The sequence below is a fragment of the Equus asinus genome, chromosome 14, assembly GCF_041296235.1.
Source record: "Equus asinus isolate D_3611 breed Donkey chromosome 14, EquAss-T2T_v2, whole genome shotgun sequence".
Classification (NCBI taxonomy): domain Eukaryota; kingdom Metazoa; phylum Chordata; class Mammalia; order Perissodactyla; family Equidae; genus Equus; species Equus asinus.
Window position 1 is genome coordinate 48,353,155 of NC_091803.1, and position 259,234 is coordinate 48,612,388.

Genomic DNA, 259,234 nt, shown 5'->3' on the forward strand with positions numbered 1-259,234 from the left:
TGGGGTCCTCTCATCCTAACCTGACTGTACCAAATCAATGAACTTTCCTGCAGGTGATGCCCTAAATATTATTGTACACATTTCCCCCTTGCAACCTAATTTGCTGTATGGATCCTCACCCACCCCACTAAAAGACAAACTGAGGTTTCAGTCTCAAATTCAGATTGCCTGAGTTTTGATCCTAGCTAAGTGACTTAATCATCCTAAATTTCCATTCCATTTCCAAACCTGTAAAACTGAGCCTAAAAGTATTACCAACCTACCAGGAAGGTTATAAAGATTAAATAAACTATTCCGTGGAAGGGGCTTAGCACCATCTCCAGCAAACGGTAAGCATGAAATATGTTAAGTGGAATTGTTAGTTTTATATTCTCAAAATGATAAGCCAGGACAAACAGATGAAATGTTTAATTTTTTCCTGGTGAGCAAGTTACAGACAAAGCTTGTGAGTGTTTTGGGGAATGTTTAAGACTTCTGCCTTAGGCCTTTTTCAGTAATTGGACCCCTTTGAATACCTGAGTAGCAAATACAGTCAAGCAGCCCCACTACCACAGTGAGAGGCCGAATGGCTTGGCAGTCCACCTTATTTGTTTTTATTATTAACATGATTGGACAGATTTATTATTTGAAATTGGTTAAAACAAAATGAAGTTTTAACAAGATGATATGCTGGATAATTCTTGATGCTTACTGAAGAATGCAACTAGTAAACTCCTGAGAGCTCAGGCAAATTGAATTAGAACTTACTTTTTAATAAATAGGCTTCCCTTCAGATTTGTAAAGATAATTCAAAATACAACTTTTTCTCATTACAAGGCCCTAAAATGTAAGATGGGCACACAAGTTTCAAAAGTTCTACTTTGATTTCTAAGTATCTACCCCTAATGCTTGCTAAAAAGTCACCTAGGTCCCTGTAATGTCCCTCTCATTTCTCCCTAAGTTGAATTTTAGATAGCACTTTGTAGTCACACGTAGAATAGGAATATTTCATTCATGATTTCCAAGAATGCTAAAGATTAAGATTATAAGTTCAGAAGAAATGAACTGGATAACACAGGTATATACATCCTTGCAAGGTGTGACTCACAAAGACAAGCTATGCTCCGTCAAAAGTGCCAGTGTTTCCTGACGAGGCACAGGACAGGAAGTAGCGATCCTTGGGTGTCTATTCTTCAGCCCCTCCCCAGAACATGGTGGGGCTACCTTGGTCCTTTCCAACTCAGCCATTGCCTGGCCTCTGGAGACAAATAGGTTGTGACACTCTGAGACCTCAGTGCTTGCCTGCGGCTAGAGCGGCTGCTACAAACAGGACATGTAATGTCACCAGAGCCTAGCCCAGTTCTTGGAACACACTCTGCACTCCCCAGCACGTTTTCAGATGAACAAATGAAGACAGTGTCAGGTAGCCCGTTGGGTTTCTTTCTGAAGTGCTGTCCTGGTAGCTGGCCCAATCCAGCACGCAGACCGGTGCGGAGCCTCGTGTAGAGGGTCTCCAGGCAGGCAGTTTGAGCAGCTTCATCACCCTGAGTTCATGTAATTCACAGGAGGGTACTGTTTGCTTGTACAAATATGAAAACAGCTAATACATAAGAAGGAAAGACATTCAGTCCGTGCGTTCTCTACAGGACTTGAAACTACAGGCAAACTGCTAGCTCAGCACCTCCTCCACTCATTACAAGGCTTGTCACTCAAGTTTCAAAGCCAACTCAGAGGCAAGTTCAATTATCTTCGGTTCTTTAGGAAAACAAGTGGTAGAAGAGAAAAAAAAAATCATTAAGCTTACAGAAACTGAAAAGAGCACTGGCATATTCCTACTAATTCTACTCAAAGCTAAGTCTTTGGTTTTCAAATGAAAATAACCTTAAATCCATAACCTTTGAAAAGATTCATTTGGGCATCCTCTGGCTAAATGGAAAAAAAAAAAAAGGAATAAAAAAAGGCAAACCCCGTCGCCATTGAAAAGCTGAAAGGGAAGGAGCAGAGTTCAGGCACTTTGGAAAATGGATGTTGAGAAAATCATGTGTGCACACAACAGGCAAAGACTTTGAGTACATGATTGCTAAGTTTAATTCAACTGTTATACCCAATTCTGCCTTGTAAAAATAACAAAATCTTCCTATAAAAATTACATTGCAAGTGAGTACAGGTTGGTTGTTTTTGATACAGCTCTAGAAAAGAGTTGGCACCAAATGCACATAAAAAAAATTTTAAGGCTTAAGAAAAATAGAAACTAGTAATTTCTCAATGCAGCGTAGAGGGTGAGAACAGGGTGCTAAGAGTTAGTGAATCTTCCAAACACAGGCAGTCACCAATGTAGAGCGCATCCTCCAAATATAAATGATCACCCCCACTGGGCTCACAGGAGCAGAAACTCCTCCTCTGCTTCCCCCAGTGACCAGACTACTCAGGCACTCTAAACCCACTCCTAGGGCTGCAGGGAGGAAAAGAAAGGGGGGAAGATGGGAGAAAAGGAAGGTAGGGAGTTGTGTCACTGCTGCCCAGAAGCTCTCGCTGTGTTCATGTTTTCCTCATTCCCGTCTCTGGTCTCTCGCACCTCCACCCGAGAGCCCTGCCAGTGGACAGACCCAGACAGCTCCTCCCCCATTTGGCTGACGGTGAGGGTGGGGGTGAAGCCACATGGGCTGGCACCACCATGCAGGGTTCCTCTTGGCAATCCAATTTGGAATTCACAAGTCATTTTCTTGTATAGTAAAAAACCCACAGTTACAAGTTCATTTCCACCATTAGAACATTTCATTTTCTGTTAAACAAATTAGTGTGTTTGGGCTTAAAAGCTAACCACTATTTACAACATTTTTTAATGGGTAAAAAATGCTCTGAATTCCAAACAACTTTCTTATAAACCATTTGAAGGATGGAGACAGGAAGTACTTGATAGAGTCACATGAAATCAGTGTTTCTTGGCTCCAGAGTCAGCAGGGCAACCAAAAGGACAACTGTCTTCGGTTGACAAAGCCACGTGCAGCCCCCGTCAATGCGCTGGGTGTGAGAAGTGGAGCCTGGCAGGCAGCGCCTGTAGGCACTTACGTGTCTAGGCCACTGTGAGTGCAACTAAACACAGTTGTTGCTTTTTGAAATTTTAATAATGATGAAGATATTTCTAGCACCTGGCACTAGCTTTGTAGGCACTCGTACCAATAGCTGCCACCACCCAAATCCTCTCCTGTTAACTGTTGGTCCAACATGAGTGAACTGTAGGAATTTACACTGTAGCCCTTTAGAGGCTGAATGGGACAAACTGAAAGCAAATATCTTTGCTGGCAGATACCACGGAATTGGCCAGTTAAGACTTTGCTGCCAAACTATTGAATCTCCTGGGCTAAGGCCTCTAAGTCTCTTCCGGAAACTGAATATGGTCCCGAGGTGCTGCAAAGCTTTGTAAAGGGTGGCCTAAGCAGACTTTTCTTCCTCTTTGGTATACCTGAGCAACTGACTTTTTTCTAGAAACGTGTCAGAAACAGACCCAAGTCAACAGTCGCTTATGTAAAGCTGGTATTTTAGAATAGCTCTTTAGATATTGTTATAGAATCTAACCCGAAGAACCCAAGGGTCTGGAGTAGCTCCTCCCCCTCGACAGGATCAAGTAAGACATACGAGGGGTTTAAGCAACCCCATCACCTGGACACATCTGGACAGAGTTCTAAAGTCTCGCAGACGTCAGCAGGCCCTGCAGACAGCTTGTGAAAGGAACTGTCCACACTGCTGGTGAAGAGCAAAGGCCTAGACTTAAGGCTGATGAGGAAAAAAAAGAACAATTTACAAGCAAAACAGCCCGTAAAGAGACTAAAACCAGTCCTTTGTGAATGAAAGGCGGAGATTCCTCCGTAAGGTCTGGCCAAGGTTTTAGATGGCAGAACTGGGGCACCTGAGAGAATCAGGGCACAAAATCTTTCTACAAAGCATAGACTGAGAACGACTTTTTGGTTTCTGTTGACAGCTGCCAAGGAAAAGCAATCAAGATGTTTCAAGAACAGGCTGCAGAACAACACCCTGGGCTGAAGTAAAGGAGACAGTGGGGTTGAGCAGCGGGTGTCCCAGGAACGGAAACCGTAGCCGTGAAGGGCGAATGGCATGAGGATCTACGGGGGGTGCACAGAGACCCCCCCGCACCCCTCCCTGCAAGGTTTCAGCTTATGCCTTCCTCCTCTATCCCACAGCATTGGAGAGGTGGTTCTGGTTTGCTTTCAAAGGCTTTAAACTCTGCTACGGTGTTAGTGACTCCTACATGCCGGATTACCAGCAGACTGCTGATGCACAAGGACGTGTAAGAGGCCCCTTCGTCAGGCCTTGCTGTGGCCTTGCGCCATCTCCCCACCCCGCCCATCTCAGAGTTCCTCTCACATCTGGAATTACAAGTGAGTGTACACCAGGGGAGTCACACTAATGCTCACAGAGATGTCTCTCGGCAGTCTGGAAAGCGAGGGAGGTCCTCCGTGGCTCTCGGGATGGCAGTGGAGCCTGAGCAGCAGCTTCAGATACACAACAGACCCTCTCCCCACCCCCACTCCTTTGGGCTAAAAGAAACTATAATATTTGAAATCCTATCTCTCAAGTTTCTTGTCTGGCTACGGGGGAAGCGGCAGCTTCTTTTAGTAGAAAGAGATGCTGGATTTGCCTCCGGGTGGGTTCAGGACTTTGTTGTGAGAGCGAGGCCGCGGGCCCAGCCTGGGCTCATGGCTGTCGACCGTGGGCGTGGGCTGGGGCTCCTGGGTGCGGTCAGCTTCTCTGCGGCCGCCTTTCTCACCAGGCTCTTCTCTGGGTGAGGTGCTCGTTGCAGCTGTGGGACAAAGTCAGCATACCACCCCATTAGAGGCTGCCCATTACCTGGACAGGCAAGCTGTGCATATGGAAGACATAGACCGGCTAGTAGGAAATGCATCCCAGGATGGGAAAAGGGAAGAACACACAGCCAGGCTTCCATCTTTCACCAAGACTCGCTGCGATTAGCAGAGGGTGTTTCTGAACGGGGCATAAAGTTGGGGCTTGCTACTATAAACACTCTTTGATAAATAAGTTGATTGTTTCTTTATACTGCTTTTTGGACTCCATCCCCTTTTCTTCTACCTCAATTATAAAAAGCAAACCTTCTCCAAGTGGGCATGACAAGGAGGAGGGTCATCTCAACTGGAGGGTCTCAGGTGAGGCAAGGCTTTCTGACACTTACTCTGGACTTTTTGTATGAATGAATGCCCATGTATTTTGGTCATCAATTGAGGGAAATGGTGACCCAAAGGCAGAAATCAGTGCCCACAGTCAGCTTAGAGAACCGCAGTGGGTCTCCACGTGTGACATTCAGCCTGACCACTGGAGCAACTCCCAAAACTTGGGCGCCCGATTATGGAGGCACCACCTCTCCCCATCACAGGCAAGCCTCACACGCTTCTGGTCCTTCTCCTGCTCTCTTGTATGCCCTTCTCTTCTGAATTAGTTCCGCCAGCTCTCCCCTTGGTCACGAGTTCATTAAAGGTTTTAGATCCCTGCCCTTCACTACATAAGACCAGCTTCTAGAAGAGGACACCTTGTTCTTAGGCCCAGGCTGATTACCAATGACAAGAAGTGAAGAAAAGCCAGTGGTAACCAGGTGGGAGTTTTCACCAGAAGTGAGCGAGCCCACTTCCCTGGCCTTCTTCAAATACTCAAGCCTCTTGGTAATAAACACGACCTTGCTTGTTTCATCAGCTGGGCTAGACGGGGCACAGAACATTCCCTCTCATCCTCTGGGGGCACACCAGCACCAAGTCCAGAGTGAGAGCACTCGAGAAGGAACAGAAAGCAGAAGCTCACCTTTAATGTCTGATTTGGGGTCTTCTCCTTCACACAAGAGCACGTGGTCCTGCAACAAGCCAAACCCCAGGTCAGTAAATGATTCAGAAACTTTTTACCCTTGTTCAAATGGGCGATGAAAATCAGGGCACAAATGACTTGGGTTTGTTTTTAATTTTTAAAAATGTTTTTATTATGGACAATTTTAACCATAAACAAAGTGGAGAGAATGGTACTGTGAACCCCACGTAACCCGCCATACAGCTACAATGACATCGGCTCACCGCCACCCTCGGCTCAGCCACACCGTTCTCCCAACCTCACTCCCTCCACCCCCTTGTGGGATTATTTTAAAGCAAATCCCAGGTATTTCATTTATCCATAAATATTTCAAGATATGGCTCTTAAAAATGTCCTTTAAGAAAAGACATAACCATAACAACACTCTCACAATTGCAAAAATTAATCATTCCTCAAATGGCTAACACCTAGTCAAATTTTCAAGCACTGGCGTGTTTCCAAGGCTCGTCCGTGTTGCAGCATCATTCCTTTACGGCTGAGTAACATCCCGTTATCTGCGTACAGCACATTCTGTTTATCCATTCATCTGCTGACGGACACTTGGGTTGTTTCTCCCTTTTGGCTATTGTGAATAATGTTGCTATTAAAATAGGTGTACAAGTATCTGTTTTGAGTTCCTGTTTCCAGATTTTTTTGGTATATATCTAAGAGTGGAACTGCTGGGTCATATGGTCAGTTCTGTGTTTAACTTTTTCAGACACTGCCGAACTGTTTTCCACAGTGGCTGCACCGTTTTACATTCCCAATGGCAATGTATGAGGGGTCCAATTCTCTACGTCCTCACCAATATTTGTTGTTTCCTTTTTCGTTTGATAATAGCCATGCTGGTGGGTGTGAAGTGGTATCTCATGGTGATTTTGCTTTGCATATCCTTATTGGCTAAGGATGCCGAGCATCTTTTCATGCTGACAGACTATTTATATACCTTCTTTGGAGAAATGTCTATTCAAGTCCTTTGCCCACTTTTGAATCTAGTTGTCTTTTTGTTGTTGAGTTGTAGTTCTTTTTATATTCTAGAAAACAAACCTTTATCAGATATGTGATTTCCAAATATTTTCTCCCATTCTGTAGGTTGTCTTTTCATTCTCTTGATAGTGTCTTTTGATGCACACAAGTTTTTAATTTTAATGAAGTCAATTTGTTTATTTTAAATTTTTTTTTTTTAAGATTTTTTCCTTTTTCTCCCCAAAGCCCCCCAGTACATAGTTGTATATTCTTCGTTGTGGGTCTTTCTAGTTGTAGCATGTGGGACGCTGCCTCAGCGTGGTTTGATGAGCAGTGCCATGTCCGTGCCCAGGATTCGAACCAACACTGGGCCGCCTGCAGCGGAGCGCACAGACTTAACCACTCGGCCACGGGGCCAGCCCCTGTTTATTTTAAATTTTATTGCCTGTGTTTTTGGTGTCATTATTTAAGAAACCACTGCCAAATTCAAGATGATGAAGATTTGTCTCTATATTTTCTTCTAAGAATTTTATAGTTTTAGCTCTTAAATCTAGGTCGTTGATCCATTTTTAGTTAATTTTCGTATATGGTGTAAGGTAGGGGTCCACTTTCATTTTTTTTGCATGTGCATATCCAGTTTTCCCGGCAGCGTTTGTTGAAGAGACTCTCCTTTCCCCCACTGAATGCTCTCGGCACCCTTGTGGAAATATCAATTAACCACAGATGTGAGAGATTATTTCTCAGCTCTCAATTCTATCCCACCGATCTCTATGTCTATCCTTATGCCAGTACTGCGCCATTAGCTTTGTAGTTAGTTTTGAAATCAGCAAGTGTGAGTCCTCCAACTTTATTCTTCATTTTCATGATTGTTTGGCTATTTGGGGTCCCTTGAGATTCCATAAAAATTTTAGGATGGGTCGTCCCATTTTTTTCAAAACAGGGCTGGGATTTTGATAGGGATTGCATTCCTAAGTCTCGTTTTAATCATTAGGCTCTCCCTCTATTGTTGGCCATGTAAATTCCTATATTTTGCAATACTCGGATTGAATCTCTGTGGTGTCAATTAATATTAGGTTTGGTCTGATTCAGGCTTGATTTTTTTTTGACAAGAATTCAAAGGTGGGGGCCGGCCCCGTGGCGCAGTAGTTAAGTTCAGTGTGCTCCACTTTTATGGCCCAGGATCCCGGGTTTTGGATCTTGGGTGTGGACCTACACCACTCATCAGTCATGCTTGGTGGGGACCCACATATAAAGTAGAGGAAGACTGGCACAGATGTTAGCTTAGGAGTAATCTTCCTCAGCAAAAACAAAAAAGAGAATTCAAAGGTGGTCCAAGATGGACTTTTAACACAAGGCCCATAATTTTTGCTTGTCTCTCATTTTGTGATGTTAGTGGCCACTGATGATCATTGCCTAAACTCCCAATTTCATTACAAGTTTGCAAAGTGGTGATATTTGAATTTCATTATTCCTTCTTCATTTATAGGCTGGCATATTTTATAAAGGAAACTTGCCTTTCATGACTGTTATCCTAAGGTACAGTTCATGCAGGAAGTGCTGGCTAAATGCTAGATTCTGTCCTTCTGTTTTCAGGAAAATGAGCTGGTCCTCTGGCATTCTCCAAAGATGACAAAATTAAAGTTTTATTATGAATTCTAAACATTTGGTGAATTTTAATCCAATGCAGTTATTGTACTTATTGACGACCACTACGAAAAGTGAAATTTTATGAGAGACGATTCCCCTACTGTATGTTAAATTTTATAAACGTCCTCACCACCCTCAGTGCTGTGCAGAGAAGAGCAGCAGCCTGTCGGCAGTGGGCAGTCACTGCTACTGACACACCAAGGCCAGCTCCCCGAGGCTCCGTCATCTCACGGCTGGAATACATTTATCTGATGACTCAGGGGAGCTCTGAAACTCGGTGACTAATGACTGCACCCAGGAAAACCAACGTCACCTACCTTGTCCTAATAACATATCACGCCAGCCTCAGAGCCTTTTTAAAGAATACTTGTTTGAGTTTTGTTTCTTTCATGCCTGCTGTCTCAATGTAGTCCATACCTTGGGTTTGTTTGGGTGTGCCAAGGGTGAAGTGGCAGTGACTGGGGACCCAAAAATGTCACTGGTCTTCCCACCAGGTGGATTCAGACGCTGTCGAGTCTGCACAGGTGTCGATTCATCAAAGATGCCACTTCCTTTCCCCCCTGCAGGAACAATCGCAGAGCGGTGAGCAGGCCAGAACACCCATCCGAGCCCAGCCCCACTCGGCACGCAGTAACGCCCAGTGCTGGGCCTGAATTCAGGCCCACAGGGCTGGGGGATCAGGCTGACGAGACCCCTACAGACCTACGGCAAAACCAACCCCTGTGCTGGGGGCCTACCTTTCTAGAGCTGAGCTGAACAGGGCTGGCCTCTAGGGGTGACAGAGTGAGATGGCATACAACAGCATTTTCCCCTCTAGAAATTTCCTTAACCCTGAACTTTTCATGCTTTCCTGTTGAAGAATCTTCTTCACTGAACCTATGAAAAGTTCTTTAGTAGACTAAAAGCAAACAGCTGATAAATTTTTAGGTCAGATAGGACTGAATCTAATAACATGCCCTACTCAAGGCAAACCTTGAATTTATTAGTCATTCTTCTGATTTCATTGAGGCTGGCACTCCTGGTGACAGCTAGATAGGCCAGTGAATTATAGACATTTAACATCTTTGCCGCCAACTATAAGTGATTTAATAAACCCTAATGAAATGCATCTAAGATGTAACTTCTCATAAACTGATGACTAAGGCACGGACATGAACAGTAAATGCCTTCATGCCCACGTAAAGCACAAAGATGGCTCCTATCCAATACCCACTCAGCAGACACCAGGCACCTCCTGCCCACGGAGTGCTGTGCCAAGGGGAGGTGGGGCCGTCACAGTCATGGCTCTGGAAGGAAAAAAGATGCACCCTACTAACTAGCCATGTGACCACACACACGTTACTGGGCCTGTCTGTGCCCAAACTCCTCATCTGTACAATGGGGATAACAGGACCTCCTCACAGCGCCGTGAGAGGATTCAGTGACTTCCTGTAGCTCCTGTCAAAAGCTTAGACAATGCCCGGGACACACACTCAGTGAATGTTCGCTATGTGTTCTGTGTATTGATAAAGAAACATCGTCCCTGGACATACTGTGAGTGAAAAAAGGTGCAAAACAATCTACACAGCATGCAACATTTAACGTAAGGGGAGAGGTATTCTTATTTGCTTGTATCCGAACAAAGAAAAGTGGTTACTCCACTCCCCCAACACACAGAAGTGGTCGCCGATGGGCACTGTGTGTGTACAGGAAACGGGACGCGTGGGGTGTGGAGGCTTCAGGCTGCTTAACACATTTTTTTTTAATAATTTTTTAAGAGTTTTGATCTTTGTTTACTGTTTACAAGAAAAGAAATTTTAAACAGTCACTTCTTGGCTGCAATAACCCACCACGTTATGACAGAAGGACAGGAGCACCCTAAGAACCACCTGGAGGACGAGCTCCAGGAGCCCAAGGGGCACCAGCCTGTTTTGTTCTCCAGCGAGCCTCCAGCCCTGTCTTCGGGGCCCCTGTTGCGAGTGAAGTGCAGAGCAGACTGGCCTTCCGGGATGCCAGTCAGTCTTCCAGGGGACACCGAGGGCTGGGACAGAGCTCAGGCAGCAGACACGGGCTGCGGTTCACTGCCTCTGCTGGGGAGAGAGCGCTCAGAGAACACGGGCTGCGGTTCACTGCCTCTGCTGGGGAGAGAGCGCTCAGAGAACACGGGCTGCGGTTCACTGCCTCTGCTGGGGAGAGAGCGCTCAGAGAACACGGGCTGCGGTTCACTGCCTCTGCTGGGGAGAGAGCGCTCAGAGAACACGGGCTGCGGTTCACTGCCTCTGCTGGGGAGGGAGCGCTCAGAGAACACGGGCTGCGGTTCACTGCCTCTGCTGGGGAGGGAGCGCTCAGAGAACACGGGCTGCGGTTCACTGCCTCTGCTGGGGAGGGAGCGCTCAGAGAACACGGGCTGCGGTTCACTGCCTCTGCTGGGGAGGGAGCGCTCAGAGAACACGGGCTGCGGTTCACTGCCTCTGCTGGGGAGGGAGCGCTCAGAGAACACGGGCTGCGGTTCACTGCCTCTGCTGGGGAGGGAGCGCTCAGAGAACACGGGCTGCGGTTCACTGCCTCTGCTGGGGAGAGAGCGCTCAGAGAACACGGGCTGCGGTTCACTGCCTCTGCTGGGGAGAGAGCGCTCAGAGAACACGGGCTGCGGTTCACTGCCTCTGCTGGGGAGAGAGCGCTCAGAGAACACGGGCTGCGGTTCACTGCCTCTGCTGGGGAGAGAGCGCTCAGAGAACACGGGCTGCCTCTGCAGGAAGATGTGCACATACACGTTCACGTCATTTCAGGGCGTCACAATCTGAACACACACACTCAGTAATTTCAGGCAGTCACAATGAGCACAAACACATGTAAGTTCAGGCAGTAACAATGTGCACACACACTCATGTAACTTCAGCGGGTCACAATGTGCATACACTCAGTAAAATCAGCGTTCACAGTATGTTCACACACTCACGTAACTTCAGGGGGACACAAACCTTCTGAACCTCAGCCACGGACCTCCCAGCGATCTGCAGACCCCGAGCTGGAGACCCTTGCTGGGGAAACCAGCACAGGATGGTGTTAAGGGCAGGCGTCCATAGTCAGACTGCCGGGGCCCTGCTCAGTCACTTGCCGACTGTGTGAGCCTGAACAAGTGACTTCAACCTTCTTTCACCTCCATCTTCTCAACTCTAACGAGGTAAGAAATGATACAAGTACCCACCAAGGGTCGTTGGCAAGATACACGAGTTAAGAGACGTGAAGTGGGTAGAGCAGTGCCTGGTGAATAAGCCCTGGGTGCTGCTGCGGGGCTGCTGTTATTCACGGTGAGCAGCAAAAATGTGGAGACCACAAAGTGGAGCACAACGTGGCCTGAGGCCACCACCTTATTGCGTTTTTTCTGGTTGTGCTGTGAAGGCTGAAATAAATTCTTTTTAAGGTGTGCATTCAGCTTTTTTAAAAATGGGAGATAAAAGTAACTCAATTTGAAGTTTTTGGCTCAAGACACTGCTCATTTAAAATTTTCTTTTTCAGGGGCCAGTCCCGTGGCTAAGTGGTTAAGTTTTCGTGCTCCGCTGTGGCGGCCCAGGGTTTCTCTGGTTTGGATCCTGGGCGCAGATATGGCACCACACATCAGGCCACGTTGAGGTGGCGTCCCACATAGCACAACTAGAAGGACCCACAACTAAAATATACAACTATATACTGGGGGGATTTGGGGAGAAAAAGCAGAAAGAAAAAAAGAAGAAGAAGATTGGCAACAGTTGTTAGCTCAGGTGCCAATCTTTAAAAATTAAATTAAATTAAATTTTCTTTTTCAATTGTGAAACATAACACAGAAAAGTTCTTAAGACATAATTATCACAAATAACAACAAAGCACACACCCAGGTAACTACCACCGGGCTGTGCACAGTCCTGCCAGCTCCCGGAATCTGTGCTTTCTTCCCCATCTCCCCAGGTCTCCACGTACCTGAGTTTTCTGGAAACCACAAACATGTTATTTCTGGTATGATTTACCATGTCTGTGTCCAACCCTAAGCAATACCGTTCTGTTTTTGAACTTTATAAAAAGTAGTCACACCGCATGTCTCTTATTCAACATTTTACTGAAAGATGAATTCAGCTTTAAAGAGGGAAAAGATGCTCACATCACCCATAATTGAAGAAAAATAAATTCAAGATATACTTTTGAAAGAACCTAATTGCACAAGACAGACACTGTGTTGGCCGAGTGTGGGGAGCAGGCACCATCTACTGCATGATGAACGCTGGGCAACCCCTTCGAAGACCAGTCAGAAGCATCTGTCAGTATTTTAAACTGACCCAGCAATTGCATTTTGAGAAATTTATCCCAACAGATCCTGCAGGTGGTAAGTTTAGAGCTCGAGCTCTGGAGTCAGGCAGACTGGGATCCAAAGGCTACTTCTGCCACCAGTGAGCTGGGGGCTTGGCACGCCCTCCCAGAGCCCCAGTCTCCTCCTCCGTAAAGGGGGTACCTCCTACCTCCTTGGTTTGTAAAGAAGACCAAATGAATACATGCGAAGCACTTTGCACAGCCCCCGGCCAATCTGAAACGATCCGTACGTATCAACCATTGTTAGGAGAACAGGGAGGACAATTTGTGGGAGACTGAAACCAGGCAACTAGCAAAGCACATGGATGGAGAGTAACCGCAGCACTGGGTAGGACGGTCCTCTGTCAGTTTCCATGACTGTCACACCGGAAGCCGCACCCTCCGTCCTGCACGTTTTTCTCAGTCAGGCCCTCTCATCAGAGGGCTGTGGGGTGAAGTCTGAGAGACTAAAGAAACAAGGGCAGCAGTTTAGGTCTGGGGTGCGGGACACACTAGCAGCTTCCCCTTGCGAGTTTCCTTTGAGAATTGATCACAGATTTTTTTTTTTTCCTGCTTTGTCTCCCCAAATCCCCCCAGTATTTAGTTGTGGGTCCTTCTAGTTGTGGCATGTGGGATGCCACCTCAGCGTGGCCTGACGAGTGGTGCCATGTCCACGCCCAGGATCCGAACCAGTGAAAGGCTGGGCCAATCAAGTGGAGCGCGTGCACTTAACCACTTGCCACAGGGCCGGCCCCCATCACAGATTATTTTCAAAGAGTACTTTGCAGGAGAGAAAACAAACCCCAAACAGGACCATGTGAGGCAGGAGCTCGGCACAGGGAGTCACGGTGGTTGTCACTACACCTTGTGACTGTACACAATACAGAGGCTTTCGAACTCTCCCATTAAGAGGGGCCCAGGCTGCCCACTGGGCATGAGAAAGCTAGGGGATCATGAGAGTTTGATGGACTGGCAACATGGCACCGCCCCCAAACTGCAATACTTTCCAGGGAACCTGACACCCCAGGGAAGCTCCAGACACACGTTCTGCTGAGCTGGGGCCAAGTGAGCTGGCTGGTCCACCTTCACGTGTCCAGGATTTGATTCCACCGCCACATAACATACCGTTGCACAGTGGTCGGTACAAAGGGTGTACAGGGCTGAGCACTCCTGGCCCTACACCATCAACTGGACACAATGAGCAGGGTACTCACTCAGGAAGAACCACCTGCTTCTCTACTCTAACTGCATGCCAAACAATGGGAACCTCCATGTGCCCCGCCCACGAAAACCACCAACCACACAAACAACCAGCATTTGAATCTACTGCTTTTGTTCCCCCAGGTTTGGTCAAGAAATATCTGCGCCCAGAATCAGGGTGGGGTAGGGACTGTTCTGGCTCTGGCTCGGCTTGATTTTATTATCTGTCTGCAATAGTGACCCCTGTGCCCGGCCTGTCAAATCTGTACGGATGGAACAAACCTTGCTTTTCCATCACGGATACAGACGGGGGGAGCTCCTCAGGTAACTATTCGTGTATGGTCACTCAACTGACAGTCTATCACAAGGAAACGTTTCTCTAAGATTCCCTCCCACTGTAACTACCAGAAGGTGAGGTGAGTATTGAGGAACCATAGACGTGTGCTAGAGCAAGTCAGCCTTTTCAGAGTTTCAGTCCCACTGACAGTCTGACTAAAAATACTCTCCCTAAGAAAAAATCTTTACATGCACAATTTGCATGTAATTTCAGAATCTCCAGGGGTCCATGAGACAACTGGGAGAGCCTCCCTGATGGGCACTGGCATTCCCATCGTCTGCCTCTGTCTCCTCAGTACCTGGACTCAGTCTGTTGAGAGACGAAGGAGAATGCTAAAACGATCGAGCCATCTTCAAGACAGAAAGTACAGGTCAGGCTAGAACCTTCCTTACATTCTAGAACTCTGACAGCAAGGAATAACTTGCACCAGGAAATATTTGAAAGGATCAATATCGAGAAACAGAACTTTGATCAAAAGAGCGGCATAAAGAGAGCAGGCAGAGGCCAAGGGTTATGAGTCGCAGAGGCCCGTACCTGGGGGATGGGTCCTTTTAGGTAGGTTCTGAGGTTCTGCAGTTGGTCCAAAAATATTAGATGCCATCCTATTGGGCCTGCTTGAAGGAACAGCTTCTTCTGGACTCCCAAAAAGATTGCTCGATTCTCCTCCAGGGGGCTTCATGGCCCTACAAGCACAGAGGAAGCGTGAGTCACTGGTGGCTGACGTGGACGTCACCGTCCAGGCGGTACGGCTTAACCGGACAGGGCAGGTGCCCTTTCCTAACGTCTATGGAACAATTACACACCGCAATTATTTAACAGTGGCGTGACTAGTTTACAGATGGTCACACTTCCTTTACTGCCCCCTTAAGGTTCCCTTCAAAGTTTTCTTTGTATGTCTTGGTTATGTGCAAAACCCTGTAGAAAATGTGTATATTTTGAAATTATTCCTGTGAACTCTTATAAGTAAAATTAAAGTTTGCCTAAAACAGACAAGATGAACCACATTCAGCAGAATTTATTTTAATATGATTTTGCTACCATCTTTATTTGGAGATTAAGTATGGTTTACGGAGATGTGTATGGGTGCCAAGTTGACAAGTAGTGGACTTGTGGTGGTTAATTTTATGTGTTGACTTGGTTAGGCCACAGAACCCAGATATCTGCTCACACATTATTATGGATGTTTTCTGTAAAGGTTTTTTTTTTTTTTTTAAAGATTGGCACCTGAGCTGACAACTGTTGCCACTCTCCTTTTTTTTTTTTAGTTGTAGGTCCTTCTAGTTGTGGTACATGGGACGCCACCTCAACGTGGCCTGGCGAGCAGTGCCATGTCTGTGCCCAAGATCCGAACCAGTGAAACCCTGGGCCACGGGAAGCGGAGCGTGTGAACTTAACCACTCAGCCACGGGGCTGGCCCCTCAGCAGAATTTAATACTAATTTTTACTAGTATACAGTAGTGTTTAATACTATAAACACATTCAGGAGCATTTAACATCGTAGCTTACATTTGCCAAGTGCTTACTAGATACCAGCTACCGTTCCAAGAACCTTATGCAAGAGCCCTCTCAGGCAGGCATTATTTTCACAGACATGAATCTAAGATAGAGAAATCTCAAGACAGGCCATGCAGGGAGCAGCAGAACCAGGATGCACCCAGGCAGTCTGGATCCAGAGCTCAGACGATGCCCTATGCCTCTCTTAAAGGCTTCTAGAAACAAACCAGGGGGCAGCGCACATTTTCCCAGAGATCAAGGCTGACCCACAGAGCTGGGTTTTCAGAGGGCAGCCACTGGCCACTGTGGCTCGTGAGCACTGATGTGGTCATATGACTGAGGTGTGCTCTAAGCGTATGCTACACACTGGATTTCGAAGACTCAGCACAAAGAGGAAAAGTCAAAATATCTCTTTAATCATGTCTTTTATATTGGTCACATGTTGAAATAATGTTTTGCATATATTAGGCTGAATAACATCCACTAAAATTTTTTCCTGATTCTTTCTACTTTTTAAAATGTGGCTACTACAAAATTTAAAATTCCTTACATGGCTCACATTTCTTTTGGAAGGTGTTAGTTTAGACCAGGGAGAGTGCCACCAACATTAATCCAAGTGAGTCCTGGAAATCTACACCAGGACAATCACCTCCAGTCCTAACGTCCGGTACAACCAACGAAACGCTTATCAGAAAGATCAGAGAACACAGTGGCCAGTGCTTAACATGACCTCAGGTTGCACACTTTGTCGGTGGACACGCTGAGGCCGTCTGACTTCTGTACCGTTTATAAATCAGAGCCCTTGTCACAACGACATTCTCTGTGTTTCTCTTGTCTAATTATAGCAGGTCTAACATGCTTGGGTCTGCACAGACATCTCTTTGAAGAAAGCGATGGAGATCTGCAATCTTCAGAACTGAACTGAATTAAACACCAAGTCTAACGCTGGCATGAATTAAAATGCCTAGTTTACGGACTTATTGGAAACATGACTCTTCTTTCAAACTGCCAAGGTCCTGCAAGTTGTCAGACCGGATTCGGGGTCGACTCATCCTGATCCAGAGCTCTTCTGGACTCTTGCCTGACTCTCACAATCTATGTTTCTGGAGTCTCCCAAGCCTCGTCAGCCTCTCACCCCTGCTTCAGTCCAACTCACAGGTTCCCTGAGCACCTGTCATGGCGAGCCTGCACCAGACCCTGGAAGAGGGGGTAAGAGCAAGTCCTCGGCCTGGAGAAGCTTCAGGTTTGCTGGGAAGGCTAGAGCGTGTGCAGGTGGTTTCAGCGTTGGTGGGAGCGATGCGACAGAGGCACTGAGTGTTACCGGAACCCCAAAGACGTCTGTGGTCTCCACGTGTAAAAGGGTACCATCGGGGCACAGGAGGTAAGCCATGCTTATGTGAAATGACAAACTGTTAATTTTGGGTGGTGGAAAGAAAGCGCTTATTATATCATTATGTCTACTTTTCTGATTTTCATTTCACTTCGAAAACAAGATAAGAAAAGGAAAGCAGCACCCAAGAATGTTGTAGCAGAGATTACTGTGCATAATGGCCAAGCTACCTGGGGAGGGGAAGCGACCATCTCCATCACAAAAGGCAATGGGGTCAACACCATGGTTTCACAGCCCCATAGCAGTCATGTGAATTGCACAGGCTGCCCCAACAGGGTCTCAAATGGGACTGAGATAGGTAGACATTTCAATAAAAATATAACCCACAACAATGGCTCAATGTGGCCTTCGCTAGGCTCAAAGTGGAGTGCAGTTACCACTATGACACTAATTACAGGGAGGGAGATGGGAGTACTGGTGAGCTCACAATTGTTGTGGGACGAATTCACAATATAGGGATGCTTCCCAATTACTTTTTCCTTTCGTAGTACCTCCTCAATATATTTCAAACAAAGATATTAAAAATACATGAGCGAAACTAAGGGACATGTGACAAGACAAAAAACCACACACACAGCTCAAGTGGATTATGGCACTGGCAGAGGCAGAGAAAACAAAAGCCACTCTTACCCGGAGCATCCCCATGCTCCTGGCCCTCCCTGTGTTTCAGAAAAGCTTTTGGGGACTAGTCAGGCTTGGAGAGAAGCAGTGAGAGAAACAGACTTGGAGTAAAGTCTTTACAAATATGCATTTCACAGCTTAAAAGACCTTAGATTAATGATGGCTAAATCATAATGCTTTTATAGTTCAAAATCCCTTTAACACAAGATAATCCCTCAGCAAGAAAACCTAAGATGTAGGGTCTTAAGAGACGAAAACCTGGCTGGGTAATCTTACAGCCACCACTTGATTCCTTCCCTTCACAGCCAAATAAACTGTGACCTTACAAGGTCTGTCCGGCTAACCGGTTCCTTTAAGATGGCCGGCAGAACACAAAGCTTCTAATGGATCCCAAGAGGAGCTTCCAATTACATGTAATCATCCAATTAAGACCGCTTTTCCTTCTTCAATGTCCTAAAAGGAAGATTTTTCTCCTTTTCCTATTATCCTCTCCAAAACTAACCTCCGAAAGAAGTGTGGAGTCTTACTGTAGGGTGCCAGCCCTGCAGCTGGCTTCCGCAGCTCCCAAAGTCAGCATAACATCAGTGTCACTCCTGGCAGGCACTCGTTAACTCAGCCAACACTTCCTGGGCATCCAGCGCCAGGCAGTGTAAACAAAGAGCGAATGTACTTAATGGACACAACCGAGAAAGCACTGGGAAGCGGCCCTTGCCCAGCTGGTGTGGGAGGTGCAGAACAGCGGTTATCAGAAACTTGATTCATTCTGAGCACTCCAGAATAAACTTCTGCCCCCAACAGTACAGATCTAGACACGAGCGCTGAGTAGGCGCTGTTCCATGGATTAATGACTAATTATTTCGCTAGCTATATTACTGAATACTGATCTAACTCCCTCAAATTTACAGGGTTTTTAGCAAGTTGAGGCAATTCTTTTAATTAGTATCTAGTCTATACAGCATTTATCTCGATAGTCGTCACACACACATGCTTTTCCACTTTTATGGAGAGGCTGGGCCACAGAGAGGCTCACAATAAAGAAAACTCTTGGGCATCTGAAGACCCAAAATTCGACAATGCAAGCTGGCTCATGAAGGGACATGACAGACCTTGTGGCCAGCTCTGGCAGCTCTAACTTATGTGACTTCCAATACCCAGAGTGCTTTAAAAGTTAGAAAGCGGGCTGCGGAGCCCTGAAATCGAATCTCCGCTTCTACCACTTGCAGTTCAGCCTGGTTCCCAGTCAGCAAGGCCAGGAGGGCAGAGCCTGGCTCCTGGGTTGTGGGATTAGGGGAGGGCACCGCCTGGCTCTGGGGCTGTGGGATTAGGGAAGGGCACCGCCTGGCTCCCGGGGCTGTGGGATTAGACGCATGGCCTGGCTCCTGAGCTGTGGGATTAGGGGAAATGCCTGGCTCCAGGGCTATGGGATTAGGGGAGGGCACCGCCTGGCTCCAGGACTGTGGGATTAGGGGAGGGCACCGCCTGGCTCCTGAGCTGTGGGATTAGGAGAAATGCCTGGCTCCAGGGCTATGGGATTAGGGGAGGGCACCGCCTGGCTCCCGGGGCTGTGGGATTAGGGGAGGGCACCGCCTGGCTCCCGGGGCTGTGGGATTAGGGGAGGGCACCGCCTGGCTCCCGGGGCTGTGGGATTAGGGGAGGGCACCGCCTGGCTCCCGGGGCTGTGGGATTAGGGGAGGGCACCGCCTGGCTCCCGGGGCTGTGGGATGAGGGGAGGGCATCGCCTGGCTCCCGGGGCTGTGGGATTAGACGCATAGCCTGGCTCCCGAGCTGTGGGATTAGGAGAACTGCCTGGCTCCGGGGCTATGGGATTCGGGGAGGGCTCCCAGGACGGTGACCCCCGCCCACAAGCGCACCGAGGCTGGCACAGGCTCCGGAGGGCGCCCCCCGTGGCCCCGCACAATCCGCATTGTCCCGGGCTCCTGGCACCGCCCGCCCCAAAGCAACAGACCGCTAGGCCAGCGTCTTTCAGGCGCGCTTAGAACTAGAGGGGACACGCGCTCGGACGGGAAGGGCGGGGAGGCGACCCCAGGCCCCTCCGAGACACTGGCGAGGGCGGGGACGACACCGCGTGTGCGCCCATCTCTCCGGGACGGGGAGGCCGCGCCTCTGAGGTCCCCCGCGGCCCGCACTCCGCCCGCGAACCGCCTCGCCCCGCGCGCGCGTCGCACCTGGAGCCGGCGCGGCCGCCCTCGCTCTCCGGGGCCTGGAACATGTCGCCCGCCGCTGGGCACCTCCTCGCCGCCGAACCGCTGTTCCCGCCCAGCTCCGCGCAGCGCGAGGCCCGCCCGCCCGCGCCCATTGGACGCTGCTGACGCCAGTCACGCCGCTGCAGCCTACCGCGGTGGTGGACCCCGCCCAACGAGATGGAGACCGGGAGAACGCACCGTGCTCGCAGCCGATTGGTGATAGCAGGTGCCGCTCACGGCATCGAGCGCCGAGATACGGCAACAAACCGGCAGGGGGCGGGCTGCCCCTCAGGTGGGCGGGGCCGGAGCGCTGTGCGGGCGCAGAGTTGGAGCCTCTCCGGGCCTGGCCGGGCCTCCAGCCCGCCTCCCGGGCCGCCCCGGCGCGGAGCGGTGCCGAGGACCGGGTTGGGAAGAGATGCCCGGGCCGCCCCGAACCCGCTCCCCCGGCGCGGGCCGCACCCCCGGACCGCTTGCTGGGCCGGAGCGGCCGCGACCCCACCGACAGCCGGGGTGCAGACGCGCGCCGTGGGGACCCGCACACGCGGGTTGGGGCGCTGAGCAGGGCTCGGTCGAGGCTTTTCTCCGGCAGCAAGCGCTGCCTGGTCGCCACTGACCGCCGCCGCTTTACTCTGAAGGACGGTCTGTCCGGCCTCCAGTCTGTCCGGAGACGTCGGTCTTTTGCCAGCCGGTCAGTGGCATGTGGATGCTGGGCTAATCCCGACGGATGCGTTCCAGGATTCGGCAGTTCCTCTGTCCGGCCCAGCCCGGGGGCTGAAGAGGCGGCAGAAGGGCTTACTCAGAAGGAGGAAGCGAGGGATAAAGTGCCCCAGTTGTTCATTTCTGACGCAAACCCCCCAAAGACATTGAGCAGTGTTTTGTGGCTAAATGACACTGTGGAGAGCCCATCTATTCCTTTGAGATCTCACCAAATGAGAGCCACTTGAGCTGTTTTTTAAGTGCACGCTTTAAAAAAAGGGCAGAAACAACAATTATTAGATCAAGTATTAGTATGTATTTATGCACAATAATAAAAACAGATTTACAAGTTGAACTGGAAATTTAAACATAAGAAGTTTAACAGCTTTTGTTTATTATATTAAATAACCAAAACACCTTTTATTCCCAAAATTGGTAAAGAATAAATAATATAATTTACAATATGGTACAAAAAATAATCAGGAAGGACAGGCATTCTGCTTTATACATATTCTGTATATGTATATTTATAATCTATAAAACAAATTCACATCTCAAACAAGCCGAAAACCTTGGATGATATGGCTTAACGATTATTAAAGGAAACAGCAATGAGTTCTGCTGCCCATAAGCTCTAGAGCCAGCCGTCCTGTGACAGAGCGAAGGGCACAGGCTGCTGTAGTGCTTCCAAGATGGCTCACTTAACATGACACAATTACTGCAGGGTCAGGAGAGTTCTGACAGTTGGAAAGGTTTGCTGTGGGGTTCTTTCCTTTTTTTTTCTTAAGACAAAGTGCCCTTTTTTCTTCACAAATGCATCTAATCTCAATGTCTTAAAAAAAAAAAAAAGCAACTGCTGTTTTCCTCCTCCACTTGTTTCCAGTGTCTTTTATTCCATGACTTTTCTTTGCACAGTAAGTGTGGATTCAATGGTGTGATTGAGCTAAAGATGCTATTAAACTGATAGGTCCCCACCAGGAATGAGGCCATGGTACACAATGACAGAGAATGAGCCTCTGAGGCTAAGGACCTGGAGATGTGCGAGAGCGAGCAGATCAACTGATGAAATGTTTTCAAATATTCCCACTCCCTGAGTGAGTACCCTACCTAGAAGATACCAAGAGATGAGAAATATGTCATCACAGACCTTATGTGGAATCATGAACTTCAATTTACCTCTGCAGTCTTCTGGAGAATGGAATGCTCCACACTGGATATTCACAATAAACAACCAAGGCCAAAATACCAACTCTCTGGAGACCAGAGATACTCAATCTTTAAAAAGATGAATCAGCAAAAAAGATCCCAGATAACATTAGAGTGGCGACAGAAAGAGGTTTCTGAGAAACTGATCTGATCTTAATCACAACATGCTCAAACGCACAAAGGAAGCTACAGGTGCACACTGGAATTATCACAGCCTTCACTCGGAAGCAGAGGAAGATGCAAGAAATGGGAGGCTTCTCTGCTTGGGTCTCTTGAAAATCTCGGCCTTTAACAGCTGCTTATTTTATATCTATCTATTCATTTAGGCTGGGAGAAAATGCATTCAGAATTTTAATGCCACAAATGACACCATTCTCCCTTAATGTTGCAAGCAAATGCCTATACCTATCTGGTTGCTTGAAAAGCAACAGAATTTTCTGGAATTGTGTCAGCTTTATTACAGATGAGAAGAGCCAGCCCACTCTCCTCCCTAACCCACCTCCTCACTGGATGACAATGGCCACAGTCAGATGCTCCCAAATGCAGTCAATGTCAGAGACCCAAGAGGGAGGTGCTGCTAAATAGCCTACAGAAGCTCACCCGCATCTCCCGTTTTCCTCTTTTCAGATGTCACTGGGTAGCAGTGCCAACCTACCTGCTAGACTGCCGTGGGGTGTCTCCTGATGGACAAGCAGCTCAGGACCCCTACTGTCTCTGGCACAGTGCACGCTGCCATTGGGCATTGCTCCCAGCATCAATGTTCTCATGTTACTTGGCATCTCTGGTCCCAGACGGGAGGAATATGAGAAAGCAAGTAGTGGCCTAAACTTGGCCTGGTGTCCTCGCTTACTATAGACCTAAGAAAGCGAGATGCCCAGAGAGAGATCTACTGATCTTGTTTAGCTCAATAAAGTGCTAATTTCAGGAAGCTGATACACTGATCACAAAACACAAGCTAGTTTAAAAATACTCTGGTTCAAACAATGCTGTCTACATCTCTTAATAAAGTGGCACAATGTCCCTTTCTTTCACATCTCCAGAGCTTTGGGACTTTTCTTAAGAGCCCAGAGGAACTACCCACACAAGCCTTTGTTAGTGATGTTTGTGCCTGGAACCGGATCTTAAAGAGGGAAGCAACAGGCGAGAGCTATGAGAAGCACTTGGGACAAAGGAAGGAAACTAGTGCCGGGAAGCTGACTGTCCTGTTTCCTCCTACGGCTTGGAGTGAATGACCCTGTCTACAGCCTAGAGTGGCTGCAACTGGCTGGTGAGACGACAGGATCAAGAGCGTCCACTCTGCTTATACACGAAAAAGACCTTTTCTCCCCCTTTTCACACTGGCCCTTTTCAGCTCTTCAGTGTGGATAGAGAGAGAAGCCTGTGGAGAGGGCTGCCGCTCCACTGCCCATCGGGGAAGACGAGAGGTGAGCAACAGAACGGTGGTCAGGTCAGGTGAGTTACAGAAGCCAAATGGGTCCTGGCCGCAGGGTGGAGGGTGAGGCGGCAGGCTGGACGTGGCTGGACGGTGACTGTGTGCTGAGCCTCCCGAGACTGAGAAGGCAAAGGAGCCTCATCAGCTCCATTCTGGGCAAAGACTGGACGTCGGAGCATCTGCAGTGGTGACAGTTGGTCATCCAAGGAGGCACAGGGGGCACGGTAGAGAGACGTGCTTTTAGTGCACCCTGACTGCACCCAGATGTGTGACCCCTGCCTGGATCCCCTGAACAAGAAGAGGAGAAACAGGATCATGGGCAAAAGCAGGCGCGAGAGATTATGTCGACCTGTTGGGGCGTACACTGCACCAATGCTGATGACATAAGAGGGGACTGAACAGAGGAACCTTCCCCACAGAGGCCACCGAGCTCAGACGCCAATCAGCAACACACCAGGACTGCAAAACTCACAGGAAGTCTTATCTGTAGTCAAACAAGTGCTTAGGCATCATCCTAGTAGAGAGAACTAACACCTAGAAGCAACTTGCGGATGGACGCAGGAAAGAAACCAGCTAAACTCTGCTCTTCCTCTTCGATGGCTCCTAGTTCTTAAAACACAAGAAAAGCATTTTCCAACATGCTTAACAGGATTTTTTCTAAAAGTCCACACAACCGGCATAAGATGTGATTCTTTTCCCCTTCCTGTTCAGTCAGTCAGAACAAACCTCTAGATGAGGGAGGCACTAGGCAAGGATCGGTATTTCTGGGATGATGGCACTGGGTACACTGTCCTGGGACCCCTCTGCTGCCTGTGATCAGAGTGTCCTCTGAAGTCTCTGCTGTCTCAGGGTGCAGACACCACCAGGCAGAGCCAGGCCATGCCTGGCTGCCCTCCCCTGTCATCACTCTGCAGAGAAAGCAACCAAAGCATGCCGTAGGTTTGGCAGAAAGAAAGCAGCAGTGGCTGGAGCCTCCCAGCAGGGCAGGAGCACAGACCGGGAGATCACAACTCCCCAGGACGGAACGACTCTGGTGAGACACACCTACTCCTTTCTCTCGGAAAGAAAACCCACTGGAATGTCCAACACAACAAGCGAGGCAAGAGCATGGGAGATGTGGTTGCTACGCAGACCCTAACGCGAGACCCCACAAGTGGCGGGGAACTGCTCCAACGCCACAGCAATGTCTGACGTTAGCCCTTCCAGAGAACTTGTCCTCATCTCCTGGGCCACCACTGTCCTCTGCCCTTTGGGACACGGCTTCCTGCTTGTGGTGCACTCTGGGGTGCAGAGGTGCCTCTGTTCAGACCGTCTTTTGGGGGTCCTGGCCTTGACGTATGTTTTCTCTAGTCTGAAGAGGGCTACACCTACCGCGGGTGAGGACCACCAGCCCTGCAGGCCCTCCTCTGCAGCCTCCAGGGTGCCCCACCACCAGGTGCAGTCACTGGGATAGGTCGCCAACGGGAGGGCCACTTCCACCACCATCAAACAGAACCTCTCGGCGGCTGGGCTCGGCGATGGACAGTTCTTGGGCCAAATCGTTGAACCGAGATATGTAATCAATGCTGTTTTCATTCATCATACACACCAGCTGGGAATCCACGACCTGCAGGACAAAAGACACAAGGGAAGACCACGTCAGGGAGCTGGCCCGCCATTTGGACTGGAAGTGACTGGGTAGCACGGCTGGGACCTCTGTGGAAGGCAAATGAACCTGGTGTCTCTCCGGAGTGAAGACTGGAATCTCCCACTGACTGGCCCTATAACGGCAGCCCGGGACCCTGGGGAGGATTTTAGAATCGCCTCTGTCGTTTTGAACACTCACTCTTTTGACAAGTGTGCACGATCGCCTACTGTGAGCCTGGCATAGCTGGTTGCTGGGCTCAGAGTGGTGGTTCCCTCCACATGAGGCTCATGGGGACAGAGTCAATAAACAAAGAGGCAAATGGCACACAGTGGAATGCAGAGACGGGGGGCGGTGCCTGAGGGAGATGGAAGTAGAAAAGGGGGATAGAGTTTGCCGTGGGGGTTGGAAGCACCTTGCTGTCAGAAGAAATAGCAAGAGCAAAGGCCCTGAGGTGGGAACAGGCTCCGACTATTCAAGAAACAAGAAAGCTGGTGGATGTGACAGTGAGTAAGGCAAGGAGTGGAAGATATGGAGAGAGAGACTAGAGCGTGCACAGGAGGGCCGCAGATACTAGGACTTTATTCTGTGGACAAACACATGGAATTTACAGTCTTCAGGATTTACTGTCTGCCTATGTCTGGAGTGGAAGCCTCATGAGGAGGGGGCCTTTGTTTCATTCACTCAGTGCCTACAGCTGTGCCTGGCATTTAGCAGACCCTGAATAAATATTCGTGAATGAATTCCATGATATATGAACAAATGAGCAGCCTTTGGAAAATTGTGAGTAGAGTTATGGCATGAACTGAACCTTAAACTTTTTAGTATGAGAAATTTCAAACAAACTGAAATTTGTTTTCAAAAAGTTGACCAAATTGTGACTGTCTTCCCCCACATATCTGTCACCAGCTTCATCATTATCAATCTGTGGCCAATCTAGTCCCACTTCTCCCACCCACTCCTCATTCCTGCCACTTCTGTTCAAATCTCACCATCAGATCACTTCAGCACACGTTCCAGATTGTACTTGGAGACAATGAGGCCTCCCTCAGAAACACACTCATGTGTTTAAGTGTAGAGAGTTCTCAGTCAGACTCTTTTGCTAAAAATTTGCTAGTCCTGCAGGTCAATGTGTCTCAGTTACTGGCTGTGGACACAGTAGTTCGTGGACAGCAACCATCTTTGTTCTGTGATCCTCACCTGCATGTGCAACACGCCACCCAGAGATCTTGTTAAAAATGCAGACCCTGCTGCGCCGGGCCTGGGGGGGCCCACGTCTGCATTTCTAGCGACTCCAAGGTGTTGCCGCAGCTGGTCTCTGGGCCACCCTCTGAATAGCGGGGTCTCAGTGTGTTGTCTCAGGATGTGTGTGCAGAGCCCATTTCTACAGGAGCCGACTGCGTCGATGTCCACACAAACACGGCAGGGGGAGACTGGCTTCTTGCAGGACATTAGAGCCACAAGGTGTTCTCTGAATAAAGGTTCTGTGGCCAAATGGGCACACTGAGGGGAGGGGGATTACTATTCATCCTCTCTGTTTATCTTTGGGTGAGGCTTCCAGTCACATCATGGCTCAGCTCAGAATTCTCCAAAGCTTTCCCGTAAGTTCCTCAGGTCTCAAGATGCACGTTCCGATACTGAGAAGCTGAGGAGCCCGTGGCTGTCACACAGACAGCTGTGTGAGCTCTGTTTGATCCAGACCTCCCTCAAGCCCCTGATTATAAAAGCCTTGAGGGATACCCACGAACACTCAACCTCCCCGGGAACCAGGACGTGGGAAATGCTGCTCCAGGCCTTTAACAAAGGACTGAGCCCAGCCGAGTGGCATTCTAGATTTAGAATTCTCTCCTCTGTCTAATCTCTCCTGTTTTATAGCACAAGCACCTGTTACTTTGTGCTTGCGTTACAGTTGAATGTACCCAGCTTCACTCCCTCAACAAGCACTCATCCCTCAAGCCGCACGTGCCCACAGCCACCACTCACCTGTGGCATGGAGGCCTGGGTGACTACAAGAGCCGAAACCCTGGCCAAAGAAAAGAGGGGCCTTCGGGTCAATGGATGATGGTCATGAACTGAGCCTTGCCTCCACATCAAGGGTCTGCCATAATGTGACTCCTACTATCATCACCCCGACCATAGGAGGAGCCCACACGGGCATCTGTGCCTTTCTGCAGAACCCACTTCCCCAGCTCAGCTGGGTGGCGGAAACGAGTGAAGACACAGGGAGACACTGCTCGAGGTCCCCTACTGTCAGGTGGTAGCTCTCATGACACAACCACCACCAACCGCCACTTCCTTCTCCACAAATGGCCGCAGTGGATCAGGAAGCCAAAGCAGTGCACAGCAGTGGTGCCTGTCCGAGGCCACGCGCAGGTAAAGCACAGAATGAGATCCAAAGCACGCTCCGGCTGCCTGCAGAGCCCTTGGTCAACCCTGACACCAGGGCTTCCTGGGTTCTGATGCCTTTAGGGCTCAGCTGTTACTTAGTCTGTCATTTGCTGCCACATGAGAACAAATGCTGGCCCAGTGTCACCAGAGCTTCCCTTCTCAGGAGAAGTCAGAGAACTGGATCTGTATGTGCTATCTCCTGATGTTTAAGTCTTGACAAGCTGTTCTTAATAACCAAACATGTCTGCCAGAGAAATCTGGCAACCTCCAGAAGTGGGCCGGCAGTCCAGTCCAGGCGCAAGGTTGTGTGCTTACCTCTGCGACATCGGCCAGGGACCTGGACACAAATGAGTCTCGTGAGTTTCCATCCAGCAGGCTGGGGCCCAGCAGGGAGGTGCCACTGTTGGTCCCGACGGGAGTTGGCAACATCTTCCGGCTCTTCTCTGGGGAGATGAAGCTCGCTGCCAAGAGGAGGAGGAAAATGCTCTGAGACCGGCTTGGTCTGGACCAGTCCAAGGGGAGGATCCTGAGGGCTGGGGTGGCCACGCCAGGCCCCTTCCGGGCACCCACCACACGCTCATGCATGGTGCTGCGGATGGAAGTCCCTATGCTCCACCTGGCTTTTCTCCTGTGGCGAGCCTTGGAGAGTGCCCTGTGCGGCACATGTAAGTGTGCCTAATTCTTCCAGGGGTTCCACAGTGCTCTGCTGTCTGGTCACCACCCCCACCTCCATATAAGGTGGTTTCCAATTTTTCATGATTTATATTTGACTGTGCAGACATCTGCACTGTTCTATGTGACGTCTCTCACAGGAAATACCCATCAAGCGCTGGCTTCCCCACACCACCCAGACCAGAGCCCCCATCGTTCTGGGCTGTAGAGTGTGGCACCAACACACAAGGCTAACTGGGCTCGTCATGAGTACAGCACACCCGCCTCTGGGGCAGGCAGTGCCAATGACCACGTGCCAGCTACTCTCTCAAAATGCAGAGCACATGGATCCCAGATGTGCCACAGGAGCTCCTCCTACACAGAAAATGGAGGCCTAACAACCCCTGGGTCTTTCCCTAACACCCCCTTCCTGCCACATGAACACCTGGTGCCCAACAAGGATGAACACATCCTGTGAATGTTCCAATTTGTTCCAACATGCCATAGGACAGTGGGAACATCCACTGCAGAATACTTTACTGAGAACAGGGAGAGCGGAGCTAAGAGCACAGAGAGCCAATTCCTTCTACCCTGTCCCCAGCAGCAGGGCCTAGCGGGGTTGGGTCAGGATACTGGGGAGACTGGAGAGGATGCGGGGGGCCATGCGGGGAGGTGGGTGCAGGGGGGGCTGTGCGGGGGGCTGTGTGGGGAGGTGGGCACGGGGGGGTGCTGTGCGGGGAGGTGGATGCGGGGGGCCGTGTGGGGAGGTGGATGCGGGGGGCCGTGTGGGGAGGTGGGTGCGGGGGGGCCGTGTGGGGAGGTGGATGCGAGGGGCCGTGTGGGGAGGTGGGCGCCGGGGGGGGGGCCATGTGGGGAGGTGGATGCGGGGGGCCGTGTGGGGAGGTGGATGTGGGGGGCCATGTGGGGAGGTGGGCACGTGGGGGGGCTGTGTGGGGAGGTGGGCGCGGGGGGGGCTGCACACTAGAGATCTGGGCATTTTTCCATGTTAGTGATGCAGAAAAAAATAAACCCTGAAAAAGCTAGCAAATAGTTCTCGTGGGAGTTCTGCTGAGGAGCACGGAGAATCCAGACTCCAGCCACCGAAGGTGATGCTGTGGAGCCCTGCTCGTCCCCTGCTCCTCTGAGACGAGGAGCCGGGTGCCCTCCAGATACGCACCAAACAAGCTGCTGAGCGACGAGTCCGTGGGGTCACTGGGGCACCACTGGGGGTCGTGGGTGGGGGAGGCAATCCAGTCTGGCTGGGGGCTGCTGGACGGGGAGGGAAGACTCTTGGAACTGTCACTGCCATTCAGTTTTGCTGGAGAAAGAGGGACTCCTTCACCTGTCAACCAAAACCCTGTGTCAGAGACACCATGTGGGGCGAATGGCAACCCACTTCCCCAACCTGCCACCCAGAAGGCACTGGGGCAGTGGGCTGGCATGGCTGTGCGCAGTGAACCTGGGAGACCCTGGACCCTGCTGGGGCCCCCAGAGAGGGTGAACAGTGCTGGTCTACAGAGGGGACTTCCCAAGCAAGGACATGCACATCTTGGCAAATAACCATGACTGACGGAGCAGCCATCACTGACGGAGCCAGGCCTGGTGCTGAGCGCCTCACCTAAACCCCTCACACAGCAGACAACAGCCCTGGGAGGTGCACGCTAGTGCCAGGCCACTGCTCAGGAAAGTAAGGCTCAAACAAGTCAGTGACCTGCCCACGGCCATGTCTGTCAGGCTGTGAACTCAGCTCTGTCTGAATCCATGGCCTGAATCACACTAGTGAGCACCAACTGTGCCACTGCTTCCACCACACTGTCCCAAGAGCTGGTGGAGCCAATACCCCATAGGTACCAGCCCAACCCTCTCCAAGAACCCGCAAAACCTGTGGCATCCACCCAGATCCAGAACCAACAAGGAAAATGCCCCATCTGATCCCTGGGCTGGATAGGTCCTGCGGGCCCGTGCTCTGTCTGTCTCTCGGGGCCAGGAGCAGCCCCAGCACCATGAACAGCCGCAGGTCCTGTCTGACCTCATCCACCTGCACTGCCCCTGCCGAGGCCGGGCAGCACCACGTAGGTGGCAGACACTCCATATGCAACAATGAGAGCTGAACGGAACACTCCCAGCAAGGCTGGCAAATATTCAGGCCCCCAAGAGGAAGTCTGGATCGCCCCTCCTGATGGGGAACTGACTCCAGGACGGGTGTGCAGGGGCATCCTCTTCCTTACCATACTGGCCAGAGCTGATGGCAATCTCGATGATGGAGTCACTGATCTGCGTGGCAGGCTCCCCCTGTGAGAGCACGTCCTCGGGGGGGCCAGGCAGGGAAATGTCCAGCAGAGCAGAGACGTTGGGCGGAGAGAGCCGGGTGCTGGAGCCCTCCGACGAGGGCAGAGGTGTGGAGAGCCCGTTGTGGAGAGGAGGCTTGGACAGCTCAGATAAGGAGAGAACAGGCGAACCCTGGTGGGAGACAGGTATTGTTGAGAGACAACAGATCAATCAATTGGTACAAAGCAATGAAAAATCAGCCTCAGCCCGAGGAGGCAGTGACCAAGCGATGGCAAGTCAACAGAGAGGTGATGGCCCCAGCAGGCACCTCATCCATCTCAGTAAGAAACACACTCAGGGAATTTACTTCTGAAAGTGCTCCAGGGATGGGAGAGTTGGAAGGCCAGGCCAGGGTGGCCTAGATCTGCTTCCACTGCCGGCAGGACACATGGTAACACCCGGGCGGAGGGTGAGTGCCAGGGAGCTCTACCAGCTGACGACCTCCACCCCCTTGGCCCAGAAAACTTAGTCCTTCCAGAACTGCGTCTGAATCAGCTAGCCTTGCAGACAGGGGAGGAAGGCGTGAGATGGGAGACGAATGCTCCTCCATCTAGGCAAGGTGGGTAGAAGGACAGAGTTGCTGGGCATCAAAGCTGTCCATGTGTTCCTGCCACGTATGAGGCTGGCCAGCAGGACTGTGAGGGTGCTAACTGGCATTGGAGAGGGTCCTGGGGCAGCTACTTGCTCAGCAGCCAACAGAACCATACCTGGAAACCGTCCGTCACCGGCTCCTGCTCAGGCCTTGAGGCGACACTGATGAATGGGTCGCTCGTGCCCTATAAGAACACCAGGAATGCCGGTGAGCCCCTATACACCACGCGCCAGAACTCTGCCCAAGCGCTCGCCAGCCACTAAACTCCCAAGAGAAGAGTTGCTCTGCCCCACTGGCCTCCTACCAGCCAGAGGCCCAGGAGACCATCGCGGTCTAGGCTGGAAACTCTCCCTGTGAGCACAAGAAACTTCACTGCTTTCAGAGTGTGGGCCACTGGGCCCCGCACTTCAGACTCCTTGTCAATTGAGAGCCAGCGCAAGTGCCGGCAAGAGGCCTACTGTGCCATCCTCAGGCAGCACTGAGCGTGGAGCCAGAGAAAGACACCGGAGTGCGGGAGAGTGGAGACGAGCACGGCCAGGGAGCCACCGGTGTGCAGTCGGCTGACGCGGTTAAAGCCCTTCTCAGACAAAGCTCCATCTGCCAAAAGACAGATCTCCGCACCTGACTTAGTTCAGGATTTGGGATTCTCCACTGTCACACAGCAAACCTGTCCCCGCTCTGCCTCCTTCTGTGGTCTTCCCTCTGGACCACATGGCACTCGCTAATACCACAGCCCCCTGGTTCAGTGACTCTCCTTGGGCCCCTTAGGACCTTCCCTTCCTGAGGCAGAACTGGAGTCAAGCAAGACCTCAGCCCCCTGGCCTTGGCTCCCAGCCCTCTGGAGGGTGAGTGATCTGTCCCAGAAGCTGATGGGGACTCGGGGAAGCCCTTCTAAACACACTCACCCGCACGGCGGGGAGGGGGTCTCCGTTGGGGTGGGTTCCAGTGGAGTCCCGCCCCGAGGCAGCAGCTGTGACCTCATCTGCAGACAGTGGAGAGATGCCAGGCAGACCCTCGGCGTCCAGGACAGGCAGGGGGCTCCCAGGGATGATGCCGGCACTCTGAGCTGCTAAGTCGATAGCGCCTGGCAAAGGAAACAACATTCCAAACCTGAGCTCTGCTGGGGTCCCGAAACCTGCCCCAGAGGGCTCATGGGCACAGCCTTAGGAACTGCCACCACGCCGGTCACAGAAACTTACTGGCCAGGTGGCCTGTAGCCTGGGGTGGAAGGACCTTGGGCACGATTGGCCGAGACAGAGCTGCTTTGGTCAGGGAGGACTGGATGGGCCGGAACGAGCCTCTCCCTGGGAGGAAAAGAGCAGAAGCAGATGCATCGACCCCATTCGCCCATGCCCTCCCAGCAAACAAAGGGGCTGCAGGATCCCTTCACAGCCGCAGTCGGGATCACAGAAGCTGAGGCAAGTCAGACACCACTAAACATCCCAGACACTTGCTAACTTGGGGAAATCAGAGGTCAAACAGGCCCAGGAAGGGGAGAAAGCTCTGATACCCGTGACTGCAACACCACTGCGCTGCCTGGGGGCTGCTGAAAGGCTGCGTTCACCACTGTCATCCTGTGGGAATGGCCCTTTAAGGGTGACAAGCACTTGAGCTGAGCTACAGGCTCGTCTCGGCGGTCAGAGCAAGAATCTTGGACCAAAGGGCCAGCCCAGTGGCGCAGCGGTTAAGTTCGCATGGTCCGCTTCTCAGCGGCCCAGGGTTCACCAGTTCAGATCGCAGGTACAGTCAGGCACTGCTTGGCAAAACCCATTCTGTGGCAGGCGTCCCACATATAGAGTAGAGGAAGATGGGTATGGATGTTAGCTCAGGACCAGTCCTCCTCGGCAAAAAGAGGAGGATTGGCAGCAGTTAGCTCAGGGTTAATCTTCCTCAAAAAAAAAAAAAAAAAATCTTGGACCAAGATTCTGTCTCTGCAATGTGGCTTTTTCCTACTAGGCTTTCTACAGCTGAAAAGTAAGCATGAGGGCTGGCCAGGGGCGCAGTGGTTAAGCTCGCGCACTCCGTTTCAGCAGCCCCAGGGTTTGCAGATTCAGATCCCAGGCACAGACCTAGCATCATTCATCAAGCCACGCTGTGGCAGCATCTCACATAAAATAGAGGAAGACTGGCACAGATGTTAGCTCAGTGACAATCTTCCTCACAAAAAAAATAAATAGAAAAATAGGTATGAGAAAAAACAATCGACAGCTGTATGGATCTTTCAGTAAGTAAATCTGAAATGTGAAAATCAAGACTGATTTGAAAGATAGGTGATGGAGCATGTCTTTCACTCAACAACTCTCACCATATAAGCAAATTCACTGCAAAGAGCCACAGCCCTCCTGAACTTATAGACTTCCGAAAGCATGAGCTGGATGTCCCAAGATCATGTCTATTCTGTAAAACGCCTGACCACACATCACAGATAGATGCTTCCCTAAGTTGAACGCAGCAAAGCATCCATGCAGAGCCGCCTGAGCCCACCTCTGCAGGAAGCTGCCTGCACACCACCTGTCAGAGGCCCACGCCCACTCGCCCCGCGGCCGGGGCCCAGCACAGGGGCACACAGTGTTTGTTGACAGAATGGACAAAGGAATGCTTGAAATGTCACTCAGAGAGCTGTGGACTCCAACACCTGTCATTCTCAAAGACGAGGCCAAATGCAGGTAGGAGAGAAAGGCTACTCCGAGAAGCCTCCAGTGCTTACCAGTTACAGAGGAATTCGACAGGATGGAGAAGGAGCAGACATTATGGGACTGGTTTTCAGACGGTCTAGGAAGCAGTGTTCTCTGTGGAGGGAAAATTGGCAAGAATCAGGTGACGAAAAGACTCCAACACCAAAAATCACTCAGGAAACAAGTGCTAGGTTGTAAAGGAATATTCCAGATAAGGGGAGCTGAGTGTGACCAGATGGGGGTTCTGGTTCTAGAGCTGATGAAACAAGGGCACTGGGGACAATCTGAGGCAGCCATGTCTTGTGGCCCCCACGGCCCTGAACACTGGGTCCTCTCTGAGAAGACCGAGAGGATCACACCTTCCCCAGGGAAGACTGGAGGAATGTCAGAATGATCCACCATTAGTCCAGAACATTCTTCCAAATGTGGCTGGAATGCAATTAGTCATAGGAATCTGTTTATAACCACTGGATGTGACTGTTAGGAGAGATACCCCCTTACTCCGGGCCTTCTCACATTTGGGGTAAAGAAAATAAAGCTGCTGCTTGTAACACAGACAGGCTAAAGGCACGAGGCGCCCCATCCCATGCCATCCCATGCCATCCCATGGTCCCAGTGCGCAGGCCTCCGTGTTTATCTGCCCAGGGCTCCTGTGTCTGAGTAGGTGAGGTCCAGTGTGACGACTACAGCACAGTACATCAATCGCATTAATTGCTGAAAATGTCCGTTGTTGAGATGAAACATTCACAGAAAGTATCTGTCAACCCAAAAGTGTCACGAGGCATTTCTGGCTCTGGGTGCACTGCCGTGTTCTCTGCTAAGGCAGGAAGGACATCTTCGTGCCCCTCAGAGGTGTCCCAAGGTGCCAGCACAGAGCACAGAGGAGGTACTTCTGGGGTCACAAACTCGAGAGAAGGGCCATCAGGTAAGCAGGTGAGCCGTTAACAAGGCGAGGAGCTGCGGACTTTCTGTGCCAGCTCTGCTCCAAGCACACACTTTCTGACAGGGCCAGGTGGGAAAGAGTTTAGGCTTTGGGGCCATCGGTCTCTGTCGCAGCCACTCAACTCCACCCCGTGGTGTGAAAGCAGCCGTGGACAGCAGGGAAATAATCACCATGGCCGTGTGCCAATGAAACTTTTTATGGAAACAGTAAATTTAAAAGACCACGTATTGTAGGATTCCATTTGTGTGAAATTCCCAGAACAGGCAAATCCACAGAGACAGACAGTGGATGAACGGGGGCCAGAGGCTGGGGGAGGGGGTAAGGCAGGTGATGGGTTTTGGGAGCGAGGAAAATGTTCTGGGATTAGACGGTGGTGTTGGCTGCACAAGCCTGTGACTACGCTAAAAACCACTGACGTGTACACTTCAAATGGGTGAGCCTCATGGTATGGGAATTACATCGCAAAAAAGCTGGTAAAAAACAAAACAAAACAAAACTGGCAGGCCACGTGGGTGACCTGGTTTGCGACCCTGGACCAAAAAGCCACGGAGCTCCCACTGAGTCAGGGAGCGTTTCCCACTTCTAAGGCGGAGGATTAACGCCCTTCCCCAGGTACTGAGATTAAACACTTTAACACTAAGTTAGTCTGCACAACAAACACTTGGGATTTAGGATACATCTTCCTTCCTAAGACCTGTCTGCAAGCCCTCATGTCTAAATAAATTAATCTCAAGAGAGGAAGAGATTTCTAAGACTCTAACAAAAGGAGATTTATGCATTAATCGAAAAACAATACACATTCATATATTCCTAAGCCCACAGTCATTTCAGAATTCCAGCTTCACCCCTCTTATCTTTTCTATGCCAAATAAAAATGCCCCCTTTCCCGTGTGCCTCTCGCTCCCTGGATCTCCCCTCTGGTCTGCAGAAGGCATCTGCGGGTCCTCTCTGCGTTCATTATGGGCTCAGGAAAGGTCTGGCCTCTGGCCAATCCACAGACCTCGCCAACTGCTTCACTGACTACATATTTATAAATAGATGTTCTAAGAGTCCTCAAATATATCCCAATCTGGGACATTGCTGGGACTTGAATCCCCAGAACTTTGTCTTTTTTGCAAGCAGTTTTCATGTTGTACAAAGATTATCTTTGTTTTTAGGTACTGTTAGGGCCGCTATTATTGCCTTATTTATCCTATTCATAAGAAGGAAGGAAGGGGCAGGGGTTCCCCATTTCATATGAAAACCTGAGACATGAGACACAACCAGCTGGGACAGTAGGAGAGCTGGGCGAGGCCTGCCCTCGAGGCCAAGCACATGCAGACTTGAATGGGGCTCCTGACCTGGACCACCAACGGTTTCCGCAGGTGCCGGTTCCTCAACTTTCTGGGCTTTGGCAAGAAGAAATCCGACTGCATCTGTAGGAAAACAGCGCCCGACCCCTGAGAGTGTTTTCTCACAAACACAGGGTTGCTCCCGGCTAGCAGGGGCAGTGTGGTCCCCGCACTTACGCTGATGGAGTTCAGATGCTGACGGAAAGTCAATTCTGTTTCTTTACTGGGAGAGAAGAGCTTCCCGTGTCGGCTGTTGGGTGGCAGAGTTGTTGGGACAGCAAAAAGGCCGCCATCTGAGTCACTGCTTCCTGTACTGGAGGGACCGGCCACCAAGAGGGGTCTTGGAGGGTTTCTCAAACCTAGACAAGGAGAAGGGAGAGTGAACTCAACTACACTCACCCAGCAACACCTCCTGTAAGAACGGAGTTCTGCCTGGAGGAAAATCAGAAAGGAATTCTGGACAGCCTATTCAGTTTCCTTTAAAGGAATTTCCTATATCTTAGTCCCATAAAAATCTGCTTTTCTATCTTTCTCCCTGAAATCTAGTTTCTACTATGACCAGATCATAGCTCTTCCTCATCGTATAAAGGCACTTTACCACTTTGATCCTCAGCGGGAAGGGCACATACACCTTCAAAGACTTCAAAGAGCTAGAAGAACCTTCCAGACATCATCAGAGGTCAGCAAACTTTGTCTATAGAGGGCCACAGAATAAATGTCCGCTTTATGGGCCTTACAATCTGCTGAACTCAGCTCTGCAGCTGTAGCACAAAAGCAGCCAGGAACATATGAACCAATGAGCACAGCTACGTGCCAATAAAACTTTATTTACAAGCAGGCTATGGACAGTAGCTTGCTGATCCCTGGCCCAAATCTCTAGTTGTACAAACAACAGACTCAGACATAGAGGGACAGAAAAAATTTATTCAGGAACTGCGATTTTGGGACTCTGCTAGCTGTTTTCATTATTGTAGGTGCTGCTGCAAAGCACCCTCAGTTCATGGTAGGAAAAGGTCCCTTCTCCCTATTTGCAAATCTGTGAGATTAAACTGACAAGGAGTGTGGAGACCAGGTCTTCTAAGCACTAGTTTGAATCCCAGCATTGCAGGTGCAATGGACTAGAAGCATCCTCGACTCAGAAAGAGGATGGCTATCAAAGTATACAGAGTAAAACAGAGTTTTAAAAACAGAGTGGAAGGCAGGAAAAGACTATACAATCTACCAGCTAGCCACTGGGAAATGAGTAACGGATGTGCCTTTACGGGTAAGGACAATGATTCAGTTTGCTGCTGCGCTCTTCAGGAGCCACAGCAAGGAGACAGCATAAAGGTGGGGAGCAAAACCAAAGATAGGATCTGCAGGAGGTGGGAGCCTGACAGCACAGCAGCCTCAGCTTTCTCAACGGCCACACCAAGTACTCTCAGGAAACGGATCTGCAAGCATTTAACAGGCAGGCTACTTACAACGCGGAAAGTTAGAGAAAACATGGCTAGTGACATTCTCTGAATCGTCTGCACACCAGGACACTGGTCTGTTCAGCCAAAACGTGACTGCAGGTTTTAGGGCAGCGTCTAGCTCAGAGGACAGCAGAGGCGGGATGCCTCTTGAATGACACCCCAGTCATCACTGCAGACACCCTGGCCAGCGTGGGACACTCAAGACACCCAGGATGGCCGCAGTTCTGCGGCGAGGACACCCGCCTATGCGGGCCATTTCAGCGCCCTCTGAGCCTGGGGTGGAGGCCTTCAGGGCACATGACACAAGGACGCACCAGTCATCAGGCCCTGCCGCCCCCCTCTCATCAGGTCAGTCCCAGGAAGAGCTGCAGGACCTTGCTGGGTGCAGGAAAGAGCCAGGCTCGGATGCATCCAGGGTGGACTCACACCAGGGGCATGCGGGGCAGGGCCCCAGAATGCATGCGCGTTTCTTATTCCACCTTTAAAATTTATGCAGAATTCATGATTCTAGTCGTGACGATATTATGTTAAAATACTACACAAGTAAAGTTGATACTTCAGGGTCATGTTTACCCTGGGGTTTGACGTACCAAGTGACCCAGTGGAGGGCCCTGAATTTACTCCCTGGATACAACTGGGGAAAAGGAACATGGTGGGCTGGAAGGTGGGCCCATTTTTCTTTCCAACGCCTACATTAAACATCTGGGGAATCCCTTAACTGAAGCCTTTTTCATTCCAGTATTTTAGGTGTAAAGAAAAAACAGTCTCTATATGGTTCAGAAAGCACCAGCCTTTCTCAGGCTTTAAGTCCCTGACTCAGTGTGTTATGGAGGATTCTGCTAACCTCACAAAGAAAGATCCTCCAATGTGACCCAACGGGCAGTGTTCCCCCCTCCTGGCGACTCCTGCGTCCCAGGACCCCAAAGCCTTTGTGGCAGGGCCTGTGCTCACCCTCCACGTGAGGAGGTGGTGATTTCTGTACCTTCACCCTGTGCATTGGACTGTGGTTGATGGAGCGGGGCCAGGCCTCAGGTACCCCTGTGCCCTCTGCTCTCACACAGCCCCAACTGCCCAGCGAGGCGCCCAGCACGGCCGCCCCTGAGCCCCACCTGAGGAGCAAGCTGCCGAGTTGGGGGAGAAGGTCTTGCCGTTGCGAAGGGCAGACTGGTTTCGAGGGCAGCGGGGGCTCCGGGAGCTGATGGTCACCACCTTGCCTGGGGGGGTCGTCGACTGCTCCTCCTGGGTGGGCCGCACTGAAGCCGTGGAGCCGGCGCTCGCTTCTGGAGCCTGGGACAGAAATGGGCCGAAACAACGGCCAAACAGCACGTGAACAATGGTTCTAGAGTGAGAGCCCCAGAACAGAAGGTACAGGAATTCCCTGGAGTTCAGAGGGACAGCAAAGGGCTCAGAGATCACATTTCCAGGACAGCAAAGGTCAGCAGCACCCACATCACTGGCAGCGTGCCAGTTTTAAACCCACAGTCAGGTAGGTACCCAGGGAAACAACTGCTCCCCTCCTGAAACCTTTGTCTCCACCGCCCGCAGCTGGCACGGACAGGAGTGACAGGAGGGACGTGTGAAGGCAGCGGGGTTTCTGCCTGCTTGGGAAGTGCTCAAGCTGCCAGAAGGGGACGCTGAAGGGCAAGTGACAGTAACTCCCATTTTTTGTTTTTTTTGAGGAAGATTAGTCCTGAGCTAACCTGCCAATCCTCCTCTTTTTGCCGAGGAAGACTGGCCCTGAGCTAACATCCTGCCCATCTTCCTCTACTTTTTATACGTGGGACGCCTACCACAGCATGGCTTTTGCCAAGCGGTGCCATGTCCACACCCGGGATCCAAACTGGCAAACCCTACACCGCAGAGAAGTGGAACGTGCAAACTTAACCGCTGCACCACCGGGCCGGCCCCAGTAACTCCCGTTTTTAAAAAGCTGGCCTAAGGCGACCGCGATGGCTGCCTCCAATTGTGAGTCAGAGGAAGGAAATACAGATTTAATTTCTAGAATTAAGCACAATCACAGCTGAAGAACCCTCTGCTGAGTCAAAACCCCAACCTCAGGGGTTTCGTAGGCCCCCGCCTGAGGCCACTGCCTCAACCAGCCAGGCTGCTGCCGAGTCCTGGGGGCCCTATCACAGAGACACCCCCTTCCACCCCATCTCTGTTGTCACCCTGCCGACTTCACCACACATCCTCCTCCTTCTTCTCCCCCAGCCACGACTCCCAAGGCCTGGGGCAACCTTTTCGTGGAATCATGGAGCCCACTCCCCAAGGGTCTTCCTGTCCCTCCCCGGCCCCAGAGCCCCCAGGCCTGACCCACCTTCTCCTTTCCATGGGTCCCACCTCTGTGTCCTTCCTCCTTAGCTTATTTAATCTCGCTATCCAACCACCCAACTGAGTGCCCAGCCAGCCTCGTGCCAGGGTCCCGACTCCCCTGGGGCTCGGGCTGCCTGCTGTACTTGCTTGTCAGCTCTCTACGCCCTGCAGCAGGAGGGAACACACAGGACCCGGCCGGCCGTCTCCAATTCAAGGTCCCCATTCTCAGCTTCCCGCCAGTGGTTGTCACACCTAAGCAGCTCCAGAATCACCTGGCTGGGGGAGCATGTCAAAACACGCCTGCTGCTCCCCAAGAACCTGCATCTCTAACAAGTTCCCAGGTGACGCTGAGGCTGCTGGCCAGGGACCCCACTTCAGGAACCACAGCTCTGAGCACCCTGCTCTTCATTCTCCACAGTAACATTTCCGACCTGCTCCATTCCCCTCTTCCAGCTGAGGCCCAGGCCAGGACCTCGGCCGCGTTCCAGATCCCGGTGTTTCGCGCTGCCTCCAGCCTTCTCAGGAGCCAGCCTAGCCTGGCCTTCTTCCCCAGGGTTCTCGACATGCTCATGTCTCTCCTCTCCTGACCCCCCCAAAAGCCAAACTTGAAAAGCTTTTCAAACTCATCATCTCTGTCTGGTCACCCCAATATTGCCCAGGCCTGCCTGCAGGTCACCTCCACACCGCTAAACCCAAAGGCCACCGTTCACCCCCAGGCCTCGCCTTACCGGCCTCTGCAGCCTTCAGCCAATTCCCACCTGTCCCTGCGAGAGCATCTCTCCTACGCGGCATTTGTTCACCTCACCACGTGCTCTCCAGAGCGCCTCATGGCAAGCCCGCATAGGGGTGCGCTGGGACCGCAAGAGAGGAGCCCATGGGAGAGGCATGTGGAGAACTGAGGCAGGAGAACAAATTCACAGACAGCGCAGTCTGCCCAGGGAAAGCGGGACTCATGGTGCGTGTCTCCCAGCAGTGACGTGGGCGCACCTGGCACTGTTCTGAACATGGATCGGCACTGATGGGCCCCCAGTGAGCCTGCAGCCTGTCCTGGCCCCGAGCCCCACTCCCCTGCGGCCCCCGTGTTCAGCTCCCTCAGCTGTTCCTCCAGGAACCTGTGAACTCGCACACTTGGAAACACTGCGTGCCCTGCTATTTCAGGATCCAGCGGCCTGAGGACTTTGCTCTCCTGGGCCCAGAAGAGCCTATTAGACTTTCTCGGTGGCAGCACTGTCTGCCCCATCTACGGGCTCTGCTGACCAGCTTCCCCGCGCGGGTCATGGGCCACGGCCCAGGCACACCTTGTGTGGCCTTCCTCTCTCTGGGCCATTGCAGCCACTCCCTGGGCTCAGGGACCACCCACACTCCATGGAGCCTCCTGAGGAGCTCCAGACCATTTCAACTAGCCACCTCCTGGACAGCTGCTCCTAGTCTCCCAGGCACAGCCCACAGCACTATCATGCCCTCTGTCCCCTCCCACCTCCACTCCCTCCATCGAGGCTGTGCCACCACCGTCCTCCCAGGACAGCCTTTAAATTGCAAACTTGACCTTGTCATTCTTTCTACTGAAACCTGCAACGCTCCTGACACTTAGATAAAGCCCCATTCCAGCTTGGCTCCTGGCTGTGTCTGCTACCTCGGCTCTGTGCACCGTCCCCTTGGCCTGCATGCTCAGGGCTCAGCAGAATCACGGGAGCCCCGCAAGGCCAATAGGTATGGCCTATCAGCTGTTGTCTTTGGAGCCCGTGTGGGCCCCATAGGACAGAGTCCTGCCAGGCAGCGAGCTGAGGCCCTGATCAGGTAATCCGTGGAGCCCAGCTCAAGGGAAGGAAAAGCGGCCTGTGAAGAACCTCTGCCTCCCTGCTCATCTGGATCCTGCCTCTTCCCTTCCCCAAGGAGCCTGGCCACCTGCCACAGGGCCAGGCCTCCCCTCTGGACACTCACTGCCCAGCTGAGAGCTCTCTGGCCGGGCCTGGGTGCCTCAGGTGCCTGGAGGGTCAGGCCCCGACCCACACTTACCAGCCTGGGGTTGACTTCGGTAGAGATGAGCTTCAGGAGGCAGCTGAGGAGGCGCTGCTTGTGGAGGGTGGTGGGTGGGGAGCCGGTGCGGGGGCCCTGGGCCTGCCCGCCAGGGGCCTGGCCCTCTGGGCCCAGCACAGCCAGCCAGTCATATTCCAACTGCAGCTTGTTCGGCTTGCCCATCATGAGGTAGACTTCGGCCAGCGTGAGGCTTTCGGAGGTCTGTAGGTTCCAGCCCTCCTCACGGAGCTGCTGGGCCAGCCGGCTGGCAGGGACATCCTTCAGAGGCCTGGCAGCAGGCTGTCCCTGAGGTGGCGGAGGGTCCGAGGAGCTCACCTGCTCCTGGGGCTCCTCTACAGGTGCATCTGCCGAGTCTTTAGTGCAAACATCCGGCTGGAGCCCGGGGCTGGGCTGAGGCTCTGGGCCAGGCGGGGCGCGGATGGGGGACGGTGCCCTGGCCCGGGCGAGGTCGCCCGTATCCGCACTGCTGGGGACACGAGTCTCTGGGGAGGCGCGTCCCGAGGGCCGTGAGTCCGCGCAGCGGCACTGCTCGGGGATGATGAGGTCCTGACAGGACTTCATGTAGCGGGGGAAGGGGTCCAGGAGGGATAGCTCATCCTCCAGCTCTGGGAGCTGGCTGCAGGCACATGTCACAGCCCCGGGCTCTTGGGCAGGGCCGTCCCCTCCCTCTGCAGGAGTGACCACAGGGGTCTTCTCAAGCCGTCCCCCAGTGTCCTGGGCCCCAGAGGAAAGCCTGTCAGGAGCCTCTGGGCTGCTGAGGCTCGGAACAGCACCCTCCCCAGGGGCACTTTCAGGAGAACTCTCTCCAGAGCTCTGCGAAGCATCGGTGGAGGGAGGGGGCCGTCCCCCGACCCTGCCCTCAGCGCCACCCCGTGGGCACTTGACCTGGCCTCTGGCTGTGCCCTGCCCGCTCTGGATGCCCAGGATCTGGGCTGGAGGCAGCGTGTGGGCATCCTTGGCACTCTGCTTGCACCGGCCGCCCTCCTGCCAGTGCACCGTGCAGAAGGCCTTGGAGTGCACCACGCGGGCCACTCCAGGCAGCGGCGTCAGCGTGCAGTTCTCTCCTGGGAAGAGGTGCAGCGCCACCTTCTCCTGCAACGGCTCTGTGAACGAGTCCTGTAGCTGCCGCTCCTCAAGTGTCTTCCTCTGAACGCACTGTCAAGGAACCACCCGTAGCAGCATGAGCCCCCTGGCACCACTGAGCCTTGGGGAAATTATGAGCCGGGCACTCCTTCTTCAGGAACTTCACACCTGACATACACCTTCTAGCTGGGGATTGGGAGCCAGGCAAGGACAGGAAGAAGTATGGGGCAGTCCTTAGTCATTCTGCTCAACCTGCTGGCAGGGATGCTTCGGCCATACCACATGGGCCAGACAGTGGCCGGGTGCAGCATGGAGGGCTGCTGCGACAGAGTTCTAACACTACAAGTAGGTCAGAAAGGGGCTCCTACTCAAAACCAAGGACGACAGGCTGCAGGCTTCAGTCCCAGTTCTACACCATCTCCTGGCACAGCTGCCATCCCCGGGGCCCGCTGCTATCCCAGGACTGAGAGGCGAGACCCCATCCTTAGGCAGCCAGTGCTGCAGAGCTTGGGGGTGTTGCTTTAGTAGGAAAAAGATACAATTCGCACTTCATGGAGTGCCCACTTCTGCTTCAAGAACTCGATGAGGCTGGAGACCTTTCGATGGAGCTCCACGATCATCCTATAGAGAAACAAGAGACAGGAAAAAGGAGGTTGCCACACAGGGAGAGAACCTTCTGAAGAGCCCCTGGAGGCTGCCGGCAGCAAGATGGTCTCAGAAGAGGCACCAGGAAGGGGCTGGAGCCGTGAGGTCCCAAGAGCGCCACTGACTCCTTTCCTGAAAAACAACCCTTCAAACAGAGAGAAGTGGACACTCACATGAAGCTGCAAGAAAAATGAGGGAGCCCATGTACCCCTTACAGTACGAGGTCTCAACCAGGCCACAGACCTTGGTACAACCCACCATCCCTTCTACTGCCTCCTTTTGGGTTCCAGAAGGGTGGGACTGGCCAGCCTTAATTAATCCCAAGAAAATAAAAATACATACGGAAAGAATGAAGTCCTGACACTGTGCTACATGGATGAATCTCGAAAACATCCCGCTCACCGAGAGAAGCCAGACAGAAAGGACCACATAGTGTTGGATCCTGTTTACGTGAAATGTCCAGAACCGGCAAATCCATAGACAGAAAGGTGATTGGTGGTTGCTCAGCAGAGGGGGTGGGGAGCAACTGTTTAGTGGGTATGGGGTTTCCTTTTGGGGTGATGAAAATGTTCTGGAACTAGACAGAGGCAATGGTTGCACAACACTGTGAAGGTACCCAATGCCCCTGTATCAGACACCTTAAAATGGCTAGTGATTAATTCTATGTAATGTGAATTTTACCTCAGTCAAAAAAAACGTGTAAATGGAAAATGATCCACATCCACAGTGGTGCCGTGCCCATAAATCAGACACAAACTCTCAGGGAGACGGTAAGAGAGGAATGGAAAAGGGCTTAGGGTGACAGATTCTGTAGCCATCAACCTGCTAACCACGACGTTCTTTCACATCCCGCCCTCAGCCTGCGAGATCCTGGCGCAGGTGGGGAACCATCACTCCGTGCTTCCAGGGCCCCCAAAGTCTTAGGACCCTGATGGCAGTGCGTCACCCCACCGCCATGCTCAGGTGATGTCAGAGCACTGGGGTGAATCCGCTGCTTGTCCTTTGCGGCTGGCTGCCCCGCACATGCTGAGGGCCAGGTTACCTGAGCCTCGGGTTCTGGGCCAGCCTCTGCACTCGGGCCCAGGCATGGTTGTTCCGCGGCTGCAGCTCTACTGGGACTTTCAGGGGCAGGCGCACTGGTTTCTGGTCCTCTTCATCACTCAAGCCTATGACAGGAAAGAGCCGTGAGAGCCTAGCACAGATGGACTGTGATGCAGAACACAAAGCAACGGCCCAGACAACTAACAGAACCCAAGAGGAGCTGTGGGCACACGGCCTTGTGAGTGAAAGCAAGGCTGGCGGAGAAGCCTGGTGAGGCTCCCGCTCTAAAAGGGGGACGCCAACGTGGCTGCTCCTGCATCTGCAAAGCCAGGGCCACACGCCAAGCCACGAAAGGCCATGAGAGACTCGCTCCTGACACCAGCTGACACTCTGTCTGAACACTGCTGTGTCTTCTAAGCTCAACTTGATTTACAGAGCGGACACATTGCTGTGACAAGCAGTTCTGAACCCAGGAGCTGCCCAGGGGACTCAGCAGGCTTGGACACAGAGCCACTGCAGCAGAGACATTTCCAGCTCAGCCTATCCATCGCTAAATGGAGCCCAGAACAGAGTGCCCCCCGGAGCCCACCCAGCCCACTGGTACTTACCATCTGGGTCACAGAGCTTCTTCAGGGCTCGGCACATGGGGGCTTTGATCCGCAGGTTTCTCCCTTTGTAGCGTACCGTGGTGGCCCTGGGAAGAGTTTTAAAGATACACTGAGGCCTCTAAATGACCAGATGCTCCCTGCCCAGCACAGTACGCAGAGCCAGCCTGTCCACACACACGGAGCTCAGAGTGGCGAGGGCCTGGCTGAGCACCCACCCTGGTCTCCAGGGTTCACTCTCAGCCTGGCCAGGGACCCCCACACCGTCCCATGGAGCTCCCAGGACAGCGGGAAGATGAGCCTAACAGAGACATCGCTGTGACTCTGGATATCCCACTCATTTCCCGACCACACCTCACATGCAAAGGGAACACGCTCTACCCTCCTTCCTGGTGACGGGCACTGCACCAGCTGCTGTGCCATTCCCTGGAAGGGCCAGGGCACTGGAGCCCCTGTCACACGGCCCACCCTTCTCTCCTCCTCCTCCTCAGGGCCCCTGGAAAGTCAAAGCTCTCAACCCACCTGTGGGTGACTGCCTCTCCATGTCAGCGACCCCCAGTCCCTCAGTAAACAACACAAGCGGGGCTGGGACTATGGGGCACTCACAGCCAGTGGGCATGGGGGTCCATGTTCTTGTGCTCCCCACGACTGACCTGCAGGTGAGGCCTGCCCCAAATCTGTCTGTCACAGCTGCAGTGGACACTCCATCTGAATACTGCTGTGGCACCAATTTATACAATACTAGAATTATATAAATACTACGTAGCTAATGAAATGAATACAAAAGCTTCAAAAAAAGTTCCTTCTAAAATACACACTTGAAATGCTTTAGAAATATACTCAATAAAGGTAGGTTGTGTTAAAAAATGGCAGTCATATTAAGTGTGGGCAAGACAGTGGAAAGACTGGGGCGACCTGGAAGAACCCTGCAGGCCCCCTGCTGTGGGCCCCTGCGTTCCTGCTCCGCTTGAGAAGGGGAGATCGCAATGATGCATGATGCCAGAGCTTCTGAGATAAAAAAACACAGAACGCTGAGGAGTGAACCCTAAGCAAAGAAAGGCCTTGGCCAGCCACCCGATGGTCGGTGAACAGCTGCAGGTTTGTGTTTTACGGAAGGTTTAAGGTCCGTGGATATGATTTTTACGACTGTTTCAGACAACTTTTCTGACTGACTGACCCTTAGCCGTGAGTTCTTCGGTGAGACAACTGCTTCTGTGCTTACTACTCACTTTCTAAAAACATTCAGTGAAAAAGGTTACAGAATGTACATGGTGTGATTCTGCAGATATGAAAAAATACACATATTTACATCTGTATGTATTTAGATTTGTATCTGCACATTTATGCACATAAATCCCCTAAGAATACACATGCAAGTGGTTATTTTGGGGAAGGAGGGTGGGCTGGGGTGGACAGGATGGCTGGGGGTCTTACGTTTTACACACATTTGTATTGTTCGACATGTTTATAAGAATGCATTCATATATAACTCGTATACTTTTAAAAAGTGTTATTCTACAATAACATTGCCTAAAATCGGAGATCAGAATGCAAGCAATGGTCTCAAATGGAACACTGCAGAGGAGGGACTCTCTCGACAACTCCCGATGCTGACTAACACAAGCAGTCTCGAGTGCATGCACATGATGGAGAAGCCAGTCGGCGCCCGGCAGACAGAAGAGTGACCTCCACAGCTTCCAGCTCAGAAAACAAAGCTGCACACCCCTCCTTCCTAGAAGGGAACAGCTCTAATTTCAGCCCCATGGTCTCAATTTCCTAAGCAGCGGATTTTAATATCGCCCCCAAAGCCTGTAGGGCTTTAAGCAAGTGTTTACAATTCAAACAGGGAGGTCTTACGGGGGACAGGACTAACAGCTGGGTACAGTCAGTACAGAAGGCTCAAGGATTCCAGCACAACTCATCTGTGGCAGCTGCAGTTCCTTCTGTCCACCCACCCACCCATCCATCGACCTATCCAACCACCCATCCATCTACTCATCCGTCCACCCATCCATCCGCCCTTCCATCCATCCATCCATCCATCCACCCACCCACCCAAGTACCAACTGAGCCCTTTCTGTGCTGAGAATCAAACACAGGAGACCATGGAGCAGAAGTGAGATGTGGGGAGCCTGGCTAAAGAGGCAAGAAGACCCCAGGAAGCCAGCTCCCCCTCCATTCTGTCAGAAGGGGTGATTCACAGAGGATAAGAGTCTGCATGGAACAACTAGATGGTCTACTGAGACCAAATGCTTGAGTCTTAACCACCTTAACCCAGGGGAAGTAGGGGCAGCAAAGTGCTCCTCGGCATGTACCGACGATGCTGGAGCAGACTGCAGGAGGGGACTGGGAGGGACATTTTAGAAAAGCAGTAATTCAGCACTGAGTCCATTCTTAAACAACATCACCAGTGACAGGCTCTGGGAACAGGTGGACTTCCTGCTCATCGCCTTTGGTTCCATCTGCTCCAACAAAACACAAGGGCAGCCAGCATGACCCAAAGAGTGGGAGGAGCCCTGTCACATGGCACCTGTGGGTAGGACGATCGCATTTTCCGTTAAACTGCTATTTTGTGACTTCCTTTTTTTTTTCCCTCCCCAAAGCCCCCTAGAACATAACCATGTATTTCTTTTAGTTGTAGGTCCTTCCAGTTGTGGCATGTGGGATGCCGCCTCAGCATGGCTTGATGAGTAGTGCCACGTCCGCGCCCAGGATTCGAACCGGTGAAACCCTGGGCCGGTGAAGGGGAGCAGGGGAACTTAACCACTCAGCCATGGGGCCGGCCCCTCCTTTTTTTTAAAGTGAAATTGCGTAACCCCTTTTTTTATGACTAGGTCACCATTCTGAGATGACAATCCCTTTCCTTCTCTCTCCAGCAGAAGCCCCATCAGCAGCCTCAGGCTGGAGCCTGCACAAGGTAGAGCGTGATGCTCAAGCTTGCAGGGAGAAGGCCTCTCAGGCCCGGGCCCCCCGGGACATGGGTGTCCCCACACTGGCACTGAAGCTGAAAGTCAGGCAGGGCCAGGGCTTCCCCAGGGCATAGGGGTTTAAGAGGTCCCGTCTGTAGAAAGACCATCACTTGAGCTCTGATGGACCACAACAACACAGAGGCTTCTAGCTGAGCCTCTGCTGCGTGTCACTTTGACAAAACAGGCAACAGAGTAATTCCTCCATGTGCTCGGGGGTCTGGCTTTCTTTTCTGATAAGAGATTTATTTTCTTCTCCACAAAGTTACTTGATAAATCTAATAAGCATGTGCTACGTTCTGCTGGGTCTGTGACCAACATAATAAGATTTAATTTTAAAGCTTTTCTCAGTTCATTTACTCCTTAATCTAACCGTACAATTTTATAACAAAAAGAGATTCACAGTTAGTTGCAAAAGGTCTACATGAGAAGCATGGATGGGAAGTTAGTTAAATGTTCAACGTTTTTCGGTCTTAAATCAAGGAGTAGTTTCCTATAGGCATCTTACTAATTTTCCCCCTAACTGTTTCACCTTCACAGGCTTTTGCTTTCTTCTTAAAAACTGGTGTCTGTTGGGGAAAGAATGGACAAATAAATCAATGGAACAGAACGGAAAGTCCAGAAATAGAGCCATTGAGTATAGCTAATTGACCTTAGGCAATGGTGCAAAAGCAGCCAATGGAGCAAGGACGGTCCTGGCAACAGATGGCGCTGGGAGAACCGGACACCCACGGGCCAGGAAAAGGAACCTCAGTGTGAACTGCACACCATTCACAAAAACTAACTCAAAACGGTCATGGATTCAAGTTAAAGGACAAAACTTCTAGAAGAAAACATAAGAGAACATCTTTGTGACCTTGGGGTTAAGCAAAGAGTTTTTAGATATAACACTGAAAGTACAACCCATAAAAGAAAAAGATGACAAATTGGACTTCATCAAAGCTAAAAACTTCTGCCCTATGAAAGACACCACTAAAGAGAGGGACAAGACAAGTCACAGACTGGGAGGAAATATTTGTAAACCACCTGTCTGACAAACCACTTGTGTCTAGAATAATAAGCAAAGGGCACAAAATTTGAATAGGCACTTGACCAAAAAAGATATACCGATGGTAAATATGCACAAGAAAGATGTTCAACATCATTAGTCATGAGGGAAACGCAAATCAAAACCACAACGAGAGAGCACTTCACATCCACCATGGCGGCCCAACAGGACGGACAAACTGAAGACCAAGGGTGAGGCCTGCGGGGAGCAACCGGCACTGCCTGGAAGGCAGCTTGGCAGTTCCCTATGGAGTCAGGGACACACCGACCATCTCCTCCTCCTGGGGATTTGCCCAGGTGAAATGAAACAAAAATCTGGAGGCACAGGGACACTCCTCTGCAGGAAAAGGCATGAACTGTGGATTCACACAGCCATGTGCATGGATCTCAGGTGTACACTGCTGAGCGGAGGATGCCGACCTCAGAAGGCCACAAATGGTTTAGATAACACTCTGGGAAAGGCAGAACTACAGGGGGCAGAGAGCGGCTCAGGGGTTGCTGGGGCTGGGCACTGGGCAGGGGTGACTACACAGGGGCAGCACGAGCGAGTCCAGGGGTGATGGAAGCGTTCTGCATCTTGACTGGGGTGATACACAACTCTGTACACTTGTTAGAACTCAGAACTGCAAGCAAAAGAAGCTGGTCTGAAAAGGCTCCCAGCTGTAGGATGCCAACTCAATGACATTCTGGAAAAGGCAGCTATAGAGACAGTACAAGACTCGAGGCCGCCAGCAGTCGGGGGAGAGAGGGATGAATCGTGGAGCAGGGGATTTCTGGGGCAGTGACACTATTCTGCAGGATCTGTAATGGTGGACACAGGTCATTATGTATTTGTGAAAACCCACAGAATGTACACACCAAGAGTGAACCCTAAACAAACCATGGACTTCAGTGGATAATAATGTATCAGTGTTGGTTCCTCAATTGTAACAAATGTATCATCTAATGCAAGATAGTCATGATGAGGAGAAAGTGTACAGAGGAAGGGGGTATGTGGGAAACCTCTGTACTCACTACTCAATTCTCCTGTAAACCTAACATAGCTCTAAAAAATAAAGTCTGTTAAAAAAAAAAAACTCTCAGAACTGTACACCAAAAGGCAAAAAGGATACACATTAACACATTAGAAATGTACAAACACACAGAGACAGGGATTAGGTTGGTGGCTACCAGAGGGGAAATGTGGAGGGAGGAGGATGACAGGGTTGACTAGGCACCTGTGTGTGGTGATGGATGGTAGTCTCTGGGTGTGAACATGATGTGATCTACACAGAAATCAAAACATAATGATGTGCACTTGAAATGTATATAATGCTATAAACCAGTGTTACCTCAATAAAAAGAAATAAAGCCATCACAACTGAAAGACAACTAAAATAAAAATATTAGAAATTTAAAACAATGTGAGTATCCCCCTGCCAAATCTGTCCACATGGAACAAGAGAAATGCTTTCACCCAGATCGGAGGACCCTTCTGCTTCTCGAGACTCTGTAAAGACCACCCAGATTCCTATGCGGCCTGCACAGAGGGACCTGGCCTGACCATCCCAGCTCTTCTACTCCCCCTACAGACCCCGACACTCCAGCCACCTCGATCCCTTGGTTCCTCCCACAAGACCAACTGTTGCCTTGTACCTTCCGTTTGCTGGCCTGGCCCCACCTACCACTCTGTGCCACCCCGGTTCACCTCCTTCAAGACCTTAGCCTAAACGCCATCACCTCCTGAAAGGCTTCCCTGGACGCTCGATGTAGGTTCCCTTCCCATTACTTGCAGCATCTGCACCGTTAGTCCCATCGTCACACTCATCACACTTACAGTGTACGTGCTCCCCCCCCCCACACACACGAAAAAGATGACCTCTGTTCAACTGACTTGCATTAGCTGCCATGCCACAGCTTTACCACCGACCTATATCCAGTGCCCATTCTTGTGCCTGGCACATGGGGGCACTCGGGTCCTTCTAGAACTTACGAATGAACATGCTATGCCGCAAGCTTTCTGCCTCAGATCTCTCCATGGCCATGGAGAGAAATCTTTTCACTGAGCTGTCACAGCACCTCTTGCTGCCTCAAATCTTTTCTCAAGCCTCTCAGCACCTCTCTGAGAGGATAATGTAACAGGTGAGGCAGCCGAGCCCAGAGCAGCCAGGTGAGGCCCCATGACGGGTTCCTAACAGTTGGCTCACTGCACACTCTGTCCAAGAGTCGGTGCTGACTTCACTCACCATTTGCTGAAATCCTTGTTACATGAGCAAATGCTCCCCTGGCCCTGCCTACGCTGACACCTGCTTCCCTTAGCCACCTCAGTCTTTTTCACTAGTTACTGTACCAGGGCCATGGGAGCTGTCTCAATACTGGCCTCCAAGAAAAAGAACAATTAATCATCTTCACCTTGCTGACAGGCCCACCTTCCAGGATGCCCTTGATGTCATTTCGGTGACCCCTGCACATGGGGAGTGGAGCAGACCACAGGGACCAGAACCCAAATAGGGTTACCACCTGCCAGCAATTCACCAACAGGAGCCAGAGGAGCCAGGGAGACGGGGAGGCTGCACTTCCATTTCCCACTGGTCCTGGTGGAATCGTGGACGGCACATCTGTAAATAGCACCAGCGTGATGGCTACCTTCATGGCATGTTCTAAATGTTGTCGCCCACAAGTCTATTGTTCACAAGTATGTGGAACTCAGGGCCACCCCCATGTGCCAAGGACCATGTTGGCCATGAAGGACACAACCAAGACCCAAGCCTGCTCCTAGCCCTTCACTTTGCCAAACCACCTGAGCCACTTCCAGACAAGAGAACGTGTCACCTCCGGGGGCTGTGGCATGCATCTCCTGCCCTCCTATGGACCACGACCCCACCTTACTGGAGAAACTGAACCTTGATCCAACACTTTCTCTATCGTGAAGTCCGTAAGCAAATTTCCCCAGTTGTCCGTTTAATACCCTTTATAACTGTTTTTCTTTCTTTTTTTAAAGATCCAGGATCTAACCAAGGCTTATCCCTGCATTCGGCTGTCATGTGTCCTCAGTTTCTTTCAATCTAGACTAAGTTCCTTGATTTGGATGTGAGCGTTTCGTGTGATTAGAAGGAATCTCTTCTTAAACCAGCTCCCCCCCGCCCACGGCACACTGGGCAGCACGAGCGTATGCCATGGGAAACCATACGTCCTCAGCCCTGGCTCCCTCAGAACTGGGCCTGCCTGTCACATACTCTGTCTTATTTACCTCACAGCTACTCTGTAAGGGCAACGCGGCCAGCCTCAATCTCACACTGCGACTACAAACCCGCAAAAGCCAGGTCCCACATCCCAGGCCACCCAGCCCCTAAGTGCTGAAGCCTGAATTCAAACACACGTCTGCCCTCGGTACCACGGTCACCCTGGTGGGCTGCACCCCTGCTGGGAGGCAGGGAGAAAGGTCCAGTGACTTTCTGTGTGCAGCCTCCAAGTTTTGTCTTGTTGAATATACTAGACACTGCAATCCACACGCACATACTAAAGGTGCCTGCTCAAAACCATTCACTGAGAGTGTGTGCACCGCGGACCACAGACAGGTCCACAGTCTAGCAGGGGCGAAGGAGAAACTAAAGCACCACAGAGCAAGTACATCACACACATGCGCCTGCACACTCGCACGTGCATGTGCACACACATACGATGGCCCTCTCCGTCCGACGACGGCTGGTGCAAGTGAGCGCATACTTGGGACGGCGCTTCCACTGGTAAATCCAGGTGAAGGGCAAAAAGCTGTCCACAGTACTATTCGTTCAACCTTTCTGACATTTGAACTCTCTCATGGAAAAGTTTTCTGAGATAAAGAGCGGCCGTCTTACTTCTTAGATGCAAAAGGGTTTTGTGTATGGCACTCATCTGACAGAGCAAAGGAGGAGCAGGTGGCACTTGGCATCAACATTTCTCTGTCCGAGATCTGTCAGAGGGTCCCTGGAGCCCCAACTGAGCAAGCCCTGGGCAGGGCCTGGCCCAAGTGCTCGAGGCCAGGGGCCGAGCGGACACCTTTCCAGAGCTACGGGCTGGGAGGAGCGAGCACCCACAGCACTGGGGGGAGCGCTGTGCTGACAAGTCACACATGAAGGACTCATGACAGCCAGACTGCGCTCTGAGTCTCAGCAGAAGGGGGAGCTTGTCACTCAGGGGTGACTAAATGCCCCGCCCCTCCTGAGCGGCTGCTGTCCCAGTGAGGCTGCAGCCTGCTGCCCACAGCTGAGTTTTGGCAGCTCTACTGAGCCCCCCACATCAGAGAGCGACGGGGCCTGGAGGGAACAGGGAGCAGAAGCCGAGGGAGCCGAGTCCTCAGCTGCATAATCCTCGGGCCCAGGGCCTCACGGGCTCGGCACTAGAACCAGCTCCCACCCCTCCTTGACCCCTGTGGTCTCCAGGCCAGCACTGGGGGAGGGTCCCCCTCACGCCACAACCCTCCGAAAGCTCCTAGAGAGTTTTGCTACCAGGTGGCAAGAGCACCCACTCATGGCGGGCCCAACCAAGGCTTAAGCCACGTGCATTCTATTTTTGTTGCCAGAAATACAGATAAATGCATTTTCATACATATATTCCCACAGAGAAAACTTAATCATACCAGTTTAAAACTAATAAAAAGGAACATCTTTCCCCAATACGGAATTTTTCTTTTCTGATCAGACAAAAGTACATTCTTCTTAAATATTCAAGTAAGAAAAAATATGTATGAAGTAGAAAGTGAGGGTGCCCTATGCACCCACCACCCCAAGAGAGTTCTGGGATGAGGTGGGGGTTACGTGTCCAGACTCTCTGCTGGGCCCACACAGCCCCCCACGCATGCTGTGCCTCGCTTTTAGAAACAACGGAGACCTTCCACATCCGCCCTGGAGCCAGCTCCTCACTCTGCGACGCCCCTTTGCTACTAGGAGCAGCGTCTCAACGTACATCCTCACAAGGGTGGCCCATCGTTGACCTAATTATTTCCTAGAAGTGAAATTGGTGGGTTGGAGGACACTCACTTGAAGGTGGGATGAGTTACAAATTCACACTCTGTTCCTGTTATTTGCAAACCTGATCACCGACAATGATCTGAGACCTCCCCATCTACAGTCGTGAAAAATGATGTTGTTTTAATTTGACTTTCTTCTTATTCTGAGCCAAGTTGGGTGGAAGTGGCCAGAAGTGGTGCAAGGAGGCACTTCTGCAAAGGCTGGTGGCTTCAACACTTACCCATTTCTTGATCTGGGTGGGACCATTTGGTGAAAACTCATGGAGCTCTCCACTCAGGGTCTGTACGTTTTCCTGCAGGTTCGTTATGCTTCAATTTAACGTTCAGAGACATTGTACTGTGATTCTGACTGCAGCTGCATCTGTCTACCATTAATTTAGGCAGCGCAGACATCTTTACAGTGCTGCCTTTCCAAGCCATCAATCTGAACTACGTCGGTCACCTGCGACCTTGACGCTTGGCTGAGGTCGTGTCCGTCAGGTTGCTCCGCTGTGTGGCTCCTTCTCCTTCTTCCCACATCCTCCTCTTTAGAAGGAAGTCACTGCTCGCAGCCCACACCTGGGGGAGGGGAGTCATGCGACCCCTCGAGGGCAGAGTACGTAAATTATGTGGAATTCTGCACAGATTTGCCTCTACTCCCCAGTTTACTTATTTATTCAATCATTGATTATATCAGCATGGACTCATGGATATTTATTTTTTACTTAGGTTATAACCTAATACTATGTTACTAGACGAGGATTCAAAGCACACAAGGGATGCAGACCCGTCCTGAACGTGCTTGTTCTGAACCATCCTGACCGCCGTCTCACCCCGGGGCCTGGCTGAGACGGCTTCCTGCCAACACTGAGTCGTCAGCTCTACTCCTGGGCTTCTCTGCAGCTTCAGACTTTCACCTCGGAGCCTTGGGGCTCTCCCACCTCCAGGAGCTCCTAAAACTGCGCCCCTGGCCATTTACAAACTCATCAGAACCCGCCTTCTCACGGGCCGAGCGGTTGGGAGGCACCAGGCATGCGTGTCCCTCCAGAACCCAGGACGGTCCCCACATGCTCCTGCAGGACACCTCCTCCCTGGGCCGGCTCCAGTCACAACTAAGACACAGCCAAGCACACTCACTGCTTTTCATCAAACCAGCCCCAAATGCCCGTGAGCACAAAGCAAAGAGCCAGGAACACCGGCTCAACCAATGAATGTGCAGCAACTGAAACAAAAGGTGATGTGCGATTTGCCCCCAAAATCACATCACAGGGGAAGGGCTCTCCCTCCCGGGGCAACTCCCTGGCCTGCTGCTGAGACGGTAGTGCCAGGAACTACCTCAGCCAAAGCTCTTCCGCCTTTTTCACAAGGTTCCTCAGAGGCACACAACACTGCCCAAAGATCCCACATCCCAGAGCAAACGCAGCCTCTGCCTGATGGGCTTGGGGCAGGTGTGAGCGTGTGGGAGCAGGTGTAAGCTTGAGGGGAGCAGATATGAGCGCAGGGGAGCAGATATGAGTGGGGAGGGCAAGTATGAGCATGGGGGGGCAAGTGTTAGTGTGGGAGGAACAGGTGTGAGCGGGGGGGGGGCAGGTGTGAGCATCGGGGAGCAGGTGTGAGTGTGGGGGGGCAGGTATGAGTGTCAGGGGAGCAGGTGTGAGAGGAGCAGGTGGGAGTGTGGGGGGGCAGGTGTGAGTGTGGGCGGGCAGGTGAGAGCATAGGGGCCCAGGTGGGCCACCAAAGCTACAACAGGTGAATGAGGGTAACGAATGACCCACAAGGCCGCGTCCTGCGGCCTCTCTCCCACTTGCCTTTGACCATATTCCACACATGTCCAGAGGCTCCATGTTCCCATGGATACCAGCTTTCAAGGCTGCCCACACTCCCTGGCAGCTGGGGTCAATCGCTGTTCTTTCGCACGGCACTGATATGTGTACCCTGGGCACTATCAGGCTTGGCTCTAAACTGGTGGCAGTTCATAGAAAGAAAGCCTTGAGAATCCAGCACGAGCATCTGTCAGGGCAGATGCTGGGCTGGCCAAAGCAGAAACGCGCACAGCCAGCCCAGCCTGGCAGGTGCTCACGCTGGAGGGACAGGGGCTCGCAGGCCACATGACACCAGGCGGAAGGAGAAAAGCTACCAGAGGGGCACGAGGGCGCCATCCTGCAGATGCAGCAGGGGTCAGTGAGACTATGCCAGGGGACAGCTCGACCGACAGGATGGCTGGACCTTGACACACAGGGGTCTGGCATGGCGGGTGGGTGCATCTAAGACAGGGGGCAGAGAGGTCTGGGTGGGACCACAGAAGCTCTGGTGGAGTGAGAGGGAAGGAGAATTCACACACATAGAACCCAGACCATAGAAGAGGGGACAGTCAGGGCTGTGCTATGCCCTGGAATGCAGGGCAGCAGCGAGGCTGCAGGACTGAGCTCGAGCAGCTATGAATGAGGGAAATGGGCCGCGGGGCCGAGAGAGGCACACCCAGAATGGGACAGGCCCGTCCACAGAGCTTCCACCAGCCTGGAGAGGGCAGCGACAGGCAGCTGAGTGAGGGACCCTGAGCGTGTGAGGTCAAGGGCATCCTTCCCAGGAAGAGATGCTAGAGGTTTCCAGCTGGGACCCAGGACACGTCTGCGACCTAACAGGATTTATAAACCAAGGCACAGAAATGGGGGACAAGTTAGATCTGTGATCCTTCACCCAGAAAGGGTAACAGAGGCCCCAGTGAGAGTTAAAAGCACCAAAAGAGAGTGTGCAGGGACGCCAGGATGGCGTCGAGAGGGGTGCACAAGAGGAGAGAAGGTAGAGCACAAGGAGAGAAGGCCGGGGCAGTTACAGGAGCGGGAGAGCAGCTCAGAGCCAGACACCTGGCTGGGGGCTGGGCAACAACTGGCGGGGCTGTCGGGGTGAAGGAGGGCTCGAAGGCCAACTCCAAAATTGGGGTCAATGGGCGAACCAAAATGCCACTGGGTGGGGTGGCTCCTTCATTCAGCCAAGTCCCTGGTATGGTGTCTCTGGAGCAGAAAGCGTCACAGCAGGAGGGGCTGAGCAGGCGTCCCTGGCAGTTTTGTGTAAGCAGGAAAACCTTGAGCTCTTGGAGGCCGTGAGAGTGAGGGGAGAAAAGAGTCAGACTCGGCTTCGCCTCCAGGGGCATGGAGCCTCAGTGGGCACAGGAAGGGGTGATGGGAAGAGGAGGCAGGAAAAGCCATCAGAAAAGACAGAGGACGAAGACCAGAGAAAATGCAACAGGAAGGCGGGGAGGGAGGGTCTTCCAGAAGCAAGAGGAGAACCAACACTATGAAATGCACAAAGGTTGAGGAAGAAGAGCAAGAAACGGAGAAGGTGACGGCTGCGTGGAGACGGCCACCCCAGCCCAGAGACCTGCAGGAAGGAGGCGGCCGGGGGCACCCTCCCCCCAAGGATGGGGAGAGGCTTGGCACCCGTCAACTGGCTCTCCAGGACTGGCCACCTCTTACTGGGGCAGATGCTGAACTGTGAGGGTAGCAGGTTTAACTCCGAGGAGCTCAGTATCTAACGGTCCTCACTGAGAAAAGGGCAGAAACGTGCACGTATTTCAGAGACAAACACCAATGTCCACAAGAGACAAGTGGTGTCTCCCATCACAACTCTTACTTACCCCACCTGAATGAGCTCGTTCAACTTGGTCGCGTTCTTGTCATCCATACCTTTAAACGGAAAAAAAATGCGACCGTGAAGTAGTTAGGAACGAAACCGGTGAAGATTCCCAAATAACTATCTTCAATGCAGAATCCAAATCACCCTAAGGAATACTCAAGGTCCTCCAGAATAAAACCCTCCCCCAGGGTCAAAACGATGTGTCACAATGTGAGGGCACTGTCCCCACCTGCACGTCCCCTCTGCCCACCCAGACTTCCTCAGGGGCACCACCACCTGCCTTGCACAGCTGATCACTCCTCCCAAACGCTCTCTCACAGACCCCTGCTATGCTGACTCTCTACTTGTCCCCAGCCTTTCTTGGGGGAGCCACCGTGCTCTGCACATGCTGCTCCTGCTGGGCTCTTGCAGTTGGAACCCTCTGTCCTCTGCCCTCTTGGTGTTCATCGCTCACCTCGGGACATGCGAGAGAGCAAGCACGGTAAGCAGGCAGTGGGAGAACCTAGGGGGTGGGCATTTGGGTGTTCACTGTCAAATTCTTTGAACTCTTCTGTATGTTTGGGGAAAGGAAAAAAAAAACCAGCAAGCCACAGACAAACGGCCAGGCCAAAAGCCAAAGCCAAAGACAAAACCTCAAAAGCAGCCAGAGAAAAGCAAAGACTCCCCTAGAGAGAACAAGGACACAAGTGGCCAGTGCCCTCTCACCACAAACAGTGCAGGCCAGAGACAGTGGAGCAGCACCTTTAAAGTGATGAAGGGAAAAAACTGTCACATCAGAATTCTACATCCAGCAAAAATATCTTTTAAGAATAAAGACAAAATAAAGACTTTTCAGATAAATAGTAACTAAAAGAATTCATGGTGGGCACAACCACATGACAACAAGCACTAAAGGAAGTTCCCCAGGCTGCAGGGAAATGGTCCCCACCAGAAACAGATCTTTAGGAAAGAAGGCAGAGCAGCGGAGAGGGCGGACGGGCAGACTCATTCATTAAACCCAACATGAGACACAGCCCTGCCTCAGACAGGCAGGAATCAAACAGGCACCCGTCAACACAAGTGACAGATGTGACTGCTGCATGAAGGGAGGGGCTAGAGTGCCGTGAGAGTAGGTGACACGGAGACCAGGTCCCTTGTGGGGCCTGGTGGACATCTGAGCTGAGACTGACAGGTAAGCAGCAGTTAACAGGTAAAAGGGGAGGGAAGGGCCCATTGGTCCTTGGATGGACAGACAGACAGAAGGCATGGGTGGGTGGAACCACAACTTTGGGGTTTGAGTCACCAGCCAGGGCACCGTGCAAGGAACCGCCCTTGGAAAAGAAGCCATCTGAACAAACTGGTGAGGACCAAGGACAGCCGTGGTGGACCCCCACTCACCCCATCCCGACACCGGCCACTGTGGTGGACAAACAGGCACTGGGTTTAAGAATCAGGCCTGGAGGCAAAGTGTGATCTGTCACTTAATAGCCAAGGAGACTTGAATGCTCATGCATTCTCATCCAAATGGAGTGTCCTCAGCCATTTCTTCATATGGGGACAACACCTGGCTCACACAGCTTTTACAATGCTTGACACAAGGTAACACATGCAAGTCCCAGGAACACAGCAGAGACTCCACTGTCTACTGTGTCAGGATCTGCATGTGTCTAGACACCTCACTCAGAAAAGGTGCACTAATTAAAAGGATGCTCTGATCACCTGAGCACTCAGACATATTTTTCTGAGCAGCCCAGAAAGAGCCACCATTGGGCAGTCATCAGAGGCTGCTGTGTGCAGGGGACTGTGGAAGGCTGCTCGTCGAAGCGTGCTCCTTCCCCACAAAGATTCACAAAATGACAGACAGCATCCCGACATGTGGGTCAGTGGTTGGGGCAGAGGGCTCTGAAGCAGCGCCAGAAGCAGAGAGCCCAGGTGGGGCCTCAAGGAGGGTGTCTGTGTGTACATGTACTTTCGGAAGGCAAAAAGGGACCTCCTAGGTATCATCGGCAGAACAAGGGGCAGCAGGGGAGCTGGAGGGAAGCAGGAAGACAGGCTGAAGACCAGCTGCACAGGCTCCTTGGGTCAGGGGACCCAGGTGACACCCCAGGCACAACAGGAAGCCTGTTTTGGAGCCAACAAGAAATGAGCCCAAAGACTCATGTGGGGTCAAAGATGGTCTGGGGAGGGCTTTGCCTGAGAGGCTCGGACATGGCAGGGACAGAGTAGGCCACAGCACTGGGCAGAGGAGGCAGTGCCCACGACACTGCCATGACCAGAAGCATTTTAGGGTGAGGAGAATGAGGAGAACGGAGCAAAGGAAGCAGAGATTTTAGGGGGATGGGGCCTTTGAGACCTCCAACCCAAGCAGACCACTCAAAGCAGGAGCCGGGGGGCTTACAAAGAAATCCTCCAATTGCAGGGAGGATGGGGGCGGGGAAGAGGCCGCCTGTCCCCTTTGGAGCCTCTTAGACATTCTTACCTGTTGCAGGAGACGGCAGGTCTCCCAGCCCAGACAATCAGTAAATGCCTGTCCGCCCCACCCTTCTGCTTCCTCTACCCTAGCCTGCTGCACACTTAGCTGAGACGGACGTGTCAGGCGACTGGGAAGATGATGACTTCCCCGGCCACTAGGTGTTGTGGTCTCATTTAATCCTCGGAGTGGATGTGTGGGTGTATGCTCCTCCCACCTATGAGACAGGTGGGGCCTGGAGAGGCCAGGTGCTCCCTCTCATTTGTGGTCACATGGGGAGTCAAGATAGAGGCGTGAGGTGCCAGGCACAGTGTGCCAGGAAGGCCAGGGCATCCCCTCCATCCACAGGGAGCTAGCCATGAGGAGAGGATCAGAGCAATGCAAAGGGAGAGGCCTGGACCCTGCAAAGTACCAGTGTCATGAGATGAAAATGAGAGGCCCTTCTAGGTCAAGAGGCTGAGGGATGCCACAGCTACGAGCAGGGCAACATCCTCAACATGTGCCCCAACTGGCGCGTTGTGATGTTTTGGGAAATCTGAATACAGGCAGGATATTAGGTAAGAGGGTGGCACCTGTTTGATTAAGTGTTAAATGCGTTGGGTATGGCAATAGGATTGTGGTTGGTCAGGAGAATGTCCTCATTCTCAGGTGACAGAGGCTGAGGAATTCAGGGGGGTGCCAGGATGTCTGCAATGTACAGTCGAACAGCTAAGCAAGAAAACAGCAAGTATGTGGAGAGGGGAGAGGGAGTGCCCACACACAAAACGTAGCCCGCGTTAGCGACCGGGAACTCTAAGGGAGGGATACGGTGGGCAGCATATTCTTCTTCAATTTTTCTGTACGTTAAAATGTTTTCAAGATGAAACTTGAGGGAAAACAGAAGAGCCCCTGGGACCAAAGATCCACTGGTGACAGGACAGCAGGCTCTGCGGGAGGAGTGTGAGCACCTTTTGGAAGGCCAGGTCACCCATGAAGCCAAGAGCGGCCCTGGGACGCCACTGGCAGCTCATACTCACAGCCCCCGATCTTCTTCCGCAGCTCGCCGTAGCAGATCAGGCCATACAGCTCCTGGGATGACTTCTTCAGCCCGCGAGAGAACACTGAAAGAAAGGAAAGCATAAGGCTTTAGAAGGGGGAAAACACACACATTCGGGGGCTGGCCAGCTCACGCGCACAAGAATGGTGCTGGGGGAACATTTAAGTCAGCTGATTTTTTTGGTCTTGATCCCCACACCTTGGTACCACAGATATTAACATCAGGGCAAACACGGCCAAGAGCATGGGAATACAGCGCTGTCTTTGCGATTTTCAAAATAAAAAGTTAAATGAGAAAAAGGAGGGCAGTTAGAAAATTCGTCCTAACTGGCAGAGTAATGTCTCCGGGAGGAGAAAAGGGGAAGGCCAGCAGGGCTGGCTCCCATGGGGGCGGAGGTGGGGTGTGACAATTACCAAATGTCATCAGCCTCTCAACCCACACACAGAGCCCACCCAAGCTCCACGGGAGGCCGCCAGCGCTGGAGCCAGGCAAGCTGCCCTACGGCGCCTCCTTTGACCACTGGTCTACACACCCCCAGCGTGGGGCCAGATGGAAGAGGAACGGTAGCTCAAATGCTCACGACCACTGACACCCACTCTCCCCTGTGCCTTAGTAACCAGTCCTTCTTTTATTTGGGGAGCAATGCAGACAGATAAGACAGCACATGTCCTAGCCTGCCTTGCAGCTAGACGTGGCCACATCACTAAGTGCTAGCATTTGGTGTGAGCAGAAGTGTTGTGGGAGACTTCTGGAAGGCTCCTTAAATAGACTGACTCGGGCAGGAAGGTGCCCCTCTGCCCACCCCTCTCTCCTCCAGGGCAGCTGCCTGGAGCCGTCTTGGACACGAGCGAGGCGCTAAGGATGGCAGAGCAGAGAGACGGGAGGCCCTGAGCCCCTGTGGCCTGCCCCGGAATGTCTACCTGCAGGCATCTTTGCCAGGACAGAGTAAATCCTCACATGCCGAAGCCTTTGTCACTTTGAGTTTTCCTATTTCTTGAAGCCATATCCTGATCCTGATTTGGAAGCCCTGCTGCAGCACAGTCCAGGCACCTTCTGGATTATCTCCCAGAGCAGCGACCAATGTCATTTGTCCCTCTACTCTCTCTCACAACTGTTCTCTCTGGTTCCCTCCTCAGAGACCCCTTTTCAAAGTCCTACCATTCGGCTGTGTCTGATTATAACAATAGGAAAGGAAAAGAGAAATATATTAGTAAGTGGAAAATAAGGTTTGGAATGAATGATCTAAAACAAGGATTCTGAACCTTGCACAGGCTCTAAGCACCCTGGGACTCTGTTAACAACACACACCAACTGTTCTTGAAGCTTCTCCTGGGAGAAAGACCCACTGATCTCACCAGACTCTCCCAGGGGACCACAACTCAGGACACTTCTAAGATACACTATTTAAAGGATAAACAAATGGGGTCCATCCAGACAACGGAATATTATTCAACCATAAAAAGGAATGAAGTTCTGACACACACTGCAATGTGGATGAACCCGGAAAACATGCTCAGTGAAGGAGGCCAGACATGAAAGGCCACACGTTATATGATTCTATTTATATGAAATGTCCGGAACAAGCAAACCCACAGAGACGGAAGGCAGATCAGTGGTTGCCAGGGGCTGAGCAAGAGGCTGTGAAATGGCTGGATAGTGTCAAGCCTGGATGAAATCGCCAGTGCAGCACAGAGGCAGGTGGGCCCTCCGGCTTCACGTGGTCATCTGGCTTCCCCCAGCTTAGAGCGGTTATCAGGACCAGCTTGAGAGTCAGGGTGGAGCCACCAGCTCAACAGCAAGAAGGCACTTCTCAAGGGGTCAAGCAGGATGCCAAGAACAAGACCCACAATTACGAGATGCCAAGAAGCATGCAGATCAGGTGGCACAGAAGGGAGGAGGGAAACACAGGCCACACGACAGAGAAGGGGGCAAGAACTTGTGCCGGGTCTCATCTCATAGAGCTTGCCGTGGAACCAAGGTGTAGGCACGGAACCTGAGGGTGGCCAGCTCGCCTACCCTTCGTCCCTGAGCCAGATAAAGGGCCAAGGAATCACGACTCCAGGGACAAGGAGAGGAGCTTAGGAGGGGGTCCAGCAAGGAGCGGTGACAAATACTTAGAAGAGAAACATCTGCTTTAAGTGCCTTCCAAAACCCAAACAGGAAAAAGCTTGGGTGTGGCAGGCCCTGTGAAGTGCCCTCGAACCTCAGAGCAGCAGATGAGGCCACAACTACAGTGGGAACCTGAGCATCCCCCGACACTGCCCACTCTGCCCGTGGCATGGTCTCGGTGAAAGAACAGAATGTGCCAGACCGTGGCTCCTGGCCTCGTCTCATCCCTCTCTCTTCGTTTCACCACACCACAGCCCCCCATCCTCTCTAGACGTCAGGGACGGTGTTCCCATTTGAGGAGACCTTTTTGAGACCAGCCAAAGTGGATGAAGGACCCGCTCTCACGGACTAACTTTCAGAAAGTCATGAAAGAATATGATACATAACAAAAAAAATGTGAAAGACAACATGGAGCCAAACCGCTAAAAATCATTCCCAAGTGCCACCCTGGAAGGTAGGGAGGGTGTCTGTGAAGACGACAGACACTAACAACAGCTCTGCACTCAACAGGATCCAGACCAGCATTTTTTTTTTCAAATAAACTAGTGATCTGAGAAACAGTGCAGTGAAGGCTGAGCACAGGCAGCAAAAACACAGACACTGTGGTGACGACCCGAAAAAGAACAAACCATGGCTGAGGGGCCATGATGTGCCGAAGCCAGCAGAGAATCCGGTGTTAATGGTCACGTGGAGACTGAGGCCAACAAATAATAAGAGCATGAGAAAAAGGCCTCTGAGTCCGATCGAGGGACCGTCCCCCAGTGTGGACACTGACAGCGCCTCTCCGCGGGTCTCTAGAAACAGTGGTAATCTGACGTAAACAGACAACACTGTTGAAAAGTGTTGGACTCACCATTCTGTTTGTGTTTTTTCCCCATAAAGACACGAGGCTGGACTGGAGGCCCCTGGGCCCGAGGGACTGGAGTTGGGGCGACAAGCCCTTCTCCAAGGCAGTCCCCAGGTTACATGTAGTAAACATTGAGACTGTGTCCCCTGCAAGGACTAGAAGGAGGGCACCCTGTGTGGTGGCCAGTGAAGGCTTTTTGAAGCAGGAACGATACCTTGAAAAGACTCGTGAGAAACAAGAGCATTTTCTTGGCCAAAGAGAACCTCAGTGGGGCCATAACTCAGCAGAAAGAAGGCACTTCATGTGGGGTCTTGCTGTGAAGATGGGACTTGCTGCAAACGGCACACACTCAACTCTCAGGAGCTCCTTCTCACCTCTGTGAAAAGCGACAGAACCAGAGGCCACCCTGTGGCCGAGTGGTTAAGCTCATGTGCTCTGCTTTGGCGGCCCAGGGTTTCGCCAGTTTGAATGCTGGGTGTGGACATGGCACCGCTCATCAAGCCATGCTGAGGTGTCGTCCCACATGCCACAACTAGAAGGACCCACAACTAAAAATGCACAACTATGTACCACGGGGCTTTGGGAGTAAAAGGAAAAAATAAAAAAATAAAAATAATAAAAATAATAATAAAAAAAGGACAGAACCAGATGGGAAATACAGCGAAGCAGCAGACACTCATTCTCCCAGAGGATAATCAGACAGCGCTCACGACGAGACATAAAACATCCATTTGCATAGACTTAGTTATCTCAATTGTGTGAATTTATCTGAAGAAAGTGCTTCTGAAGAGGAAAAGCGCTGTACGAATAAAGATGTCCACACCTGCATTATTTAAAAACACCAGAGTGACCTGCAAGTCCAAAAGGAGAGGTAAAATTTATTCATTTGTATAAGTCAACTCAAAGAAATAATATTTAAGGGGCCGGCCTGGTGGCACAGCAGTTAAGTTTGCACATTTTGCTTCGGCGGCCCAAGGTTTGCCGGTTTGGATCCCGGGTGTGGACCTACACACTGCTTGGCCAGCCATGCTGTGGCAGACGTCCCACGTATAAAGTAGAGGAAGACGTGCACAGATGTTAGCTCAGGGCCAGTCTTCCTCAGCAAAAAAAAAAGAGGAAGATTGGCAGCAGATATTAGCTCAGGGTTAATCTTCCTCAAAAAAAAAAAGAAAGAAAGAACATTTAATAAAAAACACAAGGAGAAATTCTACAGCAACAACAAAAGGTGGTCTGAAAATATTACACGTACAGAAGAGAAAGGTGAGGAGACAGTGAGGGATGGTGGAGAGAGAACGCGGGCCCTGCCCTGGCATCTTGGCTCCTCTGATTACTGCTTACCATCTGGGTGGGCTAGGCAAGGCCTCCACCACTGAGCTAGCATTCTCTCATCTGTCCGAGAGGGAACAGCACACGACATGCTCAGCATCAGGCACAGAGTAGGCCTGCGGTCAGGCGGCAGTGGGGGCGCGAAAGATCCAGGGAAGGATTTCTGGGTGCGCGCACTCGGGGCTTGGTCGTCTTGGAAGGTGCATAGGGTTAGGGAGGCCAACCAGGCAGGGGTGGCAGGAGTCAAGGCACAAAGGGAAGTGTAGGTAAGCAGGAGGGTGGCAATCCCATTCCCAGGAGCGGGGACAGGGCAGGGTGAAGGCATGTGGCAGGGTGGGGGTTGGGGGTTCAGGGAAGTGAGCGGTCCAGGCAGTCGTGCGCCTTGTGTGGATCGCCAACGCAAAGGGCGGGTTAGGAAGGGCAGGACCAGAGAGTGGACAACAGCAACGGTCTGGGACAGCACGGAGGGGGAACGGGCAGTGAAGACAGATCTGAAAAGCTCTGAGGTGGAACCAGCAAGACTGTGACTGGCAGGTGAGAGATGTCCACAAAGATTCGAAGGGCCACAGTCAGGGACAGTATTGGAAAACAACCATGAGAGCTCCTGTGCTGGCCGGCGGCTTTTTCTAGGGCAAGAACGGATTTCTCTAGGGCAGGGGTTGGCAAGCCAAGGCCCGCAGGCCAAGCCCAGCGCACGGTCTCTTTTTGTAAACCAAGTTTTGTTGGAACACAGTCACATACATTCGTTTATGCACTGTCCACAATGAGCTAAGGCAGCAGAGCGAAGGAGTTTCAATAATGACTGCAAACCCCTGAAGCCAAACATATTTACCACCTAACCCTTTACAGAAGGAGACAGCTTGACCCATGCTCTCTGGGCCTTTCTAAGGTGGGAGGAGGAACCCCGGTCCGGGCGTCCTGACCAGAGGGAGAGCCCGTGAGGAGAGTCGGACAGGTCAGCCTGGGCGACACTGACGCGCTGGGGCCGAGACGCACCGACCCGGCCAGAGAACACAGGCAGGCAGGGCAGGAGGGAGGAGGGCCCACGTGGAGGGCTCACGGCAAAGGTTCAGAGCGGGAGTGACGCAACCACAGCGGTGAGTTATCCTGGACCAGAATCGGTATTATTTGAAGAGAAATGTCAGAAGTGAGTGAAGCCAATAGAAGCAAATGTCTGGAATGACCAATCTGTGCATGAAGCTGTAGAAATGAAGAGCAAGACTGAGCAGAAGGACACAGAAGACTGACTCTCTGACATGTGGAGACAGGAGGTGCCAATGTCTCGTCTCCCCTGAGGACAGAGGTGTTGATCAGAAAGGGTGTTCTGGGCGGCAAGTCAGAACCACACCTGGCGACGACCCAGACACACGCATTAAAGACAAGACGACACAAATCTGGATTCAAGTCAGACAACAGAGCCAGGGGAAAGCTAGCCCTCCAGCCCCAGTCGACGCACGCCAGGCCTGCCCAACTCTCACCCCAACGAGCGCTGACTTGGGAGAGAAGGACAAGCACTGGAGGGGTATGATTCTAGCCTGCCTGTGCCTGTGGCCCCAGCTCTCCTCATCAATTGTGGGGTCCTCCCTCCCAGTGGGGGACACAGGCCCAGAGTGAGCCAGGCACCCAGATGCCACAGCAAACACGCACAACCTGACCCACAGTGTACCACCAGCCAAAGCGCCACAAGGCAAGGAAATCCTGGGACACATGGCTGGGTGGGAACAATGCCAGCGAGCTGTCCTTTGGGTTTGTGGAAACCACGCTCCCGACCAGAAGCCAACCGTGCCCAGGCCGTCCTGGAAGCGGAGCTGCGCACACTCACCGTTGTCAAAGTCAATGTACTTGGTGATCTTGTGCCACGTGCGGTAGTAGAAGTGGCGGACCTGCTCCTTGTTCTTCACCATGCTCGCAGGCTTGCCTTTCTTCTTGTACTTCAGAGCAATGTTGTTCTGAATCGCTTCAAAGTCTTTCCCGTGCTGGAAAACAAAGTCCACGGTAAAAGCACAGCCTCTGTACAACGCAGACACTTCCCAGGAAAGGGGAAAGGGGACGGGCTGCGGCTAAGCAAGTGTCCTTCACAGCTCTCATTTGTGCCTGAGCTTCAACCTCACTTCCGTAGAACCTGAGGTTTTAATTAGAATAACAATGAGAATAACAGATAAAGTAGCAACAGAAACTCAGGGAGAGACAGCATGTGGAGACCAAAGAGGGAAGGACAACCCAGAGCTTATCACTCAGACAAACGGCTTCATCTCTGGAGTTGTTTAGAGACCACGAAACCAGAGAGCTCAGTGAAGACATTCATCGGAAGACAGAAAGTGACGATGGAGGAGCTTAGAGTGTTGTGCATCCGGCATCTCAAAATAAAACAAGACATCAACTATTCAGAAGCACCCTCACTGCTTCAACAGACGAAACATTCTATATTCGAACAGGGATAGCAAATATGAACATTTAGTAAGAGAAGCACACAGAATATGCTCTGAACACATCTGTGGGCCATCCTTTCATCACCTCCACGCAAAAGCTGAGCAAGTCTCAGATTTTCAGAACAGAATTTAGGTTCCCGAGAACACAGTCAGCATGTTCCAGGTGAGTCTGGAATATCTTGTGGTGCCAGAAAGTAAGGACGCACTCGAAGCATGACAGGAATGTGTTGAAAGGACACAGGAACCAACCTGAAGAGGCTCCCAGTGGCCAAATCCAGAACAATTTGGGCAAGAAAATCGACAAAGATGTGAAGGATTATGACCCTCAGAAAAGCGTGAACATCCCCAGGTCCATACAGATAGAAACACATCAGAGAGGGAGAAGGGAGAGCTTTTCCTTGCACAGGATTTCCAATTAATAAGTGTAGAAATCCTAGGACCAGAGGATCATCACTGGGCAGAGATTACAGGAAGAGCTGTTTCAGGTAAGAAGCTGTAATGGGAGGACGGCCTGGTGGTGTAGTGGTTAAGTTTGCATGCTCCGCTTCAGCAGCCTGGGATTCATGGGTTTGGATCCTGGGCATGGGCCTACACACTGCTCATCAAGCCACACTGTGGCAGCATCCCACATACAAAACAGAAGACTGGCACTGATGTTGGCTCAGCGACAATCTTCCTCGGGTACAAAGAGAAAGATTGGCAAGAGACGTTAGCTCAGGGCCACTCCTCCTAACCAAAAAAAACAAAAAAAAGCTGCAGTGGTTGCCAAAATTAGTGTGAGAAAGAATGATGAGAGACAGGGTTTTACATAGTTTCAAAGTAAAAACAATGACTGGACAGTGGAGAGCCTGACTGATACCACCTGAACACACGGATCATGGTTCACATCCCCAGGCCTGAGACAGATCGCACCCTGTGCTCTGGACAGATGCAAGGAGGCCAGCACAACACTCCTGTGGTATTCTCGACAAAAATGCCAACTCTATATTTAATCATGAGGAAAGCTCAGATAAGCCCAAACTGAGGGGCATTCCACAAACTAACAGCCTGGGAGCCTTCAAAAGCATCAGGGTCATGAGAGATGGGGAAAAAGGGAGAAACTGAGAACCAGGCCCAGGTCAGAGGACTCAGGAGTCCTGACAACTGAATGCAGCTGGGATTCTGATTCAGAAAAGGATACCTGTGAGAATACCGGCTAGACCGGAGCCAAGCCTGCGATGGTAGATGGTGTGGTCTCCACGTTGAGCCCCTCATTCTGCTGGTCACGCTCGATGTGTGAACATCGGGGAAGCAGGGTGAAGGGCATGTGGAGTCCTCTGTACTCTTTCTGCAACTTTTTCCAAATTTAAAGTTGTTTCAAAATGAAAAGTTAAAAAATAAAAAAAACCTGAAAGAAGTAAAGCTCATTCACTGTTTAAAAAGGAAGCGACAGCAGGTGAAACATAAGAAGGCAAAGCTGTGTGGGGGCGCCTTCCTCCAGGATCCGGCTTGGGTGCCTCCCGCACGAGGCCTCCCGCAGCTCCCGTCAGACGCAGGACGGGGACAAGGGCAGACAGCCTCGAGATCTCACGACTCGCTCTGCAGCGGGTCACAGGCCAGCATGGCGGCCTGGCTCGTCAGGTTGGGAAGAGCACCTGGGGTCTGTGACTCCTGACCCCATGTCCTAAAACGCTGCTGCCTCTCAAGTCTCGTGTTTGTCACATACACTTTCTGACAGTCCGACGGTCCTTGTCATGTGCCTGTTACACTTCCCTGATTAGGTGGTCAGCCCGTTAGGGGCACTTCTTTGCACTTCTAGCACGACTAGAGTGTTCCAAACTTAGATGAGGACTTCAGCAATTACCAAGCTAGTGAAAAACAAGCACAGGATGCTGGCCGTGTGGCTGTAAGGTAGGAATCAAGAATTGTATGGCAAAAGCAAACACAGACAGATGGACAGACATAAGAAGGGAAAATGAAAAGGCTTTGTGAAGAACCGCCATTGAAATGGAGTAAGAGGATGTCAAAGATGACATTGGTCCAGGCGTCTGCCCTGCTGGCCTTCCCACCCAGGTGCTTTCTGTCATGAGGGCCACGCCCTACAGCCCTGCCTGGGTGATGGGAAGAACACTCTTGCCTCTGGGAGTGTCTGAAGCAGGAGAGAATGAGCACAGACATGTCACCCCCACTGCACAGGGTGACAGACCAAAGCCCAATGACATTGTCAGAGTCCCTACATCCAGTCAGGCTTCGGCAAGCCCCTCCCTGTCCCTCCCAGTTATGAGAGCCGCTCAATCTCCTTGTCCCTCTCTGCTGCTCTGAGCTGGGTCTATCAATTGAAGCACAGCTAAGTCAGACTTGTGTGCATCAAAAAGGCAGAGGCGACCTGGACAAACATGACAGAAGCAACACTCGGCTGGGCACAGGTCTGCGCTGAGCCCTGCCCCACAGCGTGCAATGTTCACGGTCATGCATGCCCCAGCGGAGCAGTCACACATCAGGACCCCGTCAGAGTCCACAGAGTTATGGTCAGACACACAAAATGACAGACATAAAGCATGCGCTCATACTCGCTCTCGCGCTCTCTCTCTCTCATACACACACACCAACACACTACTTGGGATACACAGTACCAACAGTGGAAAGCATTAAGTGATCAGAAAAGCCAACTATTAACTATCATTATTAATCAAGAATTTCAGAAAACCTCAAAACAGACACCTACGTGGTAGAAAAATTAACACCAGAAGGCTAGCCTAACGAGAAGGGACGAACTACTCACCTGGAGAGAGGGGGGCAGGTCACTAATGGGGGATTCCTCCCCACGACGTTTAATGGACAACCACATCTCCCATCCACTTTCCACAGCCCAGGAGCCAGAGTGCCTGCAGAGCCCACGTTCTCCCCAAGGAGGAAAGGCGACAGGAAAGCAGTAACTGTTTCAGGTACAGATCAGCAATGGTTGCTGATCCTAAGAACATTCCAGGGATCCTAAGTCTCCTCTGCCTAACAAACAGCTTAGAGAGGACATGACTAGGGGACAACCTACACAGGAACAGACCCCATGCTTCATTCGAAAACTGTCAAGGGAAGAAAGAGAACACATGTGAATGTGTTTGAATGACTGCGCCTACTGGAACAAGCCACCAGTGCACACTTCATTCTCTCCTTGGACAGCTCAGTCTAACGGCACCGACACATGGGCCTCCTCCAACCAGGACAGCAGAACCGAACCGCCAGGCCAGGGAAGGGAGGAGGCCAGACACAGGAATATTCTGAATCGGCATTGAGTTCTAGTTCCTACCTACATTTAGGTGTCTTCTTTTCTGATCTCTCTATGAAGACTTCACGGTTTCAATTCTAAAGCCTGCTTCCTTTACGAGTCTTGTTTTGCAAGCTTGGCAAAACTTTTTTATCACTCCATTACTTCACCGTTAAAAGAATAAGGCTCATTGACTGTGTAACCTTCTTTAGATACTATATCCCAAAGAAGTAGTCTAAAATACAGAATGTGCACAAAGATGTTCAGTGTAGTGTTATTTATAACAGAATCTGGAAGGAACCATACCAATCAACAATACAAAAATGGTTAAGTGGAGCAAGGATTGGCCAGAGGGTAAACACTTAGATGTTGTGGGCCACTCAGTATCTGCTGAGTTGCGCAACTCTGCCACTGTCGTCAAAACCAGCCAGAGACCATACACAAATGAACAGGCATGGCTGTGTTCCAATAAAACTTTATTTATAAAGACAGGCAGAGAGCATGCAGGCCACAGGTGTCTGCACGTGAAGTAGAATAGTGATAGGCATTAAAAAAATAGCAGAACTATAAAACACCATGAAGAACGCATTTAACATTAATTTTAAAAAAGTATGTTCACTATAATCACCAAGACTTAAAAAAACGAAACATGTAAGTGAAAATGGCTAGCAGGGAGCGTGGCCATTTCTTTGGGCTTCGGGATCGGGGGCAGCTCCTCTCTATTTTTAGGACTTGTCTAGGTCAGCTGCGACGGCTCTCAGGGTTGAGCTGGCTGCCTGACTGATGTGGCAAGTGTCCCCTTGCCCCTCCCCCCCAGGGAACATCCTCCAGAACGGGCCCACTTAGCTGCAAGGAGAGGCCAGGGAGAAGGGTAGCACTCTTCAGTCAAGAATATGTTTGAGGGGCCAGCCCTGTGGCCGAGTGGTTGGGTTCGCGTGCTCTGCTTTGGTGGCCCAGGGTTTTGCCGTTTCAAGTCCTGGGCGCGGACCTGGCACCGCTCATCGGGCTGTGCTGAGGTGGCATACCACAACTAGAAGGACCCACGACCAAAATATATACAACTATGTCCTGGGGGGCTTTGGGGAGAAGAAGGAAAAATAAAAATCTTTTAAAAAGAAAAAAGTATACGTTTCAGAGACAATGCGCAAAATCTTAGAAAAGACGAGAAGCATACCAAGAGGCTTCCTAACAGCCACCTCACTAGTAAGAGCCTTTCAGGTCACAATGAGGCGACAGAGAGCCAAGGTCAGAGGGCGAGGCCTGGCTCTGGGGACCCAAACCTGCCACAGCCACTGAGGGGCTCCCCACTGGAGCTGCTGGTCTAGACCTAGGAGCTGCGTGGTGAGAAAGGCAAAGGGAAGCTGAAAGAGCCACACAACACGGGAGGAGGCCAGGGGCTCAGGCGCCTGTTCTGGCTCCATGACTCACCTCGTACAGCCCCTCGAAGAAAGTATTCTTGTCCTCGGTGCTCCACGACTCCCACTGCCGCCGCACCTTCTTGCCCTCTTCCTTCTCAGCGCCTGAAGACCCTAAGTTCCGGGAGGAGGAGCGAGAGCCCCCTGCAGGGGTGGCGGGGGCAACTCCAGAGCCATTTCCAGACGACGATCCACCCCCGTCAGCTCCTTGGAGAGAGAGAATTATACAGTGATCTGTTCCAGAAAGCTAGAGAGGCACGGGAAAGCCCCAGCACCCCAAGGGGCCCCTCCACGCTGCTAAACCGCTGATGCCATAGCGGGACAGCACCTGGGACCAACCGTGCCCAGTGGGGCTGCCCAGGAACGACATCATCCTGGCCTGACCTTCTGACTCTTTCAAACGTTTTCACAGCGAGGAAAAGGAGAAAGAGCATTGACATGGAGGCCCTGACAGAGCAAGTGATAATGTCCACATAGGAGGCCAGAGCTCTCTTCCCCTCTGTGAACAGACACCGTCCATCACAATTCAAAGCATCTCTCTTCTTCAAACAAAGTTTTGGCTGAAATAATCCTATCTTTTCAAATAAACTGAAATTCAAACCCAAAAAAACATTCAGACGTGTGTAAGACAATATCTTCTTTTAGATATAATCAATGCTTCAGAATATGAATCATTTGATATTTGATGCCCAAGAATCTTTAAAAAGATTAAAACTTTTTCTTGACCAATTTCCACTAACAAAACCTGGTGTTCTGAGAGGGGCCCGACAACCTCACAAATGCCACTGAAGCATCAGTTCCTGATCTCACGGTGAGGCCCCAGAAGCCCCGGCAAAGGGGAAGCACGAGGAAGTGCAGCCGGGTCAGGCTGAGCTTCGGGCAGGAGAGCGGAGGCCATAAATGAGAAGTAAAGGTCACAAATAAAAACCTTTATGGCCTAACCCAAGCCTCCACCCATTCAGCTCCCTCCTCTCAGAGAAACGGACTCCCAGCACGTCCCTGCCGTAACTAGCACTCTCTTCTCGGAAGCGCAGGACCATCAAGTGATGAGAAATCTTCAAACTCTGAACAATGAGGGTTAAAATAAGATCATACAAATAAAACTGCTTTAAAGAAAAAAAGCCAAATACATGCAGATTATTGATAGGACGCTTTCCTCATGAGATAATCATCGAGATCCACATCCACTTCCTGGTCAACCGGTGGGGGCCTCCCTGGGCATCCACGTGCAGACTGGGGCTCGGGGCCACGTTTCCCTCAGCCCCTCAATGGAGTCCGCCTCCAAAGAGGGGAGGGAAGATGAGGAGTTTCACAGAAAATCACAAGAAATAAAAGAAATGGAACAGTGAGAGTCCATTAACCCATATTTGCTTGCAAAGACTATCCTTAGAAAAAACACAAGACACTGGTGCAGGGGCTGCCTGGGGACAGGGAAAGGCAGAGTCACTCTCTTGTTACACCTTGCTGTACCTTTCAATCTGTATGCCATGGATCTGTGTTATTACGCCAAAATAAGGAGTACCTGAAAACAGCTAATCTCATCAGTCAGCTATCAGAAACAGAATGTGTTCTCACACGTGCAGAAGAAATTACTCAGCTCCTGGAAGGGGTTTGACTCTCTCGTGTAGAAAAGTATATTAGGTTAGCAACAGGCTAACTTCATAAGGAAACACGCTCAGGTATCATAAATAATTGCTGGTCAGAGCTCTACTGTCCAATTTGACAGCCACTAACCACACGAGGCTATTTAATTTAAATACTGATTAATTTAAGTAAAACAAAAAAACCAATTCCTCAGTCACACCAGCCACATTTCTAGTAGTCAACGTCCACATGTGGCTGGTGACTACTGTGCTGGACAGCACAGAACATTCCCATCACACAGAAAGTGCCACCGGCCGCTGCTGTATCTGAATGTTCAACATTCACAGTCCTAAATACACGGTCACAGAAGCAATCGCAAAATGTTTCACGTCCCTGCCTACTTTCCAGCTGCTCCCTTCCCATCCCACAGACACAACAGAAATGTAACTCGGGTATCTCTGTGCTACAGAACGGGCTAAGGATGGACTCAACACATGGTCTGACTCTGTCCATACCTGACCAAACCAAACCCAAAACGTGACCTCATTCATGAACCTAGCACTTCCCAAGACGTTGTTCAACAGGTGTGGCAACTTCAGAGCACATTTCCAGGGATAATCAGTTTCATTCTATTTCTAGCAGGTCAGAGATACTTTCGTTGCGAACTGAAGACCAGGCTACAAGTGCCATTTAAAAACACCACTCTTGGGGTCAGCCCTGTGACACAGCGGTTAAGTTCACACGTTCCATTTCTCAGCAGCCCCGGGTTCACCGGTTCGGATCCCAGGTGCGGACATGGCACCACTTGGCAAAAGCCATGCTGTGGTAGGTGTCTCATGTATTTAGAGGAAGATGGCCATGGATGTTAGCTCAGGGCCAGTCTTCCTCAGCAAAAAGAGGAAGATTGGAAGTAGTTAGCACAGAGCTAATCTTCCTCAAAAAAAAAAAAAAAACAAGAAACACATAAAACACCACTCTTAAATACAAGAAGTTCTGGTTGATTTGGAGCCCGCAGGTCCTCGCAGGTCCTCACACGTAGTCACATGAGGAAGGGCCGCCTGTCCACCTCTGCACCACCCACAACAAAGGATCTGAGAGTCATTTGCAACTTCTGACAATACACTCACTAAACTCTTTTTTCCAACACAATGGCAACTTGCTAATGAGCCCTACAATCACAACTCAGATTTCCCTTTGTCAGCCCCCCAAAGTAACAGGCATACATTTTTTAAAATTCTATACTGCAGATGTCTTGCTGGTTTTCGTGAGATTTCACTGGATCACAGCACTGGTCGTGACCCAAAACAAAGAGAACGAACAGAATGGAAAGGAAAACAGAATGGAAGTGTTTCTGACCTGGAAGCAACCTCAGGGGCAAGCTCAGGATAAACCAAACCAGTGGATGCGAAAGAAGGTAGAACAGTGAAAGCGGCTCTGCCGAGTGCGCGAGGCAGCAGACCACCCCTCACAGCAGGAAGCCCCTCTCCCCGGCCAGAGGTCAGCTGCAGAGACGCCTGGCTGTCCTTCTGATGGTTTAAAAATGATACATCCTCAGTAGAGAAAAATAAAGCAATATGAATGTTCCAAAAGACAACAAATCACTTCCAAGTAACCATTTCTAACATCTGGCACCCAGCATTCCAGACCTTAAATGCTTGTAAAGAGTAAAGTAGAACCACAAAACTTCAGGGTGGAAAGAGAACATGGTATCTGGTCCATCCCCAAATTCGGCTGAGAAAAGGGCTTCACGGCTTCACCTCAGGTTCACTCAATGACTCCAGCTCAAGAACAAGAAGCGGCACCAAAGACACTCTGGGACACCTGGGCGAGGCTGCTGTGAGCGCAGAAAAATTGAGATGAAAACAGTGATGAGTGAAGGCAGAAGAGGAGCAAGCAAGGAACACCGAAGTAGAAAGGCAGGAGGTGGAAAGAGAAGCCAATTTTGAACAAGATCGGGTGGGAGTGGGTGCGAGAAGCCCAGCAAAACCAGAGGGCCGAAGTCGACGCTCCATCTGCGACTGTATTTCTGAGGCCACAAAGAGGGTTACCAGGAGTTTGTGTGATGAGAAGTCGGTATCCAAGAAACCTGAAGGGAAAGGATGAACAAGAATAGGATCCCAACAGTGAGCTCTTTGAAAGGAAGAACAGTGTCTTACTTTTCCGTGCCCAAGGCTGGCACCAGGCCTCACGCACAGCAGATGCTCAATGGGAGCTCGGGAACCAATGGAGCACAGATAAGCGGCCTCTGCGGTGCTCGCTCTGCCCCTGCCCACCCAGGCTGCTGGGACCCTGTGCCTCCAAAATGGAGCCCACTCTTCCCTCTCAACCCCCTCAGGGCCACAATCCTCCAGCTGCCCACTGCCACCTGGCTTCTCCCCTTTCCCATTTCTGCTGCCATTTTCCCAGGCCACTTCCGGGTGACATAATCTTAACAGCCTCCTTTCTGGTCTTCCAAACCACCAACCCCAGCCACAGCCCACGTTCCAGTGCACGTGAGGGACACAGCTGTGTAGCTTCGATCTGCCTTCCCATGACGCTCGTCCACTCCAGCTCCAGACAAGCCAAGCTGCCTGCCTCCCTCCTCTTCACACTCCCCTCCCACCGTACACGCCCCCTCACACCACTTGAAGAGGAGGAAATTATCTTGGTCTTCCAACTGGGGAAGCTGAGGCACAGGTGGAGTAGCTTGCCTGCCACCCCACACAGGTGATTGTGCCCAAGGGCCTGGCAGCAATCTAAAAACACCAAAGCCCCAAGGTCACCAGGCAACAGGAACCAAGCCAGAGCCCAAGCCTCTCATTGCAAACCTGGGCATCCTCCTCTCGGGCCACACGACATCACAGTGGCTGCTGCCCATGTCGTGGCTGCTTCTGTATTCATGTAGAGAACTCCAAGAGTCAAAGGGTTTCAGGGAAGAGGAAACTGGACCTCGACAGCCCTCCCTCAGCCTGGGACAGATAAGAAATCGAGAGGTTTGACGATCTGCTCAAGACCACATGGCTCGTAAGTGGTGGAGTCAGGGCTCTGGAGGACACCTGCCTCGAAAAACAAAACCACGTGACTTAGCTTAGGGAAGACAGAGAAGAGCTAATGAGCCTGCCACGTCACATACCAGCTTGGTCCTGGAGTCTCCTCTGGGGTTCCTTCCAAGGCTTAGGAACATCAAAATCTCAAGAGTGACAGAAGACCACCCAGACGCAAGGTGTTCCATAACATGCCGGGATGAGACGACACGCGAGCCGCGCCCGCCCCTCATCCATTCTCAGTTAGAGAGACAGTTCAAGTCCAGCTAATCCAAGTGGGTCCCCAGGCACACGTGCCTCCAAGCCTGGCAGAGGACGCTTCTTCGTCACCTGCAGCCATGGCAGGAGAGGGCAGGGACCTTTCAGAGGCCGAGGATGGCACACACTGCTCCGTTCCAACACATCCACGTCAGGTCACAATATGCACGGCTGAGACAGGAGGCAAAATGCCAAGGTCTCCCGTAGGGTGCGTCTGTAACACACGCCGCCCACATCAGACGCTCGAGTAGCCAGGTTTGCTTTTAGAGTCCAGACGTGACTGAGGGGACACCCTCTCTACAAAGGCCACACAGAAGACATCAAGCAAGCCAATCTCCAGTAAATGTCACCTCAACGGATGAATCTAAACACCTCTCTCTGGGCTGCCCCTGTCGTCGGTCACACATGCTGCTGCCCCACTCATCTTCGGAAAGCTGCTCGAATCCTCATGGCAGGTGTTTGAGGAGGGTCCCTCCCAACCACTCGTCCTTCCGTCAGTCTCTGAAGAGCCTATCCAGACACTCCAGCCATGCTGTGAGAGCCCCATCCAGGGTCCTCGGCCTCCGTGACGTCCTCTCCTATGATCTTAAGATGACCTGGAACCTCGTGGTCCCGGGGCAGGACCCAGTCATCTCTGCATCCTGGGTGTCACCCATAGTGTCTCCGGTCCTTGGCAATCCAGAAGGCTCAGTGTCCTCAACACTGACCAGGGCTGGCCTCCCTAGAAGACTCTCCCTGCTCCTTCCACAACGTTTGAGAAAAACACAACTAAAACCCCATTGTTTCTATTAAAACATGTGTCCTCGTCACCAATAATGTGAAGATTTTCTAATGGTTTTCTGTGGGTAATTCTTGATACCCCATCCAAACCACAAACACCTGGGAATGTCTTCCAGTTTTGGCACTTCTCACACTGTTCTTCAGGGCTAAGAACACTGCAGTTACTTAACGTGATAAAACGCTTCTGCGCACCACCATCCATGACAAAGCTAAATTTTACATTTGTGACTCTGCTATCAGAAATCTTTCCTGTTAGCTTTATATCTTCATATAATCCAAAACAAGACACAATGTAACACATGGAATGAAAATCCTAAAGTATACTTGGTTGGCAAAAGACAATTCCAGAAAGACAGACACTACAGAAACGCTATTAGTTTTGACATTAAAAGTCAATGAGGTAATTTGAAAAACAGCTCAGCCTTCAAACTGATATTCAAATATTACCTTGTCTACTCATCTATACTATCTACCCAAATGCAATTTGTACAATCCTCAAGTTAATGTACCAAGGACCTGCGGTTTACAGACATTTTCCTCTCCGTCCTGCACAGCTCCTTTGTGACCTGTCTTTGAAGTGGGCTGGGCCACAGGTCTCCTGACCTACCATGCACAGGGGGTCTGTGTCACACAACGGGCCCATGTGTCCAGGTTATTGTGTCTTCTGCCATATGCATCACACGGGGTGTGTCGCTGTGCGCCCGCCAGAGTCACGGAACATCCTGTCCCCCTCCTCCTCTTCTTCCAATGAAGCCAAAGGGCTCCTGGAAAAGCTTGGCATCCCGCCCAGGAGGCCACGGTAGGCTCCAAGTAGTGGTCGTTGCCCTGGACTTTATTAAATATCATTTACTGAGATCAGACTGTGCAGAAGAACCACAGTGCTCCGGCCTCAGTGGCCTTGTGAACATCTGGTGTGTCCCCCTCCCCCGAGAGTATGAAAGGTAGGGACTTCATAGCATTCGTGGCCATGCTCAACCAGCTACCAAGGGACTGATCCAAGTGCCTGAGGAAGGGAGAACGACAGCGCCCACAGAGCAGGTGGAGCCATGCCAGGCGCTACACAGTTCCGTACCCGGGTGGAGGAGCACACACTCCGGCCACTTGCTGCCCGGTGCTCACCGAGAGGCAAGCGCTGAGCAGAGCCCACCAGATATAGAATTATCCTGAGTTCAGGCTATCTACCTTCCAGGGTGCTCTCTTGAGAACACACAGGACCCAAGTCCATTCCACACATCCCTAAATGTTAAGGTAAGCACAGCTTCAGACAGTTTCTCATCCAATCCATTTTGAGTAAAGAACCTAAAGTTCCAGCATGTCGAGTGACTTTCTCTTTGCCCCACAGCTGAACCCGCCACTCAGCGGCTCTGGGGGGAGAAGCCAGGTCTCCCGACTGTGCTAGTTCAACCTTCTTTCCAATATGGTTCCAGTGCCCCAGAGGTTCACCACATCAGGGTGAGGTATTTCATAAGATGTCTCTTGTAAAAACATCTAGAAGCTACAGGCAGCCCACAGATTATGCAAAATATAAATAAGTTCTGCACGGTGATTTACTGATTCCTAAGCACAAGCACAGAAAAGCCAGGCGACACAGCCCAGTTGTGGAGACAGCCCATTTTTTGATTAACTCCCCCCATTTCAGATGGATGAAAGTTGGGGGGGAGGGGCCTTGATGGAAACAGGAGGTGTGACTGCCGCCACCTCGGGCATCCCCTCGGCCCAACCACCCTGACAGGGCAGCAGCATGGGGGCATTCCTGGGGCCTCTACCCTCCTACCCGCAACGGGGCCTCCCCCTGCCCGTCCCCCTGTTCAGATTTAGCCTATGGCTCCCCAACCTCGCAGCCAGGCATGACTTCCCTAAGAGAGGCACTGGAAGCCATTAACCACAGAGGGCAGGGCTCTGCTGTGTTACTGACCACGGTGAGGCAGGCACTGGCATTATCCCCGTTCACAGACAGAGAAATTGAGATGCACTAGTTTGCCCAGAATCACCCAGATCACAAACTGGCCAAACGGGAAAGCGCATCGGGGGCTCTGTGTCCTGGCACGTGTTCTCAGATACGCATTCTGGGTTTCAGTCTCAAATGTGTCCTCGGGTCACCTGGGTGACATGGGGAGCTGGAGGAACACTTGTTTTGGCATCAAGCACATCCACTGGTTTCTGGCCTGCAGCTTACCTTCTCTTTAGGTCGAGCACATTATTTAAACAACAAACTTCAATTGCTGCAGCCATTTAAAAACAAAATAACAGAGATACAAGATGCCTGGCACATGGGCACTAAATCTTAGCTACCTTCTCCTTATCAATTCAAGAAGAATTTAGTTCAGAATTGTACTAGAAAAAAAGTCACTTCTCACTGAAGCTGACAAAAGAGTCTATTCTTATAAAGAAAGAAAACAGTTGTGTGGAGAGAAGCAAAACAAGGAGGACTTCCTTTTCTCCACAAGTCTCCTCCAAATTCACTGCCAGGTTCTCACGCCCCTGAAGACTGAAACTGCCAGAGCGGTAAGTGATCGACCAAAGGAACCTCCAGCGACAGGTTGTGATTATTCCTTCAGCGTCACAGAAATCATGTTTCCTGAAGCAAAAAACCAAAAGATGCCAGCACTGTTCATTTCCTTACTGATCCGCGCTCACCACCCCAGATAAAGATTTCCAGTCTGTAAGACAAATGCCCCTCTAAGAATTAGTTATGAAGGTGAGCAGGCAGTTGTCACAATGTGACCTTCTTTGCTGGTTGCTGGGAGCAGAGGTCGCCCTAAGGCATGAGGAGGGGGTGTCCTGGGCATGGGTGGGCCAGTGCATCCAAAGGATCCAGGGAGCCCATGCGCAGAGCACGGCCAAGAGGAGGCCTCACCAAGACGCTCACGGCCCTACGCTGGCCAAGAAGTTCTGTGAAGCAGGTGAGACATGCTTTCTACCCCTCTCCTAAAAGCCACCATTACGGTTTAGCTTAACTATCTAGTTAGAGAGATCTCTGCCTGCTAATACAGGAAAATGCCTAAGTCCTAAAAAGCACAAATTCTAACAAATGTCCATTTTACTAACGGAAAGTTGATCGCTGCTCCAAGCCACACACTGGCACAGGAACCAGGAACAGCAGCGCCAGTGATCTGATGCGAGGCCACTCCCGGAAACCTTTGCCACGGAGCAAGCCACGCAGCCACGGAAGCAAAGGAAACTTCCCCTCGTCGCCTGACTGCCAAAAGTCCAACCCAACACTCAAGTTAATTTTAGCATCACTTCACCTTACATACAGGTGGCCGTTTACAGGTGACAGAGTGCATGCATGCCAGCACCTGTCTCATCTTTGCAGCCACAGTTCCAGAGTAGAGCAGTCCTGCTGTTCCTAGTTCCACAGGTGAACATGCCTCTCTGACGGAAAAGCAGATTCAAAAGATCAAGCAAGCCAACTGACATCAGAGGCCCAGAGTGATGAGGCTGTGAACTCTGACTGGACTCCAGATCCAGGGATTCTGAAGCCACAAATGAACCCTCGAAGGCATTCCAGGAGCTTACAGGTGATAAGTGAGTCACATATGTAAATAGGAATGAAAAACTATTTTTTACAAAACAAATGAAGCCAGTAAAACAAATTAATGTTTTCCTAATCGATCAGCAACAATCACATCCAAAATAAATTTATATGAGGCAAGTTTTAGTTTCTGAAATATACTAAATTACCTTATACTTACATTTTTAAGTAAGTATACTTACATGAAAAGTCTTTACTAAAAAATGAGTAAGGCCAAGACTTCAGAGGCCAGACATCCTCAGTTGAGAACGAGGCACAAGAAGCAAGTTTAACGGTACACATTTGGCACAGATCTCCAAAATGGATTCTCCATTAGCTTCTGAAACATTTCCTTTTTAAAACTACCAGGATCATCTAATAAACTTAGATGACCATTTCCCAAGGAACTAAGTGAAAGTTTTTTTCATGTGAAACTCACTGGAAATTGATGTTCTGTTTGCTATCTACAAAACTGCTACAAAGTTGGCCTAAAACAAAAAGGATGTAAGAGCAACTCACTGTACAATTAAGAAAAAGCAGAATGCTGAAACATAAACAGATAAACTCAGGCAACAATGGCCACCGGCAATCAGGAACAAAACTGACATGTGGTTTTATTATTGTGGCAGGGACCCTCGCGGAGCCGGAATCTTCTCAGTCACCTCAGGATACCAGGACAAACACTGCAGGTGGTTGCTCATTTATATCAGGCCACAGATGTTCTCACTACCTGCTACCCCAGGGGAGAGCCTTTCCATGGCACCCAAGGAAACCTTGGTTGAAACTCACAGGGCCACATCTTGATGCCCTTCACACTTGGGAGCCTAGAAGACTTGAAGGAGAGGGCAAGGAGCCCAAGTCAGAGCCTGCGATCATTCATTCTCGGCTTCTTATCAAGCTTCCCCCCAATGGGTTCCGAAAGCCCATTCCTTTGTTGTGTTTCCACCACCTGATGTCGGGGAGAGAGATACAGCAGGTGTTTACTCTCTCCATCTCTAAACTATTGTCTGCTGTCTAGAAGAGCCTACCATATAAATCATCGACGATCCTTGGGAGGAAAAAGCCAGCCTTCAAGAATCTATTGTACTTGCCCAAGGAAAGGAAACTTACTGCCTCTTAACATAGTTTAAATATAGAAATAGACTACCTCTTTAGAGGAGAAAAGGGGCACGACCCCTCCAAAGTGGCCCCCACAGTGAGTACTGGACAAATGCGAGAGGGGGAGCTGGGGGCGAGGCGGGCAGGGCAGGGTCCCTCTCCACCCCCGGGGGAGCACAGGGGCACACCCTGGACGGGGCTGGGGTCCCGTACCTTTGCCGCGGGGTCCCGAGCTGCCGGCGCTGCTGCTCCCCCCGGCGCAGGACGAGTCCTTCCTGAGCCTCTTGCTCTGCGGCCTCACGCTGGACCTGAGGAAGTGGTGCTGGTCCTGGGGGCAGGCGGGCGGCGGGGACGGGGCCTGCGGGCCGCCCGAGGGGGCCGGGGGCCCGTCGCCGCCGTCCCGGGGGGTCTTGCCGTCCCTCTTTGTGCCGCCGCTCTCCTCGGCCGCGTCCCCGCCGCCGGCGCCCTCTCCTTCCAGCGCGTCCTCATCGGCCGACCTCTTGCCCAGCCTCTTGAGCCCTTCCTCCCCGCTGCCGCCGTCTCCCAACTTCACTGTCATCCTGGCGGGGAGGGGGGCGAGGGGACCCTCGTGAGGCCCGCGGCCCGGCAGCCTGCCGGAGAAGTTTAGCCGCCCCGATTCCCTCTCAACATGGCCGCCGTTGTTTGTTCCAGATCCCCTCCCGGCGGCCCGCCCGCCCGCCCGCCCGAGCCCCAGCCCGACCGGGGCCCGAGCCCGCCGCCCCGCCCGACCCCGGCCCGGACCCCCGCGCGCCCGCCCGCTGCCCAGGAAACGGCGGCCCGGGCGGCGCGGAGGCGGCGGGGCCGCAGCTCGGCGGCCGCGCCCGGACGGCCCTGCCCGCGCGGCGCCCCAGCCCGGCGGGGTCGGCTAGGGGGCCGGGGCCGGGCCCCCGGGGCGCTGGGGTCCCAGGGGCCGGGCCCCGAGCACCTACCCGGCGGGCCCGCGGCTCATGGCCTGCGCGGCGGGCAGGCTGCGCGCCGGCCTCGCTCCTCGCGCTGCCTGGGCCGGCCGGGCCTCGACGCCCGCGCCCCCCGACCCCACCCCTTCCCGCCCCCCAAAACGCGCGGGGCTCCGGGCCCGCGCACCTGCCCCGCACGCTGGCCCCCAAAGTTGGCCCCGGAGTCGGGGCGACCGGCCCAGATCGACACTGGCAGGGGAGAGGCGCGGGCTCGCCTGCGTGCACAGGGAACTCCATGGTGGCCCGCGGCTGCCTGTCCGCCTGCTTATTTTAAAACACACATAAAGAATAATAAGCTCGGGGTTTCTGGGAATCTTGCTGCCCAGGGTGGGAGATGTGTGAGGCTGCCGGGATTTACGAATTAAAAAAAAAATGCTTTTGCAACAAAGGAGCCTGTTGCATAGAACAGCTCACAGCCACCCGTGAAAGTGACAGCACAGTAATGCCCAGGTCCAAATGCAAGAATGAAGAGAACTGTATTAAAATTCTTGGTAACCATTCACAAAATTCTTGCATTAACTTTGTTACCCACTGCTGTGTGAAATGTCAACAACAACAACAAAATGTGATGACTCTCAAAATGTTTGCAGCCCAGAAAACAGATCCACTCAAAAATAAACTAAGCGAATCAGGTATATATAAACAATATAATTCCAGAAATGGTCAATAACGTGTACATGAGATGAAACAAGAAAGAGAAACGTTAGATTCCTCAACAGGTGTTGATACCGTGCCCAAACTGTGTTTGACACGCTCATCACAACTGCTGAAGACCGGAATGTTTCCATCTAAAAGGAAAACCAGAGCAAGGCATTGAGGCTAACAATGAAATACAGTAACATGGGCAAGGACCTCTCACGAAAAGGTTTGGAAATGAGTACAAATCATAGTAATACCTACTACTGCTCTGGTGTAATGTGTCACAGAATCATCTGTAACAGTTTTCATCTGTTGGAACTGATCTTATAAATCATTTAAATTCGTGCTAGTTAAATGAAAAAAAAAAGGTCCTGCCAAAGAATAGAACTATACAAGCCAAATATCCAAACTTAAAAGACTTCATTGCACAGGGCTTCTCACTACTCATTTCTCAACCTATCCATTTCTACTTAAGAAACCCAAAAACATCCCAAAGGGCTTTTTTCTGGGTTATAATCTGGAGAACCCTACTTCCCAGGGGTCTATCACTGCAAAGCTATCCACAGTCAACCCAGGACCCAGGCAAAGCATACATCAGCCACAGCAGATTAAACCTGCCCTTTTGCCAGGTTGAATATAGGAAGACACTGAACTGAGCACAGAAGGACCCAGCTTTTTCAGAATTAAAAGGGTATTGACACATTTCAGAGTTTTCTCCTAAGAGAAAAGGAAAACACAGGGATGCAATTCTTTTACTGAAAACCTCCAACGTTACTTCCTGACCGTCCACTGAGACGGAATCGCCTCAAACTCAATCCTGGCTGGACACGGTTTGTCACGTTTCGGGAAGAGAAAAGCAAAACCCTCCCTCCTGGGCTGATTTTTGGCTGCACACAAAGAGCGCTGTCAACGCAACACTTCTCGGTCCCGTCTCCCCCGAGCCGCCCCGACGAAGCACCGCAGGCGTAAACACCGCCGCGAGGGCGCAGGCCGCTTCTCCCACAGCCTGGCTCCGGCTGCGAGCCGGACCTCGCCGTGACAGCCGATCCCGGCGGCCCACCCCTCCCGAGCCCCAGCCTCCGGTCACCTTTTTCATCAACGCCTCGCTGCAGCCTGGCTTCCCGGGCCCCTCGGAGGCCTCCCGGGCGCCCGCAGAACCGGCCGGGCCGGACAGTCCCAGCCCCCGAGCGCCGGCTGCAGAGAGGCCGCGACGCCGGTGTGGTCCTCCCGCTTCGGAAGCGTTTGCCGAGCGGCGTTCGCCCCGGCACGTCCCCTCCGTGGCCGCCGTACGACTGACGAGGCTGCCGGCGCCGGTACTGCCGCCGCTCAGCCTCCCGGAGGCCCGGTCCGCCGCGTTCAGCAGCAGTTCCGGCTACGGCGGCCGGCGGAGAAGGCGGGGACGACGCGCGGGGCGGGGCCGGGGCGGCGGGCGCGCGGGCCGGGGCGGGGCGACGTGCGCGGGGACGAGCACGCTCTAGGTTTCCAGCGGGCGCGCCCCCCTACGGGCGCTCCTATTGGCCAGCAGCGGGCGCGCTCGCTTGCACGCACGGACGCGGGGCGGGGACGAGGGGCGGGCCTGCTATGCAGGTCATGTTGTGACGCCGGCCTCGCGGCCGTGAGGGCCTGTGCGTCTCTGCGGATTGGCGGATCGACAGCCAATAGAATCAGCGCCCGGGCTGTGATTGGCCGGGGTCGTGTTGACGGATGCGTGAGAAGAAAACGCCGCCTCAGTTCCGAGTCTTGAATCGGCGCGAAGCGGGTTTTTACCGAGAAAGTGTAAAAGTGCAACTGAGGCAGATAAACACACCCTTTATTGGATTGAGCGTGTGCTTTTGAAGTTCTTTAGCGTAGCACATGATACTAGGCACTTAGGTCATTTTTCTTCGTTCTGGCGATAAAAGAGTGTTTTTAAAATTCTAGTATTTATGGCGGGGGTGTTTAAGTGTACAAACTTGTAAGGAGTAGTAAATAAGCCATAGAGATCCAACGCACAGTATAATGAGTATAGACAATAATAGTGTACTGTAATTATGTAATGCGATAAATATCGCCTCATAGGCAATATTACATTAATGTATCAAAATCCAACGCTGTATAACCTTAATGTTACATATTCAATTTATTCTATTAAAAACATTCGTGTTTATGAAAATTGGGTTTTTAAAAATAGAATCGTCTTTGTACATCTGTGATCCCGTCCGATCCAGTAGCATCTACATTTTCCTCTTTTATTTTCTCATTTGTTTAACTGTGGACCTTTTTGTTGATTTTTGCTATAGTAACAATTTTTTTTTTTTATGACATGACATTGGTTTGTTTTTCAAAGTTAGTTTAACAACAGCTGACGTTAGGCCAGGCAGAGGGCACGCTGTAATGCCTTTGGGAATGCAGTCTGCCGCCACGAACCAGGTTGGTTTCCAGCCTGCATCGCTGGCTACCATTTTCTCGCCGAAGGCGTCCATATGGTCCCTCAAGCATTGCACGCATGTCGTAAGTTACCTAATAACTTCAAGGAACTATGTCGAACCAATTGGCTTTTCTTCAAAATACTCTTGAACAACACCCTCCTCCTAGAGACCAGACAGAGCGGAGCCCAGCACACGGTGGGGTCCAGAAGACCCAGCAATACGAGTTACCAGAGAGGAGGGAATCTTAAAGAAGATGGCGTTCCGTTTCTCCCCCCCAGTCTCTCTGCTGCCTCCTCCACCTCCCGATTGACCTACGTGGTTGGAAAGATGTAACTACAGGACCGAGTCCCAGCAGGCTTTGCATCCCCTTCACATCTGGAAGAATTTCACCAGCTTCTTTTCTCTGCCTTGGCCTCTCGTGCCCCTTTCCGAACTAGCGTTGTAGATGCTAGACTGCGGGGGCGAGTGGGAGAAACTGCCCCGGCGGGGACCCGCGGGGAGAATCCTGCACTCGGCGCCGCACGAACATCCCCGATCGTCTTCGGCTCTTTCCGGCCTCTCGGGGCGCTTCGGGCGGCCTCGGCGTCCGCGTCGCTCACCTTCGGCTGTTTCCGCGTTCCGCTCGCAGCCGTTGTCCCGGCAACGCGCGACTGCGCTGCGACCCGACCCAGGTGAGTGCGGTCAGGGGGCGAGGGCCGCCGGGGGTCGGGAGCGCCCAGAGGACCCGCGGTGGGTGTCGGGGGCCCAGGAGCCGGGGAGGAGGGCGACGACGAGGGGAGCCGGGGAGGGGCTCCAGGGGGCCGCAGCGGCTCCGGGGGCCTGGGGCCAGGCGGAGGGCGACGACGCTGCGGGCCGGTCCCCGTCCCGCGCCCTCCCGGGTCATTTGCGTCCGGAAATCCGCCCTGGGCCGAGCGCCCGCGGCTCCTCTCGACCCAGGTCGAGGCTGGGCGTGCTGGGCGCGGCGTGGAGCGGTCAGCGCGAGATGATGGCACTTCGGGCGCAGTCCAGGTCCCGTGGAGGACCGCGTGGCCGTGCGAGTCCCGGGACGCGGGCAGAGCTCCCGGTGACAGCGGGCCGGGGAGAGAGTGAGAAAACCGCCGTTCTGCGCTGCCGGCCCCAGGCCCCCGGGAGCCGCACCGTCCCAAACCGGCGGGTAACTTCCTTCGTGTCCGCGAGGTGCACCTATGACCCTGCACTGCCCGACGCCCGGGGGCCGTGACCTAGAGGGAGAGGCTTCGCAGGGTGGCCACTAGAGCCTGTCCCCCACGCCCCTGCTCAGCCCCTATTGCCCAGAGTCCTCTGGTTCCCTCATACAGCATCTGCAAGCAGTGATGCAACTAAAGTAGCCTTAGTACTGCGACCCTTTAATTGAATGAGCTTAACAGATTCTCTCCCAAAAGTTGGTTTGATGGAGGCCATAAAGACATTGGACGCCTGGAGGTGAGAGAAGCAAATCACTTAGAACAAATGGAGTTTTTTTGTGTGTTTTCCCCAAAGTTTATACCTTTGCCGCATGGGTCTACATTCTAGAGACCCTGAGTTTGTTTTAAGGAAAGGAAGTGCCCTTGTTTCTGACCTGATGCCATTCATTGATGTCATTAGATAATGATTTTCTTGTTAGTCTGCTGTCCGCCTTGTGTTTATTTTGGTAACTTTTCTTTTATAATTATGCAGATAATACTTATTCATTGTAGAAGAATGTTAAAATGCAGGTGAAAGGGGTGATGACCAACCATACACAGTATAAAAATGGATTTGTTCACCCTGGCCTGTAACCCACTTTTCACAACAAATCGTCAAGAACAGCTTTCCTGGCTAATAAATGTCTTCATCAGGGATTCACATATCGGAGGCCTGTTCTGTGCAAGGCACTGTTCTAGGGGATGCCTCGGGGGGTTCCCACCCTGTGGGATAAATAATCTGGTAGGGAGTGGAGGATGGTCAATCAAACACACGTTTACAGTACAGTGTAAATGCAGCCATGTGGAGAAGAACAGGGTTCTATGGGGACACTGGGCAGAGGCACAGAAAACCTAAAAGTCGAGTCTGAGAGCTCCCTGGAGGACAGGAGGCTTCCTGGGAGCCCAAAGGAGGGGTGGGGGAGAGCCTCTGGGAAAGCTCCAGGCAGGAAAAAAGAAACGTGAAGATCTGTTAATATACATGCTTATTGCGAAGTGATGTCTGAAAAGAAAATGCAAAGGAAATCAGGGCTACCTTTTTCAAGTGCTGCTTTTACTTCTGTCTCCATCATTACGACAAAATTAACGTTACTCATTTTTCAGAGGAATATTTTCACAAAGTTAACCAATTAAATATGAATATGAGTTTCCCATAGGCCAGAATTTAGACCCCTGATGGGCTGCAACACGTTAAAACTCACTTTAAAAGGTTTCCTTTGCTATATTAAATTGCCCGGGTTTTTATCTGGCGTGTTTTCATTTTCAGTGGCTTTGTTCGAAGGTTTGCATAAGGACTTTACTCAAAGAAGTTGGAGCCCTGACCTGTGGAGATGTAGTAGTGTGTGTGCAGGGGGCCCCTGGATCAGCCCCTTCCCCCGACGCTTGTCCCCCCACCCCTGAATAGGTGCTCTTCAGTTTGTGGTGGTGAGAGCACAGCCTTGAAAACCGTGCCTTTATCTAGTATTCAGGGTATATATTCATAAGGAAAAGGTAAACATTTGAAATGTGACTGTTCGTTTGTACCCGTGTACCTTCCAGCTACTCACTGCGTGGGGTTTCCTTCTTTTTTTTTTTTTTCCCTGCTTTTTCTCCCCAAGTCCCCCCAGTACATAGTTGCATATTTTTTTAGTTGTGAGTCCTTCTAGCTGTGGCATGTGAGATGCCACCTCAACATGGCCTAAAGAGCGCTGCCGTGTCTGTGCCCAGGATCCGAACCCGGGAAACTGCAGGCTGCCGAAGCAGAAGGTGCAAACTTCAGCACTCGGCCACGGGGCCGGCCCCCCGGAGTCTGCTTCCCGAGATCCAGAGTGAGCCTTTGCGGCTTCCACTGACGTAACTGTTGTATTGCTAAAAGCAAACAGCATAATCCCTTCCCTACTCTAGTGATAGAATTTTGCAAGTGTTGAATAATTCTTTTGCACAGTTTTTTTTGCTGCTGTTAATATACGTAATATAAAAATTTACCATTTTAGGGGCCACATTTTATTTATTCATTCATCCACCAATAGACATTTGGGTTGTTTCCACCTTTTGGCTACTGTGAATAATACTACTATGAATATTGGTGTGCAGATATCTGTTCAAGTCCCTGCTTTCTTTTTTTTTTTTTTGAGGAAGATTAGCCCTAAGCTAACATCTGCCGCCAATCCTCTTTTTGCTGAGGAAAATTGGCCCTGAGCTGACATCTGTGCCCATCATCCTCTACTCTATATGTGGGATGCCTGCCACAGCATGGCTTGATAAGTGCTGCGTAGGTCCATGCCCAGGATTGCAACCGGCAAATCCCGGGTCATCAAAGTGGAGTGCGTGGACTTAACTGCTCCACAACTGGTCCAGCCCCTTCAGCCCCTGCTTCAGTTCTTCTGGGTAAACACCCAGAACGGGAATCGCTGAATCATGTGGGAATTCTATGTTTAATATTTAAGGAACCACTATACTGTTTTTCACGGCATCTGCACCCGTTTACACTTCTACCAGCAATGCACAAGAGTTCCAATTTCTCCACATCCTGACCAACACCTTTTATTTTCTATTTTTCTGATGATAGCCATCTTAATACGTATGAAGTTGAATAATTTTAAATGATAGCAAACCACCCCACAAGTATTCTCTTCTCTGCCAGTTAGCTTCCCCAACCTGACTCTAGGGTACGCGTAAGACTGTCGTTTCGTTCACCATACTTCCCTGTCTGCAAAAGGACAAATGCGTGTCTTTTCCAGGAATGGAAGGTGTGAAGTTCCTGTAACTAGCCAAATTCAGTTTTCCGCGGTTGCTGGGCTGTGTTTTCTTGACTCTGACAAAGGAGGCCTTCTCGCCTCCACTGCCTGGGAGTGGGAGGGAGCAGACAGTTTTGGCTGTCATGCGTGACCAGAAATCGGGGCCTAGGTTTTTCCGTACATTGCTCTTTTGTAAAGCAGATTGCTTTTATTTGGTTTGAAAATTTTGCTTAAAGGAGAGCCATAGAAATCTAAATTGTCCTTATTATGATTGGAGTAGAAATGATGGTGGATTACACCTGTAGTCTAGGCCACAGGACTTTTCTTTGTTGTTCAGATGGCACTAAGTTTTATTCTTTTTCATCGCACGCTGGATCGTTCCACGTCTAACCCCTTGCTTCTAATCCTGTGTTTTCCCTGTTGGAGATCTCTTCTGCATACAATTGCCTGCATCTGTCTGAAGGGTCTTTTCTAGGTTGCTGAATGTCTTATGCTTGTAGGTTTGTGATGCTTCTCTCTCCTAATTCTATAGACAGTCATTTTGTTTGTTTTGTTCAAAACCAAGAGAACTTGGTTGTTTTTTTCCCTGCAGGTTTCGACCCTGACGAGCTCTGAGGTCCGTCATGGCCCTCTATTTTGACCACCGAATAGAAGCCCCAGACTCAGTCGGGTCTCCTTCCCACATCAGCTGGCACCCTGTTCATCCATTCCTAGTGGTCGCCTCCATCAGCACAACCTCAGGAGGCAGTGTGGATATATATCTGGAACAGGTGAGTGCTAGGAAGCAACAGCTTGGACTTCAGTAGCTTCTGGCTCTTGTCCCTCTTTAGTTCCTCTGTGTGTGTATGTGTGTGTGTGTGTGTGTGTGTGTGAGTTCTCGCCAAGGTCTATATTCCCAATATCATAAAAACCTTATGTGGATAATTCTTTTACCTCTGCTATTTAGGTTTGGGGACATATTTAGGAATGCTTAAGACAGATTCCACAATCGACTCACAGTCACCAACCAGAAATGACCCCTCAGCATTGTCTGTCCACCCTGACCCAGTCTCCTCTTGGCTCATGTTGGCCGTTTGAAACCATTACATTCATGCGCCACATTACGACGTTTCAGTCAACGACACACCACATAGACAATGGTGGGCCCATAAGATTATATAGTGCCATATAGCCTAGGTGTGTGTAGTAGGCTGTGCCATCTTGGTTTGTGTAAGTACACTCATGATGTTTGCATGACAATGAAATTGCCTAAAGATGCATTTCTCAGAACATATCTCCATCGTTAAGTGACGTGTGACTGTAGTTTCCTGTAGCCCTTGTAATAAAGGCCCGCAAATTGTGTGGCTTAAAACAACAGAAGTTTATTCTTTCACAGTTCTGGAGGCCGGGGGTCTGAAACGAGGGGCTGGCAGGGCCTCGTCCTCTCTGGAGGCTCTAAGGGAGGGCCTGTCTGTGCTTTGTCTTAGCCTCTGGCGATGCCAGCAGTCCTCAGTGTTCCTTGGCTTGTACCTACGTCACCCCTATTTCCCCCTCCGTCATCATACAGCCGTCTCTTCTGTGTGTCTGTGTGTCTTTCCTCTTCTTATAAGGACACAGTCGGATTGGGTTAGGGCCACCCTAATGGCCTCATCTAAACTTGATCGTCCACAAAGACCCTATTTTCGAGTAAAGTCATATCGCAGGTACCAGGGGTTAAGACTTCAACATATTTTTGGGGGGTGCACAATTCAACCCATAACAGAAAGTTTCTAGAACCGCCTTAAACTTCCAATGCACCCCCTCCCATCCTCAGTGCACCGTGTACCTCATACTTCACAGAGAAAATTGGGTTTCCCTTCCTGCTCACTCCTCAACTCTCTGCAGTCTTGCTGTCACCCCTGTAACTCCACCCAGCAGCTTGAGTCATCAGTGATGTCTGCATAGCACGCTCTGCGTGCTTATCCACATCCCGTCTGCACACCGTTCCACACTTTTGTAAAGTCCTCCAAGAAACACACCGTGGAGCGCAGGGGGCTTTGCTCCACCCTGCCTCCTTCACCCAGCCTCCTCGGGGCCTTGCCCGCCTTCCTCCTCTTCCAAACCGATAGCAGGGTCCCCCTGCTACTGGCGTGCTACAGCGCTCGTCTGGGCCTCTTCTCCCTCTGCTTCCTCCCCGTCCCGTGGCCTCATTACCATCTGTCAATGGATGACTCACAAACTTACATCTCCAGCCCACAAGTCCCGTCCCGTCCCCCCCCCCCACCCCCGCACTGCAGACTCAGGAATTCAGCTGCCCACAAGACGTCTTCTGGGCATTTGAAATAAACCTCCACCTCCACAAGTCCAAAACCGAACTGCACTTCTCCCCACCCATCCCCTGCCTCATCCAACCTCCTGTTGGAGTGAAAGTCACCACCCTTGATCCTGGTGCCCAGGACGAGGGCCTGGAAGTGACAGTGACCCCTGCCCCCCCGCCTTGTAATCTAGTGCCGGGTTCTCTCCGTTTACCCCCTAAGCCTCTGGCAGACCAGCACAGCTTCCTCACTACAGCCACTGTGTCCTTGTGGGACACCCCCACCCCACCGGTCCCCACATGGGGCACAGCCATCTTATGGAATCATAGCTGGAATCGCTTGCGTCTCCCACCTCCCCCACCCCTGCATTGTTCTTCAGGTGAAGACGGAAGTCCCTGCCGTGGCCCCCAGTGTCCCCCAAGGCCTGTCTCTGCCTGCCTTTCACATGGTGCTCCTCCTTCCATGCTGCAGGCTTTCCAGGCCTCCTGTGGCCGTCCAGCGCTGGACGTGCTGTGCCCTCTGCACAGGAGAATCTCCCTTGACCTTTTTGCTTAATTACTACCTTAGTCCTCCAGACACAAGTGGCTCAGTGGGGGCTTCCCAAGGAGATCCTTCCATACCCCCACAAGGGCAAACCGTCCAGCTGTGCTTACCCAGCTCGTCGGAGGTCTCATCTGTGGCACTTGTCGGTTTTTGTTCCCTCCCCACGTGGAAGCTCAGTCAGGGTCCCCATCTGCTCTCGCGGTAGTCAAGCCCCAGCATGAAGTACAGCGTCGCCCAGCTTCTTTGGAGCAGATTCCTCCCTTCTAGGAATCAGAGAACTCTCCAATATGTTTTATAAAATTTTCTTTAGGATAAATATTATTAAATTTCAAAATAGTAGAAATTTTAGATAAAACTTTAAAATTTAGAAAATTTTAAAACTGCTATTACAAAACCAAGTATACTTTTTGTGTTTCTAATTAGCACAAGGAAAACTATGATTTTGCAGTAATAATTTTTTATTATCTTAAGGTCACCTGACCACACTTTGAGACCCTTGCTGTGGACAAACTTCACCTGCTGGCCCACGACTTGTTTTTGTAAATAAAGTTTTATTGGAACCCATTAAAACACACCAAGCAGCTGTGAGTTTGAGGTCATACTCCTTAATAAGCTGGTCAGTGTGGTCAGTTGAGTGTTAACGTTATGCTTTCATAGCTCAGGTAGGGGCAAGATCAGTATTTCTATGAAAATTAAATAGAATATTTCTATTTCCTTAATAAACAGCTCTTCATATCTTCTAGCTGATGTTGATTCCATTGATTAGCCAGAAATTCTTTTTTGTTTTTTTGGGTTTTTTTGAGGAAGATTAGGCCTGAGCTAACTACCACCAATCCTCCTCTTTTTGCTGAGGAAGACTGGCCCTGAGCTAACATCCATGCCCATCTTCCTCTACTTTATACGTGGGACGCCTACCACAGCATGGCTTTTGCCAGGCAGTGCCGTGTCTGCACCCAGGCTCTGAACCAGCGAACCCTGGGCCCCCCGAGAAGCGGACCGTGCGAACTTAACTGCTGCGCCACTGGGCCGGCCCCTAGCCAGAAATTCTTAAAGAAGTTGCCACTCTCTGAAATATGGGGTTTATCTCTTGTCTATCACAGGGTGAGCCTGTGCCTGATACGCATATTGAACGGTCAGTCCGGGTCACTTCCCTGTGCTGGCACCCGACGCGGCTGATCCTGGCTGTTGGCTGGGAGACCGGAGAAGTGGTAGTGTTCAATAAGCAGGACAAGGAGCAGCACGCAGTCCCCCCGACGCACACTGCCGACATCACCATCCTCACCTGGAGCACCAGCGGGAACTGCCTCGTGTCAGGAGATAAGGTAAGCAGACACGTAGTGACCCTGCTTCAGATCTCGGCATTTCCCTCTCCCCACCCTGGGAGACACACGTCGGGAAGGGTGTTAAATAGCAAAGTATTTGAAACATGTGAGTGCCGAGTGCCATGGATCTTGGCGGATTCATGGCAGATTTTGTTTTATGTTGGAAATAAGGTTTGAATATTTTATTCTACCATCCCACTCTGTGACTGAGGTATGTCTGTTAATTTTTAAAATGAACTTTTCCAGGTAACTTCATTGATAAAGATGGGGCGACTGTCCTTGGTACTGTCACTTTTATGGCACTCCTGAATCACCAGCTTCCCTGAGCTCGCTTCTTCATTGCCTCTGAGTCCCTGCTCCTAATTACCTAGCTCAGAGCTTATCCAGGGTCACTTTGCCCCCCAGGGGACATTTGGCAGTGTCTGGAGACATTTTTGTTGCCATAATGGTAGGGGGAGAGCGTTCTACTGGCATCTAGCAGGCGGAGGCCAGAGGCATTGCTCAGTATCCTACAATGCACAGGACAGACCCCACAACAGAGAATTATCCCGCCCAAAACGTCAGCAGTGCCCAGGTTGAGGAACCCTGGTCTAACCTAATTTGATTCGCAAATGTATGGCAGGAATTTTACAACATGCTCATTTATTTTACATGTTTAAGGTAATACGTTTACGTTTCAAAATTGTGAAAAGACTCTCCAACCCACTCCTCTCCACTCCACTGCTGCTGTCGACCCACAGCTTCTTAAAGTCTCCCGGGGTTTCTTCAGGTTCACACAGGCACATACAAAGGCATTCTTTCCCTGACTTGCGATTTGAAAAATTTCAAACCTTCAGACGAGTTGAGAGAATAGTACAAAGAACACCTATATGCCCTTCGCATAAATGTACTCGTTGTCAACGTCTCGATACATCTGCTTTCTCTGTCTGTCTGTCTCTGTCTATATATATGGGTTTTTTCCCTTAATATTTGAGAAAGTGTCGCAGACTTCATACATACGTCACTTGTAAATACTTTGGCGTCCGTCTCCTCAGAACAAGGACATCCTTCTCCATAACCACAATATGGTGTCGCACTTGGGAAAGCTAACGTTGCAGCAGTGCTGGCATCCAGTACGCAGTCCATGTTACCATTTCTCCCGTTGTCCCAGTAGTGCTCTTTGTAGCTGATTTTGTCCTCATTCGGAATCCAGTCCAGGACCAGGCATGGCATTTGTCAGCTGCTTCTCCTTAGTCTCCTTTGTCCAATATAGTTCTCTGGTCTTGTCTTTTCTTTCTTCTCTTTTACTTATTTATTTTTTGAGGAAGATTAGCCCTGAGCTAACATCCGTGCCCATCTTCCTCTACTTTATATGTGGGATGCCTGCCACAGCATGGCTTGATAAGCGGTACGTAGGTCTGTGCCCAGGATCCAAACTGGCAAACCCCCGCATCACCGAAATGGAGCGTGAACTTAACTGCTACACCACAGGGTCGGCCCCTTCTCTTTTTTTGGATCTTTCACGACATCAACATTTTGAGGAGTCCAGACTAGATATTGTGTAAAATGTCCCTTAATTTAGATTTGTTTGATTGTCTTCTCATGATTACTTTTAGATTAACCATTTTTGGCTGGAAATATCACACAGGGGATGTTGTCTCCTTGTTTTCCTCTGTTTCACAGAAGTGAAAGCACACGATGCTGTTCTGTTTCTGGCTTGGTGGTGTTACACTGTGTCTGGCGGATCTCCCCATATTGGTAAACAGTGAACTTCCTCCCCTTGTAACCTGCTCTTCATTATTGTCGTTTACTTCACCAGCCCCCACTGGTAAACATTTTAGTGGTTTCCAGTCTTTTGCTAAACACACAATGATGCAGTGGGTCACCTCGTGCTTCTGTCATTTCGCATGTCACATTGGAGTCTGTGGAAATTTAAAGAAATTCCTAGAAGGCATTGTCTGTGTCCCAGGACACGTGCGCTCGTGGTTTGTTGGGTGTTCCCGAACCTCCTCCGTGGGGCCTGTACCAGCTCGCACCCACACCCCAGCGTGTATTTCCACCCTGAGTGTTGTGTCCGAATTCAGACTATTGCCTGAAGACTGGAATCGCAGTGGTGGTCAGGTTGGCCTTTCTCTTGCTGTTGAGGATGAGTATTACTTAAGAAAGCCGTTTCCATTTCATTTTCTGTTCATATCACTGGTCCGTTTTTCTATCGCTTTGCTCCTTTTTTCCTGGATGATTTTTCTTCGTTTGTCTATTCAATTCCCACCTAATGACACAGCCCTGCCCCCAGATTCCTACTTCTTTTTGTGTGTGTGTATGGAACATCTGTTGCCAGTCTTCCTCTATTTTATGTGGGATGCCACCACAGAATGGCTTGACCAGCAGTGCATAGGTCTGCGCCCAGGATCAGAACCCACAAACACTGTGCCACCGAAGCAGAGCATGCGGACTTAACCACTGCACCACCGGGCTTCATTGGTGATCTTTTCCATCTCCCTGCTGTGAATGCTCTGTAAATCCCCTGCAGAAATGAGAGAATTTGTGATCACTGAATTTCATCATTCTTATCTTGATTGTATGAGGAAGCAACTCACAAAGCAGATTAACTCGGGCATGAAAGGAAACCCAGCTGTGCACTGACCAAGTACTGTGAGTCAGAAGAGCTAAGAAGAGAAATACCTAATCCTTCTAAGAAAATCTAAGATTGCGCTGGTCCTAATGTAATAACGGGCTCAAGCAGGAAGAGAAGGAGTAACAAATGAACCATCACTCAAGCCGCACCACCAAGATGCCTTCTCCCCAGACTGGGTGTGGGGGTCTTGTCACTCCCCCCAGAGACCTTGCCTTGGTTAGGGTATGTTTGGTTACCAGTGAAACCAACCCAGACTTGCTGAAGCAAGTAGGTGCACTTAATCTGAGGCTGTTGGAGTGTCCCACAGTTTCCAGGGACAGGAGCACAGCTGGCTTCAGGACATCTGGAACCAAGAGTGAGGTACCGACAGATACATGTATATCTGTGGGCTTTGTACCTCTCTGAGGACCTTCCTGCCACAGGCGTCTCTCACCCCGTCCCATTCTGTCCACGAGGCAGAGTCTCCAGCTGCTGGGAAAGGAATTCACCTGCTCCAGTTTATCACACACACACACACACACACACACACACTCACCCCCACCAGCCTGCCACCCCTCAGTCCCAAGTCCAGCTCAGGCCAAATGCCCACATGTGCAGCAGCAGGGATGTGGGGAGATCCCTAGGAAAGGGACACCAGGTGGACGTTCCAAGGTGTGTCCATCAGAAGGTCCGTGGGTCCCCAGCCTGTTCTCAGAGAGCCAAGAGTGAGGATCAAGTAAACCTACACATGATAAAGAGCAAGCAGTTCTTAACAATTTCAGCAATAAGCTATTCGAGAACCTAACACGTTAACCAGTCCTTGGAAGTGATAGTATGTCACGGACAATCATATCTAGGACACTCCAACTTCACATTAGTCCCTTAATACATTAAACTCTTGCTCTTCACAAATAGGGCTGATTTCTCACTTTAGGGGTAACTTTTCTTTAGAGCCTTCCCGTGTAAGATTATGTTGAATAAAGTAACTTGGAAGGAATGACAAATGGTAAAGAGACAGCCCCGGACACAAGGATGTGCCCTGCAGGAGGAGTGAGAGATGCAAAAACGTTTAGAGGGGCCGGCCTGGTGGCGCGTTGGTTAAGTTCGCACGTTCCGCTTCATTGGCCCAGGGATCGCCGGTTCGGATCCCCCATGCAGACATGGTGCTGCTTGGCAAGCCATGCTGTGGTAGGCGTCCCACATATAGAGTAGAGGAAGATGGGCGTGGATGTTAGCTCAGGGCCAGTCTTCCTCAGCAAAAAGAGGAGGGTTGGCAGCAGATAGGTCAGGGCTAATCCTCCTCAAAAACAAAAAAGTTTACAATTGAGGAGGAGAAGCAGGAGGCTGCCACGAAGGAGACGGGACACCTCAGAGTTCATCTCTAAGTCTGGCACTTCATGTTCACATTTCTACCTGGTTAGCCAGAAACCTGAGAGGACACATTTGACTGATTGCATCCTGTGGCTTCCCCTCCTTGTGAGTCAGTGGAGGGGGTGCTGGGGGGCTGCGTATGTCCCTCTGTCAGAATAAGGGGTACGCGGTCATCTGACTGCGCAGAAATCACTGTTCCACAGGTACGGGGCTCTGAACGTTTGTATCACACAACTTCTTCCCTAAAGCAGCAGCCTAGAAATCTGGACATGCTAAGTATGTTGTGATTATATTCAGGAACCTGGTTGAGCTCCCAGCTAGAAGCTTGTGTGCACTAATCAAGATCTCTGTAAAATCAGTTATTATGTTAAAAAAATGAGTACTAGATGATTGCATTTGTTTTAGATATTTTTTTTTTCTGCTTTGTCTCCCCAAACCCTCCCTGTACACAGTTGTATATCCTAGCTGCATGTCCTTCTAGTTGTGGGATGTGGGACGCTGTCTTCAACGTGGCCTGACAAGCGGTGCCATGTCCGCGCCCAGGATCCGAACCCTGGGCCGCCGCAGTGGAGCACGTTAACTTAACCACACGGCCATGGAGCCGGCCCCTGGATGATTGCATTTGAAGGGCAGGACAGAAGACCTTCTCTACAGAGGCTGTGTGTGTATAAAACTGTCAGTCACAGGGGATCGGCCCCATGGCCAAGTGGTTAAGTTCACACATTCTTCTTGGGCAGCCCGGGGTTTCACTGGTTCGAATCCTGGGCGTGGACATGGCACCTCTTGTCAGGCCACACCGAGGCAGCGTCCCACATGCCGCAACTAGAAGGACCCACAGCTAAAATATACAACTATGTACTGGGGGGATTTGGGGAGAAAAAGCAGGGAAAAAAAACCTGTCAAACGCACAGGATCCTGCTGTAGTGGTTCTCTAGGGAGGAGGCTGGTAGTGTGTGTTTTTCACTATGCGAGCATTATTTTAAAAATGTTACTTAAAAAAGAATCACTTGGGCCAGCCTGGTGGCGCAGTGGTTAAGTCTGCACGCTCTGCTTTGGCAGCCCAGGGTTCACACGTTTGGATCCTGGGCGTAGTCCTAGCACCACTCGTCAAGCCGCACTGTGGCAGCATCACACATAAAATAGAGGAAGATTGGCGTGGACGTTAGCTCAGCAACAATTTTCCTCAAGCAAAAAGAGGAAGATTGGCAACAGATGGTAGCTCAGGGCCAGTCTTCCTCACACGCATACACACACAATAAAAGAATCACTAAACAGAAAGGAACCAACAATGTTTTGATTCTTCATAAAGCTGGCAAAGTCAAGAAGAATCCATTTGGTAATATGTACTTTTCAATATTATATGTACACTCATATGTTACATATTATGGTCAATCTTACAGAATTTTTCTTGGAGATTTACTACATAAATTGCTTTTATTTATTTATTTTTTGAGGAAGATTAGCCCTGAGCTAACTGCTGCCAATCCTCCTCTTTTTGCTGAGGAAGACTGGCCCTGAGCTAACATCAGTACCCATCTTCCTCTGCTTTATATGTGGGACGCCTGCCACAGCATGGTGTGCCAAGCGGTGATGGCACCCAGGATCTGAACCAGTGAACCCTGGGCCACCAAAGCAGAACGTGCGCACTTAACCGCTGCGCCACTGGGCCAACCCCATATAAGTTGCTTTTAAGGCCAACGTTATTTGAAGATTATATTCCTCTGTACAATAAAGCGATATTCCCCAGCAAGTGGGGATATTGGACTCAGTGTGGAATGAAGGAAGGCTGGGAGGCAGACCTTGAGCAGGAAACATGCCTGAGGGATGCTCAGGCATCAAAGCAAGGGAGCCTTGCAAACATCCTCCCCAATCACAAAGCCATCCTGGACCGATTCTGATGGCGTCGGCTCCTCCTCGATTTGAGCTTCTCTAGGATGGAGTCAGCTCCTCCTCGATTTGAGCTTCTCTAGGATGGAGTCAGCTCCTCCTCGATTTGAGCTTCTCTAGGATGCAGTCAGCTCCTCCTCGATTTGAGCTTCTCTAGGATGGAGTCAGCTCCTCCTCGATTTGAGCTTCTCTAGGATGGAGTCAGCTCCTCCTCGATTTGAGCTTCTCTAGGACTAGTCTGTGCCATTAATTTGAGACGTTAATGACTTTAAAATTGAACATATGGTACACCTAGTACCCACATCCTAGTTTCTGTTGGCTTCCTCCAATAAAAGGAAATAGGGCTCCTTGGAGAAATGGCTGATTCTAGGACTGGGGCAGGACAGTGAGCCCGGAGACTCCATAGTGCAAGAAAGTAAGGAGGTGCTCACAAAACCCGCAGTGACGGCGTGTGTCAAAGGGACTCAGGAGCCAGCCGAGAGAGCTCCCAATGGCCAAAGCTGGAACAATTGGAGCGAGAAAGTAAAGTGTATTGGATCATAACCCAAGGTAGAAAATATCCATGGGCCCATACTGCTGTAAATCTGTGATTGAACAAATAAGTAGATGGGGAGAACGACAAATCTCCTGTGCTGAAGAGTCCCAGAGAGTTTGCTCCAGGCTCAAGGAGGTAAGACATAACTCCCCTCCCTAGGAGTGAGCTGTGCATAGTGACTTCCTTCCAAACAGTACAGGATGGAACGGGGGAAAAAAGAGGACCTTGACAGTGGAGACACCTAACAGACATACCCTCAGCCAGGAGAATAGGGTCAGCACGTTGAGAACGTGGAGCTGCTATGATATGACTCGAAAGGCACTTGAGCTCTGTGCTCTTCTCCCAAACCCACACCCCAGTCAACGATGAGAAAAAGAGACAAATCCTAGTAGAGGGACAGTCTACAAAATCCCTTAATAGTGCTCAAGGCCATCAAAAACTGGAGAGTCTGAGGCTGTCCCAGCCCAGAGCAGCCTAAGGAGACGCGATGAGCAAGTGTCCTGTGGGTCCTAGAAGGGTCCTGGGGCAGAAAAAGGGCCTTAGGAAAAAAACGAGGAAATGCAAATAAAGTACCTACTTTAGTTAATATAATATATCAGTACTGATTCTGAGAAACATACCACATTAACGTAAGCTCTAATAATAGGAGAACCAGGTGTGGGGTATGGGACGTCTATGAACTGTCTTTACAACTTTTCCATAAATGTGAATCTTTACAAACATTAAAAGTCTGTTTTAAAAACTGTTTGTGTGACATTTGTTGTCTCCAGGGAGTAAGGATGAGGGGCCCCTGGAAGAGGTTTGCTCCTTGTTTGGATTTTTCACAGTGCAGACATAGTAGTTTCATAATTTTCCAAGAAAAAGAATAAGCGTATGTCCTATTACACAGCCAGTCGCTCTGTAAGAATATGTTTCCTCCACATGTGTGTTGGGTTTTCCAGCTTGGTGTCCTGCTCTTATGGAGGTTGGACCAAAGGGGTCGAGTCCAAGGGACCCCCCTGCTGAGACACGAGTATGGAAAACACCTAACTCACTGCATCTTCCGGCTGCCCCCTCCTGGCGAGTAAGTACGAGCTCACCCTTGGGGGCCGCTCGGGGGCACAGACGTGGCTCTTCCTGCCACCGGAGGGCTCATCGCCATCAGCAACTCGGGCATACCTGCGGGGACAACACTGTGCTACAAGGAGCAGCGAGGAATGCTGACTTCCCGTGTCACGTTTGTTTCCAGGGACCTCGTTCAGCTGGCAAAGGCGGCTGTGAGCGGCGATGAGAAAGCCCTGGACATGTTTAACTGGAGGAAAAGCGGCTTTGGAAATTTCTTGAAAATGGGATCTCAAGAGGGGCTGTCATTTTTTGTCAGCTTGATGGATGGTGAGAAGCTTAGGTTGGGATTCTAGGACATTGAAGTGTTTTAAGGGTGTCTGGTAAGGATTCTAAATGAATAGGTGGTGTTTCTGCTTAAAACAATAGGCTGTACGTGTGCCAGTCTGAGAGGGGTACTTAAGCTGGCCTCTTACAGTTATTTATCCAGTGTTCAAAGAATGGCTTCACTTTCTTCTGATAGAGACGAATTGAGCTTTATTTGTGTCTGAAGGGTTTCACGATGAAGCTGCCGCTCAGCAGTTATATCCTGACTGCTCACTGTGTGCGCAGCGCCAGGCAGAATGACGGTCTCGACGGGATTCTCCCGTTGGCCTCCCGCCGTTCAGTCTGTGTGGTTACAAAGCACCGCTTACGTGCCGGGTGCTTGGCTAAGCTCTGGGGTGGAGTGTGGGCAGGATGTGGTGGGTTTGCTTCCAGCCTGCAGTCACCAGCCAGCCTTCATGGGTGGTCAGCGTTGTGCACCATCTGTCTTGATTTTAACCCAGCTCCTCTTTAGTGTGAGTAGTGAGACAGGCTGCTCCAGCGATAGCTGATAAATGCATATGCAGTTAAGAGAAAAAAATCCTTCCCACTCACATCAGACCTTCACAAGTGTGTGTCTGCTTCGAGAAAGAGACTGAGGAAGTGAGGCCGCACGAAGGTGAGAGGTTCCAGGAGGCTGTGTCACCACACAGAGTAACCTTGATGGGAAGAAGAGAGCAGGCAAAAGCTGGACACGGCTGGGAGCTTCTGTCCCTTTGAAAATAGAGATGCCGTTCATTTCAGGGGAGAAAGAGACAGAGCCCATGGAGGGGAACGTGAGGACGTCCCAGCAGGGATGCAAGTGGGCCTGGTGCTGCAGGGGTGCAGGCAGGGGAGATGCCAGCGCAGGGTGCCCCCAGGAGGGAGAGCCGAGAAACAGCGTGTTGATGATGTTGGCCGACTGGAAGAGGGGTGTGCGGCAGTGCTGGAGTGTGCCCGTCCTGCCCCTCAGGAACTGTGGGCTTCAGAGGGGGATTACCCTATGTCTTTGTGCCTCAGCATCCTAATATGTAAAGTGGGACAGTTAAGAGCACTTGCCTCAGGAGCTCGCAGGAAGCATTAGCTGAGTTAATACATGGAAGAGCTCAACACACAGCCTGCCACAGGCCCGGGCTGAGTCCATGCTCATTGTTGTTACCATCAGCCTCTAGAGAGCCTCGAACTCTTTAGTTTCCCAAGAACCCAGGACATCCACTGGGACTCAGAGGAGAGAGACCGGGAGGGTGAGGAGACCCCTGAGAGCAGCAGAAGCAGACCAGATTCCTGAGAACTCGCAGGAGGTCCCGCCCTCTGAGTTCAGAGGCCTGAAAGAGGAACCTGGAGGCGGAGGAGGGGCCGGCAGGTTCCAGGGCAGAGCAGACCGAGGGCTCCAGGTTGGAGGGGCTGCCGCTTAGACAGGGCCTGTGGAGTGCGAGAGTGCCAGACGCCGACCAGTGACACACAGGACAGAGGGGACCAAGTGGCGGCTGCAGTGAGGGGTCCTAACTCAGGGCCTCCACATGTGATGATAGATGTGTGCCTCCTGTTAGTGGACCAAGATGAACACAGCGTTTCAAGGGGCGAATCAGGGGCGTCGTCAGTGTGAAGGTTAGAAGCCTCGGGGTCAGTCGTGGAGGGAGAATCGGATCAGCGGAGACAGCACAAGTCAAGGCTGATCTCAAGCAGTGAGATGGCACTTACCTCGGAGACAGTAGCCTGTGAGGTTACATGCAGATGTTTTTTAAATGTTTTACTTGTAAATTTTTATAACAAAGATGTTTATTTTGAAACTGTCCTTAAGTAATAGAAATGGCTGCTGGTGGGCATCGAGCCGCCTGGTGGACTGACCCCCTCTGCCCTCAGGGACAGTGCACTATGTGGATGAGAAAGGCGAGACCACCCGGGTGGCGTCCACAGAGAGCTCCATCCAGACGCTGTTCTACATCGAGAAAAGGGAGGCGCTGGTGGTGGTCACGGAAAACCTGCTGCTGTCCCTGTACTTGGTGACTCCCGAGGGCGAAGCGGAGGAAGTGATGAAGGTGGGCGGGGTCGGGGAGAGGAGCGCCGGCCAGGTACTCTCCAAGCTGGTTTCACCAGCCTTTTGTTTTTGTTTAGCAAATCTGTGTCTCGTGGCCACTCACAGAGCTGTTTGATACCATTATTTCTTATGCGACCTTCAGGTCACAGGGGAGGGAAATGCAAAGCGAAGGAGACTTTCTGGGTCCTTGGACAGGGTGTAGGGGAGCCTGGGCTTGCTCAGGCCTGTGCCCCCGCCGTTGGTGGACTCGCAGCCTGTAGGCCGGAATGTGACAGAATGACTGCGCCCCTTGCAGCAGCTCCTTCGACCTTCACAGTAGAAATAAGTGGGGCAGGGGCCATGATTCTGTTTCCCAGGTGTGTGCAGACAGGGATTTGGAGGAGGCTCCCATGCCATCTGAGAGCCCTGGGGAATTGTCACCTGAGTTCATTCTGTCACAGCTGCTGCTGGCCCACACGTGCCACCACCAAGGGAGGAGGTGTGCAACAGTCACCCTTCTTGGGTAGCAGATGTTTTACTGTGGCTACTGAGAAACACCGTGACATCCTCGAAGGTGCCTTGCACATCAGCCCTGGGCCCTCACTGATAGGAGGACACTGCGAAGGTGTCGGGGTGCAGCTGGCTCCCATGTTGGTTGTTGGTGATGCAGTGGGTGCAGCTCCCCAGGAGGCTGCTCATAGCTGCCCTCTTGCTAGGTTCTTGGTTTATATCATAGGATTCCATGTTCCCCAGAGAACTCTGAACTTTCCCTAAAGATACTCTTACAGATTCAGGAGCTGATTGGTTTTTCGGTAAGTCAGTGTTTATTTGGTCATTTATGCATCCTCTGTCTAGCACAGTGGTTGAAAACATGGTCACCGAGTCATGTGTACCTGGATTCAAATCCCCCCTGAGCCACTCACTGGCTGATGGGCCCTGGTCTGGTTTGTTCTCTGCAAACCAGTGTCGCACCTGCCTTGGAGGGCGAGGTCGTGTCTGAACTCAGCTCTCTCGCTCCGCTTGGTGGTCACCACGTGCTCAGCAGCTGCTGTTATTAACTCTCTAATGTGCCCAAGTAGTTGTTGGCTTCAGCCCGGGCATCATGGAAAGCTGGGGATGCCTTCCCAAGTGTCCGTATTCGCCCTGCACTTCCTCTCCCTCCACTTGGTGAGTCTCCATGATGTCACTGCAGACCAGAGTTTCCAGGCTCACGCACAGGGACATGTGGTCTTGGCAGGAGCCGCATGCTTCTTTTGGGTTGTTTGTCGTTATCCAGGTCAAGTTGAGTGGGAAAACAGGTCACCGGGCAGACATCGCTTTGATTGAAGGCAGCCTTCTTGTGACCGCCGTGGGGGAAGCAGTCCTCAGGTGAGAGCCCGCTCTGCAGGGAACACCCTGATTACAATTCAGCCTCTTCTGAGTGAATGCTTTATTGGAGTGTAACATACATACAGAAAAATACACAAATTGTGATCGCTTTTCACAAATTGGACACATCCACATAACCAGCTCTGAGACTGAAGAACAAAACACCCCAAGACTGCAGTGTCCCGCCTACCGCACAGGGCTAGCCCCGTCCTAGTGTCTGCCTGTGGAATCCTTTTGCCTGGTCTTTTTGAGCGTGGTATAGATGGAATCACGTGTAAAGTTCTGTTGTGTCTAGCTGCTCTAGCTCTGCGTGGTGTTGAGGGGTTCTCCCACGTTGTTGCTTGTGGTTGAAGTTCGTTGTTCTCGTTGTGATCTGGTGTCATGCATGAACCATCTTTTATTAAGAACAACCCCCTTTGATTATGAACAGGGCATAAAAAACGGTCTAAATGTAATGACGGCATGCTTTTTATAGCAGAGTCCAAAGGGCCGTGTCTTTTCCTGATCTTTAAAGTTTGTTCTGCGAGTTGAACAAGACCCTCAGAGCGGAGGGAAATGCACTAACGCAGTCCCCTCAATGGGGCCTCCTTCTTCCCTTGTAGATTCTGGGACTTAGAACGAGGAGAGAATTATGTGCTGAGTCCAGAGGAGAAGTTTGGTTTTGAAAAAGGAGAGAATATAAACTGTGTTTCTTACTGTAAAGTCAAAGGTGAGGCTTCTTGGGCTGGCATAAGAGACAAAAAGAACCAACCTCAAGCTTTGCTCTGTGGGCTGCAAAATGATGACAGTGGCTATTCAAAGAATGTACATCAATTGTAACTATGTCAGTCATTTGAGAAAAGTCAGTCAAGAACAAGCAAGCGACAGTAAAGCTTTGTTATCCCACATGAGGGTCAAGGGGTTTGGTCAAAAGTGTGACCAACCTACTGTGTGCAGTTGATCTGTTTCCTCCTGAAACCCAGAGAAAAAGATAGCGTGGGAATATTTTTTTGAAGGTATGTATGTGTATAATACGCACGCACGCAGGTATGTACGTGCGTGTATATGTCTCCACGCACGTGTGCAGGACAGAAAGAGGGGATAAGCCAGAGCACATTTATGTTATGTCTGCGGGATGCTACATGCTGTCCTAACACTGGGGAAGCAGCACTGACCAGGCGTACAGGCCCTGTTCTCATGGCAGACGGAGAGAAACCAGAGAGGACGGTGCCAACAGTACCCAGCATGTGCACTGTCTGGCCAGGGAGCAGTAAATTGCTGCAAACTCTCCAGCCTGGTGGGAAGCGGGAGAGCTACTGAGGGGAGGGCCCATAGGCTGGTGTTCTAGACGTGGTGGTCAGAGAAGGGAGCTTGCTGCTGTTCTGTCCCTTTTCAACTCAACTCATGTGACCTTTGTTTTTACCTGTAGGTCTTCTGGCAGCGGGTACTGATAAAGGGAGAGTAGCCATGTGGAGAAAAGTGCCCAGCCCCCCGAGCAGCCGAGGGGTGGAGGGCAAAGACAGGTGGACCCTTCAAACCCCTACTGAGCTTGAAGGAAACATCACACAGATAAAGGTACAGCTCTGCAAAGGCGTTGGACGCACTCCCTCTCTGTCCTGCAAAAGTGGAGGACGTAATTCGCTTTGATTCTGTTTTTGTCAGTTATTCTGCTTAAGACTATATAAAAATAACAATAAAATATTTCTGAAGGCCTTTGGATTTCAGAATTGCAAATAAGGGCTTGTGGATCTGCAGTGATCTATATCTGTCTCTTATCTATGTATTCATCCCTTTATCTTCAAAACAGCTATACTGAGATATATAACATACCAAATGGTTTTTAGTATATTCACCGAGTTTTGCAACCATCGCAATAAACTTTAGAACATTGTCATCACCCCAGAGGAAATCTGCACCCATTAGCAGTCACTCCCACCTCCCCCAACCCCTGGCACCACTCATCTACTTTCTGTCTCTCTGGATTCGCCTCTTCTCCACATTTCATAGCAGTGGAATCATACAATATGCAGACTTTTGTGTCTGGCTTCTTTCACTGAGCATGATGTTTTCAAGGCTCATCCATGTTGTAGTGTGTGTCAGAGCTCCATTCCTTTTCATGGCTGAGTAATATTCCGTTGTGCAGATGGACCATATTTGTTTATCCTTTTTTCCATTGATGGGCATGTGGGTTGTTTCCACTTTTGGACTATTATGAATAATGCTGCTGTGAACACAGGTGTACAAGTTTTTTTGTGGACATATGTTTTCATTCTCTTGGACATTCGGTTCTTTTTTTATAATTTCCGCCTCTTTGTCGATAGACTGTGTTTGGTGAGACATTGCATCTCACCATCCTGCCCTTCTTTAAACGCAGTTTCCTCTAGTTCTTTGAACGTCTTCATGGTGGCTCCTTTGAAGGCTTGGTCTGTTAAGTCCGACATCTGGGTCTTCTTGTGCCAGTTTCTCTTGCCTGCCTTTTTCCCTGGATGTGGGTCGTATTCTCCTCTTTTGCGTGGTTCTTAATTTTTTGCTGCAAACTGAACATTTTAGGTAAAATATTGTGTCAACTCTGCGGTACCAAGCCTCCTGCCCCACTTACCCCCAGGGCTTGTTGCTGTCGTTAGCCTGTTTGTTTGTTTAGTGACTGGCTGGACCATTGTAGTGACCTGTTTCCTCTGCAGTGTGGAGCCTCTGATGCTGCTCCTCAGAGGACCCAGCCTGGGCGTGTGCACGGTCACCCTGGGACACCTGTGGTTGTGGGGGGCTCTCTCTGACTGCCCTTCCCCTGGTCTGTCTGTTAAGCTCTCTGCCGCCGTGGCTAGTATCACAGTGTTAGGCTCCCCCAACTGCTGGCTGATGGCTCTTTCATTTTGACTACACCGTGGGGCATCAGTTGCTCCACAGTGTGGTCCCATTAAATTTGGGCAGGGGTGGTCTTTGTGTCCAATGTCTGAGGTTTGTTCTGACCCCAGGAAGGCTCCTCTAAGGTGTCTCTTTCCCTGGTTCTCACTAGTAAACTGTCTGACCTGCCCTTGAACTTATCACTCTCATGAAGCTACCAGTCCCCTCGTAATTCTCACCACCAAAACCTCCACTGTTTTCAAGATCGTCCTCAGGCTTGAGCTCACCCACATTCTGTTTCAAATGAAGTCACTTCCTTTGGGGAACGCTTTGGAGCTCTCTGTTCTTGCCTTTCCCTGTGGGGAACAAAATCTCGGAATCCCTGCTCCAGAGCTTGGCAGTAGGGACAGCGGCCGGCTTCTCTCCAGTGACAGCTGCCTTATGAACAGGGAGCTGGGCGCAGTCTTCTCAGATTGCCTCTCCCAGCCTGGAGCCTTTGCACCGTGAGCAAGCTGGGGCAAGGGCATGGGGCCCAGTGTTCTCAGGCTGCCACATCCAAGGTAGAGCCTCCACCCTGTGAGCAGGGCCTGGGGAAGGAGGGAGCTCCTGCCTCTGTCCCGGCAGTTGGCCTCTCACCTGGTGTTGGCCTCTCTCACCTGGCGTTGGCCTCTCTCACCTGGCGTTGGCCTCTCTCACCTGACGTTGGCCTCTCTCACCTGACGTTGGCCTCTGCAACACACCTGGGGGAACGAGAAATGCTGGTGGCCAGCCCCTCCAGGGAGATGCTGTAGCCCTTGGCTCAGCGGAGGAGAGGGAGCCCTGGCTTCTTGGCCACACTGGCCCAGGTGGAGCTTCGTCACACTGAGCGGGGAGACAGGAGGGAGGGAGCATAGTGGCTCGGGTGCCACAGACTCCATTGTTCTTAACAGCTTTAGTGGTCTTTCTTGAGTCAGTTTTTCTTCATTTGCTTTATGCCCAATTTCCAGAGCATTAGCTGGTGGGTTTTTTCATAATTTCTACCAGTTATGCCTGTTATGTCCTTGGGGCTCCTCACCCTGCTGTCCTGGAAGTTGTCCTCAGGTCTGCTCTGTGTAAAGCTCGCAGGATAACATTTACTTAATCCTATAGTAATTAGGAAAGGAAATTTTTGTAGTAAATAGTTTAGGGTTACCTTGAAGCAATTTGGGGAATTACTTTTAGGTCCTCATCTCCGGCTGTATATAACAATAGTTTCTAGATGAATTGAGTTAAATATTTTTTAAATTGTCAGAATAACTGCTAAAAATAGCATAGAATATTATCAGATATTTAGAGAAAGTATAACTTTCTTGGATTTGAAATAATAAAAACAGTTGCAAAAGCAGAGAGTGACAAGTTTGAGTACATAAAATCTTACTTCAAACTGGGCAATGGACAGCAAGCAGCCTAGAACTGAAGGAAGGCTGAGCTGGGTCAGGGTTCACTGTGGAGGCTGTAAAGGGTTTTACACCCTGTTGTCCTGATTCTCAATGCATATTGTTGTCTTCATTTTCATACTGAAGTTGGCATGCAGCTCTTCCAGTCGATAGGGACGTTTGAAGTGCTGTTTTTGCTTTTTTGTGGAAGAAGGGATCTTTACATGGAAAGCTGTTATTTTAAATTGATGGCTCATCTTACCTTTAGTGATGTCTTAGAATAAAAGACATCTTGAAGAAAACTCACATTTATTAAAAAAAATATTAAGAATTTCCTTGGAAACTCTGATGGGGAGTGCAGGTCGTCGACCTAAGAGTGGTCAGTAGAATGCGTGAGGAAGGCCTGCAGCCTCACTGCTCACAGGAGAAGCTTAACTAACAGTGCGAGCCTCCCACTGTCCTAGAGGACATGGAGAAAACTGAGTCAGTGGTGAGACACACCGTGATCTTCAAAGAGAAGCCTCACTCATGTAAAAGTGTCATTTCTTCCCAAGTAAAGCTACAAATTATATGTATATCCAGTAAAAATAATGGCCTTTTTTCCTCTGGGAGAATTCAACACGATAATTCTAAATTCATCTGGGAGAGCAAACAGCCAAGAAAAAAGTTCATAAAGAGTCAGAACTTTTCTATATCCTATACCAGAATATATCTCAAAACTATAGCAATTAAAACAGTGCATGCTTACTCAGGAATGGATAAATCTGTCAGCGGAGTGGAGTAGGAAATCCAGAAACAGATTTGTATAGATTTGGAAGTTTAATATGAAATTGTGAAAGTGGCATTTGACGTCACCAGAGGAATGCTGGCTAATTTAATATATTGGGTAAACTTGCTGTCCATTTATAAAAAACAAACATCCCTAAATTAATATCAGAAAAGTACATTCTAGAAGATGCTCAACCTTTTAGCACAGATGTGAGCTAAAACAGCCAGCCATACAACTATCTACTCACTGCATTGCAACTCTTTCTTTGTTTTTTGTTTTTGTTTTTGTTTTGAGGAAGGTTAGCCCTGAGTTAACTACTGCCAATCCTCTTCTTTTTGCTGAGGAAGGCTGGCCCTGAGCTAACATCCGTGCCCATCTTCCTCTACTTTATATGTGGGACGCCTGCCACAGCATGGCTTGCCAAACAGTGCCATGTTTGCACCCAGGATCCGAACTGGCGAACCCCGGGCCACCGAGAAGCAGAATGTGTGCACTTAACTGCTGCGCCACCAGGCCAGCCCCTGCATCGCAACTCTTGAGTGTCAGTAACTAAGAAGAAATAGTGCTGGAAAACTGTTTATGAATTCTCGTGATTGTAACACTTTCCTGGCTGTATCTCTCTTCTCCTTTGCTCACACTTCTGGTTCTTTTTCCCCGACGTGGAAATGCAGTGGGGCTCCAGGAGGAACCTTCTGGCAGTGAACAACATCAGCTCTGTGGTGGTCCTCAGCGAGCAGGCCATGTCAGCGCACCTCCACCAGCAAGTGGCCGTGGTGCAGATCTCCCCGAGCTTACTCAGTGTGGCCTTCCTGTCCACTGGCGTGACGCACAGCCTACGCACGGACATGCATGTCAGCGGAGTGTTTGCCACCAAGGTGACTGTGAGGGTGACCCGTGGGGTCAGTCGGGGTCTTCAGTGGGGACTACAGAGCTGGTCAGTTGTTAGGGTCCTTCAGGACTACAGGGGCTGCTGTTTAATTCCTGTGATTCTTCTTAGGACGCAGTTGCCGTCTGGAATGGGAAACAGGTGGTGATCTTTGAGCCTTCTGGAGCCGCGTTACGAAATGCAGGTGGGAGTCTTCTGCGCCCAGAGAGAACTCAGCCCCTGCTTTATTTTCTCCCCATTAATGGGCGTGCTGGTGCCTGTGGTGTGGGCAGGGGCTGGCACAGGGCTACAAGGAGACCCTGCCTCAGTTCGCACGCCCGTACCTGCGTTTCCAGAGTCGGTGCTGCAGCTCTGGCCCCATGCTGCCAGCGCCACACACTATTAATAGAAGCCCAGTCAGGGTGGTTGAGAACTGCAGCCAGATATGGGGTCAGCAAGCCCCCCTGGGCTCCAGCACAGTTAAAACAGCTCAGAAGCAAGGCTACACAAGTATGAACAACCAGAGTTCTTTCCAGGGAAGGGGGTTGCCACATACTTGACTGTGAGCTGGTTCCAGACCACTCAGAGCAGCAAGTCCCCTGGTGTCCTGACCAAGGCCAGCCTCTGTCTGAAAATTTCAGGGTGGGTTGTCAGAGATGCTCCGTCGGTCTCAGACACCCCTCTACGTCCCATCCATCTCACCAACTGTCTTTCACTGGGCAGCCTTTATCCTCCGCTCTTCAGCACATGCCTGCATGAGTGACCAGGGGCTGCTGTGATGGTGGCCACAAACCGAGTGGCTTAAACAGAGATTTATTCTTTCACAGATGTAGAGGCTAGAAGTCCAAAATCAGTTTCACTGGGCCAAAAGCAGGGCAGCACCGAGGCTGCACTCCCTCCAGAGCTCCAGGGAGGAATCTGTTCCTTGCTTCTCCCAGCTTTTAGTGGCTGCTGGCAATCCTTGTCTTGGGGTCACATCATTCCAATCTCTCCCTCCATTGTCACCTTGTTCCTCTCTGAAATCTACCTCCCTCTTGTAGGGACACTTGTGATTGCATTTAGGGCCCACCTGGTTAATCCAGGGTCATCTCCCCATCTGAAGACTTTCACATCTTGGGCCGTATAAGCTAATATTCATTGGTTCCAGGGATTAGGACCTCTTGGCTTTGGGGGACATCTTCCAGCCGACCACAGTGCCATCAGGACATGCTTCTCAGTTAGCTCTCTTTCTGCACAATTCTTACCTATACCCGTCCTGACCTCAGCCCTCACACCTCACGGGAGGACCTGTCATTGCACTGTTCCAAGAGTGATCCCCCCATGTGCATGTGAACACTCATCCCTCCCTGGGGATGTTTCTCCACTTGTTATCACCTCTCTCCCTCGTGTGATCCCCTCTTTTCTTCTCCTCTAACACTCTGTGGCCTAAAGTTCTCTTATAACACTTTTCCCACTCTGCCTTGTATTCTGCCGATAATTCACATCTCTTCTAGTGTAGACCCCTTAAGGACAATGATGAACTTCTTATCCCTCCAATAGGACAGCATAGCAGGTGCTAAGATATTTTCTGTTTTGTGTGTGTCATCATCTCTCTAACTAGATAAGAACCTGTCTAGAGACAGAGCCTAGGGCTAATGGCCTCCACAGTTTCACCTAAGATTAGCAGACATGTGCTTAAACAATTGTGCCATCACAGATGCTGTGCTGCGGAAAGTACCAGCTACCAGATGGGAGAAAAGAGGAGACACCACTAGTGAGTGGTGCAGGGCAGGGAGCCCAGCACTGAGTCCCTCCACCAGGCCTGGAGCCTGCACGAACTGTCACTGCTAGCTGTGGCCTTGGGTAGTTCCTCGTGCTTCAGAGTCTTGCTTTCCTCATCTGCAAGATGCAAAAAACATATCCCTCACAAAGCTGCTGTGAAGGCCGAAGCGAATTAGGGAATATGTGTGGTGGTGCTTCTTAAATTCTGAGGAAGCATGAAAGATTAGCTGCTGCTGTCGTCATGTTCATCTTTCCTTTTAGGTACTTTCCTGTGTGAGTCTCCAGTGTTAGCAATGCACGAAGAAAGCGTTTATACAGTGGAGCCAAACCGAGTTCAAGTTCGAACCTGGCAGGTAAATCGCTGTTCTAGAGCAAGTGGGCTGTGACAATACAGACGAGTAGAGCAGAGTTTAAAATGTCATCTTTAAATGAGCCAGAGCCTGATTATTGACTTCAGCCAACCAGATGAGATTCCCCCGACAAGTGCTGGGTTGTAAAAATGGATTCTGGGATAGCTGCTCCATCTGCGACTGTTGTGACTTCAGAAATTGGGAGGTAGGACAGGGACATTTTGCAGTGAAAAGGACTAGATCACTAGACCTTGAGTACGTGGAATTGTGAAATGGGAGGAAATGTTTGCTGTGCATCTTGAGGGTTTGGGGGCCATCAGTTCAGGACATAGTATCTTTGGACAGGCCTTTCCCTGGATGTGTCTGAGGGTGAGGCCAGGACGGGAGTAATGCGTACCTTCTGTTCCCTCCTGGTGGTGTGGAGTAAGGAAACCCTTGCCTGCCCACATCTCACACATACTTGCTGGAACCTGGAGGCTGACATGGTGTATTAGTTTCCTGAGCCTGCCGTAACAAATTACCACAAACTGAGTGGCTTAAAACAATAGAAATTTACCTTCTCACAGTTCAGGAGGCCAAAAGTCCAAAGTCCAGATGTGGGCAGGTTTGGCTTCTTCTGAGGCTCTGAGGGAGAATTCTTCTAGCTTCTGGTGGCTGCTGGCAATCCTTGACATTCCTTGACTTGTGGACACATCACCCTGGTCTCCGCCTCCATCTTCTTGTGGCCTTCTCCCTGTATCTGTGTCTCTCTTCTGTGTCTTATGAGGACACTTGTCCTTGGATGTAGGGCCCACCCTAATCCAGCATGGTCTTCTCTTGAGATCGTTAACTTAATTACATCTGCAAAGACCCTTTTTCCAAATAAGGTCACGTTCACAGGTTCCAGGTGGACGTATCTTTTAGGGGCCACCATTCAGCCCAGTCCACGTAGCAGTGTTCTGGGTCAGGTTGAGAATGCCTGTCAGCGGCCTGCTTTTAGCTCTCAGTGCAACTGCTTTGTCCTTGTCAAACTTAAAAAGCAAATTTACCTGATATTTTTTCTTAAAATGAGTTTATTTGGGAATAGCCAAAAGAATTGCAATTCAGGATGTGCATGCTGTGGCGAGCAACAGGTGAATCCAGAGAACATAGGAGGGAGCTGCTTCTGTGGAGAAAAAGGGAGAGGAGGAGGGGCTGCTCTAAAGGAGAGTCCACTGGGGAGAGGAACCGATCAGGGCGGGAACAGCTTCTCATCGGCTGGGCTGTTGCTGGGTGGGGAGAGATCTTCCCTCAGTAGTAAAGCAGTTGTACTTCCCGCGGAGATGGAAGTGTCCTGTCCGTTCCTATTTGCTATAATTGACAGTGTGTGAGGGGGGTGAGGGCTCCCCCTACAGGCCTTCCCAACTCTAATCTATTTGAAGTTTCTCTTACTGGTTTCCGCATCCTGCTCTGAGTTCTTTCTGGGATCCAGTGTTTGATTTCTCAGGTACATGTCCTTGCCCCTTGCATGCTGCTCATCTGCCCCATTCGGGAGTTCCTGGAGGAGCTGCCCTGGACTTCTCCTTTCTAGGGGCTCAGACAATGAAGGAGTGCACTAAAGCGGGACTAGGGTGGGAGGTACCACAGGGGAGGCCTCCGGGGGGAAAGTGCAGGCCAAGGAGCTGCTGGCCTCATGAGATCCTCAGCCTGTTCGAGGTGGAGGGGAGGCAGAGAGGCTGGATGCAAGGCAGCCAGAGCCCAGCAGGGCATCCTGTGCAAAGAAAGCTCACCTTCCTGGTTGCATGGGGGCATGGCTCTGAGGCCCAGGCAGGGCAGGGCCGTGTTACCGATAGATGAAGGAGGCAACTGTGTCAGCAGAGAGATGACCTGCGGGCACTGCAGTGGGGCGGGGGGTGAACAGCATGCTGGGAAGGGGCAAATGGTGGGCTGGAAAGAGGCGACAGCCTGCTGGGAAAGGAAGAACGGCCTGTTGGGAAAGGCAGAAAGGCATGCTGGCAAAGAGCAATGGCCTGCTGGGAAGGAGCTATGAGCATGCTGGCAAAGAGCAATGGCCTGCTGGGAAGGAGCTATGAGCATGCTGGGAAAGAGCAGTGGTCTGCTGGGAAGGAACTATGAGCATGGTAGGAAAGGGCTATCAACATGCTGGGAAAAGGTGAATGACCTACTGGGAAAGGCAGAGAGGCATACTGGGAAAGGGTGCATGGCCTGCTGGGAAGGAGGTATGAGCGTGCTGGGAAACGGGAAGGACGAGGGTAGGCTGGGAAGGGTAGCCCAGCCTGCTGGAAAACATGGAGGTGTCTGAGGAGCCCGCCAGCCAGGCCCCTGACGACAGATGGGCTGGAGCTGGACGTTGGTTGTTGGCTTTCTAGCTGGAAGGCTTGTGTGGGTGGTGACTAGGAGGTAGTGCCGGTGTGAGGACGTGCGGGTGCGCGGCTCTCCTGTCTTTGAAGGCGGGAGTGTGTCTCCAGACCACCCCTGCTCTGCAGATGGAGACACACGAACCATGCTTGTCCTTGCTCGTTGTGTCCACCACGAGAGGACACGGGGCGCCGTGGCATACCTTCCACTCCCTCTAGGCCTGCCTTCCAGGCGGCACGGGGCACCAGAGCAGCGGGGGATGGGGGGAACAGGGCCAGCACTCGAGGGCTCATAGCACAGAGGCCACAGCCAGGAAGGGGCTGGCGGCCCAGACCTGATGGAGGCTGCAACCGAGGGGACAGCACAGGAGGGAAGGGGAGGACCTTCCCCTGAAGACACAGTGGGTTTTGACGCCCGGGTGAGGGTGCGCTGGGGTTTGATTTTTCCTGTTTTTGTGGTGTTTTCTCCTGGACGATAACCTCTATGTCTACCAAGTGGCAAAGACAGGGGAGCTGGTGAGCAGTGAAGTCAGGCAGGAGATGTCACAGGAGAGGTCCGAGGGCGGGGGTGAGGCCTGAGCGGAGTGGAGGGAAGAGTGAGTTGGTAGTGAGCGGCTTGGTGAGCAGTTGGATAGCAGGAGGTGACAGAGAGGGAGGGACTGAGGACGTCCCCAGCTTTCTAGTTTGGGAGTCTGGGTTAAGCGTGGTGCCTTAAGATGGAAACTACAGAAGCAGAGCAGGTTTGGGGTGTCCTGGACATCCTTTAGAGATGGCCAAGAGCCCGTTGGAAATACGGGTTCTGGAGGTCAGGAGCTGGGTCAGGGCTCTGAGGCAGTGATTTGGGCATTTGGAATGCATCGACGTGAAGGTGGTCGTGGAGCAGTGTAGGAGCAAGATGAGTTCAGGTTTACACCCTGGGGGCCCTGTGAGCAAGGAGCCAGCAGAGGAAGAGGGCAAGTAAAGGAGCTGGGACCCTCTGCCCTGGGCGCTCTGGCATCATGAATGGGGTCACCCCTTGGCCCATTGGCCATCCCTTGTGGTTCTTCTTTTGATCCTATATTCAAGCACTGTTTGCTCATTCCACAAGCATTTATTAAGCTCCTATTAGGTACATCAAAATGAAGATCAGGTTCCTCAGCTAGGAATCCCATCCCCCCATCCACACACACGCACACACCGGCAGCCATTCATCTCCCTACGCTGAGTTTGCTAGACAGGCTATGAGGGTTCCTGCCTCCTCGCCTGCTCTCGGAGTCTCTCTCTCTTTAGAATTAGGAGTCCACTAAGTTCTGGAACCCTACCCATCATCCAGCCTGCCTCCCCACTCCTGTGCACTGGAACTGTGCCTCACCACTGGGCTTGGCCCCACAGTGCCTCAGCTGTGTGCATCTGCCTTGCTGCTCTCAATCTAGTGGCATGCAGGGTGCAGAAGAGCACTGAGCACTGAGAATTGAGCCAGGAGCCTCTCTCAACTAAAGGAGTAGGTCAGTCCGTGTGCAAGACTCAAGGCCTGAGCTCTGCCCAGCCTGACTGTGGTCACTCTTTGCAAGGTGCTGATAATGTAGGCGTGACGTTCTAAAATATAAATGATATGAAATCGGTTCACAATTCAAAACCCTCCAGAGGCTTCCAGCTTTACTTTGAACAAAATCTGACCCTTTACCTCTTTATCTAACTCTTTGCCTGCACTATTGCTACCCCTTGGCCTCTGCTCACTTGCCCACCCTTGGTGCACACTCCTCCCACTGTAGCACTTCCCTTCCTGCTGCTGGGGCCTCCAGGTTCCTGGACCACACTCGGCCCTTTCCTGCTCCAGTACGTACCACTGCGTCTTCATGGAATGCTGGCCTGCGGCTCTTCAGATAGCTGGCTCCTTCAATCTCTGTTTAAATGTTGCCCCCAGACAAGACTTATTTCTCGAACATTTTAGTGAAGTATGGCATACATACAGGAAGGTAGGTGTGTCATGTGTAAGTATATATACAGCTCAGCGAGTTCTCACAAATGGAACATACCCGTGATGTAACTACCATCCCTTTGCCTCGCCAGCCTCTCCACCCACATCAGGGGCTTTCAGATAAGGCCTCTGCAGACAGGGCCTCTTGAACCTGAGCAGTTGGAAGGCGCCGTGTCACCACCCTTTGCATTTTTCCATTTTAGCTTCCTGTTTGTCACCTCTAACACTTTCTCAGATTGTTGAGGTTTTGTGTATATTTGCTTGTTGACCTAGCTGCGTCTGTCTGCCCCTCTGGACTGTAAGCACCAGAGACCCCGAAGCACCAGAGACTCCCCCATGTTGCCTTAGATCCAGTGAGCACTGGGCACACACTCAGCCAGCGGGAGCATTTGTTGAGTGCGCGCGTGGAGTGTACGAGATTATCTGTGAAGGAGGTTTAGTAACAAAAGTGGAATGCTGCACAAGCTGCTTTCCTGAATTCCTTGTTCTTCCCTTTTCCTCAGGGAACTGTGAAGCAACTCTTGCTTTTCTCCGAGACGGAGGGGAATCCATGCTTCTTTGACATCTGTGGAAATTTCCTGGTTGTAGGGACAGACTTGGCTCACTTTAAAAGTTTTGATCTTTCCCGAAGGTAAGAATTTTGTCCAAATGAAAGTGTTACGTTTTGAAAGTGAGTCAGGAGACCATGTGGTGGGTAAAAGATGGATAAGAGCTAGAAAACAGTCTATGTCCTCGTTTCAGCATTAACGTGCCACTTAGTTTTGTTGATTTTTTTTTTTTTCCTTTTTCTCCCCAAAGCCCCCCGGTATATAGTTGTATATTCTTCCGTGTGGGTCCTTCTAGTTGTGGCATGCGGCCTCATGGTGCCTCAGCGTGGCCTGATGAGCAGTGCCATGTCCACGCCCAGGATTCGAACCAACGAAACACTGGGCCACCTGCAGCGCAGCGCGCGAACTTAACCGCTCGGCCACGGGGCCAGCCCCTGTGCCACTTAGTTTTGTGAAGTGCCTTATGTCTTAGCTTGAATTCTTCATCTTGGCTTGATGGGGAAGGGAGCAGCACAGCGGAGTTTTTAGGGTGGTGAAACTTTTCTGTGTGATAGATACGTGACACTGTGCATTTGTCAAAACCCTTAGAACTTTACAGCACAAAGTGAACCTTAAGGTATGCAAATTTTAAAATCTTTTAAGTTAGGGACTCTCAGCCTGGAATGCAGAAGGTGACAGAACAGTCGAGCTGATCACCGTGGGTGAGAGCCTCACTGGAGGGGTGGGAACAAAGGGGCCACCCTACGTCACTATGGGAATGGGCACAACTGTGAGACTGTGGGCAAACCTGGCACAGCTCTGTGCTCTGGTTGATGGAGTTCATCCCGCAGGGGACAGGGGTCGGTTCCCACACTGCCGCACAGGACGTGAGAAGTGCAGGATTCAGGCAGTGGGTAGAGAGGGGTGAGAGGTCGCAGATAAGGGGAGGAGGCCGGAATGATCTGCATGGTGATGGATCAGAGCTGGAGACTTGAGTCTGAAGTCGTGTTCAGCTTCATGTCAACAAAGACGGATCCGCATAAAGCTGTGGACAGATCCGTGCACGTACAGCAGGGAGCTCGCACACAGTCCTCGCTCTGTCGGCCGAGGGCCTCGAGGCGGTGACACCCCAAGAGCGACAGGCACACCCGGTGCCCAGACCTGCACTCCTAGAGGCATCCTCCATGGACAGGAGCCCGGCTCCTTGAAGAACGGCTGACGCCAGGACCAGGGCAGGACGTGCACAGGAGGAGCCCAGAGCCTGAGAAACTGTCCTGGCCCAGAGGAGCCCAGGGAGACGAGACATTTAAATGTCGTGTGCGGCCTGGATGGATCCTGGGACAGAGAGAGGACATTAGGGGAAAACCGAGGGAATGTGGATTAAAAAGAAAAGTGAAAAAACCATCCTGAGCTACCCCTGCACATGCAGTACTGTTTGTAATGGCAACAAACTAGCAGGGCCAGCAGGGCACTAGTTACATATATGTGGTTAATTCACACATGGAAAACTGCAACTGTAGCAGAGGCTAGCGGAAGGAAGGATTGCTGAAACCTGCTGTGAGGGCAAGTGCAGGGTGTGGGGCAGCGTTTTCGGTGAGCCACCTTCTGTGTTAGAACAGGAAGGGGGATGCAAACCCATATTCATATTTGTTCATAAAAACAGGAGAATTTGAAAAACTCAGCCACACAAATATCAAAGCATTATGTCGTGCACCTGAAACTGTATAATGTTATATGTCAGTTATACCCCAATAAAGAAAAAAATATCCAAATTAAAAGTGAAAACACACACAGTAGTCTGAGCTTGGTGCATGACCTCCAGGGAGCGAGCAGCTGGGCCGAGCGGAACTCAGAGTCGTGGGAACCAAGGTTTCAGGTCCTCAACCTGCCGCCCGCCGGGAATGCTGAGTGGCAGCTGTGCACAGACGTGGCCCTGGTTTGCACTGAGACCCTGTGTTCCCCGTGCAGGGAGGCGAAAGTGCACTGCAACTGCAAAAGCCTGGCTGAGCTGGTGCCCGGTGCAGGGGGCATGGCGTCGCTGCGATGTAATGCCAATGGCAGCAAGATCAGCATCCTCCTCAGCAAGGTGAGCCCGCCTCTGCCCCTCCTCTACCTCCTCCCTCGAGGCTCCCGCAGCGCTCACGGGATTGCTCTGCCTTTCTGGCTGGGCCACCTTCACATGACTTTCCAGTCCACTCCCGTCTGCGTCTTCGTGTCCCAGCCTCTCTGGTCAGCCCCTTCGTCATCCTCCCCGCTGCCTGCTCCTGCCCTCTCCTCCTGTGCTGTCCTTGCCCTCCCCGCTACGCAGCCCTCGTGTCCCCATCTTTCTTCATGTTTTGTTTCACGGGAAGCAGTGGTGCTTCACAGAGCCCCTCAGCTCTCCTCTTTTCTGTCTCTTCATCTCCCAACTAAATTCTCTTGGCGCGAGGAGGGTGACGAGGGCTGTTGAACGTCACTTGAGCCTCATGCCTGGAGGAGTGGAGTGACAGAGTGGCGGGGGTGTGAAGGAGGCCAATGACAGCCCCATGGTAAGGGTCTGAAGGGGAGGTGACGTGGACATTCGTTTGTTTGCTTTCTCGTTCATTTGTTCATGCTCATTCATTCATTCATTGATTCATTGAAGAGTTGATCGTTGATTGCCCTCCGTGTACCAGGCACTTTGCTGGGCACTGTAGATTCAAGGCGATGGGTCAGACAGAGGACTCAGCCCCTCCCCTGTGGATGGCAGACATCAGTCAGAGAGTGGGGCAAATGAGTGCTTTTTTGCGATGCTGGGGGGAGCTGGGAGGAGAGGTGTGCAGTGCTGGGAGAGCGAGTAGCAGGTAGAATCATTGCCAGGAAGGCCGGGGAGGAAGTGATGGTGATGGTTGAGCCAAGCTATGAAATCGCCAGGCGAGGGTGCAGCAGGGGAGCAGCCCAGCCGAGGCGCCCAGAACACGGCCTGTCAGCAGCAGCCTGCCTGCGCCGAGGGTCTGCCTTCGCTGGCAGAGGGGCGCGACTCGTGGGCCATCACACAGGGCCGACCTTGACACAGGGGTAGAGGCAGGAGCCTGACATCGTAGCACCCTTCTGAGATTGTTTCTAGACGTTGGTGGGTTAAGGGGGGAGGGGCTGCAAGTCCCCTTGGTGCCCATCACCACCGCCCCCAGGGTTTGGGGATTGACCGGCCGTGGGGCAAGGAAGTGCCGGGGCTGGTTCTAACCCTCGCAACTGGGGAAGGGGGAAGGAAACCAGGTGAGGAGCTTTTTTAGGGAGGGTGGGGAGGCCTGTTTCAATGTGATGAGTTTGAGGCATCTACGAGCCGGTGACTGGGCAGTTAAAGACACAAGCTTGGGTCTCAGAAGGAGGTCTGCCTGGAGGTGGCGTCCTTGGCCCAGAGATGGTATCCTGGGGAGGAAAAGAGCCACCACTGCCAGCCTGAGGACCAAGATGGGATCTGGCAAGGCCAAGGATGCAGTGCAGCCAGGGAGGTGGGAGGCAGCTGAGGAGGTGTGGGGGATGGTCAAGCACTGCAGGGCGGGCAGTCCCATGTCATTCACTGGTTCAGCAGCTGGGGCAGTGTCAGGATATACATGCACAGGAACAGAAACGGGGCTCACAGGTGGTGGGGAGAGCATCCCAGGACATGGCACCGGGCCTCCTGGCACAGAAGGGCCATTTCTGTGGTGCTGGCAGTGAATGCAGGTACGAAGTGGGGACCGTGCAGTGACCACTGGCTTTGGAGGCCTGATTCTCAAGAGCGGAGTGAGGTGAGGGAGGTTAACCCTGATGGGAAGAGGCTGAGGAAAAGGAAGAGGGTGGGGGCAGCACAGGCCGCTGGCGGGACAGAGCAGGGGTTGGCACCCGCCTCTCCTCACCTTGGGAATCCTGGCCCCTGGTAAAAGAAAAAATCAAGAAAAGAAAAAGGCCAACTAGCATAAGGGGGCTTGCCGTGAAGAATAGCCCCTGCTCCCCAGCCCCGTTGCACTGCCAGGGGGGCGAGGGCAGAACAGATGGGGCCTGTGCAACCCTCATGCTCATTGACAGGGTCTGGGGTGCAGAGACTGAGGGGAGTAAGGAAAGGCACCCTGCCCACCTCACGTGCTGCAGGGGTTTCTCCCAGATCATTATTTTTCATTTTGCTTATGGAATTGTGAGAACTAGAAGTTATATTTCTATGTAGTCAAATCTATTGATGATTTCAATTTGTAATTTCTTCCACTGCTCTTAAGCTTTCAGTATTTTGTCTAAAATTTTGGCAGATTTTCATTTTCTTGTCTTTCTTTTTTAAAGCACTCGCATCTCATTCGCCGTTCCCATATCTGCTAGAATAACACTTCTAACAGTCTAACCTAAAGTTCTTGGCATTCGTTGCCTCTGGGAACCGGGCAGTTCCGTTTTCTGTTTCTGTTGTGTGTGCTTGCACACACATTCCTTTACTGTGCCGGGATCAAAAAGAAAGAGATGAGAGATGATGAGCTCTGAGGATATTGGTAGCGTTAATAGGGGTGGCATCTGGCACCTCACGCTTCCTGGTTTGGTCAGCGAGGAGACTGAGACAGCTTCCTTGTTCAGGGACGTGGTGGCTGTGCTGTGGCTGCCATCCAGGCTCCTGGCCCTGACTTCACGGCACAGTGGCTGAGACGCCCGTGGATTGAATGAAAGAAAATGGCTGTGGGGGTGGGGTGCTGAGCACACACAGTAGCTTCAGGAAAAGAGTCCCAGAAGAGGGGCAATGCAGTCCTTGAAAAGCATTCAATGTTGTCTTCAAGATGGCTGCGGAACAGTTTCTCAGATGCCTAAACTACCGCAGAGCAGCTTAATCAGAATCTCAGAGATGGAAACCAAGATTCTCTTTTTCCTTTCAATTCAGCAGGCATTTCTTTTGCAATTTCAACACGAAGGGCAGCTTTTAGGTGCAGTTTTAGGAGCTAGACACACAAAGGACCCACAGGCTGGCCCTGGGAGCTCCCCCAGCTGCTTGGCCTCGGTGGGGCACAGGCAGTTGGCTGAACCTGTCTCCCTCCACCACTGAAACATTTCCTGCAGTTACCAGAGGCCAAGGGGCTCTGTGCTAACATATATTTTTGTTAAAATTGTTTTTTTTAATTGAGGTGAAACTCACGTAACATAGAAATAACCATTTTAAAGTGAGCGATTCAGTGGCACTTGAGACAGAGTATTGTCAACCAGCACCTCTGTCTATTTCCAGAACGTTTTCATCACCCAAAAAGGAGGCCCTGTCCCCATCATCAGTCACTCCCCATTGTCTCCTGCACAAGTGCCTGACAACCCTCACCTGCTTTTCTGTCTCTATGGATTTGCCTGTTCTGGACATTTCATGGAAATAGAATCATACAATATATCGCCTTTTGTGCCTGGCTTCTTTTACTCAACGTAACATTTTCAAGGTTCATCCACATTGTAACGTATGTCAGTGCTTCATTCCTTTTTGTGGCTGAGTAATATTCCACAGTATGGACTTACTGGTTTTTGATTATCCATTCATCCATTGAGGGACGTTTGGATTGCTTCCGCTTTGGCTGTTGTGAATGATGCTGCTCTGGACATGCATGTACAACCACTATCTTTGAAAGCTCCCAGAAGCTCCATTCTGCAGCAGTGCTGAGAAGCAGGATGCAGAAGCTGATCTTTTCCCTGCCCAGGGAGTGCTGCCGAAGGCTCCCGATCCCATCCTTTTTTACCGTGGACAGTTCTCCATCTCACATGCCAGCCCTGAGGTGTGCGTGCCCAGCTGTCCTCCATCTTTATGGAGTTTACTTTGTTTTTACTCACCTGTGCAAGAATTGGTTTATCAGAATCCAGATTCTTCTTGTTCCCATGATTAATCCACCTTAGCTAAGATGACATCACACGCAAATCGATATTGAGAACAGCTAGACAGTTATTGTTGATCTTCACAATTTTTTAGGATTTGTTTTCAATTCTCTGAAATTATAGAGTGGTAATTCAATAACCAGTTCAGTGGGATGAGGGTAAGTTGATGTTCAAATTATGAATGCTGGAAGTACGCTGGCCTGTGGGTTGTTAGCACCAGGACATGTTTTTCTCAAACGTGGTCACTGTGAGCTCTCCGGTTTTCTCTTCCCCTAGGCTGACAACAGCCCTGATTCTAAAATCTGCTTCTATGACGTGGAAATGGACACGGTGACCATCCTTGACTTCAAGACAGGACAGATTGATCGGAGAGAGACATTGTCCTTCAATGGGCAGGAGACTAAGAAGTAAGACTGGGTTTGCGAAGACTGTGGTTGATAAGCGACGCTCGGTCACTTGTCAGCTTCTAGGCAGGTTGTTGGCAGAGTCGTACTTTAAACTTCAGAAGACACTAGCAGTAAAAACAAGAAGGGAAACCGGAACACCCTAGGGCGACTGGGACAGATCTGAGTCTTTAATCTCTGTTTTCCATGTTCTAAGGTTCTGGAATTATTGGGTAGAAATTTGAGCTTCTGGAAAGGCTGCAGTGTATACAAAAATGGCCCGAATCACAGGGTGGAGAGGAGTGCGGTGAACCTCAGACCTGCCAGCGTCTCTGGTGGCAGGGAATGTCTGTCTTGGTAGAGAATGTATCTCTAGAAAAAATAATTGTCTTAGGGAGTTCATGTGACATATATTTGTAGTTCCTTCTACCACCAAGAAATCTCCGTAGGACTCCAGTGCTTGTACTGTTCCACCTACAGTTCTCGTTTGGTTCTGTGTCGAGTGACGCATGAGGCAAAAGGAACTGCTCAGAAGGATGCAGGGGTTGACTCCACGCTGTCACTGTGGCAGCAGCGTGGCCGCTCCCGGTCAGATGTATCAGCGGTAAATGCAGAGCAGAAGAGCCTGGGCCGACGGTGCCCACGGGAGGGTGGCACTGACAGGGATGCGGGCACCCGTGCCTCAGCTCCTCTACAGCCCTGCTTCCCCGTGCAGCCTCACCCCACACGTTCCCACCTCTCTTTGCCTCGGAATCCTTTTCCAGAACTGTCTTTCACCTGGTGGCTATAGCTCGCACATGCTAGTGGCCCCACCTGAACCCATTCGTCTTCCCTTCTCACCTCGTTTAGCTCCACTTCTGTGTCTTCGGAATGTCCCTTGAGTGTCTTGCCGTCACCTCAGAAATCCACCCTCCTTCAGCCTTGCTACCTGATGCCCATTCTCGCCCACACCCCTCTCCTTGGTCACCTGGTCCAAAACAACAGAGCCAACCTCGCCTTTCATCCCGCTCTCCCTGCCTCTAATCCCCAGTCCTGCTTGTTTTGAATGTCTCTCAGAGTCATGCTTTTACTTCTCAGGAAGCTGGGGAACCTCTGAGTTGCGTCCTTGTGTCCACCCGCCCCCTCACCAGGCCAGTCCTGCACTACCCCTGGCACTCAGTGGGTACCCAATAAATGCATCCGTCTACACCTCCAAGCGTATCTCCCGCCCTGCCTTCGGCTCAGTCCTGGAACAGGACGTGTTGGGCATGGTGACATCTGTGAGGGCTGCTGGTTTCCTGCAGGGTCAGGTCCCCGTGCTCTGACTTGTCACCTTCCTCCAGGTGGCGGTCAAATGAAACTGAGTCTTCTGTCAGATGCCTGCCCTCTTTTGGGATCTGATCCATTCTTTGCCACTCGACCCGTTTTGTCTCCTACAGTAATGCATTCCAGTCTGGGCCTGTGCAACACAGACTTTTAGAGGTGGGAGAGACCAGGGGTAAATGCAACACAGCACACAGGGTCACGGCTGGGATGGGAACCCCAGCCCTGACCGCTGGGCCACAGCGAAACCACCCAGCAGGGGGCACCATCCCGCTGTGAGGTCTGCCCACTGGTCCTGGGAAAGGCCGTGGGGACTTTCCATGGGACCTCCAAAGGCAAAGCATCGTATTCTGTCTCTCTCCAACTAGACTCCACTAGGACTCTTTCAACCAATTTTAAATCTGAAAGACCATAATCAGACAGGCGGCATCGCAATGTGGTGCAAGAAGATGGTGCAAGCTGGGCAGCCAGAGAAATGGAGACCCTGATTGTGTTTCGGAGGTTGAAAGCAGGAACACTCTTCTCAGTATTCAGGATGGGTCTTTCTCTTTCAGAAGCCACGCCTTTGCAGATGAGAGACTGACCAATCTCATTCCTGTGAGCCATTTCTGGGATCAGAGCGAGCCCAGGCTGTTCGTGTGCGAAGCTGTGCGGGAGGTGCCGGGAGCCCAGCTGCTGCCCACAGACAAGAAGCCCCACGCCGAGGATGGCACAGGCCCCTTGGTACCACAGTCGCTGCGACGCGGTTGTGCTTAGACACGTGGGGACTTTAGACATGGGCTCAGGACCTTGGTTTATAGGAAAGCTGTTGAGAAATTCATTCCCGCAGAGCAGAGCATCCTCTGTAGGAGGCATGCCGTCCCTCTCTCCCCTCTGGGTTTGTACCAGGGGGCTGGCCCCACCCTTTCTGTCGGGTCTGACTCACCCTGTCTACTTCGGTTCTCCTTATCTCAGCTGTCACGTGTTGTTTCTCTCGAGGGCAGAGCCCTGTACTGAAACAGTTAATATGAACGAATCCCTTGATGGGAGTACCTCCTGTACTGAGCTGCGGAGGCAGCATGCCGACTCCTCATTCATTTCCTCCAACAAGGTCGATTGCCACTGCAGCGGCCTTCTCGCATCGGTCACTGCCCTCTGCTCTCGCCACCACACTCCCCAGCTCTGCAGGGCCGCCTGCCCTACACTGACGACTCTCTGGGCCCCGTCTCCCTCTGAAGGGGCCGGGAGTCTGACACTTCTCAAGACTTGTGTGCTGCAGGGCATCCGGTGTTCCCTGGGGAAGCCCAGCAGTCTGCCGTGCCTCTCTGACCCACCTCGTTCCAAGAGGGGCTTCTAGGCAGGGCCCTCAGTAAGTCAGCAAGGACAGCCAACCCTGTAACTTCAGGGGGCTTGTCTCCCACCAAAGGAATTTCCTTCCGGGAAGGTAAGAGTTTGGGCCCCAAGATTATCAGCAGTGACCACACCCTGAGATTCTCAGAAGCCAGGCCGGTCCTTGGTTCCAAAACACTGAGTGGTAAAATATATTGAGGTGGCATCTCTCTCATTGGAGTGGGAGAAGCGAAGACATGGCCAGAGGAATTTTCTTCAAGGTAGAGGGCCTGGTGACAAGTCTAGGCAAGCAGTGAGGACCTGCAAATTGGTAAGGAGTGAAGGATGAGGGAGTGCACGTGTGAAGGGCGCTTCCTGGCAGCTTGATCAGGTAGCCCTTTGGTCTTGGTGAGGAAGATGAGAAATGGTAAGAATTCACGCACAAGGGGAGGCCCTGGCACCCTCGGCCTCCTGTCTGTTTCCTGTTCAAAGGGACTGTGGGTGAGGCTGCTGCTCCGAATCACATGCAACAGGGTGCCGAGAGAACCAAGCCTCCTCGTGTGTCTTCCCTGTACCAGGAAAGCAGAAGAGAGAGTCTTTTTGTCATCATTGCCCTTGTTGATTTTTAAATCAGATTTTTAAAAATGGAAGGGAGTATCTTTTTTTTTTTTAATTTTTATATTGTCTACCAACTTTTTTCATTTTATCTCCCTAAGCCCCCCGGTACATAGTTGTGTGGGTTTTTTTTAGTTGTGGGTCCTTCTAGTTGTGGCATGCGGGATGCCGCCTCAGCATAGCTTGATGAGCGGTACCATGTCTGCACCCAGGATTCGAACCGGGGAAACCCTGGGCTGCCGAAGCAGAGTCCATGAACTTAACCACTCGGCCACAGGGCCGGCCCCAGGCGGTAACTTTTGAAACTGAGCTCTTTTGAGTTTCATTCACCAACTCTGGTAGGAATGATTAGTCTTTGCTACGAGAAAATCAGGCAGTGAGAAGGGTCTAGTGGTTCTCAAAGCTAATGAGGTGCATCCTTCCAGAGGATGCATCAGTTTTTCCAGAGTGCAGCAGATTGCAGTGGAGACCGGTGTGGCTGCCACATGTCCTGGGGAGGAAAGCAGATTCTCGGTGTAAGAGTGTGCTTGGCCCTCTGTTTTCTCTGTGTTTTATGTAAATATCTTAGCAACAAAGATAGGAATTAGATGCAAAATAGAAAAGTATATCAATGAATTAAAAACAGAACATTTCCCCTTTCCCAGGCGGACGTATTGATTCTGTCCTTCTTCATTTCTGAAGAGCACGGCTTCTTGCTTCAGGAGAGCTTCCCCCAGCCTCCCACCTTCCAGAGTCTTCTGGGAATCGAAGTGCCCCATTACTACTTCACAAGAAAGGTGCGAGGGGTGTGGGGGGTGGGGGACAGTCCTCCTGGCCGCACCAAGGAGCTGCAGTGGCTGCGGTGGGAATGTGCCCTCGGGCTGCCACAACTCACCTCTCATTAAATAAGGCAGACCATCTGCTCTCATTTGTCCCCTAAAATTCTAGCAAATGTGAGGTGTCCCAAGTTAGGAGAATTACCAGATATGGCTTTGCTCTCAGGACACAGTTGTCCTGACAGGAAGTGTCCTCCCAGATTTCCCCTGAAGGCACCATGCCCTTCAGCTTTCCTCTTGTCTTTTTTTATTCTAGCTACCTTTTGCAAATTATCTAGTCCTGTATCCACTGTAGGGAATTTAGAAACAAGAAATAAAGACCAAAGAGGATCTCCAGAGTCCCATCCCAGAGATGGCCACAGGGACCAGCCTCGCATGTCACCTTCCAGGAGGTTTCTGTACTTACCCACGTGTGTGCACATTATCTACACGGGCGGGTTTTAGCACGTGATAGACGGGGTTGTTTTCGGCACACACAGGCACACCCCCGCTGGGTTATTTTGGACAACTTACTTGCCTTCCCCGAACTTGGTCTCCTCATCTCCGTGGCCCTTGCTCTGTGCTCCCTGGCTGCTCCTTGATTTGTGAACATTATCTGATGAGTGTGTGGGGGTCTCTGGCTCTAAGGCTCTTCTGGAACTTCACGTGTAATGGTGTACGTGTTGAAAACAACAATCTGGGCATGGTGGGGTAACGTTTTCCCTAGTTCACCACATAAAACAACATGGCGTGGCCACTGGAGGTCGGCACAGTGAGCACTTGGTGCCCTGCGCCTTTACTTGTGTTAAAACCGAGTCACCTTTGTGACGATCGGAAACAGGTTCATGTGATTCCAGATTCTGGAGTCCCGGAGCTCTGTCGATGCCCATAGAATAATTCCCTCATTTTAAATGGATTTGTACCACAAGACTGACATTTTTTTTTTAATTTCATTCTTATTTAGTGCTCCTTATGCATTTTCATTTCTCTTTGATTTGAGAACTCAAAAAGTTGTGAAAGAGCCTTTAAATTCTTTCTGTTGAGTTTCCCCCGTGATTTTCACGTCCTGGACTTAGGTTTCTCATGCACGTTTGTGCGTCCTTTCCTTCTCTTTCTCCCTCGTCTCTCTCTGCACCCCCTCTTGTGGTTGTCCCGGAGAGGAGGCATGTGAAATGACATGGCAAGTACGGCTCCCCCCTTAGCACCCGTCGCCTTCGGGGCACTGACTCTGAACCTGCTTGCAGAGCCGCTTTGGCCAGGTTGGTCGGGAGCCTGAGCCTGTGTCAGCTGTCTTTACTAGAGCGGCAGGCGCACCTCGCTCAGCAGAGTTCTTGTCCTGGCTCCACGGATGGTGAACTGTCTGTCACCCAATGTCTGTGGTGCAGGAAATAGTTCCTTTACCTGCATTTGTAATATGGGAAATCTTATTAATTTGACCTCTAGCCATAAAATGTTGTGTTTCTTTAAAAGCTGCCCTTCTTCAGATTACTGACCTGTATTCAGGTCCCTTGGGCCAGCATCCCAGAGGTTCCCTGTCCTCACACTCGAGGGTGTGGATGACAGTCAGACTGCCCTGGGTCCCCAGCTCCTGCGTGTGATGGGGGCAGGTAGCTCAGTCCCTCCCTCACAAAGCTGTGACAAGGATCCAAACCGAGAGTGGAGGCGAGTGAGTGGGGCAGGTGGCATGGTGAAGCACAACCCACGGGTGCCTTGTTTCTGTGAGACTTCCCGAGAGTGCTCACAGCATGCAGCATTCTGATTAGAACTCGCTATCACATCCACAGCAAGGCTGACGGAGGTCAGGCCTCTGCCCTGTGCTTTGTTAAGACAACAGGCAGCAACTCCCCCAGTTGATTTTGTGTGTGCACATTTTCTGAAGGTTTCCCACTCAACGCCAAGTCAGTCCAAACTCTGCACACTCGGCCTCCTGCCTGGTGTGACCCAACCTACACACGGCCCCCACCCCTTAATTTAAGCTGCCCTGGACATGGGCTGCCGCAGGGCCTTTGTTTATGCTCTGCTCTGTGCGTGGAAGGGTCTCACCATCCACAGCTGTGTCTCACAAATCCTAGCAGTGTTTCAAGGCCCAAGTCAAGTGCCCTCTGAAGTTGGGGACCGCAGGTGAACTTCAGAAGGAGCAGTGAGATGGAAGAGCTGCTGGGGCCTCAGCTGGGGGCAAGGGGTGGAAGCTAGCCTCGAAGAAGTCACCGAGGACCAGCAGATACAAGACCGGTGACTTGCTGGGGGAGCTGGGTCCAAGGAGGGTGGATCACGACCCGCCTTTACACAGGGGAGCGTGTGCATTGGAGAAATGAAGCTGCAGAGGGAAAGAAGATGATGCAAAGCACAGAGGGTGGTGGGTGTGGGCTCCAGCCCAGAGGAGAGCGGTGGGGCATGTGAGCAGAGAGCAGCACCCAACAGGGAGGAAGGGATCTGACATTTGAGGATGATGAGGGTGTCGCCCCCTCAGGAGGTTGTATCTCAAGGTGCCAGGTATCAAAAGGCCTCAGGAGGCCGGCCCACGCTATAAAATCGCACTCGTGCTGGGAGCCTAGGGTGCTCTTCCTCTGCTCGCGTCTGTCTGGGGAGCCCTGCACCAGCTGACGGCCCTTCTGAGAAGCACCGGTGCAGGGGACGGCACACCACTGATCCAGGTGCTCGCTTTGGAAAGTTCTGCCTGAATCATGCTGGGCTTACTTAATTTTAAGACTTTGTGCGTATGTACATGTGTCTGACTAGACAGTAAAGACTCTACTTTACAAAACAAACCTGGGAGGTGGGAATTTTCATAGCCATTTTTAACTGTTGAAATGTTGACATTAGTGCCTTAGAGCCTGAAAGACAGGCTCCTGCACAGACCACCTCATTCATCTGCTGTCTGAAACCAGAGCCACAGCTCTGATGACTTGGAATGATTACAGACTCTCCTTGCACTGAGAGGGCCTGTTGCTGAATATCCATGTCTGTCTGCAGAGGGACCCCCATTGCTGATACACGTTTCGAGGAAGAGACTTAGTGTAGGCATTAGCTTTACGTGAATTGACGAATAAGCAGTACCTTTTGTCCCTCAGCCAGGAGAAGCAGACAGAGAGGACCAGGTGGATTCAGGGTACCACCGCATCCCCCAGCTGGTGGGCAGGAGACCCCTGCGAGACTTCGTGGGGCTGGAGGACTGTGACAAGCCCACTCGGGACGCCGTGCTCAACTTCAGCTTCTTCGTCACCGTCGGAGACATGGACGAAGCTTTCAGATCCATCAAGCTCATCAAAAGGTGAGAATTTTGTTCCCTGAGGTCTCAAAGGGATGTGCACGCCTCTTAGATTTCTTTGCGTCTCTCTTCTCCTACAAAATGGGATTCTACGAATCATTAACTCTTCTGTGACTACATTATGGTGTGTTTCACAGTCTTTTCACTCAATGCAACGTTGTTACACCTGCAGATGCCAGGACGCACCTGGCACATTGTATGCACAGCAGGTTTGTTTTGCTGCAGCACAGCTGGGCATGGGGAGCAGATGAGCTCAGCTCTCGGCCTCTGCAGTGGTGGAGCCTCTTGGGGTGTTATTTAGTTGTTTTGATTTATTTTAAAAGTGTTCTGGACACTTGCTAGTCAAAAGTTGTGCAGTTGCTAAATATTTGGAATACCTGTCTTTCTGGGAATAACTGCTACCAAACAGAAAAAGTTTGGATAATAAACATTCAAAACAGTATAGTGAAAACACAATTAAAATTGCTCTAAAAGAAGATTTCAGGGGCCGGCCCCGTGGCCAAGTGATTGGGTTCGCGTACTCCGCTGCAGCAGCCCAGGGTTTCGCTGGTTCGGATCCTGGGCACTGACACGGCACCGCTTATCAAGCCATGCTGGGGTGGCATCCCACGTGCCACAACTGGAAGGACCCACAACTAAAAATACACAACTATGTACTGGGGGCCTTGGAGAGAAGAAGGAAATAAATAAAATCTTAAAAAAAAAAAAAGCATTTCAGTCAAGGGCTGTCTACAAGTGGCTTCTCTGTCCTGAGAGAATTCAGCAGTTCTTCCCAAGAGCATTCATCAGATTTCAATCTCCGAAGAGTAGAAAAAGTATTGAAGAATGAGACCAGAGTGGAAAGAGCAACATGGAGATTAAGTTGCCTGGAACAAGGCCCTCATGTGCGGTGATGGTGTCTGTAACATAGAAGCACCTTTCAAGATAGCACGTGACCCCTAGTCTGTTGTGTTATTTCTGAAACAGCACAGCCAAACCTTGTTCCCGTTGGAAGGGCCTTTCCCTCACTGGCCCCGTGGACAGGAGGACTCCTAGCTTGAGATGGGAAGCCGAGCACTTGATGGTGCAGCCCAGCTCTCTCTGACCGCGCCTCTTTTCGTGTAAACCCCATCACAGACTGACTGACCACATGGCCAGCTTTAAAACTTTAATGTACATATGTAGTCATATACATAATTTTATTAAAATTGTACATCTTAAGTATTCCATCATTCTTTCAAAAAACAATTATTTTTAGCATATGATTGGGAAAATCCAATGTAAGAAAGAAGCTCAGTGGGAGGAAGGTCCGACCTAAATGTTCCATGAGTGTGCTGGCTGCGGGACGGGAATCTGGTTATCTCTGCACTGTGTGTGCTGAGTCTGTTGGAGATGGTAAGGCCATAGATGCTTCTGAATCATTCTCAATCACTTTCTGTTTTTTAAAGCACTGACCTCAATCCACCATTTGTTCTGACAGAAGACAAATTTCTGGGGTGATACAGGCTTCAAATTCCAGGCTGGCCACCTCACATTCTCTGAAAGGTTGAAAGCCACAAAGCTAAATGTTCCTTAGCAGAGTCAGTCTGGTGTGGGGGAGGCAGCCAAGTGGCCCCGGGTCTGACCCTGGCTGTGCCACCCACTCCCAGTGTCAGTTTGCTGGGCTGGAGGGTGACGAGAGTGACTCCCGCCTCCAGGTGGCGTGGGTCAAGCAATGCAGCACATGGGAAGCGTCTGGGCCTGGTGCTTCGCGGACTGTCCTTGGAGATGTGGTCAGGTGGTCCCCAGTCCTGGGTCCATGAGGGCATGGTCCAGTTTGAAGCCTTGGGATGCAGCTCTCGGGTGTTTTCTGTTCAGCCTAGGGGTTACGGCTTACCCACTTCTTACGGGTTCAGGCCCAGGGTGTGTGGCATCAGTGCAGTATCCTGAAGGCCTTCTGTGGCCCACCAAGCATTTGCTGAAGATAGGTTAAAGATTTTTCTAGGAGAAAATAAACCAGTCTCTCTGAATTTTTTTTAAACAAATAGACTTTCTCCCTCTTGCTCCCCCAACTGTGGATCTGCTGTCAGGCAGCCCCAGTCCAGAGTGTGCAGGAATGTGGACTTGGAGGCTCAGTGAGTGGAAGCGCGAAACCGCATGAGTGCCCCCAGCTGTGCTCCCGCCAGCTCTTCAGACTGCTTCAACCCTTCTCCTGCTGCCCGCCCACAAAAGTGACAGTAAAATGGACCCAATTCTTGTCACCCATGTGGTAGTGTAGAGGGATAAAACACAAGTTTTAGACAGTGGTAAGAGGTTTGCATTTTATTTTAACTTAGAAAATAATGGGGAGCAAACGGACGTTGCTAACACGACCCTGTCACAAAGCTGTAACCATCTGGTTATAACTCTGAGTCTCCCGAGCAAGAACATGGACAGTTCAAGAAATCTTCTCAGGTCCTCCACTTTACCAAAGTAAATGTGACCAGGGACACCCCTCTCAGCAGATGCAGAATAAATTAATCCCAGACCAAGGTGCAGAGCAAGGCGGCCCCGCCTCCTGCACGCGTCTCCGGTGCTCGTCTCATCCTCGGGATGGGCGAGAGTGTGAAGCCGAGTTGTGGGTGTGTCAGAAGGAGGGTGGCACAGACGATATATGATCATATAATATATTTATATATAACACAATAAACATACCTGTGTATTGTACATATTTATATATAGGAAACCAAACAGATCACCGCAGTCCCTCGGTTTCTAGACTGTTCCCTTATATGGATAAAGTCCTGAGCAGGCCTCTCCCCAGGGACGCTCAGCACGGTGACTCCACATAGTCATTGTCCAGCCCACGGCGAAACCGCGCAGTCAGTGAGCGGCTGATGACAATCACCCGGGGCCCCATGCAGTCCTCTCTCCTGTGAAGAATGTTCCAGATGAGCATGGCAGCTGCCAGAGTGGCCAGAAGGCAGGCACCAATGTTCAGGTAGCAAGACCAGGACAGGTTGGTATATGGGCCGATTCTGTAGAACGTCACCAGCCCGATGACCAGGACAAAACCTGCAGACAGAAGAGAAGTGTTCAGAAAGCCTTACTGGGAGCCAGGAAAGGGCCTGTGGAAACCTGTGACGTGGGGACCAGGCACAAACACAGCATCTGTTTCCTTCCCTGCCCCCTCAGTGCTCCCCAGTGGGCCACGAGCCCAGTTCGTGGTACTGTTGCTTCAGCGTTGAGCTGCATCTCGTTGGGCCTCTGTGGGTTTCCTGACCTTTGGGTCTGGTGGCCGTGGAGGGGTGTTGTGTGTTCACTCAGTCCTGGCATGGAATAATTTCTAGGGGGCCCTGTAAGAAACCAGTGTGGTCCTGGTTTGCTCTTCTGTGACCTGCCAGGTGTCAGGCCATTTTCTTAGTTCCCCTTTGCACGGAGGTGGCGCTGACACTCACTTCCCCTCACCTCCAAACAAACCCAGTAGTAACTGTGGCAGGGCCGCTCTGACTTTATAAACACTTAAATTGTTCGAGGTGAAAGTAAACACAGAAATTTTTTAAAATCTTACTGGAAACAAGCAGACTGGTATTTAACTTACTCTGAATTCCTGTTCTAAGGAATTTTCTTATTCTTAGCATTTGCTTCTAGAGGAAATAGAGATTTTCTTTCAAAACTCAAGACAGCCTAGGTCTGCACCCTTAGGGAGGGGGCAGAAGCCTAGACTGGAGACATGTCCAGGTCTCCCGCGGGCGTGTTTGGTTTCTCCTCTCACTTCTGAGCAGATGCATCTGGTTCTGGAATTTCCGTCTCACCGCACACCCCCATCTCTTGCTTATTTTCCCTCTCTACCCTTCTCTTCTCTCTCCCAAGTCTGACAGCAGGGAAGGAGAGGGGCCATGCTAGGACTGGGCAGAGCCCTGCCTGACCTCCGGGAGCACGCTTGTTCACGTTCAGTGAGTAGTTAGTACCACGGCCTCATTACTTTTATGGTTTTATCTGTAAGGAGCTACAGAGACTAGATTTTATTAGTTCCTATAATACGAAAACCAGGATTTCATGCCCAGGATCTGTCGACCAGGATAACAGGGCGCTGATGTTTGGTGGTGTTCCCTTCTGGATCTCGTCTGGAAACCTCAACTGCTGGGACGGAGAAGGAGATGCCACCACCGTCCTGCTGCCACGTCCCTCCTCGTCCCCCAAGACCGTCAGACCCCTTGGCTGGGAGGGGCTGGATGAGCAGACAAAGCTGAAAGGAGCTGTGGGGTCCAGTGGGGGCCGTGGCTAGCAAGAATGAGGAGAGCTGGGCAGAAGCAGAGGCCTGGGCAGCAGGAGCCCCGTCTTTCCCCCCCAGCACCCCACCCTCTGCTGTGTTGACCTGGCTGAGTCTGTTTCTTGGAACTCAAAATACCCAATGAGGACAAAGGCTCTCCACAACCCAGAACGGCTCAGATGGAACTCCCTGGCCTCTCGGACCCGTCCACATCTCCTGCCCTGGGCTCCAAGCAGGCCAAGCTGCCCACTGTGGTCCCTTTGCCAGCCCTGCACTGTGACATCCGTACGTCTGTTCACGCTGGTCCCTCCACTCCCCACAGCCTCCCCTGCTTTCCTCAGGAAACCAGATCATGCATGACCCAGTGTGGCCCCAGAGCAAAGGGCAGCAGCGTGCCAGATAATGGTTCTAGTAACTGTTAGAAATCAGTGCCGGGGGTGGGGACAGGCTTGAGTTTCTAAAAACATAAGCATTATGGTCTCATCATCACAATACCTCCCAGAAAATGTGAATTACACAGTATGTGCCTCGGTCGTGTCTTAAACAATGATGATGGTGACGAATCTCTATGTTAATTCTCTGCAGTACTTTGTGGAGCTTTTTATACATGGAAAGCTTCTGGATACTTCCTTTCTGTTAAAAATAACTAACTCTGTCATGCACATATACTGACAAAAAGAAAATTCTGGCATTTCTCTCTCCCAGTGCAGAGTGCATCCTCTGCTCACAATGTTGTGGCACTGAGTTTTGTGTTAATAGGGAAAGGAATTAGAGCCTGTGATGAAAATGAAAATACTTTTTATGTCGCTTCCTTCGTTTTTACTACATCTTTGGGCAATTTTTGCCAACCAAAGGAGCTTGTTATGCCTTGTTCAGCAAGACCCTGAAGGATGGGGACAGGACAGGAACATCGGGGGAGTGCATAAGGATGCCAGCATGGGTCTGAGAGGAGGAGAAAGGACAGCAGGGCCAATGGGCGCCTTTGGATGGGGGAGACATGCCAGCCGGCACGGTATGGAAGACCATCACAGCTAGAAGGAATTTACCCAAACAGCAGCAACTGGTTGGCGTCAGGTGCCTGCCCCAAGGAGGGATACAGATGCCCACCCTCTGCCGTGGTTGAAGCCTATTTTCTCCCTTTTACTAAGCTTCCTTTCAGTTTGTGTGTGTTACAGGAACGTTTTCAAAATCTGTTATGTGGCTTTGGTTCCAATTCCACAGCATCATTCATCAAAGTGGAACAGTGTGAAAGAATTAGGCCTTCCCACAGTCTCCAGGGCACAGCTCAGTCAGTTGACCTGGTGGGGGGCGGTGTTTACGTCACTGATGAATAAAGAGAGGACCTTGAATTTCACTGCAAGACATTTTAGTGGAGACTTGTGAATTATGAGAACTGGATTGAAAGAGGTGACCCCAAACTGGAAAGGACTAAAATGCACTCATTCATCAGACTGGCCAGAATTAGAAAAGGAGAAAGCACCAAGTGTGGTCCTAGGCACGAGGCAGAGGGGACCCACCTGCCCTGAGATGGAGCTCACTGAGCACAGCCACTTGGGACAGTGCCGTGCTGCCCTGGGACCTGCGGTTCTGCTCCAGGATTGCAGCCAAGTGAAACCCTCGCCCATCATGGGAAACACAGCCATGGCCGCAAATCAGCAGCACCCGAAATGTATGTCCACTGGAGATGGTGAGCTGCGGACAGGTGCTAGGATGCATGGGCAGCACCACACAGGGCGAGCCCTGCAATGGTGGTGCCCGAGGCGGAGTGGCCAGGGACACACAGGACTGCTCCTCTGTGCACGGTTCCACTAGGCTCAGCCATCAGGACGCCTTTTAGGAAAACTTGGGGAGGAAATGAAAGTATAAAGAAAACCAGCAGGCAGCTGACTCAAGCACAGGACAGCAGTTCCCCCGGGGGCGCCAGGGCGCAGCAGGGAGGGGCGCGGGGACTTCTCAGTGTTCATCTCCTTTGGTCTTCAGTAGCACATGTGTGTTTCATTGAGTCCTTTGAATGTATAGTCACAATAAGATGTTGAGAATGTTTTCGAAATGCAGCTAACTAAATTCTCCAATTAACAAGAACTTCCCAAAGGTCATCATGATGCTAGCGACAGGCCTCCAAATTTGCACATTTCCTGGTCATGCTCTTGGCCTTGTAGGGGACATTAATGCATTTGACACCCTTCAGCCCTCTCCCACAGCTGCACCGTCATCTTTGTAAGACTCACGCCGTGTCTCCGCACTCAGCATGCCCCCACAACATCTGCTGCCCTAGGACGCACTGCAGACAGAACACCTCGGCCTGGCCTGGCCTGGCCTCTCCTCCCCTGCCACTGGCTGCCCCGTCTTCATCCCACTACGGCCACACTGGTCCCGCTTCGCTCCTCTGAGATGCCAGGTTGCACCCTCTCCAGGCCTTTCCGGGTGCTGCTGTCCCTGTGCTTCCTCAGCCCTGGGGAGGGGGACTGCCTCCTGTCCTGTCCTCCTGTCCCTGCTCCTTCAGCGCTCAGCTCAGAGGGCCGGGTCCTGAGTCAGCCTCCTCCAGCTGTTGTCCCTGTAGCTGGAGTATGGCCCACCCATTGATCTTGGCCTCCCAGAGAGTTGCCCAATAATTACTTGTTGAGTGAATTATTTGAGACAAATCCAAATAGATCCCATAATGCAGAATAGAAGGCAATGTGAACCCTGGGAAAGGAGACGTGATGCATAATGGCTTCCACACTCAAGTCCTCTAAGCTGTTGAGTGACCACAACCGTCAGAGGGAGAGGACCCCGTTAGCCATGACTGAGTAGATGCCGCTCAGCCTGGAGCTGGTGCTGCTGTGCTGCTGCCTTACAAAGTTAGCAGAAGGGCACGTTGATTCCCAAACCACCCATGTGCAGTAGTCACGTGTGCACATGTTCAGCAGACCAGTGCCTACTCCACTTGTGCTGGGAACCATGCTGGGCATGGCCCACTCCAGGGGCTGAGGCAGGGTTGGTCTGTCCTTGGGAACTGGTGTTGTTCTTGGGGGAAATGAAGATGAGGTTAATCCCCTCAATTTGGTGTGCCAAGTGATAGAGGCATTCAGGACGAATGGTGTGAGAGTGAGGAGGAGGTGCTGTGCCAGGGAGCGGGACATGGGCTGGGCAAACCCTCCTGGAGGGCGGCGTTGGTCTGGGCCTTTGACATCAGGAGACTCCACGTGTGGAGAGATCACTCTGAACTCCAAGGAGGGAAAATATTAATTTATGGAACCAGTCCACGGTGTTTAGGCAGAGCAGCCGCAGGCTTCCCAACCCCTGGGCAGTGCCAACATGCCATCCCAGCCCTGAGTGGCAGGGGGCCCCGTCACAGGGCAGGTCGCCGGAGACTGCCCTCTGCATGCATCACAGGGTTACTTAACTGTATTGTTACTTATTTTCTTAAGATCAGTACTGTATGTTTTTGAAAATAGAGTAGGCTGTTATTTTGTTGCCATTTCAATCTGTTTATTACTTCCTCCCTACGATTGGCTGTATTGCCTGCTGGCTGTATTGCCTGCAGCATGCACAGACTCAGGTTTCAGAGTGTGCAACTGCTTCCAATCAAGAATGCTACTTTAGGGGCCGGCCCCGTGGCCGAGTGGTTGAGTTCGGTGGCCCAGGGTTTCACAGGTTCGGATCCTGTGTGCAGCCATGACACCGCTCATCAGGCCATGCTGAGGCAGCATCCCACATGCCACAACTAGAAGGACCCACAACTAAAAATACACAACTATGTACCAGGGAGCTTTGGGGAGAAAAAGGGAAAAAAAAGAATGCTATTTTTTTGTATCACAAGATGAAAGAACACTCGGGGGTGTGAATAATTGATTGAAGAAGTATAAATTCACATATGCACAAACAACCCGGGCATAGCCACCTACATCCTGAAAACACAGGTGGGAAAAGTGATAGAGATGATGGATCAGGTATAAACGCAGTCTCACAGAGGGACTTTTTACAAAGAGAAATGAACAAGCCGAGTCTCTGCCTCTTTCGTTGTTTGTCTTGAGAACGTGCTTAATGCCCAGCAGTAAGTGGCGTGGCTGGCTGGCTTCAAGCGTGGTTTTGGGTATGTTTCACTGCTCTAGCTGGCATAATCCACAGGCTGCACCTCATGTGGCTTTTTCAACTTAGAATATATGTAGTCAGAGAAACAGTTTGTTTCCCTAACATTAAAAGAATACATTTAGAAAAACCGTCTCCTGGAGGATACAAAGAAGCTACTAGAACCGTGGACACAGGTGCTGAGCCACAGGAAGAGCCTGAACCATGCGATGCATGTCATGGGGCTGGCCCAGGGACATGTGGCCTCCGCCGTCGCCCAGCGCTGCTGCTGGGGAGCATCCACAAGGCTCTAGCGATTGGCAGTCATCCAGCCCGGCCCGGGGTCCACGGGGCGGTATATTCTGAACAGACACGTGGAACTCAGGGGTCTTGCGTGGGTGCCACATCTCAGCAGTAAAAAGCCATCAAGACACAGAAAGGCAGGGGCTCATGTGGCCACATGGCCTCACTGCATGCCAACAGCCTCAGCCTTGATGTCAGACCATCGCCGTACGTAGACATCCCTCTGAACTCAGATGAGCCCTTTCCTTTCACCAAGTCCTCTAGCTGGGGGAGAGGAGCGAGGTGGAGCAAGTAGAGCCGGGCTGCAGCCGGCCTTACTCCTCAGGTTTTCTGTCTCTGTCACAACCTACTGTTGAGACCCCCTTTCTCCTCAGAGTTGTCCCCAAAGACTTTTCTCCCAAGATTTTCAGTGATGTTAATGTTCGTCCAGAAACAAAGCTAAGGACGAGTTTTAGCAAACACACTGAGTTCTGCACATGGATCGATTTCATCCTCATGAATTCATATTTCCAAAGCAAACAGGCCCTTCCTGTGAGCTGGCTGCCGCAGGCGTGTGATTCACAGCTCAGCCTGCAGAGCGCCCCTTCCCTCTCTCTTCCTTCCTGCCTGCTTCCTAGGGCTTCGGTGTCTGTCACAGGGCCTTCCTTTTGAATGACTGTCAAGCACATGCAGGTGGCATAAGTGGAAAGACCAAGGGGCTGAACCCTGAGCTCTTCACACAGCACCCTGCCTCAGCGTTGTGTGACAGCAGGACTTGCAAAGTAGGTGCCTGTGACTGAGATCTTAGTGTGACAGCCTCAAAAAGAGTATTTACAGAGCAAACTCATGAATGGACCGACACAAGGCACGGCTGTGGTTGGGATTTTCCATTTGTGAGCAATAAAATGATGGTGATGCAAATGTTCCTCCCTAAGGCAGAGATTCTGGGAAAGGACAAGCTAAGGACGATACGATCAATAGGATCGTATGCTTCCAGGGGAGCTGAAGCTCCGAAGTGCTGTGTGATGTCCCAGCACTGAGCAGCACAGAGGAAATGGAAGAAGGAAGAAATGGGAGTGTGGTTGGGATGGAGACTGGTGCTTGGGAAGTAGGTACAAAGGACAGAAAAGCAAATTCTCTAGACCAAGCAAAAAAAATTGTATATTCTCATAAGAAGGTCCTCGAGTCTAAGGAAACCTCACATGCCACCAGCTGATGAGATGCCAAGACAGTTACCTTTATCAGCCCGACGGACCTTTGAGGACTGATGAGATCAGCATTCAGGGCACAGGATAGTTGCCCTTAGTGTGTTTATAGGTATCACCTTCATAAGAAAAAAATCAAGATTTCCAGAAGTGGAGAGAGGGAGCCAGCAGACATGAAGCTGTGTGAGGCGTTCAGCGGCTTTGACCAGGTTCCACAGTAAACTCCTCTCTCAAAGTCGTCCTGCTTGAACGTGAGAGGCTTTGCATCACGAGGAGGGGACCCGCTGAGCCAGGAGATAGAGGACAACCCAGAGCCTGGCACCAGAAGTGGTCTTAGGGAAGACATGTCCGTCAGCTGCAGGACGCGTGTGCAGGGGCAGACTCAGTCTGCAGATGGCTGAGTTCTCCAGGTGCCAGGTTACAGAGCGCACGATGCAAGTGGCCAGAGACAGACAAGTGCAAGTTTTCTTATTTGGGAGCAGAGCACGAGGGCTCGGGCCTGCTGCTCAGCTTCCGTAAAAGGAGATGAAAAACCGTTGGAGAATGTTCCCAAGGAGAGCCCACTGCCGTTATGAACTCAGTCCAGAATAAAACATGACACTGCCAACTCCTGCAGAAATGCCTCTACATTTGTACTTTAACTCATCATTGTGTTGTGGTTTGTGTAATTTAAGAAAAACTGTAAGTCTGAGAAAGGTCCAGGGTCACTCAAATGACTAACGAAGAAGCTAGACTAAAACTTATGCAAAGATGCAAGGTGAGGGATTATTTATGATCAAAGCTAATAAATTAGAAAGTAGGAATAATGTCAGATATTAGAATAAGAAATCCATGGATACTTGAGAGGGTAGCACACTTCAATAAAAATGCGTTATGATAAATTTGTGGCTAGTAAACCAGTGGCTACCTTTTTTTTTTTTTTTTTTTGCCGAGGCAGGTTAGTCCTGAGCTAACGTCTGTGCCAGTCTTCCTCCACTTTATATGGGTTACTGCCACAGCATGGCTGAGGAGTGGTGTAGGTCTGCACTTGGGATCGCAACCCACAAACCCGGGCCACCAAAGCCGAATGCACTGAACTTACCCACTATGCCAGGGGGCCGGCCCCTTGTGGCCACTTTTTAAAGGGCGGCAGGCTGCTTGGTCTAAAAGCCCCATGTTGGACCTTGTGGAGGCGACTGTGCTTTTTCTCAGAATGTTGCTGGGTGTCACAGACACAGATGGGCACAGCCAAGGACACCAATTCTAGGATCCTTGATGCAATGCTAGAGGATTTTTTTGCTTATATACCAGCATTTTCCAAAAAGGATCGGAGGTGGCATATACATACTCTGATGAATAGTGGGACAGAGAGAGGGACATTTAGAGGAGGGAGCAGAGGAGAAGCCTGGCCCCCAGGTCCCCTAGTGCATCATCGGGCAAAATGCCAGCTCCCAAGACGAGGGGGAGAGCCTACTAGCCCAGGGCTCTCAGGAATAGGGTGCACAGATCCTCACACCCCAAGGGAAGTGCCACGTGAGCGCTGATGGGGGACAGAGAGCCACATGGAACCCCAGCGACGTCACCAGCCTGACCCAGCATGTGCGGCTGTAGTGCTCTCAGGCTGGACTTCATTAGATAGTGTGCTGCCCAGGAGGTCCGGGCAGTAGCCAAGGAGTTGTCCTTCAGAGACTCAGCTTGACCCAATTACAGAGCCCTGAATGACCGTTAGATTGTCCCACCTAAAAATGCCAGCTTCAGACCAAACTTCATTGGTCAGTCCTGCAGACCTGACAGCAAGGGCCCAGGGGCCACTGCGAGCACCCAAGGAGCCAGAGGAGAGTCGCACGTAGGAAATTTCAGAGCCCACCAGTGTTCTGCCAAGGAGGATAGTTTGCCTATGGGGGTGGTCTAAGGGAGAGCCTGGCGGGGCTTTGGCACTCACACCAGGCTCAGGGGAGAGCCTCCAGTTCTGCCCGGAGAGCACGAAGGACGTGTCTGGGGAGTGATGACTTTTCACTGTTGTGTGAACCAATAGGACTGTGGTAGGAAGTCAGAATAGAAATGGCAGCAGGTGTGACTGAAGCCAGCATGCCAGTCCTCGCTGCGGCCGTGAAGGCTGACAGGAGCTCTCCCTGCTGCGTAAAGAGCACAGCGGGTGGAGCGATGCCTCCAGGGCCTCGTGGCTGACAAGAAGCGGAGGCAGGTGGTCTGCTCCAGAGCCAGGCTCTCCACTCAGGTGCCCCCCGAGAAAGCTCGCACCTTCTTAGGAACCCTCAAGAGCTAAGGACCTCACCCCAAGGTGCCTGCCAGGCTAAGTTGCCCGAAGAATTCACCCGAGGCTTTCTTCTCTGCTCCAGATGTCACTCAGGTATCTATTGCAGGGTCCAAGGGTGTCTGCAGTAGTTAGAGGCTGGGACTGACCTTTTTGCCCTTCATAGGTCACTTCCTCTGACCCCCACTCACAGCCCCTCTCCCTCTTCTGCCTATGCCTCTCTGCACGCATCAGCGAGACCACTGACGTGAAAGAACAGAGGTGCCGCGAAAGAGGAGAGGCAGTGAGAAGAAGGATGTGAGAGAATGAAGGAGAGAGGAAAGGTCTGGAGTCAGCCAGACGAGGCTTGTGCCGGGTGTGAGGCTGTGTCTGGGGAGCCCTCACACCCAACAAGGCAGGGCCTTGCCTCTCAGCTGCTCTCCGGGGCTGGGGGACGGCCCTTCGGCCCCCACGCTGGCAGGTCCTCATTATAGCCCCTCTTGCCTCTGCTGGTCATCTGTCATCAGAACGCCTGGCTGCTCTGGGCACCCCCAAGTGGGCATCCAGAAGGAGAAGAGAAAAGCCTGATGTTTGTTCCAACCGTGTACTGGTTACGACTGGGAGACCCGCAAGAGAGAGCAGGAAGGGAGAGGGTGGGAAGATAGCGCAGGGGACGGCACAGCTGCCCTGTGGTGACAGCACCGTCCCCCGATGCATCGAGTGGAGGCCGCCAGCCTGCCCCACCTCCCGGGAGCCTCAGGCTCGGGGTCCCTAATGTGCATAGTGCTTTCACCACAGGGAAGTTGCAGAATTTTCACGGGGATGTTCAGCTTATGGGGTATGGTGGAATCAGGGACAGAAAGGAATTTTTCAACTTTAAGGCAAATTAAAATTACACTCGGAAAATTCTGCAAAGAAATGGGAAACTATTACGTGTAGTACCTTGAACATGATAGAGTAAACCAGGTGAAATGGCTGATATTCATGTGTTTGCCATAAGAAAAAGGCAGTTTCATAGAGTCCTCTCTCATGTCACTGCCACAGGCTCCTCTGGAGCCACAGCTGTGAGAGGCGGAGGACGGTCTTTACAGACCCAGCCGGGCGTCGTGCAAGCTTGGACCGGTGCCCAGAAATGACTGGAATGAATGAATGAGCGGGGACTCTGGTCTCACACTGGCACGTTGGGGCCCCTCCTGGCATGTTGCTGTCTCTTACTTGTTCCATCATTTCCCAGCCTCCCCTCCTACTTTTATTAGCATCTTCTCCCCCTGCCCACCCTCTGGCCCCAGCACCGGGGACTCAAGGTTCGCTTGCATAACAGGTACTAGCAGGCATTTCCCCCTCCTGGGACAGGATATCCTGGCGCCCTTCAGTCTCTCCCTGACTGTTTAAAACAGACCGGAGCACAGGAAAAAACCTACCTCTAAAATTAGCAGCATGATAGAAGAAAGGCACATAGCTGCATTCTGTACTGTTTGTCAATGAAACAAGTCTAAACAGGGCCAAATGCATTTCCTTTTTGGGCAAAACAGACTTATTGCTGGTGATGGTCAGACACCAAGGGGAGAGGCGGCCTGTGGAGGCAAGAGGAACGATCCAAAATGCCACGGGCTGCTGCTCGGTGCTTCTGGCTTTTTCTCTCGGCCTCCACCTGTCTGACTGTTTGAACAGAGGCTGGTCCAGCCTTCCCAGAGGTATGCTGGCCTGGAAATGCTCGGGAGAGGAGCACAGGACCCCAGCCCCCATCTCGCCAGGGCAGGCCCCTAGGAGACCTTCGGCAGTGCCCCCGGGGTTGCTGCAGGACAGCTTGATTTTAGCTGATGGGGCGTCCCTCTATTTCGATTTTTTTTTAAATATGTTATTTGGAAGCCACACTATCCTGTTCTGAAATAAGAGTTTACAGGAAGTAAGATGTCAGTTTTGATACCAAACCCACAATATTTCTCCTAATAATCTAATTAAGTGTCTCAGAGAAATTTCTTAAGAAATGCAATCCTGCTAGAAAGTTATCTTCAAAATCAAGAACTGTTACTTTCATTTCTTTAATGCCACTAAAATATCTGTTCTTAATCCAGCTTTTCCAGTCACTATTTCAGAATCTTCCACTTCCTTCTTGAAGGGATGGAATTTGAGATAATCCACATGGTGGAGACAGGTAGTTCAGTAAGACCAAGGAAGCCGCATCTGGTTTTCGGCCCCAAAGTCAAAGACGGCAGATGGGTCATTTCCCTAAACAGGTCACGTCATTTGGAACGTCCGTGTTTCTACCCACCGTCATGGAGGAGGGCAGGGGTGGAAGTGGGCAGAGATCCCATCCCACCCACGTCATTAATCCTCAGAGTCAGTCCAGGTGGGGGCAGACATCCTCCCCTATTGTGAAGCTGGGTAAACTGAGGGGTGAATTAGAGCAGTGAATTGGATCGGGGATTAGCCCCAGTTCACGCCAATAGTGAGTGACAGAGCCAAGATGCAGTTCCAGTTCCCTTGACACCAACCCTCTGCTCTTTCCTGGACACTTTACTGGCTCAGCCCTCGGCAGCCCCCCTCCCCAAGCTGGCCCTGGCTGTTGGGGAGTGACTGGCCCAGGACCACACCGCCTTCTATTAATAAGTCACAGGAGGCGTTTCCGATCCCACCCAGGGCGCTTTCCAGCACATGAATACCTGCCGTTCTGTCAGCCTCATTCTGGAAATTGTGTTTCTCCAGAAAGATAAGGGCCAGGATCCATTATTCCTAGAATGATTCACTTCAGACTTCCTGCTGTTTCTCCTGCTGGCTTGTTGGAACTGCACCTTCGATGTTGGGACACGCTGCCCTTCCCCACCGAGCAGGAGAGGCAGATGGGTTGGCTAATGATGCCCTACACCCTGGCCACTGCATCTGTCTGTCTCCACAGGACCACCAGTCTGACTTTTCCCCCCTCGGAGGCAGAAAACCTGAACTTCTCCTAGGTTTCCATGATTGTTAAAACCCCGAGCCAGTGTGAAGGAGCAGTGGTGGAGGGGAGACCCAAAGAGAAGCCCCTCCACTCCCTGGGGGTGATGGACAGACAGCTTCATGGCTTCTGTTGCCAACAGTTCCATTCGTTGTTTACGATGACACCACCACTCACCCTGTCAGGACTACAGGTGTGTTCGTGCCCTGTCCCACTTGGCCCTTAGTCACCCCCAGAGGCCTTGGTGGCTTCCAGATTTTTCCAGAGGGGCTCATTCACTGATGGCCCAAGGCCTGGTGCTCTGCGGCAAAGCAGGCTCCCTTGCCTTGCCCGCACACCCCGCCCCCCAGCACGCTCATGTGGCAACACAGGGAGTTGTGTCTTTTGTTATGGTGCTGTGTGTGCACCTGTGTAGGAGCCAGGACAGGGTGTGTGCGCTCGGGCTGTCTAAAGTGCTAGCAGCGTTTCTCCAACTTTGTTCTGCTCGTGAGGGCGGGTCCCAGGCAGCTGTGTTTATCTCGGATTGTGCAGATGAGGCGGTCTGGGAACCAGGAGTGTGCCCCGACCTCTGCATTCACACACCGCTGGCTGGGAAGGCGGTGGAGGCAGGAGCTCAGTCGGGAGCTCTCCCCCTCTGCCCACAGCAAGCTGCTTCACTGCTCCCCCAGCTGCTGCACCCTCGCGGAAGGACCATGAACCCAGGCCACCCAACACCTCGGCTGCAGAGGGGCAAGGAAAATGTCAGATACCCAAGACTTTGGAAAGCAAGCTTGTGGCCCAGAGGGCCAGCGCCCTCTTAAATGGAAAAGGCCAGGAGCCCACCAGCACAGAGACCCAAAGGCCAGTCCTGATTGTGTCCTCAGCGCTCTTTCCATGTGTTTGTTTCTGTCTTGCTTCTGCCCACGGCGACAAGTCGGGCAGGAGGATGACCCATGGGGGTCACCGTGACATTAGAAGCCCTGCTGTCCCCAACCGGAGCTGAAGGCGCAGCCACTCTGCATGCCCGGAGATATGGGGGTACTTACTCGCCAGCTGGAAGGCAGCGGCCATGGCCTCCTCCCAGCACTGGGAATCGGGCGACATCAGGGGCAGGCCCGTCAGCCCCAGGACGAAGGTGAGCTGGCCCGCAGCAAGCGCCGCTGTGGCAACCAGGTTGCAGGCGCGCATCATGTCAAACTGCACTGCACGGGCAGAGAGGGAGAGAAAGCAGGTGGTCAGTGCAGGCGAGGCTGCTCAGGGACAGCTCCCCTCCTCCTGGAGCTCCTCCCTTTCTGCACCCAGAGTCTTGGGGACCCTTTCTCCATGGCTCCTTGCTGTCTGCTCCCTCATACACACCTGGTCCTAGAGGGAGGCGCACAGTGGGTATGTGCATAGGACCAAGGGGACAGAGCAGTCTGGTAGATGCACCACAAAGTGGGGGGCGAGGGGCGGCACTGGTGCCATTGTGAGGCCCGTGGAGGAGAAGCGACTTCCCCACGTGTTGGGCAGCAGAGGACAGACTTCGCAGGAACGCGTCCCCTGTGAAGTCAGGCTCCTTCCTGAGGTCCTTCCAGACTGTTGGAGCAGCCTCCCCGGGGCAGAGTAGGGACCACTGGCCTGCTGGCCCTGCCCCCCCATCTTGAGGCTCCTGTGGTCTGGGAATCACACTCTGCAGGCGGGCAGAGTTTATATTTAGCACTCATGGAGTCCGGAGTCAAATGGCAGCGTTATGCCACTTCCTGCCATGGAGGGTCAGCTCCTCTTCCCCACTGTGTCTCAGCTGCTTCCTCCTGTCGTTCGGAGCTTGGAGGATCTCACCCTTCCCGGATCCCAGGCCTTTCCCGACATGCCTGGTCCGGCCTGGGGGTGGCACTGCCAGCTCTGAGGCCAGCGTGGACTCTGGCACGACTGTAGAGTGCAGAGGCCTGGGCTGCTGGGAAGTCAGAGCAGCCCTGAGGGCAAAGAGGCAAGAGGGCTTCTGGAAGGAGACAGAGAGGGAGCGAAGGAGAGAGGAGAGGGCGAGTTACTCGACGATGACAGTCACCGCCGACTGTCCTCTTTGACCTTCCTGAGTCACGACGGCTGCCTTTGCCCTGGCTCGATGGCATAGACGAGCTCAGTGCTGCAGCTCGTGTTCTCTCACTCCCTTTTCTCACAGGCCCAGCACACTCCCTGTTGGGCTTCACTGCCCGAGTCTTCCAAGGCACCCCAAAAACATGACTGCGATCGCTAGAAACCCTGACACTCCTGTCTACCCTTTAAAATGCCAGGAGATGAGAGGGTAGTGTCGGGGAGGTCCTGGGGGCCCTCACGGTGCAGCGTGGCTGGGCCTGGTGCGTAGGGGGCTCTTGGCACTGGTGTAGCATTGGGTCCAGAATGATGTGGACAAAGGAGCAGAGACTGGAAGCCCCAAATGTCAGGAAACAGAAACAGTGCTCTTTGAGTGGCATTGAGGGGGCACGGGGCAGACCCTACGCACACCGTGTGCTCGCTCACTCGGGTCTTAGATCCTCTCACCTCCCCCTGAGGCTGAGGCGGCGTGGCCGTCAGCTTGGGCTGGAAGCCAGGATTCAGGCTGACTCGCCAGAACTTTCCTGGCTGCTCACGCAGTCTTCACAGGGCACCTGAAGGCACGGCCAGCCCTGAGCGACGGCTGCACACGCATGCAGGGACCACACTGGTCTTCCTGTCAGGATGCGTGAGCTCTGGGCGGTTCCTTCCCATGTGCTCCGGGAACTGCTGGCTTTCCCGTGGAGGCCGCTGTTCTTCATATGCTTTTCTGTCTTTACACTTAATTTTCTTTGCAATTATTTTTCCCATTTAAACAACCATAGAGCAGGCTCTGCTATTCTAAAAGATCGTGGAATTTGGGAGGTTGGAGTGACCTCAGAGACGAGGGCTATTAAAACATGACGGATATTACTAGCGCGAGAGAGCAGACTGCTCCGATTCGTAGCCAGGCCCAGGAAGGTCTGTCCAGTTTCCCAAGCTCAGCCTTGCAGACAAGGAAAGACTTGAATGAATGGGCTGGCCCTGGAGGGGAGTGGCCTGTGGTGGACTCATGCGCCAGGGGATGGCCACAGGGTACACGTTGGTGCCGTGAGGCCACATGACCGAGGCTCTCGTGAGCCAGGAACAGAATGCAGGCAACTCGGACCTCTCCTTCCTCACGTGGGCCCCGCTGCCCTGTCCTCCCTCTGTTGTCCTCCTCCGTCCAGCTCTCTGTCCTTGGTGGCTCTGAGCATACCGCCCAGTGCCACATACCGTGGCAGCGGCTCCTCGTGGTGTCCGCACTTCACAAGCCACCAAACAAGGGCCTCTGCCCAAGTCACCAAGTCCTCATGGGTCCATGGCATCAAAGATCTCAAGAGGATATAAAGGATGAAACAGTGACTGCCCACAGACCTGTCACCCTTCCTGAGAGAAGAGACATGCCCCCATCCCAGCTGCCCAGAGGGGACCTGTCCTGGCTGCCATCCACCAGGCCCAGGTATTCTGTGGCTTCTCATACTATCTGTGTACACAGCCTGGGCAGCAGCCTCTGGAATTTAAGGAGCCTAGTGAGAATGTGGCGCGAATGTCTTCTGGCGAGCAGGATGTGATGCACACTTTTGAGTCCCCAGCCCAAAGGCCCTCCCAGCCTGCCTTTCCAGTGAGGCTCCCGTCACCCACCTGGTCCAGAGAGCACCAGTCACCTGAGGGCAGGGGCGGGGCCTCCAGCCAGCCAAAGATTTAATTAAATGTTTATTCGTGTCCCACCTTACTTCAGAAGAAGAGCTTAGGGTGCCTGACAGAATGCATGAAATATGGAAGGATGAAGAATGACACAGAAGACAAGGACCCAAGAGTCAGGCTGACCCTGGACTTAGGTGTGCGGGCTCTCCAGAGGCGGACCTCATGGCCCCTGAGTCCCCGTAGACCTCCTCAGAGCGGGGAAAGAGCTGCCTGATCAGTAATAAAAGTCACCGTCGCCCCACGCTGCCCAGCGAGCCAGTGGATGGGGAGATCCTCTCCATCCTCCAGGACAGGACCAGCACGGTATGGGGGCAGCTGGCAGACCTAGACCAGCCCCCATGCCCATGCCCCAGCAGCACGGACGCCCCTGACCAGAGTTCAGATATAGGTGCTGGCCCCTGGTGTGTTTGCCACCATGAACACAGAGTGGCTCCGACTCTGAGCTCCATGGGGCGTTGCCAGGACCTTGCGCACAACTAGCAGGAGCGTGTTGGCTGTCCCCAGCCCACTACCCCTGGCTGCCTGACGCCACGTCTGGAATCTCCAGGACCGCCTGGCTCTCAGGCGAAGCCGAATGAGCGACGTGTGACAAGTGACATCTCACCCCCCTCGCTGTCAGCCCTGCAACCTGGACACACGTGCCCCATCACAGACTGAGGTGATTTTGCAGAGTGACAGCTGGGTGACGTGGAAGGTGTTCAGTGCTGCGCGAAGCGGCGTCATCCAAGGTCTCCTTGCTCCCTCCTCCCAGTCTCTGCTCCCAGCTGGTTGGGGCTAAGCGTGGGCTAGGATTTTGCATGAGAGTTATCAAGACTGGGTGCCAGTTTGATCTAAGGCAGCGGCAGACGGTGAGCCTACAAACAAGGCACTGGGAGCCCCCAGCTCGGGACCAGCAGGGACAGCAAGCACATTAGAATCACAGTTCCTCAGAGGCTGCTGACTTGCTCTCCTTGTTCACGTCGTGTTCAGTCGCATGGAGCTGGTGAGAGGTTTGTCAGCACCGGAATTACTGTGTGCTCCTTTTCCTCAATTCAGTCTTGCGAGAAGCTTCTGTGGGTGTTTCCCTTGCTTTTGGACAAATATTTGATGCTCAGAGATTTATTAAGTGTCAGTGGATGCAAATGCCATATTAACAATGAGAGAGTATTTTTAAAGTTGTTCAAGGAGCTTGTCGGGTGGTCAGGGAAGGACAGCAAACGAGCTGGGGGAGATGCGTGGGGGCCACTCAGGACACGTGGCAGGGTAGGAGGGAGGCCATGAGGGCTGGCTGTGGGGGGTATGGAGGCAGAGCCCATCCCAGGCCCTGTGTCCTCCTGGCCTGAGACTGGATGCCCGGCGAGGACACCTGTGTGGTGATGGGGGCTTTGGCAGGGCTGGGCTAGTTTGGGGCCCCCTGGATTGGGATTGCTCTGTGGGAGCACATGGTGTGCACCGGGAGGATCGTGTGAATCACACAGAGTCCACACTAGAACCAGGGTTGCTGGCTTTCATTGCTCCCCAGGACAATCCCCAAACCTAGAAGGACCGACCGCCGTCCACCAGCAAGTCACACAGAGGCCCAAGTTCAGCTCCATTTGTCCAGCTTCCCAGAGGCCCCTGAGTTCTGAGAACTCATAGGGAATTTTGAAATCATTCATGCACTTTGATCTTTTAAAGACGAGTTGTCACTCCCTGCTTGCAAAGGAGACGAGGGGGCTGGCAGTCACAGCCACTCCTTGACGGCAGAGCCCCTCAGGCTGCACGGTGAGGGCTCTGAGTGGTCAGGTCGGGGTTGCAGCCCCCCAAGGGCCTTAGCCGAACCACGTGCCTCCTGCAGCCTCAGTTTCTTTGCCTGTAAAGTGGGGACAACATCCCCCACCCCGGGTTCCCTCGAAGGAACAGCATGTTGGGGACATTCACACACCTGTTCTTGAGGACTTGGGACCCGCTCGGAAAGCATCTGGCAAAGGCTAGACCAGAGCCCCACGCCTCCTCAGAGCTGCGTGGGGCCTCAGGAACCATAGACACCGACCTGCGAGTTAGACCCCGTCAGCACTTCTGAAGGGTCCTCATGGGGAGGCCTGTGCCTATGGGTCCCATGACCGATTAGATGACACATTTGATGACAGGCATCTTCATCCTTATGAACCTTCCCTCCTGTCCACTCAAACCTGACCCCGCTTCCAAAGTCAAGTTCCCAGCTTGCAGAGCAGTCAAGAGACAGGGTGCCAGTGCCGCGACGTGACCCAGCAGGGCCTGGCCAGGCCCGCGGGCAGAGGGAGCAAGGGGCTGCCCTCCTGAGACGGCGCTGGAGCCCTCCTGCCCTCCACAGCAGGGCCATCTCCCCGTCCCCTTCCCGACGACCCCCCCTACAGCCACTCCCCAGCAGGTCTTCCTCCGTGCTCTCAGCCTTCGCCCTGACGACCGTGGAATGAAGTCAGAACTCAGCGCGTGTTTTACAGCTGCTTATTTATTGTACTCATTAACGATCGTTATTTCCACCAAGAAAACAGTATTGTCTTTGATTTGGTTAGCAATGCTTAATGGCAGAGAAGAAGCCCCACTCCTGGACGAGAGGAGTTCTCTGTTATAAAGGAGCCGCAGGCGGGTCTGGGCTGAGCAGAACTGGCAAGCGCCTGTGGCTCACCGGTGGAGGGTGGGTGTGGAGCTCGGGGCTTGCCTGGGTTCCAAACCGAGGGCCAGTGTCACCCCTCAGAGCAGATCCCCCTCACCCGTCAGCAAACGCACGCCATATGGGCCCCCAACTGCTCTAAAGGAAACGGAAAAATAAGCAGACTTACGTTTGACGGTGCCTCGGGACTCCTGGAAGCCTGCTGCCTCGGAGCCCCAGCCCAGGGCCTCGCACTCCCGCGCTTCTGCCTGCCCCGGCCTGGCCCCAGGGCTCGGTGCGCCCCGGGCCCTGTCCACCAGCCAGCAGGACTTCCACAGCCCCACGCTCCGCTTGCGCCCATCCTCCAGTGTCTGGTACACCCAGTTGGGGGTGAAGGCCGCTGCGTTGTTGAGGACGAGAGAGACGAGGGCCACCAGCACGGCCGTGGCCACCAGTTTCTGGACAGTCATCCCGGACTGCGGGTGCCGTCCGCTTGTTGTAGAGAAAGTCCCAGTCCTGGTCAGCTGCTGCGCGGGGGAGAACCGAGACGCTGCTAGGGGTGGCTAGAGGACATCACCGCTCATTCTTGGAGGCGTCGGGAAGGCCCATGCGGCAGGTGCAGGTGAGCCCTCCTCACGGCCCTCTTTACCCTCCTTCCTGCACCTGGAGCAGGGCCCGGCCTGAGCTGCAGCCGGCTGCTCGGCCCATCCCAGGGAGGAAGCCGGGGCACCACCGGGAGTCCAGAGTCGTGGGTGCGCCGTCTTCCTCGGACTCGGAGGCCAAGGGAGGCTTCGAAGCCTCTTCTCTCCCCTTTGCGGGGAAAACAGAAAGCAACTCAAGAGGCAGGTGGCCACGTGGGAGTCGGCCTGGGCCTCGCTCCTGAGGTCCAGCTGGCTCAGAGCGGAACCAGCACGGGAGCCTGGCTCTGGGCAGGGCCGCGGGAGCAGTGCGCGTGCAGCGGCCTCTCAGCTGCCTGAGCCCCTACCCGGTGCCTCCGCCACGAAACAGCCGGTCCTGGAAAGCAGAGAGCCTGCTGCAGGGAAGTGTGTGTGTGTGTGTGTGTGTGTGTGAGAGAGAGAGAGAGAGAGAGTGCGTGTGCGTGCGCGTGCGTTTTCTCCCTGTCTCTCAGCAGAGAGGAAATGGTTGTTTTTGAGGCTGTTTTTGGTGAGCTGGAGGGCGTAGCCAACTGCAACAAATAGCAGCCTGGCCACAGCAGCCAGACACTAACAGGATGTGTTTCCTGATAGGAAAGGCAGGGGGCCTTCTGAAGTCCTGCTCTGGGACCCCGCTCCCCTCCCCCTCCCCACCTTCCTTTCCGAAAGGGAAGGCCAGGGATGCCGGCCCAGAACACACCCGTAGTCCCAGCTGTCTGTCTTGGACTGGGCCAGCCTGGCGCTCAGGTACCGAGGAGCAGCTGCAAAGGCAGGTGCTGCCAACAGCCCTGCAGGCAAGCTCCTGCACCGGGCCCCAGGCCTGGGGACAGCCACACACAGCGCAGGGCGGGCAGGGTGCTGGGGACTGAGTGTCCACCCAGCTTTCCGGTCATCCTTCCAGCACAAAGGTACCGCCAGTCCACGATGCGCCGGGGCCTGTCCTTGTCACAGGGATTTTGCTGTAGACCTGGAGACACAACAGAGGGAATCGCTGAGAGGGGAGGGCAGCAGAGAGGTGCCGAGCATGGTGGAGAGGTCCCCTTAGACAGGCCTTCACTTCCTGGCTGAGACCCACTTGCTGCCCAGATCTGGTGGGTTGGGGGCCCTCACTTGGAGAACCGCCAGACCAGGGCGTCATCCTTGAGGTACGAGAAGGTGGAGGTCTGGATGTGCCGTGCAGGGCGCCCAGCAAGGCCTGAAGGCAGAGGGAATGTGGTTTCTGGCCCGGACTGTGTTTGCTGCTGACAGGAATGTTGATTGGCACAGCTGATAAGGGAGCAGGTCCATCACTTCAGTGCACTGTTGGACATTGGACAAACCCCTTAAGCTGCTGGGAACTTGGAGAGATCTTCATCTGCTCTGCTCTGACTCTTCTGCGCCAGGAGCCTAACCCAGTGTGAGGATCTATGGCACCACCTCTGGAGCCTCCACACCAAGCACAGGGCCTCTGACCCAGCCAGGGCCCCAAAGCGGATGTGAATGAATAAAAAGGCACATGTGTGCCACGTTCTAAGCACACGTGCCCAAGACATTGTGAAGTTTTCCCCCCTTGGGCTCTGTGTAGGAGCAGCATGTGCCTCTTGACTGTTGGCTGTCTTCACACATTGCCCCATCGTCATCACCATGTCCCCCAAAGTGTAGGGACGAGCACCCTCATTTACAGGAGAGGAAGTTGAGGCTCAGAGAGGTCACACAACTTGCCCAGGTCACGGAGATAATATGAGATGACCGCAATCTGAAGAGCCGAGTGGAACTGGTCTGGTCTCAGCCCTCTCCAGGTCGGTTTCTCTGGCTCCTGGAGCTCCAGAGTTCCCAACCTGTGTGGACACCAATCAGGGTCCCGGCCAGCCCTGGAAGCCCCGCCCCCATTGCTGTTGATCGCATGTCTGCAGGGGCCCTGCACTGCCGCTCGCAGGCGAGGCTCCCACGCCAGGGTCACATTCCCAAAAGGCAGGGGCCGTTGGAGAATCGTGGGTTCCAAGAAACGTCTGTCCATCAGTTCCCTGGGGATTTTACCTATTTTAGGATTTTTCCCACCAGAGTTAGTAGCAGATGCGCCAGCGGAGTTCCTCCTACTTTCCCTCCTTCCTTGGCTTGTGCCAAAAGAAGAGGTGCTGTCCTGCTCTCCTGTTTCTCACTCCGCGTCCCTGTGGTCATGCAACAGGGACTGGGTGGGGAGGGGCCGGCGTGCTGTCTCTCTCCCCGCACCTCTGCGCTCCTCTGCGCGCCTCCGCTCGGAAGACCTGCCCCTTCTCTGAGGAGGACTAGGGCAAGTGCTTCAAGCACTCAGTGTTCCTAAGCACACCATGCAGTGGATCGCCTTGAAAAGGAAGTTTTCCCAGAAGTTTCCCTTAGAAGAGGGTCAGTTTCCCTCATTTATTTAAATCACCTATCCTTAGGTAGTCTTTAAATGGCTAACTTCCGATAAGAAGCAAGCACAGGGTTTCAGAAACCGGAGTGCCTGCTTTACTTGTCCCAGGAGCAGCCCTGGGCCAGCTCCATCTAGCTCTTCCCAGGCTGGGCCAGGAGAGGGCCAGGCCACCCACTGAGTCCTCCTTGTTACAGTCTCCTGGGGGCACCAGGAAGCCTTTGGGGGCTCTTGCAGGCCATCAGGTCCCACACACTGAGCCATCCCGCCAGATTCCAGCTCATGGCAGAGTGGGAAGCTGGGGGCGATGGCGGCAGGCCTGGGAGCAGAACCTGAGTTAGGAGTGACCCTGTCCTCAGAGGCACCCCATCCATCCCTGTGACCCTGGGGGCCCACGAGGGGAATGGAAGCTAGGCCGCGGGCTCCCTGAATCACCAAGGGGGCCCCTCCTGTTCTGCATTCCGTGTCTTCAGTGCCGTCTCGGGGTCCAGCTGCGGTGCCCGCGGGTGCCTCCCATGCCGGCCCGCAGACAAACAGGAGTGGCTTTCGGAGCGGACAAGTGGGAGACTGAGCAACAGCGTGGCTGCCGCCTGGGAGAACATGGAGTTGTTCACCCTCCAGTCACTGCTCTGACTGCAGGGTCCCCACAGAGCAGGCCCGGGAAGAGGGCCTCTGGGGCTGGTTCCGGCAGCTTCTCCCAGCACAAGGCTTTCCAGAAAATGGGGCCGTTTGCAGGCCAGCCTCAGCTGCCTCATGTGCCTCTCAGAGCTGATGAAGTGCAGCTGTGAGCGCTGTGCACAGACTCCCGGATGACAGGAAACTCTCAAGACGTGCATGGGGGCCAGGCGGGTGTTTACTTCTTGGAGTTTATGTAGGCTGCACAAACCCCAGAACTCCGCGCTAGAGGTAAAGCTGCCCACAGAGACAGCATCAGGAGCTGTGCACTGTGCTGAGACCATGCTGGCGGCCGGAACGCGGAGGCCAGCCGAGAACGTGGCTAGCCCTTTGGGTCTAGACTCTTCAGCAGTCCTGTGTTCAGCTGGGTGGGGAGCAGGCAGCCTCAGCCCAGGGGGGACGGGCCTTCCCAGCTTCCGTCTGCTGGCCGTTGGCTGCACTTCCAGCGCCTGCTTTTCCAAGCCCCCACTTGGCAGAGACTTAATTCCCCAGACGGAGGGCCATGTGGAAATAGCTGGGCGTTTCAGTGACCTGGTGGACAGAATACTTTGGGGTCGAGTAGGTGAACACAGCATGCCAGACAGTTTTAACCTAGAAAGGCACAACAAACCCGAGTCAGGTCCCCAGGCCCCTGGCCCCCGCCCTCAAGAGCAGCTTGCTGCTGGCCTGGAGGCACGCACAGCCATGGGCACGGGAGAGAGAGTGGCCCTGCTCTGCGCCCAGGGAAGATTCTGAGCCGTGGTTTCCGGGTTGTTTTCCACCTGAATTGGGTGCAGGTATCAGCCAGTTTGTTTTCAAGACAAAGCAGAGGGGAGGGCGGGCGAAGAGGAGACAGAAGAGGCCCCCCCCTGCCCTCGCCACACCCTCACACCTGGTCTCTTAGACTCTCAGGCACAGGTTTTTTGTTTTTTTTTTTTATTGAGCTCATAGTAGCTTATAACATTGTGAAATTTCAGTTGTACATTATTATTTGTCAGTCACCATATAAATGAGGCACAGGGTAGTTTAAAGAATGTTCCAATCACTTGAAATCATTTGGAAAGAATATAAAGCCCTTGTGTCTCACCAGCACCTTGCTCCTCACCCACTCGTGCCACTGACCTAGAAGACGGGTGGCTCCAAGCCCCGGACCACCACCCTCCACCCAGGCCACCCACGCCTGCTCTGGGGCTGCACCTTGAAAGCATGAGGTGTGTTTAAAACAATGTGTGGGGGCCAGCCCAGTGGCGCAGCGGTCAAGTTCGTGCCCTGCTTCAGCGGCCTGGGGTTCGCTCGTTCAAATCCCAGGCGTGGACCTACGCATCACTTATCAAGCCATGCTGTGACAGGCGTCCCACGTATAAAGTAGAGGAAGATGGGCACGGATGTTAGCTCAGGGCTATTCTTCTGCAAAAAAAAAAAAAAAATGTGTGACAGTGGAAGGGTCAGGGAAATGAGAATTCTCTGAGGCGTGGTAATGACTTTCCATCAGTTCTGTAGATGAAACGAGAGAAGTTGTGTAAAATTGACTAGAAGCTGTGGGGTGAGAACAGAGTGTCCTGAGAGTCCAGATTTCACCACTGGACTCTGTGTTGTCACTAGCTGTCATTTCTAGAACTAGCAGTATCTTGGAGTGCCCTCAGTCACTGGGTCTGTCTGCCCCCAAGACCCTGGGGGGCCCAGGGAGCCCCCACCTCAGCAGGGCAGCATCCCAGCTGCTAACAGACATGTGCTTACAGACAACTGGGTTTGCACCCAGGGGCGCTTCAGCGCACGTTTCCACCAGCGCCTCAGACCAGGAGAAAGATGAGCTCTGGTCTCCCGCTTGTTGTGAGGAAGGGGGTTTGAATGCAGAGAAGGTGGTTTCTTGGCTGAAGCGCTGGGGGGACGAGGGGCGGAAGGGCCTGACTCAGACGGAGCTGCAGGCTCGCTGAGCTGAGTGGGGCTTCTAAAGCTCTCTCAGCCAGTTAATGATGTGAACCCGGAAGCCAAGGGTCTCCTTGAGGAAGAAGGGGATGGTCTCGCACAGTGACCTTGACGTATCGTGAAGTCCACCAGCGGCTCATGTCCAAGAAATTACTTACTGACGTGTACTCCTTGGTGCTCTGGGTAGCCCTAGTGTGAGGTCATCAAAGGGGATCGAGCCCCAACAGACGTGCACAGTGCCCACATGGCCCCTCTCCCCAGGCCTCACTTCCTACGGGCCGTGGCCACCTGGGGCCAGTTGTGGCTAAAATATGCCAGACACCCTTGCACTTTCATCCCACCCTTGGTAGCCATATCTAGCGGATTAAAAAGAGTTCTGGCAGGACCCAGATAAAACCAAAAACACACTGAAGTATATGTTTGCTTGTGGGAAAGGGCACCTGGCTGCATAGCATTCTGACCACAGACGCCCATAGTGAGGTCCATCCCACCGGACCAGCGCCCACCTCGGTCCCAGTGCGTCCTCTCTCAGGAGCTCCTTTTGCCCTGATTTGATTCATGTTGGGGAACCTGAAATGAGGGTCACCCAGGGCCCCAGCCACGGCCCATAGTGGGTGGAGCCCTGCCTTTCCTGTCTGTCCTCGGGCTCTTCACAGGTAAGGCCGTCAGGGAGGGGCCCCAACATTGAGTCTACAAGCCCGGCGCTGTACGCCGAGAGCATCCCCTCATTCCCCAGCACAGTGGGCTGTGCTCTGGGAGGCAGCTCGTCCTACGCCCTCGAGCAGAGTCCCCTAAGTCCCTCTAGGGTTCCTTGGCCAGGTTGGGAGCAGCAGACCCAACCCGCCTCCTCCAGGGGCTCCCTAGCTTCATCTGCGGGGCCTCAGATGGAGCAGCCATGATGGCAAGGGGAGGGGCCTGGTCCCCAGACCCACAAGGCTATTTCCTTGGGGTTTTCTCTGTGTGAGTCTGCCCGTGAGCATGTATATCTGTGCCTGAGTGTCTGGGACATGTACAAGCGTGTGCGGGTACACGGGTGTGTCAGCGTGTACATGTGTGCATGGGACTGCAGGTTTCACACTAGGAAGAAGTCCGCACAGTGGCTGAGATGGTGCAGAAGCACACTTGTTTCCTTTGCCTTCGCTGCACAGAGCTCACACCCTGCTGTCTGTTTGTAAGGGGCCCCAGTCTGAGCTTAAGGTGGGCCGCGCAAGGCGGTGGGCCCAGGGGCCCATGAGGATGGGCCAGAGAGCGTCCTCCCGCCCGGCCCCCCCGGGACACTTGAGTTTTGTGGAGCGCCATTTCTGAGGGGTGGCCATCCCAGGTCCGAGGTCATTTCCAGCTGACCTGCCAAGGGAGGTGGGTCAGGAGCCCCAGGTCAGCATCAGAGGGAGAGAACATGCTAGAAACCTTACAACGTGGAAGGAAGCCTGCGTGCCCGCTGAGCCTTTGCTCTGACAGGCTGGCTCGCTGGTGCACCCTGATCTGCTCCCTGGAGCTGCATGAAGGTCCTCGGGGCTCGTGGGCACGAGAGAACAGGAGGCCTGGGGGTGTGCAGGGCGGCTCATGGGATCTGCACATAGTCAGCTTGGTCTGCGGGCCCATCGGGACCCTGCACTGAGCATCCTGCTCTCCAGAGCCAGGGTTGGCACCCCACATCCCACTGCCCAGACTCAGTGTGCTCCTGAGGGAGGCGCTGGGACACTCCAAGACCCCTGCTCCTCTGCCACTGCAGCCGGTGGGGTGAGAGCTCCCTGGCTGGAGGGCAGCCTGCTAGGAGCTCAGCTCTGGGAAGGGAGGCACCCGTGACCCACCCGTGGGTTGAGTGGGTGGTGACAAGAAGAGAGTGTTTGCTTAGCAGACGGACTGACTAAAGCAGGGGAGGGGATGAGAGCTGGCAGCCTACCCGGAAAACCCTTCATCTCCTGACAGAGCCCATCCCCACCGACACGGGGGAAATGTTGGAGGGAAGCTGGTGTCAGGAGCGGGTCCCAGGGCCCCTCGGGGGCCGGGAGCCGTGGGAGGCAGCGCACCAGCCACAAAGACCCAGGGAACACGTGTGTCTTGCCTATTTTCTTCTCGGAGAGGGAGCGTGGTCCCTGGTGTGCTGCATTGCTCTGTTGCTGAAGCCAGTGAGGCTCCCACATCCCCTCTTCCTGGTGATGATGTGTGTCAGGCCTGGGTCCCCCTGTGCTGTCTGGCATTCATCTTGGTGGGCCGGAGGCACTGGCTGGAAGCTAACGGAGCTGCTGTGTCCCCTGCCGCAGCGAGGCTGTCTGGGAGAATATGGCACGAATGTGTGTGAAGACCCAGCGGCTGGATGTCGCCAAGGTGTGCCTGGGGCACATGGGCCACGCACGCGGAGCCCGAGCACTGCGGGAGGCTGAGCAGGAGCCGGAGCTGGAAGCCAGGGTGGCCGTGCTGGCCATACAGCTGGGCATGCTGGTGAGTCGGGATGCCCAGGTCCCGCAGGCAAGCAGACGGACCAGGGAGCAGACCCTGGACCTGCAGCCACGAGGGCGCTCCTGGGCTGGGGCTGGGTGGAACCAGGGGGATGGCAGGGCCGCTGCTGACTTTCCCGGGGTTCCTGCTCAGGGGAGCTGAGGGGTGTGCTTGTCTGGCTCATTTTGTTGCAGGGAACAGAAACCCCTCAAAGTAACGTAAGCCAAAAAGGGGGGCAAGGTCCCTGAGGAGCTCCCGAGGCCTCTCTCCTCTGCAGGGTCTCTCCCTGGCTCCTGCGTGCTCTTGGAGCTCACGGCCCTCCTTGCTGACGGGACCCACAGCCCATAGAGGCTGATGGAACTCTCAGGAAGCAGAGGCTGCGCAGCTGGGCACAGATCAGATGGTGCTGCCACGTGGGGCCGGTCAGGGCAGACCCTCTGAAGAGGGCTGGGGGCAGGCAGCACTGAACACACCTGTGTGGTGCTCGCCTGGGTCTGTAGGGTGAGCACGGGCGCTCTGAGGGCCTGCCGGCGGGGGCGGGTCTCCTCCCGGTGGCACCATGAGAGACAGGCCTGGGTCGGGGGCAGACCTTCCTGGCTGACGGGTAAGTCTCACTTTCTCTAGCAGGGACGGGAATGCCACATTGGCATGTGTCATTTGCCTTGAACATGTCCACACGTCCTAAAGTGTCCATCTGTCCTCCGTGTGTGCCGTGCATCTTTGTCGCAGGCTGGTTGATGGCAAGGCCACTCTCAGTACAGGTGGTGTGCACAGCAGGCCTTCTGGCCAACAGTGGCCACGCTGACGTGTGCCTCCTCTCCAGGAGGATGCCGAGCAGCTATACAAGAACTGCAAGCGCTACGACCTTCTGAACAAGCTCTACCAGGCCTCCGACCAGTGGCAGAAAGCGGTGGAAGTCGCCGAGCTCCACGACCGCATCCATCTGCGCACCACCTACTACAACTACGCCAGGCACCTGGAGGCCAGTGCCGACTGCAGCCGGGCCCTCACTTAGTGAGCGAGGGGCTGGGCGAGGCGTGCATGGAGGGCGTGCGGGCTGTGGAGGACACATGGGGCCTGTGGGGCATGTAGAGGGCGCGTGAGGACACAGGAAGGATGCACGTGGCATCCTCATGTGGAGCCTCTTCCAGCTCTCTCTTGGATGGGCCCTGGTCACCTCTTCCTTTTTGCTCTGCCCCAGAGAGATGGCCATAGAGGTTCCCAAAGGAAGGTTCTAGACTGAGGCGCCGTCTCATCTCGGCACAGGCTGTGACCTTCTTGGTGGGGGGCTTTCACGGGGAGCTTGAGACCTGTAGTTTTAGGAGAACCCCGGAGACAAGGCTGCCCCTCCAGCCCGGCCCGGCTCCAGGTTTCCAGACACGTTAAGGAACGCCCCTCTGAGGCCTAGAGCTGGCTGGTTGCATGCAGCCGCAGCACTGATGAGCTGGGTGTCACCTGGGGCAGTGCTGGTGGTAGGGCCCGGGGCCTGGCCACACTGAGCCCTCTCCAGGGCAGGAGCCCTCCTTACTAGGGTCCGTGCGGGCCTGCAAGCAGCGAAGAAACCCCACTGCCTCCTGACAGTGGGTCCACAGGCCGCAGAGCTACAGGCAGGGCAGTAGTGCTCCGGCCTGTCTCCACCTGGTCATCACCGGGGCTGGGCCCATGCGAACAGGCTGCTCCTCCTCTTCTCCGGCAGCTATGAGAAGTCAGACACGCACTGCTTCGAGGTGCCCAGGATGCTCTCGGAGGACCTGCACTCCCTGGAGCTGTACATCAATAAGATGAAGGACAAGTGAGTAGCCCCCACTAGGTGCAGGAGGCCTGCGTGTGGTGCCCAGGGACCAGCTGGGGGGACCTCCTTCCAGAGGTTCATATGTGAGAGTGTGAAGCATCCCCTCAGTTCCTCAGAGCTGGTCCCCAGGACCTGGGGCAGGGGCTTTCCCCTGGACAAGATTCCTTCAGACGCCGGGACCTCGGTCTTGGCCTCGTGCACCCAGCTTCCATGTCCGCCGGCTGCTGCGCCTGTGTGGTATACTCTGAGGGGGTGTTTGGGACCCAGGAGCTCATTTCTAGCGGGAGTGGGGACCTAAGAGAGAGACCGCGGGCTATTTCCAGGACCCTGTGGAGGTGGTGGGCCCAGTACCTGGAGAGCCAGGCAGAGATGGAGGCCGCGCTGCGCTACTATGAGCTGGCACAGGACCACTTCTCCCTGGTCCGCATTTACTGCTTCCAGGGCAACATCCAGAAGGTAGGAGCAGCCCCTGGGAGTCAGGGCTGCTCGGTGGTGTGGCGAGACAGAGCCCCCAGGAGTTTCTCTGGTGTCCTTCTAGGCTGCTGAAATAGCCAATGAGACAGGAAACTGGGCCGCGTCGTACCACCTGGCCCGCCAGTATGAGAGCCAGGAGGAAGTGAGGCAGGCAGTGCACTTCTACAGACGAGCGCAGGCCTTCAACAACGCCATCCGCCTGTGCAAGGTAGGTGGGCCGCCACGGGCCGGCTCGCAGGGAGGCCTGCAGCCTCTGGCGGTTAGACCTGGGCAGGTGGAAAGGCGTGCTTCGGCGCTGTCTCCCACATTCTGTGGAGAGAGCTTCAAACAGGAAAGAGAGAGAATTGTGTCGTGGGCCTCACGTCCCTGCCCCAGGCCAGTTTTACCACTCCCACCTCACTCCGTGCGCGTCTGTGCCCTCCTTCCACCCATCTCGTCCTCTCTGACGGTGTTTGCGAGGCCTGGCTCATCACTGTGTGTCTCCTAGTATCCAGGGCTCCCGAGCAAGCAGTGAAGCTGACTTGTGCTTATGGCCTTGTAAATAGCAGACCCTTCATAGGAAGTCATTGGATATTCTGTATTCATAGAAATGTTCCAACCCAGGGTCTCATTTGTGGAAAAATCCGAAAATGTGGTGAGCCCTCACCTCAGATAGTTTCCGCAATGTTCTGTGTAATGGAAAAAAAGGAAGCCTCTGAAAATTCTGGTACATGTACCTGGTAAGACGTTAGGACAGTCATTAGAAACCATGCTCGTGTCCACCAGCAGCGAGTCAAAACGAGGGAGGTGGGCCCCACAGCAGCGTTCACGGACCTGAGCCGGAACCCCTAAGCGCCGCCTCCTCCCTGCAGGAGAATGGCCTGGACGACCAGCTCATGAACTTGGCCCTGCTGAGCTCCCCCGAGGACATGATCGAGGCAGCACGCTACTACGAGGAAAAGGGCGAGCAGATGGACAGGGCAGTCATGCTGTACCACAAGGTGAGGGGCTGGCCCTGCCCTGGACCTGAGGCGATTTGCCTGTGCATGAGGGAAGCACTAGGGCATTCGTGGGCCCTGGGGCTCAGGCGGCTGCTCAGAGTTCCCTGCTGTCTGTAGGCTGGCCACTTCTCCAAGGCCCTGGAGCTGGCCTTTGCCACCCAGCAGTTTGTGGCCCTGCAGCTCATAGCGGAGGACTTGGACGAGAAGTCGGACCCCGCCCTCCTGGCCCGCTGCTCGGACTTCTTCCTTGAGCACAGTCAGTATGAGAAGGCGGTGGAGCTGCTGCTGGCCGCCAAGAAGGTAAGGGGTCTGCAGAGTCCCCCCGCCGGGACACACTCAGGCACTAAATCCTCAGGGTCACCTTTCCTGCAAACACGGTGGATGCGGCTTTGATGTCTCTCCTGGGACGATCTCACAAGGAAGGCTGTGGCCCTGGCCTGCCCTGGGGGTGAAGGGTGCTAAGAGCAAGCTTCACAGCCCTCGCGGGGAGACTCCCTGCCCGCTCACGGGTGTCTTCAAATTCTAACCAGGGAGCTGCACTCAGCTTTTGTGTGTGTGTGTGGTAAAGTACATGTAACATAAAATTTACCATCTTAGCTGTTTTTCAAGCGTACAGCTCAGTAGTGTTAAGTGTATTTACATTTTCATGCAACCAATCTCCAGAACTCTTTTCATCTTGTAAAACTAAAACTCCGTCCCCACTAAACAACACCTCCCATCCCTCTCCCCCTGACACCCACCCTCTACTTTCCGTCTCTCTGAATTTGATGACTCGAGGGAGCTGACTTGCTTACTTCACTCAGCTTATCGAGGACTCAGCGTGCTGTCCTCAAGGTCCCTCTGTGTTGTAGCGTGTGTCAGAATGTCCTTCCTATTTAAGACTGAGTGATACTTCATTGTATGTACGGATCACATTTTGCTTACCGTTCATCCATAGATGGACACTTGGGCTGCTTGTGCCTTTTGACTGTTGTGAATAATGCTATTATGAGCGTGACTGTACAAATATCTCGTTGAGACCTTTCAATTCTTTTGGGTATTTACCCAGAAATGGAATTGCTGGATCATATGGTAACCCTGTTTTAATTTTTTGAGGGACCTCCACAGTTTCCACAGCAGCTGAACCATTTTACATTCCCACCAAGAGTGCACAGGGGTCCCAGTTTCTCCACATCCTCGTCAACACTTGCTATTTTCTAGTTTGTTATGGTAGCCATGCTAGTGGGTGTGTGTACTAACCTTTTTTAAGTAGGAAAATTCCCCTTGGTAGAAACTGAATGGAGTTCTGGGGAATTGTTAATCACACAGAATGAGCCTGTCCACTGCAAGCTCTTTCCTCCTGAGCCAGGATTGTGCTTGCAGCTCAGGCTCTCCCTCTGAGTGATGTCAGAATCCTGGCACAAATGAAGAGGCACACAGCCTGTTTTTGTTTAGAAAGACCCAACAGATGCACAAGTGGATCCTCCCTCAGTTAGACTCAGACTTAATCTAACCCCACGAAAAATAGCACGGCGCTTTCTCTAGCTAGATAAATGGATTCTGTGTTTTCACAGTGAAAAGCAGAGAAGCCAGAATAGCCAGGAAAAATCTGGAAGGAAGACTAATGAGCAGTGATTAAGTCTCCCAGATCATAAAATGTATCAAAGCTAGAATAATTGGGGTCTGGTTCATGATCAGGCCTGGAAAGTCCAGAAACAGAGCCACATACGTAAATACATTTAGTCTGTGATGCTGGAGCATCTCCAACAGAGGGCAGAAGATGAGTCCTTCAGTAAATGGGTTCATACAACCAGCTGGTAGCCGCTTGGGAAAGAAAGAGTTAAAGCCTGCTCACCTCCCTCCCTGTAAACTCCAGATGGGTCAGAGATTTCGGGCTAAGGGTGAAAGAGCAGCGGTTCCGCCAAAGCCTCAGTGTGTCTCGTGGCGCAGTCTTAAAGGAGGAAGATGTTTTCTAAGTCTGATCCAAACCTAGAAGCCGTGATGGGAAAGGCTTGATCAATTCGACCAAATACAAATTTGAAAATAGTGCATGGAGAAAACTCCATAAACAAAGTAAAGATAGATAATAAAATAATAAGAAAAAATATATATTCTACCTGTATCCTGAAAATCTAGTTTTCTTAATAGGTATAGAGTTCCCATAAACCAATAAGAAACTTACCAGCAACTCAAAAGGAAAAGACAAAGAATGTGGATGATATGAATATGAATAAAAATTCAGTTTATTTAAAAAAGAAATATGGTGGTCCCTGAATGTCAGATACTTAGCCTCGTTTGTAATAAGAGAAATACAGATCAAAACTCTAGGAGATTCCATTTTTCATGAAGTAGGCTCGTAAAGGTGAAAGGTTAGACATCCCAGTAGATTGCCATGGAAACGCAGCTGGCACTAGCCTCAAGTCTCCCTCCACCCAGCGCATGCTGTCCTCGGAATCCGTCCTGACCAGGCGTTGGAACCCGTGCGAATGGCAGATGCACAAGGGCTGTACCAGCAAAGGATTGTCGGCAGGACAAGTTAAATAATCAGCGTTTCTATCAGAAAGAACGAGCAGCCCCTTGCCTGCTGAGACAGGCTCGTCTCCAAGACATCATTCTTTTTTTTCCCAAGACGTATTCTTAAGTGAGGACTATAAAATTTTTCTTAAATTTTTAAGAAATTAATTAAACCCCTTAATTAAAAAATTTGAAAAGAATTATAGAATAAAATTAATTTCTGGTTACCTTTCCTCTCACCACAAATGTAATATTCTTTTGAAAGCTCCGCGTTTCCCTCACTGCATTCTAGAATGTTAATAGCGTGAGAGAAAGTGACATGCCACCACTGAGCCGTGGGCCTGGCCTCCTCTGAGGCCCTCAGCCCCCCTCAGCGGCCCACGGCCCCCCTCAGCGGCCCACCGTAACCTCCACTTCTCGGTCTCTGTGGCTCCTGCCCAGTATCACGAAGCCCTGCAGCTGTGCCTGGAGCAGAACATGACCATCACCGAGCAGATGGCCGAGAAGATGACGGTGGCCAAGGACTCCAAGGCCCTGTCGGAAGAGGCCCGGCGGGAGCTGCTGGAGCAGATAGCCCACTGCTGCATGCGCCAGGGCAACTACCACTTGGCGACCAAGAAGTACACGCAGGCCGGGAACAAGCTGAAGGTGAGCCCCGGCCGGCTGCTCCTCGAGGCATCACTGCCCGTTGGACGCAGCGTGCCCCCTGCGCGCTTTCCATGTGCCCCAAGCTTCCCCCACCAGGGCTTTCAAGGCTGCTGCGAGGACCGCCAAGCCCTGAGCTCGCTCTTGGCAGGAGTCCCAGCTGCAGCGGCAGGCGGGAGAGCGTGTGCCCCTTTCTCGGAGGGTGGCACAACATTCACCTCGAGCTCCTAGCCCAGCCCAGGCTCTGTCCCTGTCTAGGCCATGAGAGCACTGCTGAAGTCTGGGGACACGGAGAAAATCATCTTCTTTGCGGGCGTCTCGAGGCAAAAGGAAATCTACATCATGGCTGCCAACTACCTGCAGTCCCTGGACTGGCGGCGGGAGCCCGAGATCATGAAGAACATCATCGGCTTCTACACCAAGGGGCGCGCCCTGGACCTGCTGGCAGGCTTTTACGATGCCTGTGCCCAGGTGCACACCCTCCTCTTGTTCCAGCAGCCCCTGGGGAGGGTCGTGGAGCCCCGAGTGTCCTGACAGTCTCGTCCACGCAGGTGGAGATCGATGAATACCAGAACTACGACAAAGCCCACGGGGCACTGACGGAGGCCTACAAGTGCCTGTCCAAGGCCAAGGCCAAGAGTCCCCTGGACCAGGAGACCAGGCTGGCTCAGCTGCAGAGCAAGATGACGCTGGTGAAGCGGTTCATCCAGGCCCGCAGGTGCGTTGGCCACAGGAGGCCGGGGATGCAGGCTGGCGGCGCGCTGCGCCTCAGGTCCCATGGAGCTCCCCAGGGAACCCCCCAGGCTCCCGCTTCCGCCTCCTGACTCCAGCTCCCCTGACTGCCAGGGCCCAGACCCAGGTTTCATTTCCCATGAGCATTCTTCAAAGGAACTCCTGGACGGCTGGGCAGGCATGCGAGGGGCATTACTGTTGCTTCTTTCGTGTCTGAGCTCCTCTTGGGAAGTTCCCTCAGACCCTGGGGCACACTTTTGGGAAGATCGTTCCAGAAATAGAGACCATTGAGAGAGAAATCTAGAGAAATCTGGTGGTGGGGGCGCTGGGGCACATTTGGGTTGGGAGAGGATGTGTCTGAGGGACCCTGGGACCTGCTCAGGTATGTGCAGAGGTCAAGCAGGGGGGTTCCAAGCGAGGGGGCCATAGTACCCCCAGGGGAGGCAGGGACTGTGGTGACCGAGCACACGCTCCTCCCCAGGCCTGTGGGAAGGAGGCTGGGGCCTCACGGTGTCTGTGTCTTTAGAAGAGGCCACAAATCTAAGTTTGTACATGCCACTGGTTTTATTTATTGGCAGCTCATCCAGCTGTTCCCGGAGCCAGCTGTGAGGGCAGCAGAGCTCAGCTTCTGCCTAAACCAGTAAAAGCATTTTCCTTATCTGAGAACATGCTTTAGAGAAAAGAGTTCCAAAAATACTTTGACACTGTCATACAAAGTGGGCTCTTTGAAGGGCACTCACACTCGGATGTGTAAGTTCTGAAATATCTGCTGAGGGAGAAGGGATGAGAGTAGGCAGCAAGGACTGTGCAGCCACAGGGCAGGGTGCTGTGGATGGAGGGGAGGGGACTCGTGACGCCAGAGGGCCAGCTGCCTGGAGTCAGAGCCTGAGCCCCTCACAGCTCCAGCCGCCAGCCCTGCCCTGAGTCCCACTGGGGCCAGCTCACCAGGCCCTCCTGGTCCAGCCCCAGCTCATGCACTACCCGCTCCTCCGCAGCCTGTGTCCCCGCGCTGGCCTTGGCTCATGCTGGCCCCCTGCCTGACGGCCTGAGGCGCGCCGGAGCGCCCCTCTCCACGCCCCTCGTCCCCGTCTGCCTCACACCGTCCGCCTCTAGACTGTCTCCTGGCCAGGGCCCGCGACTGACAAACCGTTCACTCTCCAGGGCCTAGCGCGCTACCAGCACTGCGAGCCATCAGGAAGTTCTCGTTAAATGAATGAGCGAATTTATGAATTAACTCATTAATGAATTGATTTAATTCACAGGAATTACCTTCACAAAAGGTCCATCCTGTTGGTTCCCCTGAGCTCCTCCTTCAGCCAGGAGCCTGCTCTGACCTCTGACACACAGCTGTTTCCTGGCCTCAGGCTCAGGCTGTCCTTGCTCTCTGCAGGACATACACGGAGGACCCCAAGGAGTCGGTCAGGCAGTGCGAGCTGCTGCTGGAAGAGCCGGACCTGGACAGCACCATCCGCATCGGGGACGTGTACGGCTTCCTGGTGGAGCACTACCTGCAGATGGAGGAGTTCCAGATGGTGAGGCCGCGGCGCCGGCTCCACAGCCGGCTGGCCGGGGTTCAGGGCGGTCCACGGCTCCGCTTCCCGGGGTGGGCCCCACCCGCGGCGGCTCTGGAGGCTCCCCGGGGAGGGGGCGCCTCTTCTGTTTTTGGTTTTGAGTTTTAGCCTTTTTTATTTTGGAATAATTTCAAACTGAGAAGTTACAAGAATAATAGAATCCAAGCGTTCCCTTTACTAGATCCACCGGTTTTTAACATTTTGCCACATTTACTTGCTTATTCTCTATGTATATTTTCAATTTCTACTTTATACATAAACTGGGTATTTTTCTGCGCCATTGCAGAGGTCCTTAGTTCCTCACACCTGGACAGACACCTGGGAGTGGAACTGCCGACTCATGTAGTCAGCGTGTTTCACTCTAAGAAACTACCAGGGCCTGGCCCAGTTAAGTGCGCACGTTCCACTTTGGCAGCCCGGGGTTTGTGGTTCAGATCCCGGGTGTGGACATGCACCGCTTAGCAAACCATGCTGTGGTAGGCATCCCACATATAAAGTAGAGGAAGATGGGCATGGATGTTAGCTCAGGGCCAGTCTTCCTCAGCAAAAAGAGGAGGATTGGCGGCAGATGTTAGCTCAGGGCTAATCTTCCTCAAAAAAAAAAAAAGAAAAGAAACTACCAAACTTCTCTTTATTTTCTTTTTCATGATTGGTCTCAGGTTTATTCAGCCTCATAAAATGCACTGGGAAGCATGCCCACCTCCTGTAGTTTCTAAAAGAGCTTATGTAGCACCAGTATTATTCTTCCTTAAACGTTGATAGAATGCATACGTGAGCCTACCTGGGTAGGGAGCTTTCTTTACGGAAGGTTTTTGATAATTCAGTTTAACAGTGGTTCTCAAACATTTTGGTCTTGGGACCCCTTTGCCCTAGGAAAGTACTGGGGACCCTAAGAACTTTTATTTATGTGGGTTTTCGCTACCAGTATTTACTGTGCAGGAGTACCTCGTTTTTGTTGCGCTTTGCTTTATTGCGCTTTGCAGATACTGCATTTTCTACAAGACCCTCCACCAGTTGTTAGCCCAGGTGCCAATCTTTTAAAAATAAATAAATAAATAAATAAATAAATAACATTCTCATTAAAAATAACTATATTTTCCAAAACAAATTTAGTGAGAAAAATAGCATTGTGTTACATTTTTACAAATCTCTTTACTGTCTGGCTTGATACAAGACAGCTGGATTCTCACTTTTTTTTTTTTTTAAAGATTTTATTTTTCCTTTTCTCCCCAAAGCCCCTGGTACCTGGTTGCATATCTTAGTTGTGGTTCCTTCTAGTTGTGGCATGTGGGACGCTGCCTCAGCATGCCCTGACGAGCAGTGCCAGGTCCACGCCCAGGATTCAAACCAGTGAAACCCTGGGCCGCCGAAGCAGAGCTCAGGAACTTAACCACTCGGCCGCGGGGCCGCCCCAAGGATTCTCCATTTTTGCTTCTACATTCAGTCTGGTACAATAGGTTGTTTAGTTGAAATATATGGAGAAAATCCAGCCTCCCCCCAGTATGTGGTGAGGAGGGGAGCCCTCCCAGACACCGGGGATCTCCTTCGACGCCACACCAAAACCACCAAGCAGCATTTCCTACCAGTTATTTGCGGTGAGGAGCCTGAAACCACATCAGTGTTACTTTGTACCGTTACACTAAACCCATTGTCTCTTGGATCTGTTATACATACATGATTTTATAACATGTTGGTCATTTAAAAATATTGATTCCCCGAGTTATGCAAATGTCAACACATTTCGTTAAACATATCAAAAAATTACATTTGCTGATATCACCACTGTTCCCTTCAGAAAAGTCTTTAAATATTGGGAAGATGTCCAGCTCATGGTGGCCAATACACAGGGTTTCTGAAATTCTAACTTTCGCTTGAAAGCTCAGATTTTATCCTTGGAAAAAATGCTGTCAGTTACTATTGCTCATTTTTGAGAAAGAGTCTGCAACATACCTAAGTCTGAATAACCACAGTTGATCTTTCAGTCACTTTTACAGATAAAATTGGTGCTCCAGATAAAAGTGACTAATTTAGCTCATGACTCGCACAGCTGTGTTTCCTCGTCTTTGTCAGCATCTGGCACTGTCAGCCGTCCTGTGGCTGCGCGGAGGCATCGCGTCGTGGTCTTCCTGTGCTCTTTCTAGGTGACTGGTGGTGCTGAGCATCCTCACGTGCTTGATGGCTCTCTGTATGTCTCCTCTGGCAAGTGCTCTAATCCTTTCCTGTCATTCTGCTGGATCTTTGTCTTATTGTTGATGGTGGTCTTTGTATAATCTAGGTGTATTTCCTGTATCAGACGTGAGCTGCAGTGTTTTCTCCCGTCTGTAGGAAGTTCCCTCTCCTCCTCTCCCCTCTCCTCCTGGACGCCTGTTACTTGTTACTTCTTGGATGTGTAAATTTATGTCTTTCACTAAATTGGGGAAAATTATAATTATTTTTCCTTCAAATATTTTTTTTGGCCTCGTTTTTTCTGGGACTCCAATTAAATGGTAGGCCTTTTTATATTACGTGGACACACATTTGTAATTACTGTTCATTTTTTTCTATCACTTTTTTCTCTTATTTGAATTAGATAACTTATATGGATCTATCTTCAAATACACTGACTTTCGTTGGCTATCTTCAATCTGCTGTTAATTTCTCCAGCAACTTTTTCATTTTAGATTTTGTATTTTTCAGTTCTAGAATTTAAACGTAGCCCTTTTTGTTTGTTTCTTTGCTAAAATTTCCTATTTGTTCATTCCTTAAAAACGTATTTTCCTTTATACACTAGAGTGTAGTTAAAATTGCTGCTCTGAAGTTTTGTTTCTGTTTTTTTTTTTATTAAGATTATGATAGATTACAACCTTGTGAGATTTCAGTTGTACATTATTGTTAGTCATGTTGTGGGTACACCACTTCACCCTTTGTGCCCTCCCCCCACCCCCCCTTTTCCCTGGTAACCACCGATCAGTTCTCCTTGTCTATATGTTAACTTCCACCTGTAAGTGGAGTCATATAGAGTTCGTCTTTTTCTGTCTGGCTTATTTCGCTTAACATAATACCCTCAAGGTCCATCCATGTTGATGCGAATGGAACAATTTGGTCCTTTTTCCTGGCTGAGTAGTATTCCATTGTGTATATATACCATATCTTCTTTATCCAATCATCAGTTTCTGGGCAGCTGCTCTAAAGTTTTTGCTGCTAATTGCAACATCTGGATCATGTCAAATGTGTCTCCACTATTTGTCTTTTCTCTTGAATATAGGTCAAGTTTTCTTGGTTCTTATGTCTAGCAATTTTTTTGTATCCTGGACATTGTGGATAACCCATTGCAGAGACCCCAGATTCTGTAATATTCCTCCAAGAGTATTACTGTTTCTTTCATTCTTTCTCTCTTCCTTCTCTTTCTCCCTCCCACCCTCCCTCTCTTTCTTCATTCCTCAGGACTTTAGCTTTGGTGAGGCTTCTTGAGGTCTGCCCCTGTCCCCTCCACATGCAGACTGCAGGGTCAACCAGAGATTGGGGCAGAGTTCATATTCAGAATTTGGGCTCCCCTCTGTGACTCCTCTTTTCCAGTATTTCCTCACATTCCACCTGCTGTGGTTGACCCCGACTGTGTTTCTGGCTCTTTAAGCCGGGGGATGTGGGTTTCTATGTGCCTTTTAGCTTCGCACAGTGGCCCTGGCTGGGACCTCCCCTGAGGCACAGGTTACAACAAGCAGAACACTCACCCCTGCTCCTCCCGTCTTCCAGATGTCGGCTCTGCCCCTCTCTGCCTGCCTGCCTGTGTCCTCTGGTGCCTTTTCTGTTTTGCCCAGCATATCATTGTCTGTGAGAGGGTTGGTCTAATATGAGTTGCTGTGCCATTGCCAGAAGCCTCTCTCCTCATCTCTTCAGTCCTAGTCCTCTTGTAACCCGCGTAAGAATTCCACCTGGCTGCGGCCGTCCTTCATGTTCCAGAGGGTTTCCTATAGACCTTGCTCTGCCTGCGGCATCCCCCTCCACCAGCCGCAGAGTTAACCTAGTAGACAGTTCCTGGTGAAACTGCAGTGACCCCACGCGAGCTCATCGTCCTTTCCCAAGTGCTCACAAGCCAAGTGTTGCCAAGCTAATTTCAAAACTGTTGCTGGTGAACTACGCCAGCCTCATCGGGCTGCCGTTTCCAGATCCACAGGCAAGTTATCCGTCAGCAGCTCCCCTAGGCTGAAAGGTCAGACCATGAGGCTCAGGTTTCCTGAGCTGCTCACTCCTTCCCTCTTTGGCCCCCCCCATTCCCATTCACTCGCCCGTCTTTGTTGGGAGAAAACAGCTCTTAATCTGGTCTCAACAAGGTTCCTTCTTTTTCGGAGGATAAAAACAAAATTGGACTGTAGGAATGTGCAGACCACTGTATTCTCAAAATTAACAGAAAAGTCACATTTTAAGTATTTCACTGAATTCTTTGTTGTCTTGACCCTTGTTTGAAGCCGCTGGGATTCAGTAACTCTAAATTTTAAAGGTTCTGTCAGTAAGTTGAGAAAGGACAGGCACGCGCGAGCTGCCCCTTGGTGGGCAGAGAAACCCCGTTGCCGCTCTGACCTCTCTCCTTCGCTTCACCTTCAAACCCCTTCCCCTTGTGTCTCCCCCTCCTTCTTGCTGCCCTGTCATCAGAGTCGACTCCTGACAGACTCCTGACCTTAGATGGTGAGTGTCCTCAGCCATCAGGACATCCAGTAATGTTTGTCTTTGTCGCCCTCCCTCTGGTTGGGTGGACCACACCTTCCTTCGGGAAACTGCTTCCTTGCCCTTCGTGGAACCCGCCCTGCACACGGAGGGCTTACACCGCTGGGCCCTGGTTGTGTTCACTTACGCATAGGTCCTTTCTGACCATGAGGTTCTTCCTCCCAGTCTCATCAGCTCCTTGCTACTCCCTCTCCCTCCCTCCAGCCCGCCCCCTCAGTGTAGGCACTCGCTGGATTCTGCTTGCTGCCAGACCTTGCCTCCTTCTGAAGCTCTGGCCCCCAGGAAGCTCTCATGCCGTCCTGGCCTTGGTCTTTGTGCTGGTGTCCTGTGTGCCCAGCACAGTGCCTGGTCACAGCAGGCAACTGGTAAATCCCTAAGGAAGTCCTTCATGTGAGGATGTCTTCTCTCCCCTCTTGTTTGATAACTCCTGGGGGGCTTGTACTCTGCCCATCCCCCATCCCTCCAAAAACCATTTTATCTTCACATCTTTGTGTTTATGATCATCTTTCTTTTTTCCTTTTTTGGTAAGGAAGATTGGCCCTGAGCTGACATCTGTGCCAATCTTCCTGTTTTGTATGTGGGTCGCTGCCATAGCATGGCTTGATGAGCGCTGTTTAGGTCCATGCTTGGGATGCAAACCCATGAACCCTGGGCCACCAAAGTAGAGTACAGGAACCTAACCACTACGCCACCAGGCCAGCCCCTCATTTTTTATATCTTAGCTATATCTGCCCAAAATAAAATTGCTCTAAAAGTTTTATCATCTTTAAGAAATACTAAGTAAGAGCTGATCATTATTCCTCATAAAGAAAATTTAGAAGTTCCTAGAAATTTTGGTCACATTCTGAATTAATATAAAGTGTACCTTGGGGGTGAGCCTTAGAAGCCACTGAGGCCCACCCATGCCTGTGTGCGGCCCTGCCTGTGGGTGAGCAGATGTAGCAAGTGTTAGCGGGTGTGGCAGGCAAGGGAAGGTGTGCACAGGTACAGGCAGGCATGGGCAGGCGTGGCAGACATAGGCTGTCCTGCCTCAGACCCCCCACGTCCTGAGCTACTCTGCCTTGCACCCCCATGCTCTCCCACATATTCCCACTGGCAGGACCAGAGGAAACGCCACAGGAACAATACTGAGAATTCTGTAGTTTACCAGCCGAGGACCAAGGCCATACATTTGAGAAACTCAGGTTAATCACAGGCCCAGTTAACTGGGATAAATTTGATGCCTGGTTAAAGAACCAAGACAAAGCATTTATACACCACTGCCTGCCGAGTGAATGAAAGACGGAGACGCGAACCCGTCCTTCCCTCAGGGCCTCCCTGTGCGCATCCAGGGCAGGCACGCCCTACAGGGAGTGTGGTCCCAAAGCACCCACAGGGCCTCAAACACAGGCTGCTCACAGGACTTTCCGGGCAAGCTGGCTGTGCCCCTTCAGTTGGTAGTGCTGATCACAGCTCACACCCTCGACCACAAGAGCCTGAACCGTCTGTCCTCTGACACCAGCACCCCTTGGAGAGGCTGGGAGGTGTAGGTGATTGTACTCAGTCCCTTTAACAGAGGCCTCCTCCGCCTGCTCGCTGGAGAAGCAGGGAATGGCATTCCTCTGAGCCCTGAGCTGGGTGTTCAGGAAACTCATTGCAGCAGGTGAGGGGGGCGGGCCCTTTGGCTCTCGCCGTGGACTAACCTGAAATGGCTCTCCTGTCTGTCTCAGGCCTACAAGTACCTGGAGGAGATGCGGAGGAGACTGCCCTCCGCCAACATGTCGTACTACGTGAGCCAGCGGACCGTGGACGCCGTGCACCAGGGCCTGGGCATCCCTCTGCTGCGCGTGGCGCCTGAGCGGACCCGCCACAACAGCATGGAGGACCACAGGGAGATGGGCGAGGAGGTGGTGGAGGAGGTGGAGAACAACCCCTGACGGCCACGGTCTGCTGTTGCGAAAGCTCTTCTGGAACTTTCATCACTGGTAGCAGCAAGAGGCTCCTTTGGAAAGAACTTTTGTATCTGCGGACGAGGCAGAGCTGTGGGAAGATGCGGCGCCCACCGCGGCCCGGGGGCACTGGCTGCCTGCCTGCCTGAGCGGGGACAGTGTGTGTAGTTTGGAGCCATCCCATCCACTCCTGGCTCCTGGGAGTTTTCGTTCAGCTCCTTTACTATCAAGGGAGTTGGTTCATTTTTCCCATGACATTTCCCGAGTCCAGACTGTAAAACCTAAGAAACTTCCAGAATTTCTTGAACCGAGGCTATTAGTATATTACTGCACCTCGTCTCAGCACCCAGGTGGGTTGTGACACCTGCTCCTGAGCACAAGGCCCGACGTCTGCTGGAGTGAGGAGACACCAGGGTGGCCGGTGGGCACGTTCCCTCTGTGTGGCAGCCTCCCAGCAGCTCTCGTGGCCCTGCCCTTTCTGTCACCAGCTCCTACTATGAGGGGATGGTTGACCTAAAGGCTCTCCCACCCCCAGCTCCAAAACTCTTCTCATAGTTTATTTTCTCAGAGACCCATGTCCCTTCCTGCCCCCATTTTTCAGTCTCCCCTTCGGAGGGCTTCTCTGGGCCCCAAATTCCCTGCCCGAGTAGCGAGAAGACAAGCAAAGCTTGGATTTGAGCACCTGCAATCCTTTTTATTCTTCCTTTTCTGTTGTTTTTTAAAGTCACCTGCCTTTAAATGAGAGGGGTTGGAGACGTGACGCCCCATGGGGCTCCAGCAGCCGCCACTCTGTGTGTCCAGCTCTGCGCACCAGCACCTCCTCCCCCCTCCCTCCAGCAACTGCCACTCTGCTGGTTCTGCCCCGCCCGTGTCCCTCCTCGGGGACCCCCACCCAACCTTCAGGGTGCTCGGTCTGTGGAGGGCCCTGTCTAGAGGCCCTCGTGGGGACTGTAGCAATGCACTCAGACTTTCCAGGCTATAAATAGTGGCAGGAGCAGGGGCAGTGGCCTTCCTGCATGCACACTCGTGCCAGACGGCCCACCTCACGAGCTGGCCGGACCACAAAACTGCATGTTGGGCTCCCTCCTCGGGCCTTGTGCTTGGCACCCCGAGCCTTCACCTCTCCCAGTGGGACTGGCGCCAGGAGGGTGCTGGGGGCTAAGGGAAAGAAAGGGGGAGGAGTTTGTCTTTGAGTTTCTCCAAAAGCAGCAGCGCCTTCACCGCCAGCATCCTGCAGTCTTCGTCCGGATCCTTCTCAGCCACGTCTGCCAAAGATGAAAATCAACACAGAACACAGGCAGCGTCACTCGACGCTGGGCAGGCCCACCCTCTTCAGTTTCCTTTCATTTACGTCTCATGAACGGACCACATGGGCCTTGGCCACATGGCACCAGAACCCTCGCACTGAGGTCCCTGCTGATAGAAGCACCTCAGATGCCAGCAGAGGGCTCCTTACTGTCCCTGTGCAGAGCCACGTTCCCCTCCACCTGGGGCTGGGAACCCTGCCAGGTGATGGTGACCGGGAGGTGGCAGGACAGGACAGACATATGGTCCCCAGCAGTCACTTCAGGGTCGCCCCTCTCAGCCCTGGGATGGTGCCTGCTTCCCAAGACCTCAGAACCCATCCTGGGACACTGGATGCCACACACCTGGAGCACGAGGCCCTGAAGAGGACCTGTCCCAGCCCAGAGCCATCCTGACACACCTAACTAGACATGACCAGAGAAGCCCACGCTGAGGGGGACCCACACAACCAAAGACATGGGGACGAGCTGGACTAAGGGAGCCTGGGGAGCTCAAGGTTGTGGAGAAGCCTCACCCGGACCTGGGATCCGGCAGAAAGGAAGGAAAAAGGCCACCATGGGAACCACTGGGCCTTCGAGTGGCCACAGATAGGGGGGTCCAGTCCCAGCTGTGAGCCCAAGGTGGAAGGGGTGTGCTGGCTCTGGGGGCCAGCTCAAGTACCAAAGGTGGGAGGCCACACTGGCCGCAACACATTTTATGAAAAGAACGTGGTCAGGGGCAAAATGTGGCAAAATGCTAATATTTGGTGAATCTGGCGAGGGTCCATGGTGCTCACCTTGTAACCCTTCCAAAGATTTGGAATTTTCCAGAATAAACAGACGCCATCTCTCATGACAGGGTGCCTTCTCTGAGGTGCCCCTGTAGGACTCCAGTGCCCTCTGATGGCCGTCCCCCCACCCCCACACTGGGGACACGACAAACGCTGGCCCTTGGACTGGGTCTTGCTCAGCTCCGGGGCCTCCGCACGGCTCCACAGGCCCTCATGGCTGCTGGGACTACACCTGCCTCCTGCCTGCCTGCCTCCCACCACGGCCCAGCGCTCACCCGCCAGCCAGGCCCGGGCTTCCAGCAGCTCGTCCGGCAGGTCCGCCAGCAGTCTCTCAGCCGGAACGCTGAGGAGGACGGAGGAGACGGCGGACAGCAAGCCCCGGCGCACGTAGCTGCCGAGCAAGGCGGGAGGCCTGAGCCCAAACGGGGCCCCAGTCCAGCACGCACCCGCCCCAGACCAGGGAGACCCCACTTCTCCCCCCAGTACAACAGACCCCCGGCAACAAAAGCCCCTCGGCCCTGCTCAGCCCCCTTCCTTCCTGCTTAGGAACTGCAGGCAAGCTGCCTCTCAGCCAGCCCTGGGGCCACTGCCAGCTCCTGCTGTTCACTTTCCAGCAGGATTCAGAGCCACCCCCTGTGCTGCATCCATGTGGGACCCCTGCCCTCAGCCCCGCAGCCACTCACGCGTCTCCATGGAAGCGAAGGGCCCACACGAACTCCAGCAGGGCCTTGCCCATGGGCACAGCCACCTGAAATAGCAGAGGCTGGTGGGCAAGGATCCTGGCACCCAGCAGTCCCCACCTCAGATGCCATCTTCAGGTCCAAACACTCCTGTCCCCAGGGCCGAGGTGAGGCTCACGGGGAGAAAGGACCGCAGGCACACACTGCACGCAAGGTGGGGCCATCAGCTGCTGTCTCCCAGCTCACCGTGGTATTCACAGCCAGGTACATCAGGGCCCCCAAGGTGTGGGCCAGTCTCCCCAGAACCAACTGGTCATCTCCCAAAAGGTCAAAGGTCACCAGAGGCCTACAACACAGAATCCAGTGAATGGTGCAGGTCAGGCACTCAGGGCTGGCTCCCCCACCTCCTGGGACCCAGCGACACCCTAGGTCCTGGACACTCCTCCCCCCGCCTGTCCCCACGTGGTACCCAGAGCTCTAAGGAGAAGGCATTGGACAGAGCCCCAGTTGCTCTGCAGGGCTGTGGGCACCAGCCTGGACTTGGGTTGGGGGGCCAGCGGCTCTCACGGGAGCAGGGCTGCCGCCTCCAAGGCCACATGCAGCAAAGGCGCAGCCTCAGCCCTGCTCCACAGGGAAGGGCCCAGGCTCCAGCCCCCACCATCGCCACACTCCCCTCCCCTGCACTGGTGCTGCGGCAACGTCCATAGCCTGCTCGGGCTGAGATGGGACGAGGCGGCAAGTGAGAGCAGGCAGAGCCAGGCACGTTGGGGCCCTACCATGAACCCAACATCTGACAGGGACCATGACGCTTAGGGCCCTCACCACGTCATTTAATTTAAGCTACAAACAACTAAGCCAAAGTTGTGACCCCACTGTTGCCCTGAGCCCCACAGTCCCTACCCTGGAAGCCTTTTGTCTGTCGGGGTGTCCAGAGCCCTGTTCCCCAAAGCACAGGCCAGCCACCCACCTGTCAAAATGTTGAACGAGGGGGAAGAAGAAGTAGCCAGCAACTGAGTTGAATTCATTGGGGCCAGCGGCCGGTCCCCGCCCCACAGAGCCCTGCCAAACAGGCGGTGGTCACGGGGCGCCACCAGGTGTGGAGCGCAGCCCTCCCCATGCAACCTCACACTGGACACTCAGGCTGCAGGCTTCTCGTGAGGGGCAGTCCCATGCATCATGGGAGGAGCGGTCTTCCGGGCCCCACCCACCGGATGCCAGCAGCACCCAACCCCCAGTGACAACCAAGGCCAAACGTCCCGGGGGCAAGAGCAGCACAGCCCAGATGGACCCCAGCGACAGCACACCTCAGGTCATTGTTGCTGACGCAGAATTCTCGGGCTTTTCTCATGACCATGTCTGCACTCACAGCTTAAACTACTCCAGTCTGAGGGCCCCATCATTCATTAGGTTTGTGCGGAAAGCTCTCTCTTCAAGGAACACCAGCCTTGACACTGCCCCTCAGTGCACACAGCACCTAGAAGTAGCCGGCCACTCGGCCAGCCTGCCCAAAGCCCCCACCCACAAAGACCCGACCCTGGTCCTGGCTGACCTTCGAGAACCGCCGAGTCTTGCTTCTGATCCGCTCCTCCACGACCGCGCGCCAGGCAGGAGCCACAGCACTGCTGGGCTGGGAGGCAGGACCAGGGGAGCCACGCTGGGGCGCCCTCCCAAGGCGCCCAGGCCGAGACAGCTCCTGGGCGGCCAGAGTCAGGACCTGGAGGAGGGGAAAAAGCCAGGGCAGCCGCCATCACTCTGGAGAAGCGCCCCTGAAGCTCCCCCTCACCCCGTCGGAGCTGGTGGCCCCGGCAGTCTGTGCAGGGGAGGTTCCGGGAACCACGTGGAAAGTCGCTTCCAAGTATCTCAGGATCACTTCACTGGGGGAGATGGGAGGGGAAGGCAGGCGTGCTCCCTAGTGACAAGCCAGTGCCTTTGCTCCCGCCCGGGGCCACTTCCCTTCCCAAAGCTTGTCCAATCTGGCCACCCCTGCCTCACAGGAAACGGAACGAAGTCCTGACCCAGGCTGCAGGTGGACGGGCCCCAAAAACACGATGAAAGAAGTCAGGGCCAGGAGGCCACACGTGTGACTTTTACAGGAAGCACCCAGGACAGGCAAATCCACAGCGACAGGGGGCAGACTGGTGCTTCCTGGGGCTGGGGGAGGGGAGGGAGTGCAACGGGGCTATCTTGTGGGGCTGACACAGAGTGTTCTGGAAGTAGATGGACGTGATGGTCACATGACATCGTGAATATGCCAAATGCCACTGAACTGTAAACATTAAAACAGTGAGTTTTTTGTGTTGTCCTAGCCTTTCTGTTTTGCTGTTAGAAAACACACATAACATTTACCACCTTAACCATGTTAAGTTTACAGGTCGGTGGCATTAACCACATGCACGTTGTTGTGCAACCATCGCCACCATTTATCCCCATAACTTTTGCATCTTACAAAACTGAAGCTCTGTCCCGATAAACAACACCCCCCATTGCCCTCCTCAGCCCCCGGCATCCACCCTTCTACTCTCTGTCTCTGTGCATTTGACGCCTCTGGCGACCTCACAGAAGTGGAATCGTACAGTATCTGTCTTTTTGTGTCTGGCTTATTTCACTGAGCCTCATGTCCTCCATGTTTCTCCACGCTGTAGCAGGTGTCAGAATTTTCTTCCCTTTTAGGGCCAGATAATATTCCATTGTATGAATATACCCCATTTAGCTTATCTTAAAATGGAAATTTTATGGTGTGTGTGAATTATATCTCAATAAAGCTGTTACTTAAAACAAAGAATGCAGCTGCCAAAGCCCCTACTAGATGCCATGCGCTGTCAGGAAAATGTCAGACAGACGCCAGTCCCAGCCTCTCGGGTCCAGCAACAAGGGACTCAGAGAGGCCTCTGGTCCTGTCCACACAGATTTCACCAAACGCCTGCTCCTCTCAGGGGCTTTGTGCCAGGCCTGGCCCCTCATGTTAGGGCAGCTTGGGCCTGACAAAGGGACAGAGGGCGCGGGCGCACTTACATCCAGAATGTCCATGCGCTGCCGGAGGCTGTAGTTGAGGGCGTAGAACTGTGAGGTCAGATACTTCGCTACCTAAGGCGGGCAAATGAGAGGCCACTGTGGGCCAGGACCCCGGAGGTAGGGCCCCAACATGGACACTACCGGGCGTGGGGGGACACGACCTTGGGCTCTGTACAGCTGCCGAGACTCACCCGGGCCGGGTCTGTGACCGTGACGGCCACCAGGGCTCTCTGGCGCAGCCCCTCAAATCCCGCCACGCTCGTCTTCTCCTCCAGGTGCAGCAGCACCTTGGCCAACTCCACGCTCACCTGCACAGGGGGATGAGATGCCGTCAGCCCCGGGCCTGCCCTCCGCAGCCCTTGGCCTGCCTTACCACAAAAGGGACACGTCTCAAAGAGCCCGGGCCTCGTGCCCTCCACCTCCCCATCCCAGCGGAGGCCTTGGCCACAGGCCTCCTCAGGGGACACAGAACCACTGAGGCACACACTCGAGTCAGATCGGGTTCCCTAATGGCACATGTCCCTTCCAAGATGTCACCCACCTCCCGTAAGCTGACAGTTAACCCTCCCCAGCCGCTCACCTCCCGAGTGGCAGCCGGGCTCCTGAAGACCAGCCCTTCCAGGGCCCGCAGGGCCGCCTCCCAGCGCTCCCAGTTCTCAGACGTGGTCAGGGCTGCACAAACCCAGAGGGGCCTCTGTCAGTCCTCAGGCTCGGCCTTGAGCAAGGTGGAGCTGGCAGCCAGAGTCTGGGCACTGGGCAAAAGGTGACCCCTCCGGGACACGGACAGGGCTGTGCTCAGAGGGGCAACGCCGTGGGGAGAGGCCCACCTTCCACGCAGTCCCGGACGTACATGGGCGCCTTGCTGCTCTTCAGCTCTTGGTCCCCTGACATGTCATAAGGGACAAACTCGTCATCGCTGTGGAGGTAGCACAGACTCGTGAGGCACGCCAGTTGCCCAGGAGCAGACAACAGGCAGGGAGGCGCCCTCCACCACCAGGCCCTGCTCCTGCATCACCAAAATTCAGCCCCAAGTCTGAAGCTTCAGGAAGAACCAAGGGGCCAAGGCTGGAGTGGAGCTGAGAGCCCCGCCCACTTCTTTTAGCAGGAGGAAGGCCCGAGAGCTCGGCGTGGCTCTGCAAGGCTGACCTGCAACCTCGAGATGCTCGCCCTCAGGGCTCTGACCCCACCAGCTGCTCCCGCATCTCTGCGCTCCCACCCCCCTCCCTGCCCACCTGTCCAGCTCGGAGTCGGAGCCGTCCGGCGGTGGCTGGGGGATGTCGCTTTCTTCAGGCTCTTTGTCAGGGGTATCTGCAGCAACTGGAGGAACTGACGGGCTTTTGCAAAACAAAGAGGGAGCCCTTCAGGGATGCCCCAAAGGAGTTTCTGGTCCCAGAACCCACGCTTCTCAAGGAAACATTCTTTCCACCCCCACCTGAGTCTTCTCAGCTTCTGTCTCAGCAACGGAGTCCAGAGTGATGAGAGTTAACACCTGCACAGGAACTGCCCAACCCCTGCCCAGCCAATCAACCCAGAGCTCAGGGTGAGGACCACGGAGCAGAGACCCTCACCCTGTCTCCAAGGAGCCGTCAGCCACAGGCCGGGAGGTGGCCAAAGCCAGCATCTCTCGGCTCAGTTCATCCTCTTCATACTGCAGTGTAGAGAAGCTGGAGTCGGCGGGGCTGGGAGCAGCTGGAGCAGCCGAGCCAGGGCTCATCTGAGGCCCTCCCATCACAGCCCGCAGCTGGTACCCCAGCCAGGCCTCGCCCGGCCTCTGACAGCCAGCAGCCTTTCAGAGCCACTTCCCAAGTCTCTGCCTGGGCAGAAGGCGGCCCCGGGTATGCTGACGGCCAGAGGGGCCCACCCCTCCTGAGGGAGATGAGAATCCCGGGGGCCAGAGCAGACATGGCAACGCCCCGGAGGATGTCCCCGAGGGCTCAGCAGATGGAGGGGAGGGGACGCCTGTCCACTATCCACCACAGCCTGGGGCTGCCGGAGAGTCCTGTCTGGAGAAAACACTCTCAAACCCGCCAGGGAACCCCACCTTGGGGGCACATGCTCAGGCAGGACCTGTCCAGTTATGCCCCCACTGCCCCCCGAGCCTCGACCCTCAGCAGGACCGCCAGGGCAATCTGATGCCAACATGCAGGTGTTCTGTGGGCCTGGACCCAAGAAGGTGAGGTGACATCGGGGCTGGAGTGACAGCAGTGGGGAGACCACGGAGGGCACAGCCCTCGCTCACCTGGAACCTCAGGGGAGGCCCCTCGGGGTGGATGCGGGTGCTGGCCACCTCGGCCACGACCATGCCCAGGCGGCGCACGGGGGGCAGGCTGCTGTCTAGGCGGCACTTCACTCCCGCCATCAGGCTGGCCAGCAACTCTGGAAGCAGCGAGGCATGCACACTGAGTGCTGGGAGGCATCCAGGGACAGCAGCAGGGTGCCCGCGCCGCCTGCTCACCGTCCCGGCTGTCGTGGAGCTCCGCGTCCCCCAGGTGCACCAGGCAGATGAGCACAGCCTTGCTGACATAGCGCTGCTGCGGCAGGGGCGTGTGGCGGACAGCGCTGCTGCTGCCCCACGTCTCCAGGAGCTCCTTCAGTGCCTGGCGGCAGCACGGCCCAGCCTGTCAGACAGCCCACCTGCCTCCCTGGCACAGCCTGAGGCCATGCAGGCCTCAGTGCCACTGTCCTCACTAGCACCTGTCACCCACTGCCAGCCCCAGGGAGGCGGTACCAGCACCCTCTGTTCCTGGCAGGAATGCTCTCTCTTCCTTTTCCAGAAAGTGCTCCCGGACACTGCAGGGACGGAGGACCAGACAGCGCTTACCTGTACAAGGAGCGGGCGCCGCTGGCTGTCCGTGGCCAGGTACCCCAGCAGGCTCTGCAGCATGGGCGTCTGCGACAAAAGCCGGGCAGCTGAGCACCGCTCCCACTCCACTCGCTTCTACGTCACTTCTCCCGGGACCCGGCGGCCCCCAGCCCACACCCTCACCGTGCATCGGTACTGTAGGAACAGAAGCTTCTGAGTCAGCACAAACTGGGCCTTCCTGCTGTTCATCACCAGGTTCCCCAACAGTCGAGAGAGGACTTCAGGCCTGCAAGGCAGTTGGGGGCGGGAGGGGCATGAACCCCAGATCCCAACAGATCTGGGCTGGACCCTGGGATCTGCGCTAACCACCAGGGAGCCCAGGCAAGTACTTCAGCTCTGAGTGGGTCCTGATTCTCGCTCCTCCCGATAAATGTGGAAACCACGGAGAGTCCAGCATCTCAACGCAAGAGGACGTCCCTTCCCTGCTCTGACTGAGTCAGGGTTAGATGCTTCATCCAGAGCGAGGTAGCCAGGCCTTTTCTGTGAAGGGCCAGAGAGCGAACATTCTAGGGTTATGGGCCATCAGGCTCTATAGAGCTGCTGTACCAGAAGCAGCCACCGGCAGATATGTATATGAATGAGCATGGCTGTGTGCTGATAAAACTTTATTTATAGAAACACAGGGCAGGCCGGGTTTGGCTCTAAGGCCATAGTTTGCAGACCCCTGATCTAGACTAAGACCCCTGCTTCCGTCAGTGAGTGAGAGCCCGACAAACCCTGAAGCCAGCCTGCAGAGAGGGGAGGCTGCAATTCTCCCTCCCTCCTTTCCAAAATTCTATTTGTTCATAGACATGAAGATTAAAAGACAGGAAAAAAAGAGTAAGAACACTGAAAAAGCAGAGAAGGAAAACCCACGCAAACCAACCTACAACCTAGGAGCAGGGAGCACGACACGGGGGGACAGAGGAGCCTGAAGCCTCAGTGGTGACCCTGAAGAGACCTGCAGCGCATGGCGGTGCGGGGAGGGCCCCCCCCCCGCCGCACATAGCTTTCGCAGGTACACGAGGGCCAGGAGCCCAGCATACAAGCAAGTGAAACACATGATCCGACAGTTCACAGAGAGAAACACAGATGCCTTCACACACCGGCTGCACCCAGAGCCCAAGAAACGCAGACACACCAGGAGAAAGTGTTTCTGGCAGAGAAACAGGCACGAACATGCCCGCCGGGGAGATGGTCTGAAGGCACTGTCGACGACAGTTCAAAGACCCAGCACCCGTGTCTGGGAATGCAGCCTACAGATGGGCATGCGCACGCACACAAAGGCGTGTACAAAGGAGACTTGTCACAACCCTGTGGAGGGTGAAAGGGCCATGGAGACGGCCTCAGTGTCCGTGCATGGACCTGAGGCATGGGGGCCATGCTGATGGGGACAGTGGCTACTGTGAAAGCACAGGGAGGGCAGGCCCCAAGCAGGTGGGACACGGCTACGCCGTGGGCCTCAGCAGAGGGGACTGCAGCATTAGTCTTGATCCAGCCAGGTGAGGACGACACGTGGAGGTTCCAGGAGCAGGTTGGGGGGCCCCTGACAGATGTGCACTGGCATAGCTAACGGCCAGCCTCAAACAGTGACTCTAAGAAAGGCCCAGCCACCAGATGGAGGGACCACTGCCCATGGCCCGAGAGCAATGACTACATACAGACGGAGGAATGGCAGGTGAGATCATCCAGATCCCCCTCTGCCCTCCTGGGAGAGAAGCATCTACAGCGGGGGGCACCTGGCTTCTTACCCCGGGGCAGCCTCCACGAGCCCCGTCAGCACGGCCTCCATGGCCCGGTCGGGCACGCGCTCCACCAGGCGCCAGCAGACCCGCTGCCAGAGGCAGCTGCCCTGGGTGAGCGCCATCAGCCGGGGCACCAGCACGCCCAGGATCTCCTCTGCGGGGAAGCACATGGAGGCCCTGAGCCTGGGGCTGTGGGGCATCCAGTGTCTGCAGCCCACAGGCCCACCAGTCGCACAGCCAAGCGCCTGCCCAGGGGTCCAGGACAGCCGACACCAGCCCACCCAGGGCCAGGCCTCACAGAGATTCTCTCACCCTCCCCAACCGTGCCCCGCCCCCTCCCGGGACGGCCCACAGGAGGGGCAGGGAGAGGACCAGGACGTGCTGCAGCTCCTCCCCAGACAGGACACACTCACTCTGCCTCCCGTGGACACAGGCTTTCCCGAGGACCTGAGACACGAAGGAGACAGAGCAGTCCAGGCCACCTGGGACAGGAGGGAAAACGCGATTTTAAAAGAGGGCAGCAGTCAGGCCATCACAGAACACCTGACTCAGTGAAGACGGACCTTGTTCCTGCGCAGGCGGACTCCGAGTTGTAAAAATGCCAATTCAGTCAATCGAATTCCAACCAACATCTCAATAGGACTGTTTCTAACTTAAAGAGCCAATAATAATAACCATTTAAAAAGCTTTACACGTATTCACTCGCTTAACCACAACGATCTCTGAAGCAGAGATGAGCATGGTAGCACCGGGAAGAAGAAGGCACGAGGGGGCCTGGCCGAGGTGGTCAGCTGCGAGGGGCAGGTGGGAGCTTGGAGCTGCCCACAGGGAGGAGTCGAGGACATTGGCACAAGGAGAAGATGGGGCACCAGAAGAGCCAGGATGATGGAACCAACCAGAAGATGGACAGCACCCACGCGCAGAGGGAAACGCAGTGTGTGTGTGAGATCCTGCAGAGACGGAACGCCACCGCCCAGGCTGAAGCAGCTGTGCTCTAGACACACCCAGAACATCCTGCAGCACCTCCCAGCATGGAGCAGCGGGGCTGGGCAGCCCGGCCCACTTTGTACCCCAGGGCGGGACGGATGCAGGCGCATGCCTCACCTCGCCACGGCTCCCTCACCCACGACAGTGACGGGCGCTCACGGGGACTCCACAAGGCAACATGCGTGAAGGGCCTCAGGCAGCACAAGACAGCAGACAGCAGAGGGTGGTGTGGACACGAGGGGGACCGCACCCACCCAGAGCAGCACAGACCTCCCGCCTGTCCCCTCACCCTCCGTGAAAAGCCCAACTACGGGCAGAAGAGCAGGCGGGGCAGGCGGGGGGGACTCGATGCCGCACTCTGGCCGCCCGCCCGCCAGGCTCCCGGGCAGCCCTCTGCCATGAGGCTTCCTGCGAGCTCCACTCCTCCCGGCAGGAACCCTGGTGAAACCACAGCTTCCGCCACCAGTCCCAGGTCCCCCAGGAGACCCAAAGAGAAGGGCAGGTGGCGGGCTCTCTGTATCAGAGGGGCACGCGCTTGCCTTAAACCAGAGGCGGACAGGAGCACAGCCCGCCACCGGCGTGACTTGGCGCAGCTAACAAGCCCACGGCCACCACTGTTAAGTGCATTTCTCTCAACAAGCATGGAACAATCATGACCCTGAGTAGGAGGACCCACTGTGCAAGGAGCAGACAAGCACCCCCGGGCGCGCACAGCCCAGTCTGCGCCTCAGCTCCTTACAGGAGGCTGGTTCCGCGGAAAGAAGGGCGGGGTGGAGACAAGGAGCGTGGGCCTTCCACCGGGGGACCGGGAAGGCGTCCCTGAAAAGTGACACTTGCATGAACATGTGACAGAAGCTGAGTGAGCCGGAGAGCAGGATGGCGGCACGGGCTTGCCTGGAGCTGGGGGAGGCGGGAGCTGCCAGAGGGTTCTGAGCAGAGAGCACAGGCGTGGCTTCTCTGTCAACAGCATCCCCAGCTGCTCTGCTGGAAAAGACCAGAGGGGCACCTGGGCGGTCAGTGCAAGGATCCGGGCGGGATGAGGGCTTGGGCTGGGGTCAGCCTCCTCCAGGCTATACACCGAGCTGGGGCATCTCTCAGACACAAAGCAGGGCCGCGGAGAGGGCAGGGCCACACCGCAGGGGAGGCAAAGCTCCTCCACCTGACGCCCAGGCGCAGGGGGCTCCCTCGGCCCCGACTTCCTGAAACTTACAGGTGGGGCAGCCACGTTGTTGATGCCCCAAAGACTTTGTGATTAAGGAGAGGGTGAGCAAGAAGCCGCCCCCACTGTGCCACCAAGCGCAGGAAGCCCCTCAGAGCCGGCCCACAGCAGCCGCTCCAGAAGCCAGAGAAGGAGCTCCTCCACGTTGCTCTCCTGACACCAGGCGCCCAAGATGACCAGTGCCAGACAGCTGAGGCAGACCCCAGCCCACAGGGAGAAGCCAAATCCCACCAACAGCCCAGTAAGACCCTTTCTTGCACTGAGCGAGGGGCCAGGTGGGGAGCAGCCCCATCTGGACAGCTTCACCGCATGCCGACCAAGAGCAGAAGGCATCAAGGGCAGCTCACCTCCAAGGGCCACAGCCGAGAAGTGAGTGAAACTTCAGGGTGGGGGTCACTACTGCCTCCAACAGGAGACAACGTCTGACCCGCCGACTGCAGGGCCCAGAGACTCCAAAGTCCCCACCAGGAGAGGTCAGAGAAGGAGGAGGGGATGGTGGCCCCAGGAGATGGTTCAGGATGGACGCCGCAGAGGGGCCCTACCTCGGAGAGAGTCCACAACAGCCTGCAGCACCCGCACAATCTCCTCGCCGAGCAGAGGGAAGTAGTTCTGGGGCAAGAACACGGCCAGGCTCTCCCGCTGCAGACGGTTGCCCAGCCGATCAGGCAGGGTCACCACCCTGATGAGGAGCGTCTCCTGGAGCAGGGGCGAGGCCGACTCCGTGTGCTGCCAACACTGACCCTCCAGCACGGCCGCCATCCTGCCTGCACTCAGGAACCTGGCCAGCAGCTGCGCCATTTTCATCAGACGGAAGCTCGGGCTGAACCAAGAGCACGTGTGATGGGCACAGCCCCAAATCCCCTCCTCCTCGGCGCCCCCAGCCAAAAGGAGTAACGACAGTCATCATTAAACAGGTAATCCCAACAACTTATTCGGCACTTGTGTCCTGCACACACATGGAAAGAAAAAGTATTTAAATCCCACTGCTAAAGAGCCACAATTACTAGTGGGACGTGAGCGCCTGCTGGGCCCAGGGCGGCTTCCCCACCTTGGGATCACACCAGACACCACCACCCTCCTCTCCTGCCCCACACCGATTTTCACGCGGTGCTTGCTCTTTATCACAGCAACCACTGAAAACCCAGCTTCACCACGACACGCCATCCCCACACGGACTGTCGTGTGCTCCGATGCTGAATCTGGAGCAAGAAGTCCCTGTGACTGTGCTGCAGTACCTGGGGGTCCGCACTGCAGAGCTGGGAGCCAGAGGGAAGGAAAGGGCCCCAGGACGTTGGTGACGTCCACTGCGGACCGGTGTCAACGACGTCTGGAGCTAAGCCACTGCCTCACCGGCCAGATCCGAATGCTCCTTCCCTCCCCTTCCCCTCCAAGGCAGGACAGAGAGCAAAGGCCCTCCAATTGGAGAGATGAACACAAACTGCTTTTAATTCTCAGGCACTCTGCCGTGGGCAGATTCTACTCTCTCGCCTTTCAGGATGCTAAATTCTCACAGAATTTGGAAAACTTGTTGGTTCGCAATCCTCAGGGCACACTTATGCTTGGGACGTTACAAGCGACCCCATAATCAGACCCAGCCCCACTCACCCGGCAGTGCCCTCGATGGACTCCATCAGCACCAGGAAGGCCTGGTCGGCCGGGCCCTCTAGGAAGAAGCTGGCCCATAGCTCCTCCAACTGGCCATCGGGGAGCAGCTCCAGCCAGTCCGGGCTCAGCTTGCTGACAAGACATCTGAGAAAGGCGGAAAAGTGGACCCTGGCAAACTCCTCCTGCTCCCCAGGGAGGGCTGGGTTCTCTGTCTGGCCAAGATACCGCTTCAGGGACCCCAGAGTGGAGAAGATTCGGCCGCCATCCTCAGATGAAAGGGTGTGCACGGCTTCCCGGACGCTGAGCCGGACCGCAGAGAGCGCTGGGTCCATCCTGGAGCTCACAGGAAAGGCACATGAGAAGTCAGAGGAGCTGTCTGCAGCCACACGGACTCAGTCTCGGATAAGGAAGTATTTTCCACGTAGTCTCAGAAACCCCACTCTCTGGCCCCCAGTATTTGGCTTCCTAGGGATCCCATTCCTCCTCACCCCCGCTGTCACCCAGCAGTATCCTCCCCCTCCAGCATCTGTCATTGTTTTCACCAAGAGCCCATTTCACGGCCTGAGGCCCTCCGTGGTATCCTCTACAGTAGGGCAACCGTGCCCCAGGCGCACGTGCCAGTGTCTGGAGACATCTTTGGTTGTCACAACTGGGGGTGCTACTGGTGGCTAGGTGGGTGGTAGAGGCCAGGGGTGCTGGTCAACTCCCATATGCGCAAGACAGCCCCCACAGCAGAGGACTATCCAAACCCAAATGTCAACAGCGCCAGGTCGGGAGACCCCGGTCTGGAAGGACCCGTCAGCACCCCCAACGCCCTGCAGCATCCATGCGGTCCACCTTGCCAAGCTGCCTTCCTTCCCAGGAACCAAGCCCATCTGGAGGTGGTATTTACTAGGGGTGGGGCGCCCCTGCAGGACAGTACCATTAAGTAGGGACCTGTGTGTCACCAGACCACTCAGCCACTAGCTACGGCTGCCTCAGGGCCCAAGACGAGTCCCCACGAGCCTGGGGCCTCCGCGCCCAGCCCGTCAACGTGCGCTCCGCGCGCGGCGTGCAGCCTGTCCCCGTCCCGCCCCAGCGTGCGCCCGCAGCCCACCTCGTGGTGCGGCGGGAAGAGGCTTTCGGGGCGGGCGGGAGCCGACAGGGCCCTCGGGGCCGACAGGGGTCTCGGCGGCGGGCAGGGGTCTCGGGAAGGCGCGCGCCTACTCGGTCCCCGGAGTCGCCGCGGCGCGCTCAAGCCCCGCCGATTCGCCACGGCGGCCGAGGCCAGCTCCGTGCTCTGTTCGCGGCCCAGCGCGCAGCCGCGTAGCACAAGCTCCCTGGGCCCGGGAAGAGCTGCCGCTGAATTTTTTAGAGCCTGTGGGGCCGGTCCCGGCCCGCCGATGTGACGAATCTGCCGTGAAGCCCGGGAACCGGAAGAGGCTCGGGGCGGGGCCGCATCTGCGCCAGCGCCTGCGCATGGGGGCGGAGCCCGGCGGGGGCGTGGTTACCCGGGGGCGGGGGCGCGTCCCCCAGTGTGGCCGGGAGCCGGTACCTGCGCGCGGGCCCTCGCCCGCGTTCCGTCTGCCCCCGCGTCGCATCTCCCTCCGAGGGGTCTCTCCAGCTCTCCCTAGGCTCCCGAGATCCATCGTTTCCCGAGCGCCCCGCGTGCGCACCCCCGCCATACCTGCTGAGCGCCGAGCGCGTGTCCCGCCTTGCTCCTCATCCCCGGGCGAGGCGCGGCTCTCCCCAAGCCAAGACCTTTGCGGGGAAACGCACCACCCACAAGGAAGCAGTAGCAACTCTGGTGATGTCGGGCATTGATGAATGCGGCGGTGTCAGTGAAACAGCGTCCTGGAATAGGAGCTGCACCGTTCAACACGGTGACCACCCGCCACAGGTGGCTCCGTAAATCAGCTGAAATCAAATGAAAGGAACGATTCGTTCCTTGGTCGCGCTCGCCTCTTTTCAAGAACTCGATAGCTTCCTGCGGCTCGTGGCTGCCATAATGCACAGCGCAGATATGGAACCTTCCTGCTTGGCAGAACGTCCTGTTGGCAGCGTTGGGGAGTGATCTGGAAAGACCTCACAAGGAGATTCCTTTCAACCTGGGCGGTCATTGTGGGGAAACATTTATTCATTCAACATACGTTAAATAACTGCCTGCTGCGTGCTGCAAGCGCTCTTCCAGGGCGGAGAATGAAGCAGATAAAGCCTCTGCTCACACATCAGGGAGGCAAATAAAGTATATGCACAATATGTCAGACGGCAAATGGAAATATTAGGCAGAGTGAAAAATGAGTGACCGAGGGCAGTCTCGTTTTAAAAGTCCACCCTGGGTGTAGTTAGGAGGATGGACGGTAGGGGGCAACCGCGGATGCAGGGAGCCCCCGGGACCCTGGTGTAAGGACAGGTGTGGGCCAGGTGGTGAGAAGGGCTGACCTGGGAGGTTTCCGTGGAGTAGGGCTGAGAGATTGCACGGGGGTGTGACAGGGAGCGCGGAGTCCGAGATGATGCCTTCCTGGGACTCCGGGAATTCCTCCCAGTGGGCTTCTGGATTGGAGCCCTCACTCTCCAATTCCTACAGCTGCTGCCTTCCTCCCTTAGTCCCATATTTTCCCAAAGCCTGTCATCAAGTAACTTCTCAAGAAATGGTGCATGGAAAATAAATTTCTTAAGCCTTTGCATATCTGAAAAATGCCTTTATTCTTTGCTCCAGTTTGATTCCCATTTGAGCTAAGATGCACAATTTTAATGAAGATCATTCTCGCTCAAAAATGTTAAGATTTTCTCCTCTGTCTTTGGCAGCCAGCATTGCTGCTGAGGTGGCCACCAGTTCTCTGGGGAAGGCTCAGTCCTACCCATGTGACCAGGTTTTTTCTCTCTGGACACTTTTTTCCTGTGTTCTTCCTTTTTCTTTTCTCTTCTTTGTTTCTTTCTTTCTTTGTTTCTTTCTTTCTTTCTTTTAGAGGAAGATTGGCCCTGAGCTAACATGTGTTGCCAATCTTCCTCTTTTTTTGTTGTTTTCCCCCCAAAGCCCCAGTACATAGTTGTATATCCTAGCTGTAAGTCTTTCTAGTTCTTCCTTGTGGGGTGCCACCACAGCACGGCTGATGAGCGGTGTGTAGGTCTGCATGCAGGATCCAAACTGGCAAAGCTGGGCTGCCCAAGCAGAGTGCACAAACTTAACCACTCGGCCACGGGGGCAGCCTCTATCTCTCTGGACGGTTTTAGGATCTTTTCCTCGTTGGTGTTGTTCTGGCACTTGATGAGATGAGCCTTGGGGTCAGCCATCAGTTCCTTGACTGGGTGCTCTCTGGCACATGGTCCTGAAAATGGTGGAGGCCCTTGTCTGTGACACCTTCCTGGATTATCTTCCTGATAATCTCTTCCACCCTGTTTTCTTTAGTCTCACTTGCTACCATTTCTTTTCGTTGGATTGATTTCAACTGTTAGGTTTTCTCTCTTTTCCACGTCTTGTCTTTTTGCCCTACTTTCTGGGCAATTACTTCAACTTCGCCTTTCAGCTTTTCTGTTTTGTTTTTTTATTTGGAAAATCATAGTTTTCGTTTCCAAGAGCAACTTCTCCCGTTCTGATTAATCCTGTTTTCGTGGTCTCCATTTCTTGCCTTCTTGTCTTTCTGAGGGCGTAAATTAGACGCTTTGCGGCTTTTCCTTGGCCCCCTGCATGGTCTTTGGGGTTCCATCTCTGTTTCAGCAGAATTCTACCCGTCCTGTCAGAAGCCTCTGAGTGTCTAGTGATCCCTGGCTGAGCTCGCGTATTAAGCGTGAGACAGTAACTGACGGGGGCTCTCTACGCGCACAGGGGGCTTTCTGGAAGCTGGTGGAACCTTCAGAGTCCCACAATTCAATATGTAGACATTTATTTCAATACCTTATTATTAGTGTTATGCTTAAAATGAGTGAATTTTATTTGTATAACTTTCACTAAAATTCTTAAAAAAAAAAAAAAGGAAAAGAACTGATGGTGAAAGAGATTTAGGGGCCGGCCCAGCGGCACAGCAGTTAAGTGCACACGTTCTGCTTCAGCGGCCCAGGGTTCACTGGTTTGGATCCCGGGTGCGGACATGGCACCACTTGGCAAGCCATGCTATGGCCGGCGTCCCACATGTAAAGTAGACAAAGATGGGCATGGATGTGAGCTCAGGGCCAGTCTTCCTCAGCAAAAATGAGGAGGATTGGCAGCAGATGTTAGCTCAGGGCTAATCTTCCTCAAAAAAAAAAAAGAGAGAGAGAGATTTAAAGGAAAATGAGCTATCTCCGTGCCTGGGGACTGTGCCCCCAGAGTCTTTCTCTGGGGCAAAACTATCCAAGCAAAATATGATGTGAGCCCCATATTTAATTTTTTTAATTTAATTTTCTAGTGGTCATACTGAAAAAGTAAAAAGGAACAGGTGAAGTTAACTTTAATAATTTATTTAACTCAATCTATCCAAATGTTACCAGTTTAGCATGTAGTCATATATAAAATATGACGATTAATGGGATCTTTCCCGTTTCTTTTTTGTACTAAGTCTTGAATCCAGTGTGTAGTTTACACCTACAGTGGACCTCCGTTCAGACGGCCACATGTCAACGGCACAACAGCTGCAGCTCCAGAGACTAGCTGAGCAGGTGCTGCAGCCGGGCTGGTGCACGGGAGCAGTCGCCCACCTGCGGGAGGTCAGGGAGGAGCCGAGGGTCCAGCAGCTCTGGATCCAGACTTACCATGATTCCCTTCACGCCAGCCTGTGCCTCGCCCTAGCCTCCCAACATCGCTCTCAAACTGCCCTGTAGTGGGCGAATGGTGGCCCCCAAAAGGATAGGTCCAAGTCCTGAGCCCATACCTAGGAACGGGAGCTCGTTGGAAGAAGGGTCTTTGCGGATGTAATTAAGTTACATCTCAAGGTCGTCCTGGATTATCCGGGTGGGCCCTAAATCCCATGACTGGTATCCTTGCAAGGGACAGAGAGGACCAACACAGGGAGAAGGCCGTGTGAGGACGGAGGCAGAGATGAGGGTGATGCTGCCACAAGGAACACCGGAAGCTGGACGAGGCAGGAAGGCTCCTCCCTGGAGCCTTCAGATGGAGCACTGTTTTAAGCCCGTGGTCACTGGTTACAGCAGCCCCAGGACACTGACACACTCCCTGCCCCTCGGGTCTCTCTCTGCTCTGCCAGCTCAGTTACCAGGTGCCCTGACCTCTCATTCTCCAAAGACGTGTTGGACTCTTCACCTGCTGCTGTCTCCAGCCCGTTCTCCCAGGCCCTGTGGCTCCTTCAGCATTTGTTCCTTCAAGCATCAAAGTGGCACCTGAGGAGAGACCGGAGCCTGCCTCTGTGCACAGCCACCATATTTAACTGTGAGTTTTGGCCTTGATCATGGTTTTATCCTGCTCCCCTCACTAAGTCACAGCTGTTCATATAGCTGGACTAGGACGAGGTCCCCGCCTCTCCCTATAGGGAGACCCTGAGCGTCAGGGAGTATGTCAACAACCTGTTGTAAACAATGACCACAAATGGGGGAGCTTAAAACAACAGAAGTTCGTGCTCTCGCAGTTCTGGAGGCCAAAAGTCAGAGATCAAGGTGCCACCAGGCCACATTCCATCTGAAGGCTCCAGGGAAGGAGCCTTCCTGCCTCGTCCAGCTTCTGGTGTTCCTTGTGGCAGCATCACCTCCATCTCTGCCTCTATCTTCACATGGCCTTCTCCCTGTGTGTGCCTTCTCCTCTTCTGTCTCGCTTTTTTTTTTTTTTTTTTTTGAGGAAGATTAGTCCTGAGCTAACATCTTCTGCCAATCCTCCTCTTTTTGCTGAGGAAGACGGGCCCTAAGCTAACATCCAGGCCCATCTTCCTCTACTTTATATGTGGGATGCCTGCCACAGCATGGTGTGCCATGCGGTGCCATGTCTGCACCCGGGATCCGAACCAGTGAACTCTGGGCCGCTGAAGTGGAAGGTGCGCACTTAACTGCTGCGCCACTGGGCTGGCCCCTCTTCTGTCTCTTAGAAGGACACCAGTCATTGGATTTAGGGCCCACCCAGATAATCCAGGATGATCGCATCTCCGTATCCCTAATTACATCTGCACAGACCCTTTATCCAACAAAGGTCCCATTCTCCAGGTACCAGAGTGAGGACTTGGACCCACCTTTTTGGGGGGCCACCATTCAGCCCACTACACAACCTGTACCCAAAAATAGATTAACTTGACTCCCACTTCCATTTCCTGTGCCTTATCCAAGGGAGAGAGACGGGCCTCACAGGCTCCGTTGCACATGGCCGGGACGCTGGGCCCCGCTGCAGACTGGGCTCCAGGGGCTCCCTGGCGCCAGCTGCTTCCCTGCCCTGCTTCGGCTTCTTTCTGGTGGGAATATGAGTCTGTGTGCTCCTGCTAAAGCAATCACCTCCATCCGCCTCTGAGCCAGCTGGACCAGGGCCTGCACCCAGTAGAATTATCTTCCAAGGAAACTGCATCTGTTTTAAGCTTGTGTCCTTGGAAAGCTCCAACTCTCCAGACCCTGTTGGCTTGCAGGCAAATGCCTTCATTAAGGTGGCAGAAAGTACCTGACTCCCAGCCAGAGTCAAGAAGGAAAACGGCTCCCCTGGAAGCCGGGAGGAGTGAGGGGCGAGGCAGGAGCACCGAGCAGACGGTCTTCTCCTGTGGTCAGGGGACTCCTGCTGCTGGCCGTCTCAGAATGGGCCGCCTGGGGAGGGAGATGCTGTCTTTCTTCTTTATTTTGGTGCCCGTATATCTGCATGGGGCTCTGTTGCAGGAAGCCGGCCCTGCAAGACACAGAAAACCGTTTTTTGAGAAGCTCCGTCGACTGGAGGAGCAGGTCAGTGCACCCACCACTTGGAGCAATTGATTGTTTCAAATTGACAACAGACAAAGGAAAGATGTTACGGAAATGGGGTAGTAAGCGTCGGCTACAAACCTGGAGTTTGTAGTTCCTTCTATTAGCTGGTGTTGTTGTCACCTATAATTGGAGACCAGCCAAAAAGGCTTGCTGGGCTCTGCTCTGAAGACAAGCCAACTGACATGTGAGGATCCGGAGGGAGTCAGAGGGGGGAATGGGGACTGGGAAGAGCCCACGGGGGCAGCTACTGGGGTGCCGGGGTTGTGGGGAGGGTGAGGCGGTGGTGCTGGGCTTGGGGGCCTGAGGTCTCAGGTCCATTGTGGAGCAGAGATTCCTGTGTGGGTCTGTAGCCGGTTCTGAGTGACCCACATGTGTCAGGCCAGCACCAAGCACTCCCCACTTTGACCCCCACAAACCACTCACGAAGCCCATCCTGCCACATGTCCACTCACAGGTAGGACCTTGAGGGTCACAGGGGTGAAGAGCATGGGGCAATAGGGAGGGATGGGAGCCGGGCTGTGGGCCGGGAGCCCTCACCTCACATGCTGCAGCTGAGTGGCCTTCCGTTACTCACCTGCCTCTCCGGCTCGGCTGTAATGGGGCTGCTCACAGGAGTCCATGTTGTCGCAAGGATCGAATCAGCGCGCATCTCTGCCGGGTGCGCGGTGGGTACCACAGCAGTGTGAGCGGGGAAGGCTGGCACTTGGCCCCTCCCCAGCCTGCGGCCCCCTTGACAGCTGTGGGTCCTCTCTGCAGTTTCGGAGGTTCCAAGACGTGACCTTAACACACCTGCAGCGTATCGCCAGCAACTACAACCTGTCGTACAACATCGATGCCCGGTTCCAGAGCCTGGCCCGGGAGAGCCAGGCCGTGGCTCTGGCTGTCAACCAGTCACAGGCCACCGTGCAGGGCGACCTGGGCCACCTCAAGACCTGGATGCGGAAGACGCAGCGCAGAAGCCGGAAGGTGGACTCCAGGCTGCTGGCCTTGGGCGCAGCCCTGAGCGAGGGTAGCAAGCAGCGCAGCCGGGAGAGGAAGGAGCAGGAGGCACAGAGGGCTGCCCTCTCAAGCCTGGCCCTGGACGTGCAAGCCCTGCAGGACATGCTGGCTCGCCTGACGCCCCTCGTCCAGAGCCAGGGCGCCAGGCTGGCCGCTCTCGAGGGGCAGCTGCAGGTGACTGATCTTGGCACCACTGCTCCAGGGCCGACCCCAGCCCGGCTGCCGGCTCAGCCTGGGCCACCAAGCCCAAGCTCCCCAAAGCCACAGTGGGGCAGGCAGGCGCTCCGAGCTTCACCTGAGCCCAGGGATCCACCTCAGGACTTCGCTGGCCATCTCCCAGGGATGCGAGAGCCGCCAGGCCCAGGCAGCCAGCGGGCATGGCCCCCTGAGAGACCGGGAGAGAGTAAGTACCATGGGCCTGCCCTTCCTCACCCATCTCCACTCTTCCCTCTCGTGCCTCCTTGGGCCTCCAGTCCCCTCTAAAAAGCCTTCTCCCCAGGGCTGTGTGGAGGGGAGGCTGGCTTCACGCCCCGTATACCCTGCCTCAGAAGATGGGGACCATCCAGGTCACCAGCAGGTCAGGCCACCCAACGGCCTGGGCAGTAGAAGCAAATGCGCGCACATGTGGGCAGTAAATGCCCGCTCAGACTTGAGAATTACCCTCATTAGGACCGGCAAGGTCCAACCGACATCCTCAACCACAGCCAGCATGAGCTCTCCTTGCAGGGCCCCGGCCTCAGCCAGCACCACCGCGGGGCTCGTGCCCACCAGTGGGGGCCCCCAGGCCTTTTGCAAAGCAGCCTCTGCCTTGCTATTTCTGATCTCCCAGGTCAGGTTTCTCGACCGCAACACTGCTGACACTAGGGCGGGGTGATCATTATTGTAGGGGCTGCCCCAGGCACTGGAGGGTGTTTAGCGGCATCCCCAGCCTCCATCCACTAAATGCCAGTTCATCTTTAGCTTTTATTTTTCACTAAGTTGCTCCCTCTGTCTGGCTTAGCAGCCCTGGGGCCCTGTTAATGTGAAGCAGGATTTAACTCCATCCAGGTGGATCTAGTGGGCTCACTGGCAAGATGGGACCGACTGACTGATGCTGAGGGAACCACCAGGGCTCCCAGGAAAGGGAGGGGCTGTAGTTTTGGGCCCCCAAAGTTCTGACAACCAAAACTGTCTGCAGACATTGCTAGATGTCCCTGGGGGATACGGTCCCCTCCAGTTGAGGACCACTGCCCTAGATGATGACAGGGTCCCCCGAGGTGGAGAGGGGAGTTGGGGTCTGGCCACAGAACGCCCTCCATCCTTGAACCCAATCAGCTTGTTGGCTAGAAATGCAGATTCCCAGGCGCTGCCCCACCTGCTCATCAGAACCTCAGGCCAGGCGCAGCAGCCACAAGCCCACCCTGGCCCCGCAGACCCTGCTGTTGGGCAGACCTGGCAGGAAGTCTGGTCAGCAGGACGATGGCCCCAAAGATGTCCACATCCTGCTTTCAGCACCCTATGGGCATGTCCCCTCACACAGCAAGGGGACTTTGCAGGTGTGATTAGGGATTTTGAGATGGGTGACGATGCTGGATTATCCTGTGGACCCACTGTCATCAGAGGGGTCCTTCTAAGAGGGAGGCAGGAGGGTCGGGCTCAGAGAGGGAGATGCGATGTTGGGAGCAGAGGTTTGAGGGATGCATGGGGAAGCCAGAGGAAGGGCTATGAGCCACGGAGTGCAGGCACTTCTAGAAGCAAGAGAAGACTTCTCCCTGGAGCCTCCAGAAGGAACCAGCCCTGCGGACACGTGATTTTAGTCCAGGGAGACCCATCTGGGCTTCTGACCTCCAGAACCATGAGATACTAAATGTGTGTTGTTTTGAGCCATTAAGTTCGTGGGAATTTGTTACAACAGCCACAGGAAACAGACACAGAGGCTCCCCTGGCGGTGAGCTCACTCCCTAGTGAGGCGCCGGTGGCCCTGGCTCTCGGTCTTCCCGCCTGTGAGATGGGGCTGATCGTGTGGCAAGGAGGAATGAGACGCTAGGAGGTGAGCCGTCACACTTAGTGCTCGATGGAGGTGAGCTGGGGGGTCTTAGAGCCACCCTCCTGGAGCAAAGGGCAGTGCCTGGATGTTTCTGGATGCTTCCGGATGGCCTGGTGGTGCAGGGGCTGACTCTCCCCCTCTGTTTCTAGTTTGCAACGTGGGCCCTGTGCTCATCTTCCCAAACGCCTCCACAGAGAACGTGGTCCTCCTCAGCCCCGGCTTCCTCTCGGGCCTCCGGGCCCTGTCTGTCTGCAGCTGGGTCCGCACAGCCTCCAGCCACCTGGGCACCCTCCTCTCGTACGCCACCGAAGAAAATGACAACAAGCTGGTGCTGCATGGCCGGGACTCCCTGGTCCCCGGCTCCATTCACTTCGTGATCGGAGACCCGGCCTTCAGGGAGCTGCCCCTGCAGCCACTGCTGGATGGCCAGTGGCACCACGTATGTGTCATCTGGACGTCCATTCTGGGCAAGTACTGGCTCCACGTGGACCGCAGGCTAGTGGCCACTGGCTCCCGCTTCAGAGAGGGCTACGAGATCCCTCCGGGAGGGTCCCTCGTGCTGGGCCAGGAGCAAGACAGCGTCGGGGGCAGGTTTGACAGCTCTGAGGCCTTTGTGGGGAGCATGGCAGGCCTGGCCATATGGGACCGGGTGCTGGTCCCTGGGGAAGTCTCAGACCTTGCCACTGGGAAGGAGCTCCCGACGGGCACCATCCTGACGCTGGCCAATGCCACGTTGCTAGGTGGATTTGTGCAGAGGGCAAACTGCACCTGCCTAGAGCTCTGTCCATGAGGTCTGGCCACACGGGTGCTGTGATCATGCTCTGGGCTGATGAGAAGGGCAAGTCTGCCATACTCAGCCACCTCTGACCCCTGCATACACCATAGAGGACCCCCCCACACAGACTGGGAGCAAAGGGCAGGCTGCTGCCTCTTACCCTGGTGGGGCACATCTGCCCTCTAACATAGGATGTGGGAATTCCTTGAGGGGGAGGAGACAAGGAAACGTGGTGGGGAGAGAGAGGGCTGGCAGGCAGAGCTGGAGTCGGGGGCCCCAGGACTGCATTCTTTCCTCTCTGCGGTGTTCTTATGGTCCCCACTCTTTGTAGTATGACATCATTTCAAGTTGGCCCGACCCGGCCCTGGACTCCACAGGGCCTCTCTTCTGGGGCGTGGGTCTGCTTCGGTTTCAGGCTACTTCCTGGAGAACTCCCTTTTCCTTGAAACTGATGGGTGGCGTTTGCACTGCCATCGCCCTCTCTCAAGGTGGCTTATGCAAGTTTCCCTCTGGGTGATCCTTGTTCCAACATCTCTCATGAAAAGGGCCAGAGAATCCATTTCCTGGCCCCCAAAACTACAGCCCCCCCTTTGCCAGTAGCCCTGGGGGTTCCTCAAGGTCCTGTGGGGGCTGGTGAAGCTACCAGAGCTGCCAGGAAGGGGGTACCTGCAAAGGGAGCAAGCTCTTCCGAGGTTAACGATGGGCAGGCAGTGCTTCGATGGCAGGGCCCTAGGGTGCGATTTACATCCTGTAAAGTCACCCATTGTGAGGGAACAGTTCAAAGACTTTTCGTAAATTTACCAAGTTGTGCAACCGTCACCACAATCCAGTTTTAGAACATTTCCGTTGCCCCGCCCCAAAAAAATCATGGCTGTTGTCGGTTACTCCTGTCCCCACCCCAGCCCCCAGCCCCTGGAAACCACTGATCTGCTCTCTGTCTCTGTGAATTTGCCTGTTCTGGACATTTCACATAAATATGGAATCATACACTCTGGTCTCTGGCGTCTGGCTTCTTTCACGCAGCGTCATGGTTTCCGGGTTCGTTCCCCTTGCAGCCTGTGCCAGTGTTTCCCTCCTCTGTGGGGCTGGACGGCATTCTGTGGGAATGGACCACGTTTTGTTTATCTGTTCATCACTGGTGGAGATTTGGGCTGTTTCCAGTTTTTGCCCATGGTGAATAGAGCTGCTATGAGCATTCTCATGAGTCCTTGTGTCTGCATATGTTTTTATTTCTCTTGAGTGCATACCTAGGAGTAGAATTGCCGAGTCATGTGGTAAATTCATGTCTAAACCTTCAAAGAAACCACCAAACTGGTTTCCAAAGGGGCTGCATCATGTTACATTCGCACCAGCGACATGTGAAGGCGCCCATCTCTCCACATTCCTGCCAACACTTAATATCATCTGTCTTTTCAACAAGTTTTCTTTTTTTTTTTTTCAGAATTCTGAATTGTGGCACACATAAAAAAACAAGCATTACCAATTAGAACAGGCGTGGTTTACTCTAAGTTTCAGTGTGATGTAAATTAACCCCTCAAATATTGGAGCTTCCCAAAGGAGACCCAGAACCAAGACTGCAGAACGAGAAAGTGAACTGGTGCAGATAGGAAAAAAGAGCAGTGGTGTGGGGAGTGGTGGGGTCAGTGGGGAAGCCCCTTCACCAGTGGGAGAGGCTCAGAATCAGCAAGTTTGGAAACAGGCCCAGTTCTTAGAATTCACCTGCTCCAACTCATTGTAAAAATGAGGAAACAACCTAGAGAAGTGCCAGGCCCTGCCCCAGCTGAACTCCGAGGGGCCCTGGTTTCAGCTCTGCAGAGGCTTCACCAGGAGGAGGTGGTGGGCAGGCACAGCCCTGCACAGCACCTCGGTGAGGGAGGTGCTCTAAATTAGTCCCTGGGGGGACCGGCCCGGTGGTGCAGCGGTTAAGTGCTCACATTCCACTTTGGCAGCCTGGGGTTCGCTGGTTCGGATCCCGCATGCAGACATGGCACCACTTGTCAAACCATGCTGTGGTAGGCATCCCACATATAAAGTAGAGGAAGACGGGCAAGGATGTGAGCTCAGGGCCAGTCTTCCTCAGCAAAAAGAGGAGGATTGGCAGAAGATGTTAGCTCAGGACTAATCTTCCTCAAAAAAAAAAAAAAATTAGTCCCTGAGGTCTCTAAAGAGCTGGGAGCAACTCCAGGCCTTCTGCTCAAAGACTCGGGCCCAGCAGCCTCCCCCAACACCGCCCACTGGTCTAAACATCAAGGTCAGAGGAGGCATTCTAGAACGGAACTCCCGTAAGTGCCACGTGAAGGCCCTGAATCATTGGCTTCTGCTTCCCCTGCTCTTCCCCGGGACACATCCGTCTTCAGGGACAGCCGCCCCCTCTCAAGTCTTTCCTTTCCCAGGCTCCTCTGGCCTTTCTGGAGCTCTTGCTTCTATGACAGCTTTCTTTTGGGAAGACTGGTAATTCTGTTAGTATTTCTCGAGGGACGCAGATCCGCAGAATAAAAAGATGATGCAGAGCATAATTTCCCACCCCTCTCCTGCTTTCCGGTGCTTATAACAAACACCATGGGCACCCAGGACATTCCACTGCTCACAGCAGCGTTCTGCTCCGTGGCCGCAGACCCTAGAGCTATAGGAATTCAGCAGGGGTGGCCTGCAGTGGGCTGCTGCATTCGGGATGCTTCCTGGGGAGGGGGCCCTCCAGGAGGGTGGAGAGCCTGGGCAGGGGCTTGGAGCCGGGAGTGAGACATGTTGGTGGCAGGTCGCTGGGAATTTGGGAAGAGCCAGCCTGTCCAGCTGAGGAGTCTGGGCTCCGTCGGGCAGGACAAGGGAAGCCTGTCCAGGTCTTGGGGCAGGGAAGTCTGAACACGCATCTCATGTGATCCGCCATCCGCGTGGGGTTAGCAACAAAGTCACACATGCATTTTGAACTGTGAGCAATGGCCTCAAATCCGCCCTTTGTCCTGAGTCGGTTGCACTTCTGGCGAAGGAGGACAAAATGACCCAGAGATGCCCTCCTGCTGCTGTGGGACCTGGGACCTGACAGGCAGCTGGGCCGTTTTCTCCCTTCCCCCGCCCTGCCCACCCTGGCCTGGCCCATTCGTCCTCTGACGGAGCCACTTGTCCAGAAGAAGGACAAGTTCAGGCCCCTGTCCATCTGACAGGGATGGCCTTCGGGCCCAGCCCTGACCTGCCTGGCCACAGAGATGGCCTGCCCTCCCTAGCACAACCCTTTTGTCCCAGGGCCTGTTCTCCACACTTCCCATCTCTGTGCTCAGCTTTCTGCCTGCATGTCCTCACATGAACCCCACTCGGCCACTCTCTTCATCAAACCAGCCCGGGTCCAAGCCCTGTCTGCTCCTCAGGGCTGTGCCTGCCGTCTTCACGCCACACCCTCGTCCACAGACCGGGGTCATCACGCTCTTGTCACCATCACTCGAAAGGGCACCTCCAGGTCACACTCATGAGAAAACACCTTTCTTGAAAGAATGTTGTTCTCAGTATTTCCAAAAAAAAAGCATTGCGCAGTAATCGTGGGGAAAATTCAAAACCTGTAGGGCTTCCTTCCTCTTATTTTGGTTTTAGTTTTGGTTTTATTTTGAATTATGTGCCGGGAGGGGCTCTATTATCTTCTCAGCCTCAGAGCCTCTAAAGAGCTTCTAAAATCTTTTTATTTTAAAGTTTCCAATCTAAAAGAAAAGTTGCAAGATGAAAACATTGCGTATCATGTGTATTTATTGTAGGTTCGTCAAGTGAGACTGTTTTACCGCATCGTCTTCTCTCCGTATGAGTGGCTACAATCACTATTCGCTAGTGAATCATTTGCAACTAAGTTGCAGACATGAGGTCCCAGCCCATTCCCCTACAGAGTTCAGAAAGTCTTTCCGAGAACAAGGACCTTTTTGAGTACGACCGCAGGACCATGATCACATGGGGGACTGAACGGTGTGCCTCTCCCACGACCGGATGCTCAGCGTGGATCCGGTCTTCACCACTTGGCCCACTGACCCCAGAGCCACGAGGAGCCCTCAGTTGTCCGGTTTCTTTAATCTCCCGTCATCGAGGGCAGTTTCTTGGCCTTTCTTTGTCTGTCACAACGCGGATACTACGGAACAGAGCCGCCTAGCTGTTTAGCAAGTGTCCCTCAGTTTGGGTTTATCTGATTTTTTCCCCTTATGAGGGGACTCCGGGAAGCCCCTTCTGCAGGAACGCCGCAGGAGTGAAGTTGTGGCCTCAGCGCAACGTGTCTGCAGGCCCGTGAGGAGGCCAGCTGTCAAAAAGCAAAATTCAACCGAGTAAATTTTAAAGATTTTATTGGCTTTTTTCAATGACTCATGAGTTGGGCAGCATCCCATCTAGCAGACAGAAAGCAGCTGTGAGGAGCTGTACAAAACGAAAGACCTTTATAGGCAGGGGGGAGCGGGAAAAGGAAGGTATACAAGCAAAAAGCGGATTGGTTGTGGCAAGGTCCCCCTTCCTTTAGGGGAGGGGAAGTATCTGTCAGGCAGCTGACCTCCCTAGTGCTGACCAGGTCATGCCTGGTTGACTAGTTTAAGATTCCAGCCCTGGGAGAGCCGAAACTGTCATTAAGTATTAAGTCTCAGCTTGCTGACGTGGGGCTTAGTGTAAATGACTCGTTTTGGGCCTCTTGTCTTGTTTTTCACACAGCCTGTGCCCCCGGGGGATGCTAAGCTTGTCCCTGGTTCAGGTGGAGGGTGCGATGTCTCATAGCAGATTTCTTACACATTTCTTTTCCCTCCTCATCCTAAGTAATCTGAAGAAGATACTGTGAGACTGCGGACACATTCCGTTTCCCAACAAACCTTAGCCCAGTAGCTTTAGCTTGCGTTAATGATTCTTGCCTGAATCAGTTGTTGCTAGGCGGTGGCAACACGGTGACGTGTCTAACTCTATCCTTCCTTCCACATTTATTAGCTAGCTTCCCCACTTATTTATTATCTACTGCAACGAGCTACCCCTGTCTCAGTGTGGACTCCTGGGTTCTTTCCATTCCTGTCATGACAGATCGGGTGTGTGGAGAGACTCCTGCGAGCACCAGACTCAGGGCGCGTCCTTCTCTCTGTTCGCAGACGCTGCGGAGCCCGCTGCCACCCCCGAGTCCGCGCTGGGCGGTCGGACTACAACTCCCAGAAGGCCCCGCGCTCTTGGCGACCTCCCGGCCGCCGTCTGGGGTCACGTGGCGGCCGCCTGGATCACGTGGCCGCGGCGCGGGTCACGAGAGCAAACACCCGGCCGCGGCGCTTCCCGGCCGGTCCCTGCGCGGCGGGCCATGGCCAACGTCTCCAAGAAGGTGTCATGGTCCGGCCGCGACCTGGACGACGACGAGGCGGCGCCGCTGCTGCGGAGGGCGGCGCGGCCCGGGGCTCCGGCCGGCGAGGGCACGCCGCTGCTGAACGGCGCGGGGCCCGCGGCCGTCCGCCAGGTGAGGCCGCCCGCGGGGAGCCCCGGGGAAACTGAGGCCTCGCGCCGCCGGCCGGCGCTGGCGCTGCCGCGACCTCGGGCCCCGCGCGGGCCGGGACGGCGGGGCGCAAAGGCCTGGGCCGCCCCGGGCCGCGCCGCAGGCTCCGGCTGCCGGCTCCGGGCTCGCCGCGGCCGAGCGAGTGGGGGTCTGGGTCGCTGGGCGGCCCGGCGCCGGGCCGGTGTTGCGGGCCCGGGCGGTGCGCGCATCCTCGCCGTCGTACGGACGGGGAATCGAGCCGCGGGCCGGGTCGGGACGGGACGGGGCCCCGGGTCTCACTGGGCGGACGGCAGAGCTGGGTTGGTCCCTAGGCCCCGGGTTCTGGAGTCCAGGGAGGAAGCTCCGGGCCCGGTGACAGGCGGGGTCTGAGGAGCCGGCCGAGGTCGCCATCACACTGGGTGTTTTATGAGCCGATGAGCCGACTGGCACTTTGTCGAGTGTGCCCTTGACGGCATGAAGCTCGTTATTTTACTCCTAAATGGCTTTAAAGGGAAGGCACATGGTGTTCTGCTCAGGTGACCTTTGTCTGCCTCGCCCCCCACCCCCAAAATGGTGATAATTCCATGGGTAACTATTTCAGTTTGGTCGTATTTTGAACCCCCAGGAGGTTTTAACAGTTGAGGTAGAATTTTTCCTTGCAGTGAGAGTAACAGAAGCTGTCTGCCACCCTTCTCTACAGGGATCAGCACAGACTTGCCCACCGTCTTAGGAATGACAAGTGTCTGCACTGTTTCCATTAGCAGTTAATTGAATTTGGAGCACGTAGCAGCCACTTTGCCACAAGTCAGAGGGGGTGGAATGTGCTCAGCGCTTGAGCAAATGCAGTATGTGTCTTTAAATGAATTTCTGCGTGTTGTTTAATTTTGAGTGAATGCGTTATTTTTGTTGATTGCTTGGTCTCATTCTGGTTTGTCATTAGTCTTTGCTTTTCCTCCTCCTGTTCTAGATTTGTCCTTGAAACACTTGTGTAACGTTTAAAGATTAGGAGGGACACGATCATCAGGCTGTTTCTCTAGAACTTATCTTTAGGTTTCCTGGTCCATGGGAAATGGATCAGAGGGTGAGCGTCGAAGTCTGCCCTTGGAGTGAAATCTGCTGAAATGCTTTCCGTGTCTGCACGGAAGTGCTCTGAAGCGGCTCATCTGAGGTGGTGGGGATGTGGTTGATTCGTTATTTTCTTCTTGGAATGTTTCTGTTGGTTTTTTCTCTTTTAAAAGAAAGTAATCTGAAGTCTACAACATAGAAGTGTGAAACAGGCTTTAAGACTTGGTGGGTAAAGAGATTGGAAACTTTGAGGCTGAGTTTGGGTTTATCTCAGGACTGAGCGTGCTCAGGGTTCCCCACTTCTCTTTGCAAATAGGTACAGGAGTTGGCTTTTTGGGGAAGAGCCTGTTGATCTCTCAGAAAAATCTTTGCAAGCTTTTTTGTTTGTTTGCATTTGATAACAACTGATTAGTTGCTCTTAAACAATTAAAAAGATAATTTATTGAGCACCTACTGTGTGCCCAGGTGCCTGCGGTTTGCCTGGGACACAGAGGTGCATGAAGCAGCTTCCTTCCTGCTGGCTCCAGGCTCCTGGAGAAACAGGCCCAGTGCTCCGGGAGGACTGTGTGAGGGGCCCCGAGGGCAGGAGAGGTCTCTTTTGGATCTGGTCTTGAACAGTGTGAGAGCCTCAGGCAGGCAGACAGATGGGAAAGGATAAAGGAGTGTGTGTTTGGGACCCTGCAGCAGTTTGGCAGGTAAATTGGAGTGGGCGTGGAGGTTGGGGGCAGAGCTGGGGTCAGACCTGCAGGGGACAGCTGCTGGCTTTGATTGGGCTTCACCTTGTGGAGAGTGCTGCAGGAAGATGGAGATTTCAGTCTTAGAGGGTCCTCAGCCTGCCTGGTGTGAACGGGTGGGAAGAGGGGGACTCGAGGCATTTGTGCCAGGAACAGCGCTCTGGACCAGCGAGGACGCGTTCCACAGCCTCCTGTGCCTCAGAGTCCTCGCCTGCCAGAGTTCGTCTGCGTGCAGCAGTGGGCACAGGGCTTGTCACAGGCAGTGTCAGAAACAGCCGCACTAAAGGGATGGGTCGTCACTCGCGTACACTTCCCTTGGCAGTGACTGACTTCCTTGATGCTGGCTTTCTTGGTGACCAGTGGGCTGAGTTTGTGGTTAGGCTCGGGGGCACCTAGTACTCCAGCAGATGGCAGCTTGTGAGCTGCTCTCAGTCCAGGGCCTTTTGGACTAAAATGACAGCCCAGGCCAGCAACCGCCCTACGGGAATGTTCTGGTGAACTGGACGTGAGAGCTTTGCCTGGCTGCCTCCTGGCCCTTTGCAGCTGTGGGACGTCCAGAGTTGGTGTCGTTCCCACTGTGGCACGAGCATAGCCTGCCAAGCACCTGAGGTAGCTGCTCGGGGCAGAGCTTCTAAGTGCCCAGTGGGGAGCAGGCACAGCCCTGGCAGGGTGGAGGGGCAGGACCGGACCATTCAGAGCCACCTGTGGGTTGCTGTTTCCTTTCTCAGGCCTCTGGGCCCATCATGGCCGAGTGTGGGGTGATGGTGAGTTACCCAGCGAGTTGCTGCCCATCCACTGCTGGGACAAGGAGAGGGTGAGGTCAGCCAGCAGGTCACAGTCATGTGAGTGGGAAGTGGAGCGTTTTGAGAACTTATAGAGGGAAATCTGAGCCAGAATCAGATGCCCCAGGGGTTGGGGAGGGGTGGGGGGCGGTGTTTGCAGGGTTTGTAAATGCATGACCTTTCCAGGGACCTCGGCTTCAGGAAGCTCCCGCTGAGACACCTAGTGGGGTAGGACTCTCAGGTTAGTGTTTAGAATCGGTTCTGGGGATCTGGCTTCTCTGGGAACTAGGGTTACCCCTTGGGACTGTGTCATGCCCTCGTGACCCAGAGCTATAGAGCACAATCTGAGAGTGCCAGGGAGGGGGTTGCAGGGAAGGTGTGGGGGGGGTCATCTGTCGTCCCCACCCGCTCCTTGAGCTCTGCTCCACGTAAGTGCGCACCCTGTCTTTCTCCTAGGCGTCTCCCAGCCCAAGGGGCAGCCCCTCCAAGAAGTCCCTCTGCCTCCGTGTCCTCATCGTCCTGTCTTCCTCCCTCTCCATGCACCCACCCCCAGCCCCACTTTGTAGGATCCAGGCCGGCTGTCCTGGCTCCCTCCCGAGGGCTCCTTGAATCTGTCTCCCTCATGCCTTCAGTAGCACCTGTCCAGGGCCAGTGTGAGTGGGACACAGCCACCGCCCTTAGCAAGCTCACAGTCTGGGGAGGCCGCGGAGGACATAGGCACGGCTGGACAGTGCAGGGAGCTGAGGAACAGGAGTGGGCCCAGACCTCGTCAGAGGATCCTGGGAAGCCACCAGGCAGAGGCTGCAGTGGGGCTGTTCCCATCCGGGATGATTCCGGTGCCGTCTGCCTGCCTCTGCACATCTTGGTCTGCTCCTTCTTGGCCCTCAGACTCAGCCTAAATGCTCCTCCTGGTCCATCCGATCTGGTGCAGACTGCTCCCTCTGGGTCCCTGTCGGCACCCCGGGAGCCTTTCTCACAGTTTATGCTGCATCATTCATGGCAGCTTGTTCCCTTTCACTGTAAGCCTCTGCCAGCGGCAGCCCTGTGTCCTCAGTGCTGAGCGTGGAGCCTGGCAGGTGTCAAAATGCAGAGCAGCAGACTGGGATGGCAAATGGCCTTTGTTGTCTTTAAAATTTGTCTTAATTGTGGTTAAAACCTATTATGAAGTTTATCATCATAACCATTTCTAAGCGTATGGTTCAGCAGTGTTACATACATTTACATTGTTGTGCAACCATCATCACCATCCACCCACAGAACTGTCTGCATCTTGCAAAACTGAAACTCTTTCCCCATTAAACACTCACACCCCATCCCCCCTCCCCTCGCTCCTGGAAACCACCCATCTACTACTTCGTCGTCGTCGTCTTCTTCTTTTTTTTTTTTTTTTGTGAGGAAGATTGGCCCTGAGGTACATGTGTGCCAATCTTCCTCTATTTTATGTGGGATGCCACCACAGTGTGGCTTGACGAGCAGTGCTAGGTCCGCATCTGGGACCTGAACCTGCAAACCCCAGGCTGCCAAAGCAGAGCGCACGAACTTAACCACTATGCCACCGGGCTGGCCCCACTACTTCTTGTCTCTATAATTTTGACTACTCTAGGAACCTCATATAAATGAAATCGTACAGAATTTGTTTTTTGCAACTGGCTTCTTTCTTTTACTATGTGATGTCCTCAAGGTTCATCCATGTTGTAGCATACTGCAGAATTTCCTTCCTTTTTAAGACCAAATAATATTCCATTGTATGGAAAGACCATGCTATGTTTGTTCATTCATCCATCAGTGGACACTTGAGTTGCTTCCACCTCTTGGCTATTTGTGAATAATGCTGCCGTGAACATGGTGTACAAATAGCTCCTCGAGACCCTACTTTCAATTCTTTGGGTCTGTATCCAGAGGTGGGATTGCTGGATTGTATGGTAGTTCTATTTTTAATATTTTGAGGAACCACCATACTGTGTTCCACGGCAGCTGCACCATTTTACATTCCCACCAGCAGTGCACAGGGTTCCACCTTCTCCACATCCTCGTCGACACTTGTTGATTCTGACCGTGCTCGCAGGTGTGAGGTGCTGTCTGGTTGTGGTTTTGATCTGCATTTCTCTAATGATCAGTGGTGTTTTTATGCCATTTGTGTGTATTCTTTGGAGGGGTGTTTATTCAAGTCCCTTGCCCATTTTTGAGCCGGTTTGTTTTTTCGTTGTTGAGTTGTAGGAGTTCTCTATGTATCCTGGATATTAACCCCTTATCAGATACTTGCTTTGTAAATATCTTCCCCCATTTTGTAGGTTGCCTCTTCACTCTAATTGTTTTCTTTGATGCACAAAAGTTCTTCAGTTTGACATAGTCCCATCTGCGTATAACTGTTGTAAATTTTTTTAATGGTTATGGATGTACAGGAGGTTGAAAGACAGTCCAGAGAGGACCTGTGTACCACCCCCAGTTTCTTCCAGTGGTTCCATCTTATGGAACAGCACAGTGCTGAAACTGGGCACTGATGTTGGCATAATGTGCACGCACGTGTGTGTGTAGTTCTCTGCTGTCGTGTCACGTGTATAGATCTTTGTGAGCATCGCTGCAGTCAACACACAGAGCATGTCCATCACCTCCAGGATTTCCCGCATCCTGCCTCTCGTAGTCACACCCCCTCATCAGGTCTGCGCTCATCCCTCCAGGTCTGATGTGTTGATATCGGGTTGGTGGAACCGTATAGTGTGTGATCTTTGGGACTGACTGCTTTCACTCAGCATCCCACCCTGGAGATTTCATCCGGGCTGTTGGGCATATCAGTAGTTTGAGGACCAACTAGTATTTAATTTCACTTGCATTTAAGAAAAGAAAGGAGGGGCTGGCCCCGTGGCGCAGTGGTTAAGTTTGCATGTTCCTCTTTGGCAGTCTGGGGTTCACTGGTTCGGATCCCAGGCGCAGACCTATGTACCACTTGTCAAGCCATGCTGTGGTATGCGACCCATATATAAAACAGAGGAAGATTGGCATGGATGTTAGTTCAGGGCCAGTCTTCCTTAGCAAAAAGAGGAGGATTGAGGGCCGGCCCGGTGGCACAGCAGTTAAGTTCACACGTTTCGCTTCTCGGCAGCCTGGGTTTCACTGGTTTGGATCCCGGGTGTGGACATGGCACCGCTTGGCAAAAGCCATGCTGTGGTAGGCATCCCACATATAAAAGTAGAGGAAGATGGGCATGGATGTTAGCTCGGGGCCAGTCTTCCTCAGCAAAAAGAGGAGGATTGGCAGTACTTAGCTCAAGGCTAATCTTCCTCAAAAGAAAATAAAAGGATTGGTGGGAGATGTTAGCTCAGGGCTAGTCTTCCTCAAAAAAAAAAAAGAGAAAGGAATAGACACAACGCTAAATATGTGGTTGAACTGCAAGTAAATGGCTTTTTCATCACAAAAGATATTTCCTAAAAGATGCTCATCAAGTTGAGAAAAGAGATGATAGAGGGCCAGCCCCAGTGGCCTAGTGGTTAAGGTTGGTGGGCTCCACTTGGTGGCCTGAGTGGACCTACACTTCTCTGTTAGCAGCCATGCTGTGGTGGGGGCCTACATCAAAATAAAAAAAGAGGAAGATTGGCAATGGATGTTAGCTCAGGCAATCTTCCTCAGGAAAAAAAAAAAGAAGATACACAAAGGTGCTGGAGGAGGGTGAGTGAGGGCCCAGTCGAGGGCAGCCATGGGGGGGCGTGGCCAGAGCTTAGCCCTGCCCACCGCCAGCCTCCATCTCCCCGTGGGTGCCGTCCAAAACAGTGCTCTCTCAGTGCAGACTGCTGTGCTCACCTGGCCTCTTCCCAGCCACGTGCTGAGGACCTGTTGTCACCACTGCTTGCCCCTCGAGACCTTTTCTGCCCGCCTCTTCCTGAGGTGATGTGCAGGGTGCAGCCTGGCTCGCAGACACTGTTTGGGTGTCAGAGGAGATGCTTTCTGGGGTCCGACTCTGGGCTGCCTTGGTGCATTGGGAGACTGCCTGATGTGGTTGAGCTTCTCTCGTGATCAGTGATGAGTAGGATAAAATGCCAGGCTGCCTTTTTCTGTGGGCTCTGGCCGTCAGGTCGGACACCAAATCAATATTCCCGTTTTCCTTTCACATTTGGACTCTCTTGCTGTTGCTCAGCCGCGTGTGTCCATCTTTGCACCCTGCCTGCCTGGCCGGTCTGCGTGTTTGGAGCTGTCCCCGAGGAAGCGCATTTGGTGTTCTGTGGCCAGCTTTGCTTCTGGTGCCCCTTCCTGATCACAGTGTCCTGTCTGGGGAGCAGGGGCTGCAGCCAGCCCTGGGCCACTTCCTGATCAGAGTGCACTCAAGAACTGGGATCCCTTCCTAGGCCCCCCACCCTGCCTTTCTCACTGGATTCAGCAGTTGGGGGCATTGTCAGTTGTTTTTGAAAGAGGAAACAGCTGTGTTTCTCTCATTAATCACCTGTTTTGCGGACGTTTACCATGTGTATGTCGAGAGAAGTGCACAGTCATGCGAGTGGAGCCTGACAATTGTCATGTGAACATGAACCCCCTCGTTACCACCTGTTGTGGGGTGATGGTGGCCCCCTAGAAGATCTGTCTGTCCACTCCTAACCCTGGAACCTGTGTATGGTCCTCGTATGGAAATAGGATCTTTGCAGATGTGATCACGTTAAGATGAGGTCGGGCTGGCGCAGGGTGCGCCCTCACTCCATCGACTGGTGTCCTCATCAGGGGAGGGACATTTGGACACAGGCACACTCGGAGGGAGGAGGCCGCGTGATGACCGAAGCAGAGATGGTGTTGCCAGGGAATGCTGAGGATCGCCAATGCCATCAGAAGCTGGGAGAGGCAGGAAGGAGCCTCCTCGTACCTTTGAGAGGGAGCACTGCCTGCCGACACCTTGAAATTGGACTTCTGGCCTCCAGAGCTGGGAGAGAACGAATTTTTGCTATTTTAAGCCACCGAGGCTGTGGGAATTGGTTACAGCAGCCCCAGAAGACTCAGACTCCCCCCAACAGAGTCGGCCAGCATCCCCAAAGCCCCCTGGTGCTGCTCGCTTTTACTGTCTCCCCCAGCCCCCACCCCGTAACCACCACCACCTGACCTTCCACTTCCTGTGGTGGAATCCCGGTAGCTCTCTGGCCTGGTGCTCCTCGGGCCTATCATGCTGTCAGGAGTGGTTTGTTCCTGTCGTTGCTGCATGGTTCTCCACTGCGTGTAGGACTGCCAGAGAAAATGCAGGGCGCCCAGCTGCATTTGCATTTCAGAGAAACGGTGAATAATGGTTTGGGGTTTTTTTTGTGAGGAAGATTAGCCCTGAGCTAACATGTGCTACCAATCCTCCTCTTTTTGCTGAGGAAGACTGGCCCTGAGCTAACATCCATGTCCATCTTCCTCTACTTTATATGTGGGACGCCTACCACAGCATGGCTTGACAAGCGGTGCCATGTCCACACCCGGGATCCGAACCTTCGAGCCCCGGGCCGCCGAAGTGGAACGTGCAAACTTAACTTCTGTGCCACCAGGCCAGCACTGAATAATGTTTTAATACAAGTGTGTTCCGCACGGTATTTAAGACGTACTTAGGCTAACACATGACTTGTTTCTCTGAAATGCACGTGTAATTGGTACTTGTGTTTTTTCCCCTAGTCTTGGCCTGCAGTGTGCATAAGAGAAGTCACGCGCCTGATTTGTCTGTCCTCTGTGGTTGACCTGCCCCCTGGGCCTGGGAGCACAGCCCTACTTTAGAGAGGGAGGGTCCTGGGTCCCCTGCCCTGGGCGAGGAGGCACTTCTGACTGTGTGTCTGGAGGCCTGTGACAGGTCCCCCTGGCAGAGCCACTCAGTCTCATGATGGGGGATGCACAGAACTGGGAGCTGGGGGGCAGGGGACAGAAAGACTCCTGGAGGAGGGGCCATGGACCACCTAGATTTTCTAGGCTTGGGGTGGGGTACCTGGGAGGACACTGGTGTGGTCCTGCAGCCCGGGGTTCTGGTGGCTGGCAAGTGTCTCATCTCCAGTCTCTGAAGCGCTGCAGAACAGGGGAGGACAGGGCCTTGGGGGTGGGGAAGGCCTGGGCTTCGGAGCTGGGGGCTGGACTATTTGATGACAGGCTGTGGGTGGTGAGGGCAGGCCTGGGGATCCAGCGTTGGCCCTGCTGAGGTCCCCCTCATGGCACCTGGGGGTCTGTGTCCTTGGGTGAGGCCGGGTGGCGTGGGCATGCAGAGAGCAGCACAGCCCTGTGGCTAAGTGATTTCTTACGTCGCAGCACAGCCCTGTGATTTCTCTTCTGCTTCTAGTCGCCCCATTCCACGTTTTTCCGGATTGGACAGATGAGCAACGTGGAGCTGGATGATGAGCTTCTGGACCCTGTGAGTGGTAGTTATTCCCCATTCATGGAGCACCCACTGCGTGCCAGGCTTGTTCCCAGGGAGCACAAGTCTGCGCTGGTGGAGCTGCAGCCTAGCAGACAGCAGACAGTAACGCCAAGCAAGAGGCTGCCGGACTGTGGGCGGGCCCAGCAGAGCTCAGGGACGAATGTAGACATTGCAGAGCTCAGGGACTGACATGGGCCATGCAGGGCTCGGGGACAGAATGATGAGCAGACATGGAGCCCCCAGAGCCAGGGAAGGCTGCTCCAAGGGGCTGTGTCCCCTGAGGCCGAGCCAGACAAGCAGAGATGGGGGAAGTGTGTGTTAGGCAAGGAACACCAAGCATGCTGTGTGGAGGTGCAGGAAGCAGGCGGGGGGGCGGAGGGGGGAGGTGCCAGGGGTAGCAGGGGCCCCAGTGGGCTGGAGGAGGGCTCTGGGGGCTGGGTGGAAGTGGGCATCTCAGGGTGGGGGGCCCTTGGAGAGCAGTGATGTTCTCTTCCCTTGCCCCTGTGCTGGGGCCGGACTGTCCAGCAGCTGCCAGGGAAACGTTTCCTGAGCGCTCTCCACCAGACTTGTCTTTGACTTCCTGCTCCGACATCTCATGGTTCTGATCTGCATTTCCCTGATGGCTGGTGATGTTGAGCATCTGGCCTGCGCTGATGGCCACTGGATGTCTTCTTTGGGAAATGTCTGTTCAGATCCTGTGCTCCTTTTTTAATCGTGTTACCATATGTTTTTATAGTTGAATTATAAGTGTTCTTTGTGTGTTCTGGACACAGATCGCTCATCAGATACACGATTGGCAGAGACTTTCTCCTGGTCTGGGTGTTCTGCTCACTTTCTGACGGTGTCCTCTGAAGCACGGAAGCTTTTCACTCTGATGAAGTTCAGCCCGTCTGTTTTTTGCTTTGGTTGCTCCTGCTTTTGGTGTCATATCTAAGAAACCATTGCCTGACCCCAGGTCACAAAGATTCAGTCCTATGCTTTCTTATAAGAGATTATATATTTAGATCTTTGACCCATTTTTCATGAATTCTGTGTATGGTTTAAGATGCGAGTCCAGCCTTGTCATTTTGCATTGTGGATATCCAGTTTTCTCAGCACCATTTCCTGAGAAGACTGGTCTTTCCCTATTGCATTGTCCGGGCGCTTTGTGGAAAATGAGTTGGCTGTAGATGTGAGGGTTTATTTCTGGTCTCTCAGTTGTCTGCTGTCCGTCTGTCCTTGTGCCAGTGCCCCGCTGTCTGGATGACTGCAGCTTTGTAGCAAGTTTTGTAACGAGCGAGTGTGAGGGTTCCAACTTTGTTGTTCTTCAAGGTTTTTTTGACTGTTCAGGGTCCCTTGCTTTTCCACATGGAGTTTAGGATCAGCTTGTCAGTTTCTTCAACAACACCAGCTGGAATTTAGATAAGGCTTGCTTTGAATTTTAATATTACGTCTTCCAATCTATGAACACAGGATATCTTTCCATCTATTTAGGTCTTCAGTTATTTTCAATGATGTTTTATAGTTTTCAGGGTACAAGTCTTACACTTCTCTTGTTAAATGTATTTTAGGAATAAAGTTTATTTTATGTATTTTATTTTATTTTTTTTTTAAGATTTTATTTTTTCCTTTTTTCTCCCCAAAGCCCCCCGGTACATAGTTGTATATTCTTAGTTGTGGGTCCTTCTAGTTGTGGTATGTGGGACGCTGCCTCAGCGTGGCTTGATGAGCAGCGCCGTGTCCGCGCCCAGGATTCGAACCAACGAAACACTGGGCCGCCTGCAGTGGAGTTCGCGAACTTAACCATTCAGCCATGGGGCCAGCCCCTATATATTTTATTTTTGATGCTCTTGTAGATAGAACTGCTTTCTTAATTTCATTTCAGATAGTTCATTGCAAGTACATAGAAATACATTTGATTTTTGTATATTGATCTCGTATCCTTCAATTTTACTGAATGCGTTTATCAGTTCTAATAGTTTTTTTTAGTGTATTTTGGGGGATTTTCTATACACTAGATCATGTCATCTACACATAGGGAGTTTCACTTCTTCCTTTCCATCTTGATGCCCTTTGTTTCATTTTCTTGCCTAATGGACCTGGTAGAAGCTGCAGTGCGGTGCTGAAGAGCAGTGGTAAGAGTGAGCGTCCTTTTCTTCTTCCTGATTCTGGGGGGAAGCTTCAGTCTGTCACCATCGAGGGTGATGTGGCCTGTGGGTTTTCGTATATGTCTTCATCAAGTTGAGCAGCCTCCTACTCCTGGTTTATCGAGTGTTTTTCTCATGAAGAGGTGTTGGATTTTGTCAGATGCTTTTTCTGTATCTCTTGAGATGATTGTCTGGATTTTGTCCTTTATGTTATTGAAATGGCATGAACTGTTTGTATTTACAACACTTCTGACACCAGTTTGTTGGTTTTTTCCTCATAACCAGCTAATTCTCTGATTCTCCAGACACCACCTGAGTGTCCTACAAGTCAGTTTATTCTGACAGCGTCTACTCGGTGTCAGCACAGACCCCACAGGTTAAGGGTCAGTCCCACAAGACTGCGCCCACTTCAGACCATCACAAGTCCAGGTTGTCACCTGTGCTCTGATCGACTGGCTGTAAATCGGGGTTCCCACTGCCCCCTCCTCAGGTTTCATAATTTGCTCAATGGCTCACAGAACTCAGGGAGACATTTTATTTATGTTTACTGGTTTGTCGTAAAGGATATGACTCTGTAATGGCACGTGGAAACGATGCACAGGGAAGGAGTGGGGAGGGGCACAGAGCTTCCATGCTGCCGGGGAGCACCAGCCTCCAGCACCTCCCATAGTCACCAGTCCAGAAGCTCTCCAAAACTTCTCATTTTGGGTTTTTATGGTGATTAGCTCTGTCTCCACCCTCTCTCCCCTCTAGAGGTCAGAGGTCTGGGTACGTGGCTGAAAGTTCCAACCCTTGAGTCCCATGGTCGGTTCCCCTGGCGATCAGCCCCCATCCTGAAGCTACCTAGGGGCCCCCAGCCACCTCCAACTCATTAACGCACAGAAGACACTCATTACTCCAGAGACGCTGAGGGTTTTAGGAGCTGTGTGCCAGACCTGGGACATAGACCAATAAAATACTTTCCATCGTACCACAAACATTTTGAATTAATGGATTTTCAGATGTCAAACCAACCTTTCATTCCTGGGGTAAACCCAGCTTGGCTGTGGTGTTGCAGGGTCCCATCTTCTGGCCCCGTATTGAGGACTTTGTGTGTTGTTCCTCGGGGTGTGTGTCTGTAGTTAGTTTCCTGTCTTGTGATGTCCTTGTCTGGCTTTGAGATCAGGAAAGGACCAGCCTCGTGGGATGAGTGGGTGTGTGCTCCCTCCTCTTCTCATCTGGGCTTCATTCATAAATGTGCTGGGTTGTCACAGCCTCTTCCTTCCGCAGGACATGGACCCCCCTCACCCTTTCCCCAAGGAGATCCCGCACAATGAGAAGCTCCTGTCCCTCAAGTACGAGGTGGGCCTCCTCCCTCTGTGCTCCCGCGCCATGCAGCCCCTAGCACTCTATCCCCTCCCCAGCCCCACACCCCCACCTGCTGCCCGCCATGAACCTGGAACATTGGGTCAGTGGTCAGTGTTGTCTCTGCTATCCTGGTCTGCAGAGCTTGGACTATGACAACAGTGAGAACCAGCTGTTCCTGGAGGAGGAGAGGCGGATCAACCACACGGTGAGTCTGGGGCCCGACAGCCCAGACACTGCTGCCTCAGAGGCGTCCGCAGGCCTTTGACCACAGTGCAGTGTCCTTGTGGCACGTGCCCCACTCTTGGCTGCCCTGGTGACCGAAGGGCTGGCCTGGTGCTGCTCTCTGGGCCAGGTGCAGCAATGCATCCCCTCCATCTCTCACCCCTCCTCGCTCCCTGTGCCTCAGATTATGGTGTGTGTCCTAGAGCAGGAGATGCCCAACGCCCAGTACAGGAAACTGTCTGTCACATGGTTATGACTAAGAGGGCTGTTCTTGGAGACGTCAGCTGTGGTGTCCAGAATGTCAGCAGCTGATTATGAATTGGTTGGGAAGGTACACACACACCCCCACCCAGATGCTCCATTGTCTCTGAGGCTTTGACCAGAGGCCACCTTTGTAGGACTCGGGGGTCCCAAGTGCAGCGTGCCACACATGATGGCGATGAGCAGAATTCCAGGGGCCAGTCACACCATCCCCAGAGTGGCCTGTGACAGGAGGTCTCACCACGGCAGCCTCTTCTGACAGGCGCCTTGCCCTGCAGGCCTTCCGGACGGTGGAGATTAAGCGCTGGGTCATCTGCGCCATGATCGGGATTCTCACGGGCCTCGTGGCCTGCTTCATTGACATCGTGGTGGAGAACTTGGCCGGCCTGAAATACAAGGTCGTCAAGGACAATATCCTTTGTGGTCCTGTGGCACGGAGCGGCCCAGGGGGACCGTCCAGTTGGGGGAGGCGTGCCTAGGGGCTGCAGCTCTGTCCTGCTTGGGCGGTGAAACGTCTCTGGGCTGTCCAGTGAGCGCACAGCCTGTGAAGCTCTCGGGTGGGCTTGTGCCTGGGCCAGTGCTGCAGGCCAGGAGGCCAGGCCGCGAGGGCATCGCAGGCGGGGGGCATAGTCCCCAGTGGGGAAGCTGCAGTTGTCCTTGATGAGCCCCAGATATCGACAAGTTCACGGAGAACGGTGGGCTGTCCTTGTCCCTTGTGCTGTGGGCCACGCTAAATGCTGCCTTTGTGCTCGTTGGCTCTGTGATCGTCGCCTTCATAGAGGTATGTGCAGCCACGAGGAGGCCATGATGGGAGGCCGCTTGGTGGTGGGCACCCCTCCAGCTCACCCACCCGCAGCTCCTGCCCGTGAGCTTCCCGCGGTCAGACTGCAGGGAAACCCTCTGGTGCCCATGTTGAACGGTTGAGTCAAAACAGCAAACACGTCTGGGCCTCTTCACCCCCAGCCTTGGGGTGCCGCTCCTGTCCCCCTGCGCCGTGTCTCCCCCATGCAGCGAGGACACATCTAGGGCTTCCCCCGGCCTCAGACCCTCCTAGGGTGCTCCTTTGCTCCAGGACTTCTCCCAGAAGCCTCCCTTCCTATGGCCTGCCTCTTTCTTTGCTCCTTCCTTGTCATGGGGTGTGGGAAGGAAGATGGGGCAGCATCTGGAAGCTTCTCTCTGGGGTACAGTGTGGTGCCCCCTCAGAGGGAGCGGGGAGCTCCAGTCTCTCTCAGCAGGTGCATGACAGATGCCTTCCGTCTGTCCTGGAGTGTCCTCACCCTGCCCCCTTGGGGGACACTGGGCCTCCTTCCATCTCTTCCCACATCCCACAGTGTGCGCTCCCCCTGGGGGTCGCTCTGCATCTGGGGTGGGAGAAGCGAGAAGCCCCTTCTCTGGGCAGCCCGTCCCCTGTCCTGGGCCCTACATGGCCGCGGCAGCTGCCTAGCATGGCTCAGCTCAGTGCTTGCCTCCCTCTCCTTCCAGCCAGTTGCTGCTGGCAGCGGGATCCCCCAGATCAAGTGCTTCCTCAATGGGGTGAAGATCCCCCACGTGGTCCGGCTCAAGGTGAGGCGTGGCGGTGACCTCTGGTGGGAGCGCAGTGCTCAGCTTGGGGTTCCTTTGCTGAGTTAGGAGCATTTTGTGTGCCCACCTCCCCTCCGCCATCCGCCCAGGCCTGTTTCATGTGCCACTGCTGAGCGCGTGCAGGGATGTGCTGACGGATTTTATGTAAACTTTCTTTGGGAAGTGGTACAGACTTTCTCTTGTCCACGTTGAGTGACGCAGAAATGCTTCACTGGTGTGTGTGTTTGATCTCAGCTCTAGGATGTGCGTGAATTCTGTCTGGTGAGTGGCGTCACACGAGGAGGAGAGCTGTGTTGGAGTCATAAACTTCAGGGCATTTTTCCTTTTCTCAAACTCTTTCTTAATACTTATTATCCTTAATCTTTTCGAACACCCTGATGCCTAGAGGGCTGGGAAGTCACAGTTCCTCCTGTGCTCATGTTCAGGTGTGTGGTCAGCATGCCGCAGCCTGGGATTTGCTGGCGGCTTCTTTCCTGCCCCTGCCTAGGGAGGCCGTGCTCCCGGGGTCGGGGCACTGGGGCCGGTGGATGCACTCCAGGGGAGCAGAGCAGCCTCCGGGTTCCCTGCGGCAGAAGAGGTGGTGGGAATGGCATCTGACCTGTGGTAGCCAGACTAGGTAGCCAGGTGGTGGGCAGTGATGCAGCAAGTGCTGGATGAGGAGATGCCCCTGGGCTGTCAGGAGGGGCACGAGGGCTGCCATCTGTACGTACTGCATGCAGCCACTCAGTATAGAGAGTTTGAAGATACAGGAAGGCAGCGAAGAACGGGCTGGAATCCCGCCACCATGGATGCCCACTGGGATGTGCTGCCCTCCTGTGCACCTTCTTTGGTTCTCACAAGGCTGGGCTCCACATGTGGCATTTTGTTGCTCAGCTTCCTTGACTGTGTGTGGCCCTTCATCAGACACTTGGCATGTTTTCCTTTGTGTTCCAGACCCTGGTGATCAAGGTGTCCGGCGTGATCCTGTCGGTGGTGGGAGGACTGGCCGTGGGAAAGGTAGTGGAGCGTGTGGCCCTGCCCTAGCCTGAGTTCCTCTGTGTGCCACGCGGGACCCAAGGCCGGTTTGTTCTCTCCAAGCTCACGCTCACCTGTGTGCGGCTGTCCTGTCCTTGTAGGAGGGGCCAATGATACACTCGGGCTCCGTGATTGCTGCTGGGGTCTCCCAGGGGAGGTCAACATCACTGAAGCGAGATTTCAAGGTGAGTCCTCTCTCCTGATGTGGATGTCGACTGTGAGGGTGACCGAGGACACCCGTTGGAGAGCTGGGGCCCCTCCTGCTCCGTGCAGGTGTGCTCTGCTGGGACCCATCATTGACATTGCATCTGAGGGTCTCCCCAGCGAACTGTCCTGGGGGCTTTGCCAGGGCCTGACCAAGGAGTCCGCTCAGCCTGATTCTGGGTATTTCGTGTGGATGTGCATTTCTGCGGGGAGGGTCTGTAGCTCTAAACAAACAGTTTCTCAAAGGACTCAGCTACCCAGAAAGAGGGCAGGAATGACACATGCAGGTTGAAGATGCTCAGTTTTCACGATACGCTTCAGAAGATTGTTGCGTTTCCCCAAAGAGCCCCCAGCATCCTGATGGGTATTGCACTGAGTTTATAGGTTTAGAGACAGTTAACGTTTTTACAGTATAGAGCCTTTCCTTTAAGTTAAGAACACAGTGAAGTTTTGTGTTCGTTGGGCTTCATTAGGTCTCTCAGCGGCGTTGTGGGTTTGTTGATTTAGCTCTTGCACAGACCGTGAAGTTGAGTTACTGCTATGAGTGGCGTGCTTTCCCATTTTCCCATGGTGGCTGGTGTGCAGGGCGGCTCTCACGGTGTTGCTGCCCCCTGCCCTTCTGCAGTCCCTGTGAATCCTTCCCTCCCCTCCCTGGCCTGTCTCCACGGCCTCCAGCTGACCTCTTCCCTTCCTGAGAGAAGTGCCCTTGGAGAAGCTGGCTGAGACCCTCTGCCCCATCTGTTCCTGGTTCAGATCTTCGAGTACTTCCGCAGAGACACAGAGAAGCGGGACTTCGTCTCGGCGGGAGCTGCGGCTGGAGTGTCCGCTGCGTTTGGAGCCCCCGTGGGTGAGGAGGGGCGGTCCTGCTTGGTCTGACGTGCCTGCCCGTGTTGGGGAAGCTGCTCTCCCACGGTGTGAAGGGATAGTCTTGGTGTGTGTGGGCGAGGGTGTGGGGTGTACCCCCTGAGAGGCCCCGAGGACTGCCTCTGACATGGTCCCAGTGCCCTGGGGACGGAGGGCATGAAGTGGCAGTGGGTTTGGGTTTCCCGTGGCCTGGATGGGCACTTCAGGGCTGGGCCGCTGGCCATTCCAGGTGGCGTCCTGTTCAGCTTAGAAGAAGGCGCCTCCTTCTGGAACCAGTTCCTGACGTGGAGAATCGTAAGTGCCTGTGGACGGCTGCCTCTCCCTGCTAGGCTGTGCTGATGCCTGGCTCCGTGTTGGGGCAGACGCTGTGCTCTTGGCCCCAACTTTGGTCTCTTCACGCGAGGGTCCATCAAGCTGTGGTTGGAGCCATGCCCCCAGGGTCCGTTAAGGCTCTGCCCCTCACTTGACCTGAGGCGTTGGCCATTCTCTTACCGCCTGCCTGTCCCCTTGTCTTTGTGGACGTCATCCCCCCTTGTTCTCCTCCCCCTCCTCACTGGGAACCCCACATGCCTCCTTCCCTCGGCTCCGTCGCTGGCTTGGCCTGATGCTCGTCCAAAACAGGCTGTGACCCGGCTGGCCTGGCGGTGAGGGGACCCAGCCAGCAAGGCCCTGGCCCCTTTCCCTTCAGCCTTTGGAGGGTCTCCAGGTGCCTCCCCAGTGACAGGAGGGGAGGCAGCTCCTCCTCCTCCTGCAGCCCCTCGCCAGCTCCTGTCCTCCCCAGCGGTGGGCCTCAGCTGGCTGGGCGCGGTGCCTCAGCCCAGTGGCCGTGCTCTGATGGCCCCCATCTCCCTCTCTGCCCACAGTTCTTCGCCTCCATGATTTCCACCTTCACCCTGAATTTTGTTCTCAGTATTTACCATGGAAACATATGGGACCTGTCCAGCCCGGGCCTCATCAACTTTGGAAGATTTGACACAGAGGTAACCCAACATGTTGTCCCCCCTCACTCTTTCTGGTTCTTTCTCAGTGCAGGGCCAAGGCTGTGTACTTAAGGTTCAGCCTGAGAACTTGGGCTTTTGGAAGATTCTGCCTCTTAGCTGCGAGGCTGAACTTTTATCTGGAAGCACCAGAGGCCTGGAGGGTCTCTAGGAAAGGGCGCTTCTGACTGGCCGTGCAGGTTAGGACACCCGTCCCCCAGTGGGCGCCTCCAGGGGTGTCCCAGCCGTGTGTGGACTGTGGGACAAGAGCGCTGAGTGTGGTGGGCCTGGGAGCTCGGGCAGCAGCTCATGGAGGGTGAGGAGGTACAGGCATGCGTTTCTAGGGAGGCCTGGCCCACCGGCCGGCATCGCCACTCCCAGGGCCGTTCTCATGCACAGACGCATAGGGGCTCTTGGGTGGTCTGGTCGTAAGATCTGTTCTTGGGGTTTTCCCTCTGTCATGCACCCCATGGGCCTCCTTTGGCCAAAGCTCGGGCTGTCCACCCTTCTGAGGTGATGGAGATCTGGCTGAGGGGCAGCTGAAGCCTCAGGAAGACAAAAGCCTCACAGGGCCTCCGAGCACCTCCCTGACCAGCCGTGCAAGCAGGAGCACAAGCTGCTCCGCACGCCCAGCGTTCCCTGCGGGGCCTCCACAGCCTGTGGGAAAGTGCTGGGAGGTTCCCGTGCGTGTGGGCAGATGGTCCCGAGTGTGAGGACCTCGGCCCTCGGAACGTTCGCTCTCTCCCTCTCTCCGCACAGACGATGGTGTACACGATCCACGAGATCCCCATCTTCATCGCCATGGGCGTGGTGGGTAAGGCCGTCCCCACGCAGCGCACCAGCCGCCCCGCCCACACTGGGCCGTTGCTTTCCAGACAGCATCAGGCGCCTTCCAGCAGGAACAAAGCATGTGGTGGGGATTGGGCCCGCGGTACTCCAGGCCTGGCCCAGCTTTGAAGTGGCCAGAGAGGGACACGGCCCCCACACTCTGCTTGCTGTTCCAGGGCCACCCAAGGCGGGGCTGTACTCCCCAAGGAGGGAGCCCAAGCCTGGGGGAGGCCTGGAACTTTACTTCCATCGGCGAAACCCCGACTGGCTCTGGACAGCGTTTGTTGCCCTGAGAAACCTCGCCCTAGCCTTTGAGAAATAAGCCTGTCTGTCCGCCAGGATGTGGTGACAGAGAGGTTTACAGACCATCCCCTCCTGTCCCCTGTGCTGCCTGGAAAGCCTCCACCTTTCTTCCTTATGTCGCTTACACACAGCTCCTTCCCGGTTGTAGGTGGTGTTCTTGGAGCCGTCTTCAATGCCCTGAATTACTGGCTGACGATGTTTCGAATCAGGTGAGAAGCTTCTGTTTTGTGCATCGAGTTGACAGGTGTGGCCCCTGGGGCTTTGAAAACAGACGAGTTGTGGGCTCTGCACCCGTGGGGCTGCCCCCTGCATCTGTCATGATGGTTTGTACATGAGGCCGGGAGTGGGCAGGGCCGGGCTAGGCGGGGCCTCGAGGGTGGCTCCTTGGGCAGGGGGACCCCCCGTGCATCCTCCCTGTCCTGAGTTCAGCTCCTTCCGGTCTCTCTCATCCTGAGCCTGGTCTGCCTGCGGGCAGCATGGGGCCATGAGGAGCACAGTTATTGGAGCCCTTGGGTTTTCTGAAACCTTTGGGGCGGCTCCTGGGCTTGCAGAAGCTCTTCTTCCTTCTCATTCTCCTCGTCCTCCTGCACCAACTCAAAATGCTGTTGGAGAGCGCCTGAGGACAGGCAGAGGATGTTCAGGAGTAGCCGTGCTGTGTTGCCCTCCTGATCAGCAGTCTGCTCTCACGGGGTCGCAGACTCAGGGTGGCCTGGTCCAGCCCGGCTCTTTGCTCTAGGTACATCCACCGGCCCTGCCTCCAGGTGGTTGAGGCCGTGCTGGTGGCCGCTGTCACAGCCACGGTTGCCTTCGTGCTGATTTACTCATCGCGGGATTGCCAGCCCCTGCAGGGCAGTGCTGTGTCCTATCCCCTCCAGGTAGGACACCTGGGCCCCATGGGTGGACCCACCAGGCGGGGCAGGGGCAGCGGCAGCGCCGGCCCCCCCACTGCATTTTCAGACAGGGGTAGGCAGCCTGCCAGGCGCCAGGAGAATGAGGTGTTATGTTGAGTGGAGTCCCGCCCAGTCCTCCTCCCAGAGCAGCGCCCTGGTGGGGTCTGCGGGAGGCCTTCAGAAGTGGGAGCTCGTGGGTGTGGACTGAGAGTTGCAAACTGGCATACGCATGAAAACCTGTGCACGCGTGCTCACTACAGCACGAGTCACAGTGGCCCACAGTGGAGGCAGCCCAGCTGTCTATCAGCTAACGGACAGATAAACAGGTGGGCTTATTCAGCCATAAAAAGGAATGAAGCACTGGCACACGCTACAACACGGATGAACCTCGAAAACATGATGCTCAGTGAGAAAAGCCAGACAGTGAAGGACACCGTAGCCTATGATTCTGTTTGTGCGAAATGTCCAGAAGCAGGAAATCCCTAGAGACAAAATGCAGATTGGTGATTGACAGAGGCTGGGGGTGGGGATAGAGAATGACTGATGATGGGCACAGATGTAAACAAGCTGTGAAAGATGCAGGTGTGGGGCCCCCATGGGCTGGCTCTGGTGAGGCCATGGGGTTGACAAGGCCAGCTTTGCCTGGGGTCAGTCCCTACTATGACCTGTGGCCTCAGGGCCCATGGCTCTCCTCAGCCTGGAGGGTGCTGGGCCTGCTGGCATCCAGGACACCGATGTTTGACCATTGGGTTCTGGGAGCATGCTTGTGGTATAAGGTCTGGGATCTCCATGTGCCCCAGGGACAGACTAGCTGTCCAGCCCAGGAGTCCTGTTGACCAGCCCCTACAGGGCTGGACGTGCTTCTGAAGCCCTCACTGTCCCTGGGACGGGCTCTTTGTGTCCTGCCTCGCCTCTGAGGCCGCAGGCTGGGCCCATCCTGTTGTGTGGCTGTTGCCTGGTACTGTCCAGGCCGGGACTGCCCCGTCCCACAGACTGTCTTCTTTCCCAACCCCACAGCTCTTCTGTGCAGATGGCGAGTATAACTCCATGGCCGCAGCCTTCTTCAACACCCCAGAGAAGAGTGTGGTCAGCCTTTTCCACGACCCCCCAGGTGCGTGCTCATGCATAGCACTGTTGGCCGCATGTCGCTACCTGGTCCCCATCCCTTCTGGCCTGGGTGACCCCTTCTGGCTGAGTGTGCCCTGTGGGCAGAGGTCACTGCCCTTGCTGTGGGGGTGGGGTGCAGTGGTGCGCAGGGGCTGGCAGCCAGGAGTCAGCTAGGGGCGAGCACCAGGGAGGGGGCCTGGCCAGGCTCCCCACGCCGTCTCCTTCCCTTCCTGGAGGGGCTGCGGGGGCTGTCTCCATCTTCTATTAAGACGACCTTGTCTCCCAGGATGAGTTTTCCTTCTGGGCGCTGCTTGCATGGGTCACTCCCGGTCAGAACACCGGGTGTGGTGACTCACCAGCTCCTGGCCTTGCCAGCCACACGTTTTGAGTTAAAGACAGGCTCTGAGAGCAGACTGCTGGTTTTCAAGGTGCACCTTCCAGTTCACAATCCTGCTGCTCCCGGGCAGGGCCTCGCCTCCCCCGCGCCCAGAGGGGGCCCTGCAGCACAGGCCTGTGACGGCACCCGCTGCACGAATCTGGGAACAGAGTGGTTGCCTCCAGTCTTCCACCCTGTAGCTGCTCTGTGCCGTTGTTTTGCCTTTTCTGTCTGGAACCCTTTAGGTTATCTCTAATTGTTTCCTGTCACAAGGCCACCAGGAGCTTCCTGGTCCTCAGGCCTCTGTGCGCATGTGACAGGGGTCCATAAGATTTCACAGAAAGGCTTTTAAGTGTGAGGCGAAGCTGAGCCCTTTCTGAAAGGTGCTGAGCGGGGCCGCTGGACAGGCGCCAGGTCCTGGACATGTTGGTTCCTGGGTTTGACTGACATCTTCCTGCGTCTGGAAGTCATCTGGTGTGGACTGGTGGCCGGTGGCCTCCCTGCGCTGACCTTTGGTGGTCTGTACTGCAGTGCCAGCCATGTGCACAGACCTCAGTTGGCACCTTCCCTTGGTGGAAGGTCCCACCATCCCACTGGTGGCACTGGGGCCTGTCTCCCCCAGCTCTCTGCCCCACGTGCCAGGAGGCCATCCTCCTGCCTCTGAAGCCCTGTGCTCTAGCCTCAGAATGCGGAGACTTCTGGGGGCCCACCGGGTGTCTGTGACCAGCAGGCCATGACTGGGCAGTTGGGCGGTTTGGCCCTGCTCAGGTGTGAGTCCGTGAGGCAGGCCCTGGCCAGCTCCCTCTCCACTAGGCTCCTACAACCCAGCGACCCTCGGCCTCTTCACCCTGGTCTACTTCTTCCTGGCTTGCTGGACCTATGGGCTCACGGTGTCCGCCGGCGTCTTCATCCCGTCCCTGCTCATCGGGGCCGCCTGGGGCCGGCTCTTTGGCATATCCCTGTCCTACGTCACGGGGGCTGCGGTGAGTGGGGCTTCTCCATGCCCAGAGTCGGGGCTGGGGGCACTTGAGCCCGGGTGCAGGAGCTGGTGACGAGGTGCGGTGCTCCAGGCCTCAGCCCCGCCACGCTGCCTTCCCGGCCTCCCCCTCCCATGTGGCCACGTGGCGCGACACACATCCATGTGTTTTCTTCTTTTCACTTTATTCAAATAAGATATTTTTAAAAACAAAGAAGGGGCGCAGTGAGTCTCCCCTGCTGTTCCTCCCCCCGCCCCTGCTCCAGGCTCCGGGCGCATCTCGGGGTTCCTTCGCTGCCAGTTTGTGTGTTCTTGAGTGGAGTGTGATTCATGTAGCATAAATCCACCTTTTTAAAAGCATACCATTTGGTGCTGCTCCAGTGGTCCACGCGGTCGTGGAATCATCATCGCTGTCTAGGTTCAGGACCCTCTGGTCAACACAGAGAAACCTGCACCCCTTCACACTCATTCCTGTGCCCCCGAGCCCCTGGTGGCCGCCAGTCTGCTTTCTGTCTGGAGTTGCCTGTTCTGGGCGTTTCGTGTCCGCAGAGGAACACGTTGTGGTCTTTGGTGGCAGCTCCTCTGAGTGTCCTGTTCTCAGGGTTCGCCCAGGTGGGAGCACGTGTAGGGTTTTCACTTCTCACACTGCCCTGTGTGGTGCCGGTGTTTCTGCACAAACCGCAGTCACTGACACGTGTGTCGGCCCGCCTTCCCTGCACGCACCTGCAGCTGTTCCCTCCTCAGTCTGTAGAGTGTCTGCTCCTGTCACCTGCTGCAAGGTCCCCAGCATGTGCAGGTGGCAGGGTGCATCCCCGAGTGGGCACACCTAGGGTGTTACTGCACATGGTGCTGGGGCATGTGTGGGAACTGCAGGACTCCTTCCCAGTTGTGGAATTGCTGGGCCGGTGGCCTCCAGTGGTGTCAGTGCATCTGGGGTTTGAGCAGGGGCCTGTCACCCCCTCTGATGCCTCCTCTGTGTCATCCCGCAGATCTGGGCGGACCCTGGCAAGTATGCCCTGATGGGAGCAGCTGCCCAGCTGGGTGAGTCCTGGCTGCTGTGTGGTCATCCTAAGATTAGGGGGCGCCCCTGCCTGTCGGGACAGGAAGGCCGGGTGTTCACTCCATTTCTTTTTTTTTTTTTTTAAGATTTTATTTTTCCTTTTTCTCCCAAAGCCCCCCGGTACATAGTTGTATATTTTTAGTTGTGGGTCCTTCTAGCCATGGCATGTGGGATGCCACCTCAGCATGGCTGTATGAGTGGTGCCATATTCACGCCCAGGATTTGAACTGGCGAAACCCTGGGCCACCGAAGTGGAGCACATAAACTTAACCACTCGGCCACAAGGCTGGTCCCTGTTTACTCCATTTCTGTGGTCATTGGCCAGTGGGCCACCTCACCCCACTGTGTGGCTGCACAGGGTCGCTGGGGTGAATGGCCAGGGGCACAGACTCGCACAGAGAACCCAGGCAGTGGGAGAGTGGAGGGGTGGCCCATAGAGGCCCATGACCGCAGCCTCAGCCCAGCCCATCCCTTCTCTCCCCTGACAGGTGGGATCGTGAGGATGACGCTGAGCCTGACGGTCATCATGATGGAGGCCACCAGTAATGTGACCTACGGCTTCCCCATCATGCTGGTCCTGATGACTGCCAAGATTGTGGGGGACGTCTTCATCGAGGTGCGGCATGTGGGGACAGGGCTGCCTGCCCTCCTTGCCCTCGCTCTGGGCCCCTCCCCACGCCCCTGGTCTCGGAGCCTGAGACTGTAGGGCTTCAGGCGTCTGTGTGAAGGGAAAGGGGCCCCTGTGAAGCCATCCTCCAGATGACCCCTTGCCTCGGTGGGCGGGCATAGGGCAGGCCCCCTCCCTCAGTGGCAGGCCCAGCACATCACCAGCCCACCCTCTCCTCAGGGCCTGTACGACATGCACATCCAGCTGCAGAGCGTGCCCTTCCTGCACTGGGAGGCACCCGTCACCTCGCACTCGCTCACCGCCAGGTACCACGGGCCATCTTGGTTCAGGCTGAAGGCCTGCGGCCTGGGCTTCCTCCCCGTGCTCAGGATGGGGTATGGGGGCAAGTGGTGTGGCGGATGCTCCGGGAGGTTTGGCTCGAGCAGCCTGGCACAGGAAAGAGGCCGCGTGCCTGTGTGCAGACATCCGGGGAGATGCTGTGCGGGCATCTCGGCTGTGTGGGCGGCCGGCCCAGGGCTGGTTCTCCAGGGCAGCTCCCAGGGTGGGGGCCCTGCGGGCTCCCAGCCCCCTCGTCCTAGGGTTTCCTGAGTCCAACAGACTTATGCCTGTTGAGCTTCACCTTTGCTGTGAAGAGAGTACACTCAGAAGCCCCCAGCGGCAAGTGGCCACTGTGACAGACAGCGGACAAGGCATGTGCTCTTCCACAGGGAGGTGATGAGCACGCCGGTCACCTGCCTGCGGAGGAGGGAGAAAGTGGGCGTCATCGTGGACGTGCTCAGCAGCACCACGTCCAATCACAACGGCTTCCCCGTGGTGGAGTACACTGACGACACCCAGGTACCACCGGGCAGTGGGCGGGTGTGGCATGCTTCTCATGTGGACCTGTTGAGCATGTGTGTTGGTGAAGTGTGGTCACAGGAGTGTAGAAACCCCACATTTGGGTTTGTAGTGGAATTCTAGCTACAAAAGGAGCTGAGGCCCACGGCTGGGAAGACGTGGTCCCCGTGAGCGCTGGCCCTGCTCGTGAGCTTAGTCACATGCCCACGTATCTTGTGGTCGTGCCCTAGGCTGGCCCATCAGCCATGGAGTTGAGGCTGTGAGTTTTGTCAGGAGCGGTTCTGACGGGACGTGTGGCACCCCTGTCACCATGCATCCAAAGGTTTGGGATGAGTTTGTCCAGGCTGGGTCTACGTCTTGCCCCTGGCAGACGCTCCAGCCTCACGGTGCGGGGCTCTGCACTGCGGGGCGTTTGGGAGTTAATGAGCTTGTGCAGGTGGAAGCCTGCTGTGAGACCTAGTGGTGACCACACATCGATGTGGACTGGCAGAGCCGGTGAGGCAGGAAGGGCCACGGCTCCTGGGCTCCGCCCGCGCATAGACAAGCCTGTCTGTTTTTCTGCAGCCGGCCCGGCTCCAGGGCTTGATCCTGCGCTCCCAGCTGATCGTCCTCCTAAAGCACAAGGTTGGCCTGTCGGGCACCTCCGGGGCAGCGGGAGACACTGGGCCTGGTGCTGGGTTGTGACACGGCACTGTCCGCTGCCTGCAGGTGTTTGTGGAGCGGTCCAACATGGGGCTGGTGCGGCGGCGGCTGAGGCTGAAGGACTTCCGTGATGCCTACCCACGCTTCCCCCCGATCCAGTCCATCCACGTGTCCCAGGATGAGCGCGAGTGCACCATGGACCTCTCCGAGTTCATGAACCCCTCCCCGTACACTGTGCCCCAGGTGCTGGCTGTGGGGCTGTGGGGTGGGCCCCACCTGCAGGGTTACCAGGTGGCCAGAATTTTTCTAGAACCTTTCTGATGGCACAGGGCAGCCTTCAATGGCCGTGTGACCAGAAAGTGCATTTGAGGGGCTGGGGTGGGTCAGAGGACGAGCAGAGAGGAGCTCTGTGGTTACGCCAAGGACCAGGAATGGGGTTGGGGGCAGCTGTAGAGGCCGAACTGGCAGGGCCAGATGGCGTGGAGGGGAAGGGGCAGTTCAGGACACATCCTGACATCCTGGTGGCGGTGGGGTCTGCAAGGGAGACAGCTGACCCTGAGTTTGGCAGGCCCTACCTCTGCTCTTCTTTTGAGCGGAGCCAGGGCCGGTGGCAAGCTGAGGCTGTGCCCGCATTGCAGGAGGCGTCTCTTCCACGGGTGTTCAAGCTCTTCCGGGCTTTGGGCCTCAGGCACCTGGTGGTAGTGGACAACCACAATCAGGTGAGCTTGCACATGGTGCACACACATGCACACCCGTTTCCTGCTCACTCCAGCCCCTCTGCCTCTAGACCTGCCTGCCCTGCGCACAGGTGTGCGCTTCTCCCAGCTCCTGCAGGGACTCTTGAGACCCAGGACGTAGGCTGGCCGTGTGCCCACCTCTGGGGCTCCCCCAGACAGGGCTGCCCACCACACACAGGGTAGGGGCTTCGACAGAGGCAGGTCGGGCTGCCCAACCCCTGTGACCTGGCTTTGCTCCCACAGGTGGTTGGGCTGGTGACCAGGAAGGACCTGGCCCGGTACCGGCTTGGGAAGGGGGGCCTGGAGGAGCTCTCGCTGGCCCAGACGTGAGGCCTTGGCCCCGGCCCCTCCTCCTGGGGTTCCTGCCTCGCTCCATGTGCAGCCGTGAATCCAGTGCCCTCCAGACCTCGGGGACCAGCCGACTGCCCCCTGGGCACTCTGTTTACATTCTCAGCTCGGTCTTCTGGCCTCAGCCCCGTAGATCCCAACCTCCATCCTCCTGTGTTTCTCGACCTTCAGGGATCAGACGCTCGTGCAGCTGCTCCTCGCAGGCTGCTGGCTTCCTGAGAGCCAGCGAGAGGGCGTGTGTACACATTTGTGTATGAGCGTGTTTCCGTGTGTGTTTGTGTGTCTGTCTCAGTGTGTGTGTGTGTGTGTGTGTGAGAGAAAGAGAGACAGCTAGGGAGCTGGTCCCTGTGGGTCTGAGTGTTGCAGGCCCCCAGAGCAAGGCCCCATCACTGCCTCTGTTCCCCGTTACCCTGGGAGCCCACCCAGAAGGACCGTACCACCTGCACACCCCCACCTGAAGGCCGGGGGACGTAAGGCTGCAGCAGAGGCTTCTGGCCTTGTCCTTCTTGGTCCTCAGCTCAGTCTGCAGCCAGGAGGTGGTGGGCCTGTGCAGTGGGGCCCTGCGTGGGCAATGGCCCCAGTGGATGCACGGAGGCAAGGGTTCTGGGGAGCAGGACACCTTGGAGAGTGGACTCCAGAGTGGGCTCTGTTGGGAAGCTGGCTGTTGCCCCAGACTCACCGCACACACCCCCTGGGCCACACCTTGACTCTGGGCGCACGAGGCTCTCTGGCCAAAGGAGAGCTGAGAATCACTTACAGGCCTGAACCCCCGAGTCCAGACAGACGTCCATTGCCACACCCGTGTGGATAGCAGCTGGAAAGGCGGGTGTTCTCAGCATGAGGGGACCCCCTACACCCAGCTTCTGAGGACCCCTGGCCCAGGGCGTTATTCTGGGGCAGCTCTGGTTCCAAGCCTGAGGGCAGGTGGGCTCTGGGATGGGCTGGCAAGCCTGGAGCAAGGATGCTGCGCCCCTCCCAGGCTGGGCAGGCCTGGATCCTGTGTCCTGTGTCCCCAGGGCCCACTTCTGTGACAAGACAGCGTAGATGCCTTTGTGGTGGGCTGGCAGGCAGTGCAAGGGGCCGAGGCCTCAGAAGACCAGTCTTCCTGCCAGGAGTCCTCCCTGGGGGGACGGGTCTGAGTGGGGTTCCTGATGGGAGGAATAAAGAAACTGTACCCAGCCAGCCAATGTCAGTGTCCTTGTTCCCGCCCAGCATGGACCACAGTCAAGCAGCCTGGGATTCTCGGGGCTGTTGGGGATGGGGGCATCTAGGACGGGGCCTTCCTCAGTATTTGGTGTGGGTGGGCAGAGCCCTAGTGCAGATCTCCCTGGAGAAGGGGACGCGGGTGAGGAAGCAGCTGGGGCCTCCGCACGGCTCACGGGACGGAGGTCCTGCAGGTGCCAGCCACGCTGGCAGCATTGCTCCTGGGGCAGCCACAGAGGCCCGCAGGGAAGACTCACTTTCCCTCCTCCCGTGTTCTTGGCCACTCCCTGTCCCCAAGCTCGGGTGCCCAGGACAGGTGGGAAGGCTTCCCCTGGGTCGGCACGCTGCTCTGCATGTCTTCGTTTTCCCTGACCTGCTGGGTCCCGAGGTGTGTGGTGTGGCCACAGGCAGTGGGGCCCTGTCATGGTGGCTTTAGAAAGGCACCCCCTGGACGAAGGTTGACTGGCACGTGCGCCTTGTCACAGGGAAGCCCCCGTCCAGCCCTCGGTGGGCAAGTCTGGGTGACAAGGCGGGGAGGGCGCAGGGCCGTGTCCGTGCTGGCCTGAAGTGAGAAGCGAAAGCCCACACTGGGCTCTGAAGACCTGGTGTGAAGAAAATGCATTTTCTTCATCTCACTAACATCTTCGTACTGATCACGTGTTGGAATGAGAATGTTTTAGGTATATTGGGTTAAATAAAATGGACTATTAAGATTTACTTGTGTACTTTCTTGTGGCTGCTAGAAAAGTTGAGGTCACCGGTGCAGCCCACACGTGAGGCGAGCACCCTCTCTGGGATGGGGCCTCTTCTTGGGGTGCAGACTGGGGCTCCCGGCCTCCCTGCTCTGGTGCTATGACCAGAGGGCCATCGATTGCTTCTGGGCATGCCTCCTGACCCTGACCACAGGCCCGCAGCTACTCCTCCACCAGCCGACTGAAGGGTACCCCCTCAGATCCTTCCAGAAACGCACGGTTGGTGAGGCCTTGCAGGAAGGAGAAAGTTGAGGGCTCAGGTTCCGCTGGCAGTTGGGGTGTGAACTCACAGGGTTCTGGTGAGGGAAGGAAGGTTCCAGGAGGACCCCCTGCCGAGCGGCTCCTCTGCCACCTTGGTATTGTCTTGGAAGGAGATAAGATGTGAGCGCATGAGCCCACCTCTTCACACCCCACATGCTCCTCCAGGGCCTTCCAGCCCCTGACTTCCCTGCCTCCATCCGCGAACCTCCCACCCCGCCCCACCCCCATACCCCAAGTGCCCTGGTGTCCAGCTTTGGGCAGCCATGGGGCGCTAGGCCCAAGGCCTCGGCAGTAGTCAGAGCTTCAGGTGGAGGCTGCTGGTGAAGCCGTATCAGGTGAGCCATGGGCCAACTTGGGCCAGAGCCAGGAGAACAGTCCAGGGGAGGGCCTGTGCGGGGTGTCTGTTTCTCCTGCACAGTGCTGTGTGTCCTCAGGCAGGGGCCTGGACTTCTCGGAACCTGAGCTTCCTGCTGGGGGGCAACGAGAGCTGAGCCTCCCTGGGCTGGGCTGTGTGACAGCAGGATGAGCCAAGGTGAGCTCGCTGGGCACTTGCTGCAGGGGTTTGGGTGCGTGTGATCCTGCGCTCTACCTGCGAGCTGGCACCCCTCGTTGGCCCAGGAGGCCGAGGGGTGAGCTCCAAGGTGCCTTCTTGCAGAGCTAGCTGGTAGCAATCCCTCGTTGGGGGCCTCGCTCCCCTCCCAGCTGAGCACCATCACCCTGGAGGACCTGGGGCTCCTGGAGGAGGGGCTAGACAGCCCTGAGGCCCTGAGTCTGGAGGAGATCTCAGGCAGGTGTGAGCCCAGCTGCCAGACATCCACCATCTCTGTCCCGGAGCAGGACACCCCCGAGCGCTGGAAGCAGCTAGAACAGTGGTGAGCCCCGTGGGGAGCAGGGACGGGCCACCCACACTGTCAGCTCCCAGCAAGCGTGGCTTGACCCGACCGGCACCTTGCCCCGGCCAGGGTGGCTGACCTGCAGGCCGAGGTGGTGTCCCTGCGGGGACACAAGGACCGCTGTGAGCACTCCATGCTGAGGCTGCTGCGGGAGCTGCTCCAGGTGCGCGCCTGCGTGCAGCTGCAAGATTCAGAGCTGAAGAGGCTGCAGCAGGAGGGGCTGCAAGTGGCTCGGGGCCCTGAGGAGGCCTGCGAGGTGAGCCACCCTTGGCCAGGAGGAAGCCCCCACCCAGAGGCCAGGCTCCCCTGTTCCCGATGTCAGGGCAGCTGCTTCCTGGGCCCTGAGCCCAGCTCAGCCCCTGCTGCCCAGGCCTGGAGCCCAGCGAATCGCTGATGCCCGGCTCCGGGGTCCTGTGTCTGTGCTGGTTGGGCTGTGGGGGCCCCAGGCCTGCGCTCAGCCCACACCCTCCTGCCTGCAGCTCCCCAGCCTCCAGAACCAGATGCAGGCCCTGGACAAGAGGTACCCCACACCTGTGGTGCAGGCCTTCGTGGGAGGGAAAGGGGCTTTGGGAAAGCTGTGACAGGTGCCCCCCCAGCTGAGGCATCAGCCTCGTTTCCCCCCGCTAGTTGTCTTGCTCAGCTAAGAAATACACATCTTGCCTGACTCAGACAGGTCTGGGTTTGTAAGAGCTCAGCAGCCACAGGGACCTGGGAGCGGGGAAGCTTGCTGCTGCGGCCCGCCAGCTGGGCCCCTAGCTCCCAAACGCCACCTAGCCTGCTCCGGCTGCTCCTCGCCACCAGGAGGGTGGGCTGGGCAGGCCTGGGGCAGAAGCGGCTCTTGTGTGGCAGGCTGGTGGAGGTCCGGGAGGCCCTGACCCAGATCAGGAGGAAGCAGGCGCTCCAAGACTCCGAGCGGAAGGGCGCTGAGCAGGAGGCCAGCCTCAGGTGGGCGCTGCCCGCCTCCCTCCCGGGGGGCTGTCTCTGGACCCACGGTGTGTGGTCGTGTGGGAGTCACCAAGGCAGGGCAAGCATTCTCCGGCCCCCGGTGCCAAGCTGCTGGTTGACGAGACCTCAAACCCCCTGTGGACCCTCTGTGGGGGAAAGAGACTTTAGCCCAGGACCCCCACCCATTGCCCTTCCCCATTAGTCATGCCCACCTGGCACCCAGCTCTCACCGTCTGGGAAGGAGAGGGACCTCAGCACCTTGCCCTCTCTGTTTGCCCAGAGCAGGTTGTATACCTCCTGCTCCACTGGCCTGGAAGTCAGCCAAGGACCCCCAGATGCAGGCCCCAGCCCAAGAAGGACTCAGTGTTCAGGGGCCCTGCCAGCCTCCCTGTGGCTCCCCAGCCAAGCCCTCCAGCTGGCTGTACTGCTGTGACCTGTGGCCATTGCCCCTAGGTTGGCCAAGCTGACTGGGAAGCTGGAGCAGGAGGAACAGGATCGGGAGGCAGCCTGTGGTGCCCTGCAGAAGAGCCAGGAGGAAGCTAGCCAGAGGGTGGACCACGAGGTGGCCAGGATGCAGGTACCCTGGAGGGAGGCTGGGCCGGACAGGGCTCTGGCATCCGTGCAGCCAGCTGAGTGGCCGGCAAGAGGGTCCATCTAGAAGAAACCCCGATGCTGCCCAGCCCCTCTCCTTCCTGTCGGTGGTTCTTCCCTTGTTCCAGCAATTTGTTTGGTTCTGTCCATGTGACCAGACCTGAGGGGCAACCCCAGTCCTGTGTTGCCCAATACGGCAGTCACTAGCCACAGATGGCTCTGCATATTGAAATTAGCCAGCATTTTAGACAATTTAAAACTCAGTTCTTCGATCATGTGAGCCACATTTCAAATGCTCAGTGGCCACGCATGGCCCGTGGCTGCCGATTTGGGCAGCATTGAGATGGAGTGTGGCCTTCATTACAGTCCCCTCATTAGCGCCATCTCAGCCTCTGCTCCCCACTCCCCGCATAACCAGCACCCAGATCAGGAAGCAGAGCATCGTAGCCCTGAAGCCCTTCTGTGGCTATTTTCAATCTCAGTGCTTCCCTCTAGGTGAAGTAGAAATTTCCTTCCTGAAGACGCATCTCTTGGGGGGCCAGTCCCGGGCTGGGGTGGTTTTCCCTCGCGCATGGCCCTAGGAAGTGCAGGGGACTAGGCAGGCACGTCTCCAGACCTGGCCTCTTCAGCTCTGCAAATAGAGACCAGGGCCTGCGCTGCAGAGGGGAGGCCGGGGGCCGAGTGCTCTCCAGCTGCTGCCCACATAGCTCGGCTGCCCAGCTTCGGTGGCGTCCCCTCCCGCTGCCCTTTGGGAACCTAGTGTCTTCGCTCCATCGAGAGGCTGCCTGCCTCCTGCCGGCCCAGGATCTCCAGAAAGCATTGGGCCCAGGGATTCCTGACATGCCAGGCATACTCATGGGGTGCCTGCCTCTTCCCCGAGTGCATTCTAGGGCTGGGATCAGCAAACTGTGGCCCACCACTTGTTTTTGTAAATAAAGTTTTATTGGCGCACAGCCACACCCATATTGTCCACGGCTGCCTTTGCCCTGGTACCGCAGGGCTGAGGAGCTGGGACCGAGTGCCTGTGGCCCATAAACCTAAAACATCTACTTTCCGGCTCCTTACAGCAAGATCTTGCCAACCCCTGCCCTAGGTCCTCCCACATGGGGTAGGGGCTTAGGGCACAGCTGCTCTGTGGGCTGTGGGCAGCTCTCCTGGCCCTGGGAGGGATCTGTGGCTGCAGAAAAGGTGCCTTGTGCCAGGGCCTGCTGTCCTGCGGGTGTGTGAAGCCAGGAGACGGCCTGGCTGGGCTTTGACTCCCCACTAGTGCTCCCCCGGGACCTTGGTGCAGCACAAAAGGAGCTGATGTGGAGGAGGGAGAGAGGGCAAGGGCGTGTGCATGCATGCGCGTGTGTGGGAGTGTAGGCATTGTGTGCATTGTGTGCATGTGTGTGTGTGGATGCGCTGGATTTATATGTGCACATGTGTCTGAGTGTGCATGCTTTTGTGTGACTGTGTGCACACATGTGCATATATGTGTGTACATGTGCACAAGTTTGTGCTGACGTGCATTTGGCCTCCCTGCCAGAGGCTCCCAGCTCTGGGTGTGATTTGGTGGCTGCTGTGCCACCTTCCCTGGGTGGCATCTGGTGGTCACTGAGAGCACAAAGTGTGTTCTGGACCCACGGGAGCTCGGTCTTCAGACATTCACAACCCTTGTGCCTGGCCCTCTGTGGGGACATGTGGTCCCTGCCCTTCCTTCCTCAGGAGGGTATAGCGGGCCGGGCTCTGGCAGGCTCAGGGACAGCAGTGGACACAGGACCAGAGCTCCCTCTGATGAAGATAGTTGGGCAAGAAAACAACCAAGCCCATGAGGGCGCAGTGGTCAGGGGTGGCCGTGGCAAGGAAGATGCCCAGCACGGAGGCTGCACGGTGACCACGGGGACCTCCCTCCGCAGGCCCAGGTGACCAAGCTCGGAGAGGAGATGAGTCTCCGCTTCCTCAGGAGGGAGGCCAAGCTGTGCGGCTTCCTGCAGAAGAGCTTCCTGGCCCTCGAGAAGGTGGGAGCCGTGGGCAGCTGGGCCTGGCCGCCTGCACTCGCCGGGCTCGAACAGACAGGGGTGGTGCCCCCACAGAGAATGAAGACCTCGGAGAGCGCTAGGCTGAAGGCGGAGAGCGGCCTGCGGGAGGAGCTGGAGAGCAGGTGGCAGAAGCTCCAGGAGCTGGACGAGGAGCGAGTCCAGGCCCTGTGGGGGCAGCGCAAGGTGGGTGGCCGCGGGCTAGGCGTGGGCTGGGGTGTCCAGGGGCGCAGGTCTCAAGGCCGCCTCCACACAGTAGCAGGAAGAATGCCACCTCCTGGAGCAGTGCCAGGGCCTGGACAAGGCCGTGGTCCAGCTGACCAAGTTCGTGCAGCAGAATCAGGTGTCACTGAACCAAGTCCTGCTGGCTGAGCAGAAGGCCCGGTAGGTGTCGGTCAGGCCGGGTGGAGGGGATGGCCCTTCTCCCCCGAGTCTGGCATCCCAAGCCCAGCACCAGGCCCAGTGGGGCACCCTGGGGCAGAGTAGCTGCCCTCTGGTGTCCCCCCACCAGCCTGTCTTTCACAAGGGAACTCTGTGTGGCAGCAGTGGACGCAGCCCTGTCTTGGTGGCCTCTGTGATAACACTCCATCCTCTGCTCCTTGGGCTCTCCTAAAAGGTTCTGGGGCCAGCACCCAGGCTCCCCTCCCTGGCCCAGCAATGAGGGGCAGGCCAGCCTCAGCTGGGGGACAGTCTCTTGATGGCGTCAACCCCCAGGGACGCCAAGGGGCACTTGGAGGAAAGCCAGGCTGAGGAACTGGCCGCCTACCTGCAGGAGAACCTGGAGGCCATGCAGCTGGCCGGCGAGCTGGCCCAGCAGGAGACACACAGCGTGCTGGAGCTGGTGAGGGCGTCAGGGACCGAGTCAGGTCTCCTTGCAGGGTACCCCCCGTCCCCACACAGGCACCCACACTCAGCCTGGCCTCCCGCAGCTCCAAGAGAAGAGCCAGGCCCTGGAGGTGTCCGTGGCTGAGCTCGTCAGGCAGGTGAAGGACCTGAGTGACCATTTCCTGGCCCTGAGCTGGAGGCTGGACTTGCAGGAGCAGACGCTGAGCCTGAGGCTGCGCGAGGTGAGCAGAGCAGAGCTGCGTCGGGGCAGGGCATGCTTAGACAGGTGGGGTCCTGGCGCCCCTCCTGCTCCCCAGCCATCCCTGAGGGTGGAGGCTTGACCGGCGGATCCCAAGCCTCCCACCCCCACACAGCTACTGTCTGCAAAGCCTAGGGTGGTTCTGAGCCCCAGAGGCCAGAGGTCAGCTGCTGAAACTTTCAGAGGCCGACGCCCCACCACTCAGGGGACTCGGCCAGCCGCGAGGCAGCCTCTGCCCCAAGGGTTCTTTTTTCTCCTTTTTTCTAACAGCTTTATTGAGGTTTAATTCACACACCACACAATCTACCCTTTAAAAGCATACAGTGCAGTGGTTTTTCTTAGATTCACAGTTGCACAGCCACCAGCACAAGCCCCTGTAGAACTTTTTATCACCCCACGAGGAAGCCTTGTCCCGTTAGCGGTCACTCCCTGTCGTTCCTCCTGCCCCCCGCCCCTGGCACCCACTCATCTGCTTTCTGTCTCTGTGGGTTTGCCTCTTCTGTGGACGTTTCACAGAAACGGGCTCACACCCTCTCTCCCAGAGCGGCGTGTTTTTGAGGTTCATCCGTGTTTTAGCGTGTGTCAGTGCTTCATGCCTTTTCATGGCCGAATAAAATTCCACTGTGTGGGTGGACCGACTGGTTTATCCATTCGTCAGCTGACGGACACTGGGCTGTTGCCCTTCTTGGTGATTGGATGGCGCTGCTGTGGACGCACATGTACACCCTTTGGCTGTGGGCTGGGTCCCCCTGGCCTGCCCTGCAGCCCCTCTCCTGCGGGTGTGGGCAGGCTGTCTGCCCTCTGTTCCAGTCCCTACCAATTCCCGTGGGCAGCTGGGGCTGGCATGTGGAGGGGGCTGAGCTAGGCCTTCTTCTTACGGATGTGGCTCTGCCCAGCCTGGTGGCCCTGTCTGGGAAGACCTTGTCCCCAGATGTGCCTGGCCAGGACTTCCTGGGGTTGCGTGTGGTCTGTGTGGACATGCTCAGAGTCAGAGGTGGACGTGGGGGCCCCGTGCTGTCCAGGAGCTCTCTACTGCGTGGGTGCAAGTGTCTCGGGTCCTACTGGCTCCAGTGGGCCCCATGTGTCTGTCTGTCCATTCTCCATCTCTGGGTTCTGGCCCTCACTGAGTCTCCATGTCCCAGGCAAAGAGTGAGTGGGAAGGCGCAGAGCGGAAATCCCTGGAGGGCCTGGCCCGGTGCCGGGAGGAGGCCGAAGCACACCTGAGGGACGTGCGGGAGAAAGTGGACAGCCTGCCCCGGCAGGTGGGTGAGGGCTGGGGCTGCAGCCTCCCCCGCCCCTCTGTGCCCCCCTTAGCTGCCCGCTGGCCCCTGGCTCCTCGTTTCAGATAGAGGCTGTCTCCGACAAGTGCGTCCTCCACAGGAGCGACTCAGACCTCAAGATCTCTGCCGAGGCCAAAACCAGGTGAGGGCCCGAACCCCCTGCCACGGCCTGGCAGGACCGTGGTCCCTGGGGAGGGGAGTGAGCTCTGCTGAGCATCAGAAGCAGGGCTGGTCCCCTCCCCAGGAGGGTGCAGCTGTCTCAGAGCAAGCCTGGTGCATCAGCAAGGCTTCCTGAGAGCGCTCCTCCCCAAGCCCCCAGCACCTGTGGCAGCTCCGACCCCTCCCCAGCCTGGGTCTGGTGCACACCGCTGCAGCCTGCACGTATCCCTGAGCCTTTCCCTCTGTCACCTGCTGGGGACCCCCAGTCCCCCTTGGAGGGGTGACAAGGCTGAGCATCTTTGTGCTCTGCCCAGGGCCTCCTCCCTCCACCCACCCTGCCCCCCGGGCACCCCCTAGAGCCTGGCAGCCCCCTGTCTCCTGTGCCCACAGAGAGTTCGAGCTCGGGGCCATGCGACAGGAGCTGGCTGCTGTGCTGTCGTCCGTGCAGCTTCTCAGGGAGGGCAACCCTGGGCGGAAGATCGCCGAGATCCAGGGCAAGCTGACTACGGTACCCTCGGGCCCCAGCGCCCCTTGCACTCAGGAGAGTGGGCGGTCACCTGATTCAGACAGGACAGTTCCCTTCATGGGGCCCCAGGGAGGCTCAGATCAGGACACCTCATGCGGGGGCGTCAAGACTCGCAGAACCAGCTGTCCTGCTGGGTGGCTCTGCATGTCTCAGCCTCCAGGAATACCAAGTGGGGGCACCTTTGTGGAGCCCCCAAATGCTGAGGGGCATCAGCAATTGCAGGGAAAGGAGCGGCCCCCAGCACCAGCCGGGTCCCACCTTCTCATTGGGCTGTGACACGCCCCGGATCCCACCCAGGGGCGAGGACCCACGTGTCACAGGCCAGCTCCTGCCCTGAGTGAATGAGGGGGGCTGCCCCCAGGCCCGTAGACTCCCCACTTCCATGCCCACGAATGGGGGCCGCATTTAGTTTCAGAACCAAATAATGAAATTGGAAAATAGCGTCCGGGACAACAAGGCCGTCCAGAACCTCAGGTTTAATACAGAAACCAAGCTGGTGAGAGGTGGCCCCAGGCTGGACCCTCACCTGGCCCCTGTGGCTCCACGGGGTTCCCAGGCTCTGCGGGTGGCCGCCTTCCTCTGGTGGAGCCTGACTCCCACCTCCCCTTGCCCCTCCCAGCCTGGCCCGCTCCTGGCCGTCTGTCTGTCTGCGTTTCTGGCCCAGGCAGCGTTTCTGGGCAGATAAGGCCCTGGTTTGCCCAGAGGGAGATAAACCCCATTCACCGTTGCCCCCCCATCCCCCACCCCCTGCATTCCTGCGTCAGTTCCCCCCCTCCCGCCCCCATGCTCCACTGCGTCCACAGCGCATAGAGGAGATGGCCACCCTGCGGGAGAGCATGATGCGCCTGTGGAGTGAGGAGGGCCCGTGGGCCCTGACGCTGGGCAGCAGGAGGGTCCTCATGTCGCTGGTGAGGCAGCGGTTCTTCATCAAGGACGTGGCCGCCAGCGAGGTGGTCCCCGTGAACCGCTGGGGTGTGTATCAGGCCGTGAGGTAAGCAGTGGGGAGTCACCTTCTGGAGACCCCTCCAGGTCCAGGTTCGGGGCTGGGGGAGGCCCCGAGGGCAGTGGGCAGAGGCAGGATCCAGGAGCCGTGAGCCATATCTCTGAGCAGGTGGCTGAGGTGGAAGTCGGTCCTCCTGAGCCTGGTGGCCCAGCGGAGGCCAAGAGCGGTCTTGGAGAAGTCCCTCAGCTGGGAGCCTGCCCAACAGCTCATGTCCTTGCCCCTTTCCCAGAAATAAATGTGCCAGCTCCTGCTCCTGTCAGAGCCCAGAATTCCCACCCAGGGGGTCAGGACGCCACAGGCAGTGGGAGTGACCAAGGGGACCCTTCCCAGAGCCTGTCTGTCCCCAGACTCCCAGAACCCCTTTCTGCCCAAGCCAGCTGAGCCCCAGGCCCACCCACTTTACTGGGGCTTCCCACCAACAGGCACAGTGGCCTGGGAGCCCCACTCACCCCTAGCTGGGCCCCCTAGCAGGCAGGTGGCCCAGCCTCGGGGTCCATGGCTGCCGGCTGTGCGGTGCCCGGGGAGGAAGTGGCTCTCCCTGCCCTCATGGAGGGAGCAAATAGCGTGTTCACCTATGCCCTCGGGCAGCACCCCCGCTTCCTGCCGGTCCATGAAAACCCTCGGCTCATTCTGCTGTAGCCACCTGCTGCGGGACTGTGCGGAGGCACCGTGCTGGGGCCAGCCAGGGGGATGGGCAGTGAGGAGAGCAGTGGTCTGGATGGAGAATGAGCCTTGCCCAGTGGGGGGCACCATGTGTTCACCCACTGAGCCCATGGCCTCCAAGAGGCCACAGCTCCTGCCCTGTCCTCCCCACTGTGGGCAGAGCTCTGAGGGCCGAGGGCCAGGGTGGCCAGGACTGTGGCTCCTGCCCGTTCCCTGCCCTGGTGGCCTCTGGTTGTGGCAGCTCCAGGCCCCAGGATGAGCCCAGCCCTTCTTCCTGGGCCTGAGAAGTCCCCGCCTGAGCTGGTTTGTCCTGCTAGTGGCCACCCTGGTTGGAGGGCCCCGGGGGGCTCCCAGGAGAGGGATCAGGAGAGTCTGGACCCCTGCTGCCTCCGTCTCACCCCCGTTGACCCCAGCCCGCTCACTAGGCTTCGGCCAGCTGCACCCCCTCCGGGGCCTGGGCACCTCCACCCGGCAGCTCGGGGCCGGCCTCCGCTGACCAGCTGGCCAGCAGGTCGCTGAAGTCTGGTGTGCCTGGGTGGAGCAGGCCCAGGGGGCTGGGCGCTGGCTCCTTCCAGAAGGAGGGGGGCAGCTTCCTCTGGGTCATGGGGGTGATGTGGCCGTACTTCTGCTCCAGCCGCAGCCGGCGGCCAGCCCATGCCCGGGGCCCCGGGTACTGCCGCAGCCCATAGTCGAAGAGCTCTGCCAGGGGCCCCAGCGGCTGTGCCCTGGCCCCACCGAGGCCCGGCCCCCGCACCTGCCCCTGGGGACCCCCGGGCAAGCGGACCCTGGGCTCGGCAGCCACGCTGTCATCAGGGGGCCCACCCTGGGCCAGGTGCACCAGGTCGGCACAGTACAGCTCCCCGGCTGAGCTGCCCACCAGGCGGCCATTGGCGTAGATGTCACAGGCATCTGGGTCCTGTCCCCTGTCCTTGCGGCCGAAGTAGCGCTGGATGTCACTGCTGATGAGCCTGGAAAACTGCAGCAGCCGCAGCGGCGTCTCGGGGCCGCTCGGATCCAGAGGGGCCACTTCTGGGGCAGTTGAGGCCCAACCTGAACTCTGGGGGGCTGGGCTGCGGGCCCCTGGCCCCTCAACCTCCAGCTCCTCCTGCTCCTCCTGCTCCTCCTCCTCCTCCTCCTCCTCCTCCTCCTCCTCCTCTGAAGTGTCTGGGGGCTCTGGGTCTGAGGGCGGGAAGGGCCCATGGGATGGCAGGGGCAGCAGGAAGTCACAGAGCGGCTGGATCACGCCTGCGGCCATCTCCTCTACGCCGAGCTTCTGGGGCCTCTGGGGCAGCAGGCGCCAGCTGGGGAGGGAGGTGGAGAAGGGGCAGGTTAGTGGTCAGGGCCTGCATCTCTCCCCAGGGAATGGGTCACTACAGGCTTGTGGGGCCACCTGTGCTTGGAGAGGGCACTGAGCTTGGAAGAAACCGTGTGTGATGGGACCCTGGGTGGGTGGGCATGGCAGGAATGGAGGGGGAGAGCCCATGGGACGGTCTCCGGCCAGAGGAAGGGGGTGGTTGGCAGGCGCAGGGAGGCGGGGTGAGGGGACAGTGCTGCTGGAACAGTCGAGACTGGGGAACAAAGCAGGGGAGGTAGGAAGGAACCTGGCCCAGGGGTGGGGTGCTGGTGGGTTTGGGGCCCTGGAGCCCGGAGACTGATCCCAGCGTGGGGTTGCTCCGGTCCTCGGCTCAGGTGCCAGATGGAAGAGGGGGACCCTCGGCCCGTCACATGGTGCCTGGGGCTGGAAGGGTTCTTCGTCCCTGAGATGCCCACACTGAGCCCAGGAGCTGGGCCTGCTGCCTCAGCCAGCTGCTTCCGGGGCTCCAGGGGATGCTCAGAGTTGGTGTCAGTGCTCCTGTCCCATCTAATTTTAATAAACGCTGTCATGCCCCGGGCTTTCATCTGCTCCCTGCGGGGGGAGGTTGGTGGAAGAGAGGACACCTCGGGCATGCCTAACCTGGGTTTCCTGGGGTCAGGGGAGGTGGGGAAGGCGTGTGGGCCTGGGGCTCACAGGACTGGAGCGGGGGTGGAATTTGGGAAGTGACTGATAGGATGGGCTGATTCTGAATGCCGGAGCACCCCCCCACCCCCAAGACAAGTGCCACCAGCCCCTTGGGCTGAGCGGGGAGGCAGGTGGGAGAGCCCTTTGGCCTCCTGGCAAGAGCCCCAGGCAGGAGGGAGGAAGAAAGGGAAGGTGGTGCTGAGAGAGGGAGAGGGGCTCACTGCTTGTCAGAAAATAACCTGACCTCATCCCCTGAGGGGGCCGGGTGAGTGCACAGGCGTCAGGCAGAGTCAGGCCAACCTGGGAGGGCGGGGAGCAGCCCAGGCCTCCCCTCTCCCTGCCCCCTCTGGCCACGCTGGCCTCCTGATCTTCCCTGCCGGGGTGTCCCGTGGCCCCAGCATTGGACCGTGGCGATGGTCGCTCCTGGGGAGCCAAGACTTAGCTCCCTTCCTGCCCCAAGCCTGTGCTTGCCCCAACAACGCCTAATTGATGGCCCAGCCCTGCTGGCAACCCGGCAGTGGGTGGGTGGTCTCCAAAGACCATCCGAGCAGAAGGGAGGGGGAGGAAGCCAGACCCCCCGCTACCACCAGCACCCTCCCGCCTGACTCCTACCTGCTGAGGCCTGCAGCTCCCACCGGGCAGGCCCACCTCCACCTGGGCTCAAGCATTTATAGGCGGGCTCCACAGCCGGCCAGGCTGGCAAATATTTGGCGACTGCATTGTCATCGCAGACCCGGCAAACAGAGCCCGTTTGCTTTAGCGCCCGGCAACCAGGCCCCGCGGGGGGAGTATGGCCTGCCCGGGGACCGTGGAGTGTTTGCCACGGTCCCAGCTGGCTCACACCCGGCAGAGGACCCTTATCTCCCCGTTCACTGGGGCCTGGACCCAGCCTTGTCAAATAGGCGGAAAATTAAATTTCATGCTATTTTGACTTCTGGAGTAGCCTTCTCTAGAAGACATCCTGCTTCTGCCGTGCTCCAGGGAACAGGGCTCCGGGACGGCCGCAAGACCTGGGAGGCCAAGAGAGGGAGGCTGGGGACCACCAGCCAGGGAAGGGGCTCATGCAAGTGAGGCCCCTGGAGCTCCCGCCCAGCCCCTCCTGCAGTCCCAGAGCTGCAGGTGCGTTTGCAATAAATCCAGCTGAACCCCTGCTCCCCCACCGCTCACAGAGCTTTGTCCCCAGGGGCCAAGCTGAGAGGGCACCTCCTTTCTCTGCTTCTTTTTTTGGCTCCCATGCCTTCCTCTGAGGGCTCTGTACCCCCAGCCCCATGGAACCTGCCTGTGGGGTGTCCTCACTGAGCTTCCCCGATGGGTTACAACCAACACCAGCAGCAGGACCCCAGAGGATCTGTGGCTCCCCAACGCCCCAACCTCCCTGGTGCCCAGCCCCTGCCCTGTGGTGCTGATGAGTGTCCTGGGGCCCATGTAAACCAATCACCACAAATTGGGGCTGAGAACAGCAGAGAGGGATACTCTCATGGTCTGGAGGCCAGAAGTCCAAGGTCAAGGCATGGGTGGGGGTTGGTCCCTTCTGGATGCCCTGGAGGGAATCCGTCCCGTGGCTCTCTGGGCATTCCTTGGCTTGTAGCTGCATCATCCCAGCCTCTCTCCCTGTGGTCCCATGGCCATCCCCCCACGGGTGTCTGTGTCCACGTTTCCCTCCTCCTGCAGGGACGCCCGTCATTGGACTCAGGGCCCCCTCCACTCTGACCTCGCCTTCCCTTGGCTGCATCTGCAGTGACCCTATTTCCACACAAGGTTCCACTCTGAAGTTGAGGCGAACACAAGTTTTGGGGGACACTATTTAGCTCAATAAGGGCCCTCCATATGTGACTGTGGCCCCTACCTTGTCACTCACCAGATGTGGCCCCTGGAGATGCCCACTGGGAGGACTCCAGAGTCCCATTCACTGTGACTCCCAAAGCTGCCACTGCTGGTGGGCCAAGCTCTGAGGACAGGACAGCAGCCCCTCCCAGCCTGGCATGTGCCTGGCCCCAGGTCCCACGGTCACACAAGGTTCCTGATCTGCCTTCCAGACGTGCGGGCTCACCCATCCATGGGGCCAGGAGGATGTGGATGCCACTCCACCCCTCCCTGGGTCCTTGCCCTTCAGCTCCAGGCTCCACGTCCTTCAAGCAGGGATGGTGCCTCTCCTACCTAGTGACACTCTGTAACAGGTGGGACGTGGACAGGGACCCAGGCCTTTCTTGCAAGTGGGGGCCGGTGGGCGAGTCTGCCATGCTGATTGCTGCCAGTCATTACTCGGGCATGTGGAGGGCCCAACACAGGTGCTCAGTGCTTGGACCCAAAGTCAGGACCCCCAGCTTTTGGGGGAGTGACCAGGAAATGGCAAGGTCCACCCCAAGAATGAGATCTGCACTGGGCCAGGTTGGTGGCCTGCCATCAGTGGGTCTTCACATGGCAGATGTCTCAGAACCAGGTTGTTTGCCTGGGGCAGGACCAAGGAGAGGGGTGGCGAGGGGCAGGGCCACTGCAGGCCCCAGGAGCAGGCTGCAGGGAGAGGGGAGGGATGCCAGCTCTGTGGGTGCGAGTGCCAGCCCTCCCAGCAGCCCACAGCGCAGACCTGTGAGTCCAGTCCGCATTGGACCTTGGTCCCCAAGAGACTGACTTCAGGCATGGCCAGGGTTCTGCCCAGAGACTCTGGGGCGCGATGACACTGTTGCCCAGGTCCTGGCTGTGGAGTGGTGCTGCTGGCCTCTCTCTGACCCAGCACAGCCAAGACTTCTAGGAGGCCCGGGGTTGGGGTTCCAGGTGGCTCCCAGGCTGCTGGGGCCCCAGGCTCCCTCTCTGCGAGATACAGCCCCTGCCTCCCTGCTGGCCCAGGGGGGTTGCAGTGATGGCCCAGGACCCAGGCTGGACCCCAGGGGAGGGGCCCACAGCTGCCCCAGCTGTAGCCGCAGCGCCCCCTGCTGATCGTCGGGGAAGGTCAGGGCCGGAGCCTGTGAAGGGGCTGGAGACAGACCCGGGGTCTGCTAGTGGACTTCCACCTTGCTCAGCCCCGAGGGGGTGAGGCCACAGGGGCCATGAGATGTGCAGGCTGCGTGGAGGCCCCAGGAGAGCATTTGGACTCAGCCTCCAGCCTGCCGAAGTGGCCCAGCCTGGACAGTGGGGGTGGCCTGAGGAAGATGAGACACAGCCCTGCCTTCGAGAAGGTCCCGGCCCCTGGGGTGAGTGACCAGAGGAGGGGGCTTCACGAAGGAGGTCGATCCCAGGGCAGTGATGGGAGCAGGAGCTCAGCTCACCCAGCCAAGCTGCAGGAAGTGAAGACGTTCCAGCAGAGGCGACAGCCTGGAAAAGACCCAGGCAGAGCCCACACCCCTGTGGTCAACTGACCAATGGCCCCAAAGACATACATACCATAATCCCCAGGAACTGCGGACATGCCACCTCACATGGCAAAGGGACCCGGCAGAGGTGAGGACGCCGAGATGGGAGATGATCCCGGATTATCCCGTGGGTCCACTGTCATCACAGGGGTCCCTGTAAGAGGGTGGCAGGGGGTCAGAGTGAGAGGAAGTGTGACCGCGGAGGCAGAGGGCCAAGGCTTTGAGGGTGGACGGGGCCCCGAGCCCAGGAATGGAGCGGCCTCTAGAACCTGGAAAACGCAAGGAAGTGATTTTCCCCTGGAGCCAGTGGAGTGTGGCCCCGCAGACATCGACCTCCAGGACTGCACGATAATACATCTGTGTTGTTTTCAGCTCCTCCGTTTGTGCCCTGTTGTTACAGCAGCAACAGGACACTCACAGCGGGAAGTGTCGGCTGGAAAGGGGTCTGAGTGGCTTGCAGGACCTCCTGGACCTTCCTCCCGGCCACAGGGAGCCAAGATGGCCCGCACACTCGGTTCTTCCCTCTGTCGCTGGGACCAAATCTCAGTGCGAGGATGGGGCTCTCGTGGGGAGCAGGGCGCTTGATGGTCACCACCCCCAGGGCCTGCTCCCTCTCGAGGGCCGTGGTTTCCACCCCCACCCCACAGGCTGCCCTTCCATCCTGGTCTCTACCTTAGGCCCCCCGTCCGTGGAGCTGGGGCTTTGGGTCCCGCAAATGGTCCGTTCGTGCCAGCCACGGGAAGACTGTCCACAGCCAGCCAGCCCTTTGTCCTTCTTTGCTGGCATAATCCCAATGTTTTTCTCTGCCTGACCAGAGACCAAGGAGGAGACTCCAGCCTGGAACAGAGAATTCTAGAGTGAGGGAGAAACGAGCAGATAGGTGTTTGGGACGAGGAACACGGACAGTGCAGCGCGGGGCAGACATCTAGACAAGGGAGGCCTGAGACCGGAGACCAGGGTGGGTGCCAGAGCACAAGTCCCAGCAACCAGTGATGGGACCCCACAAGGCACAGTGTGAGGGAGGGAGGGCGGGGGACAGGCATGAGACAGATGTAAGAAGCAGACCTGGGGTCTCAGGAGGGGTGTCAATGAACCATCCCCTTCCTTTCCCCTCCTGAGTCTGAGCCATGTTCACATGGACCCAGGAGTCTGGCAGGTGAGACTGAACTCCACCTTTCGTTCCTGGGGAGTGGGGCTGGAGGACGGCAGCCTGAGAGGACCCTGGGTCAGTGGAGAGACACGCTTTCCAAAATCACTGCCCACACATGTCCAGCCCGATATTGGGAAGCCAGTCAGGCCCAGGCCGAGTGGCACGGGTGTCCCAAGCCCCGGCCACCCATTGGGGCCCCTGGAGTGGGGCTGGGGGCCCAGGCACTCAGGCTGCCAGGGTTGGGCCGAGCATATGTCCCAGCATCTGTTCCCACGGCCTCCCGTTGCGGGTGGTGTCGGGCCCTGTGGAGCTCTGTGCCCCCTGCCCCCGCCAGCCCCTACCCCTGTCGTCAGGTCTCAGTCCCAGGAGAAAGGCTCTGCTCTTCCGAAGGCGGTGGACCTGCCTGTCCCCACGCACCCCATATTGATCTTCCCGGGGAAAATCAATAGCTCCAATATGTCAGCTCTCAAGTGGCGCTACAGTAAATTACTCCCGCCATTGGGCACACAAGGGCTGCAGCCTCCCCGCCCATTAGTGGGACATTAGGCCTCGTGTGAGGTTTCTCTGTGTGCTTTGAGATAATGAAAGCTGAGGTGTTGGTTTATGCCCCAGGGGTTGGGGGGGGAGGGGGAGGTGAGGGGACCTGGACAAGAGCTGGCAGCGCTGGCAGTGCAGGCACCTGTCACCGAGTGCCTGGCTGGGGCTTGCCGGTTCAGGGAGGGGAGGGCCCCGGAGACACAGGGGCCCCGGGACGTACCTGGTTGTGGCTTTCCCCACTCGGGGCTCCACTGCATCAGAGGGTCAAAGAAACCATAGCATTTGGGCCATCGTTGCCCTCCAGCCCAAGGCCACTGGGACACACCTATGGTTGAACAGGGGGGTTTACGCTCCTTGCTGTGAGGGAGAACGCACAGCGCGGCCGTGGGTCTCAGTAGGAAGGCGTTAAGGACAGTGGGTCCAGCCAGCGTTGGGTGAGGGGCTCTGCTCTGGGTTCGACGCTGTCGGGAAGCAGGCGGCCTCTGACTGGGGGTCTGTGCCAGGCGCCTGGGCCTCCCCAACAAAGGACCACAAACTGGGCGGTTTAAAACCACAGAAAGTTATTTTCTCACAGTCTGGGGGCCAGAAATCCGGAACCCAGGTGTCAGCAGGGCCACACTCCCTCCGAAGGCTCCGGGGGAGATTGTTCCAGGCCTTTCTCGTAGCTTCTAGTGGGACCCGCAGTCCTGGGCGTCACTCCAGTCTCTGCCTCCTTCGCGTGGCCTTCTCCTTGTGTGTGTCTGTCCTCTCCTCTTTTTGTAAGCACATCAGTCCTTGGATTTAGGGCCCACCCTATCCAGTATGACCTCATTTTAACTAATTACATCCTCAAAGACCCTATTTCCAAAAAAGGTCACATGCTGAGCTTCCAGGTGGACGTGAAGTTGGGGGGACCCCTTCAGCCCAGTGCAGCATCTTAACACATCTCATCCAGGAGGGGGGCAGGCGAGGCGAGGCTCCAGCCGTGGTTGGTAAAAGGTGGCCGTCCCTCTCGCCAGCCAGGATGGGGGTGCTCGGTCTTTCTGAGGTTTGGGTCACGTCCATGTCTGGTGTATGTTCAGGTGTGACAGAGGGGTCTTGTTTTGTCTTAAGCCATCACGGTCACAGTGTGGCCTGGACCAATATTGATGTTCTCTGAAATTATGTCCAACAGGAGACCCCAGCTGTGAGCGCCAGGCCAGCTCCCGGAGGTCAGGGGCTGCTGTCTTCTTAAGACTCCACAGGACCCATGTCCTCTGCATTGTGCCTTCACCCCTAACAGAGACCAAGTGTTCGCTGGAGATGGGGACAGAGTGGGTGGTTTGGACACATGGATCTGCTCACGTTGTTAGCAGAGCGCCCCAGGAACGCGGTGGCAGTGCCTCGGGATGGATGGACGTTTCCATGCAGTCCTGTTATCAATCCTGACAGCTGCCCCAGGGACCCGCCAAGGGCTTCCCAGGCGTACAGCCGGTCCTTGAAGGACACGAGATGCCCATTTCACAGTGGAGGAAGCAGACTCTCGAGGGGTTAAGTTGCTCGTCCAGGGCGTCTTATTTCTGTCACCAATCTGAGGCAGTAACCCAGACTGAGATGGGCTTAGTGGCCCCTCTAAGCCCTGGGAGGCTGCCCCGCCCTGGGGTGAAGACCCAGACCCCGCCCTCACCTCCCAGCTCTGCCTCCCCTCTGCTGTCCTGGGGAGCTTGTGCCCAGATACCCTAAAGCATCCCATCCAGGTGGCTGCATCAGCTGCAGTCAACTTCACTTCTAACCTCAGCACTGTTTGATTTTCACCTCCTGCAGGAAGCCCTCCAGGCTGCATACCAGGATGATTCTGGCCCATCCTCCCCACACTTTTGAGGCCCCTTCTCCTGCTCACAGTGGGTGTTCCTGGGGTTTCCTGTGGGAGAGCTGGTTTGGCAGTGACTCCAGGTGGGGTTCTGGGGTGGAACAGGTGGGGTAGGGCCCAGTGAGGAGGACCTGGGCACACAGGTGCTTCTGTTGACACAGCAGCTCTGAACACAGTCATGGCTGGGAGCTGAGCCACCGATGGGCATCCAGGGCCAGGCTTCCCCCAGTGGGGAGGACTCCCAGATGTTGCTGGGCTCAGAACACCTCCAGCCCGCCACCCTTGCCCTAATGTCTTGAGAGTTCCTAGGGGGCGCAGAACTGGTCCCAAGTCTGGTGCTTCTCCGGCCAGAAGAAAGGTGCAAGAGAGGGGCACTCCAGAACCAGAGTTGCTGAACTCCGCAGGCAGCACATTACAGTTCACAAAGTGGCCTCCTGCTCTGATTTTGTCACCAAGTCACCCCCAACACATCCCCAGAGTCCGTGGGGATGCCTGGATGCCCCTATGTGGCCTTCAGACAGGAGGACTCGGCAGAGCCAGGGCCAGTTTGCCTTGAGGGCGGAGGCTCCAGCAGCTGACCTATGAAGCCGACTGGGGAACCAGGCAGAGCAGGGAGCTCCGGGACAGCCTGAGGGACACCTCCCAGTCTGACTCCTGAAGGTGGAGGGACGGGAAGGCCCCCAGGAGCACGGGGCAGCCTCAGCCACAGGGAGGACGGCGGGCTGGGCCGCGCACATGGGAATCCGCCGGCCTGGGGAGGGGGATGTGTCGGGGGTGGGACGGCCTCCGAGAGAGCCGCTGGCGGGCCCTGCTGCGCTGGGTGAGGGGTCGCGGCCCCGGGGCTGAGCAAGCCTGTCTTGCCGAGCAGTTTGCCCATCCCGGCCGAGCGGCTCCGGGTGTAGACGGGGCCCCTCTTGCACGGCGCGGGGCAGCAGAAGGCCCAGGACGCGGGTGGGGACAGGTGCTGGACGCCGGGTGCCCCGGGCGGGCGGGGAGGACCGGCGGGTAGGCTCTATGCTCGAGGCCCCCTCCTAGTGGAGACACTAATGGAGAGGACCATTGCTGTGGCTGGAGTCCTATGAAGAGAGCCAGGCGCCGTCGCAGGCCGCGGGAGGAGGCGTCCAGGACCCGCGCCGGCGCGGCGGGAAGGGTGCGCGGCGGGGGCCGAAGCGCCGATCTCGGGTGACCCGGCCGGCGGAGGAGACCCGCTCCAAGTGCGCGAGGACCACGCCTCACCCCGCCCCGCGCCGCCGTGCCGGCCCCAATCCCGGCGCCGCAGCCCAGGGACCGGCTGCTTGTTGGGGCCGGCGGAGAACTACACTTCCCGCCATGCCTCGGCGGCTCCCCCTGGACCGCACCTGCGACGGAAGAGGCCGCCGGAGAAGGCGCGTCATTTCCGCTGCGCGACTGGGCCCACGTTCTGTAGTCGTGAGCGGAGGCCTGGGACAGCGTCCGGTTTCCGGTTTCGCGCGCGCGACGGAAGTGACGCGAGCGGCGCGCCGCAGCGCCGAGCGTGGAGCCGGGGTCGCGATGAGCCACGTCCTGCGGGCGCCGGCTGCCGGGTGAGCTCCGCGCGGGCTCGGCGGGGCGGAGGGAGGGAGGGCGGGCGCGGCGGGTGGGCGCGCTCACTCTCCCTCTCTTCCAGGGCCGTCCGAGCGCTGAGGCTCGCGCGCTGGTCTTCCCGAAGCCTGCATCCGCCGCCCGGGGGCCGGGCTCGGGCGCCCGCGGCTGAGAGCGAGGAAGAGGACGACCCTAACCGCCCCATTCAGTTTTCCTCCAGCACAGCCAACCCGTCCCGCTGGACGGTGGAGCATTCCCTGGGAAAGGAGCAGCAGCGGCCCTGGAGGAGGGTGCTGCCCTTCAGCCTGTCCCTCATGGTGCTCGTCATCTGGTGCTTCTTTAGGGAGGAGACCACCGCGGACCGCTGGTTGAGAGGGGTGTTGGAAGAGGAGGCGCCGGAGCCGGGCGACCGTGCTGAGCAGGCTGGAGCCGCGGCTGCCTCGGGGGCGAGAACTTGACGGGCTGCCCGCGGGGCCGGCAGCGAGGGAACAAGCAGGCCACCCTCGGGCCTTGATGCCGCGTTAGCCCGTTTCTGTCCCGGTTTTGGCGTCCCCAGCCTGAAGGACGGGATGGCGCACCTGGCCGCGCGGACCCGGTGAAGGTGGAGCGGAGTGTCAGCAGGTCGGAACCGGCTCCCCGCCTGATACTTGATGCCCATCGAATGCGTCCAAAAGCCTTTGCAGAGCCATAGGGAAGGTTCTGGTTGCCGCGTGTGCTCTTGGATTTGTGCCGTCTTTGTATAACGGTTGTCATATTCCGGAGCAATTCTGGTGACACTTGTAATCCAGTTTGCAGGTCGTTTGTTTTCTGAGACAGAGTAACTCGTAGAAGAGTTAAACTTTTTATTTTATGATGTACTGTGGTGTGTATAAATTGATGTTAGTTTTACAAACTGACAAATTAACAATAAATTTTAATTTGATCATGTGGAATTAAGCCAATCCCCCCTTCTTTGCATCTCATTAAAAAGAAAGGGAGCCTTTTAATCCTTTTTCAATTTCTTTGTTTTTCTTTTTCTCCCAGAGTGGGAACTGAGGGAAGAAACTTAAATGTAAATCGTGGAATACGTTATCAAAGGACACCAGAAATGATGACCTTCCACAGCTCTCTGCAAACTTATTTTTAGCAAGGCAACAACTTTCCGAGTAGAATAAAACGGATGAGTATTTCTTTCGACAAATTACAGGCAATATTTTAGGTACTAAAGGATATGTCTTTTAGGTACTACTTAACAGCAAACCTGCTTAATTCTGAATTAAATACAAGATGCACAAAGGGAAGATTTTATTTACTTAAGCTTCTAGGGGAAGGTTTGATCTCTGCCGGTTTGTGGTGGCGAAGTTAACTGGCAGTTTCTCTCACTCAGATGTTTGAGGACGGCTGGCTGTATGCCAGGACACTGGCTTCTCACAAGGCCTCTCCCTGAAGTGCTCTAAGTGTCAGGCACACCCTGGTAAATTGCACCTGTCAGGGAGCTGGGGCTGGTACTAGTCTGTTCGTTTTTTAAAGATGGAGAGACCAAGGTTTGCAAAGATGGACCTAGTCATGGCTCGGCCTGCATTGTCAGTGCCAGCAGGAACAAAGAACTGAGGCATCGTGTCTCTGGCCTGGCTTGCTTGTGACCTGTTTGGCTGTGAGCTATTTTGTTTGAGCAACAGTCATTCAAACTTGAACCCTTACTTTGCCCTCACTGGCTCCTGCAGGAACAAAGAACTAAGGAGAAGAATTTTTGTTTTAATTAGAAGTAATTCTCATGACAGAAGCAATAGGATTTATCTGGAATAGACATTGTAATAACCAAAAAGAAGAGAATCAGAAATGCCAATAATCCTGCACCACTGTGAACACTGCATTGTTTACTTTGCCAGATGGTTCTCGGGGGTATCTAGACTTAGGGTCTTTCAGAAACACAAGGGGGGCTGTATTGTTGTTGATGACACTTCATACCACAGGCAGCAGTATGAGTGCCTCCACGGTGGCTGTCGGTGAGGGCTTTTCCACTTCCAGAGTTCATGCCCCAGACACAGATGGGCTTTATCAGGAGCAAAAGACAGACCCAAGGCCAGCAGGTGACAGTATGGGCAGACCCTCCCCACACCTGGGCTTTTCAGGGGTGGCAGCAGAGCAGGTGGATAGGTGAACTGTTATTTAAATCCTTTTATTATTTAACTGTTTTCTTGGTATGCTTGTCTCATTTCCCCCACTGGGCTGTAGCTTTTCTTTTTCCCAGGGTGCTTGGCACAGACTCCGCAGATAAGCACCCATGAAGGACTGGAGAGGGCACGGACCAGGGTGGGCGTGCTAGACCAGAGCAGCTGCAGTGACTGGGGACCTGAGAAATTGTTGGGCAGAAGGAGGAGAAAATTGTTTAAGAAAAAATTCAAGGAAGAGGAGGTTAACTGGTCTCGCATCTTCTAAGCTGCTGAGCAGGGTTGGAAGGTGCTGGCAGTGCTGTGCATCCCCCTCAAAAAGTAAAGCACTTCTAAATTCACAGTGAGAACGCTGGTGCTATTTCATATGTCTGGGGACCACCCCAGGCTTTTAAGAATATTCTTCCAAAGCATGAAAAATGACACCTGGTCTTTACAGCCTGTTACAGTTCTCTTTGATCTCTTCAACGAAGATCCCTCTTGGGTGAGAAGGAACATTAGGCGTCTTTACTCCCACCTCTACAGCGAAGATCCCCAAAGTTCTTCATCTTGAGCCTCCCCTTTTCTGAGCTCAGGGCGGCTCTCTATACATTTCTAATGTGCGTCACAGGTCCCTCAGACTTCTTAGGTCCCAAACGGAATTCCTCTCTCCCCAAACCTCTTTCTTTGTTCTGTATCCCTCCTAGCTAGGGACGTGGGCATATCTCAGACTTCCTCATTCCTCATTCCTCGCATGCCGGCAGTCTTCAAGATCTGTTTATTCCTCTTCAGAAGAAGTCATGGACCCGGTCCTCTCCTGCTCCCTTCTGCTTGATTTTCTTCGAAAATGTCAAGTTGATTTCTTGCCATTTTAATTTCCAGGTTTAAAGGTAATATTTGTAGAGGGAATAATTCATTAGAAAAATCCGAACATATGAAGATCATCATTCATCCCACCAGCAAGTGATAGCTTTTATTTTACTGTATTACTCCTATTTCAAAAAATAACATGCTTGGGAACAAATGTATGAACGGTCAGGTCTTGCTTTGTTTTTCACCTCAATAGGAGCATTTTTCATGTCACTAACAGTTCTCAGGAAGCTTTGTCATCAAGTCACGGCATTGCACTCAGATTGGAACCGTTTCCTGACTGGGGGCTGCTAGGTATTCTCAAGTTTTGCTAAATAACTCTGATAATCATCTTTGTACATAAATCTTTGTCTGAATCTGATTCTTTTTTAGGTTGGAGTTCCTAGAAATGGAACAAATTATTTTCCATAAAGGTGAGTACTGGTTTGCCCCCCCAGCCACACTTCTTCAAGGGCTCCTCATGCTGAAGGTCACCGGTGTTGTGGTTGCTGTTCAGAATAAAAAAAAAAGTCTGCCCACTCCATGTTTTCATTTGCAATTTTTGGATTACTAGAGAGGTTTAACACTTAAAAAAAAAAAAGTGTCTTATGCCAGTTTACAAAATAATGTACTCTGGCCCTGGGTTCTCCCTCCTGAAATGCACACCCTGTCTCCTCCTGTCGGCCAGCTGGGCCGGGGCCCTGGCTGCTGCCGCCTGCTTCTCAGAATTCTCACTGTGCATCCCTGCCACCCTGTTGGTGACGAGTGTGTGTGGGGTGTCTCCTCCTTGAGTGGGAGCCTCAGATTCTTTTCCAAAAATAAACATTATTGATATACAGTTTACGTATTATTCAATTCACCCATTTAAAGTGTGCAATTTAAAAATGTTTCGTATATTCACAGGGGGCAACAATCACCACAATCTAATTTTAGGACATATTCACACTCCCTAAAAGAAACTCCCGACCCATGAAAGAGCCGCGCCCCATCTACCCCCATGTCTCCCACTCCCAACTCGGAGCAATTGGATCCATTCTTTTCGGCCTCAGCGCCCAGCCCCGGGGTCAGAGTGGAGGAATGAGTGAAGCGTGAGCGTGAGCAGCCCGTGCACGCTGTCTCGACACAGG

At 54.1% G+C, this 259,234-nt stretch overlaps 10 protein-coding genes across 17 annotated transcripts; 5 read left to right on the forward strand and 5 right to left on the reverse strand.

Moving 5' to 3' along the window:
- Nucleotides 1-2,049: 2,049 nt before the first annotated feature.
- Nucleotides 2,050-20,146, reverse strand: JPT2 (Jupiter microtubule associated homolog 2). The gene is made up of 5 exons (XM_014848932.3): nt 19,985-20,146; nt 14,828-14,976; nt 8,875-9,017; nt 5,806-5,854; nt 2,050-4,798 (listed from the first exon to the last, which is right to left on the reverse strand). Exons 1-5 carry the CDS (start codon nt 20,113-20,115, stop codon nt 4,611-4,613), a joined length of 660 nt encoding a protein of 219 aa, XP_014704418.2. The 5' UTR covers nt 20,116-20,146; the 3' UTR covers nt 2,050-4,610.
- An 845-nt stretch (nt 20,147-20,991) lies between these two features.
- Nucleotides 20,992-85,783, reverse strand: CRAMP1 (cramped chromatin regulator homolog 1). Of its 2 annotated transcripts, none has more exons than XM_044747249.2 (21): nt 85,474-85,783; nt 82,984-83,330; nt 72,527-72,720; nt 67,251-67,404; nt 61,127-61,210; nt 57,663-57,711; nt 45,053-45,138; nt 44,446-44,569; nt 43,298-43,379; nt 41,655-42,821; nt 38,435-38,612; nt 36,046-36,227; nt 35,878-35,952; nt 33,627-33,708; nt 32,119-32,223; nt 31,825-32,003; nt 31,035-31,103; nt 30,228-30,459; nt 29,177-29,341; nt 27,664-27,809; nt 20,992-24,942 (listed from the first exon to the last, which is right to left on the reverse strand). In XM_044747249.2, exons 2-21 carry the CDS (start codon nt 83,327-83,329, stop codon nt 24,778-24,780), a joined length of 3,864 nt encoding a protein of 1,287 aa, XP_044603184.1. In that variant the 5' UTR covers nt 83,330; nt 85,474-85,783; the 3' UTR covers nt 20,992-24,777. The 2 variants fall into 2 exon arrangements, with proteins under 2 accessions (XP_044603184.1, XP_044603183.1); XM_044747248.2 differs by lacking the exon at nt 85,474-85,783 and adding an exon at nt 83,721-83,812.
- A 1,544-nt stretch (nt 85,784-87,327) lies between these two features.
- Nucleotides 87,328-177,502, forward strand: IFT140 (intraflagellar transport 140). Of its 4 annotated transcripts, none has more exons than XM_070485257.1 (30): nt 87,328-87,465; nt 91,282-91,459; nt 94,606-94,827; nt 102,155-102,276; nt 102,442-102,584; nt 104,460-104,668; nt 105,890-105,981; nt 106,584-106,690; nt 107,390-107,535; nt 111,636-111,839; nt 111,962-112,034; nt 113,852-113,943; nt 118,737-118,864; nt 120,729-120,846; nt 124,854-124,984; nt 126,817-126,985; nt 128,830-128,961; nt 132,051-132,250; nt 161,329-161,506; nt 162,327-162,517; nt 163,200-163,295; nt 163,619-163,751; nt 163,834-163,977; nt 164,621-164,749; nt 164,867-165,049; nt 167,684-167,890; nt 168,146-168,358; nt 168,439-168,605; nt 170,010-170,151; nt 176,601-177,502. In XM_070485257.1, exons 2-30 carry the CDS (start codon nt 91,313-91,315, stop codon nt 176,805-176,807), a joined length of 4,425 nt encoding a protein of 1,474 aa, XP_070341358.1. In that variant the 5' UTR covers nt 87,328-87,465; nt 91,282-91,312; the 3' UTR covers nt 176,808-177,502. The 4 variants fall into 4 exon arrangements, with proteins under 4 accessions (XP_070341358.1, XP_014704411.3, XP_070341360.1 ...); XM_014848925.3 differs by having other exon boundaries at nt 104,460-104,635; XM_070485258.1 differs by lacking the exon at nt 87,328-87,465 and adding an exon at nt 87,820-87,947.
- Nucleotides 134,500-154,638, reverse strand: TMEM204 (transmembrane protein 204). Its single transcript, XM_014848930.3, has 3 exons — nt 153,654-154,638; nt 148,185-148,340; nt 134,500-135,259 (listed from the first exon to the last, which is right to left on the reverse strand). The coding sequence occupies exons 1-3, from the start codon at nt 153,931-153,933 to the stop codon at nt 135,015-135,017; spliced, it is 681 nt and encodes a 226-aa protein (XP_014704416.1). The 5' UTR covers nt 153,934-154,638; the 3' UTR covers nt 134,500-135,014.
- Nucleotides 177,503-177,943: 441 nt separating the features above from the next.
- Nucleotides 177,944-192,408, reverse strand: TELO2 (telomere maintenance 2). Of its 2 annotated transcripts, none has more exons than XM_014848927.3 (21): nt 192,080-192,408; nt 190,984-191,316; nt 189,921-190,198; nt 187,586-187,654; nt 187,179-187,326; nt 185,572-185,674; nt 185,407-185,475; nt 185,041-185,182; nt 184,825-184,961; nt 184,154-184,233; nt 183,818-183,919; nt 183,413-183,501; nt 183,166-183,257; nt 182,777-182,893; nt 182,586-182,657; nt 181,123-181,287; nt 180,541-180,632; nt 179,820-179,919; nt 179,577-179,641; nt 179,169-179,284; nt 177,944-178,084 (listed from the first exon to the last, which is right to left on the reverse strand). In XM_014848927.3, exons 2-21 carry the CDS (start codon nt 191,313-191,315, stop codon nt 177,978-177,980), a joined length of 2,475 nt encoding a protein of 824 aa, XP_014704413.3. In that variant the 5' UTR covers nt 191,316; nt 192,080-192,408; the 3' UTR covers nt 177,944-177,977. The 2 variants fall into 2 exon arrangements, with proteins under 2 accessions (XP_014704413.3, XP_070341362.1); XM_070485261.1 differs by having other exon boundaries at nt 190,984-191,322; nt 192,080-192,212.
- A 4,757-nt stretch (nt 192,409-197,165) lies between these two features.
- PTX4 (pentraxin 4) lies at nt 197,166-202,793 on the forward strand. Its single transcript, XM_014849036.3, has 3 exons — nt 197,166-197,799; nt 198,577-199,222; nt 200,995-202,793. The coding sequence occupies exons 1-3, from the start codon at nt 197,500-197,502 to the stop codon at nt 201,633-201,635; spliced, it is 1,587 nt and encodes a 528-aa protein (XP_014704522.3). The 5' UTR covers nt 197,166-197,499; the 3' UTR covers nt 201,636-202,793.
- A 4,036-nt stretch (nt 202,794-206,829) lies between these two features.
- Nucleotides 206,830-234,512, forward strand: CLCN7 (chloride voltage-gated channel 7). Of its 2 annotated transcripts, XM_044746392.2 has the most exons (25): nt 206,830-207,057; nt 215,925-215,996; nt 219,398-219,469; nt 219,615-219,680; nt 220,237-220,369; nt 220,630-220,739; nt 221,441-221,521; nt 222,473-222,535; nt 222,655-222,738; nt 223,511-223,604; nt 223,851-223,915; nt 224,485-224,601; nt 225,358-225,412; nt 225,878-225,938; nt 226,466-226,604; nt 227,637-227,730; nt 228,916-229,085; nt 230,068-230,119; nt 230,627-230,754; nt 230,986-231,071; nt 231,474-231,603; nt 232,168-232,227; nt 232,312-232,488; nt 232,884-232,964; nt 233,226-234,512. In XM_044746392.2, the coding sequence occupies exons 1-25, from the start codon at nt 206,905-206,907 to the stop codon at nt 233,310-233,312; spliced, it is 2,430 nt and encodes an 809-aa protein (XP_044602327.1). In that variant the 5' UTR covers nt 206,830-206,904; the 3' UTR covers nt 233,313-234,512. The 2 variants fall into 2 exon arrangements, with proteins under 2 accessions (XP_044602327.1, XP_044602328.1); XM_044746393.2 differs by lacking the exon at nt 215,925-215,996.
- A 1,556-nt stretch (nt 234,513-236,068) lies between these two features.
- CCDC154 (coiled-coil domain containing 154) lies at nt 236,069-244,280 on the forward strand. Its single transcript, XM_070483997.1, has 17 exons — nt 236,069-236,078; nt 236,181-236,418; nt 236,509-236,695; nt 236,919-236,959; nt 237,289-237,384; nt 237,838-237,961; nt 239,874-239,975; nt 240,051-240,179; nt 240,253-240,377; nt 240,708-240,834; nt 240,923-241,060; nt 242,220-242,339; nt 242,423-242,499; nt 242,907-243,024; nt 243,452-243,538; nt 243,846-244,033; nt 244,154-244,280. Exons 1-17 carry the CDS (start codon nt 236,069-236,071, stop codon nt 244,278-244,280), a joined length of 2,034 nt encoding a protein of 677 aa, XP_070340098.1.
- Nucleotides 243,327-253,255, reverse strand: PERCC1 (proline and glutamate rich with coiled coil 1). Of its 2 annotated transcripts, XM_044746397.2 has the most exons (4): nt 251,962-253,255; nt 250,727-250,891; nt 250,086-250,208; nt 243,327-246,009 (listed from the first exon to the last, which is right to left on the reverse strand). In XM_044746397.2, the coding sequence occupies exon 4, from the start codon at nt 245,961-245,963 to the stop codon at nt 245,130-245,132; it is 834 nt and encodes a 277-aa protein (XP_044602332.1). In that variant the 5' UTR covers nt 245,964-246,009; nt 250,086-250,208; nt 250,727-250,891; nt 251,962-253,255; the 3' UTR covers nt 243,327-245,129. The 2 variants fall into 2 exon arrangements, with proteins under 2 accessions (XP_044602332.1, XP_070341363.1); XM_070485262.1 differs by lacking the exons at nt 250,086-250,208; nt 250,727-250,891; nt 251,962-253,255 and adding an exon at nt 247,320-247,839.
- Nucleotides 253,256-254,145: 890 nt separating this feature from the next.
- On the forward strand, nt 254,146-256,126 carry UQCC4 (ubiquinol-cytochrome c reductase complex assembly factor 4). The gene is made up of 2 exons (XM_014848922.3): nt 254,146-255,131; nt 255,215-256,126. The coding sequence occupies exons 1-2, from the start codon at nt 254,899-254,901 to the stop codon at nt 255,585-255,587; spliced, it is 606 nt and encodes a 201-aa protein (XP_014704408.3). The 5' UTR covers nt 254,146-254,898; the 3' UTR covers nt 255,588-256,126.
- Nucleotides 256,127-259,234: the final 3,108 nt, after the last annotated feature.

Coding starts and splice junctions, on each gene's coding strand:
- TELO2 (XM_014848927.3), bottom strand. CDS start 191,315: ATGGACCCAGCGCTCTCTGCGGTCCGGCTCAGCGTCCGGGAAGCCGTG. Junction 185,476..185,571: donor TCCTACAGTACCGATGCACG/GTGAGGGTGTGG, acceptor CTTTTGTCGCAG/ACGCCCATGCTGCAGAGCCT. Junction 180,633..181,122: donor AGACTCGGCGGTTCTCGAAG/GTCAGCCAGGAC, acceptor CCTGTTTGGCAG/GGCTCTGTGGGGCGGGGACC.
- JPT2 (XM_014848932.3), bottom strand. CDS start 20,115: ATGGGCGCGGGCGGGCGGGCCTCGCGCTGCGCGGAGCTGGGCGGGAAC. Junction 14,977..19,984: donor GGCGGCCGCGCCGGCTCCAG/GTGCGACGCGCG, acceptor CTGTGCTTGTAG/GGCCATGAAGCCCCCTGGAG. Junction 5,855..8,874: donor CACACCCAAACAAACCCAAG/GTATGGACTACA, acceptor GGCTTGTTGCAG/GACCACGTGCTCTTGTGTGA.
- CLCN7 (XM_044746392.2), top strand. CDS start 206,905: ATGGCCAACGTCTCCAAGAAGGTGTCATGGTCCGGCCGCGACCTGGAC. Junction 207,058..215,924: donor GGCCCGCGGCCGTCCGCCAG/GTGAGGCCGCCC, acceptor TTCTGCTTCTAG/TCGCCCCATTCCACGTTTTT. Junction 219,470..219,614: donor TCCTGTCCCTCAAGTACGAG/GTGGGCCTCCTC, acceptor CCTGGTCTGCAG/AGCTTGGACTATGACAACAG.
- UQCC4 (XM_014848922.3), top strand. CDS start 254,899: ATGCCTCGGCGGCTCCCCCTGGACCGCACCTGCGACGGAAGAGGCCGC. Junction 255,132..255,214: donor CTGCGGGCGCCGGCTGCCGG/GTGAGCTCCGCG, acceptor CCTCTCTTCCAG/GGCCGTCCGAGCGCTGAGGC.
- PERCC1 (XM_070485262.1), bottom strand. CDS start 247,375: ATGCTTGAGCCCAGGTGGAGGTGGGCCTGCCCGGTGGGAGCTGCAGGC. Junction 246,010..247,319: donor GGAGCTGCAGGCCTCAGCAG/GTAGGAGTCAGG, acceptor CTCCCTCCCCAG/CTGGCGCCTGCTGCCCCAGA.
- PTX4 (XM_014849036.3), top strand. CDS start 197,500: ATGCCTTCATTAAGGTGGCAGAAAGTACCTGACTCCCAGCCAGAGTCA. Junction 197,800..198,576: donor TCCGTCGACTGGAGGAGCAG/GTCAGTGCACCC, acceptor TCCTCTCTGCAG/TTTCGGAGGTTCCAAGACGT. Junction 199,223..200,994: donor CCCTGAGAGACCGGGAGAGA/GTAAGTACCATG, acceptor CTCTGTTTCTAG/TTTGCAACGTGGGCCCTGTG.
- IFT140 (XM_070485257.1), top strand. CDS start 91,313: ATGGCCCTCTATTTTGACCACCGAATAGAAGCCCCAGACTCAGTCGGG. Junction 94,828..102,154: donor GCCTCGTGTCAGGAGATAAG/GTAAGCAGACAC, acceptor TGGGTTTTCCAG/CTTGGTGTCCTGCTCTTATG. Junction 102,585..104,459: donor TTTTGTCAGCTTGATGGATG/GTGAGAAGCTTA, acceptor CTCTGCCCTCAG/GGACAGTGCACTATGTGGAT.
- TMEM204 (XM_014848930.3), bottom strand. CDS start 153,933: ATGACTGTCCAGAAACTGGTGGCCACGGCCGTGCTGGTGGCCCTCGTC. Junction 148,341..153,653: donor GTCCCGAGGCACCGTCAAAC/GTAAGTCTGCTT, acceptor CTGCCCGTGCAG/TGCAGTTTGACATGATGCGC. Junction 135,260..148,184: donor CGCTGCCTTCCAGCTGGCGA/GTAAGTACCCCC, acceptor TTCTGTCTGCAG/GTTTTGTCCTGGTCATCGGG.
- CCDC154 (XM_070483997.1), top strand. Junction 240,835..240,922: donor CACACAGCGTGCTGGAGCTG/GTGAGGGCGTCA, acceptor GGCCTCCCGCAG/CTCCAAGAGAAGAGCCAGGC. Junction 244,034..244,153: donor GGTGTGTATCAGGCCGTGAG/GTAAGCAGTGGG, acceptor ATCTCTGAGCAG/GTGGCTGAGGTGGAAGTCGG.
- CRAMP1 (XM_044747248.2), bottom strand. CDS start 83,740: ATGAGCCGCGGGCCCGCCGG. Junction 57,712..61,126: donor GCGGAAGAAGATCGGGGGCT/GTGAGTATGAGC, acceptor TTCCGTTTAAAG/GTATGGATGACAAGAACGCG. Junction 42,822..43,297: donor CACTCCATGAAGTGCGAATT/GTATCTTTTTCC, acceptor CAGTGCGTTCAG/AGGAAGACACTTGAGGAGCG.